We start from the raw sequence: 278019 nt of genomic DNA on the forward strand, positions 1-278019 counted from the left end.
ATTGGTGGAGCACATCCTGAAAAGACCGTGCAACAGCAGAGGGCATGATGGTGATGATGCTGGCATTCTTGTTGCTTGTGTCCCAGTGTCCCAGTGAGGACTGCCCGCCCTCTCTGTTTGGGGCACAGCTGTCACTCCGGCACCCCCCTTCACCAGCGTCCTAGAGGGTCCCTTCACTGCTCTTCTGTGTTTGAGCTCTGTGTTTTGCAGCCCACATTTCCTAATTTTCTGTAGGAAAATTCTTCTGTAGTTAGAGAGCATCTTTCCTCCAGTGGCTTTCACTCCCAAGAACAGTGCATGGGTGCTAAGTTTTTCGTGATGTCCCATGTCTGAAGATGTCTTTATTTTACTCTCACGCTTACTGAGAGTGTGGTGGTTATTGCTTCTTACTGACCAGCATCTTTCCCTCTTCCTCCTTTCTGTTAACAAACTCTGTCCTGGGGGCGCCTGGGTGGCTCAGCCGGTTAAGCATTTGCCTTCGGCTCAGGTCATGACCTTGGGGTCCTGGGATCAACCCCATGTCAGGCTCTCTACTCAGTGGGGAGCCTTCTCCCTCTCCCACTCCCCCTGCTTGTGTTCCCTCTCTCGCTGTGTCTCTCTCTGTCAAGTAAAAAAAAAAAAAAAAAAAAAAATTCTGTCCTATGGCCACATGGTGGCCTTTTGACCAGCCTGGGCCGATCACACGGCCAGGGGCCAAGTTGGGCCACTTAATGTCCTATTCCTGGGACGGTTCATCTGAATGGGGCAGAAAAGGAGTTCTGGTCCTCTCAGCTGACATTCCTTAGGGGAAGACATTCTAGCTGGTAGCCACATTCCCAGCTCAGGGAGTCACCCTGGGCACTACAGAGAGAGGCAGAGCATCCTGGGGGTGAGAAGGAAGGTCGTCAGCACAACCCTGGGTCCTGCATCTCTTCCTTCAACTGGAGCATCGCAGAAAGGTCCCACATACCAGGTCCTGCCAACCCACCAAAGCTTCTGAGAACATCCCTTGGGGTCCATGTATCTAAGCTGGCTTCCTGTCCCCTACTTTCGAAAGAAATCCACACGATTACAGACACATTCCCAGCTGGTCACTGCTGAACATTTTGCCACCTTTCTTTTGGATGCTGGAGGATGTTGCTGCTGTTGTTACAAAACTTAAAATGTTTTCATCATTTTTATACTTACGAATTCTACTCATTGCCAAACTAGTTTTTGTTTGTTTTTGCAAGTACAAATATAACGTGGCCCACTAACACTTTGCTGCTTTTTCTGTATTTAGGATTTTCCTCTTGGAATAGCCTGCCAGCAGTGAAGTCGTCGAATCAAAGGGAATAACTATTTTAAAAAGCTGAAGCCACAGACTGACCAGCCGACTCCCAGAAGAGCTGCGCCCACCAGCCAGCCCATTGCCGCACAGCCCCGACCAACGGCATTCCTCCGCCACCTGCTGACTCCAAACAGGACAACTGGCCTCTCCCGGCTGGCTCTGATTTGCATTTACTTGATTAAAGAGGCTGGATCTTTCTCAGTAAAGCCTATTAGTCAGATTGGTTGTCGTTTGGAAACACTTTCCACAGTTTGTGGTTTGTGATTAGACATTTTTCCCTTTGAAGTATGCCTTGTCGTCTGTTTGTTCACCTCGATATGGCGCACCGCCTGTGCTCAGAAAACCGTGCGCAAGGAATGAACCGACAAACGAACTGGGGGTGATGACCCCCCCCACACCCCTCGCAGGGGGACTGAAGCGGGAACCATGGGCGGGGGGCGGGGTTCGTCCCCTGGAGAGACCCCAGCCCGCGCGCCCCGCACTGCAGCCCGCGGCCACCAGGAGGCAGGCCCGCGCCGACCAGCCGCGCCACAAGGGTCGGGGGCCGCGGCACAGTCAGCGCGCCCCGCAGCCGGCGACCCCGGCCCCCACTCGCTCCCAGTCCGCGCACGCACCCGCTGCGCAGGCGGGGAAACTGAGGCAGGGCTCCGTCTGCGGTCCGGCGCCCACCCGCCGGAGCCTGCCTGGGTCGACCGCACCTGGTCCCGAGCCCGGACCCCGCGGCCCGGGCGGGAAGTGGCCGCCCCAGCCCCGAGTCCGGCCCTGACGTCAGCCCCGTGCCCCAAATAACTTCCTCCGGAGCCTCTTCCGCCGCCCGCATGTCCCGGAACCCGGCCGGTCGCGCCCAGGGCAGGGGCGCCCGGGGACGCTCCTTCCGGGCCCGGCCTTCTCAGAAGTCGCTTCCGCCCCGCCCGCCCCGGCCCGCGGGTGCCGGGAAGCCCCCAGCCCGCCACGCGCGGGAGGAGGGGGCAGCCCCGGGGAGGCGACGCGGTTCGGGGCCACCCGTGAGGGGCGCTGGGGTCAGCTAAGGATAACCCCCCCCAACCCGACCGCGCCCCTGCTCTTCTTTGTTCCATAAGCACTGGTGACCTGGACTTTTCCGTGTCCCCTTCCTCATCAGTGTAAGCCACAGACCTGAACTGTGTTGATCACTGATGCCCTGATACAAAGTAGGTGCTCAATAAATCAATGAATGAACCAATGAATCAATGTATGAAACAGGGAGAGTCTGGTGGGCAGACTGCTGTCAGCTTATGTGGGGCCTGTGGCCAGTTTGGGGGGGTGTCTGGTCAGTTATGGTGGAATCCCAGGTCACAAGCACCCAAATGGGGCAGGCACACCCCCGCCCCAAGACCCTAAGTTATTTTGGGGTGAGGGGTCTGCTCCCTGAGGGTTCAGGGACAGGTCATGGAGAAGTTGGGGTTCTGGGGCACCTCCTCCCGGCTGAGAGGAGCTGGGCGGGCTGGGCCAACAGGTTGGGTGGCATAGCCAAGCTGACACTCACCTCCAGCATAAAACCCCACTTCATGGAGCCCTGCACCTTGAGCTGGTGCTCACAGACCTCTGGCTACCACTGCCCCCCAGTGCGGTGCCCCAGCTGGGCTGAGACCAGGAGGTGACGGCCAGCCATGGCCCTGCTCCTGCTGCTGCTGTGGTTTGGTGAGTACTGGAGGTTGCAGAAAGTGGGTCCCCCTCCTGCCCAGAGGGGCGCCCTCTAACTGCCTGGAGCTCGAGCAAAATCCCCCACTCCCAGGCCAGACCTGGGGTTGCAGCACCAGCCCTCCTTTCCTGCCCCAGTGGGGGACCTGCTGAGCAGGTGGGAAGGCTCCAAGGTTCACTCCTGGGGCAGTGACCTGCAGAAGGCAGCCCAGTGACAGGCTGGGGGCACAGGTCCAAGAGGACCCTGAGGCAGAAACATGGGAGGGGCTCTCCTCCCCCCACCCCCAGCTTGTCTCTGTTGCTCATGGGCCAAGCTCTGGGTTTGGGATTTCTGCTTCCTCCCATCTCAGTCTCTTCCCGTCCCCCAGATAAAGACATGGGGCTGCATGTGTGCAGGATCTGAACTTGGGGTCATTGGGCTCTAAAGCCTTGGATCACCTACTGCTGGGCCAGGGGAGGGGTGGCTGAGCTGCCACCTGAGCCTGGGAGCCCCCAGGAGGCCGGTAGGGGCTCACTGGGGGAATGGGGAGCTAGGGGTGCAGGCTCCTGCTCGTACCAGACAGGGAGGATGTGTGGGGAGGATCAAGGCCTGCATCCCTTTCCCCTCTCCCAGTCCTGGGTCAGGGTCAGCAGGTGCCAGCCAGGGGGACCCCACCTGCCAGGCCCCTTCCCACAAGGCAGGCTGCTCCCTGCCAGGGAAACACTCCCGCATTCCTGGGCTAGCCTGGCCGGCCCGGTGCCACCTCACTTCCCTGTCCTCAAGTCACCTCCCAGGGACGGGCCAGGTCACCCCAAGCTTTGACTGTGCTGGGGCTCCAGGCTTCCTACCAGAGGTCAGAGGACACCAGGCTGGCACTTCAGTGGGGAGGCCCCAGTATCCCCAGGCTCTACGGGGCCCCCCCAACCCTCGCTGCCTGGCTTCTCCCTCCTGGCTTCCTGGCACGGGGATAATGACATTTTTGGAGGGAGCCCATCTCCAGTAGGGGTGTAATGCCGTGATTACTTCTAATGGGGTGAGTAATCACGGTCATTGCCAAAGTGGAAACAGCAGCCTGCATCTGGCTTTACAAACAGTTGTGAGCAGGAGTTGTGGGCTCCTTCAACGCCATCCTCACTCCCCACCTCCTAAAACCTTGGGTCTCTCCCATCCCCGCCAGCTGAGCCCTGACCAGCTACAGGAGCATGGGGACCCTGGGCCCACACGGGGGGCCACATGCTCCCTGTGGCTCACCCAGCCCCCAACAGGGCACCCACCTGCAGAGCCCAGGGCTCCACAGTACCCCTTCTGGTCAGCCCTGCCCCCACAGCTGTTCTCCTTCTGTACATTCCCTGGGCTCAGGCCCCCTGGAAGGGGGCTCTGCCTGGACTGAGCCCCTGGGCCCCTAGGTGAGATGAGACTAGGATACTCCCTCCAGAGCGAGGTGGGCAGAGCTCTGTGTGGCTCAGCAGGAGGACGGAGAGCTCAGGACCGGGAGCCAGGCTTCCTAGACAGACAGCACAAGCAAGAAGGGCTGCCTGGAGGCAGGGACATTTCACTTGAGCCTTGATCTGGATTAGGACCTGTAGGATTCACACTAGTAAAGACCAGGGGGAAAGGGCCTCTAAGCAGAGGGGTGTTGTTAGCAAGCACTCAGAGGTCAGAAGACTCAGCCTATATGAGAAACAGTTGCATGAAGCTGGGTTGAGGAAGTCTGCAAAGACTCAAGGAGGGGGGATCCACCGGGCCCCAGGCGTGTGTACTCGATCCTGGGTGTGGACCACGATTCCAGCTGCATGTAAGGGAAGGGGGGGCTGGCTGTGGGGGGGACCAGAAGGCCCTGGAAAATCCGCACAGGGAGGGAATGAGCCTGAAGGAACGTCAGTGCCCACGAGGACTGGGATGAACTGAAGCATCGACTACGAGCAGAATCATCAGAGCTTAGGAAAAGCAGCTGGTCGGGTGTCTTCAATCCAGTTAAATTATTTTATACTAGGTGAGGGAGGCTGGAGGAAACAGCCCAGGGGACATTTGCACTTTAAAAGGGTACCTGTTGGGGCGCCTGAGTGGCTCAGTCGGTTGAGCGGCTGCCTTCGGCTTGGGTCATGATCCCTGGGTCCTGGGATCGAGCCCCGCATTGGGCTCCCTGCTCGGCGGAGAGCCTGCTTCTCCCTCTCCCTCTGTCTGCTGCTCTTCCTACTTGTGCTCTCTCTCTATCTCTGTTAAATAAATAAATAAAAATCTTTAAAAATAAATAAATAAATAAAAGGGTACCTGTTAACACAAATCAGGGACTAGAATGTCCAGGGCAGACTTCCTGTCCCCATCACTGGCCTGGGCAGACAGCACGCTCGCCCCCACACTTCTGCCTGGCGCCCCTACTTTGAAGAGGGCCAGTCCTGCCTGTGCCTGCTCAGCACCCCGCATCCAGCCCCTCCCCGTCCCTGCTTCTTGCCAACCCCACCCTCAGCACTGGGGAGCGTACCCCTCGGATTGGTGCTCTAGCAGGAAGCATGGGGTCCTTGTAAAAACCCCCAGTGTCATGGAGATGCGTGGCTCAGCCCCCGCAGCCCCTCCCCTCTGTGGAACTGCTGACCTCCTCTGGTCAGAGTGAACTTGCCACATCCTCTGGTCACCAAAGGGGTTGGGGCTGAGGTGGGGAGAAGCTGTCCTGAGCCCACCCCCCCGGCTTTGATCAGATTCTCCCCCAGTGAACCAGATACGCTAGGGACACTTGGGAGACCAGCAAGTGTTTCTGGAGTGTTGCTGACACTGGGCTGGGGTCTGCAGGCTGGGGTGGAGGTTCCCGTGTGCCTCCCTGTGTCCAGAGATATGGGGGGTGACGGGTCCTGGGGAGACGGGCTCTACTCCGACCCCTCTGCCTGTCCCCTCCCCTGGGGGGGTGGCCCAGCATGGGGGTCTTGGGCTCTAACTACAGAACATACTGAGATGTGTGATGGGTGTTGGGGAGTCTGGAATCTTGGGGGGGCTGACCCATGATGTCACTGGCTGGCTTCTCTCTGCTCCCCAGGGACCGCAGAGACCTGAGGGACACTCCGGGAAGAACCCTAGGGAGGTTGACTCTTGCTGGAGCCGACTGTGTGTGAGACGCTCTAGGCCTCTTGCTTGACCCCAGCTCCAGCCTGTTCCAGGGGGGAAGGCAGACCTCCCACCCCGGCACCAGAGCATCCAGACAGGGACGGGTATAGGGTGTGGAGGGAGACCCCGAGGACAGAAGCAGCAGAGTCAAGCCATGATGGGGGTCCCCTCACTGGCGTCTCCTGATTGGCTCCCGTGTGGCAGGGAGTTTGTCCGCCCTTGCAGATAAGCTCTGGGCCTCCAGAGACATAGAAGCCGCCTGGCCTTTCCTGCCAGGCCACTCTGTAGACTGTCCTTCGGTGTCCTCAGAAGGCTGGGAGTGGAACAGAGGAAGGGCTGCTCTGACCAGCAGTGGGCAGGGGAGAAGCTGACCTTGGCTTTGGCAAAGCCGGACGATCACCCCTTTTTTCTCACCTCCAGGGACTCCCGGAGCCGCGGCATCAAGTGGTAAGCATCTGAGGCCCTTGGACTGGGGGACAAGGGCAGGGGCCAGTCTGAGAGCAGCAAGACTGGCCAGAGGCGCGCGCGTGCGTACACACACACACACACACACACACACAGCCAGAGCGAGACCCAGAATCCAGGGGTGGGGCACGGGGAATCCCAAAGTAAGAACAGCTGTGGTTCCGCAGAATTAGAGCCGAGACAGGAGAGAAGGAGGAGGGCCTGCTACGCAGTACAGCGGGCACAGGAGCCCAGCGAGGCAGGACGCACAGAGGAGGCGGGCAGGGAAAAGTGACAGCAGAGAGGCTAAAGACAATCTGAGGACCATCCTGCTGTAACAGTAACAGACCCCGCAGCATCACCTATGTTGTGGGGGACCCTCCCGGTGCCCGCTGTCCCTCCGGAAGCCTCTGTTTGCCTGGCCCTGGGACAAGACCTTACCGAGAATTATCTGAACCCTCTCCGTGTCTCATGACCTGAGAGGTAGGTCTGAGGTCACCGTTTCAGAAGTGAAGGGTGGGGGGACTCTCCCCCTGTGTCTGTGTCTGGCCGCCCTCGCCCCTGACCTGCCCAAGTTCTCCGTGCAGGTCAAGGGTAGAGAGGGCCCAGAATTGGGCAGAAAATGGAAGCTGGAGTGTGGGGTTGGGAACCAGAAGGCACCCCCAGTGAGCGCCGCCCCGGCCTTGTCCCCTAGTGTGCGGGCGCCCGAGGATGCTGAACAGGATGGTGGGCGGCCAGGACGCCTTGGAGGGCGAGTGGCCCTGGCAGGTCAGCATCCAGCGCAACGGAAGCCACTTCTGCGGGGGCAGCCTCATCACAGAGCGATGGGTCCTCACCGCCGCGCACTGCTTCTCCAAGTGAGTCAGCCGGCCCCCAGGCTCCCTCCACCCCCAGCAAGGGCTCCAGCACCTTGGACAGCGCTGGGCCGGCCGGGTGCCCAACCTGGCTGCTGTCTGGGGCTCTCAGCCCCGCAACCCAGGCCCCGCCCCTTAGCCCCGAAGCCCGCAGCCTGGCAGGGAAGGGTCCCCCCTCCCCGTTGTTGGTCTCGCCAGTGAGGCGCTCTGCCAGGCGGGGGGCCGCGTCCCTGCCCCCCTCCCATACCTCGAATCCAGGACACTCCCTTTCCAACTGGGACTTGGGTTCCAGATAAGCCCTCGGGCTGAGGTCCCCCATGCCACCATACTAGGAGCCGCCTGGCCCCAGACCCCCATCTGGGCTCTTGCCTCACCACAGCGTTGCGATTCTTTAACAAACTCACATCTTAAATTCAGAAATGTAGGCTCAGAGGGAGTAGGTCGCTTGCCCAAGGCTCACGGGCTGGCCCCCAGCTGCAGACTGGGTGGCATCTCTTTCAACCCTTCCAGGTAGGGACTGTTACAGAGGAGGAAACTGAGTCACAGAGAACTTGCTAGGTGACTTGCCCAAGGTCATCTGGTAGCCAAGGGTGGGTCTGGGCATTCAAGTCAGGAATTAAAGCTGCTTCAGCTTCTAACTGTACTGTGCATCCCCCTGGGGAGGACTGTTTTGAAGACCGCATGCAGGCACCGTGGCGGGTGGGGAGGGGGCTGGTAGCAGAGGGACCACCCCAGCCCCTCCCTGTTTCGAAGCTCCGTCCGACCCCTCCCAGTCCCTCTTTTGTCTCACACCAGCCCTCTGCTCTTTCCCACCAGCACCTCCCAGACATCCCTGTACCAGGTCCTGCTTGGGGCGCGGCAGCTGGTGAGGCCAGGCCCACATGCTGTGTACGCCCGGGTGAAGCGGGTGGAGAGCAACCCCCTGTACCAGGGCATGGCCTCCAGTGCCGACGTGGCCCTGGTGGAGCTGGAGGCACCGGTGACCTTCACCAACTATATCCTCCCTGTGTGTGTGCCTGACCCCTCGGTCGTCTTTGAGACGGGCACGAACTGCTGGGTCACTGGCTGGGGCAGCCCCAGTGAGGAAGGTAATGGGGCAGAGCCGGGGGAGAGTGGGGGACAGGTCTAGAGAAGGGCAGTCTGTGGTGGGGGGGCCACTCTGAACCAACACTCTTCTTCTGCTGATACTGGTCCACGTGTCTCTCCTCCATAGGGGGGAGTGGGTACGGGAAAGCGGAGCTCAGGAGCCATAGGCATGTGGGGAGAAGGGGAGTAGCAAGAGCCCAGGTCTCAACCCAAGCAAGAAATGAGGAGGGGCAGAGGGCCATGGGGTCCTCGGTAAGACCATGCACTGAGCTGCGGGCTGTTTCACCCTCCCCAGACCGCCTGCCCAACCCGCGGATCCTACAGAAGCTCGCAGTGCCCATCATCGACACATCCAAGTGCAACCTGCTCTACAGCAAAGACACCGAGTCTGGCTTCCAGGCGAAAGCCATCAAGGACGACATGCTGTGTGCTGGCTTTGCCGAGGGCAAGAAGGACGCCTGCAAGGTAGGGGCTGGGGTGGGCCATGCCGGAGGCCGAGCCCTGCTCCCTAGGGCCAGGTCGAGGTGCGAGCCAGCCTGGCTGGGCCCAGGCGGCCCCAGTAGGTGGGGCCATGGTCCACACCAGAGCCTGGCATTCCATGAGCTGGGAAATGCAGACTCCCGGACCCCACCCAGCATGGTCGGCCAGTTTAGGGGTCTGCGGTGGGCCAGGAACCTTCAAAAGCCCCTCGGACGTGAATCAGAGCAGGTAATCTGGGGGTGCTAGGGAAATGGGCACCCCAGGGCAGAAAAGGAAGGACCAGCCAGTGGGTGGTGGGATGGGGGTCCCAGGCAGGGATGTTCCTGGAGGAGCGGAGGAGAGGGACAAGGGGAGGCAGTGTGTGCGTGTACCCGGGTGCCACAGAGGCTGGCTCTTGGGCCCGTGGGCTCTGACTGCACCTCTGCTTCTCCCACAGGGCGACTCGGGGGGACCCCTGGTGTGCCTGGTGGGTCAGTCATGGCTGCAGGCCGGGGTGATCAGCTGGGGCGAGGGCTGCGCCCGCCGGAACCGCCCAGGTGTCTACATCCGGGTCACCTCCCACCATACCTGGATCCATCGGATCATCCCGGAACTACAATTCCAACAGGCCAGGCTGGGTGGCCAGAAGCGGGGGCCCCGGCAGTCCCTCGTTCAGAACTCTGTGCCCTGCCTGGCAGCCCATACGGGCCTCTGGGTCCTTGTGGCCCTGCTCACCCTCCTCTGAGCCCTGGGACCCATGCTGTACGTTTGTAAATAGTGCTCCCATTGTTTCTGGTCAAACGCCCATTTTTTATTTGTTTGTCCTCCAATAAAAACCTGACCTCAGTGCTGGCTGCCCCGTGGTGCCTCAGGGGGAGGCGGGTGGCGGCACACCAGATGGGGGGCTGATGCAGCTCTGGGCTGGGGGCTGAGGCTCCCCAGTGGGAAGGGAGCTGCGGCAGGTGCACTGGACACCCATCCCCGGATCCCCTCATAGGGGCTTCCCTGCTCCCAGCCCTGCCTCAGCGTCTGCCAACATCGTCCTCACTGTATCCCTGAAGGGCACCCCTGGGGGCAGCAACAGATACGAGCAGAAAAAGCAGGGGCCCAGTGGAGGGTCCTAGAGGAGGAAGGCTTTGATCTCCCATGGCCCCCACTGCCTGTGTCTGAATCACCCCAAGACTCCTCTAAATAACATCAGCAGGGTGACTCACCCACGGCTGTGCTTTCCTACTGCAATGGGGTGGGGGAGGCAAGGGCTGTTCCTGGTGCCCTGGGACCCCCAGGGACTCCTTGTTCCCTGGGTCCCTCTTGGGCCCTGGCTCCTTTTCCTGCACCCCCTCCCTCAGCTTCAATTTCTCAGTCGTGAGTCCCAAACAGCAGGGAATTGGTGGGACTGGAATTGGGGCCCACATCTGCTGGGAGACATTAGACAAGTTGCTACCCTCTCTGAGCCGAGAAGAGCGCCCCCACCTGCCTATCAGAGGTGACTTGGGTGGTGGTGAACTCAGTGAAGGTCAAGGCAGGGAGAGGTAGAGACCTAGATCCTGCCCCTGGGCTCCCATGCCTGCCCACCTCCCTCCTAGGCTCCAGACCCCCCTTGCAACAGCCTGGGGACAGCTCTGCTGGGCCACCAGCCCCAACACTCTGGGAGGCCAGGCCTCCCTAAACCTCAAAGATGCAGGGACCAGTATGAGCCCCAAATCCACACATTGCATGGGCAGGCCACTCAGGTCCATGGAGGTCAACAGGGCAGGCCCCCCTGCCCAGGCCAGGACCTACTTCCTTCTTCCTTCCACAGGGTTTAGGGTTCAGGCCATACTAGCCGGAGTCTTCAGTGGTTTGTGCAAGGATCCCTGAGAACTCAGAAATGAGCTAGAAAGCATCACAGCCCCCCAGCTCTGCAGCCCACCCCTGCTTCCCAGCCACCCTCTTGTGGCCTGTTGCCACCAGGAATCCAGCACAAAAGGTCTCCAGAGCTCAGATCCCCAGCTTGCTCCAGCCCTGCTCAGGCCTGCCCGGCACGGCTGCCCCGAGAGACAGCCTCAGGCTCACCGCCTGGCCCAGATACAACCACAGCAGGCCCCTCTTGGAGCCAGATGGTCAGCTCCCTCGTTTGGGCCGATTCCTGAAAGTTATCTGGGCTTGCCTGTGAGCTCAGCAACCATCCACTGGACCAGACTCCTAGGAAGGCAGGGCCAGGTCTCCGGCTGCCTTGCGTCCCACACATGCACACATGTGTGCACACGCATGCACATACACCCATATACAACACACACACCCATGCACACACTCACGGGCGCACAAAAAGGCACAGCTTGCCCAGGCCTGGTGCCGGGAAGAAAGCAGACCTGGATATTTCTGGAATGGATCAATAACCACTTAGCAAGCACCTGCTGTGAACCGGCCCCGGGGACAGAGTGGGAACACGAATTCCCTTCTGTGCTCCACTTTGTCTGGGCATGTCCTTGCCACCAGGGAGGGGAGGCAACTGGCAGAGGCTCACGGGGTCCCACCCCCCTGCTGGCTGCTCAGTGGCCCTCTAGGGACCAGGTGGCTTGACGAGCTCCTTCTCCAGACCAGATGGGCTCCAAGTCCCTCGGGTGGTGGTGGGGGGGGAAGCAGCTGCTCTGAGGTCCAGATGGAGATGGGGGAGGGGGAGAGGGTCTGGGCTGAGGGCAGCCCTAGGGACGAGTTCTGGGTCATTCTGGCTGGGAACAGGGGATGGCCTGGGTCCTGCAGCCTTGGAGAGAGGCCCGGGTGAACCCACCACCCCACTCTGGGGGTAGAAAAAGCCTCCAGCCCTGGGCTGGGGTGGGGGGGTGCTTCGAGGTTGACTGGTCTCAGGAGGGAAGCCATGCCACCCCACCTGTGCCTCCTCTCGTCGGCTGTTCAGCTTTCTGCTGCTCTGAGCAACCCCCATCACCCCCACCCTCCTGCCTCTGCTACAGGACAGGGGTCTGGTCAGGATCCTTGGGGCATAGTCCCCATCCCCTGGGCTCCCCAAACTCGGGCCCCCCCAGACCGGGGGCAGACATTCGAGAGAGGGGAAGAGAAAACACTCTCGCAGAGGCTGGGGGTTTAAAGGGAGAGGTTTATTTCATGCAGTTGACACCCACAGCAAGTGGACGAGTGTTGGGACAGGGGCTGAGGAGAGAAACTGCCCTGCCGTCACCGTCCCCTCTCCCACCCTGGGCAGGGGGGCAGCTCATACACAACTTTCCATGGTGCTGCCAAGCCTCAGAGCCACCTGCCAGGGGGTGGACGGAGGTGTCAGAGAGCAGGCAGGCACAGACCAGGAGACTGTCCTCCGGCATAGGCTGGGGCCCACAGCGAAAAGCCCACCTTGGGGCAACCACAGCGGCCTGCAGGGGAAACAGGAGGAGGGGGCCGACCTCTCGGGGGCTGCAGCCAAGCACGGAAATCCATACCTGTGTGCGCATTACGATCAGCCTGTGGGAGCCCCAGGAAGGAAAACCACTGGGCCAGCTCTCCAGGCCCCTTCTGGCCTCAAGAACCAGAGGTCAGCCATGGCTGTGAGGTCAAAGGATTGGCCCTGTACCCTGTGCTGAGTCCCAGGCCCTGGAGCATCTGTGCAGGGAGAAGGAGCCTGATGCAGCCACCCCAAGGTCAGGTGCTCAGAAGACAGGGCAGGCGGGACGCACGCAGGAGGAAGGAAAAGGGGTGTGTGTGCAAGTCAAAGCCAGAGACCAAGTCCCTCTCAACCCGGGGGCTGGAGCGGAGCTGTGTCTGCCCCCGGCCAGGCCACTGATCACACAAGCTCTGAGGCACCCGGCCGGCCTGAGGGCACAGGCTCCCAGGGACGGACGAACAGCTGCGGCCCTGGGCCCCCCGAGCCAGCCACTGCCTCCTGCTCTGCGGAGGATGTTACGAGGCCAGAAAGACCTGCTGGGTGGACACAACCAAGCACAGCAGGGAGGAGAAGCCAGGCCAGGGGACCAGGGCTGCTGCCTGCCCCTCTGCAGGGCCCTAGAAGGTTCCGGACACGGGCTCAGCGGGGGGGCCCAGCAGCTGCACACCCCACGCACCCGCCTCCCTCTTCTGTCCTGCCTGCTGGAGCTACCGGGCTGGCTGCCCAGAAAGCTGGGCCCCTGCCCTCCCCACACCTACCCCCAGCAGACAGGCTGGAGCGCAAGGTTCAAGAGGCAGGGCTCCCTCCCTGCCCGGGAGACCCAGAGTAAGGGTCCTCAGTCTCGGGACAGGGGTGGGCGGCTGGCTTCTTTCCAGTCCTTTGCTTGGACAGGAGACACGTTCAGATTTGCTGTTGGCATCAGAGCTGGAAGATGCCAAGTCAGTCTCCGTGGAAAGCCAACTCTTTGAAGCAGGATTTGGAGTCCTTCCCCATGTGCCCCTGGCTGCACACTGAGCACCCCCCCCCAGGCAAGCAGGTCCTGCTCCCCAGACTGGGCCAGCAGGACAAAGCCCCAGGACCCTGGGAGCCCTGGCCAGGCCAGCGGCACGCCTGCAAGCAGGATGGACACTCGGACAAGGCTGGGGTCAAAGACATCCTAGCCAGCCTCAGGGGGGCTCTCCCCCAAGTGTGGGGGGGCGGCCCAGAGCTTTCGAACAACAGCCAGTGGGGGAAGCCGGAGCAGCTGCCGGGATGGGGGATGGGGGAGGCACCCCAGGACTGGAGAAACGTCTCAGGAGCCGGCACTTCTGGGCAGGATGAGCGTGCTTTAAACATGTCACTCGAAGATGATCTTTGTCCCGGGGGAGGGCGCAGGATGCCAGCAGGGGGTAGGCAAGGCGGCCCAGCCGAGGGGGGGAAGACGGGCCCTCGCAGGGCAGGCCACAGACCACAGCCCATGGATGGGGCCACGGACGGGGCCACCCTGAGCCCATGAAGCGCTTCTGCAGCAGACCCTTCTCCATGCATTCTGAGGCACTTACAGTTGTTCTCATTCATAAATACACAATTTTATTTGCTATTTTCAGGGGAAACTTAGGCATTAAACTGTAAGCTGATAAAATACGGATACCTAAAAAAGTATAAAAGTATAAATATCCCCTTAGAATAAATTTTAGTGAATTAAGTCTTAATATCTTTAAATTAAAAAACCACAAGCCTATCTATTATGTCAAGGTCCTAGATCAAACAACGCTACGCGGCCAGCAGCGCCCACAGGTACACCCCAAGGCCAACGAGGGGCTGCCCCCGCCCCGGGCTCACCGGGAGGACGGGTCGCCGGGCCCTAAACGTGCCCTCTAGAAAGGTTGCGATGAATTTGAAGCCAAACATTTAACAATGTACAAGAGACCTTACAGAAAGGAGGAGGTAAATCCCGGGTGCCGGAGAACTTGGTTAATCAGGTTATTGGCAAAGAAGAGGGCACAGGCAAGAAGCCTCCGGAAGCACTGGAAACTAAGCACGCCCAGGCCTCTGCCCTGTTCGGCGGCAGTCAGAGCGCACAGCGGCCCTGGCGAGGAAGCAGAGAGCTGCTCGTCCAAGCCAACCCCCCACCGGGCTCTGACAGCCCCCCGACAGCTAGGAAAGATCTGTCCTCAAAGCATGCGAGCAGCGCTGTTTACAGGGATCCCAGTCGCTCCAACGTCATGTCCCGCGGGCAGAGCCCGTGCAGAGCCCGTGCGGGTCGCCAGAGTCTCAAACACCCCAAACCCCAGAGAGAACTGCATAGTTAGACAAAGAAAAGGAGCGAGCCAGCAAGAGGGAGAGATTTGTGTAAACATCCGGTTTTCAGAGTGACCTGGAGTCTCCGCTCCGGAAGCCAGGTGGACAGGCCTCCCGCCCCGACCTCCATCCCAGGCGAGACAAAGGCACTGACGGGTGGCAGCTCCGCCACAGGCCCATGGCCGGGCCACACCACACAAACTGCTCCGTCCCTGTCAATGACTTCACACATCAGTCCCAAATGCGGCAACGCTTGTAGGCATTTCTAAGGAGTAAAAACGCAGGGTAGTCCGTCCACACTAGGGAAGAAGGGACGCAAAGTTCTCTGGCCTGGAAAATACAAGTGGAGAAGCCTCGACTGTTCCAGGCAGGGTCAGGCCGGGGAGCCTGGCTCGGAAGGAGGCCGGGCCTCGGGGCCGAGGCCCAGGAAGTAGTGAACACGTGGAGGCCGTCTCTCTCAGGAGCCACCCGCCAGGGGTGCAAATCGCCAACCACTCCTCCCGGGGAGGCAGAGCGGACTCCCTGACCCGAGGACCAGGGCCTGGTGCACGTGTGGGTGACCAGCAGACACCCAGAGCCTGGGGCCACAGTGCTGCGGCCACTTCCTACCAGCAAGGCCCAGGCTCCGTCACAGACTGTTTATGTTAGCACCAAGAGCGCTGTCCTTTAAATGACCTTCGGTGATTACAGGGGTTGGCTGGAAGCATCCTGCCTCGGGCCCATGCAGCCCGGGGAATGCCTCACGGAGGCCCCCGTGGGGACACCCACCCGGCCAGCATGCCTCCTCCAAGTGGGGACGCCTGGCCTCAGACAGCTGGTCCCGTCTCTCACCACCCACCTCAGAGGCAAAAAAGGATCCACACCCAAATCTCTACAGAGAAATTGTCAAACGCAGGTTTCTTCTCACGGCCAAGCTTCCTCCACATGGCAGATCGTCGCAACTTGGGACAAGATAAAATGTTTCTTCAGCTGTCAACACTGTGTTCTCACATCCTTGAACCCCGTTCTTGCAAAATCTGAAAACGCCAAACACAGACAATGAGGACCTAGGTGTTGGATGGGGCTGCGGCCTGTGGCCAGCTGGGAGCCATGAGGCCCTGAAGCAAAGCACCTGTTCCCAGGAGCAGGGCCCAAGACCCCAAGTCCGCCTGCAGGTGGCTCAGGGGGCCGAGGAGGCTGGCACGGAGGGTCAGGGGCCAAGAACAGGCTGGGAGACCCTTGCTGCAGGGGCCGGCCCACGAACCTCCTGGCCCTTGGAGTCCCTCCAGATCTCCATCCCAACCCATGGCAGGCATATTCACCCCCACTTCCTACCACAGCAGCCAGCCCGTCCCCTACTAGGCGCCTCCCTGGGCCACCTCGGGGAGGCCTAGGGGTGTGTGTGTGTGTGTGTGTGTGTGTGTGTGTGTTGGGGGGGGGACACTTGGGACTTGGCTCCTTATCAAGTGCCCAGAGGTCCCCCGCAGCATCCCCCCCGATGGCTGCCCCTGCTCTCCTCCTGCAGGTGCCACAGCCCACCTGATAGGCACCAACTCCTGAGTCTCCAGCCCGGCTAGGTCCTAGGCTGCAGACATGCGTGGACCCTCAGGGTCCTCAGGGTGTCAGCGGTCTCCGCCTCAACCTGCTCTTCTTCCTTGCCCCATCACAAACCATGTCCCCTCAGTGTCCCCTCAACCCTGCCCCAGTCACACGACCCCTAAGCCTGGGCCCCCAGGACTGCCCCATCACCTCCACACCCATCAGTTCAGCCCACACGCTGCCTGGCAGGCCTCCCATTTTGCTTCTCAGTGCGCTGGCCCCCCTGCCTCAAGGGTGCCGGCCTCTCCTCACTGCAGCCCTGCAGAGTCCTCTGCCCCTTGGCCACCATGCCTGTCCCTCTCACTCCTCCCTCCTCGGCATCTCAGGGACAGAGAGGGCCCCCAGCCTCCCTCAGCCCTGAGCACGGGTGGACACCTGCAGAGCTGAGCCCCATGCAGCCCAGGGAGCAGGGATGGGACCACCCCGTGTCCGCAGGTGGGGGCTTCAGAGCCGGCAGATCTCTCGCTGTTTCGATCGATACGGGCAGGACAGCTGCTAGGCACCACGTAACCATGAGAAGTGCCTGAGTCCCAGCCTGGCCCAACCCAGCTGAAGCCAGCACTGTACGGCAGCCCGTGTCATCGGCCATGCGAGAGCTGCCTCCTGGGGGCATTTGCCAGATACGGCTCTGGGGACACTCTGAGCCCAGACCCGGGCACAAGGTGGGACTGTGCCCTGGGAGGGGCCAGCCCGCGCACACCAGGTCCAGGCCCACATGGACCCTCTGGCCAGAAAGCAGCTCACTGCCTCCCAGTGAGGCCCCGCCAGCCCGCAGCCACCTGCTCCCAGGCCAGGGGGGGTTGCCCAGAGCAGCGAGGACACAGGACCGGGGACGCCAGTCACTCACATTCACCAAGGGCTTGTTCTGAGCCACTCAAGAAGGCCCAAGTTCTTGAGGGTCACTCCAGCCTCTGCCCTGGTGCCCTATACACCCCTGCCAGCCCCTGGGCCTCTGCCTGCCACGTCTGAGGGCTCCGGAACACCCAGCTGGCATGGTCTCATGCTCTCCTATCCTCTGTGCCCACCTCCTGGGACCCCACTCCGCTCTCTGTAAGGTGCACCTTCCGCTGTGATAGGGGAACAGCGTCCCGGATTGAATGTTCCTCAGCCCAGACAAGAACAGACCCTACATCTAGTAGGATTTGTCAGCTGGGTGGGAAAGCCCAGGAGGCCCCTGTCAGAGGGATGCGGTCTGGGGAGGGGACCCAGGATGGTCACACGCAGGTCCCTGCTATTCCCAAAGTGCTGGTCTCAGCCCCATCGTCTTTGCTTTTTGTAGGGCAAGGTGGACTCTGTGGGAGCCCATGAAGAGTTGTCCCTCACTCCATGGGAGCCCAGCAGAGGAGAGGGAGTGTCTGAGTCCATAGTGGAGAGGATGAAGCCTGTGCAACCGAAACGTGGCCTGGAGCAAGGTGACCACACCAGAGAGGCTGCCCCACCAGAGTGAGCCAACAACTGTCTCCTGACGAGGACAGAAAACCGGGCCTAGACCTGTGACAGTCACAGCCCTTCTGCCCGGGATGGGCTCTTACTGGGCCACCTCCCACAGTGGGGCCGGAGCCGCCCATAGGGACCAGCAGTGTCCCCCAGGCAGCACCCCCTCGGACGGGCCCAGGCAGGGGGCACCACCCCACCGTGCGGACCCAGGGCTGCTGTGTGACCGGCCCCTCCCACCACCTGCTCCTATCACAGGCGGCAAGCTGTGCTCATGCTCCGCCGGGCCAGGTCAGGTGCCTGCTGAGCCCGCAGCGCGGCCGCTCCGAACACAGGTGGGCCACAGACACAAACCACACGTCTGCTTCCAGGGACTGAGTGAGGAACGTAAAACACCTCCGTGATTTCTGACGTCCTGCGTGTACTGAATTAACAGTATAAGCTTAAATTCACGTTTCTCTTGACTTTCTCGACGTGGCTACTAAAAAGTTTGAAGTGACAGATGGACCACGCTCGTCCAGACCAGGGCTCGGCAAACTGTCTCACAGAGCCAGGTGACAAATACTTGAGGACTGGTGGATCAAGAAGCAAAACTGAGAATGTTGTATATGTATGTAATCACCAGAAAGGAACTAAAAACGGAAATGCCACTCTCCATTTGCAATTCCCAGTCCAGACCTCTCATGGCTGGGCGGTCAACCTTCCAGGGCTTGGATGGCTACACGCCTTTTCCAAGCATCTCCCAGGGCAGAAGCTGAGGGGCCCCCAATCTGCATGGCTTGGCCCACGACCAGGGGGCGGGGAGGGCCTGGAGGGAGCAGGGGAGCCCTGTGGATGATGCGTGGCTCACCCACCTGTAACCTGCCCTCTCTGGGCCTCGACTCCCTGTGTGCACGATGAGGGCACAGAGCAGGTGGCCCCTGCTAGTGGTGAGCACAGTCGGGCTCCGGACCCGGGTGACGGGAAGAGGGATGGGAGGAGCAGGTGGGGGCCAACGGAGCGTCCGCGGAGCCCCTCATCACAGGGCAAACAGACAGAAGGTCCTCACAGACTCCTCTCTATCAGCACCCTCTCCTGAGGCTCAGGGGAGGAGATGCCCCGAGCCCACAGCAGAGTGACAGCAGGGGCGGCCGGTGTCCTTGCCCGCAGACATCCACGGCAATGAGGTCGTTCCAAAGCCTGACACACAGGGTTCTCAGGCACCCCAGCCGAGGTCCCGATGCCACCCACAGACATCCTAAAGGACACAGACAGACAGCCCCTCCCCCTCCCCCCCCGCCCCAGACAGGCTGGCTCCGCTGGAGATCTACAGTCAGGTTCTAACACAGAAGGTTCTGTCCACTAGAGGAATCATAAAGTGCAGTGGAGGAAGGGCTGGGGTCAAGGAGACTAAAGTGAGTGGTCAATGAAAGGGTGACGGAACTCACCATGACATTTACACTTAATCTGAGACATTCCCATTGTGACCCATGTCGCTCTGGTTCGGCACGCAGCATGCGGCAAAGGAGAAGAGAGGGCACCATTAGTGCAGGCTGGGATGGGGCGGCAGCCGGGAAGCCCGCCCGCAGAGGCTGAGTCTCCCATGGCGGCGGCAAGCATGGGTGCTCGGGGGCAGGAACCCCCCTGTGCTGGGTGGTGAAGCACAGATGGGCCAGTCTCATGTGGGGGTCCTGGGCCCCGAACCCACGTGCCCAGACATGCCATGGAGGAAAACACAGGGCGTGGGCATCTCCTGTGCCCCATTGTCCCCAGGCCTGGCGCTCCCAAGGTTCCAGACCTCTCCCTCCCTCTTTTTATTTATTTATTTATTTTTTAAAGATTTTATTTATTTATTTGACAGAGAGAGACACAGCGAGAGAGGGAACACAAGCAGTGGGAATGGGAGAGGGAGAAGCAGGCTTCCCACTGAGCAGGGAGTCCGATGCGGGGCTCGATCCCAGGACCCTGGGATCATGACCTGAGCTGAAGGCAGACGCTTAACAACTGAGCCACCCAGGCACCCCTCCCTCCCTCTTTTTAGTGAAGAACTGAACCTTGCTCAAATAGAGGTGTGGTCTTTGCTGCTGGCCCTGGAAAGGTTGTGATCTCCAGGCCACACGGGACGGTCTAAGAATAAGATAGGGGAGGGCTCAGTTGGCCAGGGGGCTGGAAACTGTGATCAGGCAAGTGGGCGATCAGTCATTGATCAGTTATCAATCGATCTTGTGTGTCACCGAGAGCAGTAAAATCCCTGGACAAGGAGGCGGGGGACACCCTGGGGGGCACTGTTCTCTGCGTGCTACCACCTGTCCCAACTCCGCAGAGGAGCCCCGCGCCCATCCCTGCTGGACCTGAGCCCTCCCTCTCTGTCCTTCCGAGCAACAAACCATACCCCAGGGTCCCCTCAGTGAGTCCTGCAAGCGCTTCCAGCATATCTCAGATTGGGGTTTGGGAGGCCCCCCAAACTGGCAGCTGAGGTGGGCCACCCTTGTGTGGACCGCTGCCCTCACTAAGCTGCCCACCCGATTCCCGCCTTGAGACAGGAGACTGGCCATTAGTGCCGGGAGGCTGACCCTTGGCGCCCTGCTACAACCAGGCTGTGCCCGGTGTCCCCAGATTACCGCCCCCAATCCAGCCCCAATGGTTCTCCGTGGCGTTCTGGAGGCTCCAACCACGTTCCACCTCCTGGGGAGCTCCTGTCACTGCCCCCGTTTACGAGCCACAGTGGCTGCCACACTTCAGACCCAGGTATTTTTGGAGAGAAAAACAGGGCACGTTTTCAGAAACAAAGGGATTTGGGGTCATGCCTGGAGCTTCCTCACGGCACAGACGTAGCCTTTCTGCAGCAGAAAAGCTACCTGAGGAAAATGAGCTCAGGCGGCTGCCCTGGTAAAGCACAGCTATGAAAACTTCTCAAGCTCAGAAATCAAAGCTTCTAAAAATGAACAACTTACACAGGAATTCTGCAACTGCTCAGAAAGATGTGCCTCCTTATGAGGCTGGGGGCTCTTGGGGGGGTGGTGGTGGTGTCACTTTCTACCCGACTCAACGGGAAGCACGTCCCCAGGCCGAGCACCGCCCCCACATGTGCAGCTACGGTGCTGTGGGCCAGGGCGGGGACGCCCCGTGTGATGGACCGTCGCCCTGCCGGGAAGACGCAGGACTTCTTCACCCGGCCATGAGCCTCGTGAGGACGGCCACCACGAGAAGGCTAACGTGCACGGGGACTCCGCTGTCTGTTCCTAAGCCCACACCTCCAAGGAAGGCCCTGAAAGGGTCACAGGGCAGTTCTGGGCCGGTGGCTTTGACCAGAGGCCACCTGGTGGGGCTAAGAGTCTGAGGAAGCATCAGAAACCCCCGACTTAACGTCATCAGTTAAAATCCTCCAGGCTCTGGTGTTTCCTGCACTCACTCAGGTACCCCGGGGCTCTGAGCTTGTGGGGGTGCCTGCCAGAGCCCCATCCCCACCTCCCTGGCCCCCCTCAGAGCTGGTTGCACGGCCCTCAGGCCACCACCATCCTCCAAGGCCCAGGAGTCCCACCAGGTGGAGCCAGCGACCCCAGAAAAGATGGCAGCTGCTGCCCCATGCCCCAAGGCCACCCCGAAACCCGGCATGGCCACCCCTGCCCTCCTCGGAAGACAGAAGCACCAACGCCCAGCATGGAGCCAGTACACAGGGACGGCCCGGGCTGAGCCAACACTCCGAGGAGTCTGAAAATCAGAGCATCTGCAGGATCTGCTGCACCTTTTACAAACCAAACACGACCCCCAACACATGGATGGATGTGGCTAAGGCAGGTGCCACCTGGGTGGCCCCCCTCTCCAGCCCTGATGTCTCAAGTCCCCAGGAAAACCATCTAAAATGGTATCAAAAGACAAACTTCCAGAAGCAACTCTGCCTGTCCAAAGAGGTGTAGGCAGAGGGCATGGGCTGCAGAAGCCACAGGGGCTTGCCTCCAGGGGGAGCCCCTGTTCAAAGACCCCTGGCTCCACCACCCGCAGGCCACGGGACCTATGTGTCCTTCCTTCCGGGACTCTGCTGACGCATCAGGCAAGAACTCTGTGACAAGGAATGACAGCACGAGATGGACGAGCCGCCAGGCAGCCTGTGCAGCTGGGAGACGACGAGAGGGGGCCCAACTCCGCCAAGGGCAGCCGCCACCCCATGAGCCCCTCTGCAGGCGGGAGCCGGAGGGTCCGCGGCTGTGCCCAGCTGGCCCAGCGCCCGCCTGCCCGTGGTCACCCACCTTGGCTTTCTCGCTGGGCTCGCTGGTCGTGCCATACGGGGAGTTGTGCAGCTCCTTAGAGACCACGCACAGGAACTCGGCCTGGTCTTCACTCCCATAGTTGTAGGAAGAGCCGATGCTGACCAGCTGGGAGGACAGAAGAGCAGCAGCATGGGGTGAGCACGGCACACCAGCCCACCCGCCGGCAGGGAGACTCTAGCCCATGAGCGCACGCCGGGGACAGCTGGCACTCGGGGCGATGGAGAAGGCCAGGGGCGGGCGTGCCACGAGCAGCAGCGTGGGAAGGACGAGGACAGTGTGGGGGCAGCGGGCAAGGCCAAGCAAGGAGAGTGCGTGGGCAGCGTAGCCTGTGTGGCCAGAGACGGGAGAGCACGGCGGGCCGGCCACTGGAGACGTGTGCCGTGCCCTCTGCGGACCCCGGGGGTGCAGATGGAGCCGTGGGTCTGCATGCAGACCGTGTTCTCACAGGGCACGCAAGCCTCATCTGAACCAACCTCGGAACCTTGTTCTCGCCTCGGCGCTCACCACTGGCTGACCCTGGGCTTGGTGCCAACACCACTCAGGGTTCTTACCCTACTTTCCCCACAGCAGTCCCAGCTCCTGCTTCTGGGAAGTAGAGCATTTCTCATCAAACGGGACTGGTTCTGGAGTTTCGCTGGCAAGAACCGGGAGGACGACATCCTCCAGAGACAAAGACTCAGGGACAGGAGAGGAACCTGGCATGTGTGATGATTTGGGATCCGCGCAGAGGAGCTAAGGACTAAACCCTCAAGCTGAACACAGAGAGGAAGGGAGAGGCCCACGCAGGAGGCAGGAGATTCTCCCTCTCAGCGAGAGAGCTACAGAGGTGCTTTGTTCCCAGCGAGGGTGACCTTGCAACACCCTGCCCGGTGCCTGCAGCCCCCATCTCCCCAGCCTTTCTCTGGGCCGCACAGCGAGGGAGGACGCGAGGGGCATGGGAGGGGACCTCTGTCCCTGCACAGTCTGTGGCACAAATGTAACGAGGTCAGATTCTACCTGGACCCCGGCACGCGGGTAACACTGTGAGAGGACACAGAGAGCAGCCCTGACAGCCTCAGGCCCACCCCCCACCCCCCGCCCGATTGGAGGGAGGACACAAACACTGCAGTTGTCTCAGTGACATTTAAGGGGACTCCAAGCATGCTCTACAGTATGATCCCATTTCAAAAGACCCAAAGAAAAGGTGTGGCCTTAATTAGAAAGGAGGCTGGGGTGAGCCTGTAATTTCCCACCCTCTCTCCCGGCAGGACCACTCGCCGTGGCTGGAACCTACACTGGATGGAAACAGAAAGCTCTGAGGCCCGAGGGGGCCTGGCGAGCAGGGCAGGTGAGACCTGGGGCTGGGGGCCGGGGAGGGTCACAGGTCCGAACCTTAGTTCGAACCTGCCCGAGGGACAGGAACAGTGAGCGGTTTGTGGAAAAGGTACTGGCCAATCGGTGAGCATCCTGGACGTGCTCCTGGGCCCATAGCCAGTGGGCTGCAGCTGCACAGGCCGGGAGCCCGGGCTCCATGAAGAGAAGGAGCACTCCCACATCCTCATGTCAGGCCGGCAAAGTGGAGGGCACAGCTGCGCCAGAGCCGAGGGCAGGAAAGGGCCTGGGGGGCCGCAGAGCAGCCCCACTGGGAAGGGCATCTGTGCCAACCACAACACAAAGGAGCCCAAGCCACCATCTGCTCAGCCAGCATGGGAGGGGACGCAAGGGGACGGGAAGGTGGGGCCAGGCCGGGATGCACGCAGGCTGTCAATCCCACACACACAGAGATGCCAGATGGAAGCACAGGGAACAGTCCCCGCAAAGCACGGGCTCAAGTAAGAAGGATAACTCAGAGAGAAGGGTGGGGAAGCGGGGATGGGGACTTCTGTGGGGAGGGGCCCTAGAACAACTCGACCCGCCCCACCTGAACACCCGTGACCAATCCCGTCAGAACAGGGCACAGGCCGCTGTCTGCGAGGTGCCGGAGGACAGTGACAGGCCACCACAGGCCCCCGACGCCTCACTACTGGTCCCTGGGGCCTCACCTGCTCGAACTTCCAGCCGTCAGACATGGTGGACACCATCTGAGTGAGCTCCTCTTCCTGACACTGCAGCACACGGTACACGTGCTTCACCGGCACCTGGGAGAGCCACAGCCACGGATGAGACACGCCCCGCGGAGGACCCAGGGAGGCTAACGTCCCCCTCAGGCTCAGGTCATGGTGCACAGAGCGACCCCGAACGCAACCAGCAAAGCAAAACAGGCCGAACAGCTGTTTTTCTCCCCCGCATCCGCCGTCCAACAGGTCTCTATTTCTAAACTGCAAAGTTCAGTGAGTTGTGCTCCTGAAATCCCGACGGCACCTTGAGCTAGATGTGAGCACGCGAGGACTGCGGACGTGAGGGAAGGCAGCTGGGAGGGGACGGCGGGGAGGGCCTGAGGAGCCGCCCACGGCACTCAGACCCGGGCCCTCCCTGGGGGAGGTGGCTTCCGAAAAGCTGCTGTGTCACCCAAGGCGCCGAGGCGCCCACCCACCATCCTCCGCTCCAGGCACGGTCTCTGGTGCTCAGAGCACCACGGGGCCTTGCCAGCCAGCAGCCTACCCCCCTGCACCTGCTCCTCTGGTAGGAGGCCACGGCGTTCGGCGCGAGTGTGATGGGTGGCCACAGCCGGGAGGGGGCTGGCTATCACACAGCCCCAGTGCGCTCACTTGTGACAGGGACGACACCGGCGCTCCTGGCCCAGGCCCCGAGGAGGAGTTCTTCTATGCCCACCACGCAGAGGCCTCAGTGCTGCAGGCATGGGTCATACTACGTGTTTAGTGGGGTGGCTGGACAGAGGGGAGTGCGGCAGCCAATGGCCAGAGACGACCCGGGAGCCCGTGGTCAGGTCTCCTGCCCCCTCCCTGGACCCCTCCCTCATTGTCTGGCGCCCGAGGGGCTCCCGCAGGAGACAGGGCTGGGGGCACCATGGCCAATCTGAGTGGCCAGGCCGTCAGCGAGCGTCTCACAAAGGCCGAGAGCTCTAGCTCGGGGCCTGTCAGACAGCCGGTGGGAGGGCCCACGATGGGACGGGGCAGCCAAGGGGCTTCAGGTGGGTATAGACTCCAGATGAGCGAGGCGGCTCTCAGGGCATGTCCACTTCATGGCATCCCCCCCGAGGAGCTGCTCACTGGGAGACGGCTCGCCGTTCTGCCAGCCAGGGCGGAGCTCAGCCCCTCCAGCACCTGCCTCTGCATAAGATGCCGGACATGGCCTGCTTCACACACTGGGCTAACGGGCAGCAGAGTGGCTGGACTGGCCAAGTGCATGTGGGCTCCACATGGGGATCAGCCCCAACAGGCAGGCACACAGAGCCCTGACTGCTCTCCTCTCCCAGGAAAAGCCACGTCTTCGTGAAACCCACATTGGCCTGCAGGACCCCACCCTCGTCTACCCTGAGCTCACTGCCAGCCGCAGGCCCTTTGCACCTGCTGCGCCCTGCTACAATGCACTCCCTGAGATGTCCACACTGGAAGCCTCCCTGTTCTCCGTCCCTGGACTTTCCTCTGCGGCACTGTCTGTCCCCTGCCCCTGGGGTGGAGACCCTTAAGGGTGGGCTGGGCAGGAACGGACAAACACACTCAGTGTGTGGCTACAGCGGTGCCACAGGACATGGCCAGAGAGCAGGCCCGTCAGGCATTAGGACGATTCCCGAGGAAGACAGTCACGACAGGGACAGCACCGATCCTGGGGTCTCGTGCAGAGGCCGCCCCTGGCCAGCGCAAAGGCAGGGAGCGAGCTGCACCACTGTGACAGACCTCAGAAGCTCGGGCCTATTAGTCACTGCTCTTACCTGCGACGTTTTGCTGTCTCGTTCTCTAATTTTGTCCTTTACAAGTTTTATTAGTGAGGTGATATTGTAAAATTCTGCTTCCTCCAGCACTCCTAGAATAGAAAAAAGTAATTTTCACCAGATCCAAGAATAAATGTCCCGCCCCTGTCCCTCTGTGGACCTACAGCCCATGCCTGGCCCTGGCCCCCGGCAGCTCCTCGGCCCCGTGCCAACGGACCCCATGCAGACTCTGCTGGCTCAGTGGGGCGCCCCAGGATCAAGGGCAGACGGCCCATTTCCTGAATACACTCCTGGCACGTGCCACTCCAGGTGGCCTGCTGGGTACACTGTCGCACACGCATCTACCCCGAGCTCCGCCCTGGGCGCCCCTGGATGGAACTTGGAAACCTTCCCTCCGTCGCTCGCGGGCCATCTGCTGCCCTCACGTGAGGCCCTCATGCAGGTCTGTCACTTGGTGCCTCAGTTTCCCCATTCCACTGGAAGCCGGGCCGGTTGAGAGGGTGGCTCCAGGACTCTTGACAGTTTAGGGCTGTCCTTCTTCCCCAAGGCTGCAACTCATGCTGCACCCATTTGGGGACTCTCCGGCCCCACGACCCCTCCTGCACATTCCAGAAGGGCTGTGCTGGCTGCCCTGGCCAGGCCTCAGTCTACACGGTGCCCCACACCGGCAGCCCCAGCAGCTCCGGGCCATGTCCTAACTGGGCCCCCAGGCAGCACAGTCAGACGGGGAGCCTGGCGGTGGGCAGCTGCACTTACAACGTCACTTCTCAGGACGGCGTGTGGCCGTGTAGGTGACGAAATGCAAGCCTGGTGCCATCCTGTCGGCCACCCCCCTCAGACCTGTGGGTGGGGACTGAGAGGCCTTGCGAGTGGGACGCTCCAGGTGCCGGTGGCCGCATGGACCCTTCTTTTTTTTTTTTTTTTTTTTAAAGATTTTATTTATTTATCTGAGAGAGAGAATGGGAGACAAACAGCATGAGAAGGGGAGGGTCAGAGGGAGAAGCACACTCCCGGCTGAGCAGGGAGCCCGACGTGGGACTCGATCCCGGGACTCCAGAATCATGACCTGAGCCGAAGGCAGTTGCTTAACCAACTGAGCCACCCAGGCGCCCCTGCATGGACCCTTCTGAAAGTGCGGCGATCGAGGCCGGCCAGGAGGCAGGGGACGAGGCAGGGCAGCAGGGGCCTGTGTGCAGCAAGCACCTGCCTCTGAGCAAGCCGCCCCGGGAACAGTCTGTGAAGTTTAGCCTAGAACTGCACGGCTCCACCAAGCCCAAGGAAGGCGCCTCAAACAACACGAGTGCACGTGTACACGGAAGTCCCCTTCGGGTCTGGAGGCCCAGGAAGTGGCAAAAGTGAAAGGAGTGAGCCCAGGTCAGTCCCGGCAGTCACTAGAGGACCCGGCAGGAGCCAGAGCCCACGCAGAGCGTAAACACCTGGACCTCTCAGGTCCTGACACGTCAAGCTCCCTACTCGCTGTGCCCAGAGCTGGACCGTTTGAGAACAGACAGAGCTCAGAGGTGAGGGTGCAGAGGTGCCCTGGAAGGAGCGCACCCGGGGCTCACCCGGCGGCTATGTCCAGGACAGTGTGAGCCAAAGTAGCCGTGAGAGCGGAGCCCTAGCCCCAGCAGCATCGCTAACTAGGCTCCTGACATGGCCCAGAGCCCAGCTGACCCGCTCCCCGCTTGACAGCAGTCCTGACGGGTCAACCTGGCCGTGAAGTCTTTGCTTCCCGGAGGAAGACAGGGGACGAGGTGGCCAGCAGCCCTCACCTCCTGGAGACAAATGCCTACTGCCCCATGGGGCACAGGTGAGAGGCAGCTGGGAGCCAGCGAGGGCACGCAGGCATCTGGGATTTCTGCAGGGGAAGGTGTGCCAGGCCTGCTCCTCACAGGGCGGCTCGGGCTCAGAGGAATCTGTCTCAAGTGACCAGTCAGCCTGTCCACTGGGGCCCTGTCCCCAACTCACCTTCCTCTGCGAGGTCTTTGTTAATGACCAGCTTCCCGTGTCTCAGGTAGTTCAGCACGGGCCCAAAGTAGGTGGGGTCTCTGTCGATTAAATAGGCACCAGTTTCATCCTACAAAGAAGAGAACACCGTGAGTCCTGGCGGGGAAGGCAAGGATCCCCACAAGTGACTCCAGGCCAGGCCGCGTGGAAAGGGTTGCAGAGGCACGTGGGTCGTGTGTGTCCCTTAACCCGCAACCAGACAGCACTGCAGCACTTCGGGGAGGTGGCTCTGCGGCCTCTGGCAGTCGGCAGCCTCGCACCTTGTCTGTCACCACCTCAGGTCTAGGCCAAGTTCACCTCCCTTTATTTACTCGGCAGCGAGGTGACTGAGGCTGAGGAATGGTTCAGCCTCCGTGCATCTCAACGTTGCCCAACACAAGGAACCTAACACAGACTCTCCTCCCGGGCACCTGTGGCAGGGCCTTCTTATCCTGGGGCGGGGTCAGAGGCACACACAACAGCGACCGTGTGGAGAGGCCTGACCAAAGGAGCCACACCCCAGGGGCAGTAGTTCCAGAGTCTGAGCAGTCTACAAAACAGACCTTCAGAAGGCTCTTCTCCCACACCGGGTGGCCCCGGTTCCTCCCGGAAGTGCCTGGGGCCTGTCTGAGGGTTAGAGCCCTCTGCCCAGCAAACTTCCACAACCGGCCCAGGGGGTGCGGACATGCCGACCTGGGCACGAGGGTGGGGGCAGTCCCCGAAAGACGCCTCCACGGAGTAGAGCCCAGGGAGTGCTGCCCAGAGTAACGGGCATGGAGGGTACTGTCTGCGAGGAAGGGCCACAGCAGTCTAGTGGGGAGTGACGGCACCCTGGGATCCACTCTAGGCCATGGACCTGACTGCGTCGAGGGCACTGCATATCTGCTGTGGGTCTGCTGGGCAGGGCCCGGCCCGGGCTGCCATCCTGCTCCTCCCGCAAGCCCACCTCCCCTCCCCGTGGCCCCAGGGAGGCCTCCCTGACACAACAGGTCAATGGAACAGTCAGCTTGGCAGGCTCTGGGGGGGCCATCCACAGGAGCAGGACCACAGAGGACAGTGTGTCAGCATCTCTGTAGGGCGAACATGGTGGTGGGAAGACCTGGAGCTCTTGGATGTGCACTGCCTACGGACACCAGATGCAGAGACAGAGCGAGGCAGGAAGCATTCCAACCGTAAAGCAATAGGGCCACATTAGGGCCCTATTTCTCACCCAAGTGTGGCAGAACCTGGAGGTTCCAGGGGCTTCCTGACGTCCACCACTGCAGACCTGCTCTTCTTACGTCAAGTCAGTTAGGGCTCTGAATGTGTGCATGCTGGGACCTGGAGCCTTGCTGCTCAGTGGGCAGGACCCGGGCACTCAGCCCAACCTCCTGCCAGGACAGGCCACTGCCTGCTCTCCCCTGTGGGCTTCTGTCCACCAAGGCGCCGTCCCAGCTTCACCCAGACCTCCCGAGTTCATCCTCGTGCTCCACCCCACCCACCTAAGGAAGCACCAGACACTGTCCCGTGGACCCCTGCCTCCTGTCCCCCCAGGCCCCGCCTGTTCTCCGAGCAAGACCAAGGACCCCGTGGACCAGCTTCTGGAAGAAGGATGCTCGACCAGTCTCCCTACTGGTAAAAAGTGGCCATGAAGTCAGGGGCTCGTCTCCACCCCCACCCTCAGGTGTGAAAAGAGCCCCATGCGTGACATGTGCACATCAGCAAGCTCAGGAACAACTCACTGGCTCCCCACTAACCTCGACAGCCAGCTGGCAGAAGGACAAGATCCAATGGGGACAGGGCGCCCCAGGGAACCTCCCTATCACACTGGGCCCACACTAGCTCGAGAAGACCATCATCACACCGCACTCCCCCCGTGGGGGGCAAGCCTAAGCTCCAGAGCTTCCGAGGCAGTGTGCGCTCAGCCCCGCGGCTGTCTTGACGTGGGCGCCAACACGCCGAGCCCTCATCCCGAGGCTGCCTGGGGGCCCCCCGCCTGGACCCAGAACAGCAGGTTCACTGAATGGCCTTGTGTGGCAGGCTGTGCCCCGAGTAATCCGACACCGGGGATGCGCTGCCCCCTGCCAGTGACCAGCCAGCCGGCCCGGTCCTGACACTGAGGAGCAGCACTTAGGGAAACTCAAAAGCGGTTTCTTCCATGGAGTCCCGCCAAGGTTCTCTGGACCGGTTTCTTCTTGGGGATTTGTTTTGATCGGATGGACTCTGAGGTTGGGCAGGACTCTCAGTACTCTGACCTGGGCTCGTCAGGTGGAGGGTTCAGCCTCCACAGGAAGTGCCGGGGGCCCTACACCAAGACCCCAAAACTCCACCAGGCTTTATCCTGGGCTGCTGCCCAGAGGATCACAGACCGACTCTCTGTGTTCAGACGCGCACAAGCAGGACCTCTTTAAAAAGCACGCGCCTCAGCACCTGAGCGGGAGCAGCAGGCTCTAGAGCTGAGGGGCGTCGCCGGGGGCAGGCCGGGGACAGGCTCCCCCAGCACTGCGGCCGGCACGCCGACACCGGTGCCTCACGTACTGTGCGGGGCACGCAGCCCTGGGCCCTCTAGCCTACAGCAGAAATAAGGAAGAACACACAACCCAGAAACGGAGAAAGAAAGAAACAAACAAAAAACCCCAATTCAGAATATGAATCTTAGGCTCACTTCTGCAAAAGCCCAGAGAAAAGCACCTTGGTGCCATCTACCCTGGCGACTGGGGGGGCAGTGGGGGTGCGGCCGCCGGCACGCCACGTGGGCATCGCCGCGACAGCACGCACAGACAGGACCCTGGGCCGCTCACGCCTACAACGGGCAGCAAGGAACGCGGCAGGACATGAACGCTGGCTGGTGGCGAGACTCGTGGGCCCCTCGTCTCCTCTTTCTGTCCTGTCCTCGATTTATACAAGCGTGTGCTACATTTATAGAGTGGCAAGCTCTGTGTGTTTTTGTGTAAAAGAGCCAGAATGGAGACTCCTTTCTTCACAAATCACTTCCCTCTACTGACCTTCCCTACTTCTCACTGAATTAGCATCTGACCTATTTGTGAAGCGCTGGCTTTAAAAATATACATGTATCTTAGGGTGCCTGGGTGGCTCAGTCCATAATCCCAGGGTCCTGGGATCGAGCCCCGCATTGGGCTCCCTGCTCTGGGGGGAGCCTACTGCTCCCTCTCCCTCTGCTCCCCTGCTTGTACTCTGTCAAATAAATACATAAAATCTTTTAAAAAAAATAAAAAAAATATACATGTACCTTAAGGGCTTTAAACAGGGGAAGCGGCCTTGGCTTAGGAATACGTAACGAGGGCCAACTCCCCGCAGGCTGTCAGTCCACACACACTTGGAGCAGGGCGGCCTGATGATGCCCAGGTCGGCTGGATCCCACTCCTTGTAGGACCCACCTCCCGAGACTGAGCTGCTGGTCTCCACGGGAAGTCTGAACCCTGCATCCCTGAGCTTGGGCTGCTGGACCACTGGCCCCAGGCAGGGAGGCAGCCAGGCCACAGAGATCATGCTCTGGCCACGAGCCCCGTGTGCAGTCACTTCTCTGAGAGGAGCCAGTGGGCAAAGGTAGGGCCAAGCCCACATCACATGCTCTCCCAGGAGACACTTAACTGCAGCCCTGACAAGGAGGGAGGCAGAGAGGACAATCCTGACCTGAAACCACTCCCCCACTCCCCGCCCTGCCCCACCCTCTCCTTTCTGAGCCCACCCAGCGCCCCTAGCCCACACCACTGGTTAGGAAACAAGTGTTCTGCAAGAGGCAGAAACACACCTGCGCCACTCAGTAAACAGCCCCCAAGACTGAGGTTCTCCCTGCCCACACTGCACCCAGAAGTAAAACCCGGCCATCAGGTTCAAGGGGCAGGATCGAATGCACTGCCCAGCAACGCACTGTAGATAAAAGAGGGCGCTGCTCGTCCCTCAGGGCCAGCTGGTCCTGGAAATGGCGATGAGGAGTGAGACTCTCACCAAGATTCTAAATGGAAAAGAACTCTGTTGGCGTGACAGCTCTCTATGGAGCGTCTGCACTTGGCCCCGTTCCATCACCTTCACAGCCTCCACAAACACGCCAGGAAACGGGACTCCGCCACCACTTTGTTGTGGGAGAAAAAGCACAGCCACTGGAGACTGGAAATGAAGACGGCTGAGTGTCCTGAGCTAAATGGGAGATAAATTCTGTCAAATCTCCCCGTTAAAATCTAAATGTAAACGCACAGAATTCTCTGTGCACAAACATCTGCAATCAACCTAATTAGAAATACTTAGCTTTTACTCTGAAATTATCCATTTTAAGAGACCAGTCCAAATTTGCACACAAAACCTTCAACCTCCACCCCGTTCTCTGTTGTTTTCTACAGTTTGTCAAACCCTCCGTCCAGAAGAGGCCTGAGATGTCACCAATTACAAATGATGAGGCAGTAGACCCGGAGACCAAAGAGACTTGTCTGAGGCACCAGGATTTGCCGGGCTGGGCCCCTGGGCATCCAGGAGTGCCAGCGGGCTCTGATTTACCGTTCCCTGCATGAGCCCCCTGAGATGCCCCGTGTGTGCTGAGATCTGACACACTCCCACGCCCACCCAGGAAGTAAGGGAAAAGCAGGGCTCTGGGCCGACGCAGGGTGCATGTGTCCGGGTTCTGGGTCATTCTCACCCTCAGTGCCGGCCCTGGCAACAAACCCCCTCAGACCTCAAAGAGCACCCAGCTCCCAGGGCCCCGACCCCCACAATGTCCCAATTTAGGATGACATACACGACTCACATGAGGCTCGCCCAGAAGCAAACACAAGTGCCCGCAAGAAAGGGCCCATCCGCAAGGCTCCTCTTGCAGCAGGTGTGCGTCAGATTCAGCCACAGTGGGTCCACCCCCAGGTCCCCAGGAATCCATGGGGGTGATTCACAGTGACCCACTCAGTCCAGCAGGTCTGCGGGCACTGAGAGCAGACGCCAGGTCACTCTGGGGCCAGGGTGCTGAGTGGACTGGCCAGCCTGAGGGCCGGTCATCCAGGTCAGAGCTGCTGTGATTTATGTCACAAAGCAAGGGATCGTCCATCTGCAGGGATTTCGCAGGTGCTCCCCTCCCTAGAGACATTCCAGCCTCAGAACACCTGCACGTACATCCTCAACAGACGTCACATTACTGATTCTGGTGGCGTGAGTGCGTGTGTTTAACATAAAATTGCCGGCACAGGAAAGTCAACTAGTGATGGAAACAGGCGGGAACCATGATCACCTGGGGCAGAAGCACCACACCGGAAAGCCCCTCCACAGCCCCAGAGGCGAGGCCTCCTCAAGCCCAGAGCCCCCAGGCCCTGGGGCGCCCTACCGACAGTTCACGCCTAGCCCCCTGCTCCGGTGATGCCCTCGAGCCCTCCCCACCAGCTGCCCCCACAGCCACCGCCCTGCGGGCTCCAAGGGGGCCTCTGCTCTCCTCCTACACTTGGCCCTGCTGGCAGATCTGGTGCAGAGTTCAGCCTTCCTTCCTGCTGGGGCCGAAGGGCAGGCCCGTGGTTCCTCTGCTATGTCACCGAACCTCCTCCCTCTTCTTGACCACTGCACAGTGACTAGGCTCGGTTGGTGCCCCTGCTGCTTGCCTCGGCCTCCCTGCTGGAGCTGGCCCAGCCCATCAACTCCAGAACTGTGGCCACTCAAGCCTGACTTGCAAAACCAGGCCAAGATCCTAGAAGCCCAACTGCTGAGGCAACTAGAACCCACCAGAATGTGGACGATGGGAAGAGACACTTGTGCACACCCATATGTGGATGCCTCAAGCCCCTTCCAAACACGTGGGCGGATGGGACTGGAACCCTAGAGCCACAGTCTTCAGGCTCAAAGACCTCAAGTTTCTTGCAAGAAAACTCGGTGGCTGCCCAGGAAGCTGTGTCCCTCCCCTGTGGCACAGGCTCCAGGCTCCAGAGTTGGGAAGCCGCCCTCGGGCCTTTCCTCAAGTCAGCCAGGAGCTCTAGGTGGAGCGCCAAGAGGCGGCCAGGGATGGACGGGGGACAGGAGGGCCAGGCTCGCACACACTCCCCTTCGAGGCTGGCCGAGCAGCAGGAGCTCCCCTCTGGGACCAAGGTTTGCGGTGATTCAGAGAGTATGTGTAAGAAACAAACAGCAGCAAGAACAAATTCTGATGGGGAGAAAAAAGCATTCTTTCTAAAAACAAAGTAGAGACCACCGCGAGTCATCTCCATCTGCTGTGAGGACCCAGCACGGGGCACGGGGTGGAGGTGGTGTGACCTGCACCATCTTCCTAAACTCTCACAGCAACTCCCGGACTAACGCTCAGAGAGGTGCACCAACTTACCCCAAAGTCGCACAGCGAGTTAAGTTCTGGTCAAAGTCAAAGTCAGGCCCGAGTCTCCAGTCTCACTCTGCCACCAGGGAAGACACTCCGTCTCCCCAATACCCACAGCACACCAGCGCCAGCCCGGATGTTTCTGGCGCTCTGCAGTCCGGGGAGAGCACCCTGGCCATGCACAAACCTCCCTCGGTGCAGAGCCAGCTCCTTTAAGGGACTTTAAGGACAGTTGGCCCAGTGACTGCTGACCTGGAGCGTCTCTGGAAGGGAGCTGTGAGCACCCACTCACAGGTGAAAGCAGCTACAGACACCCTGTCAACAAGTGGGCACCCCAGTGTTCCCATAAAACTCAATTTGCAACATCAGCCAGGTGGGCCACAGTGTTCTGACTATGGCTCCAAACCAAGCCTAGTCACGGTGCAGGGGGCAGAAAGAGGAAGTGCTTTGCAGCGACAACCATTTCCTCCCGGGCTGCCCTCAGATGGCTGATGGTGGGGACAGCTGCAGGCCCAGGGCCTATGTCTGAGGCCCTGAAGCAAGCTCTCACTCAAGCAAGTCCTTTCTCAGGACCTTCTGGCCTAGAATCACGGGCTGCTTCAGGTCCAGGGCTGTCCAGTTAGGGGCCCCGTGGAGACGTAACGTGGGCTCTGCCAGCAAACACCTGCTGTACGGGGGAAGGGCGGGAGACCCTCCCTCCACCCGGGTCCTAGACCAACCACAGCACGTGGCCAGGGCTACGAACACGCTCCGAGCCACATCCTCGACCAAAGTGTGAAATGAAATGCACCCAAGGCTCGGGTTGCCCACTCCAGGCCTCAGATAGGACGACACGGCTCTCATGGGCGCCCAGGATGCTCTTCAGAATTCGGGAAGTTAGCCTTTCGCCTCTGATTTAGTTACACGGAGCATAATCTGCTCTTTCCACTCTAAGGAATCCCCACTTTTCTTGCCAAGCAACTTAGAAGTTTGTACTCCCACCCACATCCCTCATCGCTTGGCTGTTGTCTGTAAAATCTCTTCCACTATCTTTCCAATCCCGACACTCTTGCCAACACCAAGTACACCCAGAGTGAGCACAGGCAAAGAACTGCAAGTGACATGTCACCAGAGGCCCTGTGATGGCCCCACCTCTCAAAGACCCATCTAACGCCACAGAATCTGCACCCCAAAGGCAGGACAATGGCCCCATCAAAGGACAAAAGCTCAGATTTTCTCCAGGCCTGGCTCAGACAGCAGAGACTGAACCCACCTCAAATCCTACTTAACCTGAGTGGTTTCCAACCACCAAGGAGCAGTATTTCCTGTTTCCCTTTCAACTCCTAAAGCATCTCCACACTGAAACGGGGGCTGATTCAGCTCTAAACAAATGCTAACCTGTTTTCAGCAATGCCTAATGGGCCAGGTACCATGGAATACAGACTTAACCCAAATGAATCACACATCAAGTATTCACAAAGCACTTCCGGGAAGGAGTGTCACACCTGGCCCGCCCCTTACGAGAACCTGGGAGAAAGATGACCCAGACAGCAGGGGAGCAGATGCTGAAACAAACACCCCAAACACAGCCCGGCTGGAGGAAGCCCCAGGAGGAAGTGAGAATTCATACTTGGGCGGTCTATAAAGAGAACCGCACGGCAGCAATGGGCCCAGAGTCCGCACTGAAACCAACGGGTAAGGGTTTGGAGTCCAGAGCTGGTCCCAGGCTCAGTCCTGAGAGAGGGAGACCAGTTGCAGCCCTGCTCCCCACCCTCCTTAACAAACTGTTGCCTTCTTCAGAAAACGTTCCATCACTCCACCTCTCCCACAGGCTTCTGCGGTGTTTAAACACAAGCTCCAGGCACTCTTCCAGTGAACTTCAACCCACCAGGTTCCCAAAAGGTCCTGGTCTCCCCCTTCCTTGGAACAACTTCCCCTCGAATCCCCCCACCCAAGTCCGATGCAAGCACTAGCTTGCTGGAGCCCAGGAGCTCAATAAACACTAGTCAGGTGCCCAGCAGGAACCTTCCACCAGGTCTGTGCTGCTGACGTCCAGGCCTAGGGACATCTGCCAGGTATGCTTTCATTCATTTTAACTATGAAGTGAGGGCTTCGAGGTTTTTACAAGTGAATCAACATCCTGTTTCTCTTCCATCATGTAATAATCACTGGCCGTCCCGCTCCTCCAAACACCCCTTCCCCTCTGCCCTCAGCCTCTGCTTCCTCACTCAGGGTCTAATTATCTAGGAGTGAAGCTCTGGGACATTCTTTCATCAGAAAGTTGGGGGGGGGGGGATGACACTGAGAATCTGACACTGAGTATCTTACACATTGTGTCTCATTTGAAGTAAAGCACACTCCTACCGTGATTGATGTGAATCAGCATTACTCTTTGTTAAATTCCCATTACCCGCGACAAAAACTCACCCTTATTTACTATCGACTACCCTATGAGACAGAAACTGTATCTGCTGCATTACCTTCATGTTCTAGATTTCACTCTTACAATTTGGAGATCAAATGTGGGTAAGCACCGGATGGTGACAAGAAGCAACCGCAGCAGATGCGTTCTGGTGGGTTAATTACCTCCCCCAAAGGACTGTTATTACAGTAGAGCATAGTTTTTTTTAAGTCGTTTTGAGACAGTAAAATAAAGGGATGAAATGACTTAACTGTGGAAGCTATAGTTAATTGGCTCTGAATCAATTGTTTTAGTGATGAATAGAGACTTTGCCTCAAAAACAAACACCACACACACACACACACACCAAAACCCCAGTGGACAAGTGCAATTTAAAATCTGATGCAATATACAAAACAGGAACTCTCGAGTAGAAATCCCAGTGAATGACCACTATGGCCCAGTGTTTTAATACAAACAAACACACAGTAAAACATACACCCTCGCCATAAAAGGAAAATCACAGCAAACAAAAGCCTATTTCTGTCCTGGAGAGGCCTGCCATTTTCTGGGAGGTCAATTCTCTCTGAGGCGAGAGCTTGGTCAAAGGAGCAGTGGAAGCAGCTGGGGGTGGTGGCGGGGGAGACTGGAGCGCTGACATCTCAAACCCTGATTTCTGCCAACGACAAGTGGTCTTGTGGTAACTCAGGAGCTCTCCTCTCCTGATCGTAAGGTCATCCCACCCTGAGAATGGGCTCCGACCGCCTTCCCGAACTTGAAGAGGGAGCTGAATCTTTCTGGGAAGACTTATGCCTGGCAAGCGTTGAGCTGGCGAGGCACAAAGCCAAGTGCAATTATGTACGCTCAACTGAGAAGACCCAGGAAAGTTAGGTTGCGAACCGCCACGGATAAATATAGGTAACTACTCTTACAATAGAGCGTTTTCAGAGTTTCAATCCGTACAGACCCCGAGCAGCTCTTCCTCAGCCACACAAGTCTCATAAAGGTCATAACCGAAACAGTTTCCATTATCTGCACAACAGTACCAGCACTTAATGAAAGACAAGCTGCAAACCAACCGAGGGACTCCTACCCTTTCGGGAGGGCAGTGGGGACGCAGCCTGACGAAATATTCCTACCTGGTCCCTCCTTGCCACCCCTTCGCACGCGCAACCTTCCCTTTGAAAAATTACTCTACGGCCGGCCCCTTCTGCGAGTGCCGATGCGAGCGTGTTGTGGCTGTAAACGACGGAGCGCCAACTCTCTAAATGCAAGTCACTGGGAAAGGCAGGTCACCCGTGTCAACCCCCCCACGCCAACGTGAAGTCAAACGTCTGGAATGCGAGCAGATGAGGAGGAGGCCAGGGTTCTCCGATTCCCCAGGGCCACTAAGTACACGGGGCCACAGAGGAGACGCTCACAGAGCGGGGCCATGAGAACCTAGACGGGAAAGAAAGTGGATCCACAGCAAGGTCCGGGGTGTGGGAAAGCTCCGCCGGGGAGCGGAGAGGGCGAGAGGGAGCCGAGGTGGGCCGGCCGGGGGTTCTCGAGAGCGGTGGGCGCCCGGGCACCAGGCCCGGCCTCCCCGGCCCGGCACGGACAGTCTGGCGGCCCTCACCTTGTCCGAGTCCAGGTCGGGGTCGGCCTGGCACAGACGGTACAGGAAGGATTTCGGGTCCCGGCACAGCGTCTGCCGGGTGGTGAGGAAGTAGGTGCCGCCGACGTTGAGCCGAACCCACTTGGACACGCCGCCGGGGCGCTGGGCCAGGGCACCGAGCCCCGCGCTGCAGCGGCGGCACAGGCCGGCCCCCAGCCCCGCCCCGAGGCCGCCCGGAGCCGGCGGCAGCGGCTCGCAGTGATTCTCCGCCATGATCCCAGCAAGCCCCGCCACAGCTCCTCTCCACCGGAAGCGTCCGGCCTTTAATACCGTCCTCCTAGCTCTGTCCCGCCCACGGGTCCGCCCTTGTAAAGCGCCCGCCCTGGTGTCACGCGGCAGGCGGAAGTTCCGGTCCGGAAAAGCGACCGGCCGAGCCCCCTTCCGGCCGGAGCCGGGCGTCGGGCTCGAGGGGCTCGCCGGCCTCCGCCCCCCGCGCGTGCGGCGCATGGACGCTGGGTTCCGGGCCCGGAATGCAGGTGGCCACCGAGCCCGACCCGCGCCCCCGGTCAAAGAAGAGTTAGGCCAGCGAGCGTCTACACTCTACATGCTTTTTATTACAAGACTACCGAGCATACGTGGAAAATTCATCATCCAGTAACTACATCTAAAGCACAAATATTTGAAAAAAAGAGAAGAAACAGATTCATTAAATTATATGATTAAATCATTGACCAAATAGAAAATTTATATAATAAAGCCAGAAAAAAAGTTGTAAAATATAGTTTACAATAATTATTCACATTCAAGGCTGTACATCAATACATACAACAACGTGGCCCCGAACATGAATTCAATCCAAATAATTCATATATTAGATTTTAAATAACACAGACTGAACTAGAGGCCAACAATAGCCAGCAAATAACCTTATATAAGAATAAAAATACAAAAGTGTATATCCTAATATCATTGCATTATTTGTTTTCATAAGTTTTAAATTTTTGCTTTGCCTGTACATCACAGTTACAGCTACAGACCAGGTAGAGAATTTTACACATGTTCTAACTGACTGCCACCAACCTGAAAGACAGCTAACATACTATTGATTCATCCGATTTTGTGTTAAGGAACAGCTACAGCAGTTCTAAATAATGCAAAAATTTATTTTTGTCAATGTCCAATCAAACTTCTGATAAGGATAGAGAGGCTTTTCACCAGCAAAACGACCCCTATTCAAAAATCATTCTGCCAGATTGGTTGGGACTAGGGTGGATCACACGCTAAAAAAAGGTCTGCCTTTTGTAAAAAGTTCTCTGTACGCGAAGTTTGGTGTCTCTTCACACTGAAGAAGTGGGTTCTGGGGAAAATTCAGGTATAAATGTAGGCTAGTTCAGTTGCCCATCACAGCTGTCCGAGCTACAGATAAAACTGCTCTTGGCTGGAACAGCTCCTTCCCCAAACCAGTTCTCCACAGGCAGCCTGATTTGCAACTCCGCAACCTTGGGCCAGCAGCCTGCCCCCCTCAGAAGCTCTGGAAGTGACTCCTGCCCTGATTTAGGGCACTTGCCATATAGGCTGCCTAAGTGGGAAGGGCCACACCCACCTGAGTCACCGTCAGCTCACGTGAGCTTTGGATGAAAAGAAACAATGTGGAAAAATGCACATGGCGACATCTCTAAGAATAGTACCTGCATCATATTCTGGCAAGCGGCTGCAGCCTCTGCGGTCTGGGGAGTGAGCACCCTGTCTGTGGACCGGACAGGGGACAGGGGACCTGGGGTGTCAGAGGAGGGCAGGAAGTCCAATTCTCCACAATCCAGCCAAAAATCTCTGGCAGACTCAAGTGACACTGAGCACAGCACCTAAAAAATCTCACACACCTCTCCTCTCAGAATCAATGGACCCCAAACTAAAGTGGAGAAATTAGGAATGAAACCAAATTGGGTGTTCTGGGTTTGAAGACAGCCAGACAACCTGCAACACTGTGAGGGAGGACAGGGGAGGAGTCCCGAAAGCCACGTGGGCCAGGACAATCACCCTCTACAGTGAAAAGGCCTGGCCACTGTGCTCTACTAACTGCTAAGACCTTCCTACTGAGTGCCACCATTTGAAGAGCATAGGGGCAAATAACCTTATGTGAAACCCAACTGCCTACATGGTCTCTTTCTCAAGTAGAGATTTTGCTCTTTTACTGATTCCAAATGGCCCAATGTATTTTCGGAGTCTACACACACTTAATTACAAATCATCCACTATGCATGTGGCAAGGTCAGTTCAACACTTTTTATCTCTGCTGCCTGTGCAGATGCAAATTCAGTACCATTGTGGACACAAAGTACAAGCTTCTGAAAATATCACCAAGCATGTGAAAGCCACAGCAGCAGGGATGGGAAGGTAACTAACATGCAAGCATAACCAGATTCTGTCAATGAAAATAAGGAAATGCACTTTTGGAAAAATCTGTCACAAACGGACTGCAATAAATGATATCATTTTAGCATTGTGGGGAAAAAAAAAAAGAGCAGTCTTACTAAAACATTCTTTGGAACACACACCTTAGCAGAAACTGATTTGTCCAGAATCTGTAGGACAACTGAGGAGGTTGTGTGCTGGAACTCTGAGCATTTAAGCCTCAGATCAAGACAGGAAGAGAGACTAATACCACCTTTAAAACAAACTCTTTGTGACCCCAAAACACTACTTCTAGGAACCAAGGGTGGGGGGCGATCAGAGTCAAAATCAAAGATTTACGAGGGTATTCATCACAGCATTATTTAAATAGTGAAAAACCAGAAACCATCTAAATGTTTTATAACAGGAAAATGGTCAGATAAGTTACGATAAAACTGATAACCATATTAAGCTCTACAATCACTAAAAACAATGTTTTTAATCATTGTTCATGATGTGGAAAAATGCCTAAGATAAATTATCAAGTGAAACAAGCTAGATGCAGAACAGTGTGTGTTTCATGTTCCCACTTTAGTTTAAAAAGCAAACAAATGTGTGCATGGGGGGTGGGGGGGTTATACACCAAAATGTTCACAGTGGTCTCTTCTGGGTGGTAAGCCTACAGCTGATGTTCTCAGAAAGCAAATGTTTTAAGAAAGTACAGAACCACGTGGAGGCCCTGGGCTGGCACCTGGCCCTGGGTAAGTCTGTGCCACGGGGCGACTCCTGCAATGCCTACAGGCCTCGGCCACAAATACCACAGGGCGGCAGTAGGGGCCTGGAGAAGGTGCGGGGCCCACCAGCTCCGGCACAGCCGCGAGAGGCATCTCCCGCAAAGCAGGTCTGTAACACACTCCTGAGAGCCAACGTTCAGAACAGCAGGTGCAGTGCCTTTGTGTACCCCATGGGGCCACCTGCTACACGACCCATCGCCCACTGTCCTGGTCAGGTCCACAGAAAGAGGGAAGGAAACAGCCCCACCCAAGCCTGGCTTCCTGGAGTTCCCAGAGAGGGGCAAGGCGCAGTGGGCCACCTGAGCCTGTGGAGGCCACAGCCCCACCCCCTCCCCTCCATGCCCGGCGAGGCCACATGGTATGGGACCAGCTCTGCGTGCCAGCTATGTGGTTGGCACTGAACCCTCTCCTGGCCCTCACTAAGACACATGGCTCCTGAATCTAGTCAACAGGGCACTTTCTTTCTCAGTGTGGATAAATCACCTGTACTTCCATGTATGTCTGGTACATACTCGATTGACAGCCATGCCCACATCTTAGAAGGCAAGGCACCTGCACCGGGGACAGGCACTCTAAGGACAAGCTGCATACAACGAAAGCCGACATGGACAAGCACAGGGTAGGAAAAGAACATGTATGTGCCTTAAAAAAAAAGAGGAGGGGGGAAGAAGGCTCTGAGAGGAGAAAGGTGGCGAAGGGAGAAGGGCTCAGCTGTCACTGGCTCAGGCAAGGGCAGTCACTTCAACTCTGTCAGCTGCGAGCTGAACCCTGAACCCCTCATTCTCTGGTTCTGTAGGTTACGATGGAGCTGGCGGGTGAAGCCCAGGAGGTAGTGGCGCTGTCCAGAGAGGAATGCAGCAGACGCTGCGTCTCTCCTGGAGCAGCCCAGCCGAGCGCTCTTGTGAGAGCCAAACGCCAGCCCTGCTCGTTTCCCCATAATCGGACCCAAGGAAGAACACTGTGCAAGAGCAGCCCCCAACTCTCCGAACGGCACGCCCACAGACGCGGGTGTTCTAAGAAAGGTAAATGATCAACATGGGGAGTAAGCTGGAAATGACATTCCTGAAGGCCCAGAGAGACTTAATTTTTGAAAAGCAGGTGAACACAGGCAAGCCTCTTCAAAAGCGAGGAGGAGGAAGAGGGAAGCGTGACCTATGACCCTGGCCCCGGCAGCATCCCACTCCCCTGGGTGCCCCAAGGGCAGGCACGCCCCCCACAGCTTGGCACCCGCCCCGGCATGGGCACGCGCGCACACGCACCCTCGCTCACTCAAGCACGTGCAGCTCTCACAGAGCAGTGCACAAGACCCGAAAGGAAGCCGCCGGCACTCCCCGCCCCACCTCCGCTCCCGTCCGGCCCCCTGCACGGCCCAGCAGGGGCAGCTCCACAGCCACACTCCCCTCACCGGGCTGACACAAGGGCCACTCATATCACTAAACCCGTTTGAGAAAGACATCTTTTCTCCGATTTGGACCACTCGTCAACACGGGGTGACGGATGCTTTGTTCAAGACAGGAGATGGGGGCAGAGTGGTCAGGGGGGACCTCTCCTGTGTGAGCCTTCTGCTGGTGCCTTCGTGAAAGTCTCCAGGAAACGGCAGTTGTTCATCCCCTGGGGACAGAGATGAGTCTGTGAGCAGCCTGCAGGCAGCGGTGCCTCTACCCCGCCCACCTGGGGCTGCGGACTGCCCTCAAGGGACACGGGCAGGGAGAGGAGCTCTGAGCCCCACCAAGCCCACAGGCTTTCTCTGTCCAGGGAGCAGCAGCAAAGAAATCAAAGGACCAGTAAATCGTGGACCCCCTGCGGTAGGTATGCAGCACTGTGCTGCCTCTGAAAAGAGAAAGGCAGGCAGGCTGAAAGCACAGGGGGTGAGCAGGCTGGGCGCTCAAGACTCCAGTGTGGTGTTCCTACCCCTCATGCAAGGTGAGCACCATTTCTTCCTGGCAAGGTCCACATCTTGATGGGGATAAATGACCTGGCAGCATGAGAAGGCTTTCACACTTTCACTGTGGAGATGTGAACGTGCTGGAAGTCAGGCTACAAGAACGTTCCCTCACCACGAAAGGGGTGCGTGTCACAGCTGGGAGACCGCTGGTGCCCAGAGACCCTCAGCCCTAGCAAACCGCGCCGGGGGGCCTGCATGTTCCACCCTCGGACCAAACTCTCAGGAGGGGCTCATCAGGCAGCACTCCCCCACGTGGGGGACGCCAGGCCCAGTCTGCCCTGCTGCCCTGGCCTCGTGCCCAGAGCAAGGCACAGCCTTCCCTGTCTCCTGGCGCAACTGGGTGCCCACCTCTGACAGTGCTCTTTTCAGACCCGTGCTTCTTTCGAGCTCCACAGGGCCAACCCCGCTCAGAGGGACGTTCAATGCGAACGGCCTGCTGGCACCCTCCAACCTCAGCGGCGGCTCCATAGCACACCCCGACAGCCCGCTCCACATTTCCGCACCTGGAGCCTGCCCAACGAACACAAGCCATGGAGTGCTCACAGCCAGAGCGATGCAAGAAGGCAAGCAGGGGCCCCGGCAGGGCAAAGGGGCATCAAGTAAGGGACACAAGAAAAGAAGCACACGGACCAAAGCCAAGAACCCTCCCACCCGCCAGAGATCGAAGCCACCCTGGCAGAGGCGTGCATGGCTCCCTGCCGACGGGTTCTGTGATAACCTAGGGGCAGGAAGAGCCCAGACACACACCCCATCCCCTCGGCCACAGGAGGACTGGCCGGTGCATGACCAGGGCGCGTGGTGCAGAGCTGGTGACTCGAGTCTGTTCCACTCGCCCGGGCGGGAATCAGGTGGACGTGCACGGCGCTGGGTCCCCAAGACAAGGAGAGCTTGGGGAGCCTCCACAGAGCACAGAGAGCAAGCAAAGCGACCCTGAATTCCTTTTCGTTATTGGTTTTGTTCTTTGTGTGGTTGGGTATTTTTTTCTTCTTTTCTTTTAAATAAAAAAGCTGCAAGGTTCTGCCGTCTGCGTCCCCCTTGAGATGGCTGGCAGGTGGTCTGGAAGCGTCCCGGAGGGCGGTGAGCCGCGCTGGGGCAAGTGTCCTGGCAGCGACTGCGGCAGCCGCAGACCTGTCACTGCACAGCGGCATCCGGGTGGCTCTGGTATCTGTGTCTCCACACTTCCTGGATCTTTTTGCACCATTTGTGAGCGTTCCCACTCGGGTCCATCAGGTAATACGTCCTGTTCGGCTGTGGAGACAGAAACCGTTTAACGATGCCAAGGGGGTGCCACCGAGAGCAGCACCCTACTGCAGCCACCGAGGCTACCTTTGGAGGCACACGAGCATGCGGGTTTTCGCTGTGCATATGTGCAGACATCACACGTGCGGGCAAGGATCTACAGTTCCCTTAGGTCACCCCCACCCTGACAAACAAGCACAGGGGCCTGGGGGCCCAGCTCGCAGCTGAGCTGGGAGCGTGGGGCCCCTGGGACACGAGAAAAGGGGGAGACAACTGCCCTGCAGAGGAGAACCTGTACAGACAGACTCACCGTGTGCACGAAGAAGGTTTTAAAGTTCTTGGCCTCTGGTCGGAGTTCTTGTGACCATGGAATTTCGCCTTTCAGGACTTTGTTAACAGGATCCACATAATACAAGTGTGGCCCTTCTGTGAGCAGTAACTGTCGTCGTCGTGCAAACAAGCCCTGATGCAAAACGAAAAGACCCTGCTCGTCAGGGCTCAGAAGTGGGAGCGGGCAGCACCTACTGCGGCCTCAGAGGCTTGGCCATCACAGCAGCCTGGGGCTTGGGACCAGCGCCAGCCCTCTGTCCACTCGCCTGGAACCTGGCCTCTCAGGTCACAGAGGGGCAGGCAGAATGAAGCGCCCAGCCTGCCTGGCCTTTGTGAGCTGGATTCCAACGGCCCCACTTGGGCGTGTCTCCCTCCTGCTGCCATATGAGGGAGTGGCAGCACCGGCAGGCAAAACCGAGCCTGCTCCACCGAGCCTGCCAGGGACAGTCAGGGCGCCCCTCGTGCCCTCTGCTCCATGGGGTGGGGGTGGGGCTCCCCACTGCTGGCACCGACCAGGGCGGCGTGTGCAGCATGGCCAGGAACGGAGGCCTGGGGCCTGAACTCAGAAGGGCCCATGTTGGCAGAGTGTTTGTGGAGTCTGATATTTTTGACACAATTAATCCATGAAACAAATAACAACTTTCAAAAACAACTCTAATGAAGTAAGAGACAACTTGATAGGATATCAAAACCCCAAGCCAGAAACAAGAGGCTGTATTTCTATTTTACCACAGCCTTCCTGTGTGGTTTCAAACAGCTTCCCCCAAGTGGCTCAAGTCTTCCTTAGCCGTCAAATCTAGAAATGATCTTTCAGAGAAAGGGAACCAAGACCAAGGACACATGCGCAGCAAGGATCAGCCGGAGCCTGCGGCGGAAGACCAGACCCTGACGTGGCTGAGGGGAGACAGGCCCTCGGGGAGATGCAGCGAGAGTCTGACTTACCTTTCGCTTATCTACGGGACCCATCTTTAGTATTAAGTTATTTTCTACAAACTGGTGCCTATAAAAAGAAGAAAACAAGAATGAGACGCTCACGTGAGTCAGGGATAAAAATTCTCCCCAAGCTCCTCCACTCAAAATGAACTTGCTGAGGGCATCTGCGTGCCTTGCCCAGGCCTCTCCCGTCACGGCCCCAACTCGCTCCAGGAAGTCAGGAGGCCCCACGTGTCACAGAGGGCGCAGGTGCCCACTGCTCGACCGCTTTCGGTCGGGGTGCGCAGACCAGCACCGTTGCCTGCTGCTACCTCTGGCTCGGCAGCACAAAGGTGGTGGCGAGGGGACGCCGATCCTCCTTCATGTGAACAAAGCTGGGGTGAACACAGAGCCCCTGAAAGGGAGGAGGCTTCTGAGAGTCAGCCCCAGGACACAGACTGCTGGCCACGTGCCACCTCCCCAAGCTGGGCCCCCCAGTCCAAGAAACCAATCCTCAGAAACCACCGAGCAGCTGCAAATCACAGATCCCGGAAAGACCTGTGCCGGACTCGGTTTGAGAATATCTTCTCTGGTGTTTCTACCACAGTAACACAGCACTCCTACTCAAATATGGCAGGAGTTTGGAAGAGAAAGCTAGGAACACAACTTTGACTTAATGTGCATTCTAGCAAGTATACTTCACTTTGACTCCAAGGAGGATAAAAGAGGTTGTTTTAATGTCTACGGGTTCTTGCTTTTGGTTAAAGTGAATAGTTACCGGTTTATGTTCTGACTTTACTGAAATTCCTGATCTGAGGATCTACTGTAGAACACAATAATATTTTTTATTTGGAAAGGCCTAAGACAACTGTCATCTCCAACAGTGACAGTTTTATTACCACTTTAGTATCTGAGCGCACCCACACGGGACCCAGTGCGTGCAAGACGACTGGCCGAGCTAGCAGAACCGTGTTTTCCCACCCAGCTCACCTGGCCCCGAGGTCTGCCCATGCTAACCCAACCAGACCCAGGCCGGCTCCAGAGCTCACAGAGGCCCCATTCCCAAGAACCCAGCCTACATGTGAGTGGACATAGCCGCAGGTGGATTCTGAAAACTAAAAAGAATTTTAATGAAAACAGTGCTGTATGAGGAAAAGTACAACACCTCCCTCTCAGAGGTACTTAAAAACCAAACTAACAAACAAAACCAAGACTTGAAACAAAGAGGAAAAAAATTCAGGAGATTTTTGAAAAGCAGATAGAATGATCTGCAGCACAGAAACAGATCAGACGGAAAGTCCCTTCTAACCAACAGACCCTAATGTAGAAGAACTGGATGTGTAGTAAAGAACCATAAACTAACCATAAGGGGAAGACTTGAATTAAAGTGTACTAGGTGTGGGGGGGTCCGGGGCGGGGGAGGCAGCCAGACCCCCGGGGGCGCTGGGCTGATGGTGCCACAGCACCAGGGAAGCCTGACAGACAGGTACAGAAAGAAGTGGCCTCACGGTATCTTTGCAGCCTCATGTGGTCTGACAGGAGACACCGAACGAAATATTAGATCGAACAAGAGATTCTGGTTTTCCCTGAGCTTGAGAAACTGGGGAAGATTTTTCTCGAGGATAGCTGACACTGAGTCCAGTTCGCCGGCAGCCCCAAAGCAGTCCAACGCCCCCGCCAGGGCAGAGCTAGGAGAGGGGGGAGGAGTTCCTGTCTAAGCAGCAGTCAGGACCACGGGAGGACAAAAGCACCTCCAACTATAGAACCACCACGGTGAACCAGGAGGCAGGCTGGAGAGGTCTTCAGTAAATATGGCCCACAGGGTCAACATCACTCTGCAGAGCACATGCAAAGCAACAGGAAAGGCTTAAAGCTTAAAAAAAAAAGAACAAAGGATACAAACTAGCAATTCCCCAAAGAGGGCATGGCCCCAAAATTTTCAATGGCTCTAAGTAAACAAAACTGAGCTAGCTGCCCTTCCTGGGTGCCCTACTGGGGTTGCCCCGGTGTGTGTGTGTGAGCACCTGCTCAGCACCGGCGCCTGTGGTCCTGAACTTGAAACTCGCTTAAAAGCAATTTGGAAATGATGTATTGAGACGTAATCCCACTCCCAGCCATTTACCCTCAGAAGGTAAAGAAAAATGAAGATTAGAAGCACAGATGTCCACAACAGTAGTATTACAGTGAAACCGAAACCACAGCAATGGCTCATCAACAGAACATTCTGGCACCGCAGGGAAGCAGGCAAGCCCCTTCCTCGTCCCTGCCGTGAGGACCCCACTGACAGAGCCCAGCCTGACTACGTGGACCAGCACGCTCTCAGGCCCTGTCACACATGCACAAGCGCAGCCTCCGCCTCTCGCACTCCTCCCGGGCGGTGACAGCCAATGCGGGCTCCTGACTGGATCCAGTGGCTGGGGTGATACGACCCCGAGGCGGGACACAGAGAGGCTCAGAAGCTCCATTATTAGCACAAATGCCACAATCCGATCGGGCAGTGCATTTGCCAATTAGCTTACAACAGGCTGCTAGTGAACTACCTTGAAAAGTTTAAGTACTTATTAAAGGAGTCATTTTCAATTTTTTACTTCAAAAAGTCAATTTCCACTCCCCTGAAAATGCACCCCCCGCCCTGCGCACGAGGCGCGTTTTCCTCGCTGGCAGGTGGTGGATGCCGTCCGCAGACTTGGAGCTGAAGCCAGACCCGAGTCAGAGACTCTCAGAGTGTGGTCAGCAGGCAGGTCACCGCAGCCATGCTGACCACACAGTGACGCTCACCACTGGCTCTGTGCCGATGTCCACGCAGGCTTGCCCATGGTCGTTTTGCTAGGGGGGATGCTGTCAAGGTACTCCTTCCTCCTGATCCCAAAGCCAGGGTTCTCTCCTCCTCACCCTATCCCTCCAGCAACCCCCAGGCCCCAAGAAGGTCATCTTGGAAGATGCAAGCCTGAGGCCACAAGCAAGTCTGAGCCACTTCAGGGCACAGTCACTCCCAGGGAAGCCGAGCAAGCCGGCCAGAACCCCAAGGTGGCTCTTCTGACCACCTCAGGAAGCCTCTCCACACTGGGCTTTGACCCAGGGGATGGAAGAACAAGCGACTGTGGCCAGTTTGCTCTTAAACGCCAGCTCTGGGGACCCCTTTACACCCTCAAACTTGATGGAAGATCCCAAAGAGATTTCCTTTATTGGGGTTACACATTGATATTTAGGTAGGAGAAATTAAAACAGAGACATTTTTAAATACTTAATTCATTAAAAACCACAAATAAAACTATCACATACTAATATAAATAACATTTTTATTCAAGAGTAACTTTTTTCCAAAACAAAGATAAGTCATGGGAAGCATGACCCCACTGTACATTTTGCAAATCTCCTTAATATCTGGCTTCAGAGAAGACAGCTGGGTACCCCCATCTGCCCCAGCCTTCACTGGGCTGTGCCCCGCTGTGCAGGCTAGAGCACACGAAGGACTCAGCCTCACTGAGTCAAGTAGCCGGAACAGGAAGGAGTGCCTTTAAAAGCCTCTTCAGATGACGATGGGCATTCTTCTTTGATAATGCACCCAATCAACAAGCGGAGTTCCTTCAAGGTCCGCTGCCACCTGGAGTTGGAGTCCCACGACGGCTCTCTCACACTCTGAGACACTAGAACTCGTCGGTGTACCTGGCACTTTGAACAGCTCTGCCCCCAGCACCCAACCTGGAAAACGGTGGTTTGCCGAGTCATGGAAATCACCCCAACACCGACAAATTACCTCCCACGATATCCGCCAATCAACTCATTACCGTCACGACCTCTCTCCTCAAGTCTTTAAGTCCTGGGAAGATGTCAAACTCAAGTGAGGGATAAAGGTTCCCCAAATCCTAATTTCGATTTTATCACTGGTAACAAATACTAGCAGTTGTTTGTCTTAAAGGACGGGCTCATTCCACTCCTTTTCTGGAAAAAACGGCCCAACGGCCAAGTCTGAATAACCCCAGTTTGCCAGTAAAACAGTGTAGTGAAAACGGTCTTGCATGCAAAGAGCAGCTGACCGCACTCCCAACACCACTGCTTTGCTTGAGAGAACTCACCCTTGGCTTGGCAGCAGAGATGCTTCCTGCAGACTTCCCGGGAACTGCATTCAGACTACTAATAAAACCAGTAATTTTTGACGACTACTCCCAAGTGAGCCTGGTTTCTTTCCTTCCCGTGCGTGCGTGGAAAGCCCAGGTGCTCGAGCACCACCTGGTGCCACAGCCTGGACTCCTGACCTGCCCCCGAGGCTGTGCCAGCCACTGCTTCCGCAGCACCGATGCACAGGTCAACAACGCATCTGTTCCAGAACAGGCAGTGAGATTCCAAAGCAGGACTCGAGGCAGACCCTGCCCTGCGCCTGAGGAGGCGCATGCAGCTGACACTGTGCTCTTCGTGCGACTCTGACGGAGAAACTGACTGCAACTGCAGAAGAGGCAACCTTCCCAAACGGTAGGATCACTCCGGTGGGTGCCGGACAAGTTGGTCTGGTGTGTGCCGTTAAGCATTCTGGGAAACTCTCTGGCTGATGAACTTGCCCTCGTGGATGTTTTGGAAGATAAACTCAAGGGAGAAATGATGAGTCTGCAACATGGGAGCTTGTGTCTTCAGACAGCTAAAACTGCGGCGGGTGAAGACTACTCTATGACCGCCGACTCTAGCGTTGGGGTGGTAACTGCAGGGGCCCCCCAGCAGGAGGGAGAGAGCTGGCTCAGTCTGGTGCAGAGGAATGTCAGTGTCTTCCAATTCACCATCCCTCGGATAGTCCAGTATGGTGCTGTGACTGTGGTTTTCAACCCAGCGGGAGGTCTCACATATGTGACTTGGAAACTAAGGGGACTACACAAGCACTGTGTGATTGCAAGTGGGTATAATCTGGATTCTGTTAGATTTCGCTATCTTACGGCTGAAACACTTGGCACTCATCCCAGCAGCTGCCATGGATGGACTTTGGGAGAACATGGCGACTCAAGAGCGGATGTGTGGAGTGGAGTGAATGCAGCAGGCATTTGTGCCCAGGAACTGAATCCAGAAATGGGAACAGATGGTGGTGGTGGAAACTGGAAGGGAGTGCATACGAGGGTGGTTCAAAGTGTCTATGAAGTCATCACACTCAAAGGACATACCAACTGGACTAGTGGATTAAATATGGCTGAACTCACTGAATCCACATTGAAAATCTAGCCAGGATTCGTCCGGTGACAACGATGGTGCAGGGAATGCATGGCACTGAGAACAAAGTATTCCTGAGCTTTCCATGTATCCTGAATGCTCGGGGATTAACCAGGGCGATCAGCCAGAAGCTGAAGGATGATGAGGCTGCTCAGCTCAAGAAAAGTGTAGAAACCTTGCGGGACACCCACAAAGACCTAAAGGCCTGTGACTTCCGGCTTCTAGAGCTTTCAACACCACAGTGTGATTAACCATGAATGATCCTCTAGTTTTCATCCATGTGCATGGACCGCAGTTAGCTTTTCTCTTCCTAAATATGTGAATTTGGGCTCAGAGACTTGAAGACCACGCTTGGTTCAATGCTTGCAATATGAGCAGTATCTGGAGATTTAGCCACTCGTAAGGAAAAATATAACTTGGCCAGAGGGATGCCAACTCACTCCTGGTGTCCGCAGCCGCCTCTTTAGCCCAGCGAGCTGCTGCACCAGGGCCCGTGACAGTGCCGGGACTCCTCACCCCGACTGTCACCTGGCAGGCACTCCGCCATGTCAACGGCCCAACACTCCTTGGCCTCCCAGCTGTCGAGTGCGCTTTCCCAGCCTGGACAACGTAACTTCTAAGATGCCACAGCGGCTTCTGAAGTTTGGCTCTGAAAGAGCTCCTCACATGTACACTTACAACAAGCTATTCGTTTATCGTTCCAACTCTGAATGACAGGCCTCTGGCGCTGCAGTTCCACCGGCACCAGAACAGTATGCAAAACCGTTCTGTTCAGAGACACGGACAGAAGGCACTGACGTCCCGCGTATAAGGGGAAGAGAGCCCTGGCCTGTTGTAGCTCCGTATCTACAGTTCTGCCCAGTGTCTCCGGAACACGCATCAGAGAGCGCTCTGACAGCCCTCGAATGTAGGTGGGGCTGCTGGGGGCTGAGAAAGCACATCTCTCTCTGAGTCAATATGAAAAATGTTGTAAATGTCCTTTTGTTTTAGAATATATCATTAAGATCTACAATGATAATTTCAGATGAAATTTATGTTTTTCAGAAATCTTTAAATTTTATTGCAAAACAAGTCAGCAAAGTGCCCTGAGATCCTGTTGTGTGTCCATGTAAGCCTAAGGAAAACTTCAGGATTTCAAAGCAAGGATTTACCAGATGACACCGAGTTACAGTGATTATAGCAGATGTAACTGAAGACAGCTAAGAGCCCAGCAGGAATACTGAGAATTCACTAAATCTCTAAAGCTGCACATATTTATACTGTAAACCTACTCCTGTAGATTCAAAAAAGACAAAGCACACAGCCCAGTAGCTGCCAAAGCAACAACATCATGGTCCAGGGTGCAGCCTCTGAAGACGTGCACTGCACACACTCAGAGAATGAGAGGGAGAAAGCAAGGATCCTCTTAATGCTATTACACAATTATTACCATGCCCCTTGGGCTGTACACTGAGAGCCCTGTCGTAAGAACAAAGATCTTGCCCTGCCAAATAAGAGATGCTGCAAGCTTTGAGAATCACCAGCCCAGAGAGCCTGAACCTGGAGGGAAGGGACGAGAAGCCGGAACAAAGGGAGGGAAGGCAAGAGGCCTCAGTCCTGCCCAGAACCCAGGCTGCAGGGCCTCAGGGAAGGCCCTAGGTAAAGGCACACAAGCCTTCTGGGGAGTCCCCCCAAGGCTGCATGACAGCGGGCCCAGGAAGCTCGGCGCACAGACCTGCCCGGAGTGCCCGGCCTGGTGGTGCTCACACCATTCTGACCAAAGCCTCTTCCTCCCTACTCCGTACACACTGATAGTCCTAAGCAACACCACTTTAGGAAGGGTAAACTCCCGAGAAGTGTAGGTTATTCCAGTTGGCTGACGTCTAACTATACTTTTACTAGAGACGATAATTTCTAATGGTTTGCAATCCTGGCTTCATCACCCACTCCTTCTCCTTTGCACCCTGCCTCCTCCTCTTACTCCTCCAGGCTCGCCTAGCCCAGCCCTCCAACCAGCCTGCCTTCTCCCTCCATGCCCACGCCTACCCCAACACACCTCCCCGCTCATCCCTGCGCCGGACTCCCCTCCGCCCAAGTGAAAGGTGAAACCATAAAAATGCATGAAGAGGGCGCCTGGGTGGCTCAGTCGTTAAGCGTCTGCCTTCGGCTCAGGTCATGATCCCAGGGTCCTGGGATCGAGTCCCACATCAGGCTCCCTGCTCGGCAGGAAGCCTGCTTCTCCCTCTCCCACTCCCCCTGCTTGTGTTCCTGCTCTCGCTGTCTCTCTCTCTCTGTCAAATAAATAAATAAAATCTTTAAAAAAAAAAAAAAAAAAAAAAATGCATGAAGAAAAGTGTTAGGGTAGACACACTCTTCTCAACATGACCAAGATGGAAAACAGAAAACAAAAACACAGACGCGTTTGACTTTGTAAGAATTTAGAACTTCTATACAAAAATACACACAAAAAACTGAAAAGACAAACTGAAGAAAAATGTTTGTGAAACATACAACAAAAATATTCTTTGCATCCATGGCTCTCAGAGTCAATTTCGAAAAGATGGAAAATGTACAAGAAGAAAAATAGTCAAAGAAGACCAAGTACCTCGAAAGATAAATAGAAACGGCCAATGATGTTTGCCTCAACCAGGATACAGATGCAAATTCCCATGACCCATTTTTAGAGCATCAAAGTGCTTCAGGAGAGGCAAGAGTGCTGGGAGACAGGGGTTCCCCGGCACCGTGGACACAGAGCACCGCGTCCTCACATGTGCTCACACCCACTCTACCTGCCAACCCAGGGCCCCCCCTTACGAGAAACACCCAGGCAAGTGGGAAAACCTACATGCAAAAGATGATCTGCAATAGTGGAAACTCTAGAATGCCCCACACGCCCCACCTAGGGGCGGTGGTCATTTGGTCGGTGGTAAATCCACGTCAGAACACTGATGCTGACAAGGCCTGGCTCACTGAGCCCTGAGGGTCTCAAACCCACTCATCCCCAGGCCAACACCTCCAAACCCCTAATTCAAGCTGGACCCTTTGAGGGTCCTTGTTTCCCGAGCATTAATGGCAGCAAGGGAGGTGTGAGGTGATGCGGGGCCTTGGCAGGCAGTGGAGATGGAGGGCGGGCGCCCGTGCTCTCGGTCTCCCGCTGCTCGACTCCCACACGCTCGGCTCCGCTCTTCTAAATGGAGCACAGCTTACATCTATGGATTCTTACCAAGGGTTTCCACTGGCCTGCTTCTCCAGTAACAACCTCTTCTCATCTTCGGAGAACTCTAAGTCCAGTTCAAAAGAATTAGTGTCCAGGTCATGGATATACTGCTCGATGTTGCTGCCCGCCATCTGCGGCAGGCCTGCATCCGAGGCGGACAGGGAGTGGGAGGAGGAGGATGAGGACACCTGCATGCAGCCGAACTGGCTCAGGAGGTTGTCGTACTGCACAGAGAAGAGGGAAGAGTGAGAGCCACGCACGATTTCTCTTGGGCCCCCAGCCCAGACCCAGCAAGCTCACGCCCTGGAGGTCTTGAGGCCCCCGTGGCCGCTCTGACTCCTCCTGCACCAGATGGCGGGCCCCTGAACCAAGGCAGGGCTGGGTGCTGCCAGGTCTGGTCCCCCTCCTGATGGGCTGACCCCCAGTCTTCATCCCCAGGAAGAGGAGACCCAGGGCCTGGGGACTGCTGACCCCTGCAAGCCCTGGGCTACCCCAACCAGAGGAAAGAAGAGGGGGGATGGATGGCCTCCTGGGTGCAGAGGCACCCTCTTGTAAGCTCAGGAGCCCTCCTCCTTGACCCTGTGGCTTGACGTTTCTAAAAGTCTGTGGTTGTCACTTGTCCCAATTTGACTGTGTTCAATTTTAAAAAAAATATATCCCTTTTAACTATAGCAAATATTAATTAAATTTGATAAAAAGCTGCCTGCTCTTCTGGAGAAAGCTATAAACCGGTGGTAACACGAAAATGGACTTACTCACAGAAGTGCCTGTGCATTCAGATACCCCTGGGGCCGGTGAGAGGGCCAGAGAGCCCCCAACAAAGACCTAAGGAAGAGTGCTCGCCCTTGACGGCCTGCTCCCCACAGCTGCAGGCCCCACGCCTGAACCCCACTGCAGCCAAATATAAGGGAAAAGAAGCCACCAGCAAGGGCTGAGACCAGAGCCCGCATGTCCTTCCAAGTCCCCTGTGTGTCCAGAAAGGCCCCGGCTGCCACCCTTGAAGGTGGGCCCTGGACACAGCACACCCCCCCCACCCCTGCAGACCGTGCTTCCACCTTCCTGACTCACTGCCGGGAGTGGCCTTCTCCCAGGTGCTCACACTGCACAGACAGCAGGCTCAGACCCACCTCACTGGCTCCTGGGTGGAACTGACCCTGGCTGGACACTCCTACGGCCTCTCATCTAAGTAAGGTCTTCTTCTAGCACATTCTCTGCTTCTGCTCTGTGAGGACTCCCTGGACCAAGGCCGCCTCTGCTCAACATCCCAAAGTTTACAGAGGCTTCCACTGCCAGGTGTCTCAGGAGCTGCAAGGCCAATGAGACGGATGTCTCCATCATCTCCATTTCTAAAACAGGGAAACTGAGGCATGGAACTGCCCCAAGACCACAGCCTGCTAGCTAGCACCGAATTAGGACCGGTCCTCTACGTCTTTCCTACCGCGCCCCACAGAAAGCTCCAGATGTATCTCAGCTCTCTGCTCTTTGATCCTCGGTAGCATCTAGGACGACCCGCAGCACAAAACGCAAGCCCAGAAAGAGTGTGTGACAAGGGGTGACGCTGGCTGGCATGGGGGTACCTGCTGGCGCGCACTAAGGAAACTCCCCATGATGCTCCAGCACGGAGGCTTTTCCCAAGGGTGCCACACCTGGCACACCCCCTCCAGGGTCTAACCACCAGCACCACCACCAGCCACGGCAGCAGATTAAGAACACACAAGAGAACCAAGTGCCCGCTCTCTTCATTCCCTGAGCAAACACAGTTCCCAGTTCTTTGCCCCCAGAGGGAGCCCCCTTCCTACTGAAAAGGACCCCAGACTCTCTTGGGGCCTTGTGGATGAGAACATGCCCCTGGAAGACTGTCAACACCCACAGAATAGGAGTGCCCCCTCCCGTATTGGACACCTTCCCAGGTCAAGGCTCACTTCACTGTCCAAATGCAAAGTCTGGTACAGCGAGCGCTGCCTGAATACCTCCCCAAGGCTTTCAAACCACACAGCTTTGAAAGCTGAGGTTGCGCCATCTAACAGAAAGTAAGCCATTAACCAATGGAGCTGGTTTTAAGATGGCCACACCTGAGTACTGAGAAGCCAGGGTTCGCAGCGAGGTGAATGCGACCAACCAGCAGACAGAAGGCCTGCCCAAGACACTCCGCTGTGCGTGTAACACACGTGCACAGGCACACACAGCTCCACGAAGCCGAGCCCCGAGTCAACAACGGCATGAGTGGCCCCTGCAGAGCCGGCAGTCAGAGCAAGCTGCTTCACTGGCCACGGCTCCAGAAGGACGTCAGGCCCGGGGGACGGAGGCCTGTGGTGGGGTCCCCCGCAGTCCGCACACGTGGAGGCTGCCGACAGCTGAGACCACCGTGGTGGGGGAAGCAGGCCAGGAGTGAGCCCAGATGGCTACCCACATCCGAATCCCTTCAAGTCTGGGCACAAAGGATATTTTAGGACAATGAAAGGGTAATGTGTTGTTTACAACAGTAAGTAGGAGACAGAAGAAACTCGGTCTCTGAGAGGATACAAGCAGTAATTTTAACTAAGCTGTGGATGACTTTTAGACAAAATCTAAATTCCCCAGTCAACTAATGTGGCACTCTATACACGGGAATTGGCTAGAATAAGCCATGATGACAGAAGTTACACCAAGAGAACGGACTGTGGATGGTAACAGAAACATGGGAAATCATATTTAAACATGGGGGGTCGTGGCGGAGGGTGAGGAGGGAGCACAGGACTGCCAAGAAGCTGGTCACTGGTGGTGTGAGGGGGGTGCACGGCCACTCACTGTACCCCTCTGCCCACTTCCGTGTCTTCACATCCTCCATAAGGAACGTTCAAACAACAAATATACTCAAGACCCCACCTCTACTAGGCACGAAAAGCTAACAGTGACCAGTGTCCCCCAAAAGTTCAAAGCAGCAGCACCCTGGGCTTCTGGAAGATGAGAAGCATTCCAGAATGTCTTTAGATGCACAATTACAAAGCACCAGCCAAAAGGAGAAGACAGAAGCCCAGGGTGACAGCATGGAGGGTACTGCTCCCACGGGTTCCAGTCTCCCTGACCCAACAGCACGCTGCCTCTGGGGGAAAACTAACTACAGTAAGAAAAGGAGACTGCCCTCACCTCCCCCAGCCTGGCAATCTGCGCTTGGGGCAGACGGGCAGGTGGACGCTTCACTGGCCCCCGTACTGGGGAGACTCGGCCAGGGGCTGCACAGGGCTCAGCCACCAACACGTCTATACTGGCCTCCCCTCCAGCCATGCATTCCACAAGCTGGGCTCCCAGGGCCCATGGCAAGGACTCCCTGTGCACCGAGGAATGGTGGCACACAGCACTGCGGGGCTGTTCCTGACACACACGTGCGTGTGCACGCACACGCTCCCCCCCCCGACACATGCACAAACACCACTCACGCATGCACACCCCCCCCCACACACATACACCACATACACGCGCGCACATGCGTGCCCATGCTGGCTGGCTTACGTTTCCGTAGCAGTCCTCGTCATCCTCCGACATGGCTGGCAGGTAGGCGGTGAGTTTCGGAGGCGTCTGATGCTGCAAGTTCTCCCACGTGATGGACTCGAAGAACGGATGAGCTCGCAGGGGGCCGTACCCTCCCATTTCCTCACAGCCTAATCGCTTTGTGGCATCTAAAACCTGAAACAGAAGTCAACACAAGTCAGTGCTTGGATCGAAAAGTATTTGACAAAAACATTCTTTTTGAGTACTCCTTTTCAATTCTTCTCATCTCAGACAAAGGAGGGCACTAGGGCCTGTCCCGCCCCATCCCACAGCATGCCGTGGATAGCAGAGTCACCCCCGGGGCTTCGTTTACCTCTCTCAAGCTCCTAGCCTTCCCTTGCACAGGTGAAAATAACTCAAAATTTAACGAATAGCATCAAGTGTTCTCTTAAAATACACAATTAAAAATCCTACAACAAGAAAAAAATAAACATACTGTCTTTCATAACAAAGAGACCAAGAATCTGTCTAGATGGCGAGCTACCACGGACAGAACTCAAAATGCTGTGTTCTCCCAACCGTGCTTCATCTCAAAGGGCCCCAGAGTCGTCTCCTCCCAGATTCAGCTTTACGGCCCTAGACCCACCGAGCATCAACACGCTACCTGCTGACGGGACAGGCCCTGGAGAGGCAGGCCGACACAGGACTGACCCTGTCCCCAAGACGAAGGGAAAGTGAAGGGGAGGTCCAGCACCCGTGCACACCAGGGCAGGGACACTGCAGCTGCTAAACACAAACTTAAATACCTTTGCTGCGTGAATCGCTTACTTCTACTATAGTACCTGGGTGATCTTTAAAACCTTCCTGCAGCAGACTCTAAAGCTGACACCCACAGATGTCACTGTGCAGGATTTAGAGCCATCTGCCACTGTAATACACCCAGTAGCTCCAGCAACAAGTAACTTAAAATGCCATGTATGTTGATGAACAAATGCAAAATGATACAATGATTTCCTATCTTACTAAAGTCAAGAATCGGGCATTTGGAAATTGAAAAGGACTTACAGTAATCAGATGACACAAATCTACCTACACTCATTATCAACCCTAAGATACCCTTCTGTTAAACACAGGGGCCTCCAGGAAAGCTGCTCTGACCACAAGTTCAGAGGGACTCAGAGTGTGGCTGTCGGATCATCTTACAGAAGACAATTCAGAATATTTACCAAAAGTTTTTCCACAAGGTCTCTTGCCTTAGGGAAGAATTTTTCAGGAAAGTCATATTCCAACTTAATGATCTTCTGAAATATAAGATATTCATTTCTGTAAAACAAGAAACACCATTACTTGGGCAGAGTGCACAAACCTCCCCAGCACAGAGCTTTACCTTTCCCGGGCCAGCAGTCTCCCTCTCTCCTGCAGAGACACTGCTGCAGAAGTCCCCGAACCCTGGCCCAGCCCTGGCCCAGCCCCGGGGCTGCCCCCTCCCACCTCTCTTGCAGCTGCTACGATGGGCTTGGGGGTGGTGGGTGGTCTTACCCTGCTCGAAAAGGCGGCAGTCCTGCCACAAGCTGGTATATTATACATCCGAGAGCCCAAAGGTCTGAACTTTAAGGGAGGGGAAAAACAGAGAAGAACGACGTTTGTAAAATGTCCGTGACAAGCACAGTTCACTTCTGCCCTACTGGTTCTACCGCCCCATCTCTGATCTACTTCTCTTCTTTAAAACCAGGTCAGTGTGAGGGTGGGAACCTGCTCAGGGTCCTTCTTGAGGGGGCCTCCCTGGGGACCTGGACTTGGAGAGTCCCACACACAGCAGGCACTACTGGGCCAGGCCATGCGGCCATTCCCACAGACCCGCCACTGCCGGGGGGCCCCAAATGTCTCACAGGGCCCACGTGGACCTGAAGAGACAGCAGAGGTCATTCCTGACTACAGAAACACTGACAGTGACAGAGAAGCACCTTCTTCCAGTGCCAGGCAGCAGGTGGTGGCGCTGGTAAGGGGGCTCCCGGCAGTCACTGCAGGTCAGTACAGCGACGGATCAACTTAGATTCTCTCGCAACTCACTCAGCGTTTACCCTCAGGACACAGATCCAAGCCAAGGGGCCAAATGAGACAATCCACAGGATGTGCACAAAGCAAGCTTTAATTCTGTCCCTTCTTGAACTTGTGAAAAGCCCTATCCCTCCTTCATAAATATTTTAATTCCACATTTTAAAAGAAACAGTTCTAAACTTCCCTAAGCTGTTTCCAGAACCAGCTAGCAGGGACCCTGGAGGGGATGCTCTCCTTGTCTGTGATGTCCTCCTTGCCTGTGATGTCACCGCCCCCTTCCCATCCCGCCCTGCTCACTCTCGCCCCTCAGTGCCCTCTTGGAGCTCATGGCTGACATCAACTTTGCATATTTTCTTTCCTCTGGAAGTTTTTCTCTTTTTTTTTTTAATTTTTTTATTGTTATGTTAATCCCCATACATTACATCATTAGTTTTAGATATAGTGTTCCCTGATTCATTGTTTGTGCATAACACCCAGTGCTCCATGCAGAACGTGCCCTCCTCAATACCCATCACCAGGCTAACCCATCCTCCCACCCCCCTCCCTTTTTTTTCCTTTTTTAAAGATTTTCTTTATTTATTTGACAGAAAGAGAGAGAGAACACAAGTCTCTCCCTTGACCGACAGAGCCACCCAGGCGCCCCTGGAAGTTTTTCATTCTACTCCCAGCTCAGCACTACAAAAGCATCCAGATGCAACTTATCCCACACCGCCAGCTGCCTCCCCCGAGCCCTAAATGTACAAGGGCTCATGGGCTGCTGCATACAACCAGCTTCTGGAAGAGGCCACGGCCTGGCATTCAGGAGATGAGACTGCAGGGTGCAGGTGGAAGGGTCAGGCCAGCCGCAGTGCCGGGGGCAGGAAGGGCACGTGACATGGGTTAAAAGATACAAAAGATCAGAAATCTGAGGCACAACATACAAGTGGAGTGAAGGGCATTTAAAAAATGAATCTACAAGGGCGCCTGGGTGGCTCAGTTGTTAAGCGTCTGCCTTCGGCTCAGGTCATGATCCCAGGGTCCTGGGATTGAGCCCCGCATCGGGCTCCCTGCTCCGCGGGGAGCCTGCTTCTCCCTCTCCCGTTCCCCCTGCTTGTGTTCCCTCTCTCGCTGTATCTCTCTCTCTGTCAAATAAATAAGTAAAATCTTAAAAAAAAAAAAGAGAGAATCTACATTCTACCCAATAACTAGTTTTACACTTGGTTTTCTCTACTATCCAGTCTAGTTAAAATGGGGAGCCACACAAGACAGACACCAACAGAAAAGCCTCGGCCCTTGGCAGTGGCAGCAGCCAGAGACTGAGCGGGCGGCTGTGGGCAGGCTGCCGCCTCCAGGAAGCGGGACTGTCCGCATAGCCGGGCCTGGGCTCTTCTCACTCCTGTGCATTATCTGAATGTTTATCACCAGCAGGTCCCCTACCACTTAAGATGGTTTTTTAATACAATAAAAACTAAAGAGGAAAGTTGGTGTAACGTTTCTGAAAAGCAGTATGTACGAAGGATTTTTAAAATGCTAAGTTAGACCAAGTCATTCCACTTCCTGCAATCCAAGCGGAGGACCGTGAGGCAGACCCCACAGACTCAGGACACGCAGGGGCGCCCTTCCCCTCCCCGGGGCCTGGCATGTGTGGCACGTGGCAGTCACGCAAGATCGTGCCACGTAAATGAAAAGCACCTCAGTGCCAACAATAAAGGACGAGCTCAATGACCTACAGTAAATCCATGTGCCAGAAGCACACAGTGTCAGAGATGTCTACAGATGACTTCAGGGACACGGGAGATGCTGGCTCCGTAATCCCAAGAAACAGGGCTCAAGGTGAACAGAAGTCACGTGAACATACAGAAGACACACAGAAATAACTAACTGCAAAGACACTGGTGTCTGTAAGTGGGCTGCAGACTCTGAGTGTTCCTTGCTCTTGTACCCTCCATATTTTCTAAGAATTCTTTATAATACACAGGTATCACTTTTAGAATCAGAAAACAAATCTTAACTATTTTTGAATAAATATCATGACTTAAACATTTAAAAGCATAAAAAGATACACAATGCCGTCTCCCTCATAGAGCTACCCCCTCACGCCCCCAGCAGGCCACTGCCCCCACTGCAAGCGCACCCACCCAGGAGAGTTTAAATGACGGACAAGCGAATGTGGGTAGACATGCTCCTTCCAGTTTTCACACAGAAGGCAGCGGCCACTCTCTCTTCCCATCTCACCCAGCAGAGCCTGGAGGCCTTCCGCCATCAGTGCTAAAGGGCGACTTCATCCTAAAAGCCCCAAATTGACGAAAAGCTAGCCCTTAGGCAGCCATGACATATGCTTCGAGAATCTGGCCCGCAGCACCCACCACCCAGCCTCGGCACCGTGGACACCAGGAGCCTATTCAGTCTTGCTGGGGAGCTGTATCTGCATCTCACCAGGCTGAGCAGCGTCCCTGGCCTCCACCCGCTAGTCGCCAATAGCACTCCCCACTCCTGCCAAGTGGCGACACCTAAAGTGTCCAGACAGGGCCAAATGTGCCCTGGGGGGCAGAACTGCCCAAGCTAAGAAGCCCTGCCCTACAACAATGTCTGGCCCACAGTAAGAGTTCAGAATCTGTGGACTGAGTAAGATTAAAAAAACAAAAACAAAGAACCCAGAGACTGCTAAGAGGCCCACCCACCTTCATGTGCGCCCTGCAGCTCCAACCCCTAGAGAGTTTTTAAAAAGCTGTCACACTCAGAAACACAGAGCTGCCCCCAGAACCACTCACTCCTCTGCCACTTCTGGCAGGGCTGTCTCTCAGGAAAGTGGCTCCTTGCACCCGGCCAGTACAGGACACTGACGGCGCGGCCCTTAGTCAACCCGGGGGAGGCCCCCCCACCCCCAGCATCAAGGAGCCAGAGAAAAGCTCCAGCCACAGAACTTGTCATCTGGAACGGCTCTCAACACTGAGACCACAGACTCTTCTGCTACCTCTCCGTCCTCTGCCTGCCTCAGGCCCGCCCAAGACCACTCTCCTGACTTCTCCCTGCTCCTGGCCATCGGCACCCCCATCCCCTTGTCCCCTGCTGCCCTGCTGCTGACTCTTCACTCTCCAGACCTCTGTTCCTGCGAGCAGAACCTCACCTATGCACCTCTCATTTTCAAAACTCAGGCCCCCACTCAGGGCCTCGATCCTGTGGCTCCAGGCCTGTGCCGGTTCTAAGCACTGGGGAGGGATGGCTCGCACTGGCTGGGCCCTGGCTGGGAAACCAGCTCCACCCCCTCCCACACGGGATGCCTTCCGGGCCTCTCCCCACACTCTGCAGAGCCTGTTTTGCTAGAGTTGACCTGCTGCCGCTGCCACCACCAGGGGGCACCAGCCGGAGGCAGCGCTAAGGATCCCAGGGCTCAGGGACACGGCAAGGAATACTGACCTCCTGGCCACACTTTTCCCCCACTGAATAGTTGCTCCTAAAGGAACAAGATCAAATCTCAAAGCATCAAGCAACAACAGCCCCAGGAAGTATAACAAAGAACAATAAAGGAGCACACAGGTTATCCAAGAAAGATACTGATAAAGGCCATAAAAGGCACTCCCTTAACTATTAACTGTACATGAAAAAACAAACGTAAGAGCTACTGTAGTGAAAAGAAAATATCCTGGATCAGATGAAAGTGAGTTACCTTTTACAGGCCGACTTCTCTGTGAGCAGCTCTGGAGACACATACTGGGCTGTTCCTACAAACGAGTTGGCCCTGGCTGATGAGAAAAGAAAAAAGGGAGAAAGTCACACTGAGACACAAGCATTTACCAATGCTGCACCATGGATGCTGATGCTCACCCATCAGGGACGTCATGGTTCACAAGGCGTAACTGAGCTCTCGGTCACAGCACTAGTCCCCTGGAATCGGACTGACTTGTCCAGGGCCCTCCCCTCAAACCCCCTTCTTGGGGCTCTCTCCTCCAAGGGCTGGCTCAAAGGTCACCCGCTCCGTGACACCAGCCCTGACTGCCAGGGCAGTCCCTCCAGGCCAGCCCGCTGCAGTCCTCTGGGCACCTCTCACGGACACACTAGAGAGGCGTTCGCCCAGCCTCCTGTTAGCTGGGAGCATCCTGAAGACAGGGGGCTTGTCTGTTTGGTTCACTCCTGGACCTGTGGTGCCTAAAACAGCCGCAGACACAGCAGGCACAGATGGGAAACGCAGCGATGTGGGAACGGACCCGACCCCATGCAGGCTACGCCCCCCCTAACAAACAGCTCACAGTGGTTAGGGGCAATAAAGGGAGTGAGACCCAGGAGTTCTGGCCAGGGAACCTTCCAAACACCCTGCCACCTCTGGTACTGGGCTGTGCAACACCAGGTTCGCCAAGCTCAACCCACAGACTCCTAGGGTCAGTGACAGCAGGACCCTCTGGACCCGCCCATCACAAAACAGATGACACAACAACACCCAAGTCACCCCAGTGGCCGTCAAGGTCCTCAGGCACTCATGAGCAGCTAAGCAGCCCCGACAGGGCGGCACTTTGGGCAGGAGCCGGCCTGCTCTACCACATGGCTCCTGAGGCATCTGCATGGGGCGTCCTCTGCTATGCAGGACAGCACAGTCACTCCGCCTTTCCCTGTGACCGACAGACACAGGACTGGGATTCCCATGTGACAACTGCCCACTGTCTGAGAGTAAAACCCTTCTCTTAGGAGCATGTGAAATGCTGCGTCACCCCTGACACTTCCCGGGAGACACCCCCGCCATCACTTGCCGTGACCTGCCACGCATGGCCTTCCACACCCGGCCCCACATAAAGAGCACCCTGTACCCACACCGGACAGCTGTTGGCAAGGCTCTGGTCCTGCTCGGACAGGCCCCTGGAGGAGACCACCTTTCCCAGCAGCAGGTTCCAGCACGGCCCTGTCTCCTGTCCCAGCAACCCGTGGCAGACAGGAGACCTAACCACGGTTCAACAGCATATTGCTCTGGGCATACAAGCCCCGTGACTTAGCCTGACCCTTTCGCAGATCAAAGGGTCCTTTTTCTCATTATCTTTAATAATCCCTGCTAAAAGTATTTGTCCCTAAGGACATATTTTCCTGAACCGATCTAAGAAGTAAAACATCACAGCAACACACCTACCAGCGAATGGTCTCCAGACCTCCAGGCCACTTCTGAAACCCGGGACACAGAAAGCAGCAACCAGCCCCATGCAGGGTCCTGCCAGGTGGGCTTACTGACAAGTGTCTGAACTTTTCTATGCAGGGTTCTCAGCTGGGGACAGACAGGCCCCCAGGGGACATCTGCCAACACCGGGAGACATTTCCAGCTGGCACAACGGGGGCGGAAGGGAGCTCTGGTCACCTAGTGCGCAGACGCCAGGGCTGCAGCTAAGCATCCCACAGGCTGCAAACAGCAGGAGCTCTCCAGCCCCACACGTCCCCAGGCCCTCGGTGGCCTCCATGCAGCCTCCCTAGGACGGCGCTCTCCGACCCTCTGAAGACACGGCCCTAAATAGAACAGGAGGAGCCAGCTCCGTTCTGGGACGTTCTGGAGGAAGGGGAGCTGGGGAAGGGAGAACAGCTGAACGTGCCTTCGTCTTTCCTGCGCGGCTGTGTGTGTGTTAAGTCGGGGGAAGCAACCTTCTCCTTCTGCACTTGACTGCAGGCTCTGTACTGGGCACCTCAGACTGGTCCTGACAGAGAAATGACTTGAGGTTACAGCTTCCTGGGACAAAACACAGCAGACCTATGTTTGGTCTGTCTACAAAATTCTTGACAGCATATGGCTATAAATAACACAACACCTGAATTAAAATGCAAACGGAAACCAGGGCGCCCAGCCACACCAATGCAGCACGTGGCGTCTGGGCTGAGAGAGGCCATCGTGTCCCCGCTCACCATCCCTGGGGAGGCCTTAAATTGGCGGGGGCTCACCGCGGGGGAGACCTCCTGACTGCTGTCCAAAGGCCTCTGAGGCAAATGCCCAGGAAGAAAACACGGACGAAGCCAGTGTGCTCGCTCTTCCCCATGTGTCCCCAAACGTGTTCTCTGTCCTCCTTGATGCTCCGGGGGGGGATCCTGGGCACTACAGCCCTGGAGTCAGCAGGAGCCCCCGGGGGGGGCAGGAGAGAGCCATGGGTGTTACTCCTCCAGCCTCACCCCATGCCGCACCGCTCTCCCCCCATGATGCCCCCGACCTGCCCTGGGCCCGAGAGGCTCACAGTACCACTGTGGGGATCCAGCCCTGTTGCTTCTTCGGCCCAGCTCTCTGTAACTGCTCCCTTCATTAAGTTATTTTCCTGTAAAGACTTTGTGGCTGCATTTGCATCCTGCCAGGACCCTGAGTGATACTGCCAAGAACACTGAGGTGATTCATAAGAGGAAAAAAGAAACCCAGAGCCAAAACGAAATGAAACCATTCAATGATGCAATGAATCAAAGAAATGCAAATTAAAACATGATGGCCTATCAAATCAGCAAAGATAAAAAAGGAAATACACACTGTTGGCAAAGATTTGAGAAGACACACACAGTGCTATTGGTGGGGATTCGGAAAGGAGTCATTTTCAGGGGAGCAATTTTCCAAAAAGCAGCAAAATTCATAGAGAACAAACTTGCCCTCTGAGCCAGCAACTCCACTCCTGGCACCTGGTCCTCAAGGACAGATCCAGCAGAGACAGCAGGACGACACGGACCCCGGGAGCCCCACTTGGTAATTCACTGCCTCTACTGTGTGTCCATTCTGCATAGTAAACATGAGTTGCTTCTGCGATTTGTTTTTTTATTTTATTTTTTAAGATTTTATTTATTTACCTGAGAGAGAGCAAGAGAGCACAGAAGGAGAGGGATAAGCAGACTCCCCGCTGATCAAGGAGCCCCACATGGGGCTCGATCCCAGAATCCTGGGATCACGACCCAAGCCGAGGGCGAATGCCCAACCGACTGAGCCACCCAGGTGCCCCTGAGATTTGTTTTTTTAATGCTACTATTAAAAAGTTCTAAAAACGTATTTTTGTATGGAAAGATGTATTTACGCATAATTAAATAAATAATTCAGGCCATCAAACAATATATAGAGGTGTTGTGCCTTTAAAGAGCTACATGATGAAGGGGCGCCTGGGTGGCTCAGTCATTAAGCGTCTGCCTTCGGCTCAGGTCATGATCCCAGGGTCCTGGGATAGAGCCCCGCATTGGGCTCCCTGCTCGGCGGGAAGCCTGCTTCTCCCTCTCCCCCTCCCCCTGCTTGTATTCCCTCTCTCGCTCTGTCTCTCTCTGTCAAATAAATAAAATCTTTAAAAAAAAAAAGCTACATGATGCACCAAATAAAGTCTAAAAGGTATACACCATTCCCACCCCGGCCCATGGCTGGGCTTTAAACAGTGAATCATGATGTCATTAGGGCTGTGTGGTTGTTGTAGGCTTTCTGGGCCTGGGTCGGCTTGTCTCCCATGACACCTGCTGCTTCCTCTCACCCAGGAGCCCATGCCCACCTTCTTAGAGGCGGGACTCTGAGTCCCCAGGGAGGTATGAAATCACCCCCGAGGACAGGAGCTCTCGTTAGTCATGAGATGAATGACTCCTCTAGCACATGGAAAAGAACAGGGCTGCCCTCAGAATGATGTTCTAAAGGCATAACAAAATATGCAGGAGGACAAAGGATGAAAATACCAAAATATTAAAGCAGTGACAGTGTGATGTAATAGTATGTGATTTTCTTTATCGGTGTAATAACAAGATCTGGCAAGTCTAACAATACGGTAACCCTAAAGCAGCAATGGGGCACATGACAGACCAAGAATCTGTGATAACTGTGGGGGCGCCTGGGGGACTCAGTCAGTTGAGTGTCCTCCGACTCTTGGTTTCAGCTCAGGGTCATGATCTCAGGGTCGTGAGATGGAGCCCACGGCAGGCTCTGTGCTCAGCAGGGAGTCTAGGGGAGATTCTCCCTCTGCCGCTCCTGGTGGTAGCGCGGGTGCACACTTGCACTCCATCTCTCCCAAATAAATAAATCTTAAAAAAAAAAAAAAGAAGCTGGGGGCGGGGGCATCTGGGTGGCTCAGTTGGTTGACTGTCCGACTCAATTTTGGCTCAGGTCATGATCTCAGGGTCGTGGGATCGAGCTCAGTGGGGAGTCTGCTGGAGATTCTCTCTCCCCCTCTTCCTCTGTTCCTCCCCCAACTTGTGTATGCTCTAAAATAAATAAATAAATCTAAAAAAAAAAAAGGAATCTGTGACAACTGTAACGGAACAGAGAAACACCTGTGACTGTTCCTGATGACAGCAGACATTTGTTGCCTACCTTCATAATTAAAGGAAATGTTCAATTTCACTGAAAGTTTAGGGAAAATAAGCAACTTTCTCCTCAGCTTCACAGACAGCCAACTTCTATGCATGACACCAGGGTAAGAGCCCCAGAGAGCATTAGAAATGCACAGATAACCTAGTTCCCTCCCCCCAGAGGCTCAGAGATGAACCGAAGGCCAAACTGCTCCACCAGTTAGAAAACCAGGTCCAGAACCCACCACTGGCCAAAACGCTGCCATTTCCACGCCACTGACCCACTGGAAGTAGGCCACAGGGTCAGGGTAAAGAAGAGGGTCTTGGGCTGGGTTGTTGCCTCCACCCTGAAAGTGATTCAAAGAAACTAACCAGCATCCTGGGCCGTGGAACGCTCTGGCCACCACCTCGGACTCAGAAGTGCCAGTGAGGAAGGAAGGACCTCAAGAAGTGTCTCTGAGGTCAGAGGACACCTATACTCTCTTCAAAGCTGGAAGTGCAGCAGACTGCTCGTATCGTACCCATAAGCCCCCAAGTGAAGCACAGCAAACACACTCCACAAAATGGGCTGACCTCTTGGACAAAAGATGAGCACACTGAATACAGCGACACATCAAGAGGAGTCTGCACCATGACCAAGTGGTGTTTATCCCAGGAATACAAGGGTGGTTCAACATATAAAAATCAATAAATATACTATGTATCATTATCATAAAGGGAAAAACCACATGATCATCTCAACAGATTCAGAAAAGGGATCTAATAAAAATTCAACACTCCTTCATGACAAAAATACGTCACAAAGTAAGAAGAGAAAGGAACCTCCTCAACCTGATCAGGGCGTCTAGGAAAACCCCACAGCGAGCATCCCACTCGATGGTGAGAGACTGAAGCTTCTCCCCTAAGATCAGGAACATGACAAGGGGCACCTGCTCTGGCCCCGCTGACTCCACAAGGTCCTGGAGGTCCTACCAGGGCAGGTGGGCAAGAAGAGATAAAAGGCGTCCAGAGTGGAAAGGAAAAAGTAAAACCATCTTGAATCACAGATGACTTGATCTTACATGCAGAAAGTTTTGAGGAATTCATTAAAAAACTATCACAGCGGAGCGCCTGGGTGGCTCAGTCTGTTAAGCGTCTGCTTTCAGCTCAGGTCATGATCCCAGGGTCCTGGGATCGAGCCCCGCATCGGGCTCCCTGCTCAGCGGGGAGCCTGCTTCCCCCTCTCCTGCCTGCTACTCTGCCTGCTTGTGTTCTCTCTCTCTCTCTCTGTCAAATAAATAAATAAATAAAATCTTTAAAAACACCAAACCAAAAACAAAAAAACAAAAAAAAAAACCAAACAAAAAACTATCACAACTAAGAAGCAAATTCTGCCAGGCCGCAGGACACAAAAATCAAATGTATTTCTATATAGTTGCAGTGAATAATCTGAAAATGAAATTTGGAAAACAATTCCACTTACAATAGCCTCAAAAATAAAACAGGGATTTACTAAAAACAGTACAAAGCTTATACATTGAAAACTAAGAAAGATTTCTGAAAGAAATGACAAGTCCCATGTGCATGATCAGCTGATGGACACTGGAGTTTTCTCCACGTTCTGGCTAGCATACAGAAAGCTGCTCTCACCATTCCTGTACACCTTTTTTCTGTGAACATGTTTTCCACTCTTGGGTATGCCCTGGCAAGTACCACTGCTGAGTTACAAGGTAACTATGGCTAACCTTTGGAGGGGCTGCCAGCCTGCTTTCCAGAGCGACTGCACCATTTCACATTCCCGCCTGCAGAACACGAGGGCTTCAGTCCCTTGACACACTTGCTAAGGCTTGTCATCACGGTCTGTCATTTTGATCACAGGCGTCCTAGAAGCGGTAGCTCAGTGTGCTTTTGATCTGCCATTTCCCCAATGACCTTGAGCATTTTTTCATGTGTTTACAGGCCATTTGTCTGTCTTCTTTGGAGAAACATCTATTCAGACCCTGTGCCCACTTTTAAATTTTTATTTCATTTTATTTCTTGAGTTACGAGTTCTTTATACATTCTGGGTATAAGTCCCTTAAGATATATGATTTGGAGATATTTTTTCCCATTTCACTTTCTGAACGGTAACACAGCACAAAACTTTCCCAACTGAATGCAGTCTATTTTTCTTCTGTTGCTCATGCTTTAGGTGGCGTATCTAAGAAACCACTCACTGCCTAACCCAAGGTCATGGAGATTTACACCTACACTTCCTTTCAAGAGGTTCAGTTTCTGCATTCTACATTCCCATCTCTGGTCTAGCCAAGTTAACTTCGGGGTTAGCTTTTGCGTATGGTGCGAGGAAGGGGTAAATCATGTTTTTGATGAACTGGTCAATACTGAAGGAGGACAGTGAACCAGTTGAAGGTTTTCACAAGTGGCAAATGAAGGGGAAAGGAAATTAAGCATTTATTCTGTTCTTCCTCCTTAGTCAATACCACTATAGTTAACCAAATAATTGCTATGGGGAAGTTTTTCTTCAAAGAAGAACTCCAGCCCATGAACGAAGGAATTAGGCTATGATCATTCTGCATTCTCTAGAGAATTAGTGGATCTAGGCCATTATGGTTATAAAGGGCTGTTGACATCACAGAGAGAGATGACGGAGTGTTATGAGTGTCCTAATGGAGAACACACCCCAGCCTTTGGTGTGAGAGGACTGAATGTGCATGGGATCAAGGGGCCAGATCTAACTTCCCATTTCCAGCGCACAGAGGGGACAGGAACATTGTTACATGACTCCAAAGAGGTGCAATCAGGAAACTCCAGGAAACTCTCTAAGACAAATGACCTGGTTTCTTCAACAGACTGCAAGGGAAAAAATAAAGAATGAAAAAGAAATTTAAGAAACAAATCAGCTAAGCCCAATGTGGAGCTTTATTTGAATCCTGATTCAAGTAGATAACCACCAAAAAAATTATGATGTAGAATTATGACAACTGGAAATTTAACACAGTATTTTGGGATATAAAGGAATTACTGTTAGTTTCTTATGTATGAAGATGGTTTGCTATTGTAGTCATTTTTTTTTTGAAGATTTTATTTATTCATTTGAGACACAGAGAGAGAATGGTTGGGGGCGGGGGGGAGAGGCAGTGGGAGAGGGAGAAGCAAGGTCCCCGCTGAGCCAGGAGCCCGATATGGGGCTCGATCCCAGGACCCTGGGATCATGACCCAAGCTGAAGGCAGACGCTTAATCATCTGAGACACCCAGGTGCCCTGTGTAGTCATATTTTTTAAAAGAAACTTTATATTTTAGTGATAAATACTAAAATATTTACTGAGAAAACAAATTGATGATGGTGGAAATCAGGTCACAAGCAAGTACTCTCTGTTAAACAAACAAACAAAAAAAAACCAACTGCATTTATCATAGCTATGACTAAACAAACACCAAGATTGAGAAGACCAGAGTAAACCATTTCTCGATGTAAAGAGCTGTATCTGGTGGTGTAAGTACAGGAACTGGACTTTCTCCTCTAACGTGTGAGCTCTGCTTCTGGGCTGGGTGGAGCTGTCCTGCCCTTGCTACACGGGGCGGGGTGGGGGGAGGCAGGGGCGCTGGGGCAGGGTCCAGAGTCCACAGCACAGCCAGAGGGGGTCAATACTGGTCCGAGGGTCGGGATGATGGCCATCTACACAGAAGGTACAGCTGGAGGGAGTGACAGAAGTGACCGGCTCTCCAGCCTCCTCCCCCCAACCCCTCTCCCGTTACCTGCCCCCAACACCTACCAGCCCTGCCCGTTTGGTGAGTGGAACCTCCGCATCTGGGTGCACACCAGAAAGGCCAACACAGCTCAAGACACAGGTTTCTAGACACAAACCCTAAGTCTGAACCTCTGTGGCCTCCTGAGCTCCCCAAACCTCTTACAAAGAGGCAAAGGCCAGTGACACAGCCACAGACAAGGGGCTTACTCTGCATGATGAAGCTGCCCCCACTCGGATAGGTCTGTGGGACCCTTGTTAGGTTAGGTTAGAAGTCACAAGTCCTCTGAGCCAGGAAGTCCTCATCAATCCCACACACCCTCAACAGCTACCTGCTGTTTCTTATTCCTGCCCCTCACAACCATGGGGCCACTCTGACCCAACAGGAAGCAGTGAGAGAGACCCAGGAACGACCCACTGGGACAGAGGTCTGGGAAGATAGACAACCTGCCTCTTGCTAGGAGGGTGAAACAAGCTCATGTGCATAGTACAGTTAAGGAGCCCGGGTCATGTTCCCACCAATGCTTGCTCTCTGCAAGCTTAAGAGGTCTTCGGGAAACCACCTCTGTACGACGTACAAAGTTAAAAGCTAATTCAAGAATAAATTCTAAGAGTCTGAACTACTTCAAACAGAAAGTGAGAGCAAGTCACTAAAGTGAATCACTCACATAATTATACATGTTTTTCCCTCTTTCCCTAAGAAGGAAAAAAACAGCCAACTCATCCATATATACGAGCAGCTCTCCCTGGTTCACGGTCTAAGGACTTTTAGACTTCTACTTCTAGAAAGAAAGAAATGCAGGTTTATTTCACTAATGCATTTAAATTCTTCTATTTTCTAAATGGCTACAAGGCAACAGGACTAGCTTGTGCCAAGTATCAGATTCTAAAGGGAATGTGCACAGAGGAAAAACGGACAGAGCAGATCGCGAGGGGGATGGCTCCTGAGGCTGACTGGGGGGCCCCACAGGAAGTCACACATGAGATGACAAAAATGGGGCCATGGCAGTTCCTGTTCAGTTCACCTGGGTCATGGACAATGCTTATGGATATGGGTTACACCGTATCCACAAAAACGATGTTACTGTGTGATAGGAATGAATCAAGTAGATCAAGATTTCAGGGCCTCTCACAAGTGCCCAAAGGACTTCCCCAAGGTGGGAAGGCGGGAAAGGGAGCTGCAAAAGGCAGGAGAGTGGCACCAGGACTGAAATTTGTTGAGAAATAAAAGTGTCTTCCTTGATTGCAAGTTTTGTTTTGGCTCCAAAGAGTGGTGCCCTAGGATTCTCAGAGAAGTTCCCAAATCCAAGACACAGTCTTGGTGATTCAATGAGTGTCTGCACAAACGGGAAGGCACTAACTAACAGAATCTTCACAATAATCCTGAGGGTGAAAACACGGGGCTGCAAGAGCACCTGGGAAGCAAAGATAAAGCACCCTTTGGAAGAGAATTCACAGAGGCCCAGCCAGATGCAGCCGGGAGGAGGGGACCCCAGGTATCAGCCCGGTAGCCGCCCTGCGTGCACCCGCTCACTAAGGGGGCCTCAGTTCAACCTGAGGCAGACAAGGCCTGCCCGGCCGAGCTAGAAGGCTCTCCCACTGCTTCATGGGGCTCACAGCTCCCCTCTCTACAGGAGGGCAGCTGTAGCGAGGTGGTTGCTTCCATCTGAACCCAGTCCTCTCTCACGAGTCCCCACGAGCCCTGGCAGAGGTGAGCACAATGCCCAGCCTCGCGGGCCAGGCTCAGGGTGGCTCTGTTCGGGACACGTGTCCTGACTCAAGGTTCATTTTCAAGGTCCCCAGTGGCTAGCCAGGACACCCCAAGGGACTCTTCTGGCCCACTTTACTGTCAGCAACTCCTCCTCAGGTGATGGAGCAGTCATGATGCACAAACCAACACCAGGAATTACCCTAGGGGAACAGTGATTAGGAGGGTTTGTAATTATAAATGTGCACTTGAGCAGCAGATTAAACGTCAGCCCCCACTTGTTCTGTTTCACAGAACTTCACTACGATCGGCGTGCCTGATCAATTACACACAGGGGACGGGGAGACAGGCAGACGGCGGGGACTGGGACATAGGGACAGTGCTCTCACAGTTACAACCCACGGTGCCAACACGGGAGGGCTGGGAGCTGACTCCACAGACCCCATGCTCCCGCACAGAAGACCAGGAACAAACGTGGCACCCTGGCATCTTCTAGGACTGGGGAGGCTGAGCCGTAGCGGACACTCCCAGGCGCTCACAGGGACCTAGGACACCAACATGCAGAGAGGGGCTGGCAGACCAACCACAAACTGCCCAGAAGAACCTTCCCTCCAGACCAGGTGCAAATTGCGCAGGCCTTCAGACAGAGCCACCACGGAAGCCAGGGCCTGCCCCTGTGAAAGCTTAAATGTCTACTTTACAACAGCAAAGGTATGACTAACATGTCACTGACAACGAATATAATGCCATTGAACACATTTCTAAGAAGCTGTTTTTGATCTTAAGCAATGAACTGGGACGTGCCTAGAAACAGGGCACTCACACACCTTGTTTACTCTCCGGGGACAGTACTTTTGCTGTTCCGAAATCTGTGATCTGGATGTGCATGTCTTCATTTAACAAAATGTTTTCTGGTTTCAGGTCCCTGTGAAAGCAGATTTTGTATATTTGAGATGAAATATTTAAATAGCAATGTTATTACACACTCTTAAGTTTTGCTGAAAACAAATGAACTGATTAAATACTTATAATCTTAAATAAGTAAATAAATACATACATACATACATACTTACAATCTTTATGGACTAACAACCAAGAATGCAAGTCTAGAAAGTTCACACTGAACAAATATCCAACTGCATCTAATGAGTAGATTCAAACTACATTACTTCATAAACGCATCTGCATTTTCAATACACTTTTTATTGAAGTGTAATCCATCATTTTTAACCCATAAAAGGAAGATCTTTGAAACTTATTGTGGTCAGGTAATCATTTCACAATATATATAAATCAACCATCATGTTGTACACCTTTGACATATACAGTGATCAATGTTCATTGTTTCTCAATAAAACCAGAAAAAAAGGTTAAAATGTTAAATTTTGTTATGTGTATTTCACCACAATAAAAAACCATCCGTAACAGCAACAGTAACAAAAGAGCTCATATGAACACTTTCGATTTGACAATATCGGAGAGTTACGGAAACGGAGATCAGAAAGAAGCGCACCCGCGAGCTACAAGGCGGGGACTAAAAGCACAAGTTGGGACAGCCCAGAGCGCCACCGGCCACCAACTTCACCTGGTACTGGGAGGCCCGTGAGTCTCAACATCAGGTGACATCAACTTCTCCTTAGTTCTCACAAGGAGGCCTCCCACCCCTCCAGAAAAGCCCACAGAGCTGACCCCGAGGCCCGGGGAGCAAAGCCCACAGGCAGCTGGTGTGATACCTGTGAATGATGCCCTTGCCATGCAAGTACTCCAGAGCTGACACCATCTCGGCCGTGTAAAACCGGGTGCACGTCTCATCAAATGAGCCAATTTTGCGAATGTATTTAAGGAGTTCTCCATTTTTGGCATAACTAAGACCAAAGTCTAGATATCGCATTGTTAAGGAAGAGCACAAAAGTCATTTTTTTAAGCTAACCTTACAGCCCAATAGGAATACTTTTAATTCATGAAAACCAAAGGTACCCGTGGCCTGAGATAGTGGTCCCTCTTCAGGTCAGACCCTGTCGTGATCAAACCCACAGCCGCCGGGGCTGATAGGACTCCCTGGCCCCAGCCCCAGCCCCGGGCCCCAGGATGGGCTTCTCCCCAAGAACACAATGACACACACCCCTTGGCCTGACTGCTCCTTCTGGACCCCACCATCCCCAAAGGCACCCAAGGGCTCAAGGAAGGGAAGCCACTAGAGAGAGTGGCCAGAGCCCATGGCATACATGCCTCTTAGCAGGCTTCAGCAAGGGGAAGGGGACCCTCCATCCTAATTCAGCCTCCAAACCCGCACCACAGTGGACAGACAGCATTTATTGAGCACCAACTACATTCCATGGTGTGCTAAGAGTCAATTCATATAAAGGTTTTTCAAATGCATGCTCCTGTCCAAGTAAAAAGTAACAAGTCTTATAAGACAAATACCATTTTATTATCTTCTTGAGTCTATCTATTTATTGGCCACCCGCTGGGGAGAGACACAAGGAACACAGGCATCTTTCCCTCGGACACCACTGTGCTGTGCTGTGCTTCTATTCTCCCTTCCCAAAAGGATTACAGACTGGAACAATAACGGATCCCATATGACAGCTTCCTCTTGGAAGCACCAAACATCTGCACCTATAAATGGAAACCTACAGGTACTTCACGGCTCCCTAGCAGCCAAGGGACACAGTGACAGGAGTCCTCACTGTCCTAGGTAGTGGCTCTGAGGGCAGGAAGGGGTGGCCGGCGCTCAAGGTCTTCCATCTGGCTTCTGTTCGCCAGGGCACTGCGGTCTCCCACCGAGGACAGAGTCTGATGCTGCAGGCCAGTGAGGACAAGCCCAGGATGGAAGGGACCAGCGACCAAAGCTGTCCAAACCTGTTTCTGATTCAGTCCCACCTGTGGCCACCCAAGCCCTTCCAACTGGGACAACAGGAACCTGAAGCAAAAAAATACACCTTACTCACAGGGAAGGAAAAGGGTCCCAGCCAGACCCCTTCACAGCTCGCCCTGCTCTGTCTTCTCTGCAGGGAAGGCTGGTGTCCGTGGCCGCCTCCCCAGCAGCCTGCAGATTCTGGCCTGTCTGACCCCAAAGCAGCAGCTTGGCACTGGCTGGGCCAGCAGCCCCACCTGGACTAGCTATGAACCTCAGCACTGAGGAGAGCTTAGGAGCCTGCAGTAGACTTAAGGAGGCTCGGCCTCGGCACAGGCACAGCACCTCCCTGAGCTTCACGGGGTTTGCCCCTTATCTGACCACTCCTTGAGTTCCTGTTTCCTGGGTGAGGGACACTTCTAGTTCTCTGCTCAGCTGTGAAGCTAGGGTGATCAAAGGTTCTGAACATGACAACTGTTGAGGGTCCCAGCTCCAAGCCCGTGTTGTCTCCAACCACACACCTTCCTCATCCCCAGAAGTACTCTCTCACACCTCCTGGGTCCACTTCACATCCTAGAACGTTTCTCCCTCTCTTGGCACAGGCAGTGGCCCAGGGCAGCAAGGAGGAAGCCGTTCTCTCCCATGACGTGGGTGAATTCCTGGAAGGATGAGCGAAGACCAAGCCTGTGATAGAGCCCAGTAAGCTCAATGCCTGTGCTTGGCAGAAGAACCTGGCCCAGAGAGGTTAAGCAACTGACTCAAGGTCACAAAGCCAAGGAGGATCAGAACTGGAGCGCAGCCTCCTAAGGCTTAGAGCACTATTCCTGTCCCCAAGCTGCAAGAGGGGACACACAATGATAAGCAGCCAGTCAAGGTGGCCCCAAAGGTGAGACACTGAGCAGCCATGAAGAAGACTCTTCAATGTCCTCAGGGCCATAAGCAGTGACGGCAGAATGGCGGGGACAGGGGTGATGCAGGAGCCAGGCAGGAGCATACATTCTCTAACCCCTAAACAAACCAACAAGGAGCCCCCTTTCTGCCCTACACGCCTCTAGCTAAGAGATCACTTTACTGCTGCCCCCTGAAGGCGGGACCACTGGGCAGAACCCACTGTGTGTGCTGCCCGGACCCCCTCACCACCGTCTCCTGAAATCCCCTCCCCACCCCAGAACAACTTGTACAGGGGCCATTCCACAGGGCAGACCCAGGCCCTAGGTACTCGGCCAGCAGTCCGCAGCACCTGACCTGGCCTCCAAGCACCCCGCTACTGGAAACCAGCTGGACCCCCCGGCCCCTGAGGTTTGTCCTCCGCTCACCGGCAACACCCTGCCTCCTGCGTGCCAGTCTCTGTGTGGGGGTGACTCGGGCTCAGGCCTCAGAACTCTTCCCTGCTGAGTGCCCTCCAGCGGCCAGCCAGCCAGCCCTCAGTTTGCATGCCTCCCTGACTCCTCACCGAGCTCTGCCAGCAAGCACGCAGCAGCAGCCGGCGCCCACAGATGCCCCAGACGCCAACGCCACACACACCTCCAGCCTGGTCTCTCCCGACTCAGTCACAGCACCCCTGTGCACCCCGACCCCAAGGCCCCACACCCAGGAGCCACCTTGACTGCACTGCCCTTGCCTGGCTCACTTGCAAGAGCCTTCAGTGCAGCACCAGCCATTATCACAGCAAACGGCTGCTCTGCTCCAGCCCCTCGGGGCTCCCTGCACACTCAGAAGAAAATCTGTAATTCCTGCCAGGCTCCAGGGGAGGAGAAGCTGGCCCCTGCCCAGCCTTTTCACTCCACCAGCACAGAAGCACTCCAGCCCTAGCTCCACCCAGGTCTCTGGCCGAAGTCCACGTCCCTGCAGACCACCAAGCTACAAGAGCAGCACCTCCCTTCACCCTCTTACCTGCCCTCACTGCCCTTGCTCCCTCAAGTCTACTCCACGGACACTAATGGTCTGGGTGTGTCTAACTCCACGGAATGCAGACCCCCTGAGGGCTGAGCCTTGGTCACCTTTTCACCAGCATATCCCCATGACCTGGCACTCAACAAGAACTTCTCAGTAAGCAAAAGAATACATTTGGCTGACAGTTGAAGAGGCCAGAAAATGGTGCTGAAGGGGGAACGCGATGGAGCAAAGTTCTAAACCAGAAGAATCTGTGTAGAGAGAGGTAGGGAAAGCCTGGGGGAGAGGGGGTGGAGGGGGAAGCCAAGCCCTTACGGGGACCAGCATTGCGGGGGTGCAAGCTGAGGACACGTGAGGGCTGAAGGGAAAGAACTAAGGCCAAGACTGAGGTTTAGGCCTGAACAAGCCCCGAGGCAACTCCATTTGACAGCTGACCTCTCTCAGGGGAGCAGAAACCAGAAGAGCATCTGCTGGGACTGGGGACAGAGTTGCTGGGGCACAGAGGGGCTGGGGAGGTCCTGGTTGGCAAAAACTACAGGAAAGGGCTGTGGAGTGAGGAGAAACTGGACAGCCAGGCCACATGATGGGAAAGCCCTGGGACAAGCTAGACAACACAGTGTGGCCTACCCTGGCCACCATGGTGCCCTGCCTGCCCTGCTCCCTAAGCAAAGGTAAAAGAAGGGAAAAAACATTGCTCCAGGGGTTAGTGGAGAAATCAGGGAGCAGAAGAAGCAATCAGTGGGGTGTGACAGCCTTGCTGGAGAGCCAGAGGCACTGGGTGATCAGAGCTATCCACAGGCAGAGAGCAGACTGGGGTGGGGGCCACGGGGAGGGCGGAGGGGAGGAAGAAGGGGGGGAGGCTGGAGGGCCTGGGGAGGACAGTGTTCTGGGTACTGTGGGAAAGAGTTTGGGCTCCTGTGGGTGGATCCCTGGACTTCTCACTTGGGGGCTAACCCTGGTAAAGATGTCCCTTCCAACCAAATCCCATACCCCTGGGCCAAAGAGGGCAGAGAGGGGCCCTGGATGCCCAAGATCCTTCTTCCTCCCTCACTTCCCTGCTTTGAGCAGAGGACTTGACACTTGATGGATATTCCAAGGATACCAGTTAGAGGAACAAGGGAATGCCTTTGAATAAATGTCCAGCAACCCTGGAGTTAAAATAATAATAATCCTTTAAATACAATGCTTATGAACAAAAAACCTCAAAAAAGGTTTGTGATGATTTCTTTTGAAGTAACATTCTACTTCAGTGAACGTCAGCAATCCCAGGGGCTCCCAAAGCAAAGTGATGTGAATTCATTCGTATTTAGAATATGCCATCCTTGGGGCGCCTAGGTGGCTCAGTCGTTGGGCGTCTGCCTTCAGCTCAGGTCATGATCCCAGGGTCCTGGGATCGAGCCCCGCATCAGGCTCCCTACTCCGCGGGAGGCCTGCTTCTCCCTCTCCCACTCCCCCTGCTTGTGTTCCCTCTCTTGCCAAATAAATAAATAAAATCTTTAAAAAAAAAAAAAAAAAGAATATGCCACCCTTGTCCTTTCCAGGGAAGGAACGACTTGTGAAAATACACAATGGGGTCATGATTCAACAGTACGGGGTCACCAGTGTGATTTCAGAAGGCTCTGACTGTTCAAAGGATACACAGCTTTTCATCATCCTGAAATGTGAAGTAAAGTTTAACAAAGAACGGGTGATCCAGGCGTGACATCACGTCTCTCTCTCTGGTTACATATGGGACCTTGTTCTCTTTGATAATGTGACGTTTCTCTAGAATTTTAACTTAAAGTAAGAGAAAAGCAAGTTACTACGATTGATAATGGTAAAAAAAAAAAAACTCATAAAGGTAACTGATACAAATTAAAGTTTTTCACAAAACCTACCCACCAGCTCTGTGGTCTCTAAGACCACCAGCGTCCCACCCCTGAAATCAGCATAGAACCTCCAAGTGCTAGGCAGCATGGCAGCCACCAACACATGACCTACCCTGCATCCCAGACACACAGCCCCCTAGACTAAGTACTTACTAGCATATTCCCTTGAGGTTGCCAGTTCTCGGGCCAGGACAACCTGGTTTGGGAAGAAAAGGGGAAAAGAGAAGAGAAAAAACACTCAGTATAACCTGGGCATCGACTCTCACCTTGCAGCTGCCCACACAGGCTAACGTGCCCCCACCATGAAATTACATTTAAATATTTGAAATTACATTCAAATATATTGGTCCTGTGCTAACAAATTTGGCTGGATGTTAATGATGAAGTTAATGTGTTCTACTAAACAGGAAATGCATAGATCAATCAACTGCCTTCAGAAGGTTCTCCATCAGCTGCTAAGTTCCCATGGTGCAGTGAAGTATAGATTCAGGAACATCTTGGACTAATGTAACCCTCACAAACAGTACAAAGAAACAGCAAATAATAGCTCAGATGGGTCCTGGGAATTCCTTCAAAAAATAACTTTTAGAATATGTTCTCAGTATATGTTCATTGTAAAGCCACCCTGAATTTGGGCTTTTTCAAATAACTGTGACCATACATTTCAGTTGATGCTGCACTCAGGTACACTAAGCACTGTCCCTGCCGTCAAGGGCACAAGAAGGCCCATGGGGCTCACAGAGAGCACCTCCCACCAGCCGCACCTCCTGCCCAGGGTGCAGTCCCACTCTTGGTGGACTTTCTCGGTAGCACACCTAAGGCTTGTACTCACATTCCACTGTGGGGACAGAGAGCCAACAGGGCACAGCACAACATGGAAAAGAGATTTCTACATGAGCAACCCCTGGGCACAACTGAGCACCAAGTTCCACATGCTGGATGAGGCCAGTTGGCTGGGGAGCTGGGGCAGCCCCCACCTACCACGGCCAGCTGAGGCGGATGATGCCCCTCCTAAGACAAGTGCAGGAAGGATGGCCTGAGGACCAGAGTGCAGATGGAAACCTGCCCAAATCCTGGGGTATCCCTGGGCCTCCAGGGAGGACCTTCGGAGGCCACAGGTCATGTTCATCCCATTACAGAATTCTCCAGGAGACTCACCAGAAGTGATCCTGGGAAAGCACCATATGAAACATACTGCAGTGATTAAGAAGAATGGGGCTGGATTATATGTGCTCAAGTGGAAAGATCTCAGAGATCTTTCTGGAGGAATACACCTATGTGGACTGTTCTCAAGCACTGGGAGGTGATGGGGAGGGGCTGGGGAAAGACACCCCTCCCTAGGTTATGTGTTTATGAAATATTACATTTCTTCACAGGAGCACGTACTAGCTACCTAGTAGGAAAGGGCAAGAAAAAAACTATTAGAAAGTACTAATAATTGGGTGCCTGGGTGGCTCAGTCGTTAAGCGTCTGCCTTCGGCTCAGGTCATGATCCCAGGGTCCTGGGATCGAGCCCTCCATCAGGCTCCCTGCTCCGCGGGAAGCTTGCTTCTCCCTCTCCCACTCCCCCTGCTTGTGTTCCCTCTCTCGCTGTGTCTCTCTCTGTCAAAAAATAAAATCTTAAAAAAAAAAAAAGAGAAAGTACTAATAATTAATGGGATCCTTTCTGAAGGAGGTACTTAGGAAATCTTTCCGTTGTATGAATTCAACATTTCACATGCAGGTTTCTTTATGGGCACAGGGCAGGGAGTATCCCTCTTCCAGGGAACAAGGCATGACGCATCCCTCCACGTCACAGGGGCCGACAGCAGAGCCAATCTGGACGTCAAGATCATCCCCAGGAGGCCAGGCAGCAGCAGGCCGGGCCTCCCCACTCTCCAGGGCCAGGCTCGGCCAAGTGCAGATCCTGCCCAGCCTGGGAATGGCCGTTAGTCCTCCACCCTCCCCTGGAAATCTAATTTTAAGTGGTCTCTATTTCAGGAGTGATGAAAAAGACCTGAGGGTAGCACATATAACCTGAGACCCAGAGCTGCAGGATGCCACACAGCGCCAGGAAGGAGCCTCCAACTCATGGTGCTTTTCCCTGGCACCTGGGCTCAAAAGGCACAGGGGTGACAAGAACTATAGCCGGGGCTTTTCAACATCAGGAGGGCATCATCCAGAATGGGTGGTGCCTACTTTCACCCGCTGTGTAGACCCACGGACAAGGGGGAGTTTCACAAATAAGCCCTCATTTACTAGTCAGGATAAATGTCCATGAGGTAAAACAGAGAGGGAGAGAACACTGCTTCTCTTACCGGACTATTTTAAGTAAATGTGCAGAACACCCAGGTTCTTTTCAAAATAGTTTTTTCTTTCTTTCTTTCTTTCTTTTTTTGTTTTTTAAGATTTTATTTATTTATTTAGACAGAGACATAGTGAGAGAGGGAACACAAGCAGGGGGAGTGGGAGAGGGAGAAGGAGAAGCAGACTTCCCGCTGAGCAGGGAGCCCGATGGGGGGCTCGATCCCAGGACCCTGGGATCATGACCTGAGCCAAAGGCAGATGCTTAACGACTGAGCCACCCAGGCGCCCCTAGTTTCTTCTTTCTGAGAGGATCTGTGAGGACCAGAACTACTGGGTACTATCCTCATAGTTGAAGATTTTTATCACAAGAGCACAAGTCTTTCATAATTTAAACAGAAACTACCAATAAAAAATCTAAATTAAAAATGTAAGGGGAGGCTCCTGGGTAGCTCAGCTGGTGAAGCATCTGCCTTTGGCTCAGGTCATGACCTGGGGGGTCCTAGGATGGGGCCCTGCATCGGGCTCCCTGCTCAGCGGGAGTCTGCTTCTCCCTCTGCCTCTGCCTCTCCCCATTTGTGCACACACACTCATGCTCCCTCTCTCTCAAATAAATAAATAAACAAATAAAATCTTTAAAAAAAAAAAAAAAAAAAAAAAATATATATATATATATATATATATGGGGAGCAAAAAGTTAACACTGATTAAAATTAAGTTGAGAGGGGCGCCTGGGTGGCTCAGTCGTTAAGCGTCTGCCTTCGGCTCAGGTCATGATCCCAGAGTCCTGGGATCGAGTCCCACATCGGGCTCCCTGCTCGGTGGGAAGCCTGCTTCTCCCTCTCCCACTCCCCCTGCTTGTGTTCCTGCTCTTGCTCTCTCTCTCTGTCAAATAAATAAATAAAATCTTAAAAAAAAAAAAAACAAAAAACTAAGTTGAGAATATGGGTGAGCTATAAAACTTCATGTTCTTCTTTTTATTTTGCAACATTTCATGAATGTAAAAAGAGAAAAGGGAAACACGTTTCACATAAGGTTTCTTCCCAGAGGCCGGGCAAGAAGGCCCTGGCCATTCGCAGGGCGCGCTGGTGCTTGGGTCTCCCCCCAGCCTGTGCAAGCCCCCGGCCTCATCACAGCCACGTGGGGCTCCCACCTCAGCAAAGGGGCTGCTCTGAACCTTCATTTCTTTGCTGGAAAAGGAAAAATGCCACAAGACAGGCACAACTCATTCAGGTAGCAAACAGAGGTACTGACTAAACTGAGGCCACGAGAACCCGGAGGCCAGCAGGTTTGGGGCTGCACCTCTAGCAGGGGTCAAGGCTGTGCTGTTTTATATATTGTTTTAAATAACAGAGAAACAGTAAAGGTCGTTAAATGTTTCCCAAAAGCTCTGAAGAGATATTGATACTGACACTTCCAAACGAAGGGACAGAAAAGCTTCCTAAGACCTTGCTAATGGGACACAAGGACACAAGATGGAATCTGTTGACTGGTTAGAATAAAAATTAACTGCATCAAAAACCAAACCAAACCAAACAGAAAGATCAACAGATAGATGCCTTTTAAAGCTTTCATCTACAAAGTCACGGCTTAGGTATTTTAACCATGTGATTTACTTGGTGGTAGGCGGCCCCAAATCACCCTCAAAACCGGAGTAGAACCCTGGAGGGGCCTGAGACCCTCGCCTGGGGAAGAACACCGCCCTGGTAACGGGGTCCCCTAGCTACAAGCGCTGAGAAAAGTCAGCCTTCCCAAGGAAAATACACTCGTTCAAGAAAGAGCAGCGGCAGGTACTCACTGTGGAAAAAGAGCCTTCACCAAGAATTTTCCCAAACTTGAAGTCTTCAGGCCGTTTCTTCCGAGGCTGTGGCGGCGGCTGTGTGGTGTGCTGCAGTGAGTTGGTGCTTGGCCGGGCCTCGGCCGCGGTGCTGTCCATGGTGGGGCCCTGTCTGCTACCACCGCTGGGAATGCCAGGGGCTATGCCGGACTCAGTCTGGGTCCTCACCATTGATGGGGATGGGCAAGCACATAACACCACGCTGGACTGAATTGGAACAGTGTCATACTGGTGGACACAGGAAAAAGAGGTAAGACTCAGAGTGGCTCACTTTTCCTAAATGTATGAACTAAAGTGTTAACACCAAGTACAGGGCAAGCCATCTGACATTCTGCCACGGGTTCAGGCCACTGTTCTCCTCTCCTAAGTCCCTTCCCTGCTCAAATCCCAGCCCCCACCCCTCGTCCCATGTGCCCAGCAACCCCACCATCCAGCTCCTATCTGCCCTCACTCTCCTCCGTCAGCACTGAGTGAATCTCCAACCACCCCTGCCACAGCCAGTTGGCCTTCCCATCACTGCCCAACCTCAATGCCACCTGCAGCCAACACCAGCCCAGAGAGGAAGCCAGTCCAAACTCTTTGACCACGGTGTCCGCATCCAGAACTCCTTGCCTAATCACCTACCCACACCTTATACAAAGCTGGACACACAGAAGGTACTCAGGGCTTGAACACACAGACTGACTTAAGACTGGATCCCACAACTAAATAGAATTTTAACCTAACAGTCCTAGAGCATGAAGTAGAACTTCATGGAAAGAAGACTCCAGGAACTGTCAGCTACACATAAGAGTTACAGCTGAGGGTGCCTGGGTGGCTCCGTCGGTTGAGCGCCCGACTCTTTGAGCTCAGCTCAGGTCATGATCTCGGGGTCATGAGTTCAAGCCTGGTGTTGAGCTCCCCACCGGGTACAGAGCCTATTTCAAAAAGAAAAAGTTACAGTTGATAAAAATAAACAAGTTTCTCAAAAAAGACAGCAGTGGACTAACTGGTTAACAACTGGGAAACTACCTGATCTAGAGCCCAGCTGCTCACTTCAACCAAAGTTACCTCCAAGCCAGATAGAGTGTTAGGTTTTTAAATTACTTAAACAAATTCAAAATTTAACAAATTTTAAAAATTATTCAAGGGGCGCCTGGGTGGCTCAGTTGTTAAGCGACTGCCTTCGGCTCGGGTCATGATCCTGGAGTCCTGGGATTGAGTCCCACATCGGGCTCCCTGCTTAGTGGGGAGTCTGCTTCTCCCTCTGACCCTCACCCCTTTCATTCTCTCTCTCTCTGTCATTCTCTCTCTCTCAAAAATAAAATTAAAAAAAAAATTATTCAATGGAATCCCTACTAACATCCCAGCTGGCTTCTTTGCAGAAATTGACGAGCTGATCCTAAAATTCACATGGGACACAGAAAAGCCAAATAATCTCAGAAAAGAACAAAGCTGAACAACTACGTTATCACACGACCTGATTTCAAAGCTTACTACAAAGCTACAGTAACCAAGACAGGGTGGTCTCGGCACAGGACAGATGCAGAGAAGAACGGAATACAGCTTAGAAGTACAGGCCTAGAGGGTGCCTGGGTGGCTCAGTCGTTAAGCGTCTGCCTTCAGCTCAGGTCATGATCCCAGGGTCCTGGGATCGAGTCCCACATCGGGCTCCCTGCTCGGCAGGAAGCCTGCTTCTCCCTCTCCCGCTCCCCCTGCTTGTGTTCCTGCTCTCGCTATCTCTCTGTCAAATAAATAAATAAAATCTTTAAAAAAAAAAAAAGAAGTACAGGCCTAGATGTCTACAGTCTACTCATACTTGAGAAGGGCACCATGACCCTTCAATGAGTAGGGACATTCTTTTCAACAAATGTATAGCCACACACAAAAAGAATGAAATCGAATGCCTTTCCTGTATCATATACAAAACCTAGTTCAAATGTACCAAAGATCTACATGTAAGAACTAAAACCATAAAACTCTTAGAAGAAAATCTATGAGTAAATCCTCCTGACCTTGGCAATGGCTTCTTAGATATGAGACCAAAAGCACAAACAACAAAAGAAAAAAAAAAAAAAACACAGATCAAAGGGACTATACCAAAATTAAAAACTTCTGCGCTTCAAAAGCACCATCAAGAAAGTGAAAAGACAACTCATGGAATGGAAGAAAGTATGTGTAAATCATGTATCTGCTAAGGGACTTGTATGCAGAAGACATAAAGAGCTCTTACAACTCAATTAAAACACACACACACACACACACACACACACACACACACACACTTAAAAACCAGGCAAGGGATCTGAATAAACATTTATCCAGAAAGACACATAAATGGCCAATAAGCACACGATGAGATGCTCAACATCATTAGTCATTAAGGAAATGCACATCAAAGCCACAAGGAGGTTCCTCTTCACACCCACAAGGGTGGCTAGAATCAAAAAGACAGTAACAAGTGTTGGTGAGGATGTGGAGAAGTCGGGACCCTCACCCACTGCTCTGGGAATGTAAAATAGTGCAGCCGTTTTGGCAGACAGTCTGGCAGTTTCTCAAAAGGAAACAGGCGCCATATAAGCGAGCAATTCCACTCCTAGGTGTATACCCAGGAGAAATCGAAATCTATGTCCACATGAAACCTGTACAAGAATGTTCACAGCAGCATGAGACCTAACAACCCAATGGTGAAAACAACCCAGATGTCCACCAATGGATAAATGGATAAACAAAACATAGTCTAGCCAAAAAACTGAGTATTATTCAGCCATTAAAAGGAAGTACTGATACACACTACAACATAAATGAACATGGAAAACATTATGCTCAGTCAAAAGGGCCAGACACAAAAAGCCACATATTGTGGGATTCCATTTCCATGAAATATCCAGAAGAGACAGATCCACAGACAGAAAGCAGATGAATGGTCATCAGGGGCTGGCGGGTGAGGGGTCTGCTAATGGGTCTTGGGTTTCTTTTTAGGGTGTTGAAAACGCTCTGGAACTAGATTGTGATGATGGCTGTATAACCTCATGACTACACTAAAACCCACTGAATTATTTAAACAGGTGAACTGTACAGTATACAAATTATGTCTCAATAAGCTGCTAACAATAATTATATCACATATGACTGCATTCATTTATATACAAGAACTCATTCAAATTTATACACCATCAAGATTTTAGGTGAAGAAATGGACAAAGGGTAGGCACCAAAAAAACTCAAAGAACCAAGAGACGAAAATGCACAAGGTATCCAAAGACAATGGCACTGGACATTTGTAATTACGGGAGAGGCTAGAAGACAGACAGACAGTAATGACGATTAAATATGTTCACAACACACAGGAACACCAAATGCTGGCAAGGCCAGGATAAAAGAGGGCACCTCTCTAACTGTGGCTGGCACCAATAAACCCATGTTTTCTGGAAAGCAATTTGGTAATTTGTGAAGAAAGCAAATGACAGAACAGTTGCCAATGAGACACAAAGAAATACTACAGAGACGGGAGAAGAAATAGTAAAAATTTAGGTGGGCATTAAGAAAGGATTAGACATGGGTGCCTGGGTGGCTCAGTTGGTTGAGCAACTGCCTTCAGCTCAGGTCATGATCCTGGAGTCCTGGGATCGAGTCCCGCATCAGGCTACCTGCTCAGCAGGGAGTCTGCTTCTCCCTCTGACCCTCCCCCCTCTCATGTGCTCTCTCTCTCCTCTCATCCTTTCTCAAATAAATAAATAAAATCTTTAAAAAAAAAAAAAAAAAAAAAAGAAAGGATTAGACAAGGGCGCCTGGGTGGCTCAGTCGTTAAGCATCTGCCTTCGGCTCGGGTCATGATCCCAGGGTCCTGGGATCGAGCCCCACATCATGCTCCCTGCTCGGCGGGGAGTCTGCTTCTCCCTCTCCCACTCCCTCTGCCCTGCCCGAGCTCTCTACCTCTCTCTCTCATTCTCCCTCTCAAATAAATAAATAAAATCTTGGGGGAAAAAAAAGGATTAGACAGTCTCAAAGTTAAATCAGAAATATATACAAGTTCACCCACAACCACAAAGAAAATTGCCTTTCCCAGCTCTGACTCTGAAGTGTTCTAGCAGTGACATCATGAGCCAACCCACCACCAGATTGTTGGAGAACACCACAAAATGAACCCAGAGCATCCAGACTGCTTCTAATAGTACTCCCCATTAAAAGAACTCAGGAAAAAAAAAAAAAAACCACACAAAAAACAACACAGGACAGCAGTTAACACCATGTTGAAAAAGGAGGAGGCCCTCACAAGTGTCTGTGGTAGGAGGAAAGGGTGGGGAAGCTGGCCTGGAGCGGCTGTCACTAGCCAAGCTGTGACCCTGTAAACCCTAAAAAGCCATCAGTAAGTACAGCTAATCAGAATAAGCCAAAACAGAAAGATCCTGAGTCTGTAAGGATATACACAGGTGATAAGAAGTCTATCAATACTATAAAAAGGCAGGTTGATTACAATGAACATTTCACTTTATAAATCTGAGTAACTAAGGGAGTGGTCTTACAGAGTCTGTCTCTTGTACTGTTTGTTCATAAAGGACAGACAAACATTTCCTCTCCATTTAAACAGGGCAAGGAGACACACAGGGAACTATGAAGAAACCAGAGGCCTGTAGAAAGTGTGCCACGAACAGGAAGGACAGGTGGGCAGGTAGCCAGTACTGTGCCCTGGGTGACAGCTCAGCCATCACAAGAGGAGAGCCGAAGGAGAAGCTCATCTTGAGATGCACTAAGCACATGAAGTCCAAAACCAATCTAGAGAGACACGATGAGGGCAGAGGCAGAGAAGGCAGCAGCAGGGGGCAAGAGGCAGGAGCCCGCGCAGCCCCCACAGTGCTGCTTGAGCCCCTCTCCCTGCAGCAGGCCGGCCCCAGGAAGGCTGGCTCAGGCAGGGTCGGCCCCGAAGACACACCAGGCCCCAGCTCCCAGCCAAGGGATCACCATCAATGCTGGGGCCGCACCACAGCTGGGAGGAGGCAGGCCTCTGTCACGTATAGGTCTGTGGAGAGCATGAGAACCGCAGGCAAGGTGCAGGCCCACCTTGGAGATTTTGTGGGTTCAGTTTCACCACTGCAATAGAGTGAATGTCACAAGAAAGTGAGTCAAATAAACTTCTCGGTTTCCCAGTACTTAAAAAATTATGCCTACCCTCTATTGTAGTCCAGTAAGCGCCCAGTAGCATTATGTCGAAAAAAACAATGTCTATGCCTTAAATAAAAAAATACTTTATTGCTAAAAAATGCTAACCATCAGGAAGTCTAGCTAGCTCAGTCAGTGGACCATGAGTTCAAGACCCACATTGGGTGCATAGAGCTTACTTTAAAAAACAAACAAACAAACAACTATCATCTGAGCTTTCAGAAGTTGTAATCACTGATCACAGATCACCATAACAAATATGGTAATAATGAAAAGTTTGAAATGTAAGAATTACCAAAATGTGACACAGAGACACAAAGTGAGCAAATGCTATTGGAAGAAAGGAACTGACTGACTTGCTCAGGGTTGTCACAAACTTTCAAGTTGTTAAAAACACAGCATCTGTGAAGGGTAATAAAGTGAAGCTCAATAAAACGAGCTATGCCTGTGACCAGTATGAAGAAATTACCCAAACACCCAGTATCAGGGAAACATTTGGAGAATGACTAATTGACTTTGTAAAAATTACCTAAGAGAATCTGAGTTTTTAAATGTAGTAGTACACAGTACAAATGTGACCAGCGGGCCAGGTCCTCTAGCTGGACTGCGAGTTGAAGTGCACCATTTATTTATGGAAAATGGCTGTTTTCTTGAATGCTCTATGGCTCGGCAGTAAGCCAAGTGTGCCTCACATATTTCATAAATACTCCATCTCACAGGAGGTACCAAGGGTTGGACCAAGCTGAGGAGCAGTCAGTACCTTAATGGTTTGTCCCTTTATAAGCAAAGCATGTACCATTAACAGAAGCATCATCAAATTCAGTAACTTCCCCCCAGAGATGAGCAGGAACTTCTCTGCCCTCCGAGGCAGTTAAGTGGGGAAGAGTCACAGTCGCCAGGCTAAGGCCCATCAAGAACTATGACAGGCCTGGACTGTCCTCACAAGCCAGGCCAGCTACACTGGCAAGCGACGGCTGTGCACACAGAGCCCTGGGCGTTCACGGGACTCCTGGACACAACCAAGGGCACGTGCTCCCTGGGCCTCCAGGGTCATCCCGGGTGCAGACCCTCAGGTGCAGGACCGAGGAGCAGCTGGACTGTGTGACTTAAAGGATACACACAAGGGAGGGGAAGTGGGAAGGAGCCAGCACTTCCAATAGCACAGTCCCGGGCAGGACAGCAGTGCTGCGAACTAATCTGGCCACAGGGCCCCATGGGGGATGGGAGAGAAGAGTACGGCCTGTCTCTGTCATGCCCGCCCCCCCCACCTGTCCCAGCTACTCTGTAAATCAGATCAATGTGGCCTCACCTAAATTCACCTGTGTGCCCAGTCTGCTGTCAAGCAAGGCTCAAGGAGACAGCAGAAGAGACGCACGAGACCATGACACACACTGCTTTAATTCAAAACCAACAAGAGAAATACTGACCAAAATCTCAAACATGAAGTTAATAAAGAACGAAATGTGACGGGCTGATTCATGGACCTGGAGAAATGTTAATTGTGCATGGACAAGATTCTGGACTCAATGACAGTTCCAGTAAACGCACTGCCACATCTTCACGTGGATGGTTGGGCACAGGTGGGGGACAGCCCAAGGCTTCTTCACAGGGGGCAGAACCTCAGTCCTGGGAGGTGCGGCAGGTGACATCCAAGAGCAGTGAAGAGTTTCCCAAAGGGTCAGCCACTAGGCCCGAGGAGGCTGGGCACTGCAGGCAGCAGCTGTCCACGGCCACAGAAAGCCAGGGGGCCCTGGAGACCTGGGCAGGACAACCCCCACCCAGCAAACTGGCTATTCTGGGGACAAAGGACCCTGATAGCAAACATCCTGGGAGGGATGATAAGAATGATTACACTGGCTTCAGGAGCACTTAGCAAGAAAAGCTGTCTTCAGCACAGACTTCCTGACCGCAAACTGACCAACGGCAACACCAGTCCCCCCACAAACAATGACCAGGTAAGTCTGATGGGACTCTAGTTTACAAGCATGTGTTCCTGAGAGCTTTCTTTCATCAAAGTGGTGTCTATGGTCGTTAAAAGGTCTCCAGAAGAGATTCTCAAAGGAGAGCACTGCCCACCCCCCCAGCAGGCCCCACCCAGGCAGAGCGGCCGTGGAACACCCCTCTGCCGGTTCCCAGGCTCTGTGGCAGGCTGCTGGCCACGCTGTGCGGTGCACTGGGAACTAATGGGCTGGGTTTTGTTTCTTTTTTTTTTTTAAAGGTTTTTTTTAAGATTTTATTTATTTTTTTTGACAGAGAGCACAAGTAGGCAGAGAGGCAGGCAGAGGGAGAGGGAGAAGCAGGCTCCCCGCTGAGCAGGGATTCCCTACTCAGGACTTGATCCCAGGACCCTGGGATCATGACCTGAGCAGAAGGCGGATGCTTAACCGACTGAGCCAGCCAGGCGCCCTAATGGGCTGTCTTGATGAATGCGGACCTGACCCAACAGACCCTGTGACCCAGAGCAGCACGTGGCCTGGCACTGCTGAGGAAGTAGAGCGTCACACTGGAGAAAACCTGCTCCCTTCCTCTCTGCCATCCGTCCACATGTGAGGACGGTAAGCGCCACAGAAAATGCCCAGGCCACCTGAGCAGGTGTGAGAGGAGAAGTGCCATTTCAAAGTCAGGAGGTGTATGCATTCTGCTGGGAGTGGCAGAGGGAGAGAGATAGGACTCGGACCGCGACCAGCCACTCTCCCGCACACCTGCAGTGCCAGGGGGCTGCCCCGTGTCCACACACGGGATGTAGGGGACTCCAAGCCTGAGGCTGCAGCAGTCCAGGGCCAAGAGCACCAGGAGGCCCACATGTGCTCCCGGAGCTCCTTCCCAAAATGAGTGCCTGTTCCCTGGCCAGAAGCAGTGAGCATGAGAACAGCCTCCGTCTCTTGGCTGCCCCAACATGGGGCTCATTCTGGGAGTCACCAAGGCCACACTAAAGCACAGCCTGCTACGGGGGAGCCGACCACCGTGAGCTCCTAGTCTTAGGAAGTTTGCAGCCACTGACACATCTTCCATCCCAGTGGTTCTCATCTAGGCTGATTCTGCTCCCCAGGGGACCCTTAGCGATGTCTGGAGACATTTTGGGGTGCTAACTGGGGGAGGGAAAAGGGGTACTGCATCTGGTAGGTAGATGCAGAGATGCTGTAAACACCCCACAATGAACAGGACGGCCCCACAACAAAGAATGATCAGGTCTGAGTGGCAACAGTTCCTGGGGGAGAAGTCCTGCTCTATTCTGGCAAACTCCATGCTCCCCCCCCCAGGAAGAACCCCACCAAGTGTTCAGTGACCCCCCCTGAAAGCATGCAGCCCTCAGGGAGGCCCCGTGGAGCAGGAGGGAGAAGGAAGGACAAGGACCGGAAGCTGGGATCCACGGAGAGCGGCAGGTAGACCCAGTCTGAAAAAGGCATGTTAACAAACCCTAATGCCGTGTTTGGGAAACAACAACAAACTCCCATGACCTAAACAGTATACAGGACAGTGCTGATGAGGCTTGGCGGTAAGACTCCCAACCAGGGGTGTGGCTTCACACCGAGCAATACCAGACTGGGGCAGAAGAAAGCACAGCACCAACGTGCTCCCAGCTCTCCCGAGCCCAGTGGCGGTGCAAGGAAGCGGGGCCAGTAGCTGCTGCGGGAACTGGAGGAGAGGCACAGAAGGGGGTGGGTACACCCCCAACGGGTGGGTGGGGGTAACAGCCCACTCCCTCAGCAGCCAGACCCACATTCAACTCTCAAGAGGGTAAGAACGGCAATCCAGCAAAGACGCCCGCATCTGAAGTGTCTCCCCACAGCCCCCTGCTCTTGGGAAAGCAGCCCGCTGCTCCAACAGCAGCTGCGAGGCCTGGGCTGGGGACGAGCCCTGGCTTCTTATTCAGTTTCTCCAGGGCTCTGGGCTCAGCTGGCCAACACACAGGTTTTGGCTGGAACTCTGCTTGACAATGCTGTTTCCAAATGCCAGCCTTTGACATTTCACCTGCTGTAAGATTATACTCAATAATTTCTCTAATTTAAGATTTTTTTAAACTAATGAAATAAACTCTCAACTTGGAGCTGGAAAAGTAGAAACAGCTAGAAGCCCACTCTGAGTGCCGTAAAGAACACCATTTATTCCATGGTAAAGCAGGCATATGCAAATAAGAACTCATCCAGCCAGAAGTGGCACATGAGAGAGAAGCCACTGAGCACGCCAGACCTGCAGCCTCTCAGCCTGTCCCAGAATGACAGCTCCCGGAGGGAGGCACCTCTCTGGGAAGGAGCTCTCCCTAGACAGCAGGTAAAGGGGCCTGGGATTGAGCCCCACGTGGGGCTCCCTGCTCAGCGGGGAGTCTGCTTCTCCCTCTGCCCCTCCCCCTGGTCATGCTCACTCTCTCTAAAAAATGAATAAAAAATTAAAAAAAAAAACTTACAACAATCCCACACATTATTCTTACCACTGTACCCCGCAGGTGGTCTAGGACTGAGATCCTGGGCAGAGAAACACTGTGTTCTGTATACTTCACGGAGACTGTCATGAGATAAAAGCTAAGCCCTGCTTTTCCCCACCTGTAAACACGAATGCACCTGATACTCTTACCTTTCCTGGCAAGTTCACCCTGCCCCAAAGCACAATTCCAATGAAAGGTTAGAAGGCATTAATAAGCCTCTCCTTTAAGAGACCCACAGCACCTTAGTATAAAAACTATTTAGTCGTCTTCCTGTATTGTTGGTAGCTGGCTGAAACCGTCAGCCTGAGCCGAGCCGTGCCGTGCCTGCTTTGGTTTGGCAGGTACCGAAGTAGAAGGCTTGGCCATAGTAAGAAGAGACAAACAGGGCGCTTGCTCCAGAGATGGAGACACTGGAGGGTGGTGAGTGGCCCTGAGACCAGGCTCAGCAGGGGCGGGGAGAGGACACCAAGTGCCTCCACACAAACCAGCAGGCGGCACATACAGTCACAACCACCACCCCCTCTACCTCTCATTCCCAGGGCCCCACTGCCTCCGCCCCAACCCTCCACCCCCTGGCTCAGCAGATTCTATTGTTTGCCACAATTTAGAGCACATCCAGCAACCCCTGTCCTGGGAGGGTAAGGGGAGCTCCAAGACCTTGAACCCACCCAGTGCAGACAACTCAGGCTGTCAGGGAGACTCCCATAAGTACACCTTACTCTCCAAAGCCACGGATTCTCTGTTACTTCATAGGAACATATGTGCTCATTTTGCTCATCAGTTTCCTTTTTTTTTTTTTTTAAGACTTTATTTATCTGACAGAGCGAGCGTGTGTAAGCGGCGGGGGGGGGGGGGTGGGCAGAGGGAGAGGGACAAGCAGACTCCACACTGAGCATGGAGCCCGACTCGAGGCTCAATCTCACAACCCTGAGATCATGACCTGAGCTGAAACCAAGAATCAGATGCTCAACTGAATGTGCCACCCAGGCGCCCTGCTCATCAGAGTTTCTTAAAGAAGGTCAATTAACTACTTTATTAATTCAATAAACATTACCACTGTGCTTGCAACCGTCCAGGGACATGGCCATAAGGCAGATGTAGTCCCTGCCCCTAGGAAGCGACATCCCGACAGGGTAATGGGCCTGATGTCATTTACAAAACTGGCTGGCCAAAGCTGAGAGGGTGGCCACGACAGAGATGGGCCAGTGCTGGGGGCACGAAGTAGCCCAAGCAGACCTGTGGCTGCCATGGGGCTAAAGCGTGAGTTGGCAGGAGGCTTGGTGGAGGGAGTCTCTCAGGTGCTGGGAGTGGCCTCAGGTGGAGAGCCAGGAGGGTGCTGGCAGCTTAGATGGGGCTGCACAGCAAGGAGGAGAATATTCATGTACAGAAAGTAAAATGTAATGACAGCTAATCATGTATCACATTTTTTTAAAGACTTATTTATTTTAGAGAGAGAGAGACAAAGAGAGAGCGTGTGCTTGGGCGAGGGAAACGGCGGGTGGGGGGGGAGAAGAAAGAGAGAGAGAGAGAGAATGAGTATCTGAGCTCAGAGTCTGATGCAGGCCAATCCCATGACCCTGAGATCATGACCCTGAGATCATGACCTGAGCTGGAACCAAGATCCGGCTGCCTCACCGACCACACCCCCCACACCCCGGGTGCCCCGCATGCATCACACATTTTAAAGTTTCACTTTCCTCTAATGTTTCAGATTCAAAATACAGCAGCTGTCACGAGTCAGAAAGAAAAGCAAGTCATTCTGAAATCAACATCCAAGTTAAGTGTAGAAAGAACTCTGGATTTTTGAGATGGCGATAACAGATGCTGTAAGACAGACAGACAGACACAGACACACCTGCTTTGCCATTATGTGCTTTACGTCAAACGCCAGAGCCCCCCCGCAGCTTCAGCGATTTGAAGCAAATGCAGCCCCATCAAGACCACAATGCTTTACGCACTTCAACAAATGTTCACTGAGTACCTACTATGTGCCATGCACCGCTCTACGTATTGGAGATGCAACAAAGAACACAGCCAAGCCTACACCGTTAAGAAGGCTACATTCTGGGGGCTCCTGGGTGGCTCAGTCGGTTGCGTGGCTGCCTTCAGCTCAGGTCATGATCCTAGGGTCCTGGGATCGAGTCCCACATTGGGCTTCTTGCTCAGCAGGAAGCCTGCTTCTCCCTCTGCCTGCCACTCCCGCTACTTGTGCTCTCTCGGTCCCCCCACTCTCTGTCAAATGAATAAATAAAATCTAAAAAAAAAAAAAAGGCGGCTACATTCTGGTATGGCACACAGACACCCCAAAAAACAAACAACAGGTAGTGTTGCAGTGTTGGATGGTGATAACTACCATGAGAAAAGAACAGCCAGGAAGGAAGACAGGACTATTTGAGGTGAGTAGCTGTGGGATATGCAAATTTAAACACAGAAGCCCTTACTGGGAAAGTGACATCGGAGCAAAAACTCAAGGAGATGGGGAAAGCCCCAAGAAATCTGGGGAGAACCTTCTCAGCAGAGGACTGGCCAGTGCAAAGGCCCTGAGGCAAGAGCACCTCTAGACTCAGCAGCCCAGTTTGACCCACAGTACAGGCCACCTCCAGACAGAACCCCTGGGTGCCAGGAAGGGACCTCAGCGCCCCTGAAAAATCCCTTCTGGGGTCACTTCTGGTAAGCTCTGGGTACCTCGAAGTGCAGGGGTGGGAGCATGAGAAATGGGGCTGCCCAGAAGGGCCCAAGCATCTCCTGAACCAGACTGTGATGCTACCCTAGCCCCAGCTGTACTATCCTGCGTCAGCCCTGGGCTCTGAGATGCTGGCCACCAGACCTCTGCTACTCTGGTGTCCCCTCTGCTCCAGCAATTATGGGCACAATCACATAGGAACCTGTCATGGGCAGCCTTCCTCCTTCATGGAAATCTGCAATTTCCTTCCTGTCTCAGCCACCGCATGCCAGCCAAGCACCTCAGTGCAAGACCCACCTCTCAGGGCCCCTCCCTGACAGAGATGTTTGTAGGGTCAGCTGGATGCTCGTGCTTTCTCTTCCCAAAGCTGTAACTCACGGGCATGAGTATGTTCTAGTGATGAAGTTTACTTCTGTAGCTAAGAAAGATAGCCACAGTATGACTCTTTGAAGCATTTAAGCATCAACTGTGAAACAAAAAGCCTAAGAGAAAAGCCCTCTTCCAGTGTGAAAAGTCCAAATGTTTATTTGTATAATAGCTGTTATTCTTAACAGCTAATTTTTTTTTTAAACGTCTCGAGGTGGTACTTAAGCAGCATAAACAGCATGGAACCGGTCTGCCACAATCTGGGGGAAACGTGCTGACTGGTGGCCTCACAGGGCGGGTTCTGGTCCCGAGATGCCCCTTCCAGCTTGCCAGCACTCCGCCCTGTGGAGGCAGCACAGCTCGGGGATCGCGGGTGACCCAGGACCTGCGCTGAGTCATTCCCTCCCGGCACAACCCAGTCAGCTTACCACCCACCTGATGACCCAAAATTGTGGTAAGTAAATAATTTTGGTTACTCAATAGCTTCTGAAATTTAAATTTCTAGAGAAATTTAAAGTAACAAAACCCTAGTTATGCCTGTCCCGCATCCCCATCCTCCCTAATAAAATGAAGCTGATCACAAGAAAAGTTCTCAAGAACACAGCCCTCTGCCTGGTCCCATGGGCACCATGTCACCATGAGAGTTATGATCGCTCGCCTTTCCTACCCACACGTGCATACCCCAAGTCCAAGCCCCTCACACCCAAGGAATGGCTGGGCGCTGCGAGCTGCTTCGCCAGCCTCACAGCAGGGGCCGGCCTACATCAGTGCTGCCCCTCTCCTGCCAGGAGCCCCCCCACGGGCATGCCCAGCCCCTACCGTTCGGCCCCCACTTCCCAGTACCAGCACCCCACCATCTCCCCCTCCCTCAGAAGAAGATCCCCTTCTGTGTTTCTCCCCTACCTCCTGTGCGGCTGGTGAGGACAAGCTTCAGTAACTGCCTCACCACTGAGAATGGGAAAGATGTGTCTGTGGCGAAGCTTGCTCGAGAACGAGGAAGGACAGCTGTTCTCAATTGAACTGGCTACAAGAATCAGTGCCACTGACTTCTGGCACCTTGAAGCCTCTGGAAAAGGTGTCACCATGTCCCCCCCAGCTCCTCTCAACATGCATCTCATTCTGTACAGATGAGTGTGTGGTAGACAGTAAGCAGGAGTGCTACCTGCCGTGCTCCCTCACCTTTTCAGAGTGGGGATGACAAGCAGCCCTTCACAAGAGCGACTCTGACAGGAAGACAAGCACGAGTCTTAAACAACTGATTCCTAAACAACTGATTCCGAGAGGTGCCTGGATGACTCAGGTGGCTGGCCGGCCAGCAGGCTCTTGATCCCAAACCCCCAACGTGGGACTCCATGCTGAGTGTGAAGTCGGCTTGAGGATTCTCACTCCCTCTGCCCCTCCCCCTGCGCGCATGCACAAGCACCGCTCTTAAATAAATCTTAAAACAAACAAATAAACAAAACCCTGACTTCCAAGTGAACTTGTAAGAATACAATCCATTTGTAAACTGGGCATTTTCCGTACACTTTAACTTGTTTCATACAAATTGTATGTAAAAACTTAAAGAATTTCAACTTCTTTGACAGTTTGAGTGTTGAATTCAACAGTCCCCTCTTAGAAGTACAAACTTTCAAGGGAGAATTAATTTGAAATCAAGTTACATTTTCATATCCACCAAAAACGTATTAAGTAAGCCTCAACTAGGGGCGCTGGGGTGGCTCAGTCGTTAAGTGTCTGCCTTCAGCTCAGGTCATGATCCCGGGGTCCTGGGATCGAGCCCCACATCGGGCTCCCTGCTCGGCGGGAAACCTGCTTCTCCCTCTCCCACTCCCCCTGCTTGTGTTCCCTCTCTCGCTGCGCCTCTCTCTGTCAAATAAATAAATAAAATCTTTAAAAAAAAAAAAAAGTAAGGCTCAACTGAACTATATAGTACACTGCTCACCCACTAAGAGTTAAGGAAAATATCAGCATCAAAATATCCAGTATCTACCATTCACAACTGCTAAAAGTAACAAATGTTTTTGACACACAAATTAAAACACAAATAAACTTGGGACAAAGGAGAACAAATGACCCACAGATTTCCTTCGCACGTCCCACCCAGTCTCAGGCACCAGACAAGACAGCTTCACTAACCCTTAGGAGACTGCCAGGTAGATGGAAGCTTATTTTAATTTTTTTAAAGATTTTCTTTTTAAGTAATCTTTACACCCAACATGGAACCCAAACCTACAACCCCCCGAGGCCGAGAGTTGCATGCTCCACTGACTCAACCAGCCAGGCGCCCCTGGAAGCTTATTTTGAAAATACAGAGCCCCATGTTTTTAAAGCACATCTCACAGTCAGTAATCAGTGGTGGCAAGACGGCCCTCACTGGGCAGGTGGGAAAGCGCAGGCAGGGGTGAGCAAGCTCAGCCAGGCCAGAGGAGGCTGCTGCCAGTGTCTGGGGAGAAGCCACAGTAACTCCCAGGGCTGCCACGTCTACACAGGGGACAGAGGATGGGGCTCAAGCTGTAAAGGTGCTCTTGAGCCTGAAGTGGTTTGAAGTGGTTTGAAGGTGGTGTTAGGATGGGAAACTCATGGTTTTTCCTCTTTTGTTTAAAAAATGTACTTTAAAACACTTCACAATGAAAAGTGATTTATCCACACATCCCACTGAACACCTACTAAGAGCCCAATCCTACCTGAGCCTCTGGGACAAGAAGGAGAAAAGGCAACAGCACCTGGGTGGACACCAGGAGGCAGAGGAGCGGGATTTGCAGGAAGAGGACTAACTGGCAATTCTCAGATCCCTCCAGATGTTTCTTTATCTGTGTCTTATCTTTATCTCTTCAGGAAGGATAAAATGCAAATTAAGCAAGGATTTCAAACAAAGACGGAGCTTGGGGAGTCTGACGCCGGACTCAGGGCTGGTGTGATGAGAAAGTCTTTCACCTTGAGGGGAAGGCCACATCTCCGCACAAGCCAAGGATTCAAAGCTGTGGCCCTACACCCTCCATATGCGAGCAATGCAAGTAGGTTCTTGAAACATGTCTTGGCTCCTAACAATTTTACATTTTTTTTTTTTTTTAAGATTTTATTTATTTGACAGAGAGCACAAGTAGGCAGAGCGGCAGGCAGAAGGAGGGAGTTGCAGGCTCTCTGCTGAGCAGGGAGCCCGACATGGGGCTCGATCCCGATCCCAGGACCCCGAGATCATGACCTGAGCTGAAGGCAGCCGCTTAACCGACTGAGCCCTCCAGGCGCCCCGGGTTTTTACATTTCTACAAACACACTGAGGAAGAACCTAATTCCATGACACCACAAGAATAAATATCCAAACTCTTAATCATTAGTTACTAAGCTGTCTAAACCTTCTTCGTATGAACTACTAGTCTGGGCCTCAGATAGACAAGTTACAAGAAAGAAGCATTAGCATGAAACTGTTGGAACTTGCACTCCACAGGTTCGGATCTCAGCTCTGCTCCTCACTGGCTGTCTGACCTTGAACAAGTTACATCAGTCACCTCTCAGTGGCTCAGACTCTCCACCTCATAGCCAAGGATAAGGAGAACCAGAGCTCCCAGGCTTGCTGTAAGGATTTATTTGAGAGAGAGAGCACAAGCAGGAGGGGCAGAAGGAGAGGAAGAGAATCTTATAAGGGCAGAGCCTGACACGGGGCTCGATCCCACCACCCCAAGATCATGACCTGAGCAGAAACCAAGAGCTGAACTACACTCAACCGAGTTACCCAGGCACCCCTTGCTGTGAGGATTTAATGAGTTAATCTATGCAAAGCACACCAGCCAGACTACTCAGAGGGAGCACACTAGAAGCACTTTTACGATTAAATAACACAGAAGACACACAAAGGTTTCCCATCCAAGGGTCATCAGATCATAAATTAAGCCTTTTGAGGCAAAAAATGAAGCCCATCCCCTTCACAAATGTGGTTTATGTGTCTAAGTAAAATGGAATCCACTATATACGGTCTTGGGAGGCCCAATTCTAACTCTGAGGCAGATAAAATGATACAGGAAGGCTGAGCCCCCTAACCACCAGGAGAGAAACCACGATCAAAATCAGGCCCTTCTATGGTCAAGATGCTGCCACGCAGCTTAAGGTTCCAGCCAGCAACCTCTCCTTGGGAAAGGATCCCAAACTCAAAAAGCTAAGTGGTCTTTAAACACTGTCTGGGCAGAGCATGCTCTGGGGCTCTGAAACACCCTGAGAGAGGTATAGGCGAGACACCACACCGTGGGAACACCTCCCGCGAGGCCCCTGTATAAAAACAGGTGGGAAGCTGCCCCCAATTCGGCCAGCTCACCCCCAAAGGAACACTGCTCTCACATCAACTGGGCTCAGTGGCAAAGAATATTTCAGTAAGAACCTCCTCCCACCCCAAGAGATCCCACAAAGCAAGGCCCAGCAACCACTGCTGCCTCCCCAACAGCCCCAACTTCCACCACGAGGAACAACTGTGGTGCAGTAGCAAAATCCAGGACCCAAGTTCTAGATTTGTGACTTAGCTGAAACCAGGGGTAACCATGGGGAAGCCACACTCTCTGAACCATAATTTACTCTTCTATCAAATGAGCTTGATAACATCGACCCAGCCCTTGAGGGCTGCTGAGTGCCTTCAAGAGACAAGAGCAGGAAGCAGCCTGTGAGGTGTGTCGGCAGACCAGGCGTGGCTAGGACCTAAGGTGGCGGGAGGGATTCTCGGCCTGGTGCCTGTCTGCCTGAGCTCCTAACACACACTGGGCCACATGCTCTGCGGGCCACACAAGACTAGTGGCCACCAGTCCTCCAGTGCAGCACCACACAAAGCCAAAGGCAGCTTCTCCTAACCAGTGTGGAACCACATTCACCAGCAGAAGCTCCAGGTGGTCAGCAGGCTGGATTTAAAGAAGACCAGAGTAAGACTGTTTCCATTGTTCGACGGAACAGGGTGGAGAAAGGGCAAGAAGGAAGGGAGAAGCATTCAGTGGGTAATCCCTGAGGATGCCACTGCACCTGTCTTCCACGCTGTCCTCCAGCCCCTTGGAGCCCGCCCCCCAGCAAGAAGCAGGAGAGGCAGGTGGCAGAACACAAGGTCGGGGCTACCAGCCACCTTGGTCTAGTCCTCGGGCCTGACAGATGGCAGCCCTCAGCAAACACTGCCTCCTCACTGTTAACTCTGTACGGACGTCACCACACACACACTAGGCGACGCTGAAGTACAGTCTGCGTGGACACAGAAGCTCTGCTTACTTCCCGAATTTTGGAAGTGCCTAAAGGTAACCTTCACACACCATTAAGTTGATTAACATGAACATCAGGATGCCAGTTACCCCTGGACCGCAGGGGATAAGATTACAATCAGGAGGGTCACTCAGAAGGCTCCTAAGAACTTAGCCAAACCCTATGTTTAATGCAGGGTGGTGGGTACACATGTGAATCTGTTTATGTGTTCATTCTTTTAATTCCCCATATAATTATATATACCCCTTATAGGTACATCTTTACCACTGCTTAAGGTAAAATTAATGAAATGCTATTTTTTCTCTACTTCTAATAAATAATTAACATTTATTAAGTGCTTACTGTTTCCTACAGACTCCTCTCAGCATTTTACACATATTATCATGGTTAGTCCTCAAAATAACTCTCAACATCCCCCCCCCTTTTTTTTTAAGATTTTATTTGACAGACACAGTGAGAGAGGGAATATAAGCGGGGGAGTGGGAGAGGGAGAAGCAGGCTCTCCGCTGAGCAGGGAGCCCAATGTGGGGCTTGATCCCAGGATCCTGTGATCATGACCTCAGCCGAAGGCAGACGCTTAATAACTAAGCCACCCAGGGACCCCTCACATCCCTTTTTTTGGGGACACTGACACACAAGGCAGATCCCTGGCCATAGTCCCACACCCAGCAGTGAAGCCACATTCAAACTCCACCCCAGTTAGCAGAGGGTGTCTCAGATGCTGATATTCCATATCAGCCAGGTAATGAAGAAGTGGGGCCCTAACCTGGCAGGCCCTTCGTGGGGTGCATTTAGTAATCACTACTATAAAACACCTTAGGCTCACACCCTCTGCCCTGGCAAATTCATATGCACAGAATCTAGCCCAAAGAATAAGAAATTCAGACTAAAATTTGCATTACAAAAACATTCAAGGGCGCCTGGCTGGCTCCGTCGGTGGAGCATACAACTCTAGATCTCAGGGTTGTGAGTTCGAGCCCCACAGTGGATGCAGAGATTACTTAAAAAACAAAAACAAAAACAAAAACAAACAAAAAGCATTCATTAAGAAATTACTAACAACTGGAAAACTGGAAACAGCCTTCGTAAACGTCCACCAACAGAAGCTCGCGGTTTACCCAGAGAGGACTGAAGCAGAGGGTTACAGAAAAGCTCAAGCAAAAATGTTAAGTGAAAACAGGAGACAAAACCATGTCAGGTCCAACAGGGGTCCCAATTTAGTTTAAAAAAAAAAAGAAGAAGAAGAAGACAGAAAGGAAACAATGAGAATTGCTGGGCCACTGGGTGAAAAACAGATCTTCTAGTGGGCTCCCTGTAACTATTAACCTTGTTAGCTGCCAAGGACAAAGTCCGACCTGGGCAGGGCCAACAGGGCTGGCACAGGAGCTCCCAGCGGGTAGGGGCTTCGAGAGGCCTTCTGAGTGGCCCACCCACCACAGGGGCCACTAAGTCCTCCAAGGACACTGGTGATATCACATGGGACCAACAGACCTTTTGAACTTCCAGGTTCACCAGTTCACTCATTCAACAAGGACTCACAATGTGTGATGAGATACTTGCTAACAAGATGAATAAGCTAGTATCTTTCTGACACAGATCCTCTGAGTGGGGCAGAAATCATTACCTACCAGTGGGGGCCCAGTGTGGAAATCCTACTTCTGCTTTTCAAGCCTGTCATCCCGGAGCTATATCAGAAAAACAGCAACATTTCAAAGACAATTAATCCATATACTTCAGATTTCATTTCACAGCCAAATAACCTTGGACAAAATCTAGAATGAATATGCATTAAAAGCTTTACTAAGTAAAATCTATTATTAGTCAGAAAACAATAACAACACTCTCTTGCCTTCTGTTTTGCTTTAAAATTAATAATTTAACATATTAAAGTTGACAACTAAGAAAGACTGGGTTTCTAATCTAAAACCACATTAATTATACACCACTTAAATCTGGACCTCTCACTGGGAATTAAACTCATTCAGCAAACGTTTTCCCCACAATCTAGTCTGGAAATCTGAGTGATACCTAACTTGGATCAAAAGGTTACCTCGTGAAGCGCTAAGGCCAGCAGATGCTGAACTGTTTCCTGTCCTACCCAGGGGAGCCAAACCCTGGGGGCCTCCTCTTTCCCACTCTCCAATTTCCGACCCCAGCTCCTTAGGGGAAACCTCCCACGGCCTCCAAAAGTCAAAACTTAAAATAAAATCTAAAGCACATGGGCACTTCCAATGAAATGAGGACCTTTCTCTGGGGTTCCAGCCCTACCATTCCCTCCCCTCTCCTCTGGTGCTCTCTGCTGGGCTGGAGCCCCTCAGTGCTTCCCACACACATGACTGCTACAGCTGCCCCCATTACCTTCCCCTCCCTGATAATGACTCACTAACTGTGCCCTCTCTTCCTCCTGTGTCCTTCAACCTCATTGTGGACAGGGCTGCACTCCGTCCTTGCTGTCCCACGGCTCACGTACCTGCAAGTGAACAACATCTCCCCTGGCAAGGTGCAAGATTCTTGAGAGCAGTAAAGGGACCTATGGGAACTTCCCACAGTTCCTTAAAATGTCCTCGTTTTGTTTATCTTCCATCAGTTTATCCACACACAAACATATAATCACAGCGATATGGATAACTGTTATAGTAACCCTAACAGATTACCTATCCTGTAAGGAAAATGCCAGATTAATGTGGTCAGACTTTTTTGATTTTTAATCTTCTGAAAGCTCTCACGCCTTGAAATAGGAAAAAACAAAAACAAAAACCAGCCCCCAGAATGTCACTGGCCACATGAATAAATGTCATCTGGCAGGAACACCCCTCCAGCAGCAAACACTTGCATGGTTTGCAACAGCAGAAGAGAGACAGATGGCAGAACCCACCTTTCCTGACACCTGAAAAGGCACCATAAGCAGCTGCCCTCCCTTCCTGGGCTCCGTATCTGCAAATTTGAATAGTTTCTTACTGGGAACAATAATAGCCAACTGAGACTCAGAAAGACTGTCCCAGTGTTAATGGCTAACTCCCACAGCGGAACTTCACAACACCATCAGCGTGCAGAGAAAGATCTATTTTGTCTAGCATGACATTCATCCACACCTCCTCTCAACAACCAATTTAGAGACAGAAAAGGAGGATGAAAGCAGGAAGGGTGGGCAGGCAGGCCCATCTGTATTTGGCCTTCTCTTGGCCTTCAGGCAGGTCAGAGCTCTGAGGCCCATCTGCCCCTCTGCCAGGAGCCACCACCATCATTTTATCCGGACTGCTCTCCCCTTACACCCGTACCCTGTTTTCTTCCTATCAATTCCTACCTTCGTAACAGTCTCGTAGGTGCTGTGGTTATATAGAAAGGAGGTTGGAGAGGCAAATGTGTAGATGGGAGGGAAAATAAACCAAATTCAGGATTTTCCTGAGATGCTTATCTTCTGAGTTCCAGGCTAGAAAAAACTCCGAATTCTGCTCAGGGTTCAATCTAAAAGCCCCAAGTAACAGCCAAGTTACAGGTTCATCTGTGACTCAAGACAAAGGTCTTCAGACAATGAACAACTGTAGCTTCACCAGAAAGGAAAAAAGCTAAAAGAGAACGAATCAAACCCAACCACCTACTTTCATAAAGGCCAGGTGACATAACTCCAGCCTCCTGCCTGCAAAGAAAGCAGGAAGGGACTGGGCGCAGAGGACCTGAGCAGACCGTGGCAAATGCCCATTGGATCACTAGCTGCAAATACTGCAGAGGGACACGGACCTGGTCCTGATTAGAAACCAGTTCTATCAGGGAGTTCGGGTTCACTCTGCACCTGGGGACATCTCGGTCCCCGTGGTGTCCCAGGAGTGCCCAGGCTGGCAGAAAGCAGCCAGGACAGGCAGGCACCTGGACCTCATGCCAGCCCTGACCCAGTCCCTAAGTTAGAAGTCCTCCAGGTCCCAAGTATCTTCATCTGGAACTCGGGAGGATCCAACTGGGTGAGCATGAAGGTCCCTTCCAAAATGGAAATACGGGGGTTGTCCTACGACAAAACAACCAGTATCAGAGAGCAGAGCAGGGCCACAGGCCTAATTCCAATCAATAAGAACTAATCCTGTTTCACCTCACCAGTCATAAGTCCAGTACCCCTGATAGGATGCCCCTAGGGGCACCCTACCTCTGTGGGATGCTTCCTGAGCCCATAACCCCAGTGTCATCACCAAAGACATCCAACAAACCCAAACTGAGGGACAGTCTACAAATACCTGACCAGTACTCGTCATGAAAAGCAAGGAAAGACAGAGTGTGTCCACCACCAAAGGAGCCCAAGGAGATGTGAGGATAACTGAGTGTGGCTGCCAGATGGGGCCCTGGGGGGAAACTGAGAGAGCCCCAACCAGGGCTGCATTCAGTTCAGAGCCTGGCACCCACGCTCATTCCTTAGTTTTGACAGATGTGGCGTGGCTGCACAGATGTTAACATCAGGGGAAGTGGGGTGACGGGTCTCTCTCAAATAAATAAATAAATAAATCTTAAAAAAAAAAGATTTTACTTATTTATCCGTCCGAGAGAGAGAGCACGCATAAGCAGGGGGAACATCAGGCAGAAGGAGAACCAGGTTCCCCGCCGAGCAAGGAGCCCGATGTGGGGCTCGATCCCAGAACCCTGGGACCATGACCTGAGCCAAAGGCAGATGCGTAACTGACTGAGCCGCCCAGGCGTCCCACCCCAAGTTTATTTTAAAAATAAGTTTGTTTGGAGGCTTTGATAGCTTCAAGAAAACTTAGACGATCTGAAAACATCCTGTCATTTAAAAACTTGACTCAGAGTCAGTGCCTCAACACTAATTTGAAAAATGTAGGTAGAGCTACTGAAGGAAAGTAATACACTTGAAAGATAGAAAAAAAACTAACAGAAAAAGTTTAGAATACATTTCCTAATACCACCACCGTCTTCTGTTTTTGGAAACAGACGTTACCCAGCACTAGAAATGGTGCTCCCTCCTCAAACTTCCTCCATACCTGGCTGCGCCCAGGCTGCCCGGCCCTTTGGGCTGCCCTGCCAGGAAAGCCCCTCCCTGCTCAGTGCACCTGGGCCCAGGTTCTTCTGCGCTCCTCTCTGGAGCAGCCCCACAAAGGCTGGCAGGGCAATGCCCTCCCCTTGGGGCACTGTCTCCCTTCAGCCCCTGGGGTAGGGCTGTGGTTGGTGGGGCTCACAGAGGTGGGCAGCGCATGCAGGCTGTCCTCCACCCACTAAGCTGCCATCTTTTTCACGCACGGATTCCTTTAGGCCCTGAGTGTGCAGCCCTGGTTCTTGTCCATGTCTCTTCTCCATCACCAACCCATCCTCACCCCCTTCCACCCCAGAGACACAAAACACAGTGCCAGCAGCTTGTGTGCAGGAGTTTCCCAAGATTAAAAAAAAAAAAAAAAAGTCATTTAGATTATGAGTTTTATTTTCTTTTTTTAGGAAAGAGAATAAAATGCATTCACAAATAAAATCTATATTTAGATACACATTTTTGAAGCTGTATATCTGATAATAACCAGCTACGTATACACAATCAATAGAAGACTATAATTTTGACCAATGTAAAAACCCCATGAAAGAAAAATGCCAAACTGCAGGAAGAAAAAACGAGTTAACAATGGAAAAAAAGGGCAGTAAACGCTGAGCTTCAGAGATCACGCACTGAGGGAACAGATTATTCTCTCAGTCTCCTGTCCAGCCTAAGTCACAGGCCACTCCGGGAGGAAAGAATGCAGAACAGCTCAGTGCTCACCCTCAAGGAAGGAAGCCAGTTAATAATGAGAAGAGCCCGGAAATGAGCAGTTATCAAGCTCCTTAGCTTTCTAAGTAAGTTGGCTTGCAATCTTACCTGCCTCCCAGGGTCTGGCTGCTGTGACTCTCCAGATGAGACCTTCCTAAGAACACAGCTGAGCAGAGTCAGAGTCCCAGCAATTTTCCCAGATGGGCTGGTCCCCTCATTTCCCAAAGGAGGGCTCCATGCACCACTGCACACGGGAACGTCACTACTGCCCTCCTCCTAGGTTGGTGGCTCTCTCACTCACTGAGCATGGTGAGTGAGAGGTGCACAGGTCCACAGAGGGAACCTCTAAGACAAGGTGGGCTGCTTGGACACCCTCAGGACCATCAGCCACACAACCCCCCAAGGAGGCTGGCACTATACCCACCTGGAGCCACAGCTGTGGCGCTGATACAGCTGCACCCAACAACAGAGCACACGCCCCTTTTAGGACAGGACACTTAGAAATTCAAGCAAAGTCGAGGCCTGGGGAGAGCCCTCACCGACCCTGCCCAAAGCAGCAGAGAGAGCTCTGCCATTTCCCCTAAGGTCCCTACATCATACGAGAATAGCAACTTGGCTTCTGGTCAGAGGACTATTAGGGTGATCCTCATCCTCAGTTAGGGATCTTTTAAGAAAACTGTCCTCCTGATGGGAAAGCAGCTGCCTCTCATGCAGAGTCCACATCACCAACGCTGGCTCTTCTACAGGTTTGGTACTCAGGTCTGGCGACGGGAGGACAGTGGTCCGCCGCCGGCCTCACCCACCACTGCGGCAGTGCCAACAAGAAAAGCCTCAGCTCAAACACTACATGCTCCACACTAACAGTTTGCTCATCCAGATTTAATCCAACAATTGGTCGCCGAAACCTGCCAGGAAGAGCTGTAGTACAAAAAGAAACCGATACCTTTGAAATAAAGCCTTTCAAGGGTCATGAAGGTGATACAATATACATGTAGAAAAAACAAATATCCCCTTCTTCAATTGTATTTCCTTAGACGATGAAAGAGTGGGACATGAATCCGTGTTTTTACCATCCGATTCCTTCCTAGTTTGGAATGCTTTCATATTGGGCATTAAATAGGCGATAGTTTTATGATGAAACCCTTTCCCCCTCAACTATATACAGCTCTAAATACAAGGAAATCAGAATGTACATATAAGATTCAGACATGTTTTTGTTAACAAATAGCAAAAATGTTAAGATAGGTATGTGACAAATACACCACAGGAAACCCAGATATGAGAACCATGAGGAGAAAGCATGAAAAAGAGTCAGAGAAGCCATCTAGAGATTCAAGGTTCGGAAAAGATAAGGACATAACAAAGCGCAGAACCTGTTTCAGAGCTGACTATATAACAAAACCTGTTGCAGACCAAAGGGGGCAAGGGTGGGGGGGGCACACAAAGAAGCTGATTGGTCAGAAAAGGCTTCACAGCCACCAGGGGGTAGTTTCCACTGAGGGGAATTTCTTCAGGCAAAGAGGAAGAGCCTAAAGAGGAGAACCTGGCAGCCCAGAACATCGTGGACACTATCCTGTATATGCTGGGAAGAGGGCACACGGCAGGGGCATCTGAGAAGGGACCCTCACTGAGGAGGAGCAAAGTGACAGGCCATGAGAGGCTGGGGGAAGTCCCAGGGGCACCCTTCCAGCAAATGCTCACTTCTCGATGCCCAGGAAAGGGGGACCCGGGAAGAAAGCATGAGGTGTTTTAAGCCCCACCGGCGGGGGGGGGGGGGGGGGAGTGCATGACGAGAGCACAGTGTGGCCGCCCCTCCAGGTGGCATCCCTTCCTTCACTGCACGGCAGCATCCGCAGCCAGGCCACAACGGAGTCCACACACCTGCTTCACACTGGGTTCAAGAGCAAGGTCTCCCCCCAGGGGGGTGGGAGGCCCTCTGCTCCCCATCTCTCAGAAACAGGGAGGGACAGCAGAAAAGTTAACTGCGAGCCCCGTTCCTCAGAGGTCACCACTGCAGGTCAGAGCACACAACAAGAATTTCTGTAAGACTTCAAGCTTCCCTGCAAATCTTAGCAGCCTTCTCTGACAGCATCCGATATACAGCTGTCGCTTTGAGATACAACTCCCGCTGCAGTACAATTAATTCCAAAAGAGAAAAACAGGTTGAAGAATGAGACTTTAACAATGAAATCACTGTAACAACTAAGCTCTCATCCGGATGAATTCTGACTGAAATACTGCCGAGATGCACTCACGCAGTTGTCTGCACGCAGCCTCTCGTCAGCCTTCTCCAACGTGGACAGACCTGCCACCAGCTCCACAAACATGCAGAGGACACAGACCGCCAGGACGAACCTCCCTGGCATCCAGACATACCTTCACACAACACCTTTAAATACTTGGCTTCCCTGAAGGCTGCAAGCTGATTCAAAGCACAGTGGCTGGTGCACCGGGCACCTGATCCTGTCTATGGGGCCACCAGGAACTATGTGTCCACCTTCATCAGGCCGCCAGACAACACTCCAAATGAAAACCATGCTTGTTTGGTCTTCCGTGGGCTGTGCAATAAGGCAGGCGCTGCTAGTGTAGGGCATGTCCCATCTTTTCCATACGCAGACCTTGCAGTGCAGTCAGCTCTCCTTCTGCTGGCCTATATGCAATCCAGCTATTTAAGCACAAACTTCCATCAGTTGCCCTGATGAGGGATATGAAAGCCACAAACATAGATCCTTTATAGCAAACTACCTCTCTTAAGACATTCAAAATGACTTGGAATTTCTTGGAGTAAAAAATCTCATTTAAAATTGGGAAAATTTTCTACACTAAGGGGATGGAAACAGACTTTGTGCAGCTACATAAGTGCAACCAAACACTGAAAGCAGACCAAGAACCATCGTGAACCCAAAAAGGCCTTTCTCCTCTAAGACACTATCATCAGAACGTATTCCCCATTACTCTTTTTTTTTTTAAAGATTTTATTTATTTATTTGACAGAGAGAGAGCGAGAGCAGGAACACAAGCAGGGGGAATGGGAGAGGGAGAAGCAGGCTTCCCGCTGAGCAGGGAGCCCGATGTGGGGCTCGATCCCAGGACCCTGGGATCATGACCCGAGCCGAAGGCAGACGCTTAGCGACTGAGCCACCCAGGCGCCCATATTCCCCATTACTCTTGAAAAAATGCACTCTGCCTGTTGATTCAGCTAGAGACTGGATACACCACTGGTTCTAGATATTCAAACAATATATTTTTTTAAAGATTTTATTTATTTACTTGACAGAGAGAGAGAGATACAGCGAGAGAGGGAACACAAGCAGGGGGAGTGGGAGAGGGAGAAGCAGACTCCCCGCCGAGCAGGGAACCTGATGTAGGGCTTGATCGCAGGACCCTGGGATCATGACCTGAGCCAAAGGCAGACGCTTAACGAATGAGCCACCCAGGCGCCCCCAAACAATTTTTTAAAGGGTCTGGTAACAAATGCGAGCCAGTTAAAGAAGGCGGCACTGCTGAACAGGCCTGAACGATACATGTCCAAAACTTGGGTTTCCACAACAACACTTCCTCCCCCGGTGATTTGCTCTTTGAACCTGCCTTCAAAACAACTGCACTCCTCCCCCCTATGGCCGGCTGTCATCCAAAGGGCAGGCACAGAGCTTGCACACATCGGCCCTGGCCCTCGCACCTGCTGAGGGAGTCATTTCAGCATCAAGTGTTCCTCAGCAGCGCGTGGGGTTCCAGCAAAGTCCATTTCCCTAGAAGATGCTCCTTAGGAAGAGACAAAGTATAGTGCCGGGGAAGGTTCTCCACACTCCATCAACTCAGAGGGGACTGGGCTTCTCACCCCATTTCTGCAGCAATTCCCCATTCATCACACCCTTGCCTACATGCACCCAAAACCCACATCAGGTGGGTCAGGGGACAAGAGCATAGAGTGAAAAGGACGACACGCCCAGGAGCCACCTTTTCTTCATCCTCCAAGCTGTGCTAAGGCAGCCCAGAGGCTGAGACCTGCTCTGAAGAGCTCTCTGTAGGCCCCACAGCTACACAGGCTGCTGCTGCGATCCTTCCCACAAAATGCTGTCAGAGAACCGCACAAACCTCCACTTCCACCTGTTAGTACAGGGACCTCACCCTGCCAGCTCCCAACTGCTGTAGGGGTATCACAGGGACAGAAATACAACACACCGCACAAGACTCCTGAGGAGGAGAGGCCCAAAAAGGAGTGTGGAAATTAGAACCCACTTCCTTCCACGTTCCCCACTTTCCCAGCCGCCGTCCCGCCCAGATGCAGCCACCCTTGCAAAAGCTAGAGTCGCTCTGCCTGATCTCCCATTTTACCTTTAACGAAATCTCTGCACAGTTCTTGTTTCCCAAAGGGAGGATTCCAAGCCTCACGCATTCAGAATATCAGCGCTCAAATACAGATGAAGCAGAGCCTCTTTCCAAACAGCTGCTTTCTGACAGCGTGAGGCTGAAACAGGCTCCAGGGGTCACAGAGTTCAGCCATCTGCCCAAAGAAATAAATAAGCGTGCTGTCCTTCCATGTGAAGATGTCTCTCCTGCCTCCAGCACGGCAGAGTCCGGACATTCAGGCACAACCCCCAGGGAAGATGTTCTGGGCAGTGGCACCACGGACTTCCTCAAGCCAAGTACCGCGCTGAGCCGCCCAGCAGACCCTCCCTCAGGGTGAGGGGGCACGTGAGGGGGCAGAGTGGCGCCCAGGCCCCTGCCACCACTCAGACATGGATTCACACTGTTTACCAAGCAGATACTTAACTTACCCGCATCCCAGTTTCCACATCTGTAAAATGGGAAGGACACCTACCTCACACAGCACTAGTAACAGAAATCAAGCAACATGGGGTGAGCTATCTGGAAAAGTGCCTGCTTCTAAAGTAAGTGCTCAAGAAATGGTTCCTCCAGCCTCTGGCCCACCTAGAAATCAAAGGAGACTAAGCCATTTTCAGACTTCATTTGTACTGCTCCCCCCGTTGGCTGCACACGCTTAGAGGAACGGGAAAATTTAATAACGGGGATGGGGGCTTCTCCACACAATGCCACCTTAAAAATCTAGATGCAGGGACGTCTGGGTGGCTCAGTCGATTGAGCATCTGCCTTCGGCTAGGGTCATGATCCCAGAGTCCTGAGATGGAATCCCACATCAGGCTCTCTGCTCAGCGGGGAGTCTGCTTCTCCCTCTCCCTCTGCCTGCCCCTCCCCCTGCTTGCACACGCTCTCTCTCTGGGACAAATAAATAAATAAGTAAATAATTAAAAAAAAATCTAGGTGTAAACCCACTTGAACGATGCAAATCTGTCCGTCTTCAGGTGAAAAGCCAATATTAGGGGCAACGCCGCCATTCCTGAGAAGAAATATGGCCAATTCTCACACGGGGAGGGAGGGGATCTAGCTGAAGACACAAAATCCTTGTTCCTCTCACTTCCAGACAGAGATCTCTCCTTTATAGCGCGATTCATTTGCTCTCACTGGATTCCAGCATTTTTGCACTAAGAAGATGACTTACGCAAAGAAAACTCCAGATGGGGTGCCTGGGTGGCTCAGTCGTTAAGCGTCTGCCTTCTGCTCGGGTAGTGATCCCAGGGTCCTGGGATCGAGCCCAGGCTCCCTGCTCGGCGGGAAGCCTGCTTCTCCCTCTCCCACTCCCACTCCCCCTGCTTGTGTTCCCTCTCTTGCTGTGTCTCTCTGTCAAATAAATAAATAAATAAAATCTTTAAAAAAAAAAAGAAAACTCCAGATGTCCAATGCCCATCGTGTGGAACAACCAAGACCACGAGGAAATATGCTCTTTGCCTCTTGTCGTGACCTCCACCAAAGTACACACCTTGCACTGCAACAGCACCGCTGTATGAAAGTTCATTTTACACACTTCCATGATTGTCATCACCCCCGGCCTCCACTGAGGCTCGCCAAGAAGCCCAATTCGTGTTTTTGCCTGTTGGCCCAGACACCCCAGGGTACAGCCACATGTCGCAACAGTCAAAGACAGCCCCTTCGCCTTTCACCATTTTCTCAACTGAACAGGTCCTCCTCTTAAGACTCTGGATTGTCACCCATCTCTACAGTGTTCTTAGCCTGAAGTCCATGGATGAGCTGCAGAAGGTTCAAGAACCTGCTAAAGTAATTACAAAATGCGGGGTAATTCAGTGTTTTTCTCAGGAGAGGATTTATACCTTCCACCAGATTCTCAAAAGGGTTCAAGACTCCCCAAAAGGCTTAAGAACCGCTACTACAAAGCTGTATGCTGAAAAACAAGGAGTCAGGTAAGTTTCCTGGATCTTCATTCACTTAAGTGATTTTGATTTGCCTTTTGAACCAAATTTTGCAAGCTGTGTTGACATTCTTCCATCACCCACTTTCATAGTCGCGCCCAAGGTATAAATCCTGAAACCACCTTCGCGACTTCAAAACTCAAACACAGGGAAAAACATCAAAACACCAAGGATACTTTTAGCAACAGAAAAAAACATAGTAACACTAACGATACTTTTAAGCAAAACATTTCACCCAACAAGTGCTTTCCTTTTTCTTTTCCCCTGCAATCCCTCCTCGCTGTCACGATCACTCTCCCCTCAGTAGCAGGTTCAAGCTCGACCTCCCTGGGGCTTCCCACACTTGAAACCAGTGCTGGAGAAGAGCCCCAAGGCAGGAAAAGCACCCAATGCCGCTCCGCCGGGCCGGGAAAGGAGTCTACCAAATTCCACCCTAACCGTGAATTTGGGGGGAGCCTGGAGCATCAGGTGCTCTGAGCAAGAACTCGTCCCTCCCGCTTCGCTGCGGCAGAGGCACTGGGACCCCGTTCCAGGTGAAGGCCCAGGGCGGTTCCTTCGCAGACAGAATGAAAGGTAACCCCGGAGGCTCAGCTCCAGGCCGCGGCGCGCCGAAAACAAACTTTCCGAGCACTTCCACCGCGACAAGCCAGTGACACCTCGCCGGCCTCCCCCGCCCTCCGCGCGTCTGTCAGCGCCCCCGCCGGGCAGGCGCCCGGCGCGCCGGGGCCCAGGATCCCCGCGGCGGCCGAGAGGCGCCCTCACGAAGCCCGCGGTCCTCGGCCCGGCCCCCCGGCCGCAGGTGAGGCGCCGCCCGGCCCTGGGGACGCGGGGCCGCCCCGCCTCGCCGGGCCCTAGCGGCCGCCGCGCTTGCCTGGGTGACGGGCCAGCGCGCCCGGTCGGCCGGCGCGCACTCACCAGCTGGCTGGTGGTCCTGGCCATGGGCCCCGCGTCGGCGCGGGCGCCTCCCCCCCAGCGCTGCGCGGCTCGGCGCCTCCTCAACGTCCTCCTCCCCGCGGCGGAGCCCCAGCAATGGCCGCCCTCATCCTGCGCCCGCCCCGCCGCCCGCCGCCCCCGGCTCCGCCCCGCCCCCGCGCGACGCCGGGCGGGACTTCCGCCGCGCCGCCGCTGCCGCCGCCCGCGCCCATTGGCCGCACCCGCCGTCTCTCCGCCGCGGCTCGGCCGGCCTAGCCGGCGCCCCCGAGCCGCATTTCCGGGTTGGGGCCCAGCGGGCGGGAGCGGCCCGGCCCCGCCTCAGAGGGGGGGCGGCCCGCGCGAGCCAATCTCGGGGCCGCAGGGCGGGGCCGGGCAGGAGACGCGGGGAGGGGGGGGAGCTGTCATCCCTGGCGCCCACGGGGGAAACTGAGGCTCGCAGGGGCGCGGAGCTGGCCAAGGTCACGCCCGAGGCAGCGGCGGGGCTGGGCTCCCACGCGTGGCTGGGATCGGGAGCCGGGCTCTGCGCAAACGACAGACGCAACTTCGCTGCTTATGAAACTGACCAGTGTTCACGGACGGAAATTTGGGCTATAAAATCCAATTGAGAAGGCAGAAAACAATCCCATGGCATCACTGCTGATAGTCGCAGGGACACCTGCAGAACTTTCTTCTTTGCCTGTGGTTTTGTGGATTTTTTTGTAGTCGTTACTGTTGATGAGATGTTGAATTTTCTTGTAGTTGTTAATGATGATGGTGTTATTGTTGGTTTTTGTGCTTGTGGTAAAATAGACATAAAATTTACTACCTTAACCATTTTATCATCTGCCATGTGCACAGCTGAGTGGCATTAAATGCATTCACACTTGTGTTATGACCATGCTGTTTTAAACAAAATCACAATCATCTTTGTTACCTCAAGGTTGCATACTTTTAAATAACCTTTTTTTTCTATTTCCAAAAGAAATACATATTTATTTTGAAAAATAACAATTTAGACCATACAGAGAATAATTAGATAAACGAATCCATAAGCCCACTAACTAGTTAATTCTTGAATAGCAGTGATAGCTGCTAACATTTACCTAACTCGTACCCCTTTTTCTTTTCTTTTCTTTTTTTTGTTTAGCACTTATTCTTACCAAAGAATTTTCATGCCTACGGGTACCTGGGTGGCTCAGTCAGTTAAGCGTCTGCCTTCAGCTCAGGTCATGATCCCAGGGTCCCAGCTCCCTGCTCAGAGGGGAGGATGCTTCTCTCTCTCCCTCTGCTGCTCCCCCTGCTTGTGCTGTCTCTCAAATAAATAAAATCTTTTTTAAAAAATAAAGAATTTTTTTGGGGCGCCTGGGTGGCTCAGTTGGTTGGGCGACTGCCTTCAGCTCAGGTCATGATCCTGGAGTCCCGGGATCGAGTCCCGCATCGGACTCCCTGCTCAGCAGGGAGTCTGCTTCTCCCTCTGATCCTCCCCCCTCTCATGCTCTCTCTCTGTCTCATTCTCTCTCTCAAATAAATAAATAAATAAATAAAAAATAAAAAATAAATAAAAAATAAAGAATTTTCATGCCTGATGTCTAAGCAAGCATCCCTGCTAGTGTGGCCCCTGTTTTTGAAAGGGTGAGGAAGCTGAGGCACAGTGCAGTTCTATAACTTGCCCTGGGTCTCACAGTGCCAGAACCAGAATCTTGATACCCATATGCCAGAGGCTATGCTTTGACCATTAGGCTCTACAGCCTCTGTTTGTCCAAGCTTCCAGTGTTCTGTACATGGAACAACACCTTAAACAACAGTCAAAATGGTAAATATAACTCCTATTCCCCAAAAGGGCTTATGCGGTTTGGATACTTTTTTCACTTAGCAATGCATCATCCAGTATCCCGTACAGTTCTGCTGACATCTGACCGCCATCTTCCCCGGTGGTGAGGGCTGCGGAGGACTCCACTGGAGGCAGCCTATAGCTTACAGATCCACGTAGCACACCTTTATTTATTTCCTTAGGATAAATTCTCAGCAGATGGAACTGCTGGGCCAAAGTACAGGGATTCCTCTCGGGACTTTTGATACAGGCTGAAAATTGCCAATTGGTTACCCCACTCCGGACACTAACCCTCAGTGAACACAAAGACAAGGTCAAGGTAGATACCAGCTCTTACCACCATGCCAAGCCACATTCAACACTCGGTAACACTGAGAACGTTATCCTACGTCATAACCCTTAGTACAGATTAAAAGCACATCTGATTTTGCCCACAACAGCCCTACAAGCAGGAGGTTAACTGTGACCATCTCCCTCTTTCACATGAGAGCTGAGGCTTTGGTGCCCTGCCTACTCTTAGTCATATATTAGGTCACAGAGCACAGAACTCAAAACCACCCCTGACCAACAGCAGGGCTCTGCTCTTGGCACTGCACCCAACTGCCTCCCAACAAACCCTTCTTTTGTGTTTATTGTAGCCCTCACAAAGTAATGACAACTTGTCCTCAGAGAACCCTAACCATTTTTTAAAGATTTATCTTACTTCTCATCACAACCCTAGGAGATACTTAGTATTTATTACCATCTTACGTGTAAAATTTGCCAGACCATACACTAAATGCAATTGCGTATAAATACATAGATCTAGAGTCTAAAAAAAAATATGTACACACAAACATGAGGAGTGACCTTTCTCAGAAAGTTACTAATGGATGTGCTCCACCAAATGGAGGAAACCAAGAAAGAAGAAGACATGAGATCCAGGAAACAGGAAGGAACAAAACACACAGGAAGGTGAGGAAGGCAAGTCCCAGGATTTGTCCACTCACCGAGTATGGATTCAGTCTCCCCTCCGTGCCAGGCACCGTGCTAGACGTTGACAATTCCCTGGTGAGCAAAACACAAAAATCTCTGCCCTCATGAAACTCCAATGCCACAGGCGGGAGGCAGGGTGGGGGAGGCAAATGAATAAGCAAATCTTCCCGGATGTTAGAAGGCAGTTAGTGCTACAGGGAAGAAAGAAAATCAGTGGGGCCTCAGGAGTGCCTGGGGGAAAGGTGCAATTTTAAATGGATAATGAGGAGAAATCCCAGGATAAGAACAGGGAGCACACAGACCCTAGGAAAGCAGGCTTTCTTCTTCCAGAAAGAAGCTGAAAATGATAGATCCTCTCATGGCTTTCGCCACATAAAAAAACTGAATTAAGAAGCGACAGAGAGACAAGAAAACTCCAGAGGAAGAGCCCTATCAGGAAGGAAGCAAAATCACCGTTTACCAGGTACCTCACTCCTCTCAGTTGTGAGGGATATTTACAGTCATAATACAGGTGCACGGATTCAACCAGTAATCATCATCCTTTACCTCAGAAGGACCCAGAGAGGAGAGGGGGCGTGAGACAGCTGAATCCTCACCCCTTCTAACAGACAGGCACTAGATAATGGCTGTAAGTGATGAGTCCAGACATAAAGTGGGAGAATATTCGTTAGAAAGATAGACATACACAGCAGGAAGAACATTTAAACCAGTAGTAAGTGGGATGTGAGGAGGGGGGAGAGGTGAGGCACCGGCTGCTGTTCTGCATTACAAGCCTTTTTATTTCTATTTTATTCTTTATTTTTATTTATTTATACGAGAGAGAGAGAGAGAGAGGGAGTGCACACAAGCAGAGGGAGAGGGAGAAGCAGGCTTCCCGCTGAGCCAGGAGCCCGATGCGGGGCTCGATCCCAGGACCCTGGGATCATGACCTGAGCCGAAGGCAGACGCTTAACGACTGAGCCACCCAGGAGCCCCTACAAGTCTTTTTACAACTATCTGGCTTCTTAAACATTGATGCAAATAAAAATTAATAAAGTGGGTGTATCTTCTTCCCGGAGATTCTAAGAAGCTCTCACTCACGTAGGTAAAACTGCGCAAGAATGTTCGTGACGGCGTAACTTTAACCTGAAGCAAATGACAAAAGAGAAAAAGAAAAAAAAGAACCAAAATATTTATCAACAAGAGAATGGTAAAATAAATTATGGTACGTTCATTCTGGAGAATTCGATGCAGCTACTGGAAAGAAGAGGGTAAAGGTCTAACGGAGAGTGAAGGTAAAGAGACAAGTCACAGAATATGAACCAAACTGAGGTCTTCAGCTTTTTTTTTTTTCTTTTTTCAGAGTCGCTTACACCGAAGCAAGACTGCGTAGTTCTTTGGGAATTCAAAGACCAACAACAGGGAGGGGGAAAAACCGAGAGGGACAAGTCCACGGGGAATGCTACAGCCCCCTGGAGCAGCAGGTGGGGCAGGCATCCTCTGTGGCCTCAGGGGAAGGTGTGAGGGGAGAGGGGCAGGCTGGAGGCCTGCGGAAAGCCGCTGAGCAGGCAGCGGGGGCAGGGCAGGGAGCAGCCTCGGAAAGAGGAACAAGAACAGTACTCAGTTCTCATGGGGCCTCGATGGCAGCCATTGTGCAAGCCAAAAGCCAGGCCAGGCCACCCCTCTCACCTAGCGAGAGGCAGGGCACCCCTGCCATGGGTCAGGTCTGGCTGCAGATCCCGGGACAGCGGGCAGGAGGGGACATGGACTCACCTGTCCCCGCACAGTTCACGGGCACTCTGGCTGGAGGAAGAAGAGGGACAGCCCCTGGCTCTTATCTCTCCTTTCCCTGCCCAGTGCCTCTGTCGCTGGCCAAGAATGCGATGCTTGGCTTGACGTTGTGAGGTCATGTTCCACCCGAGGAGGGACAGGAGGATGATAACCACGCTAGGAGAGGCTGAAAGGCTGCCGTATATACACAGCCTGTGGGGGGCGGTCAGCGCTGTGCTCCACATGGCCCGTGGCATTTCACCCGTGCCTCACTTACTGCTCTTAAGTGCGGTGGCCCAAGGGAGGGAACCCAGCTTCACAGGCGATGGGCCTTGCCCAGCATCACACAGCTAATGTGTTAGCCACCCAGGCCCGTGTAACAAATTATCCCCCAACTCAGAGACCTCAAGCAACAAACATTTACGATCTCATGGTTTCTGTGGGTCAGGAAGCCAGGAGCAGCTTGGCCGCAATGGTTCCCGCTCAGGGTCTCTCAGGAATTCGCAGTCGAGAGGGTAGGGAAAGCTGAGCCATCTAAAGGCTTGACTTGCGGTGGGGAGGGGCACCCTGGGGGCTCCAGGGGGCTAAGCATCCAACTTTTTTTTTTTACATTTTTTTAAAAGATTTTAGTTATTTATTTGAGAGAGAGAATGAGAGAGCGAGAGAGCATGAGAGGTGGTGAGGGTCAGAGGGAGAAGCAGACTTCCCGCTGAGGAGGGAGCCCGACACGGGACTCCATCCCAGGACCCTGGGATCATGACCTGAGCTGAAGGCAGATGCTTAACCTACTGAGCCACCCAGGCGCCCCAATAAGTAAATCTTAAAAAAAAAAAAAAAGAGAGAGAGAGAGAAAGTTGCTAAAGCCAATAATTTCCAAGCCACCTGGAAAAATATCTTCTCATATAAATTGTGCTACATGGAAAAAAATATTTTAACTAGACTGGGAGACAGGAAACAGAAAGTTGCATCAAATCTCAGGTGAGGGGCGCCTGGGTGGCTCAGTCGGTTAAGCATCTGCCTTCGGCTCAGGTCATGATCCCGGGGTCCTGGGATTGAGTCCCACATCGGGCTCCCTGCTCTGCGGGGAGCCTGCTTCTCCCTCTGCTTCTGCCTTTCTCTTTCTCTCATGAATAAAAAAAAAAAAGAAAAGAAAAAACTCAGGCGAGTAACCTTCCCTCCCTAAGTCTCAACTTCCCCAGCTGTAAAATGGGCTGATTCCAAAAACTGGTCAAAATCCCAAAGACTGAAAACATCCAGTGTTGATAAGCATGTAGTGAAAGGAGCACCTTCGTACCCTGATGATAGGGATGTAGTATCTCCTTTAGACCCAGGCAGTAGGGAGCCGTGGCCCAGGCCCCTCTCTCTGGATGAGGAGGCAGGCAGAATAACAGCCCCACCAGAAATGACCATGTCCTGTTCACCCAACCTGTGAATATGTTACATCACACAGAAAGGGAGGATGATGGTTGTCAATAAGCTGACCTTAAAAGAGGCAGATTATCCAGGATCATCCAGCTCGGCCCAATGTAATCACAAGAGTCCTTAAAAGATAGAAGAGAAAGAGTCAGAGCCCGAATGAGGCAACATGAACAGCACGACTGGCCAGCACTGGCTTCGGCAAATGCAAGAGACCACGAGACCACCAGTGTGGGCAGCATCTGGAAGCTGGGAACGGAAGGACCACCCCCCCCAAGCTCTAAGGAGAACAAAGCTCTGCCACCACTTTGATTTCAGCCCCGAGACCTATTTCTCACTCCCACCTCCAGAGCTATAAAATAAATGTGTGTTCTTTTGAACCCCTAATTTGTGGTAATTTGTTACAGGAACACGAGAAAACGAATACACGCAAACCCGGAACCCAAAGGGCGTAAAGGAGCGCCTACACCGGGTCCCCTCCCGCCTCCTAGACACGCTTGGGCATCTGGGGCCCCAGAGCTCCCTGCCCATCACTCCATGGTCCCTCCTCCCCGGGGCTAGGGTTTGGCGGGGGGAGAAACCCAACTGGTCCACGCTGGGATCTGGTTAACGTTATGAAACATCCATCTTCGAGAAGAACACTGGGGACCTTGTTCAAGTACAGAGACATTTCCACGTGTCCCCACCCAGGCAGCTTTCCGTTTCAGGCTGCTTAACTAAAAAATAGTTACTAGCAGAGCAGTATCAAAAGTACAATTCCAGTTTATGAAACAAACCAAGACATAAACGTAGGACAAGGTATGTTGGATCACGTTGGAAGGAGCACACCAAGCTCTTAATGGTGCGGGAGTGGGAGGCAGGCAAGACTCAGGGCCATCGCTCCGGGCACCGGGCTGCCTGGGGACGACAGGGGGCGAAGGGGGTAGGCCGCAGGGGCTAAGCGGAACCGCCCTTCGCCCACCCTCCCGGTGCCACACCCTGCTGTACCCAGCCGCTCCCGCACCCCCGACTCTGGACACGCTCCGAGCTGGGGCGAGGCTGGGAAAGGCAGTGGAAGGGGGCCGGTGGGGAGCCCACACCCTACTCCCCAACGCCAACGAGGGCGGGGCGGGGAGGCTTGGGGCGCAGGGGATTCACAGGGCGGCGATAGGGAGGGAGGGGAGCGGTGGGGCGGGAAGGCGCGCAGAGAGGCAGGCGGGCGGACCGGGGCGCAGTGGGGTCTGCAGCGCGCGGGGGGCACGAGGCCCCCGGTTCCCCTGCACCCGCCGGAGACGAGGCCGGATCGGTCCCTTAATCCGGGACAGGGTGAGAGACGGACGCGCCCCCCAGCTGCTCGGCCGCGGCGCACGACAATCCTGATTGGCCCCGGCACGGACCCGCCCACCCTGACGCCACAGAGCCCGTCCCCCAAGGAGGAGCCCCTCCAGCAGCAAGCCGTAGCCCCGTGCGCCGCAGCTCTTACTGTACCTCTGGGTCCGCGTGGACCCGGCGCCTGGGCCGCAAGCCGGGCCCGCGGCGGACAGGCTCAGCCGGAGTCACCGTGCACCGCGGTTGATACCGTCTCCCCACCCCCACCCCCAAGCCGGCTTCTCCGGTCTGGACCACCCAGATCCTCCGGGGCCCGTCAACCCGACCAGGAGACCGAGACTCCGTAAGGGACGCCTCAGCGCCTGGATTCGAACCCGCGTGCACTCGGCGCAGTCGGGGGCCCTCAAGTGGACCCCTCCGCAGCTCCCAGGCACTGCCGCCAGGGGGCCCTCGTCCCACGCCGCAGAGTCACGACGCTCCGGCCCCGGCACCGGGTCCTAGCACCACCGGGTCCCCTGGTCCTCCCACTCACGTACAACACAGAGCAAGCTACGAAGGTGCGAGCTGCACGCCAGGTCACCTCCCCGAGGATCCCACCCCAGCTTCCCCACCTCAGTGAAAATGTCACCCCCACCCACCAGTGACTCAGGCACACCCCTCGCAGCCTACCCTACACCAACACTAGAGCATGCCTGTCCCCCCCCCGCTTCACCTGTCTCCAGCCCCACTGCCACCCTACAGCCAGCCCCTCAGAGTCTCCTTGCTGGGGGGTCTAACAAAACGGCAGCACATCTTGTTTAAAACCCTGCAGCCTCAGAATCAGAAGTGGAGTGGTCGGTGCCAGGCTGGAGGGGATGGGGGAACAGGGACAGTACCTAGAGGGAACAGAACTTCTCCTGGGGTGGTGAAGTTCTGCGGATGACGGTGGTGATGGCTGCACCCCTTTCCAGCGAGAGTGCCGCGGGATCTTCGTGGGGTAGTTTCCCCTTGCCTAGAGTGCTTTTCCCAACCTGCACAGGTGCCTCACCCCTGCTGACCCCTAGTTCAACTAGCACTTCCCAGATTCTCCACCCAGAGAGGCAGCGTGGTGACAGGTTTAAGGGAGGGCCCCGGGTAGGGCGGCCAGGACAAATCCTAGCTCTGGTGCTCCCCAGCTCTGGAATCAGGTGCCCGCTTCCCCATCTGAGAATGGGGATGACAAACAGGAAACTCCTTTAGATTTTTGGCAGAAAAGAATGGGTTCACGCTGGTAACGCACTTAGGCCTAGCACCAAACAAGGCAAGTGCCCACCGCTCAGCTTTGAATGTGTTTTGGAGACATTCCTCTGCTCCCTCCAACCAGGGTGGAGCACGTGGCTGTCTTCCAGGAGCTGCTCTGTCACCTGCTGGGCCTAGAAGTCCCTGCACCCCACGGGCATGTGGCCTGAGACCCAGTCCCCTGGTACCCCTGCAGGTGGCCTTTCCTGAGTCTTGCCTTACGGTGCCGGTTCTCCCCAGGCTGCTCACCCTCAAACACAGCCAGGATCCGTGGCCATTTTTGTCACTTTGGGCCTGGAGACGCTTCCTGTAGTGTGCTCTGTGGCAAAGGCAAGGGGAAGGGTGGCCAAGCCACACACCACGGCATCCTGGGACACTCGCCTTCAACCTCCTATTCCAAGGACTACAGCCATGAGAAAGGGGGGAGGTGCTGCCCAGGACACGATGAGGGAGAAAGTCAACCCCAGATCTGGGGCTACACCAACCCCTGCCATCCGACTCCCATGTCACGACTGTCCTCAGGACCTGCACAGCTCCTCAGAGCCCACCTGCCCCACAGCTATCCTTCCCAGAGAACCCAACAGCCCACGCTCCCTACGTGGGGACCCCGCTGCCAGGACCGAGGGGACATGGAAGGCTGCGGGATGACACTAACGGGAAAATAGTTGCAGGGCTCAGGACACTGGTGACCCCCAAGCTGCCCACCAGCACCAGGCAGGGTCACCTCCAGCTGTGCAAACACCAGGGTGCAAGGGCGATCATCGTGCCCACCTGGGAGTAAGGTCAGGAGAAGGGGTTGTTCAGAAAAAACACCCCAGGAAGCTGAGCCTTGATTATCCCAAGAGCTCAAAGAAGTAGGGCTGCGGGCTGGGCGAGCAGCAGTGGCCAGGGTCAGCTCAGGGGCCCTGGCCACTGCTTCCTGCATTCACAGCCAGGCGAGCTGGGGTCCTGAGGCCGGCGCGGATGCCCCCTGAAGGCTGGGAAGGAGCACCCGGCACTATGGCCCTGGCCCCCCACTCTGCCTACCCAACTCAAGGGTGCAGAGAGTGAGCCCCTGGGACATCCTCATGCAGTAGCCCTCCGAACCCTCCGCACTGCCCACCCGAGGCCCCTCCTACACCCAGCTCCTCCAGCCCCAGCTAACTTGCCTGCACAGCCAGTTCTCTCCTTGCTTAAAATCGCAAGACGTACCCTTTCCCCTCGGTCCCCTGACACGTGAACTTCTGAAGCTAACTGCACTCTGTCCCCAAGCCCCTTCCGGTCCACTTCCCAACCTACAGCCCAGGACTTCCCCACCCACCCTCCAATCATTTCCAACCAGCACCTCTGCCTGCGGGTCTGCAGGCCTCAGACACATCTGTGCCACAGACAGGGGCCTCCAGAGAGCTGGGATGAGCCAGAATCCAGCCACTCCCACTCCCAACCCCCCTCCCCCCCCCCCACCCAGACAGCCACCAAGGTGACGGCGCCCTGCTTTGAAGCAACACTCGGAGACCAGACAAGTCCCTGCTGGGCGCATGTTTATCCAGCTGCCTCCTGAGCGGAGGCCTCCACCTGGGGCAGGGCGCCCACTCGCTCCCTGGAGACCAGCTCCTCCACGGCTCAGCCCTGACCGCGTCCAGCTAAGGCTGGGCATCCTTTCCGGCTGTGGTCCTTGGTCACTGCCTGGCCTCCTCCGCCTGCCACACCAACTCGCCCGAGATGTAGGTGGCCCGCACGTGGAGAGAGTCATCGAGCACCACGAAGTCTGGGTCAGAGGCGGGTGGTGAGGTGGCGGCAGGGGTGGGTGGGCCCACCACCACCCCAACCCCCAGCCAGCTTCCAGGAGCTTCATCACCCCTAAGAGAAGCTCTGTTCCCCTCCCCACCCCTGCCCAGGAGCTGGTGGGGAAACTGAAGCCTGCAACATGATTTGGGCAGGGCACCCCAACCCATCGCAGGCTGGCCAAAGTCCTGGAGCCAGTATTCCTGGCAGTAGGGTACAAAGGACAAAGGCCCCGGCAGCTCCTCAGCCGGCCTTGTTTCATACACCAGAAAGCCGGGCCTGATCGGAAAACGGGCCCGGGCTGAGGCTGGTGGTGGGCAAGGCCACCTGGGCATAGGGAAGATTCCACCTGCCCTGGCACTGTCCCAAGTCCCCCGGAGCTCCCAAGTCTTCAGTGGCCTGGGTGCCCACATCAGGCCCTGACCTGCATCGGCCCCGAAGTCCAGGGTGCCCTTGCGCTTCTCCAGTCCCAGCAGCTGAGCGGGGTGCAGGGACGCAGCCTCCAGGGCCAACTCCACACTGCAGCCTGCTCAGGGGACATAACTGGGTAACCATCCCCCATCCCAGCTCGGCCAGCAGCCCCTCCCCCACCCCACAGCCCCAAGCTCCAAGGCCTAGGAACTAGAGAGGGGAGACATCCCAGGCCTCTGCAGCAGGGAGACAAGGCTCCACCTCCCCCCTACCCCCAGTCTGAGGACATTACTGGGGACCCTTTTCCTGCTCTCTCACCCATCCCAGACCGGCAGGCCTCCCGTCCTCACGGACACTCTGGACCCAAAGGCCTGCAGGCCCCTCCTCCTTCAGGGTCCCAGGTAGAGCAACCCCACAAAGAAGCAGTAGCCTGAGCCATTGATAAAGCCACCTGGTCTTGCCTTTCTATCCCTGCTACCCCTCGAGAGATCACACAACTAAACCCCATTCTTTCTGTTCCCCACATCACCCCCCCAGCTGCCAGGCCAAAGCCATTTCCCGCCTCCTGGCTTGTCTCCCTGCTGCTCTAAACAGCACGCTGAGCCCCGATACCTCCAGGTGACACCCCAGCCCCAGGGCACTACGAAGAATCCCATAGGGCCTGGCCAACCACAGCCTCTGCCAGACACACCTTCCCACCTCACCAACAACAGGCCCAGCCCCTTAAGAAGCCTGGAGCATAGCTCTGACCCCCACCTCATCTCCCTAGCTCTGGACCCGTGAAGTCCTGCGAGCCCACAGGGTCCAAGACCAAGGCCCTTGCTGCGGGTAAGGTGTGGTCCATTCCCCTCGCGGGTGCCATGGCTTCACTTCCATCACCCCGGGTCCCAGTCTGCCAGGAGCTCCCTGCGGGGGGACCTCAGCCACATTCCTGGTGCTTGTCCCCTGGGAACTCCGCCAGATGAAGGATGTGGGTACGAGACTCTCGGTGCTTCCCTCCCACCTCTCCCAGACATAGCCTCTACCCTCTGTGCACATGCACACACACATGTGCGCACACACCCCCCACGCCAGCCGCACTGACCTGTGGCCTGCAGAAAGTGCCGGACACACACGTCCATCGGGGCTATGCTGCCACTCAGCGTCTTGGTGCCTTCAGAGCAGAGAGGGCAGGCTCTGGGGGACCAGAGGCCACCAGGCACGTGGTGGGGGGTGGGCAGTGGGCTGGGGGGGGGACAGCAGGCTGGTGGGGAACACCCAGATTCCTGCATCCCACAAGAGGCCAAGGGGCTGTTCTTGTGGGGGCAGTTGGCGGGGACGAGAGGATCGCTCACCTGCCACATAGGCTGTCAGCCCATCTACCTCCACCTCCTGCTGCCCCAGTGTGTGACGGCCGTTGCCCAAGCCTAAGGCAGGAACGGCGTCGGTGACCAACACCAGCCCTGTGGGAGGAAGGGACCTTAGACCTACCCCGCGGTGGCGTCCCCGCTGCCCCTGGCCTGCCCCGCCACTCACCGTGGGGATGGGCCCGGTGGGCAATGCGCAGGGCAGCAGGGTTGGTGTGCGTGCCATCAGCGATCATCCCGTAGAAGATGTGGCGGCCTGGTGGCAGCCGGTCACTGGTCAGGAGCCCCACGATCCCTGGGTCACGGTGGTGGAACTGGGCAGGGTTAGGAGGGGGCAGCTGAGCGATGGCAGGAGCCCTTGCACCCGCCCGCGGGACTTGGGGGGGTTACTCACAGGCAGCATGGCATTGAAGAGGTGGGTGATGAAGGTGGCCCCACACTGCACAGCTTCCTCCGCGGCCTGCAGGTCGGCCACCGAGTGTCCTGCATGGGGGACCTGGAATCAAACTACGCACCCAGCCCAGTACCCCCATGAGGGCCCAACCCTGGGGGCAGCCCCCCTCACCTAGGGACACACAGATGCCACGGGCCGCCAGTGCCCGTATCACCTCTCGGCTCCGGCCCAGCTCGGGGGCCAGCGTCACAATGCGGACGTTGTCCAGGGGCCCGTAGGTGGCCAGCACATCGTGGAAGGCGTTGGCCTCAAAGGAGCGCAGGTGGGCTTCGGGGTGTGCACCTCGCTTCTCCCGGCTGATAAATGGGCCCTCCAGGTGCACCCCTGGGAGGAGGGGAGTGGATGGCTCCAGCACGCCTCCTGCCCTGCAGCCCCCACCCTGGCCCCTGTCACCTGCCCGACCTCCCTCCCCAGTTGGAGGGGGAGGGGCTGCCAACAGGTCCCCAAGGAGCCTCCCAGGGTGGGGGCAGGGAGAGGGGTCAGCCACTCACCGAGGACCCCTGCCCCATGGGGACCACCACTCTTCACAGGGATCTGAGGAAGGACCTGGGGGGAACCAGCTGTTAAAGCCCTGCCCCCTACGGCCCAGTGCCCAGAGGTCACAGCCCAGCCAACGTCAGAGATCAGCCGCCGATAGCCTTCCCTCAGGTACTAGAAGGGAGTCAAAGGCCCCCAAACGTGGTCAGGGAAAGCACAGCACTGGGAACCATGAGGATGTGGAGGAGCCGTGGGGGATGCACGGCCAGCTGCCTGCAAGGACCAGCACAGGAGGAAAGAGCTCCTGCGCAGAGGGCAGGCACATGGACAGAAGGCAACCCCGCTGCCCTGGCCCGTCCAAGTGGCCCCAGTCCAGGCAGCAGCTGGGACACAGTGGGTGGCATGCTCAGAGGGTCTGGACCCGGAGAGGCTGACCAGCCCGGCCTCTTGGGCTGCAGTACCAGAAGCAAGGCCAGAGGCAGGAGGAGGGCGTGCACTCCAGGCAGAGTGAGTGCAGAAGCAGGGGCTCAGTGGCCAGAGAGCTCGGTGCAGACGGGGCTGGGGGCTCGGGCATCAACGGCATGGCCACGCCGTGCCCGAGCTCAACACCATCGGGAAGGTCACTTGTGCGTAACAGGCGCTCACGTGACCCACCTCGGAAGCAGACAGGCAGGCAGGCGTCCCAGCCCATACCTCCCTCAGGAAGGAACGTGGAGAAGGGAGTGGACGGGGAGCCCCGCAGGACAGCAGAGTCCATGGGCTGAGCTGCTGGACGAACACGCCAGCCTGCAGAGCTCCCCCGCCCCAGACAGCATAAAGGGATTCGGAGGCGGCTGAAACCTCATGTGACGCGCAAGACGGGAGAAGAGCAGAACCGTCCGGGGAGGCTGAGGAGCGACGCTGGGCAGACGCGGGCAGGCGCACGTGGGGGACACGGCCAGCACACAGACGCCGCGCTGCAGGCCTTGGCCATGCCTGGTGGCTTGAGAAGTAGGGGGACCACAACCGACATGTCACTGAAGAGCAGCAGCGTCCCCACATGGGCCCGGCAAGCACCTGGAGAAGTAAACCAGGAGGTCTCCAGGAGAGAGGTGGGTCGAGGCGCACACACCCAGCAATTAAGTGGAAGTTTATGCTCTTGACACGCTCAGCATGAAGCCAGTGAGGCCTGTTCTCGCTGAGCATGGACCTCGACTACGGGTGCCCCCAGGAAGCCTCCACAGGCTTGGGGCTCCCAGCAGCCTGCTGGTGCCTATCTCAAACAGAGCCGATAACCAAAGCTCAGCAGCAGCTCGGGGAAGCCTCCAAGGACACACGGGACAGACGGGGCAGGGCCGGTGGGCACAGGAGGACACGTAAGGAGAGGTCTTGCACCCATGAGACGAGAATGGAGCATCAGCAGGAAACATTCTGAGAAAGAAAGCAAGCTCTTCCAAGTTAAAGCTACGTGAGCGGTGAAGCAAAAAACCCAAGAGAAGAACCGCAGGGTAACAACGGAGGAAACAGCAAAAAAGCAGAATCAGAGGAAGAATTAGAGAATCCATCCAGGAGGCCCAGCAGCGGAATGATGGCTCCCAGAAGGAGACTACAGAGAAACACGGTAGAAAATCACGAAGAAGTTATTCAAGACAAACACCAAAAACCAGACTTGAGACAGCTAGGCCGTGCTGCGGACCAGCACTACAGATGACCTCCCCCCAGGCCCCACCCATGTCCCCCTCAGGTTTCAGAACCCAGGGCCAAAAGGAAGGTTCCACAAGCCTCCAGAGGGAAGAAATCAGTCACGCACAAAGTATCAGAGGTCGGGTGGCTTCTGACTTCTCAGCAGCAACCCTGGCAGTTAAAAGACAACACAGCGATGCCTTTAAAATTCTAGAGCAAAGTCACTTCTAACATACAACTGGAACCCAAGGGGCGCCTGGGTGGCTCAGATGGTTAAGCGTCTGCCTTCAGCTCAGGTCATGATCCCAGGATCCTGGGATCAAGCCCCGAATCGGGCTCCCTGCTCAGCAGCGAGTCTGCTTCTCCCCCTCCCTCTGCTTCTCCCCCTGCTCATGTGCTCTCTGTGTCTCGAATGAATAAAAAAAAATCTTTAAAAAAAAAAAAAAGAACTGAAACTCAATAAAGAGAGCAAAAACAGGGGTATCTGGGTGGCTCAGTCGGTTAAGCGTCTGACTCTTGATTTCGGCCCAGGTCATGGTCTTGAGATCGTGAGATGGAGCCCCATGTCGGGCTCCACGCTCAGCGGGGAGTCTGCTTGGGGTTCTTTCCCTCTCCCTCTCCCTCACTTGCTCTCTAAAATAAATAAATCTTGGGGCTCCGGGGTGGCTCAGTCGTTAAGCGTCTGCCTTCGGCTCAGGTCATGATCCCAGGGTCCTGGGATCGAGTCCCACATCGGGCTCCCTGCTCGGCGGGAAGCCTGATTCTCCCTCTCCCACTCCCCCTGCTTGTGTTCCCTCTCTCGCTGTGTCTCTGTCAAAGAAATAAATTAAGTTAAATAAATAAATCTAAAAAGAAAGAGAGCATGTGTAAACACATTCTCATTCCTTCAAGATCTTAAAACTGCACCTCCCGTGACCCCTTTCTCTAGCAGAAGCCAGTGAATGTGCTCCAAAGTGAAAGCGTAAACCAGCAAAGAGGAAGACCCAGGATGGAGGACAGAGGCCCAGCAGAAAGACGCCAGGGGACGCCCCCAGGTGAGGGGAAGGGAGCTGCCAGGACAGCTCGGCCCAAGGAGGCCAGCAGCCAGTGCTGGGAAATGGGTGCCAGAGGATACCACAGGAAGGTTACGCTGATGGAGCGCCTGGCGCATCCAGATGTCCCAAAAGAAGAGTGAGCCACTGGCAGGAAGCCCGGAGTTGAGTCACGAGATAAGGGAATGGAGCAAAGAGCAGGAATTCCAAGAAAAACACAGCAGCCAAGTAAGAAAATGGGACCACGCGGAGTCCCCTTCACTCAGTCCTGCCGACTAACCTCCCCAAGACTGCAGGCGGCTATGTGGGGAGGACAGGTGCATCCTCTGCTCCTTGGCTGGGAAGCAGACACACACATACACTGCCGTAAACTGAGAAATGAAAAAGGAGTACCGGCACATACTCAGAGATAGGAGAGCAAACTCCAAGAATCAGCTGAGCTGCAAGGGACTGTCTCTAGATGGGAGCCTGTGGGGGCAAAGGGCTGCGGGCTTTCCTAACAAGCCACGGAGAGATATAAGTTCACTAAAGATTAAAAAAAAAAAAGAAAAAAAAGAAGATAAGATAACAGTTGAGTTTTTCTAAAACAGATTTTTCCCCCTGAAACGGGTGGGCATGCATGTCAGAGGCTGGGCGGCTCTGGGACACATCCTTTAGACCCCTTGCCTTCAGCCCGCCCATCTGTACAGAGGACAGTATGAGGTCTGTTGCCCACATTCCACCAGGAGACCCTGTTGTGACGAGTGTCAGGTTCCGTCCTAAAGCTTTCTCCAAAGTCTTCCGAGGGAGCTCAGCACCAGACACAAGGTTCTTGTGAGATGAGGGGGGTGGGAAATACCTCAACCCAAGGGGTGGGTGGGACCGTGGGTGAATCCTTAGACTCCTGTCTTTGCAGGGAAGCCAGTGTGTGGCACATTCTAGGGGGTTCTGCACAGGGTCTCCCCTGGGAATGACACACAGGGAGAGGGGACCCACTCAATGCTATGCCCGTTGCTGGCTGTTCTCCCCACCTGGGCTCACATACACCACTCCCACTCCTGTAACCTCCAAGTCTCAGCTTCAGAACTCGAAGTCCGAACAACATACTCAGGGTTTACTTCACACTTCAAAACAAAACAGAGTTTGGGCGCCTGGGTGGCTCAGTCGGTTAAGCGGCTGCCTTCGGCTCAGGTCATGATCCCAGGGTCCTGGGATCGAGTCCCGCATCGGGCTCCCTGCTCTGCGGGGAGCCTGCTTCTCCCTCTCCATCTGCCTGCTTCTCTGCCTACTTGTGCTCTCTCTCTATCTCTCTGTCAAATAAATAAATAAATAAAATCTTTAAAAAAAAAAAAACAGAGTTTTACAAGGAAAAGCTAGAGAACACTGGGGCACCTCAGTGGCTCAGTCGTTAAGCGTCTGCCTTCGGCTCAGGTCATGATCCCAGAGTCCCAGGATTGAGCCCCACATTGGGCTCCCTGCTCCGCGGGGGGCCTGCTTCTCCCCCTCTCACTCCCCCTGCTTGTGTTCCCTCTCTCGCTGTGTCTGTCAAATAAATAAAATCTTTAAAAAAACAAAAACAAAAACAGAGTTTTACAAGGAAAAGCTAGAGAACACTGGGGCGCCTCGGTGGCTCAGTCGTTAAGCGTCTGCCTTCGGCTCAGGTCATGATCCCAGGGTCCCGGGATCGAGCCCCGCATCGGGCTCCCTGCTCAGCGGGAGGCCTGCTTCTCCCTCTCCCACTCCCCCCGCCCTTGTGTTCCTGCTCTATCTCTCTGTCAAATAAATAAAATCTTAAAAAAAAAGAAGGCTAGAGAACGCTAAATGGGGAGAACAGCATAAATGACAGCATGGAGATAGAGAAAATGAGGCATGTTCCAGGCAGGAAAGCAGAGGGAAAAGTCAAAGGATAGAGAGCGTGTGGGACCAGAGATAAAGGTCTGCCTGCCACCTGAGGAGGTACTAGATCTTGGCAAAGCAGATGATGGACTTGAAGCCAAGAACAATGCAATCAGATCTTCCTCCTGGAAGACTAACAAAGCGTAAGGCTAGAGAAGACCTCAGAAAAGGACCAGGTGGTCTCAGTGGACCAGAACACGATGACAAAGGATCTCGGTAACTTCTGACAAAGAAGCAATCCAGTTCCGCCCAGTGTGAGGCAGTCCTGGAAGAAGGTGGGTGGATGGGCGTGGGAAGATATCCCAGTGAACAATCCTGTAGTTTCCTAGAGGATGCCGGAATCAAATTTTCACATTCACCGCCCTCCACGACTACTTTCTGCTGCCCAAGGCCTTCAACCTGCAAGTGTTCATGGTGGATGACACGTTCCAGCAAGACAACACAAGCTAGAAGTCCCCGTGTCCGGAAACCCCCATTCTAAAGAAAAAGACCTCACCATCTGTGTGGCGATGGTCAGATGGGCTGTTGGAGGCACGGCCGGTGTATGGCCACACAGCAGAGCCAAAGAGGAGTCAACAGACAAAACAAGGCAAAGGCCTTCCAGGCAGAGAGCTTGGAGGCAGGAGAGAGAACAGCCTAGAATGGCTGGAATGTGCCTAGGGAGAGGACCAAGGCTCAAGCAGGTAGGGAAGGAATGCTCGGAAGGCTGGTGTTTACCCTGAGGATAAAAGGGGAGGGGTGGGGTTGAGTGAGGCGCTGAGCCCTGTACCTCAGGAAGGCCCCTATGGCAGGACTCAGAGCAGGGACAGCAGTTGGGAGACTAGGGAACAGTCATTAAACCTCACTGGTGGGGCCCAGGAAGGGGGAGAACAAAGAACACAGAGACAATAAAGTGGGCATGTTCCTAGGTTCCAAGCAGGGGAAAGCATGGACGAATGACCAGAGGAAAAACACAGAACCAGGTGGTAGTTTCCAGCAGCAAAGTGAGCTTAGTTTTGGGTGCCTGGGTGGCTCAGTCGTTAAGCGTCTGCCTTCAGCTCAGGTCATGATCCCGGGGTCCTGGGATCGAGCCCCACATCGGGCTCCCTGCTCGGCGGGAAGCCTGCTTCTCCCTCCCCTGCTCCCCCTGCTTGTGTTCCTGCTCTAGCTGTCTCGCTGTGTCTCTCTCTGTCAAATAAATAAATAAAATCTTTAAAAAAAAAAAAAAGTGAGCTTAGTTTTTAACATCTGACTCTGTGACGGGAGGCCTGGGGGAATTTCCCAAAAGGAGGTCCACAGTTGGCAGTTTATCAAGTGGTTAATACAGACCTCACACAGAGCTGAGTACCCTAACCCCAAGACATGGACAGCGTTGTCATGCTCAGTTTAGACTTGAGAAAACAGAGACCCAGAAACAACTAAAGGCTGTCTTGAGTCCCCCAGCTGACAGATGAAGTTAAGGGGCCCGGACCAAACCCAAAGCCCACACCCGACCTCCCCCAACACCCAGCTTGGACTCTGTGTCCACACACCCAGGAGGGACTCCTCGACGGGTGATGTGATCCATCATTGCAGTAAAGAGCCTGTGCTGGAGAAAACCACCACCCTGGAACAAAGATGAGGGATTACAGCCTAACTGCCACCCTCCTAAAGTCAACTTGGGGAACGGAACAGCCACGCTTTTCAAAACTCGTTAGGCATCAAACAGTCCAGAGACACGAGGAATACAGCCTGCTCTCCAAACAACAGTTCAGGAAGAAAGAACATCGTGCCCGCAGAGAGAAGAAAACCCAACAATAAAATGAGGTAAAGAATAAAACCAGAGAACCCCCATGGAAAATAAACACTATTCCAGGGGAATGGGCAGATAAACAGGAGGAAGAAGGGGAGGTGTGGGGGTAGATGAGAGCAGCACGGGAGGACGCACTGGGGAGGACGGACTGGGGCGGCTGGGCGGACAGTGGAGCTTCTTTCTGGAAAGCACACTCACGGGAGTCACAGAGCACAGACAGGTTAGGGGGGATGAGCCTGAGGAGCAGCTAAGGATGTGGCAATCACAAAGTCCCAGCAACCGGTTTCTGGAGCCTGGAGGCGGCCAGAGAGCAGCGCAGAAAGGACATGTAGCGGGGAAGACGCTGAGGCGACAGTAGTGAAGGCCTATGGAACAGGTGCAGAGGCAGGGAGACTCTGCCGGTGGGGGGAACACCCGAATGAGAAAGCCTAGGGGCAGGGCCCCGGCCCCATACAGGAGGAGGCCAGCAGGTAAAGCCAGATACTAGGGCTAAGAAGTGTCTGTGGGAGCACAGATTTGAAAAATAAAATGCTGCTGCTTCTAGAGCTCCCTCTCCTTGAGACTGGGAGCCTGACCTCACCTTGTGATAAACCTCCGGTGGTGAGGTGACCAAGGTGGGGCAGAAGGAGGTGACTCCATGCGACAAGATCCTCCGGGCCACCAGGGCGACCCCCGAACCCACGTCCTCCGTGGCCTGAGAGAAGTCAACGCCAAATCCACCTACAGCCAGAGAGGAAGGTCGCACGGTGCCCAGAGCACCTTCTCTGGGTCCCCACCCCGAGCCGTAGGCCGCACCGTTGATCTGCACGTCGATGAAGCCGGGCGCCAGGATGCAGCCCCCGCAGTCCCGCTGCTCATCCGCCACTCGTCGCTCCTCAAAGAACAGCTTCTCTGGGTCCACAATGCGGCCTTCACGCACCCACAAATCCTCCCTGCGGCCAGAGCCGGGCGGGGCGGGGGCTAAGACCGCCTATCCCGCACGCACGCTGCGTCCCACCCGAGCAGCTTCCGGCCCCGCACCCCACCCGGCCCCGGGTCCCACCCGAGCAGCGCCTGGCCCCGCACCCCGCACCGCACCTCTGAGCAGCTCCCGGCCCCGCACCCCACCCGGCCCCGGACCCCATCTGAGCAACGCCCGGCCCCCGCACCCGAGCAGCGCCCGACGCCGCACCCCGCGCCGCACCTCTGAGCAGCGCCCGGCCCCGCACCCCACACCTGAGCAGCGCCCGGCCTCGCAGGATGCGGCAATTGGTGAACTGGAGCACCGGGGCCCGCACCTCGTCCTGCCCGCCGCGCATCGTGAGCCACCCGAGCGGGCACTGCCCGGAGCCCCACAGCCGAACCCCGCTCCCCGCGCACCCGGCCGACTGCGGGCCGCGGAGCTCCGAAGGGCCCACGTGACCCTCAGCTGACTAAGGCGTGTCACGTGATCGGCACGTCCACGTGACCCGCCCGCCCACGTGACCGGCGCGCCCCTCGGTCGCCCTGACGCCGCGGCCCCTACTTGTGCCCGCCCGCCCCCTCCCTGGCCCCACACAAGCGGTCCACACAGGCGTCCAGTCACAACCGAGAACTTTATTGGACACGGCTCGGCTCGGGGCCTGGCAGGCCTAGCGCACTGGCCCCGCGGCCCCGGGCTGGCGGGGTTGGAGGAGGGTGGTTCCATCCAACGAGTCTCAGAGCAAACGGTAACCCCACAACGCAACACTACCTAAGATTATACTATATAGTTGGGAGACGGAGGGCTGCTCCACAGACGTATGAACAGATCAAATCTTTATAAATAATAAACATCCAGTGAAGAGAAAATGACAACTCTAATTCATCCTTATACACAGAGCACTCTAGGGCAGATGAGTGGGGGTGGCAGAGGCCTGCATCCTCACTGGTCGGGGGCCTGGATGGGTAATGAGTGGGCCCAGATGTCCACGGCACGGGGCGGACGGGGGCAAGGCCGGGGTAACAGACGATGGGCACTAGGACACTGCGCATTTACAAGACCAACTACTGGGGGGGCAGCTGCCCCGTGCATGTGTGTCAGGCTGTTCATTTTGGAATGAGGGGATGGTCTTTACATCATATTCTGTGGCTGGTGCGCTCGGAGAGGGGCTACTTTGTGGAGAGGATGAGGGCAACAATGAGACCGTAGAGGCCGAGCACCTCGGCGAAGATGAGGATCAGGATCATGCCCACGAATAGCCGGGGCTGCTGGGCAGTGCCACGCACACCAGCGTCCCCCACAATGCCAATGGCAAAGCCAGCCGCCAGCCCACTCAGGCCCACACTCAGGCCAGCACCCAACTGGAGGAAACTCCTGGGGGAGAGAGGACACAGGAGAAATGTTAGCCACATTCTGGGGAAGCCACCCGCCCAACACCCCCTCCCCGGCCCTCCCTGCCCTGTGCAGGGGCCTGACCCCAGGCAGGGCAGGACAGACAGGAGGGACCCAGCACTCACCTGTAGAGGCTGATGCCATCATTCAGGGAATTAGCGATGAGGACTGCCACCACCAGCCCATAGATGGCGATGATACCAGCCATGACCACTGGGATGATGGACTTCATGATCAGTTCTGGCCGCATGACGGACATGGCTGCGATGCCGGTGCCACTCTTGGCTGTACCATAGGCAGCACCCAGGGCTGTGGGGGGGGGGGGGGAGGAAGCCAGGTGAGCTCACAGCAGCTGGGGCCAGGACCCAGGGAGTAGGTCTAGCATAGTTGAGGGACCCCTAAGTTATTACAAAGGGGACATGAAGCTGGCACCCAGCCAGGTGGCCCTCAGGGGCAACAGCCCCAGCCAGGCATGCAACGAGCCCAGGTAGCCCTTTCTCCACCAGAGGCCCTTGTGGCTACCCGGCCTATCTGGGCTCCTGCTCTGCTGAGAAAGGTTGGCCCCACCCCCCAGGGAGCCTCCGTGTAGCTGCCTGCAGCCTACAAGTGGAGCTGTGATAGGTCCAATAGCCCAGTCACATGGAGAAACAGGCAAGTGGGCCACTCAAGCCTTGCTGAAGATTCCGGACACCTTTTTTTTTTTAACCACCTGGAGTCCTGGGCGTTTAGGTCAGAAATGGCCTGGCAAAACAGCAGGTGACTACATCTCAGCAGCCCCAATGTCAGGCCAGGATCAGCCTGTCTGCCTTGGGGCTCCGCCCAGGGACAACATGCTGGAAGAGCCTCACCGCACACAGGGCCCGACAAGTCCTATCTTGGGCCAGAGCTTTCCCAACTCCCGACTGCGCCCAGCCCTCCAGGAGGGCTAGCATCTGTTGTCAACAGGCTGAGTGTATCCTCGAGTGTGGAAAGAATACTCTCTAAATAACCATAAAAAGGGCAAGCCAGGAGAGGACAGGGCACAGGGAGCCATCACCCAGGCAGACCTCCCAGACGCACCCCTGCATGCACAGAGGCCTTGAGCTCACAGAAGCCTAGATTCCCTAAGGCCTCTTATAACCGGGGTGGGGGGAAAACTCTAGCGTGGCCTGTCTCCTCTGATGCTATTCCTCCTCCCTCTTGCTAGATAGGGGGTGCAGCCTTCCTGAAAGTTCCCTTCTCCTGGCCTCAAAGTCTAGAGTAACTTTTGTACAGAACAGAGCCACAGGGGGCCCAGGGGGTTCTTCCGACTCCTGCCCTCCAGGATCCAACTGCACTGCATGAGCAGAGATTAACACGGCTCAGAGGTGGAAAAGACGAGGACGACCATTTTTCAGCACGTTTTATTCACCCGTTTGGGCCACAAAAAAATGACTACTCTATGCTCATCACCAAGCAGTGAGGAGGTCCAAGGAGCTCTAGCTTCCCAGGGCCCCAAGCCTGGTGAGGACATATATGGCACCTCCAAGCACAGCAACATGTTCTAGAAGAGTGGGGAGGCCGGTAGGGGAGTCTGGGGAAGGGGTCCATAGAGAAAATGACGTTGGGTAGAGGTGTGAATGAGCAAAAAGGATTGCAGACAGCATGAATGGAGACACGCACGAATGTGGCACCAGATTGGGAGCTACTTGAAAGAGGAAAGGGGAAAGAGGTAGGGGTGGGAGCAGAGGGACCCGTACTACCTCCGCCACTCGGTCCCAAAGGCACCCAGCACCACCACGACTAGGCACTCAGAACCATCAACCCACGGCTCGGGGCTAGTCTTCACGAAGCTTTTCCAGAACTCTCCTGGTCGAAGTGCATTTTGGGGGCTCCTACTGCAGGCCCAGCAGCACATCATGCGGTGTCACATGCACGCAAGGGGCCAGCGCCATGGCCCGTTACTCAAGCGGGAGAGCACAGGTGATGTGTGGAACTGAGTGAAAAATGGATTACTGGGAAGTCAGCATCCCAGATGGTAGGACATGGCCGGACGTGGAAAGTGAGCTGGGCTCTTCTCCAGGAGGTGGCAGGAAGATCGTGTGGCTGGGGTGGGGAGGCAACAAGAACAACAAAGGGATGAAAAAGGGCCGACCACGAGGGAAAAGCAGCCTGGCCTGCGCAGCAGCAGGTGTCCACAAAGGCCCTGGATGCTAGCTCTGGAGACCAAGCACGACAAGGTCCCAGATCGAGCAGAGGACAGAAAAGAGTGCAATCAGGGGGCAGTTCCAGGAACAAAGCACCAAAGGCAGGGTGCCTGCCAGCAGGGTGCCTGCCAGCAGGGAGGAAGTCAAAGAGATTACGGAAAAGGGGCAGCGGACAGCCTGTGGAAGACGTGATGAAGAAAGAATCGGCAGGACTTTTGTCACCAGAAAAAAGGGGAAGCGGGAAGGGAGACTGGGCCCTGAGGAGCAGGCAGCACCAATCCTCAGGGGCCTGGGGCAACCAAAAAAAAGCCCTAGACCACTGATACTGGTTCTCAGTAACTTCCAGAGACCTGCTTTTGGGTCAAGCTCCATCTGAAAGTATCAGGTTAAGTTCTAGGAGAGGAAGAGATGTACTGGTGACTGGAGGCAGGCCAGTAGCTGGGTACAGAAAAAGAGCTAGGGGGGAAACTCAGGGTTTCAGGAACAAACAATAACAGCCAGAACTCAAGGAATTCTGGGGCAGGAACATCCTGTTGTTCACTGATGTTCCCCTGTGCCTGGCACATAGTAGGAGCTCAATCAAGATTTGCTGAATGAACAAATGACAGCCCCAAATAACCCACAGGTGGCCAGCCAAAGTAGAACTTCTGAAGGCATTCTGGAGGCAAAGAGCAGAAAAGGCTGGGGGGAAGCGGGTCACAGCAGCCTGTTCAGAAGTGCTGGAAAGTAGGCAGCCCCTGAAGATGTGGAAAGAGGAGGCGTTGGCTAGGAGGGAAGGGGAAGTCCAGACCACTTCTCCCACCACAAATGACCCCTTATTTGCACGTGATGGGAAGGGCAGAGCAAGGCTCACTCAGCAACTCATGACTGGCAGACAGGCCCAGGCAGAGGCGTCAAGAGAGCAGTCCCCAGGCCCCTACCCCACAAGTGTTTACAGTCAGCAGAGACTGTTTGGAGCTCAAACCCTCTCCGTACTTGCGTAGTGAGCCTCCCCAGTCCACCAGGTAGGGTGGGGCAGGGCGGAGTCATCAAAACCAAAAACCGGACCTACCCAAGAAGGCCCAGAGGAGACCAGGTCAGACCAGTCTGCAGGGTTGCAGCGGGACTAGGACTAACCTTCCTGGGTCCCACATTCCTGGGCCTGGCCCACGTGCCTATCTCCCAGATAGGCCAATTTTCACTTAATTCAACACCCCATGACCATCAAGATCCAACTGCAAAAGGAGGGTGCTATCGAGAACCTGGAAGGCCCCTTCTCTTTACTGAGAGGAGCACTCCCAATTTTGGGCCTCAGGAAAGGGAAGTCATTCGCTCTTTCATTCATTGATTCAGGCCTGAACTAAAAGACTCCCTTCTAAGGACAAAGACCCAATTCCCCCCTCAATGCTGACACTTCATGCCACCCTCTCACTCACCCAGAGGTAGACTCTTGGCAAGTGTGCACACAGTGTTGTTGCTGGCCTGCCTCCCAGACACCCATCCTTGGCCCTTAGCCTGTCCAGACCACCACCCCCATTCCACACAATCCCATGCCTGGGTTCCTGCCAGCTCTTAGGACCAACCCCTCAGCCCAGTTTTCCCAAGCTATCCACACATCCCACAGGACTACTGATAAACAGTGACAGGCCCTAACTGGAAGCACCTGCCTCTGGGTACAGACCTTGACCCCCGCCGGGTGGCCGGGCCGCCACAAAGGCCATAAGGGCCAGAGCTGTGTACCTCGGAGGGGAGAGCCAGGACCTCATCCATCCCCTGCCCCCACCTCCGCTGAACAGGGCCGGCCCCGCGTCGGGGGAGCTTTCCGAGGTGTGATGTCACACCTGCCCGCAGGATTGGGGGGGTGCGGAGCAGGCGCAGGACCGCGCGCCCCCACCCCAGCCTCCCTCCCGCCTCTCCTAGGGCTAAGATGGCAGCGGCGCCGCCGCCCCACCCCCGCACCTACACCGACAGGGGCAGGGCTGCCGGCTATCGATCCCCGGGAGACCCCTGGGACCCGCACCCCGGCCCAGCCCGCAGGCCCTGCGCTCCGCAGCCCTCGGGGCCCCGACCCCCGCCCGCTGTCACGTGAGTCCCGGGACCCCCCCAACAGCTCGGAATTACGTCAGCGTGACGTCACACACCGAACCCTGGGGACATGCAGGCATGAGCCCCGCGCGCCCCGGCGCCCCCAGCCTCCCGGGTCCCTCCTGCCGCGGCGCTCACCGCTGAAGACCATGGCGGCCGAGGCGCCCATGACCGCGAAAAAGGAGGCGTACTCGGGGCCGTTCTTGGCCTCGGACATGTCTGCGGGTGGGGAGAGGGCGAGCTCAGCGGGCCGAGGCGGGGGCGAGGACGGGCCGGGCACGGCGAGCGAACGGGAGCAGAGCAGTCAGGCAGCTGCGAAGGCGACCCGGCCCGTCTGCCGCTGCGCTCTAAATACCAGCACCGCAGAACAAAATGGCGGCCGCGGCCTCGTCACATGACCCGGGCCCCGCCCCTGCGGGCCATACCACTTCGCGTCGGCGGGGGCCGCCACGGCTTGGGGACGCCCTAGCGGTCTTCTGACCGCTTCCACACTGTGCCGCCGCCCGACCGGCCCCGACACAAGCGTCCAGCCCCATATCGGCCTCTGCAGATGCGGGGCCGGGCGCCTCTCACACCCCGTGGCGTTGAGCCCGTCCGGCTCCGGAGCGGGGGCGGGGCGGTGGCCCTCTATATTAGCATACGAGGCGGGGCCTGGGTGCCCCGCCTTCTCTGCGGCTGCGCGGCGCTGGCAGGTGTTGGGTTCCGAGTGCGACTTTCTTTTACGTTCGCCGTGTGGGGTCGATCGTGGGCTTCTCACGGCCTTCCCCAGGGACCCGGGACCGAAGTCTCCCTGGGACGTCTTCATATTTTCTGGAGCGCTCCGAGGGTTCGAGCAGACGGAGCCGAAATGCCAAGTCCAGGTCGCCGGCCTGTTCTGCTCCAGTCCCCAGGAAAGCCCCCACCCACCTGTGAGGTCCTGGCCTCTACTCGCTGCCCTCCTGTGCCCCCGGGGTCGCCCCACCCCGACCCTGTCCTCAGTCTCCTCCAGACACAGACCCCTCCATCTCCCGACCCGGTCTCGGTGCCTTCTCTCCTGGCTTCTGAGGAAAAGGAGCCCCCTCCCCCGCATCTGTCCCCTCGGACCCACACTTCAGTTGGGGGGGCTGTCTCTGCCCCTCAGGGTGTAGGCGTGACTGGTTTTGAAGCCCTGTCGGTGTTGCGACCTGTGGATGCTTCCCCAGGTTTCTGCACGTTCTGGGATCCGTGTCCTCTAGTCTGTGTTCACGCAAAGCTTGCACCTGCAAGGCCGCATTTATTTCTGGAGCGGCAGCCAGTGGTTCCCTCCCACCCCAGCACGCAGCTTGGTCAGGGGCTGAAACTGTCCTGCTAATCCCCTGGGGGGTTACCAGCAACCCGACTGGCTGCCTTATCTCTACCCACCAGCTTTGGTTCCCTTTTGTCCCCGGCCTTTGAGAACTGGGTGGCTGTCACCTGGTCCTTGGTCTCCCTTTAACTCTTAAACCTCTCCCTAAATGTGCTGGGTGGCAGCCTTTTCCACGTGGGCAGTGGGGTGGCCACTCCTGGCCTAGACCTCCTGCTGGACTCAGCCCAAGCTTTCAAAGAAACCTCCTTTCTGTCTTCTTCCCCTTGGCCAGGCTGGGTCTTCCATCTTCTGAACTGGCAGCCCACGGGCGCCTGGTCTGTCCTGTTTCAAAAGGGAGGAGGCTACCATACCACTAGAGGCCTCCCCCACCTTCCTCTGCCGCCCTCTTCCTTGTCCCAGACTCTGACTTCTGAGAAGAGAAATCTTCACTCTGCATCTCCACCTCACCTGCCCTCCCTCCCAGCCCCCTGCCTTTGCCAAGGTCACCTGTGACTGCCATTTCTTTAAGCTGAGGGATGTTTTCCAGGTGGAGTGGGCTTCTTTGCCACTTCACCACACCCTCCCCTCTCTCTCCAGCTCACCTCCTACAGCTCTGACACCCTCATTCCTTCTTCCTGGGGGCACAAGGAGGAGCAAGGACAGGCCCAGGCCCTGCAGCCTCAGCCTCACTGCCCATCCCTGTTCCCAGGGTTCCCCCTGCCCCGCCCCACCCGGGGCAATCACGTCCTCCATCTCACACCATCCTGTCCCTCGCCTGATGGCCCTCTGAGCAAGCAAATGCCCAAGTGCGGGCCACAGGCCTGGCCCCTCACCACTGCAGGCATGGAGGACCCAGGGTCAGGGGAGTGCAGGCCAGGGAGCCAGTGCTGGCTGGGGGACTGTGTGCAGAGGGAGAATTCAGACCAAGGGAAGGGGGGTACCCCACCGTCAGGAAGCGGCGCAGTCAAAAACACAGAGGTGGGCAGAGCACACAAGCCCACTGTGACTGAAATCCTAAGACTCGGGAGACATTTCCCTCCTTGGGCTCAGGGACCAGGTCAGCTTCGCTCGCTGTCCTCTCGTTTTCTGCGCCATGTGAGAGGTCACACTGGGTCTCCGATGGGGCTGCTGACACCTCAAACCAGCATGTCTCAAACTGAGCTCACCCCACCCCCACCTTCCATTCTGTTCCACTCTGTTATTTCCATTTTGGGCAAAAGACACAACCATCCACCCAACTGCTCGCAGCAGAAGCCTTGAGTCACACCACTGCTCACTCCTCGTTACTCACCGAGCCCTGAGATCGTGCGGCTTCCTGGCTCCTAGCTCTGCCCCCACCCTGCCGCTGCGCTGCCCTCTGGCTGGGGTCTCCTCACAGCCTCTAACCGGGTTGGCCTGCTCAGTCTTAACCCCCCCCACCCCATGCATTCTTCACCAGAAAGCCACAGGATCTTTCTAACTGGCACACCTGACCAGCCACTCCGTTCCTGGAATCCTTCAACATCTTCCTGTCACAGGCTGGACCCTTTGGTGGTCCCCTCCCATTTATCCCCAGCACCAGCCCGCCCCCAATCTTGTCCCATCATGCTGCTCCCTCCTCACTTGTGTCCTTGAGCCTGTGGCTTTCTCTGCACCAACTACTCTCTCCTTCCCTTCCTGTACAGGGACGGCTACTCAGTCCTTAGAGCACCACCTCCTCCAGGAAGCCCTCCTGATCTCTCCTCCTCCCTTCTCAGACCCCTCCTTCATCCCTCACACTCCATTATTACCTTTTTTCACTCGATACCTCCTCCTCTGAGGGTCCCTGTGCCTCTTTGTCTGCATCCCTGATCCTTGGTAGGATGCCTGGCACATATAGCTAACGTTTACTGACCACCAAGTGTGGGCCACACCTGTCCTAAGCATTCTTAGTGTATTATATAATCCTCATAAAGACCCTTTGAGGAAGATATCACCATGACTCTCATTTTGTGGACAAGGAAATGGGCCTCGGAGGGTCAAACGTCTTGCCCTGGTCAGCCCGCTAGGGAGAAGTTGGATTCAAACTCTGACTCCCAGCGGGACTGAGCCCATATGGCTTATGACACCATCTTGTCTCCTACACGAGGGCTCGGGGAGCATCCAGTGACCAGTGACGGGGCCAGGAGGGACCCGGGGCGCCTTCCCCTTGGCCCCCCAGCACCAGGCAGGGCTGGGGGAGGCGGTGTGGCGTGTGACGAGGGACACACGCCTCTGCCTTCCCCCTCACAGCTAGGTCCCCAGCTGAAAATCACAGCATTGCGAGACCCTGGCCCATCATTGCACAGGTGGGGATTTCTAGGAACAAAGGGAGGGCTTTGGGAAACTCAAGCCAGAGACCCTGATAGGGAGAGATACAGAGGGATGAGGGGAGGGAGTGCCCTGAGTCCCCAAGAATTCTAATGAGGATAAAAGGACCAAAAGGTGGTGGCAGAGGGAAGTCCAGTAGCACTTGGCAGAGCCCCGAGGGAAGGCAGGGGGACAGCTGGGGAGATAAAGACCAGGAATAACTTTCCAAATGATTGGAAAGATGAACTTATCCCAAGGAAGCCATTTCAACAAAGAAAGGAGTAGTCTGGCAGCTGATGGCGGCAGCCTTATCAAGAGCATCAGGACACTGTGGGGTGCCTCCTCCCTGTGGACAGTCCCATTCTTCTGAGTCACAGCGAAGACACGCCACAGGGGCATAACGCTAAGAGATGGCACCTGAGCTCTTGCTTGGCTGGATAAGGGCTCCACGTGGCCCAGGCAAGGTTGGGATGAGATCGAACAAGACCGTATTAGTGCCATGAGGGGAATGGGCAAAGGCGATTTTTCTGGTATGATTTTTAAAAATTAGGGTTTAGGGGCGCCTGGGTGGCTCAGTCGTTAAGTGTCTGCCTTTGGCTCAGGTCATGGTCCCAGGGTCCTAGGATCGAGCCCCGCATTGGGCTCCCTGCTCAGCAAGAAGCCTGCTTCTCCCTCTCCCACTCCCCCTGCTTGTGCTCTCTCTTTGTGTCTCTGTCAAATAAATAAATAAAATCTTTAAAAATAAAAATAAAAATTAGGGTTTATATTGGGGTGCCTGGATGACTCAGTCGGAAGAGCACACGACTCCTGATCTCTGGGTCATGAGTTCAAGCCCCATGTTGGGTGTAGAGCTTAACTTAAAAAAAAAATTAAGAATAAAATGATAGGATTTTTAAAAAGATTTTATTTATTTGAGAGATAGAGAGAGAGCGAGAGTGCACAAGCAGGGAGAGGGGCAGAGGGAGAAGCAGGCTCCCCGCTGAGCAGAGATCCTGACATGGGGCTCCATCCCAGAACCCTGGGATCATGACTTGAGCCGAAGGCAGACGCTTAACCAACTGAGCCTCCCAGGTGCCCCAAAATGATAGGATTTTTTAAAATAAAAAAGTCCCCCAAATAAAAACGTCCTCTAGGTAAATACAGCATAGTACAATCAGGACCTGACACCCACCCCCATCACTGGTAGAGGGAGCCCCGGGGCCAGCCCTGACCCCCAGGGGTGGTGTGCGGTCCACTCTCTGGGCTGCTGGGAATGAAGGGGGCCAGGCACCCTGGCTGGCATGGGGAGCAGCTTCTCAGGGTGCCCATAAGGGGTATCGTGTGCCCTGGACCCTCCATTCGGTCTGGCCTCATTCAGGGTTTACCTCCACCAGCCAGAGTTTACAACTGCCTTCAACCCTCAGCCACCCATCTAACATTTATTGAGCATCTACTGTGTGCAGACACCAAGCTAGGCTCTGGGATACAAAATCGAGGAAGAGGGCTCTTACCCTGCAGGAGCTTGCAGTCCCGGGGGGCTGGATGTGCAGACGATGATGTCCCAGAACTGTGGTTGCTGGACGCAGAGATGATACAAAAGAGGGGTGGGATCAGGTAGCTTGGACGGCCTTTGAGGGGTGGTCTCTGAACAAGGTCCTCACAGATGAAGGGGGTCCGGAGCAGGAGAGAGCCTGGACCCGGTTTGTCCCTAACTCACGGCCCGTCCCAAGCATGGAACCCGGCTGCTGAGATGGAAGCAGGTGCTCACGTGTCAGTGTGGATGGTCCCTGAGCGGGGGTTAAGGGACCAGCAGGAGGCAGAGGAAGGGTACACAGGTGCGTTCCCTGAACATGGCTGCAGAGGCTAACAGCAGTGACCCCTGGGGCCGCGGGGGAAGATCCCCCACGAGGACACTCAGGCACTGCGTTGACGCTCTAGTAGGTGCACCCTTCATCTGGTCAGAACCTGTCAGACTGGAAGCCCTGGGAAGCAAGTGCTAGATGGGCACAGGCTTCCTCTGGGGGAGATGTCGTGGAACTAGAGGGAGTGGGGGTGCACCGAGCCGCTCACTGCAGAAGGGTTAACAAAGTACTTCCATGCTGGCTAGACGTGGGGACGCGAGCTGGGCCACCGCCACCGTGGATCAGGCCCACAGAGGGGCCGCGTGACGGCAGGTGCTGGTGGGCGCGGGGGTGGGGGGTGGGGGACCGCCCTGGGGCGGGCTGAGCTCCACGCAGACATGGGTCACTGTCACCGAAGCTGAGCCGGCTGAGGGAGGCAGGCGTCCGGAGTGTCAGAGGCTACTGCTCTGCGCCCAGGGCCACCCCTCCCCCAGGAGCAGGCCCATGCCACTGTCTCGAGGTCAATCACAAAGTGACGCTAAGCTAAGCGTGCTTACAGGAAGAAGTTGTTGCTGCAGGGAGTTTGGGGGGCACTTCCCCCACCGTGGCCCCCAGAAATGCTCACCCATCTCCCCTCCAGAACTGCCCCTCATGGGACAGCAGCATAGGGGCTTTTGGTCAGGGGCCGCCAGGCTCAAGGCGGCGGCGGGGGTGGGGGGGTAGGCCAGCTCCTGGGGCCTCAGGGAAAGCATCCAGGGGCCGGAGCACCCCAGCTACTGAGGGCTGGGGAACTCCGCCCCCGACCACAGGCCTGTGTAAAGGCCCTGAGGCAGCAGAGGAACTGAAAAGCAGAGGGCTGGGCCAGAGAGCCGGCCCTGCGGGCCAACACAGACTTGGGCCAGGCCACCGTCAGGGCGGGGCAGCAGGAAGGGGCTGAGGGGAACCAGAGTGTTGTGGGGGGCAGCCAGAGAGAAATGGGGAGCGGCAGAGACGGGGTGCTGCCTGCAGTGTGAGGAAGATAAGGAAAGAGAGAAGCAGTTTCCCAGCACAGGCAGAGGCCTCAGCAGCCCCAGGAGGGGCAGAGGGGTGGAGGGGTGCCGGCTGCGGGCCGGGCTCCAGCAGCTGGCGGGGGGAGCCCCTCCAGGTTGGGCATCTGCCCGGTTGCAGAGAAAACGGGTCTTGCGGTTTTCTTTATAGGATATCAGTACACCCAATTAAAATGCTAGTTATCCAAAAAGACCAAAATTCATGTGGATTGATACAAACTCCCAGATAAAATACTCTCATGTTGCATGAGGACTTGTTGATACTGGGCTTCCCGTGGGACAGGGATCTGTGCGATTCTAGACTGAGACTTTGGACCAAGGTTCCTGGTGGCTGCCCCCCTCGTTCCTCATGCTGGCCCCGTGGGTCAGCAGGACGGCGCCGTGAACAGGAGTAAACAAAATCAGGACAGACTTGGCCTGCGCGGGCCGCACACAGTGAGTGCAGCAGAGCGTGGTGGCGAGCGATCCTCCCTCAGGCCGGGGCCTCCTGGTCCCCCGTGCACCTCCACAGCGTCATTCCCAGACAACCCGCACCCACCACCTCCCATTCCACCGAAATGTTCTCATAGCCAATACTTCAGTGAGGTTCCATTCGTTGGCATTCATTTTATTTTATTTATTTATTTATTTTTTTTTTTTTTTAAAGATTTTATTTATTTTTTTGACAGAGAGAGACATAGCGAGAGCAGGAACACAAGCAGGGGGAGTGGGAGAGGGAGAAGCAGGCTTCCCGCAGAGCAGGGAGCCCGATGTGGGGCTCGATCCCAGGACCCTGGGATCATGACCTGAGCTGAAGGCAGACGCTTAACGACTGAGCCACCCAGGCACCCTATTTATTTTTTATTTATTTATTTCAGAGAGAGAGAATGAGAGACAGCATGAGAGGGAGGAGAGTCAGAGGGAGAAGCAGACTCCCTGCCGAGCAGGGAGCCCGATGCGGGACTCGATTGCGGGACTCGATCCCGGGACTCCAGGATCATGATCTGAGCCGAAAGCAGTCGCTTAACCAACTGAGCCACCCAGGCGCCTGGCATTCATTTTATTTAAGACTCAAAGGAACACTGACCAACCAGGTCACTAAATCATTTATTTTCACGTTTCCCAGCTTAGATTTGTCTGCCAAGCCACACCCCAGTCTATTTTCACTTGGTCTCACGATTCTTCATTCATTCAGATGCTCCAAAGTGTCGGTCGAGTAAAAATCCATTTCTCAGCCAATAACCGCCCTACATGAGAATGGAAAGGTAAAGTGATTCACACAACCCTTTCTCCTCCTTAATCATTAGCTCGCTAGCTTTTGGCAAACCGTGGCCTATGCCAGGTAGCACACCTCAGTAGGAAACGGAGCAGGGGCCCACTCCCGGATCTCCATGTCATTGCCGGCGCCCCTGGAGCAGACCCGACCTGCAGGCGCCCTTGCTCAGGGGCGCCTCTCGACAAAGCGCCTCTAACGGCTGGAACCAGCTGGCCAGCTAGGGAATACACCTGCAGATTCGGCAATCTGAAGCAGAAGGTCTCTAACAGTTGGTGTGTCTGCACTACAGCGTGTCCACTGATTTTGCTTCCTTGGCCCCAAGCACAGAGTTAACAAATTCCATATGGTCGGGTCAAGACAGCATGTCTGCAAACACGTGAGGCATTTCGTCTGTAGCCATGAGTCATGTGACGTTGTACCTCACTTCCTGACCACAACCCGACACTGACAGAATGAAGACCCTAATTTTTAATTTAAAGTTTAGTCAACATACAGTGCCATATTGGTTTCTTCCAAAAGGGGGTTGCTTTCCTTGCAGACTTGCAGTTTTGTTCTCTCAGATCTCCAACTGATTGCTTGGGTGTTCAGAATGATTTGATAACTAGCTGTGCTCCGGGGGCAAGACAAACTTAGGGTCCCCCTACTCCTCTGCCATCTTAACACCTCCGGGTCATAATTTTGTTTTATACCAGATTATTTTTAAAGATCCACACACTTCTCTGCCTAACTTCGACATGGTAGGGTGAAGTGCTGGTGAGGCGTCCTCTCTACTCCTGCTTCAGTTGGTAACTTCCACGCACAAATGAGACATTCAGGGACAGAGGACCAGCACAGTCCAGACATGCATCCACTACTGACACCTCACTGTGCTAATTAGTGGCAATTTGGGTTTTTTGTTTGTTTTTTTTTTTTGACCAGGGTTAGTCTTGTGAATTTTGAGCATATTCTGGATTTAATAAAAATGTAAATATCTGTACAAATTAAATCTATTCCTGGAACAGAGAAAGGACTGTGGGAAAGCCGAAGGCATCTGGTTAAATCTGTAGTTAACAGCACTATATATCAACATTCATTTCTGCTGGGATACATGTCCCGTGTCCACATAGCAGAAGCTGGGTAGTGTCTACGGAAACTCTGCATCATCTTTGCATCTCTCTTGTAAATCTAAAATTATTTCCAAATTAAAAGTTACAAACACTGAATCTATTAAATATAAAATACTTAAGGAGACTATAAAGTCCTTATGGCTTCAGGAAACAAGAAAAATTTGAAAGCCTGAAATCTTCAGAATTTTCTAAAACATGGTGCCATGAAAAACTCAAAAAGTTAAGCACGCAGCTTATAAAAGCAGGAAAAGTTGAAATACGAGTTTTAATTCAGTAATTAAAACTCTGAAAAAATCATAATACCAATGACTTACTCTTGTATTATAAATTGTTTTTGAAAAACTGATGTTCTGAAGCCCTAAAGACATAAAGTCCACTTTAACAAATTATTTAATGAACTAGTTTAAATTATATTCTATTTTTAAAATAAACTTTTTTTTTTTTTTTAAGTAAACTCTACGCCCAACATGGGGCTTGAACTCACGACTACAAGACCAAGAGTCCCAGGCTCTTCCGACTGAGCCAGCCAGGTGCCCCTCAAAATAAACTTTTAAACGTTTCTAGAAAAATGAATGATAATTTGTCATGCAATTCCATAAAACGTTAGCTATTTTTAACATCATAAGCAAATTTTAGGTAATAAGAAACAATATAGAGTATTAACAAAACACGTTCTATTTGGGAGCACCTGATACGTAACAAGGACAATAAATAGGAATTAAAAACGAAGGGAATAATCACACATACGTTTTGTTCAGCAGGACAGCTGGGAAGCAGACGGCCGGCCGAGGGAACAGAGGGCTGAGCGTGCGCACACAGAGACCTCACGCTAGAGACAGACGTGGTGACTAAGCAGCACCTGCCCTCCTAGGCTGGACCTCTGGGAAGGCCAGACAGGGCCCTGGGAGCAGCCACAGAGACTCCTCCGGACTCACTCACCAAAGAATCCCCCAGCCTCCCTCAAGAGGGAGCCGCGTAAACAGCGCTGGAATACCGTTTTCCAAGGCAGGCAACACTCCACTGATGGACTGACCGGCATCATGAGGGTGCAGCTTCCGGCGCCCACCCCATTTGGTGGCGCACCCGCCCCGTTCGGTGTCGCGCCCAGGGGAGCCCCTGGAGGCCCCTCTGGTTGGAGACCAGACTTGGACCCTCGGAGTTCATGTAACGAGACTGTGTTTAATGAACACCAAAGTGGGCGCTACAACAGAGGGCTGTGGGGGCTCAGAGGAGGGGGGGCAAGGGTGGCAGTGGGGGGGAGGTGAGCAGTGACACTGCCTCCCAGCACCTCTCCTCTCACTAGGGACTCACACTGTCCCCCTCGGAGCCTCTCAACAGTCCCATGGGGACAGCAGAGCACGATGACTGGCCCCATTTTACAGTTGGAGAAACAGAGATCCGTGGCTTGCCCAATGCCACACGGGGCTTCTGGTCCTTCCTCCTGCACCATGGTGGCCTGGCTCAGAGGAGACTGGAGTAGGTGGGCAGGGGACGGCCAATGCCTCACAGGAGTAGCAAGCGAGTTGGAGACAGCAGAGGCATGGCACACGGGGACACCGAGGTGCTGGCTGCAGCCACGTGGGGACCAGGCTGGGGGCAGGACCCCTGGCACCTGTGGCCCAGGCTGCCACAGCCCTGCGTGGCTGCTTGGGTGTCTGTCGGCTTCCCCTCCTCCCCCGGGTGCCCAGGCCCTCAGGACCAGCTGAGGGAGGTCACGAGGTAGGAGGCCACTCCCCGACAAGTCTTCATGTGGCACCTACAGTCTGCAGGGCTTGTGTGGGGCCAGACCGGGCAGGGAAAGGGGCAGAGGTGGCACAAGAAAACCATGTTACGTGGCCAACTACAGGGCTGTATGAGGGATGCAGAGGGGTATGTGAAGGAGCGCATGGCAGGGATCTGGGCGGGGGGCAAACCTAGCAACCTGGGGCGTGTGGGGACGGACGAAGATGAGCATGCCACACTGAGCAGTCTGGACAGGAGCCTGGGGCCACTGCAGAGACTGTCGGGGAGCGGAGGTGGCCCAGGACAGAGAGGAGGAGGGCTGAAGAAGTCCCCGCGGGTCCGGGCTTCTCCTGGATATGGAGCTGGCTGGTTTGGGGTCAGCCGCAGAGGGCCCCTCCCTGGGCCATCCTGGGCCAACCTGGCAGACTCTTAGGGCATGGACCTACAGTGGGGCCCAGCAGAAGCCTCAGGCTCTGAAACACAAGAAGCCGTGATGTCCCCTCCAGCCCTCCATCATACTGGTGCTCAGCCCTCTCTCAGGAGGGGCCCAGAGCTCAGCACACATCCCGCCCTCCCCTCTTTCTCCCTGTGGTTACTGTCCGAGAGGCAGCCACAGGAGGCCAGCACGGGGAGGAGGGCATGGGGTTAGAAGCCCCCCGCAGGTGCTCCTGCTGTGGGAGGGGGAGCGGGAGGGGGACATGGCCAAGGAGCAGTCCCCAGGATGCCTGTCTCTTCTGGGGAGCCGCCAGCGCCAGCCTCTGGCCAGGTGGCCGCCTACCCGCAGGACCCATGGTGGCCACGGGACTCTGCTCGGGAGCAGCGTTGAGGCACCAGCAGGGGGCGCCATGGCCCCACACTTAGTGGAAGGTTCCTTCTGCCTTTCCTGTCCCCACCCCTGCACCAAGGGACTGAGACTCAGGCCTGCAAGACGTGGCCCCTCTAGGCCCTGGCACCAGATGCCTCCACAGAGGACAACTGGGGCCTGAGCCCAAGCTTGAGGCAGCAGCAGGTGTGAGCAGGTGTGAGCAGGGACAGGCCCAGCCAACTGAGGTCCCGGCATCCCCTGGCCCGCCCAGATCCAGAGCCCCTGCTGCACCTCGACGCTGCCCACAGCACGGGGGGTCCTCACTTACTGCCTCCCCCTGAAGGGGGGCCTGGCCCCTGCCCCAACCCCCACCCCACGGTGACGGCTCAGTCACCGTCTGTGCAGGCCTGTCACTGAGTGTCAGGGTCTTGGAAGCCCCAGGCCTCCACAGCCGCGATGAGGAAGTTCTCAGAGCAGAGGGGCTGGTTGTTGAAAGTGTCGCAGTGGCCAGTGCGGCCCCGATTCAGGTCCCCATCGATGTAGAGCGCCTGGCCGCCCCCTCCACCTGTGGGATGCTCTGGTCAGTGGCTGCCCCTCTGTCCAGCACCGCCCCTGGAACACTCTCCCCTGCTCCTGAGCCTCTCCACTTGGCTGGGGCAAGCCTCCTAGCTGTCCCTGCCCTGGCCCTGCCAGAGACTTCTCCAAGACCACAGGGCGGGCCAGGGTCCCCCACGGCACACCCTGCTGTCCCCACTCCCACCCCTGCTCCAGCCCACAATCCCGGTTCTCGTCCTCTGCCCGTCCCTCAGGGGAGGCACCTGCTACGCAGGAGCTTTGTGCCCCACGACCCCGCACCCGTCTCCCAGGCTAAGTGACCAAGGGCAGGCGGGAGTCCAGCCTGGGGTGCAGGGAGGTACCCACCTATGATGAGACAGTCGTTGCCCCCAGCCATGAACATGGACTCCGTCTTGGAGGGCAGGTTGAAGTGACGTGCAGCCAAGAAGGGTGAGAGGCGGTCAGCAGGGTCGGAGGACACAGGGCGGCAGGGCGGGGACAGGGCGGCAGGGACCTCCAAGGACATGGGCTTGGTCAGCTCTGGGTGTTTGATGACCACCCACTCGTAGCGCTGGACCTCAGGCTGCAGCTGAGGGCAAAGGGCAGTATGAGTCCCAGCACATGGTCCCCCACGGGCCCTCCTGCCCGTGCCCTGCGCCCAGGCTGGGGAGATGCTGCACACGGCCAAGGCCCGCCTGCGCTCATGCAGTGTGGTCTGACCATCACCAATGAGAAGCCAACACGGGGGCACCCTGTGGGGTGGGCAGCTGGCAGACTCACTCACCCGAAACACGAAGCACTCTCCGGTCCCAAAGAAGCCCACTTTGCCTCCAAACTTGTTTCTCTCACTCCAGTCTGTTGACAGGTAAGCCCCACACACCTGGGCAGAAAGGCCCGGGGTTTAAGGCTGCACCCCGCCTGCCTGCAGGAGCATCCCTCACTCGCTGCTGGGGGGCACTGTTGGCACAGCCACACCCCCGCCCCAACCCGAGGGCGAGAGCCAGAGGTGGCCGGCGGGGTGGGGAGGTCAGAGTCTGGAGGACATGGGGTGGGCAGTGACGGTGGGTGGGCGGCCGCCTCGGCCGGCATCGGCTTGAGGATACTTTTGTTTCCCTCCTTGGCCCTCAAGCATGGGGAATAGCCCACGTCTGCACTCAAACTTCGGCCGTCAACCCCAGGGATGCCCCTCACACAGAAGCTTCCCAGAGAGGACCTGCTCTAGAATGTTCCCCAACCCCGTCAGCTAGCCAAGTGCTAGATTTCACCAACAGATTCAGTCCTCTGAGTGGCTGCGGGTTTTGCCCCCAGTGTCTGATAGTGAGTCACCTGCTAGAACGCAGACACAGGATCGGGAACGGGGTGAGTAACCTAAAACTCCCATGGGTGCAGGTTTGGGAGCCAAGGAACAAGGAGCCTCTACCAGGAGCACATGCCCCCAGAATGGAGGCCTGTGAGTTCTGACTTTCCTAGATGCTTCAGGGCACGTCCAGGTGACTGCAGCGGACAGGCCCTGACAACCACCTGTCGGGGGGGTGGGGGGTGAAGACAGCAGGTGCAGGGGAGGCAGCGTCTTGCTCACTAGGTTATTTCTGCAGTGCTCCCTGAAGCCAGGCCCTGGGGGATCAGGCTGCTTTAGCAGGAGCCGAGAGGCCCAGAGGAGACAGGAGGCCCTGGGTCCTTGGTGGTCACTCGGGGAGGCTGGACTCACCCCTCTTCCACTCTGCACCCCTGAGTGCAGGAAGCCTGGGTGGAGGTTTCAGGGCAGCACCCACCCTCCCTGAAGCTCATCAGAGGCAAGTACCCCTTCTCACCTCCTTTTGCGTGGTCTTGATGAGCAGGAGGGTGGGCTCATGTCCTTCACACTGGAAATAGAACCTGGGAGCAAAGACCACACGTCCAGCCTGGCATCCTGCTCAGTGCGACCTTTGGCCACAGCATCCGGTGCCCACTGTACCTGAGAAGCCCGGGCTGTCTGGGGTAGACGGGCCTGGGAACTGTGTTTCCCTGTGTCCTGGGGAGCAGGCACGATGGCCAAGGACCTGGCAGCACCTTGGCCTGGATACTTCTCAGCCAAGACGGAGCCCAGGCCAGGCAGCCCGGGGGCCGAGCAGTCAGCTACGCCAGACTGTGTGTCCTGGTATGATGTGGGGGGGAAGGCACACGGCAGACCAACCGCAGCAGCCACGTGCCAGGTGCTTCAGGGAGGCAAGACCAGAGGAACAGGTCCCTGTTCTAGGAAAGCTCGGAACGTGCCCAGGAGCCTGAGCCTGAGAGACAGGCAACACTGAGAAGTACCTGAGGAGGTCTGACGTTGCATTGTGGTGGCACCAAGTGCCCAGGGCTTGCCCGGCGTCCCCGGTGGCCCTGCCGGGCTGTCCCACACTCCTGCCGGGCCTCCCACAGAGCATGGGGGGGGCGGAGGGGGGAGCAGGCGAATCAATCTCTAGCTATGCCACCTCTGTGGGGTCACCTGTGACCCAAGCCAGAAACTTCTGAGGCCACCTGGGGCTGCACCTGGCGGAGCTGCCTTGAGAGGTGGTATGCCCTGAGGGGGACCTTGCCAGAGTTCCCTGGACCCACCTGTGGACCAGCCAAGTGGGGGTCGGGGAGTAGTGACCCAAGGCCTACAGCCACAGGTCATCCTGTGCTAGGATTCTTTACACTCCTGGGTGGGGATTCTGCTTCCCATGTTGTCCCAACACCCACACAGAAGCCTGGAGCCATGCCGTGTATTCAGGGCACTGAGCCCTCAAGTGTGGGTGGCCTGGGAGTAAGAGAAGTCCAGGAAGAGGGGCTCCCAATTCCGGGGCCCCCTGGGAATACGCAGGGGCCTATCTCCAGCCACCACCACAACATTCTGGAGTGGTCCCACAGCTCGCTCTGTCCCCCTGCACCGGCGGGCCTCGGGAGGGCAGGCCCAGTGTGTCCTGGTCTCCCGGGGGTTACCTGGTCAGGCTGTACCCGTGCTGCAGGGACGAGAAGAGCAGAAGGGGCTGGCAGAGGGCGAAGCGCTCGGGGACCCAAGACCAGATGTCTCTCATCTCCTTCACGCTGACAATCTCTGAGTGGAAGTTCTCTGCGTGCACGGCCAAGTGTACAAACTGCCTGGGGAGAGCAGGGAGGGCTCAGAGCATAGCCGGGACCCCAGCCCTGACCGTGCCCCCCACCCCGGAGGGATGCAGAGCCTCTCATGGAAGCTAAGCCTGCAGGGGGCTTCTCACCCATTGAGGGAGAAACGGGATGACGCTGACCCCTGGAGCCCCACTCCCAGAGGTTACAGAGGGGAGAGCACCTGGCCTGGGCCAGGACAAAAGCACCTTTTCCCTAATAAATGGGGACAGAGAGAGAGCCAGCCAAGCACTGACAGACAGCCCATCCAAGGCAGCTGAGCAGACAGGGCCTGAACATCAGCCAGGCTTTAAGGCAGCATTGCCAAAGCCAGCCCTGAGAGCCGGAGCAAGCAGCCAGGCCCTGGGACAGCCCGGCCAGAGATGGAGAGAGGCCAGGCATGGACACGTGGTTAACAGACCTACCTTTTAGAGAGTGAAACACTGAAAAACAGGAGGAAGCAACGGACACAGAGAAGAGAAAGAAAAATAAAACAGACAAGGACAGGTTAGTGGCAAGTACTGATGGCCAGGACGCACCTGCCTGTGGCCCAGGAGAAAGGCCTCCATACCGATGGCCTGGTCAGGCCGAGACGGTGTGGGGACGCCACGCGCCCTTCCCAGCCCGGCTCCTAGGTGCTGTGCTCAGGGCGGTGGGCATACCCAGCAGCCACGAGGACAGCAAGCAAGGGATCCCAGAGCAGGAGGGGCAGAGCCGGGGCAGCTCTGAAATGATGCTCGGCGGTCAGCCCGGCCCCCTGCAGACCTCTGACTCCACGGTCAGCGTCCGGCTTCCCTTGCAGCCATGGGCCTTGTCACTGAGAGCAGGACCCTGCACCTTCTGCACCCATAGCTGCCTGAGCAGTTGTGGCCGTGGCCACGAGGCCCCGTCTCCCTCCCGTGCATTTCTAACCGTGCAGGGCGGCCTAGTGGCCAACCAAGAGGCTGGCAGGATGGGCTCCAGCCCCACCCCCCAGGACGTGCCCCAGCCCTTGCCCATGTGGGCCCCTCAGAGCTGCCAGGGGGCCACGCCTGAGGCCCCAAGGGGCCCGCTTACCTCTTCTGCTTGACGGTGATGCCCTTCTGCTTCAGAGCTTTCTCGTTGGCCATCTGTAGGAGCTGGATCTCCTTCCGGGAGAAGAGGCGGATGGCGAACGCCTTCTCCAGCAGCTTCTCCGGAGACACGGTCTTGGCGATGTCCCTGACGAAGGCGCGGATGTCCTGCTTCACACTGTCCGACTCCAGCGGCTGCCCGGCTCTTACCTTGTGGAAGAACTTGAGGATGGCCAGCGCCACGCGGTACAACACCTTGTACCCCTCCACCAGGAAGACGTCGAAGACGCGGGCGAAGTAGCTGAGGGGCAGCTCCCCGAACAGCCAGCGCTGCCAGTCCGCGTAGACCTGCAGGACGTCCTCGGACACGGCCACCATCAGCTTGTGGGCCGCCTGGCAGTACTTGTTCACCAGGTCCCCGAAGGTCATGCAGGAAGACTCGAAGGCCAGGAAGCTCTGGTCCACGAGCTTCCTGCTGGGGTCGTTGCAGGCCAGGACGCGGCAGGCGCTCTCGAAGCACTGGGCCTCGTCTGCACTGTAGTGGAGTAGCAGGGCCACCACGGCCGGCAGCGCGGGGCAGAAGGACACGTCCGGGAACTGGTTGGCGATGCACAGCAGGATCTTGCGCACGGCACCCTCGCCGCGTGGGTTCAGGCAGTAGCTGGGCACCTGCGTGTTGTCCACGAACTCGGGCAAGGGCAGACTGCTGGTGCTGTGCTTGCCCACGATCTTGCCCACGATGTCGCTGTACACGCTGGCATCCGGCGTGACGGTGCGGCAGGGGATGTCCCGGATCAGGCGCTGGTACACCTTGCCCCGCAGGGCGTAGCTGCGGGCCCAGTAGCCCTGGCGAGCCAGCTGCTTCAGCTCCTGCAGCTCGGTGCAGCTCAGCTCCTTGGGGCCCAGGTCCTGCACGGCAGCGTCCATCTTGTCTCTGTCCACAAAGCAGTTGTACCCCGGGGGGTCCATGGTGTAGGGGGCCCAGGAGGAGAGTCCTAGGCTGCCAGGCAGGGCACGGAGCAGCCAAATCCCCAGCTCCGTCTCAGAGGCCTTTCTGCTAACCTGTTTGCCATCCCATACCCTGTTGGATTAAAAGTCAGGCTTAAATGCATATGAAGGTTCATGTTTTTTTATTTTGTTTTTTCAAGATTTATTATTTGAGAGAGAGAGAGCGAGCAAGCGTGCAGGTGCGACCATGAGCTTGGGGGAGGGGCAGAGAAAGAAGCAAACTCCCCACCGAGCAAGGAGCCCAACACGGGGCTCGATCCCTGAACTCTGGGATCATGACCTGAGCTGAAGGCAGACACTTAACCAACTGAGCCACCCGGGTGCCCCGAAGATTCACATTTTAAAGAGCATGTTTTTGTTTCAATCTTTATATAGAGTATTTGAAGGGCTTCCATTTAAGATAAGTGGATATTGGGGCACCCAGGTGGCTCAGCAGGGAGTCAGCTTGTTCCTTTCCCTCTGCCCCTCCCTCAGCTTGTGACCTCTCTCACGAATAAATAAAATCTTAAAAAAAAATCTAAGATAAGTGGATATTTTGAGAATTCACTATGAACTCTGCAGTAGAACTTTCCATGGGGCTTACGCAGTTAGACCTGAGTAGGTCACACAGACTGAGTAAGGAGAGGCTAGGGCTGAGTTCCCCGAAGGGCTAGGCCAGCCGGTCCCGCTGAAAACAGCTCTTCACGGGGTGGGGGCGGCCTGCCAGCACCGCCCCACCGCCCCACACACCACCCTGCGGCTGCTGGACCATAGCACCCCCGCAACTCAAGAGATGCTCAGTTTCCGCCCCGTCAGGCTTCGGGCCCTTATGGCCTGTGTTCCACTGTGTACCTGCTCTGCCCCACCAGCCCTGGGTCAGAATCCAGAGGCCAGCCCTGAACTCTCCAGAAATGCCAGCTAAGTTTTAGGTAGAGAGGAATCGCTGCTGGGGAGCAGACATGAAGGCTCTGAAATCCATCGAAGCTGTCGTAGCTTCGACATTAAGACATTTCTGGGTCTGAATGAGCCAGAGGTACTGGGGGATTTGGTCCCATCCCTCCACTGTGGGCAACCGCAGAGATCCAGGCAGATGTTACAAAATGGGTACATTGCGCAATCTCCAACTCTCTGGCTAACGGGTCACAAGTCTACCGTTCAGGAGACTTAACATCTGTCCTTGCCAAAGGCTACTGTCCTCGGCCATGTCTGCCACGTACCTCAGACCAGACTTTCTGCCCGGGATGGTATAGGTGGACGCGAGGGCTCAGGGTTTTGCTTCGGCAGATTTCGGTAAATGACCAGATCGTTCCAGTTTCTCCTGCACCTAGAACGTTCACCTGAAAATATAAAAAGGAAGTCACGCCTTAAGAACGCTGAGTGGAAATTAAAGAATTACAGTATAAAACCTGTACGTGTGAGGAGGAGGCTGGAGAAAGCCCCTTGATACGGAATTTTCCCTGTGGCAAAATATACAGAAGATTTACCATTTTAGCCATTTTTGAGTGCACGCATTAAGCGCATTCACACGGTTGTGCAGCCCTCACCACCGTCCGTCCCCAGATCGCGTTCCTCTTCCTCAGTTGAAACTCTGCCCCCATTAAACACAGACGTCCCCTCCCCAGCCCCTGGTGCTCATCCTTCTACTGTCTCTATGAACGGGACAACTCATAGAGCCTCACAGAGGTGGAATCATACACATTCGTCATTTTGTGTCTGCCTTACCTCACTGAGCATCATGTCCTCAAGGTTCATCTAGATTTATAGCGTGTATCAGAATTTTTTTTAATTTAAAAAAAAATTTTTTTAAAGATTTTATTTGACAGAGAGAGACACAGCAAGAGAGGGAACACAAGCAGGGGGAGTGGGAGAGGGAGAAGCAGGCTTCCTGCCGAGCGGGGAGCCCGATGTGGGGCTCAATCCCAGGACCCTGAGATCATGACCTGAGCCGAAGGCAGACGCTTAACCAACTGAGCCACCCAGGCGCCCCCAGAATTTTTTCTTTTTTAAGACTATTTTTTATTCTTTAATTATTTTATTTATTTTTTTAGGATTTTTTTTTTTTTTAAGTCACGTCTACACCCAACGTTGGCCTGGAACTCCTGACCCCAAGTCAAGAGTTTCACGCTCTACTGACTGAGCCAGCTGGGCGCCCCTAAGACTGTTTTTTAGAGCAGTTTCAAGTTCACAGAAAAATGGAGAGGAAGGAAATGCAGAGGAAGGCACAGAGATTTCTCACCCCCTGCCCGCCCCACACAGGCATGGACTGCCCCGCCATCGGCACTGCTCCCCAGTGAGGAGCCTGCATGAACTCGTCATCATCACCTGAAATCTGCAGGGTACCAAGGGTATCTTCTAGGAGTTTGCACAAATGTATGATGACATGTATCCTCATGACAGGCCCATACAGGGTATTTTCACTGCCCTAGAATACCGCTGTCCTCCACCTGTCCATCCTGCCCTCCCCCAATCAGAACGTCGTTCCTTTTCATGGCTAAAGACTATTCCACCATGTGGACAGAACACGTTGTGTTTACCCCCTCATCTGCAGGTGGGCTTGGGTCGCTGCTGGATCCTGGCTCCCGTGAGCAACGCAGTTGTGAATGCGGGTGTGCCCGGGTCTGTCGGAGTCCAGCTTCCAGCTCTCCTGGATACGTATCAGTCGACGCTGCTCTTATAGGAGCTTCCCCATAGAGAAGATGAACTAAAATAAAGTTTTGTAACAACACCTATTTCACACGTCCCACCAAGAAGTGCCTCACCCACAGCGGAACCCGGCCTGCGACTGAGCTGGAGCCTTTCCTTCCTCTTCAGAAGAAAAGAAGCCTTCACGGAGCTGGTAAGTTTGCTCTGTACTGGGTGGGAAAGGAGCCCCCCTGCCCAGGCCCTGAAGAGCCACACCCAGGCTGCACTCCACAGGCCCCATGTGCAAATTACCTATAGGTTTGTGGGTTTTGTTTTGGTTTTTTTTTTTCTTTTTTTAGTTTTTATTTCTTTAAGTCCTCTCTACCCCCAACTTGGGACTCGAACTCACAATCCCACAATAAAGAGTCACACGCTTTTCGGACTGAGCCAGCCAGGAGCCCCACCTATAGGGTTTAGATCCTTCATTCTAGGCTCTGGGCCCGCTAACCTCTGAAGGGGACCCCAGGCCCATCCTGTGTGTGAGAAAAGCAGCAGCTCCTTCTCAGGGCAGTAAACATGTTTATAAGCAGAACAAGAGCTGGGCAGGACAGCACCAGTCCTCACTCAACTGGCCTCCCATTCTGGTGGAATATTAAACTGGCAACTCCAAAGACGATTATCGCACCTTGTAAAGTTCCTTCAGAAGGACCTTCAGGGAGGAGCAAACAGTTTCGTTTGCTGCAGCAAGGAGCTCAGGGACATGCCGGATTCAAAGGGAGTCCGAGGCTGGGGCATGCTTAGGAGACCCTGGAGAGCTCCCCGAGCCCCCACAGGCGTCCTCCTCAAGCCCCACTCCAAGAGACAGCATGGCATTTCCGGGGCCAGCGAGGCTTGCAGCGACCGCTTTAGGCATCTATAAAACCAGATCCAGGGTGGTTTTCTCGGTTGTTGTCGTTTTTAAACAGGAATGTATCATCACAAAAAGGGCCAATAATACAAAATTGTAGAACAAAAATGTGAAGTCCTGTTTCAGTCGCCCACCCCAATCCTACCTCCTCTTCCTCCTAAAGGTAAACACGACTCACATTTTAGGGCATATCCCTCAAAGCCTTTTCCTTAAACTGACACACACACACTCATTCACAACCACGTTAGATGGTGTAAGGTGGCTCTTGGGAAGAAGTCGGGGGCAGGAAACACACCAAACATGTAAGAACATATAAACTACTCTCAGTTGAACACTCATGCCCTGGAGGTAAGTTTTGGAGCTGACGTGCCTGTCCCCTCAGATCCTCCTCCTGCAGCTCATGGCTACCATAGGACACTGTCGGGATGCAGGAAACAGGCCTCAGCTGCTGCCCATGCCCCCCCCCCCCCCCACCGGCGGCTGCCCAAGGGGCCAGGAAGGGGGAAGCAGGCCATGCTTCCACATCCACAGTCAGGGGTCAGGAGTGGAGAAGGGAGGCAGGAGCTAATGCAGGAGGTGATCCAGTGTTAAGTCCGGCAGGCCGGGCTTCCAAGTCCAGCTCTGTTTGCCTGAACCTCACACGAGCCATGCCTCTTCCCCAAAGGGCAGGTACCCGCATATGATACGGAGCTGATAAATACAACCCACCTCACTGGTGTGGGTCCTCACGCAACACCGGCAGGGTGAGCTCACGCCCCGGGCTCACTGGCTGGGGTGTGCGTGACACCCTGCAGACAAGCACACCCCACTATCTCTCTCACTTCCCCTCATCCGTGCTCCCTGCCAAGGCTCCACTGCACTTTCCCCAGCCTGTTGTGCTCTGGCCAATCCAGACACCCCACCAGCCAGGCCCTGCCGCCAGGTGCCCTGGAAAACCACCTTCCTTGGGCCTCCAATGCGGATGGAGGGAATGACTTTTGATCACAAACGCTGCAATCCCCTAAAGGTCACTGCCCACCAGTCTCAGGGTCGCTGCAGAGCAACGGGGCGGGGGCCGGGCTGGTTTTCAGGGGACCCCTCTCCACCAGCCCTGTGGGAGGAGGCTCCACCAGCCGCCTGCGACTGCATTTGGAATGCAGCGAAGTACTTGGTGTGCTCTGTCCTCCGCTCTGGGCCTAGCCTGCAATTCTGGGAAAATGGAAAAAATTCCATTCAATATCCTGTCCAGTGGGTGCCAACTACTAGGGTAATGAGGGCAGACCTCTCTCAATTTGAGTTCAAGTGACGAGAAGCAGCAGCCAAGAGAGCTGAGGAAAGGTCACTGTGGACAATGAGAAGAACAAGTGCAAAGGCCCTGAGGCAGGAACAGGCTGGTGAGCTCCAGGAAGAGAAGGACATTCAGAATGGCCAGAGCACAGCAAGCAAGGCAAAGAGCAGCAGAGACATCCAGGGGCTGGATTGCGCACGGGGAGGAGTCTGGATTTTCTTCTTGGTACAGTTGGAAGCAGGGAAGGGATGTGATCCCACAAACATACTTAAAAGCCAATTGTTATGAGGATTAACGAGGACTGTTTATAGAAAACACTCAGCCTAGCCTGGCCCACACGGCAGCTCAGATGTCCCTAGGGCCTCTTGTTACTGCTCCACAGGATCCCCTGGCCTGGTACGGGATCCCCTGGCCTGGTACAGGATCCCTTGGCCTGGTACAGGCTCAGGGACATCTGGGGAGGGACAGGGACCCAGTTGGACATCAATTGATCGGTCCTGCAGAGGGGCCCAAGTATGGCCCCTTCTGGTGGGGGAGGTTCTCCCACGGGCCCACCCAAGTCCCCAGCTCACTCTTCAGGGACAGTCCCTGCAAAGGGCCTCTTTGACAGACCTGCTTCCCCTACCCCTGTAAGCCCCTTCCAGTGACCCTCACAAACGCCATGTCTGTTTTGAGGGTTCAGGCTACCTACAGACAGGAAGCAAGTTATTCTTGATCAAAAATAAAATAGAACTCCAGGGGCCCCTGGGTGGTGTAGTCAGTTGGACTCTTGGTTTCAGCTCAGGTCACGATCTCAGGGTCTTGAGATCAAGCCCTGCTTCGGGCTCTAAGCTCAGTGAGGAGTCTGCTGGAGTTTCTCTCCCCCTCTGCCCCTCCCACATGCACTCTCTCTAAATAAACCCTAAAACGAAAAACAGAACTTTAAGTGGAAATGAGTGACTCCTATTTCCCCCAAATGTTATGCTGCTATGCTGGCGACAGCTCGGTCCGGGTCCCCTTCCCGTCATGATGACCTTTGTGCCCTCTGGCCACGTACACTGTCCCGGGTACGCCAAAGGCAAGTTTACACCAGGCTGTGGTGAGCTCTGATGCATGGGGGGGGGCCCTCCCCACAGGCCCTGGCCAGGGCAGCTGCTTCTGGGGAGGGAGTTCCTATGAGAAGACACTTCCGCTGGGTGCACCCCATGGGAGTTCAAATCAACCCCAACTCTGTCCTTCAGGGCAACAGCAAGAGAAGGTACTGGCCGGGGTGCAGGAGCCCCGGAACCCCAAACCTGCTGGCTCTGCTCCGTCAGGTGCACGGTGCCCCTGCTGACAGGAGCAGGGTGAGAGGAAAGAGCAGATGCGGCGGGACGGACAAGACCTCCTTGTGGGGCAGGAGATGCCCAGGAACAAGGAGCCGGCAGCACCTGGTCAAGCCGGACCCCTCCCACCCCAATCCGCAGGGACCGCGGAGCACAGAGCCCACAGCAGCTGGCCGCCAATTGACTTTGCCTTGCATTCCTACCTCCCCTAATCCTGAGGACAAGTCAAGGGCGTGGGGACTGGCTCCACTTTATAGATGAGGAAACCAAGTACAGAAAGGACCCACGAGCCCCTCCGCACAGGGAGAAGCACCCGAGTCTGTCAGCCTCCAGTGCTCACGTGACCCCTGTTTCGCAACCCCCCCCCCCCACTTCGGCAGCACAGACCACCTGGACAGTCAGCCCCACCCACGCGCTCTCCTCAGCGTGCGCAGGGCTGGCTTCCCCTGGCCCCACTGCTGTCCCCAAACACTGCCCGGGGTCTGAGGAGTCAGAAGACCTCTGCATTTCTCACCTCTTAAGTGGGGAACATGATTTCCCCAAACTCTTGGCTGTGAACCTCACTTTTTTTTTAAAGATTGTATATTTATTTGAGAGAGAGAGAGTGCAAGCAAGCGCAACAAGCGGGGGGAGGGGCAGAGGGAGAAGCAGACTCCCTGCCGAGCAGGGAGCCCGATGCAGGACTCGATCCCAGGACCCTGGGATCATGACCTGAGCCGAAGGCAGATGCTTAACCGACTGAGCCAGCCAGGCACCCCTAAACCTCACTTTCCTGTGACAAGCACCAGCGCACACATGAAGCCTGGGTGATGCCATCTTAACCACCAACACTGGGCTCTGCGCTTCCCTTCCAGGCCAGGCCTCCCCTTGCCCCTAACTTTTATTCACTTGACAGGCTTCTGTTGAGATACCTCCTCTGTGCCATGAGCAGCTAGCAAGGCAAGGCGCCGACTCCACCGGAGCACAGCAGAAGGGGCAATGGTGGGGACCCTGAATGCAGAAAGATGGGCAGTCGGCCGCAGGGGCAGGGCACAGAGAGGAGGGCCCGGCAAGGAGGGGAGGCTGAGGCGGGCGATGTTGAGTGGCCAGAGCTGGGACAGGCAGGGCCGATGGCTGTGTGTGCCAGCTGACTGGACATCAGCCCCACACAAGTGGCAGCAGTAGGAGAGCCTAAGCAGAAGGTGGCAGGTGAGAAAACCCCCCTGGTGGCCCAGGAAGGAGGGCTGAGTCCAGAGAGGAGGCTCGAGGAGGGTGGGATAAGGCCAGCCGGGGAGGATGGAGAAGACAGGGAGGACCCAACAGACTGCCCAGGGGTGGATTCCACCAGATGGGGTGACCCAGGGGTGGGGGCAGACCCCCAAGCAGGGGACAGAGAATCTGGCCCAAGGCAGGGGCAGGGTCGGCAGATCGGAGGGAGTGATGGCGGGGGTGGGGTGGGGGGGGGTGGGGGGAGTGTGCGGTGCCTGTCACGGCACAGACGGGTCTCAGGCAAATGCCCGAGCAGCTCAGGCAGGAGGCAAGGCCCCGTCCGGACGCCAACGCTGGCTCCTGGACTCTTCGGCCACCTAGTCAGCCTCACGGAGGGCGCACACCCAGCCCTGGACGCCACCAAAGGGAGAGCAGCCGCGTGCAGAGGGATTCTGCTGCCCCCCCACCCCGCCCCCCCACCCCACCCCCCGTTGCATTCCTCCCCCCACCCCCAACACTGACCGCACGTGGTCCAGAGCCGGGCCTGCTGGGCCTTAGTCACTGAGCACAGGACAGGGAGGCTGTACTGCCGGCGTCAGCAGCCGTGGCTCGGCATTTCCCCTGTGTCCTGAGCAACCCTACATCTGTTCAGGGAGCAGGACCAGCAAACAATGGAGAGGAGAGCGGCGGCGGCCCCAGCCCTGTGCGCATGTGCACGCATGGGTGTGCGTGGGTGTGTGCATGCATGTGCGCGTGTGGCATGACCGCGGGACAGGGAAGGAGGGCAGGGGCGTGCCTGGCTCTGGGTCTGCAGACTTCCATGGGACACAGGACCGCTCCCCCTCTCAGGCGGTGGAATTCACAGCTTTGTCAATCTCTAGGCCATCGGTCTCACAGCAGAGCCTACAGAAAGGCCAGGGGACAGCAGAATGAGGAGCCCCTCGACACCCACTTGGCACCAAAGATGGGCATGTAGAGATGACACAGCCCCGCTCCAGCCCTCCCTTGGGTGTGTGCACGAGAAAGACATGTTTGCTGCCTGACTCGGAGATGCTTGGAGCGCTGAGGCCACCGGGCAGTGGGCCAGGCAGGGAAGACAACCCGTGTGGGAAGGGAGAGCTCAGCTCACGGGGCATTTGGGTACGAGACAGGGCCGGCAGGGGGTGGGAGTAGGGCAGCCTGAAAGGGCACCAGCAAGTCAGGAATGGTAGACATGGCAGGTGCAGCTTCAGGGGAGGAAGGTGTAAGGAGGTGCAGGGTCGGGAGAGGTCCCTGAGACCATCTGGCTTACAGGACCAGAAGGGGCAGGGATAGGCCAGGCCATGAGAGCAGGCCTGGGGCAGGGCACATTCCAAGGCAGGTGATGACCACCTTCTCCCACTACTCCGGAACCTTCTTCTCAAGTCTGAGTCAAATCGGACTTCCTCAGGAGGCCCAGTGTTCCCACCTGTCTGTGGGGAGGCCAGGAAAATGCCCCATTCCACTCCTGGGAATCTGCTGGAGGCCATGGGGAAAAGCTGCAGGTCATTGTATGGAACCTGGGGGGTGGGTGCAGATATTCATCTCCCCACCTGAACCCTCGGCTGTAGGACGACTCCCCGATTCTGCAGATGGCTGGTGGTGATGGTGTCACTGACTGGGGTGACCACAGTCAATGATCCCCCACATTGCCTTACTGCGCTGTCCTGCTTTCACCCACCTCCCCCACTCCTACCTCTCTTCTGGCTCTGGAATGTGTGATACACAGCACCCACTTCCTCATCCTCTCTCCAAAAATGCCCTTTGTCCTTCTGGCCAGATAGCAGGGGCTCCCCTGGACCCCATCCCCCTCTATCTGAGCTCTCCCTGGACCCTGCCCCACTCTATCTGGGCTCTCCCTGGACCCGTCTCCCACTATCTGGGCTCTCCCTGGAACGCATCCCCCTTTATCTGGGCTCTCCATAGACCCCATCCCCCTCTATCTGAGCTCTCCCTGGACCCTGCCCCCCTCTATCTCAGCTCCTCCCAGACCCCATCCTCCTTTATGCATTCTCCCTAGACCCCGCCCCCCTCTATTTGAACTCTCCCTGGACCCTGCCCCCCTCTATATGAGCTCTTCCCAGACCCTCTGTCTTCCCTTCTCCCCTCTGTCTAAGCTCTCCCAGGACCCCATACCCCTCTGTCTGGGCTCTCCCTGGACCCTGTCCCCCTCTACCTCGGCTCTCCCCAGACCCCATCCCCCTCTAAGCTCTCCCTAGACCCCGCCCCCCTCTATCTGAGCTCTCCCCAGACCCCGCCCCCCTCAGTCTAAGCTCTTCCAAGACCCCATCCCCCCCATTCGGGCTCTCCCCGGACCCTGTCCCCCTCTACCTCAGCTCTCCCTGGACCCGTCCCCCTCTGTCTAAGCTCTCCCTAGACCCGCCCCCCTCTATCTGAGCTCTCCCCAGACTCTGCCCCCCTCTAAGCTCTCCCAGGAACCCATCCCCCTCTGTCCGGGCTCTCCCTGGACCCTGTCCCCCTCTACCTCGGCTCTCCCAGGACTCCGTCTCCCCCGTCTGGGCTCTCCCTGGACTCTGCCCACCCAGGGTCCTTGTTTCCTGCCCGCTCTCATCCCTGCTCAAAGGCTGCAGAGCATTAGAGGGTAGAGGAGGCCGCCTTGGCTTGATGCTCCCCAACTTTAGAAGCTTTATATCTCTATCCCTTCATCCACATCCTAGTCAGGTCTGAAACTGCCAGAGATGGTGTGTCACAAACAACACACTCTCTCATGAGCCCATCCAGGAGCTCTTCACAGTCCTCGCCCCTCCTCCCACACGTCGTGACTCCATCTCCCCTTACCCAGCAGCCCCTCTTGGCTTTACTTCCTCGCCCACTCAGCCTAGACCTGCGTGCCAAGCCCTCCTGTCTTCTTATCTCAGCCACCAGGCACACCCACAGGGGAAGCCAGCCCGACAGCGCACTTCTCCGCCTGCACACCAGCTGTAGAGGGGAAAACTCGTGCTGCCCTAGTCAGGGCCCTCAGAGCCCCCGGCCAGCATCCTCTCGCATTCTGCACACCAGCTGACAGCTCCACACCCACCTGTGGCCCTCCCACTCTGCCCCTCCTCTCCACCTGCCCCTCAGTCTGCATCTCCCCCGGGGCCTGGATCTCAGCTTCCCGGCACCCCGCTTTCCTGCATCCTTAGTGTTCCTGCTCTGCCTTAAGACCCCATGCATTGCTCCGGCTCTGTCGCTCCTTCTTCTTTCCTTGCCAGTCAAGCTTCTGGAGAAAGTGGGGTGTGCCCACCTTGCAGGGATACCCTTGGGCCCTTATGTCCCTGAAGCATGCATGACCCCGCTGCTCTCAGCTCTCCTCTGCGGAGGCCTCCTCCTTCCTGCCCTCCGGACTCCTCAGCCGCCATGCCACTCCTGCTCCCATCCCCCCACGAGTCTCTTAAATGTGGCTTTCACAGGGATCCACGTTCTTCTCAGCCTGAGATCCTCTTGTGAACTCAGGCCCTGTACCTCCAGCTGCTTTCCTCAGCATCTCCCCAGCACGGCACATTCCACACGACCAACCAACACAGCTCTGTGCTGCACCTGAAACCCTTCCCTGGCCCCGCCCTCCCTTCAGGGTCTGGCCCCTGGTGCGGGTGCGCTGGATGACCCCTGTGGAGGAGGAGGCGAGGCAGGAGACACTAGTCTCCTTCACCTGCCTTTCCTGACCTCCCAGGCAGGGCTGGGGGCACCCTCACTGCACTCGACCCCTCCTTGTGCAAAAACGGTTTTAACTGTGGGCACGCTGCTGCGATGACCTGCTTATGAGTCCAGCTCTTCTACCACATGATGATTTTTGAGTCTAGGGGCCTCCCGCCATACCCAGTGCACCCGGGAAGGAGGAAACAAGAGAAAGAAACATGGAGACGCAGAAAAATCCCAAATCACTTTAGCCCAAGAGGCAAATTTAATTCTTAATAATAACAACAGGAGCGTTTGCCAACTGGTTCTACGCATGTGACCTTCCCAGCAGGCATTTTTGCGTAACGGGAGGGCAGGCTGTGCTCTGCCTCATCCCTGAAGCAGAACACAGGGATTTTTCAAATATTAATGGCAACTGGCAACTCCACAGTGACTACCAGGCAGCCGGTTCTGGGGAACTGGATACTGGCCCTTTGCTGGTGGCACACGATGGAGGGCGCGTGCCAGGGACAAGGGGTGTAACCATTAACGAGGCATTAATCACAGCACAGCTGGCTGGCCCGTCTGCCTGTCTCCAGGCAGAGGTTAAAATGCAGGTCTTACCAACAGCACCTGAGCCTAGGGCACAGGACCTGAAACAGATCCCTGTTGGCCACTCCAAACAGTTCCCTATGTCCCTCTGTCGCCTCAAACACCTTTGCCCCAGCCTGGCCTGGTCTGCCCACAGGCAGGGGCTAAGGTTGGAATGGGGCTCTAATGCAGGATCTGTATCTTTCGAGCAAGAAAGGGTCCTCCCAATTGCAGGTCTGGAAAACACCCCCAGGGCACGTGACCCATCAGCCTGCTGCACAGAATGAGAAGCAGAAGAGAACCCGCCTGTCAGCAGTATTGGAATTCTGACCTGTCTGAATTCCAAGCAAGGTGCCTGTCACAGGTGTGCCTCAGAAGGCTGGGCACAGAGCTGGTTCTTAGCAAGTATTTTTAGACCTGACAACAAAGCTGGGGCGAGAGGGAGTCTTGCTGGTATAATCATTTTAATAGGCATTCGAAATACTTCCTGGGCGCCTGTGTACCAAGTCCCGGATACAGAGACGCAAGCTCTCAATGAGCTGCTGCCTACGGGGCACGAATGGACAGACCGTGCCGGCCCTGGCACAGGTGCACGAGAGAGGAAAGCACAGGGCGTCGGGGGCCTCAGCTGGGTCCTAAGGGACGAGGAGGCCCTGGCCCAGGAAGCAGAAGGGACCACATGGGCCCAGGACAGGGCCGCAGAGGGCACAGCCTCTCAGGGTGATGAGCCCTTCAGTCTCTAAGAGGGCAGGCCAGTGATCATCATCCACGGCGCAGATGACAGAACAGTCCTACAGTCCAGCCACACAGGCTCCCGGAAGCCAAAGGGCATGAGACCGAGGCCTGGCCTGTGCTGGGCGGTGGGGAGGGACAGCCCCAAAGGGCAGGGAAGGATGTTTGAGGCAGGAGGAATTAATGCATACACCTGGATCTTTCTAAGGCCAGCAGCTTTACCAAGATTTGAAGGCTAGCACTATCTGCTGGAAAAGAAATGACTGAAGATCGAGACCCCCTGCAAAATGATACAAGGAAATGCTGAAGGGACAGAATGCAGAGGGAAGCTTTCAGTGGAAGCAGGTAAGGAGCTACATTTAGAATACTACACAGTAAGGCTTTTATTGGTAACAGAATCGCCCATCAGTAAGCAACACCCCTCACTGTGTGCGGTACCCAATTAAAATTGTGTAACAATTAGGCAGACACAGTTTCAGATTATCGGAAACAGGCCAAGCCATGTCTTAATCACCTGTAAAAGGAGAGAGGAGCTTGGGTAGGCTGAAGGGAGAAACCAGGACTGCTCACATGTGACCCCTGCCAACAGGTCCTTGTGCAATACCCAAGGGAGACTGATAAGGTCACACAGCCAGGTGGGGGGGACATAACCGCCACAGGACAGAATGAGATCTTGTCTTGGGTGCCCTAAGTGAGGAGCATGTTCCTTCAGAGGCAAAGATAACTTCTAACAGCCCACTGTGCACTTATCTGAAGGCCAGACCAGCCCTGTGGGGCCCTGTGCCACCTGAGGGCAGAGAGAGGCTCCTTTTGCAACATGGGCCTTTCCCCACCCTCTCCCCCTCAGCCCCCAGGTGTGGGAGGAAGACGGGAGGGCACCACACACTTGCTCCTCAGCATCGAGAGCCTTTCCAAAGTCCTGCTTGCTGCTAATGCTGATGTACCACACAGAGATTGGGGTCCTAGAAGTACAGCAAGGGGACCTCAAGAATTCCACAACTTTGAATCGGTCTCTGGGTCTGGAAAACACTTTTTTCAGAGATCTAACTATAAGAATGCTCTGAGGGGACCAACCCTTGGTCTAGAGGGAAACTGGATCCTTTGAGATGAGTGACAATCTGGGTTTCCCAAAAGGCACATAAAGCCATGAGACAGGAAGGCCCCTGGCATCAATAATCTGATTTTGCACCTTTAGGATCTTACATTTCGCTGTTTACTATAACCAACAAACTCGGGCCCTGTGAGAACGAAGAAGCCCATGATCCTGCCCCCAGGCCCCAAAGGCAAGGGCTTATGAATCAGACTTCCTTTACCTCACCCATCCTCTGTTGTATGGACATAAAACATCAGTGCCTCCAGGCTTCTCTTGCTTACTCCATACGCTCCCCTGGGGAGGCCCACCCCAGTCCCTGTGGCTTCAGCACGACCGGAAGGAGTCCCACACATGTTCTCGAGCCCAGGACGTTCTCCTTGGCTCGAGACTAATGTACATCCACCCACCATTGGGAAGCCTTACTGACCTCCAGCTTAGCATCTCCACACTGAAAGTCGTCACCTGCCCCCAAGCCAGCTTCCTTCCGGCACCCCGTGTGCGTGGCATGGCGCTGCCAACTGCTGTCACCCGCTCTTGGAGCGTTCCCTATGCCTCCGTTCTCCCTGGCCCTTCCCCTCCCTGCAGCCACCTGTCCCCCAGCACCCTTCTTCTGTGCTGGGCCTACGTCTGGCCAGGGAGGCTTCTGTGGCCCCTTAATGGCTTCCAACTCAGCGCAGGCCTTCACCACACAACACGGCTACTGCTGCCCCCTCACCCACGGAGAAGGCAATCTGGTCAGTCACTCACAAACCCGAGGTCCCTTGGGGGCTTCCCACTGCTCTCAGGGTAAAGTTCAAACCTGAACCTGGAATTCAAACCCTCTTCCCAATCTGCCACCAGCCTCGCCTTCCCTGACCACCGGAGTTTCCCAAGGCCCTTCCTGCAACAGCAGGGTGCAAGGTAGCCGTGCCCTTCTCCCTGCAAACATAACACGCACCGTCCCTTTGCCTGGAAGTCTCTTTCCCTCACACGATCTCGCCACATCTATTCCTTCAAAATTTAGCTCAAGTCCTTCTTAGGAATCCCTACTGAAAGCCAGCCGGAGGCTACTGCCCTCTCTCCCCAGCAAACTCTGTCCATGTCTGCAGGCACGCAGCGGCCCACCTCCTCCCTGCACTGTAACCTCCAGCGCAGAGGCTCCCACAGCTTTGCGGCCACAGAACAGCACGGGGCCTCCTTGTGTGAAGGGAAGCAGGATTTCGATAAGTTTGTGTTGAAAGCATAATGAAAACCACTGAATAAAGAATTCAAGTGGATTCTTAATAAAATGCCTGAGTTTTTTTTTTTCCCCCTTTGATATTATCTCCCTTTGGAAAGTGACACTCGTAACAGCCACTGAAATTGCTGCTTTGAGTTGAAAAGGGCTTCTTTCTTCCATGGACAGAGTTGTCATAACAGGAAAGGTATGCTTCAACAGGTAAAACATTGAACAGGGTAAACGTTAAGTGCTTTTTTATAACCTGCTTCATTGTTCTTATGTACTTTAAACCAGAAACCATCTAAAAGCAAACACTTAAATATGTTTTCTGAGTTGGCTCAGATCGTAACTGGAATTAGGAGCAACACGGTGTACCCAAGGTCACTTGGCCTGCTGGACAGTCCTGGCAGGTGTGCTGAGGCCCACCTGCAGGTGAACTTGGAGACTCAGGGGGTGAATTTTATTAGTTATGAAAAGTCTGTCCAGATGACGTCTACGTTCGCCGAAGGTCACCCTTAACCCAGATGAAAACTACCGCACTAGCTTTAGCACCTTGGTTCATTTCAACAGCCATTCAGAGAGAACCACCTGCCCACTCCATGCCAGACAATAGGGGAGCAAAGATGAATGTGACGTGGCTCTCGCCCTGCTCGCAGGGAGAGACAAGCTTCTAAACAGAGCACTTGCTACCCAATAAGCGCTTCACGTAAAGGCTTTATCTGAGGGCTGAGAAGATTACTTGAGGACCAATCTTCAGAACAAAAGAAGTGCATGTGGGGCTTGCACCACTGGCTAGGGCTAACTGCGAAACCTTTCTGAGATTTCTTGATCTTTTCTTATCTGGGTTTGCTTCTCAGAGCCTGTATCCCTTCAAATGAATAGAACCTGCAAGCTTGTCTCCAAGACTATTAAGCAAACAGTTACAGGTGTCTGCTATGAGCCCTCACCCTCAAGCGGAGGGAACAGCTACATCTGTGGAGTAATAGGGTTTTTGTTTGTTTGTTTTGGGGGGGTTGTTTTCTTGTTTCTTTGCAATTGCCCTGCTGACACCTGAACAAACATACATCAAAATAATGAAAACCACATTCAAGTGCCCCTATTGGCCCCAGAAAAGCAGACGGACTCCTGACTAGGAATAAAAAACTGGTGAAACATCGAAACACCAGCATCACAACCACAGCCACACTGGTCACCAGGCCTGTGCCTCCCGCGCACACCGCTATCTTAACAGTCTACTTGTGCCTCCCCATAGCCCAGGTGGCTCTTAGACAACCTTTGGCCTTTAATGTCAGTGGCAATCCAGGAGCCCCAAAGCGTCTGTTCCTGTACGGAGTGAGGTCATCAATGAAAACCTGTAGCCAGGCCACCAGCACCCCTGCCCAAAGAAAACCGTGACCGGGTGCAGCCTATCCCTGACCTCCAGCTGTGCTTACTCAAGGCTCGGAAAGCACAGTGCCCGGGGCCCTGCGGAAATGCTTCCTTCTGCCGGCAAGGCCTGGAGGACAGCTGCCGCCTGGCACAGCAGCCACGCCAAGGGCTCCGAGGCTGGGCAGATACCTAGGCGGCAGGTGGGTGGGCGTGTCATCCTGGGGCAAGCAGAGAGCCGAGAGGAAAGCAGTTGCAGGTCTTCAAGGACAGACGTTATCAGAGAATCTGTTGCAATTTCGAGTCCAGAAGAGGATTTCCTACCCCGCAGAGCCGGAAAGTGCCCCGAGAAAAGAGTGACACAGGAACAGCTCTTTCCGACGCTTCGCCCTGGGCCCGCCGCAGACCTCGGAGGGTCGGGGGCGCCGGCCCTGCCCCCGGGGTGGGCGTCCGGCGGCGCGGAGGTGGGCCCCGGCCCCGGGCGCCCCCCGCCCGGCTCTCGGTCCGCGGGGCGCGGCCCAGGGAGGGTGGGCAGGGCCGGGCGGACGGCCGCGGGCCCCGGGCGCACCGGCTCCGGACCCCCGACCCGCGCCACGGCCGGCCCCCACGCCCCGCCTCGGATGGAGGCCCCGCAGCCCTGCCCCACGTCCCCTCCCTCAGCACGCCCCCGCTGCAGTGACAGCCGGCGACCCGGCCCCGCGCCGGGCCGTCATGTCCCCCCTCCCCCCGCCGCGCCGACCGCGCACCCACCTCCGCCCGCCGCGCCGCGCCGCGCCGCTTTTCCTCAGCTGGCGGTGCGACTGAGCGCGGGCCTTTCTGCGCACGCGCGCATGCGGCCCCGCCCCCGCCAAGCGCGCGCCGCCGGCTGCCCACCCCAGGCGCCCGCGGGTCTCGGCTGCGGCGGGCTCTGGGCATGCGCGTTGGCGTCCCGCCGCAGCGCGGCGGGAGTTTGCGTCTGCCGGCGTCGGGTCCCTGCGCTGGGGGGCGCGGGCTTGCGCGCCGGCCCCTGGGGGCGCGAGCCGAGCGGGCGGGGGATGCTGTGTCCAGCCAAAGGCAAGGCTGGGGGCGCCCGGAGCCGAGAGGGCTGCCAGCCAGAGTCGCCGCCCCTACGGGTCACGGGTAGACCTGGGAACGCGCGTCTGCGTGGACACGACGTCCGGTCCCGAGCGGGCGGAGAAGGGGCGCAGGGGGTCCTCCGGGCGGGACCTGAGCGGTGGAGCCCTGAGGCCGAGGCCGAGAGAGACAGCCGGACGGAGACAAGACAGGGACACAGCAGGCCAAGAAAGAGGCCGAACACAGGCAGAGACGCAGCGGGGACAGGGACACGGACGCCCAAGCGGCAGAGACAGGGCAGGCGGAGGTGACAGGCGGGACAGACGGGGACCAGAGGCTGCCGTCCTCGCTGGGGGAGGAGACACAGCGCCCTCTGCGGGTCCTGGCAGGGGGCGGGGGAGCCAGTGCCGCCGAGCCCCCGGGGGTCCACAGGCGTCCGTGGTGGCCACGGTGCCTCGTGGGGAGTTAGAGCACTCTCTGGAGATCAGAGTCCGTGATGAAGCGATCGCAGCCCCTGGGGTGTTTTCAGACCTTAGATGGGTCCTGGCATCACAAGGGGGTTCATATCTGTTGGGAGAGGGTCACAGTGCCTTTTAGGAAGGTGAGAATGCTCTGAGGGATCACGACATCACAGGTGGGGGAGGCACAGCGGCCCTTAGGGTGTTCGCAGAGCCCGGAAGTGTTGTTCGGCCCCACAGGGGGCTCCCAGCCTTGTGGGACTATCACAGTGTCCCTTCGAGGGGGAAGAGAATGCGAAGGTGGGTTGACAGCTGCCCAAGGGAGCCTGGACGCAGCTCAGCGGCTATCACATCCCTCTGTGTTGGGGCGGGGTGTCGCTGCGTCCGTCACACCCCTCCCAGGCATGGGCGCGTGGCATCGAGGGAGTCGCTGGGCAGGGTCGGGGGAGGGCCCAGATGGCGACGCGCGCGACGCCAGCAAAGACTCCTCTGCAGGCGGATGCACTGGATGAACGTGCGCCTCAATGTGGAAGCAGCGCCCCGCCCGCGCTTAGGGCTCAGGCCGTTCCGCAGCGCCCCCGCCGCTCACGCCGCTGCAGCCTCCGCAGGCGCCGCGTCCACGCATCGCGCCAGGGCAGCACGAGGCTCCCGCGGGAGGCGCTGAGCCCGGGCCCCCGACCCCCGACCGCGGTCCCTGGCCCGCCCCCAAGCAGCAGGTAGCGGCGGCCCGGCAGTAGGCGCGGGCAGCCGCAGGCCGCGTCCCGCGCCGGCACCCACAGCGCGCTGCTCCCTCGCCTCGCGCGCTCCTCGCCGCTCCGGAACACTGCAAGCACGGCCACCGGGAAGCGCGTCCACGAGCCGCGCGCCTCGCCGCGCGCGCCCACCGCCACCTGCACCGCTGGGGGGAGGGCGAGAGGGGGCGGGGTCAAGCGGGGCGGAGCTGTCAGGGGGCGGGCGGAGCGGAGGAACGCTGCGCGCCCGCGGTGTGGGGAGGGGGGCACAGAGGGGACAGTCAACGCTGGGGTGGGGGTGGGCATCGAGAGGCCACCGGGCGCTGACAGGGCGGGGCCAGCGACAGTGGGAGGCCCAGGGAGGGAAAGGGCAAGGTGAGAAGGTGAGGGCAGGAGGCCTACCGTAGTCCTTCCTGCAGAATTTCTTCAAGCTGATGCGGTAACTGCCCCGGGCTGGTTTGCAGTGCGCGTCGCAGTCTGGAGGGCGTGTGGAGGCTGGCACAGAACAATCCCCACCTCCCTACCCCACCCTTTCCACCTCCCCTCCTTGAACCCATAGCTTTCCCCCCACAGTCATGCCGGTCTGGGATCCTGTTCTGTGTCCACTCACCCTGGGGCTCCACAGGGCTGCTCTCCTCAGTGGGTCCAGGGACAGGAATCTCTGCGGACAGGACGAGAGAACGGCCTGCACTGGAGGGGGAGCATTTGCAGGGCTCAGGGGATGAGCAGGTAGCAGCAGGGAGCTGGTGTGGCCTCGGCTGAGGTGGCTGAAGGAGGGCAGGGTCACTCACTAACACAGGGGGCCACCGGAGAGCGGCTCTGCTGGAAGCCAGGGGCGCAGCGATTGCAGGTGAGGCCGGTGACGCCATCCTTGCAGGGACACTGGCCTGTGGTCTGGTTGCAGGTCTTGCCAGCGGCACCAACAGGGTGACAGTCACATGCTGAGGACAGAGTCGGGATGGTTAGAAGCCCACGTGGGGATGCGGGGAGCCAGAAGGTGAGGATGTGCAGGGAGCTGGTGGCAGGCTCACCCCTGCAAGCGCGGCGGTCGCTCAGGGCACGCCCTGGGTCGCGATAGAAGCCCTCCTTGCAGTAGTGGCAGTGGCGGCCAGCGGTATTGTGCCGGCAGTTGAGACAGACGCCACCACTACGACGGCCAGACAGTCGGTACAGCTCCATGTTGAAGCGGCAGCGGCGGGCATGGCCATTGCAGGAGCAAGCTGCAGGAAGGGATGGGTCAGGGGCAGGCTGGCCTGGTCCAAGATCCCCAGGCCACCCTCCAAGGCCTCACCAAGGCAGGCGTGGGCTTCCCGGGCCGTGGCCCGCTGCCATGGCCTGTCGCAGTAGAAGGGCTTGCAGCGGCCGCAGTCGGGGCCCTCGGTGCCATGCTGACAGTCGCAGATGAGGTGGCCCTGGGTGTCCAGCAGGCACCTTGAGGCATGCCCATTGCACTTGCAGCGCCCGCCCACCTGGAGCTCAGTAGCTGAGTAAGAGTAAGGGACCATGGCCATGGAGTCCCTGGTGTCCCCCAGCATGGCAGGCCTTGTGAGCACTACTCGAATGTCTGTGGCAGTTACCCAGTCTTGGAGCACTGGGCTGCTGTCCAGATCCAGGCCTGGTGGGCTTCCGTCCTGCACGCTGAAGGCCAGAAGGCCACCACCATCAGGCTGGACCTGGGGCTCAGGGAAGCACAGAGCTTCAGGCCCTGGGCCAGGTGGGCCATCCGCAGGGGCAGGCAGGCGGCCATAGTCCAGGCCACAGCGGGAGGAGAAGAAGCCCAGTGGGGCCCAGCTGCCGCCGTGATCCTGTGACTTGAGCAGGGCCACCGAGGCTGGGGGCGCCGAGCAGAAGCGCAAGCTCACGAACACCAGCTCAAAAGCCTTGCCCAGGGGCACTGTGAGGGTCACGTTGTGGGGCGCCTGTGTCAGTGAGTCCGAACGCCAGCACACAGGGCTGGTGGTGCTCCCTGCGGAGGTCAGGAGGGCGGCGGGGTGTGCCCGCTTCGGGTCCGAGGCATCACAGGCCCGCGTGGCCGGCCGGCCGCACGTGCTGGACGCCAGAACCTCGCGGCCCAAGGCGGCGTTCACCAGGCCGGGCACGCAGCCGCGGGGCGCGCCCCCGTCGTCATGGCAGGGGTCGGCGGGCGCTGGCGGCCCCAGGCTCAGCGCGGTCGAAAGCGTGCCCGCGGTCAGCAGCAGCCCCCAGGGCCAGCCGGGCATGGCCGGAGCCGCGGTGGATCAGCCAGCCCGCCGGGCCCCACGCCGCTGCCCTCGGGGAGAGAGAGCCCGGATCCGGGGCTCTGCCCGCTGGCCCGCAATGCCGAGCAATCCCGGGAGGCCCCAACCGGGGCCAAGAGGTGGGAGCAGCCGCGGGCACGCCCCGGGCCAAGCGCAATAGCGGGGATGCTGGCGCGTCGTCCCGCTGGGCCTGGAGCGATGACAGGAGTCGCCCCCGCTCCCGGCGCCTCCGCCCGCGGAGGCCCCACCCGTCGTCCGCCGCTGCACTCACCCACCGAGGGCCGGGTCGAGCAGGTCTCCCGGCCTCCCGGGAAGGGCCGAGGGCGGGCGGGGCCTGGGGCGCCCCGGCCGCCGCCTCCTCCCGGCTGTAGCGAAGGCGGGCGAGCTGTGCCAGGAGGGGGTGGGGGGCGCAGTAGGCGCAAGCCTGGGCCCAGCCGGGGGCGGGGCTGCTCGGGCCGGGAAGGAGGGAGGGGAGGGGAGGGGAGGGGGCCTCGTCGGCAGAGCCGGAATCAGAAGCAGATTCAGACACTGGCTGGGCCAGCGGGGGAGGGGGCTGGGAGGCCCGGGAGCCGGGGGAGGGGCCGGGGAGCCAGGAATGCGCTGGCGGGAGGGGTCTGGAAGGGGCGGCTCAGCCACGCAGCCCGTGGGGGACCACCCAGCAGGGTCCCCGGCCTGCATCCAGGCCCTGACTGCTCCTGGGGCTGTGCCACGTGCTGGGCGGGGGTCTGGCCGCTTCCTCCCTCAGGCCCATCTGGCAGGCTAAGCCCTGCATCTGAAGGCTGGTGCCCTGATGCTCCCCTGGGTCTCTACAGGGAACACTCAGGGCTGTAGCAGCCAAGCAGGGCTGGTGGTTATAGGATGTCCCCAAGCAGTGGTCTGCTCTAGTAGAAAAAAACCCCACAATTGGGACCAGGTCTGATTTTGAATCCAAGCTGCTCCAATTTCTGGCTCTGTGGTTCAGGCTCCCTAACCTGAGATTTATTTTTTTCATTGGACTGTTACTCAACTTTGCTGAGCCATTGGTGGGGGGGCGGGGAGGGGACAGTTGATAAGCCGCAAAGGTATTGGACGCAGCCAGGGGCTCCACCGACTTGAGTCCCTCTTGCTTTATGTTCAGGAAGGATGTGTCCTCCGGGTCTGACTGGAGCTCACCTAAGTAATGAAATTGGCATATCCGACCCAGATCAGGCCAAACCCTTGTCCCAAAGCATCTCTGGGTCTCTATCTAGTTGCATCACCAAGATGGGGCCAGTCCCCAGAGCTGGCAGGGAGAAAGCAGAAGCTGGGGTGGGGGAGAGCCTACTAATTAACAGGGCCCCATGGGGTTCAGGGTCTTGGTCAGCAGTCGAGGACCCCTGTGGAGGGTAGGGAGTGGAGTTTGGTCCATGGGGAGGGCCTGGTCACAGACAGCTCAGTGTCAGACCCCCTGAGCCTGGTCCACATACCAGCAGGTTTGGGTAGAGAAACTGAGGCAGGAACTCAGCTGGGCAGTCTGGGCACCAGCTGGGGATGAGGCAGCTGCAGCTGAGAGTGACCCAGCCAAGAGAGAACAGAACTGCTCTGGATAGACGCCACTTCCCCACAACCATTAAGCCCTTGATGGAGGGGCAGGGCAGCATCCCAGGAAGGGTCAGCTTCGTGCAGAGGGGGCAGGGAACACGGGAACATGTCTGACCTGGGAGAAGTTGTGAGGTCTGAAGTTTCAGATGAGAGGCTGACTAGGCCAGGCCTGGCAGCTGATGGAGGATGCCACGTGGGTGTGTCTGGGTAGGCAGAGCTGCCTCTTGTAGCTGGGCCAGAGATACTGCAAGGACCCACAAGAAGAAGGTAGAGAGAAGCAGAATCTTCTTGCTGTTTAGGAGAGGAGGGACAGGAGGACACTGGAGCCTCCCAGGGGAAACCAAAGGAGAAGAGGATGGAGCAGCCAGGAAGACAGGGTGATGGGGCACCTGAAGTGACTAGCACCTTCTGGTCAGGCCCTCACAAATGTAAGGGTGGGGGGGGTGGGGTGCAGGGGCTGATGAGATCATGGGAGACTTGGGGAGAATTGAGTCAGAGGGGCTGCTGGCCTCGCTCCCCTCGCCTTTGGCAGCAGCAGGGAGTCTGTGGGTCTCCTCTGCCCCACAGAGCAGGTGCCATGGCACCTAATCTCAACTTTGAGATGAAAAGAACATGCCCCTTACAACAGATAGCCGTGCATGAATGAGGGAGCTGACAGGGAGCCCAGTATGCTCCAGCACGAGTAAAGTTCAAAAACGGCATCTTCCCAACCACCCTCTTCAAGGTCCTTCTGATCATCAGCCTCAGCCTGGGATGAGCGGAGCCCTGGCAAGAGAGTACCGGCTGCAACAGATCCTTCTGGGACCGTTAGAAGCTAAGAGGTGACTAGCTGGCCACGGTGGGGAGAGATGCCCAGGCCCAATACAAGGGTTCCACAGAACCTGAGACGAGCCTCCAGGGAGCCCCTGGTTGTCTGGACTTCAAGACTCAGGAGGGAAGACAGGAAATTGGAAATCAGGGAGCAGCCTCCCCTCCAACCCTGTGTCAGACTTGCAGGCTTTGTCTGCAGCCCAGCCTCCTCGGGAGTTGGGGCTAAGGTCTGCAGAACATCTGGTGGTTTGTGGTGTGGGTGGAAGGAGGCCCCCAGGGCTCAGCCTGCTGCATGCACGAGTGTTCATCCGTTTTAGCAAGCAGGGAGCTCTGGGCCCAGAGGGCGGTGGTACTACCAGCTCCCCAGGGAAGAGGCTGCAGGCAGCCGGGCCTCTTCCCCCAGAACGGCCCCCTGCACACATTCTCTTCTGGCCCCTAGGATGGCCTGCTGAGAGTGAGGGAGGGCCTTCTCCCCAGTCCCCAGTCCAGGCTCATTGCACCTGTCCCCAGCCTCTGGGGCCTCTCACACCTCTCCGCTGGTCCTGCCCCATCCTGGCACCTTAGAAGAGACTCTGCCTCCCTGCCCCCACATGCACCTCATCAGCCCACTGCAGTCCTCCCACTCCCACTCCCAGTCACAGTGACAGCTGCTGGCTTTGGGGGAACCTATCTGGGGAGGAGGGGACCCAGGGGGCCAGACATTCCCAGGCCTCCGGCGGCTGGGGTCTTTCCCTTAAAAGGCAGACTGATCCAACACTCCTGGCCCAGCCCTGTTCCCTCCAGACGTTTGCAAGCCACCACTTGTACACATTTCACACAAACATTTATTGAGAGTCTATTATGCTGAGAGGGGCTTCCAACCCAGCAGGGAAGACAGACGGCTGGGGGAGGGGAGCACGGCAGGCTTAACCCCGAGGAGGGTGGCCCCTGCCGAGTCCGCGGCCATCCTGCACCCTGCGCTCCCGGCAGGGCCCCCGTGTCACGCAGGCCCTCTCTGTGGTCGCGACCGGCTCTGCGCGCCAAGCAGAACGCTGAAAAGCAACGTTGGGAGGAGTGGGGAGAGGAGAGTCCGAAGAGCAGAGGGAAATGGCTCGTAGCCCCCACCCCCTTGGCCTCCTAAGGGCTTAAGAAGGAACGGTCTGAGGAGGGGGCTTCCGCGTCCCGCGCGCTCTGCTGTGCGCGCCCCGCGGGGGGCGAGGTCCGGAGGGAGGAGGCGTCCGGCTCCCGGTGATTTCGCTGGGGAGGGGGCCGCGCGCGCGCGGGCTCAGGACGTCCCCGGTTCCCGCGGCCCCGCGCGCCCAGCCCGCCGCTGCCGCCGACCGCGCCAGCACAGGAAGGCGGCGGCCAGGAGCCCGAGGCCCGCGCCCAGCGTGGTCAGCGCCACGCCCTGCTCCAGGTCCAGGTGGGGTCCGCGCAGCGAGAAGGTGATCGCCGTGGCGGCGGCGCCGGCCAGCAGGGTCACGGCGCCGAACGGCAGGACGCAGCGCGGCCAGGAGCCCCCCACGCCGCCGGTGGCCAAAAGCAGCGCGCGCAGGGCCCCGGGGGGCTCGGGGGGTGCGGGGGGCGCGGGGGGTGCGGGGGGCTCGGCAGGCGCCGCGGGCGGGGGCTCGGGCGCGCTCATGCCGCCGACGGGGGGCCGCGCTCTGGGTGGGTGTGGGCGCCCGCGCAGCCCCCACTCTCGTCCTCCTCGACCGCCACGTCAGAGCGGATTGGCCCGGGATGCGATGACGCCACCGGGACGCTGGGGAGAGGAGTTCGCCGCCGCCTCCCGACTTTGGCGCTGAATCAGGGTGGGCGGGCATGAATCTAGAGGGGGGCGCTCACCCAGACCTCTGCCCTCCTTCTCCCTCAGGCTCCGGGCCGCCCCTTCCTGCCCAGGTGCGGGCAGCCCTCCAAAAGACACCACCGGGACTGGTCCTGATAGGTGGGTCATTGAGTCCACAACCTTCAGGCACCCATCTGGGCCTTGCTAGGAACCAAGGTGGACAGCACCCCTGCCCTCACGGGGCAGAGGTCCAGTAGGGAAGGTACGCCACAAACCAAGTGAGCTGGCGGATTAAATAATTATGGTGGAGACCACTAGCTATGGAAACTGATTTTGGCCAGTGACAGGGTGGTGGTGGGACTCACCCTGGAAATGAAGGGTTCCTCAAGATCAGAGCAACTGGGCATGAGCTCTGGAAGCAGCAAGGGAGTGGCCAGGAGGGGGTAGGCGTCCCCCAGGCTTCCCATCTCTTGGCTCCCCCTTCCCTGTTCCTGCCCCGGAGCTCTTTCACTCCCTACAGGCCCCTCAGTGCAATGAGGACTGTTTTTAGGTTTCCTACTTTGGTCTGTCATCTGGTTCCCAGCAGCCTGCAAGACCGGAGATTCCATGTTCAGGGTTTCTGGCCTGTGGGACTGTGGGGGCTTTTACAAGTAGGATTTCCTGCTGGGGGCCCTGGGGCCACCCCAAGGCTGCCTCAACATCACTCAGCTCATTCCCCATTCCTGTGACACCTCACCTGGCTCTCAGAAAACCTGGCCTTCTCCAGCAGCTACCTGGTCTGGGGCCTGGGTCCCCTTGGGGCAGAGGCTGGTGCTAATTCCCTGTTGCTCATCGCTAGCTACGCAAAGGGCCAATGACCCAGCTCTGAGGATTGTGCTTGATTGGCACAGGTGCCTAGGCAAGGTTTACTTAAAGAACACTACAGCCTCCCAGCCCTCCCCAGGGCCTACTACTGTGTAATTTGTCCTCGCCCTAGCCACAGCGGTAATAGCTATTACTGTTGGCACGCGGGCCCCTCGGGAGCCTTGCAGGTGTCATCTGAAACTGGCCGAACATGCAGAGGGCAGGCAGAGACTGAAGCAAGAGGTGGGCCCCTCCAGGTGGGTAGGCGGCAGGGTTCCTAAGCAAACGGAACTTACATCCCTGCACCTGCCCGCCAGAGCCTAAAAGGTGGTGTCGGGAGAGGCCCATGCGGGTGTTCTCAGAGCCACATCACTACCTCAGGGCTGTGTCCTGGGAGCAGCCTCTGGGAGTGAAAAGGCCAGTGGAACCCACATTCCAAGGACAGGGGAGGACGTGAGAAACCTCCCATGGCCCAGATCCAGCTCCCATGGCAGCGGGTGGTCGCGTCTCTTCAATAACCTCTCCCAACAATTACCACCAGTATGACAGTGGGGACGACACTGAGAATTGAGGCTCAGGGCCCTTAAGAATCTTGCTGAAAGTCCCACAGCAGAAATCAAGTCACAGTGGAAACCCAAACCTGTGACTGGTGTAAACCCAGAGACCATGACCTTGAGCTCTACGTTTTCTTGCCTTCCTTCAGCGGGGGAGGCTGGAGCCTTGGAGGAGGTGACAGTGGCGTAGGTGAGGGGCGAGTTCCCTGGTGGTAAGTCAGTGTTGGGGGGCCCACACTGGCCACAGCAACAGCCCAGGAGAAGTGGTGAGCACGGGTGCTAGAAGGACCGCTGTGACCACACAGTGCCCGCCCACTCTGATATGGGCTGGTGGCTTTTGTGTCTTCCAGTGAGCCTGGTCCAGGCAATTCTGGGAGGGGTTTCAGGTGTGCTAGGGCCCAAGCCTGAGGGGAGTCCCCAGTGCTGCTCCCCTTCAGTGTCCTTCCCCTCCCTTCAGTACAGAAGGTCTATGTGTGTTCTCAATAAATATGATAAATATGCTTGCTATGTTCTTGGTAAGCAAAAACACAAAGAAAAAACCAAACACACCAAGTTCCCTCTTACACATATACTTTCTAAAGTAGTTTTAACGTCACACAAGCGGCTTGTAAGTCTGAAGCAAGAAAAAACAGAGGCAGCTAAGAAAAAAGCCCAGCAGGCCTCTGGTCTCCAAGCCTGCAGAAGGCCAAGCCAAGCAGAGGCCTGACCACTAGCTTTGGGGCCCTGGGCTCCTCAAGAAGATCCAGGGGGCTGTCCCCAACCCACCCGGGAACCCTGGTTTCCCGGGGGGGTATAGCCATCTCTGGGCCCCCAGGCCCACATCAAAAATCCTCTCAATCCCAGTTCACCTAATAGGGTGCTGCTCTCCCAGTTGTCTGGGTCAGAACGAGCTCACCCTCCTGCCGGGGTCCGGCTGCCTGGGAAGGGGGCAAGGTACGGGGCTTCTGGCCATGGGAAGGGCTCAGTCGGCAGGTTCATCTCGAAGGATGGTGAGGAAGCGCTCCCCTCCCTCACAGAGCAGGCTATGCACAGCTCGGCAAAGCACCAGCCAGGACGGCCCCTGTGGGTCCCGTGTGCTCACCAGTGGTAGGAGTTCAGCCATCAGGACCTAGGGGGTAATGCAGGGCCAGGATCTCAGCGGGGGCCCTGTCCCCGGCAGCTAGCTGAGGGCTTGCAGAAGGCCCCCACAGCAGGGCAGTTCCAGGGAGGGCTTCAGGCACCATGTGCCAGCCCCTTCTTCCTTCCAAAGATCTGCCCCTGGGCCAGTGCTGTTGGCTGTGCACAGCCCGGAGGCTCCGTCTGCTGGATGGGCCCAAAGCCCACCACTCCCCCAGCACCCAGTCACCTAGTCCCCACCCCTTACTCGGGCTGTACCTTTTCCAGGTGGATCTGCTGCTCTAGCATGGCCACCCGCAGCCTGAGGGCCGCCAGAGTCTGCAGCTCCTTGGTGCTGGAGTAGAGAAGAAGCTGGGGGCTCCAGCTAGGGTCTGTTCTTCCTTCACAGGGCACTGAGGCTCTGGGGCATCTCCCTTCAGGCCATGGCCCCAGCTGCTGTCCCGCCACCGCTGTGAGGACAGGGGGATGTGGCCTCATGCGGTGACAGCCAGGGACCTCCTTCCCACTTGCCTCCTGGATGAAGCCCTACTATCCACCAACAACCGTCTCTCGCAATACGAGGCAAGTCATCTGCCAGTACGTCTCTGACTCTCACGTGGCACTATCTTGGGAATGAGATAAATAAGCTGACTATTTACAGGGACAGGGCTGTGTCTGGAGAGGCAGTGGGGTGACCCCGCTCCTGGGCAGCTGCTAATGCTGCCCTTTGGCTAGAGGACCTTGACCGCCGAGCAGACCGCAGCACAAGGTGGGGGGGGGGGGGGCCAGTGCTCACCTGCACGCAGCCCCTGCACTCTGCGGAGGCACTGCCCCGTGATGGCCTGCAGCCCCTCCAGGGTAAGCAGGCAGTGGTACTCCTGCATCCAGTCAGCAGGGTCTACGCAAAAGGCAGGGAGGGCAGGCCAGGTCCATGCCAGGCCCAAGCCCTCCCTGCCCCGAGACACACACCAGGGCCCACTCACCTGCCGAGAGCTCTTCCTCCATTCGCCGTCTCAGCAGGGAGCAGGCCTTCTGCAGGAGCCCCACCTCCGCCTCCGCCTCCGCAGCACTGAGCCCAGAGCCGGGCCAGCCTGACTAGATACGGGTCAGGGAAACTCCTCTGCAGCCAGGTTCCCTCCTTCCTCTCCCACCAAGGACAGGACCCCAGAGTGGCTTTGGCCCTTCCTGGAGTTGCTCCTTAAACTCACCAGGCTTAGAGCCAGAACCACCCCCCGCCCCCAGGGGTCCCACAAGCCCAGCAAGAATACCGTCATCTTCATTTTCTGGAGGAACTGGGTTTTGGCCGTGGTAGCAGCATCCCTGGAGTCACTGGTCTGTGTAGAGCTGAACTGGGCCCACAGGCTGGAATGCAGGCACCCGGGAACCAGAGGGGGATGCCGTTAGTCCATCCAGCTGGGCCTCAGGAGGCAGGGAAAGGCCAGGGGTAGGGGCCCCATGAGGGATGTCTGGCTCTGCTGAATGCCAGGAGGCGCCTCCAGAGGCCGTGGGGAAGGGAGAGGACGCTGTCCGTGAAAAGGGGACAGAGCGGACCCACTCTGGGAAGTACGAGGAGAGAATTCGAGGCAGGAGAGGAGAGGAGCTGGCAGCCCTGGGTCACTGGGACTAGCTAGGACTCCGGTAAAGAATTCTGGAGCAGACACAGCACTAACCACGAAAGGCACCGCCTTGTTTAACCCCTACTGCACCTCTACGGAGCTGACACTCACCCTCACCTCCACAGAGAAGACAGATGGGGACGCAAAGTCTCCCAACCTCAAAGCCCGCTGAGTCTAAGTCCTAGCTAGGCAGACTCTCTTAACGTGGAAAGTGTCCCCACCCAGCCAACAAAGCAGAGGGACCTGCTGGAAAAGTCTTACCGATGCGGCCCTGTGCTGGTGGCAAGCCTAGGCCTTCCTGCTCTCCCCTCCACCCCCACCCAGCTGAGACCCAGCCTTACCGGGAGTTCTGGGAAGCCGCTTTCCTGTAGGCCATAGGTAGCTTCAGCAGGATGCTGTCAGGGAAGTCAGTGCTCAGAGTAGCCTCACTCTGGGGCTTCTCCCCCCAAACAAGCAACAGGGCTTCCAGCTTGGTTGTGGGAGCCAGCACAGTCCAGGTCTGCCCTGGCCGAGAGAAGAGAGGACACCAGGAGCAGAGCCCAGGCCCTCCACAGCCCATTTGGAGCCCCCGGGCTGAGTGGATAAGAGGATGGGGCACTGGACAACCAGGGAGAAGGGGACAGACCCCAGCAATGGTCCATTCTGCCAGCTTTGGGACATGGATCTCATGGGATGGCACCCTGGGGGCTTCCCTGGCCCACATCCAGCTCAATGCCCTGCCCTCCCTGTCATCCCAGCTTCCTGCTGCTGGCCAGGATCTGATCAGGCAGAAACAACAGTTCCTCCAGGAAGGGTCTGGGAAACCTACCCCTTCTCCTTCAGTGTGAAAGCTTCTGGGGCCTGAGGAGCAGCCGATGGGGGTATCTGTTGGTCCCTGAGGCCTGGTCCAGGCTTGGTGGCTCGGGCTCCTCTCCCCATGTGGGTGCGATCCCCCACTGATGGAAGCCTGCACTCAGGGAGGCCCCTGGCAGGCACCGTGGTCTGGTGGGTGCCCCTGGGTGGTTTTGTCTCTGAGGCTCGACTGCCAGCCTGGCTGAAGGCCCGGGACGGGGCAGAGGCTGTGGTGGCAGAAGTGGCAGCAGACCCAGACTTGAGGCTGAGGGCCTTGTTTCTTTCTCCAGCCTTAGACGTGCCTTTTCTCACCCGTACAGCCTTCTCCAGTGCCTGGGTCAGAAGCTCCAGCTCCTTGAGTTCTTGAGGGCTGGGTGTGCATGCTGCAAAACCCAAAAACTCTTGCAGTGGTCACTCACCACTGCTTGTCAGAAAACAGAGCAGGGGCGGCACCAAGAGAAGGTGGGTGGTGGAGGTTTACCGGGAGGCGGGGCCTCTTCATTAGTTTCTGGCCCTGGGGCTGGCTCCGCAGCCGGCGTCTCGACTGGTTCCCTGCCAAGACACAGTACAGGCGTGGCACGGCCGAGAGGCAGGGCCCAGAACCTACCGACCCCAAGGAGCCGCCTGGCCTCGCGGCAGCTCCCCACCCTCAGAGCCTGCAGACAAAGGGGAGCACAGCTGGCAACAAGCAAGTGGGCGCTGGGCCCGGGCTCGCAGCCGGGGGGCTCTGAGCGGGGTTCCGAGGGCGGCCTCGGGGTCCGCGTACCAGGTCCGCAGCAGCCGGCGGGAGACACGCAGGCTCCGCTCCAGCTGCCGCTGTCGCTCGGCGCAGGCGTCCCGGGCATCCCGCAGCTCGGCCACCAGCCTGGGGGGGGCGCACCGCCGGCTCAGCACCCCGGCCGGCCGAGCGCCGCGCCCCCTCCCGCCCCGCTTCCTCCCAGCGCGCGGGTCTCACCGGCGCGAGCAGCCCGCGGGCAGCATGAAGACAGGCGCGGATCCTCCGGATTTGCCGCCTCCGGGAAGTCGGGTCCTTTCCGGGCTAGGAGACCGCCCCCTTCCGGCCGGGCTACCCAATCCCGAGCCCAGGGCTCAGGGCCCGCCCCCCGGCCCCGCCCCCGGCGCTCGGGCTCCCGCGTCCACGCCCCCGCGGCACCCGCCGCCACTCCCGCTTGGACCTGGGCCCGGGGGTCGCAGAGGGTCCTCCGGTGGTGCACGGACATCTGGTTTGGACGACTGGGTAGATGGAGGCACCTGTGATTGCTTACGGTTCAGTTTGTCTTTGTCCTATTGAAGGCGCCCTAAAGCAGGGCCGAGGTACCCTGCGGACCCCAGGCCACCTAGCGCGGGGCAAGGTACTTGGCGGGGCCCAGTACGTATTTAAATATAGAGGTGAGGAGGACACGTGTGTTGGGGGCAGAGCAAGGGAGGAGGGAGCGTTCGCTTGTGGACATCCTGGTGAGGTGACGACATTCGGGGGTGGCATCAGGTAGGCATCTGAGCAGAGGCACATCAAAGTCCAGAAGACCTGGGGTGGTGGCCTGAGAACAATGGGCTGGGGCCAGATGGTCCAAGGTGGGGCAGGAGTATAGACGGGGACTGGTGAAGGATGGGTGATGGAAGGGGAGCCTAGAGAGGTGGAGGGACAGTAGAGCCAGGTGTCACAGAAGCAACATGAGGCTGTTCCAGGAGTGTCTCCACAGGTTGGAGGATGGGGCCTTCAGTGACTCAGACAGCTGGGGGACAGGTGCTAGCTGGGAGGAGTGATGAAGGCAGCAGGGCCCCATGTAATTGGAGTTAATAAGTAGGACTGTGAACCCTGCAGGGGCTGAGAAATCTCAGGGGGAGCTGCACGGATGACAAGTTGGGGGTGGGGGAGGTTGCTTCAAGGTAGAGAGGTATCCATTTCATAGCTGCTGGGGGAGGAGCTGGGGGCCCCATGCCGCTTGGGGCTATTCCAGGGTGGGAACTTAGGGTGGGCCTGTCCATGGGCAGTGGCCCGTTCTCATCTGGAGGGAGGGAGAGGCTCCGATCAGCACAGGCAGGTGGCATTAGGTCCCCACTGGAGTGGTCTCCTACAGGTGCAGGCAGGGAGAAGGCAGAGAGCCGGGTCCATCCAGAGTTGAGCTTTTGACAGTGGGCCACAGACAAGGAGGTGGGCAGTTCAGATATGCACATCACTCAGCTGCCACTACCCTCATCACATTTAATCCCCACAACACCCCTGTGAGGTAGGTACTATGGCCGCATCTTACAGATGAGGATACTGAGGCTCACACATGCCCAGGGGCACAGTTGACAGGAAAGATCTGCAATCTCAACCGTGCCCCACCGGGGTGGTCAGAATTCTCTTACAGTAGCAGGAAGACAGCTCCCACAGCCACACCCACACACACCCACACCCACGCTTGCACACACACAAGCACCCAGAAAAGCTACTGTAGAGTATCTCTTCCTTCCACAGAGCTCAGGTTCAAGAGCATTTGGGGGATGACTCCTGGCCCAGTGGTTCTTTCTGACGTTCCGAGAAGCAGCAGAAGCTATCCGTGCAGGGCACGTGTCTCAGTGGTCCACCCGACCGGGGGGTGGTTGGGGTCAGTCTAGAACAGATCCTGCCGGTGTTTTGGCTGCTGTACTCAGGAGGTGGCAGGTGTGAGGGAGCCTCAGGAACCCACAGCAGATCCACCCTCACCCAACAGGTGGGGACAGGTCCTCTGAGTCTCACTCTTCTGCACTGTGGTCACCTCAGATGTTACAAATGACAATTTTTTTCCATCTAACCTCTCTGGGAAGAGTGTCAGGATAGCACTGAGGGATCTGAATCAGATGTTCCTTTTTTCTTTAGTTGAGCCTAAATAAAGTTAAGAATCTCTTTTTTAAATTTAATGCCTTCTATCTTTAATTTTTCTTTTATTTCCATCTTAGAAGAACAAAGGATGGAAATAGAGAGGAAAAGAAATGGCCTAGAAATTCAGTGCAAAGAGAGGTGTTCATACGGACACTACCTGCTGGGGACAAAGACCAATCACTCTGCAGGAAGGGACAGATTTCTGAAGGAGTGGAGAGTGTGGTGGGCAGGGAGCTGAGGGCCAAGAAAGCAATTAGGGCCCCCCACCTGGCGGTCCCATGCAGTCCACAGCAGTGTGCAGGGGCATGGCTCCCTCAGCAGGGGACCTGCCATCCAGTGAGGATGGGAGCGGGGGGTGGGGGTGGAGATATGAGGACGGAGGTGCGCTCAGACCTTTCAGCTCCCCCCAGAACCCAAAACCAGAGAGATGCCGGGAGGGGAGCTGGGCCAGGCCACCTGGTCCCACGTGTTCTCAACTGTGAAAGCTGTCGGCTCCTGGGATGGAGTTCAGTGGGGCTGGGGAGATCAGGACGTGGGCTCAAGCTCCCCAGAGAGAGCAGGACAGACACAAGAGGGGACAGAGAAACGGGCTTCACAGGGTGTGGCATGATTGCTTTGAGGCTAAGCTTCCCAAAGGGAAGAATCTGAGTTTTTGTTCTGATTCAGACATTCTGACGGCTCACATGGGACTACCCTGGAGAAAGAAACTTAGCGTCCCATGTTCTCTCCGTTCCCTGTGCGAGAGCCACTGGGGTCCACATGGCGTCCATCTCCAGCGCCCCCACGGCTCCCTAGTGCAGCGGCAGCCCTCCCTTAGCAAATGTTCCCTGCGGGAAGCACGAGCACACTCACAGCCTCAGCAAGCCCGGCTCAGGTCCCTCTCCTCCTCCTCCTCTTCCTCCTTGCTGTGGGTGGATAGGTTTTTCCTCTTCACCTGGGGAACGCTGCTCTCCAGAGAGCTTGGAGAGCGACACTGTAAACATGACTTCTTGGCATGGTGGTGGCAAGGCTGTGTGTTTGAGTCGCTGCCTGGGGACAGCGCTGAGGTAGATTGGGGAGGGCCCCCTGAGATGCCGTCCACTGAGTTTGTGGGACTCGCGCTGCTGATGGAGGAGTACCCTGAGGTCACACTGTCCCTGCCTGGCTCCCTTGTGCTGCAGAGCCGAGGCTCAGGCCCTGGCGTTGGAGGCGTCTGGGGGCCTGGTACCCAGGTGCGCGGGTCCTGGTGTCCCCTGTCCTCCGGGCAGGCCTCCTCATCACTCGATTCCTGGCAGCAGTGCTGTTCGGGGCTCAGATAGACCACGGTGACATCGAGGATGCCGCTGGGGGCCGTCACTGTGGGAGACATGGGGAGAGAGATGCGGCCACGGCCTGAGCAATGGGGTGCCCCCCTGCCCAGTCAGGACCCCCAGTGGCCCAGGGTCCAGCTCTTGGCCAGGACAGGCGTGGCTCTCACTGGACTGTCCCCTGTACTGCTCTCCTTTGGGTAAGAAATTGAGGGTGGCACTCAATGTGATTTGGAGGAGCGACTACAAACTAGTTACCAATAATTCACTTAATCCCCAAGTGGACACAAAGCAAGCAATTGGAAAGTTGATAGAAACTGCTTCAACTGGGCTTCCTTTGTGTTTAGCTGCTCGAGAGCACAGGGGCAGAGCCTCCCACAGGCAGCTCTGGAGGGGTGCACAAGGAACAGAGCCCAAAAGGGCAGTGGGTGGCACATCTCACACAATGTTCGAGAAAGAACTCCTTGTGAATTCCAGACAAGGTCTCTTCTGCTTCCCTGCCCTGGTGAGGCCCTCCCACAGTCCTGGCTGGGGCTGGACACAGGTCTTTTCTCCCCGCTGTGGGCTGGGAGAATGCCCACCCTGGCCCCCGACTGCACTATGGTGTTCTAGGGGCTCTGCTGTCTCACACCTGCCTGGGTGTGGACCCCCCCTGCCCCCAAGGGGGCATCTGGGTGGCCTCCAGGCCGTGACACTCACCGTCACCGTCCTTCTCACCCTCGCTTTCCTGGTCACCCTCGTAGCCAGAGCAGTAGTCCAGGCTCCAGTCCAGAAAGCTGCCCAGCAGCATCTCCTCCTGGCTGGACAGCTCCGCGGTGGGCGTGGTGACGAAGCTGCCCCTGTCCTCCTGGAGGCTGTTCTCCCGCTTCCTACAGGGTGGGAGAGCCAGGAGCCCGGTCATGGCTGGTCCTCCTACCCAGCCTGGTCCTCTGCACTTGCCCGCCCTGGCCTGCTGTGCTGGGTGCGGGGACGACACAGCTACCCAGCTGCCTGCCCTCAGGAAGCTCGCAGCAAAGCTCCTAGAGGCAGCGCCGGCGGCACAGTGAGGGGCTGCGCATCTGGACTTGGCGGGTGGGTAAGGTGGGGAGGGCAAGTCATTCCAGGTGGTCGAGCCAGGACACTGAGATGGGGGACACGCGTGGGATAGACTCGGGAGACGAGGGGGAGACGGGGCCGCCTGGGAAGTGTGGAGGGACAGGGCCGGAGTGACAGCAACACCGTGGAACAGGGTGGCCTGCAGGTGCCTGCGCTGGGCTCAGCCTGTGCTTGAGACCACCTTTGCTCAAAGGGGCCAGGTTAAAGCAAGAGAGACAGCTGCACTGGAGAGAGAGAACAGGGTGGCCGACAGTGGAGATCGGGCCCAGGAACCAAGGCCTGGATTCAACCCCAGCTTCCGTTTTCGTGGGACCTGCCGCTTCTCCCTGCTACATCTTAGAAGCCCCCTGTGTAAAAGGGGGTAACGGAGCCCCTCAGACAGCCGCGGCAGTCCCCAGGGAACCAGGCCCAGCATGCACTGTTTCAGACACGGGGCTCACTCACCGCTTGGTCCTCCTTCCTGAAGGAGAGGTGAGGAAGGCATGGATGTCCCCTGTGCTGAGGAAAGACGTGGGCTCCGGGCTGCCCTGCTTCACTCCCAGAGCTGTGCACAGCTGGCCGTAGCTCAGTACCTGAGAGGAGACCGGGGTCAGAGGGAGGGACGAGGCCCAGAGGGGCCAGCGTCTGGGGTGGGCAGTGGGGGCGCGGGCACCTCTTCCTGGCTGATCTCTTCGTAGCGCTTGTCCTCGAATCGCTGCTTCACAGCGGTCAGAGACACTTGCCTGTAGTCCTTGGGAGCGTCATCATGAAAGCTGCAAACAGAGGGACAATGGGGTCACATGCAGGGCTCCAGGGCAGGTGACATCGGCACCCCAGCCCAAGGGACTCTGTTTTAGCCTCCACTCGCTGAAGTGAGAGGGGACAATATGCATTTAAAAACAGCCTAGCTGGGGTTCCTGGGTGCTCGGTTGGGCGGCTGCCTTCGGGTCAGGTGATCGGGGGTCCTGGGGGATCCGCCCCACATCAGGTTCCTTGCTCAGCGGGAAGCCTACCTCTCCCTCTTCCACACTCCCCCTGCTTGTGCTCGCTTGCTCTCTCTCAAATAAATAAAAATTAAATCTTTAAAAAAATAAACAAAAACATAAAAACAGCCTAGCAATGGGAGGTGAGACGGGGTGCCCCGTGGCTCCACCGTGAATGCACACAGATGCACAGATGTTCACAGCAGCCCCCACGTCCACCAGCGCATGAATGACTAGGAAAGGTCCATCCACACAGTGGACTGGGACTCCAGTGGAATCGTTATGTAGCTGACAGGCTGGTCACAAGAGGCCACATGAGGCAGGACTCTGTTTCTATGAAGTGTCCAGAAGCAACAAATCCACACAGATGGAAAGCCGGGGGCTGGAGGGCCCCGAAGCAGGGGCCTGACAGACGAGGGGTGCAGGGTTTGAGGGTGGTGCCACGTTCTAGAACTGTCATGATGGTCGCACAACTCCGAATATGAATTGTACACTTAAAAAACTAGTTTGGGGGCGCCTGGGTGGCTCAGTCGTTAAGCGTCTGCCTTCGGCTCAGGTCATGATCTCAGGGTCCTGGGATCGAGCCCCACATCGGCCTCCTTGCTCAGCGGGAAGCCTGCTTCTCCCTCTCCCACTCCCCCTGCTTGTGTTCCCTCTCTCACTGTGTCTCTCTCTGTCAAATAAATAAATAAAATCTTTAAAAAAAAAAAAAACTAGTTTGGGGGGCGCCTGGGTGGCTCAATCATTAAGCATCTGCCTTCGGCTCAGGTCATGACCCCAGGGTCCTGGGATCGAGCCCTACGTTGGGCTCCCTGCTCAGCGGGGAGCCTGCTTCTCCCTCTCCAACTCCCCCTGCCTGTGTTCCCTCTCTCGTGTCTCTCTCTGTCAAATAAATAAACAAAATCTTAAAAAAAAAAAAAGAAATTAGTTTGGTTGGTAAATAAACATTTGCAATTTCTCTGATGTGAAAATAAACAACTCTGGGGGACAGCCTAGCAACAATCTTTGGTAGCCGGTGTCAGGCAAGGGCTGTTTGCACCCCTTGTGTGAGCGACTGGACACACACGCTGACCCATCAGCTTCACCCGTGCTCCCCGTCCATAGGCTGGGAGTAGGCACGACAGAAAACAGGGTTGGCCAAAGCACACGCCAGCCCAGGACACGCTGACTGGCTCCCCATGGCAGGAGCGGGGCGGGGAGCGGGCCAGAGAAGGGGCTGGTCCCAGGGGCTTGAGGCCCCGCCGGAGAGCTCCGATCTCATCCTGGACGGCGTACAGAGCAGTGACGCCCTCAGAGGCGGTCACCGCGGTAACTCGGGGCGGCTGGGGGAATGAGCACGTGCAGGCAGCACAGCCCTCCAGAGCCAGCGGGACGCGGGAACGGAGCGGCAGAAACGGCTGGCCCCAGGTCCCTGCTAGGATGACTGAGGCACACACTCCAGGCACCCAGTGCGATCCATGACAAGGAGGGACGGCCCGGACAAGCCAGCAGCAGGGGAGGAGGCCCTGGGGCTCAAGTCAGAGGCTGGGGTTCAGATGTGTTCTGAGTCCTGGAAGTGCCCGAGGACAGGCAGAAGGCCGGAATCCCCCAGGCCCGCATGCGGGGGAAGAGAGCGCAGAGCGTGGCCTGGCAGAGGCAGCAGCGGCTGGGGTTTGGCACGGGCACGTGTTGGGAGCAGGCTCCGGAGTGAGCAGACGAGGAGCAGGGCTGCGGCAGGAAGCAATCGCAGCCGGCCAACTTCGGAGCGAGGGGACAAGTGGTCCCACGCCACACTGGCGCCACTGCTCAGGCAGCCGGCTTCGATGTTTCGATTACCATTGCCGCCTGCAGGATGAGCTCTGGGCTGGGAGGAGCTGCTGTCCGCGCATCAAATGTCAAAACTGTGCCAAACAGGCAACGTGGCCTGGCGTTTTTCCAGGTCGACCCTGAGAACGCAGTGCCCTATGGGGCAGGTCTGTGTGCGGGCTGACAGCGAGCCCCCCGTGGGACACGAGGACAAAGCCTCTGTGGCAGCTGGGGGGGCTCACTTCCTTCTATAGACTCACCACTTCTGATGAAGGCTCAGGACACAGGGTATGAGGTCTTCACAGGAGAACCCAGTCAGGTCCCACAACCGCGTGGTCCAGGGCTGTGCTGGGGAGGAAAGCAGGGGTGTTGGGGCCGTGCTGACGCCCCCCCCCCCACGCCCCATGGTTCTGCTGGTGCAGTTTCCTGGAGCTCGGGGTGACAAACGCCCCATGCTCACTGTCAAGGTGCGGGAGATACTTACGCTACAACCATCTCTTAACCTCACCCCCACAGAACGGCTTTAATCTGTCGTGGCATCTCCTGGAGCAGAGACGCACATGCTCCGTTTTCTCCCTCACTCCCCCTTGCATCTGAGAGCCGTCTCCTGTGTCCTGACTTGGGGAATCCCCAGTCCCCGGCTCGCCCTGCTGAGCAGCCGGCGGCAGAAGGGCGGGCTCCTTACTCTGCCCGTGCGTCAGCCTTGCGAGCAGTAGGGCGGCCGCGGCCAGACGGGCTGGAGCGTAGGCCGCCAGGCTGGTGTGCAGCAGGGAGAGCTCACACAGGAAGCTGCACAGGTGCTGGGTTCTCGGCGCCACTGGGACCAGCGTCAGCAGGACGTCCTTGTAATCAACCACAGTGGGGACCTACACGGGGCAGGGAGGTGACGTGGGGTCCTGGCACGCAGAGGGCTCACCCACCCACTCAGCAGGGAGGTTGGCCCTGCCCACGTTCACACCGGCACCACGGTGTTGCAGTGACCAGCTGCAGCTCCAGCCTCGTGCCCTCTGGGTCCAGGAGGACTTTCCAGAGCAGGAAAGCTCGACACCATGCAGGAGCCCGATTCCACCTGTCCCCTCCCATGGCTTCAGCTCTGATGTGAAAGGAAACAGCAAATGGCCACTTACCCGAATCTTCCCTTCCAGGGCAGAGATGATCTCTCCCATCATCCGCACCAGGTCCTCATACTTGTACGTGTTGTCTGTGAGCCACACAGCCTCGCGGATTGTCAGGATCTCTTTGCTGATGAACCTAGAATGTCAAGCAGGGGTCTGAGCAAGGAGTCTGCTCTCCCTGGAGGCAGCGATCACTTCAGCCCCAATGACGGGGGTGGGGCAGGGTCAAAGAGCGGACTGAGCTGCCTGCAGCCCCTGAGGGGAACAGATGAGCTCGTGTGACCCTATCTGAAGGGTCTGCAAAGGAAGCGGGACTGGTGCCGGCCGTGGGAGTGGCCAGCTCCAGGCACGCAGAGGTGTCTGCAAAAGGCACCCATAATCGAGGTGACTGGTCGATCCTCTTAACGACCTGAGGATTAAACCAGCTTCTACAGAGCGCATGTAAACAAGAGCTTAAACCTGGGAGGTGGGTGAGCCAGCAGAAGGAGGGCTGGAGGTTGTTTGAAGGTAGGTGCTCAGCACGGGTCTGGCCATCTGTTCTCGACTCTCCAGTGGCCCCAACTAGCAGGGAACACACTGGTTCAGTGGCCTGCCGGCAAGGGAGCAGGGCCAAGCCATGGCTGCTCTGTCCTGGGGACTCTGTGGCTGCCCCGTTTGCTATGGGCTTGACCGAGAGAGAAGATGGGAGATGCGGGGAGCGCAGGTGCGGAGGGCATGAGGCGGGAGTGGGCCCATTGGGGCCGGGTGTTGGAGCTCCCGGGCAGAGGGCCACGGCAGGTGCTGCTCTGAGCAGAGGTGGGGCATCTCTGCTTCTAGAATCTTTATAAAGCATCTCACTGCTAGCCAGTTGGTGGTCCAGTAATTTGGTTTCTGATTACAAGGGTGTAATTACGCTGCTCGGGCATGAGGAGGTGGGGCCTGTTTTGCCACCTCTACTGAGAAGGTCTGAATGCAGGGTCCCATGAGCACGCCTGAGGGGCTGGGCGGCAGGTGGTAGCCTTGCCTGCAGCCCAAGCCCACGCTGGTCCCCTACAGACCACACATCCCAGTTCCCAGCACGACCACATGACTGAGCTTGCTGCACTGGACATGGTGGCCTCAGGGGTCACCGGGGGTGGCAGAGATAAGACAGGAGCTGGGGCTTTCCGTGACCTCATGACAGAAAGACCACCCCAACGACATAAGCCTGGACCCCCTGCCTCAGGGCTATACACAAAGGAAGCCCGCGCATCTGAGTGCACCCCGCTGTGCATGGCGAGCCTGTCCCTCACGCCCCAAGGCTCACGGACGAGGATGGCAAGTCTGCAGGGGGAAGGGCAGACCACACGGGCGTGTCTGCCTTAGAAAGACAAGAACACTCAAGATGTTTCCAAGGCAAAACTGGGGCAGACAAGTATTGATAATAAACAGTAGATTTAGGTAAAACGTAAGCTGGTTCTGCACGGAAAGTCAGAGCTGCCAGGGGTGCAGGCAGCTGTACGAGGAGGGACCCCCTGTTCGCAGTGGGACTGGGGTGTTCTGGGAGCTGGCTGCGGGCATGAGACCCTCTAACTGCAGGTCTCTGATGACACAGGCTAGAGAGCTTGACCGCTGAGAAGGGGTCTTTCCGTGATCTCGGGAGGAGGACCCGGGGGGGCAGGTCACCACGTCACCCTCAGGGGCCAGGGGAGGAGGGGCCCAGCCTGAACCTGCCTGAGCAAGGCCATGTTCTGGGGTCCCTGCAGGCCGGGATGAGCGACCACCCACGCACCAAGGGTCAGTCCCCCATCTGAGGGGAACTACTCTGCTTGCGCTCTCCCTGAAGTTCAGACCCACATCTGATGAAGTGGGACACTGAAGGCTCCTTTCACCGACAAGCCAGCCGGGGAGGCCGGGCAGGCCCAGCATGCTGAGGGTCATCTTGCAGACCCTGCCCGGGGGGGGGCCCCTTACCGGGTGCAGATGACCATGCAGGCAATGCCCAGCAGCTGGAGCCTGTACCGGGGCACCAGCCTCCTCCGCAGGTACCGGTCCACGCACTCCACGGTCAGGTGAAGGCACAGGCTCGTGAAGTCCTTCATAGTGGCAACTTCTACCAGCCAGTCAATCAAGATGTACCTGCAGGAAGAGCACGACCCCTGAAAATGAGGGTGAGCGTCATTCCCACCTGGCCCATCTGTCCTCAGGGAGTGAGCTGGTCATCTGCAGCATCATCGATTTACCCAGGAACTTGTCCCAGCCGGAGGTGCTAGGTCCAAGGGGGCTGGGAAGGCCCCAAGGTTGCTGGGTTCCTAGGAGGAAGCTAGCTCACACACCTGTGTCCCCTGCCTTCTCCCACACAGCCAGCCAGGTACTGGATGAGCCCAGATACAGGTAAGGGGCAAGGTGGGGCCACCCTGGAGGGCTGAGGATAGATCACAGGGCCCAGGACAGGAGAACAGTCACACGAAGCTGGCAAGACCTGTGGACCTCCCGCAAACCCATATCCTCCTCGCAGAGCAGCTCCATCCATGGGGTCATTTATCTCGACCCTCTGCAACGGGGCAGAGAGCCGGAATGGAGCTAAAGGAGGGTGCCCTGAGCCCAGCATCGGACTTCTCAGCACCCAGCAGCCCTGGTGGGGCTGACAGACGTGCGGTCCCTCCTCGAGGGGGCTCAACCTGGGACCAGGGACACAGACCTCACGCGGGAATGCTGGGTGCCACAGCAAGGGTGCCCGAGTACGGTCAACAGCTCTCTGAACAAAGGAGAGGAGAGACCAGAAGAGGGAGAAGAAACATAAAGCTGCTGGGGTCTGGGCAGGTGTTCCAGGTGCTGGGCGGAAGCATCTGTCACAGGTGGAGGGAAGGAGGGAGACGGGAATAGGGGTGAGACAGACAGCCTGTGTTTCCTCCCAGAGCTGGACGACCGCGTGAGCGCCGCCAGGTGTTGGAGGTTTAAACCAGCCAACACTGGGAACAGAAGAGGATGCTCCCCCACCCAGACTTAGCGACCCTAACGATGGGACTTCTAAAAACCAACCAACCAGGGCGCCTGGGGTGGTTCAGTCGGTTATGCGTCTGACTCTTGATTTCGGCTCAGGTCATGATCCCAGGGTTCTGGGATCGAGTCCTGTGGGTTCCCTTCTCCACGGGGAACCTGCTTCTTCCTCTGCCTCTGCCCCTCACTTTGCTCGCATGCGCACACATGCTCTAATAAATAAAATCTTTAAAACAAGACAAAAAACAAACCAACGGAATTGTATACTTTAAAATGGTTAAATCCCAAGCCAACACAATGTCACACGTCAAATATACTTCAGTTTAAAAAAAAAAAAGGCGTCTGTTTTGCTTGGTATAGAGTAAAGGAAAAGAAGCTCAACTCAAAGGCTGAGATGATGTTAATATTTCAACAAAATTCTGTTTCTGAAAAGGAGGAAGTGTCCCCCCAAACAGAACAGTGAAAGTCCCCCAAAAAGGGCCACCTGAGAGGGGCACAGGTGCTCTCAGGATACACCTTCTCAGAGGAGGAGGAACGGGGGGAGAAAGGGCTGCAGCTGCCGGCACTGGCCCAGGGTTCCAGAGCACAACGGCTTGCTGACATGGAATATGGGAGCAGAGGACAGTGCGTCCCTGCACCGGGTGCGAGATCAAGCCTCTCCAGGGAAGCCATGATCCCGCTAAACACAGACGTCTACTGAGCATGTTCCTGCCCCTTCGGAACCCAAAGCATGTTTTTAATTAATTAATTTTTTAGAGAGAAAGTGGGGATGGGCCGAGGGAGAGGGAGAGAGAGAATCTTAAGCAACCTCCACGCCCAGCCCAGAGCCCGACACGGGGCTCGAGCTCAGCGCCCTGAGATCATGACCTGAGCCGAAATCAAGAGTCGGACACTCAGCTGACTGAGCCACCCAGGTGCCCTTCCAAAGCATATTTGAAATCTCATGGAAGCTTAAAGAATCATTTACGTTTTCTACATTAATTTCTAACGTATCCTATGACCAAGTGAAAACCCTCGGGGCAGGGCACATGGGGCGGGAGGCCACCCCAGAGGGCTCTGCTCCCTGCTCTGGGCAGGCGTGATGGTCGCGGACCCTCGTTCGCCACACCGAAGCTCGCCGGAGGAGGTATCAAGAAGAGGTGGTGTTTTGGCTGCTGAAACTGGCAATACAAATCCCATCATTTTAGAAAGACGCTTAAATGGTGTAACACATTCTGAGGATTAAAAAGGAAAACGAGCATGGACACTCATGGGGGATATCTTCTCTTCAAAGCCCTGGAGAACGGGGGCATCCCCGGTTTTGGAAAACATGCGCACGAAGGGGGTTCCAGCGGGGCTGCTCGCCCCGGCGCCCTGTGGCAGCGGCTCTGGTGGAACGGCCCGACAGCCCCCGTCCCGAGCCCGGAGCCTGGCTGCCGCTCTGCCTCCGCCCACCATCCCGCGCAGACGCTCACTGTCGCAGTCCTCACCTCATCGTGTCGCTGAGGCCCTTCTGCACAGAGAAGACCTGCTGCTTGCTGACGGCGCGGGAGGTCTGAAAGAGGGGGCGCACCACCCCAGCCGAGGCCTTTGCGCCTAGTCCCAGCTGGCTTCCATGCGCACAGGCTTTGGCTAAAGACAGCTGCGGGACAGACACGCACGTGAGCACGAAGCCGCGGGCTGCCGGGGGAGAAGACGTGTGGGCACACAGCGGGCGCATACACCTTCTCCGCCTTCTGGAAACGGCATGGCTTGGGTTCTAAACACTAGGTCACGCGATAACGAACTTCAAGAGGGACAAAACGTGCATAATGGAGTCAGTGAAGCCAAGTGGCCAAAACTGGCTGGACGTCCAGATGACCTGGCTTTAAAACCTGGGTCTGTGTGAACACCACAGCCAAACTGGCGGAAGTACTGTGTGCCTCAGTTTCCCTTTTCATGAGGGCCCAACAGCCCCTGCCTAGGTAGCTGGGTGTGTGGGTTGACGGTGCTGTGTCCGCCACTTGGCACGGGCCCCTGGCACCTCTAGGCCCTCCGATGGTAACTAGCAACCATTTCTAGATATTTCCTTCTAGATGTTTCTATGCATTCCTGATCATAGCGCACATACATTTTACCTTCTCTCAGCTCACCTAACAATAACGTGGCTCCTTAGGATATGAAACGCCTGTAAGCGTGTTTCACCTGTTCTTCCCTCCAGAGTTAGACTTGTTTTATTACTTTATGGAACATCTCGGTACAGCCATTTCGGGACTGGTACCTGTCTGCATACGTGGTCAACCTGCAGGGGCGGCTGTGCCTAAGTATTTTCTGAAAGGGCTGCACAGATTTTCATACCAGCTAAGTGAATGCGTTTTATCACATCTTTGCCAGCAAAAACTGCTCTCGTGAAAAATGTATACTCTCAGAAGTTATTAGCGATCCACTCAACACGTACAGAAAAAAGACATACGTACATACGATCTTGTTTAGCTGTGAGCCCCGTTAACTAGCGCTGAGAGGGGACGCTGCCCTGGGCTTTGACCAGTTTTTTCTATTTCCCTTTTTGCGGGAGCGCACGAGGACCCTGTGAACCTTTATTGGAATGTTGCTATCCTTACGATCAGTTAGAGCTTCTGAGAGGACCGCGCTGTTCGCTGTTCTTGCTGCCGCAAATCTGCTGACTGCCTGGGACATAAACGTCGCCATGTTCTGGGACACATCAGGCTGGGCCGCCTACCGCTCTGTGATTTCTTCCCTCACTTTTAGGGCAGAGGACTCTCAAACACCCCCCTGGCGGGGCAACAAGAGTATTTCTACCTGCTCGGCAAAGGGGGACTGTCTTTGATTTGTCCTAAACGACGGTTCTTTACAGCTGCAACGGGACAGCATCTGGAGAGCACCACCGGCAAATCCCTCACGTCCTGGTTCTAACCCTGGCGACCCGGTGAGCGGGTGAAATGATGGGAACAGGGCAGCGTTGCACACCCCCATCTGCTCCGAGCTACCAGGCAACCTCAGGGAGCGACGTGAGCACTGACAACAGACCTAGCGCGGCCACACCTGAGAACGCAGAGGCTGGAGGGCTGGGGGGCAGGGGCTTGGAGGCGCCGGGGTGAAGTGCAGAGGTGAAGGGCGCACCCCGCAGCTACACTCCTGTCAGCCCTGGCGTCGGCCCTGGGCCAGTCCTACCGCCCATGAGAGGGAGCCGGGCAATCTCACTGCCACGGCCCCATGAGAGGAGCGGGAAGGAGAAAGGCCAGCTCCTGCCTCACCTGTGCTTCCCAGCAGCCTTTGGCCGCGAAGTCCCTGAGTTTCCGGAAGCTGTGGAGGCATCGCCCGGGATCTGACATCTGTCAATGAGAGAGTGTCACCATGCTGTTTATACAGTCGTGTCTCCGAAGAAACTCAGAACCAACCCTTCGATTCCTAAATGTTCCTCCCGACACCCCTAGAGGGTCCACAGCTTGGTCTCCTTCCCAGCCCCTTATCTCCCAAATGGCGGTGGTTGCTGGGGCAGCTACGGGAGCTGCTGCTGGCCGGCGGCTCCTGGTGCTCTGGGAGCTGCCCAAGGGTCCCTGGTGCAGACAGAACCTTGCCCGAGGGCCCATTTGGAGACCGCACCTTTGGCCGACACAAATCCTCCTCTCCCCAGACCCCGGGCCACTCACGTCCGTCCTCCTGTCACGTTCCCAGAGGAGGTACGAGCTGGCCAGACAACCCTGATGAGCAGACTCTTCAAACAGGTCCCGGGCCTGCTGCTTCCGCTCTTCATCCTGCAACAAATCCCGGCACAGAGGCCTCCTTGACCGCGCTCCCCACAGCAGAGCGCCAGCCTCCACCCGCAGCCTCCTCCGCCGCGCTCCCCGCAGAGCGCCAGCCTCTATGGGCCACCATGGTCTCTCCGCAGACCTCTCAGTAAGCATATTCAGGGATCTCTCTTTTAATAAAATGAGTTAGTAAACTAGGAGTGAAACCACTTCTCCTAAGATACGTGCTTTGACAACCGCTGGGAGAGCAAGCTTCTGAGCTCTGCCCTCACAGGCCCCCTTCCTCCCGGAGGAGGAGGTTTGTGTTTGGCTCGGCCCATGGCCCCTAGCTGGGCTCTGGGCTGCTCGCTGGAGGGTCAGCCCTCCACACTGGCCCTCCCAGATGGTGACGTGGAGGTTTTCTCAAGGCTCCTCCCTGGCCTCACTCACGTGAGCTGTGTCCCTCCCTGCGGCTGCACCTGTCACCAGAAGCCTCCACCTTCCCTGAGTCTGCTGCAGGGCGGGCTCCTTAATCATGAGCTTGGCAAAGCTTTTTTCAGCATAGGGAGGTCTGTGGGAAGAGCGGGAGAGGCTGCCCGGAGCCAGGTCATGAAACCAGCCCGTGGCCCGGCGAGCACTCGGACGCTCTGCGGGCTCCACACTGCTTCTCACAGGTGGGCCTTGCCTGGGCCTTATACCCCGCACAGCCCCTCCTGCTGCTTCCCACTTACTTTCTGGTCCCTGGTGTTTGCAGCTGCCAGGAAGGCAAGCAGCACAGAAACATGGAGCCCACGTCTGCTGGCTCAGGGGGGCCAGGGCCACACCAGCTAGCACAGGGTCTGGGCGGGACAGACGACTCACCTCAAAGAGACTGAGCACTCTCCCCAAGCAGTGCAGTATGGACGCTCTGTGAGTCTGAGAAGAGTAGGAGGACGAATCGTGATCATGAGTGGAAAGAGAACTTCCAGGGGGGCACATCCTTCCCTGTCCACCTGTTCTCATGGCCCCTGCCTGGCCCACACCCCACCCCAAGGGCCGCCCCCCGATTCCAGGCTTCGAGGAGCCTGGGTCCTGTGTTCCCAGCTGTCAACGCATTTGCAGCCCAGGCCCCCATGGGACTCCCTGGGAGCCCCAGCTGTGAGGCTTCCTCTCCTGCTGGCTCATCTCCAGATGCCCCCACACCCACACTCTTGATTTTCTGCACCTCCACTGTCATCAGGCACCTGGCCTTACATGGTCCAGGGACTCTACTCACCCTATGGGGCTCAGACCGTCCGGCACGCCGGCCCCACGTGGGTCCCTCACCAGGACCCGCTCCCTGCAGCTGGCACTCGGCCCTGAGGCTCTCATGAACCACGGCTTTGCAGCAGCTTCCAGACACCGACCACGGAGGGCGGATGAAGAGCCAGATGAAGGGCGTGGCGCCGACATTCAGTCGCTCAGCGAGACTGAAGAAGTGAGAAGCCTTCAGGCCGTTCACTTCCGCACGCGCTTCATCAGACACAGACACTGCGGACACGGACAGAACGTTATGCAGGATGTCTCCGAAGGACAGGTGCACAGAGTTCTCTGTGGGCTTTCTTCAAAGGCTACAATCTTACGCCTGCCGCAGCACAACATTGCTGGTGTTTAAGGAGAGCAGAGCCCTCCAAGACGGGGGCTCCTCCCTTTCTTCCCTACCTTGTGAATCACATGTCCCTGCCGGTAGCCTAGGTTCTGAAGGTCCAGGAAGGTGTCCCTGTGGGGGTAGCACACACACCCTCCCTCCTGCTGGGAGCTCCAGCCTGAACCCTTGCTAGTGGGTACTGTTTCCTTTTGGGTTAATGTTCCAAACCTGGACCGGTGGTAATGGCTACAACACTCTGTGAAGATACTGCGAACTGCTGGCTTGTGCACTTTGGATGGGTGAGTTGGATGGTACGTGAATCCTGTCTGGGAACCGCTGTCTGATGGGGGAGCACACGAGGGGCAGGACCGCTCACCGTCTCTGTGGGTCTCAATAACCCCAACCAGCTATGAGCAGGGGCTTTCCCAGCAAGATGCCAGATCTTTCCGAAGCAGAAACATAGCAGCTATCCCCAGTCTTTATGCATTTTGGGGGCTGGGACTGGACACCCTGCAGGCTGGTTCTGTGTGCTAAGCAAAGGGGCAGGCACTGGAGAGGAGGAGGCCACATGGGTTCTTTCAAGGAGCACCTGTTCCTTGGGGGGTGAAGGAGTTCAGGCACAGGCCAGCTTTGACCTGCTTGTTCCTGCCTCCCACTGGAGCCATGGCTACTGTGTTATTAACACCCCAAAGAATTAGGCACCCTTTGATTGCTGCCCCAGAGTTCCAGGGAGGAACTGTGGCAAAGGATGGAGAGCGGCCAGCACCTACATGGGCTGTGGCATTCATTGGACGGAGGAGGGTGCTGCTGGTGGAGGAGCCCTGTTTGTCTGAGTAGGCCCCCCATTCTGAGTCTCTGCTGACGGAATTAAAGCATTTGTCAAAACATGCTTTGTAAAAATAATCAAAGTGTATGGACTCAAAGATCACCAGTGGGTCCTGTAGCAGGCCCCCTGTGGGCACACACTGCTGAGGGGAGAGGCCCACGGCTGGACCTGGCAAGAATAAGGGCTGAACGGCTCCCATGGAGAAGGGCTCATGCCTGTTCTACAAGGTCAGCACTGAGCGGGGCGAGGCCAGTCCCCGCCCCGTGAGGACTTACGGCCTTCATTGTAGAGGTAGGCTATACCCAGCTTCACGGCAGCTTCAAAATTTCCCTTTTCAGCAGCCCTAGACCATTAAAAACACACAGTGTCACCTGTGTTGTCCCATGAAGGTTCTGTCCCACCACAGCACCCGAAGCTAGAACACTTGTTTCTTAACTGAGGATTTTTCAGACAATGCAGTCAAATACCACTCATCCAATGACATGTGACAACACGGACGAACCTTAAACACGTGCCAAGCAAAAGAACTCAGCCACAAAAGGCCACATGCTGTAAGATTCCCCTTACATGAAATGTCCACAGCAGGCAAATCCACGTACAAGTGGGCAGATCTGGGGCTGCCAGGGGCTGGGGGACTGCAGGGAAAATAGGGAGTGGGCACTGACATCAACCCCTATTCACTCTGGCTTTGCCCGCGGGGTAATGGGGATGTTCTCAAGTGAGCAGTGATGGTTGCACAACTGTGTGAATCTACGAAAAACCACTGAGTTGCACACCTTAAACAGAGGCATCATATGGTATGTGGCTTAGGTCTCAGGCGGCCTGTCTGGAGCCACCGGCACACGTGGATGGTAGGTCTAGTCACCAGCACGCCGGAGCCCCCAGGCCGAGGGGCTCACACGTGCTCTGACCCTCCCTCTGGGTCCCAACCCCAGCAAGAGGACAGCAACAACCAGGGAGTGAAACGCAACAGGAGTGAAATCACACACTTTTGACCAAAAAAATAAAAAGAGGGCTGAGTAAAATTTCCACAGGCAGGTGACCTGTGTTTGAGTCACGCAGACTGGTCCCAGCCCGTGAGATCCTTTGAAGCATGACAGTGACTGATGAGTCCGGCTGGGCTGGTGGCATGGATGGCCAATGACTGTGTTTCATGTGACTCCGCGGGCGACGCTGACAGCCCTCAGTCACTCCCTGGGGTGCTGGGGACACAGGCTGGCATACCAGGGAGGCCCAGAGATGGGAGAAAACGGAGCTGTTGTCAGGTGCAGATACCTTTCAAAGAGCTTCAGGTTCCTTGGAGAAGGCCACAGCTCCTGGAAGCTGGCACACGCCCACACGCTGGCGTGGTTGTCCACCAGGTACTTCAGGTGCGAGTGCACCTGCAGAACAATGGAAGAGGGCGTGCATTATCAAGGGACCTCCTAGAAGCCCCACTCCTGGAGCCCTTGAACATGGGACACAGACGGATGGAGGGCCTCCTGTCTCCCAACCCATGCCAGGGGGAAAGGCCCCCTGTGTATCAAAGTAATAGTTGCTTTGAGGGAGGGAAGAAACAAGTTTCTCAGAGGCTCTAAAGGTGGGGACAGTGGTGCCGGAAGGCAAAATAAGCATCCACCTTGAGAAAGAGGGGGTGACGCCCCTGTAAGGGTGTATGCCCTATAACGATCAGGGAAACGGACTCTAACAGGAGCAAGTAGAACAGAATTTTGTCTTCTGCTCCTCTACCTAGGGCCTTGCTAGTGGGAAAACGGCTGTAGTCTGGAGGTCAACAGAGGCTCTAGAAAAAGACCAATAAACTCAATACCATCCTGGTCAGAGGCAGGAAGTGCCCCAGCTGGGAGCCCTGAGCACAGGTGAGCATTTCAAGGGCTAAAGTTTCCATTGCCAATTAAAACTCAGCATGGATATTATGACCACAATGGAGGCGGCTCTGGGAGTCAGAGAAACAAGTTCCTGTTGGAGTTTTCCCACCAATTTGCTGTATGCCCTTGAGTAAGTTAGTCTGAACAAGGGTGCAGTTGAGTATCTGCAAACTAACTCTTAGGGTCCCTTTCAGGGCTCGACATTACATGCAATTTGTCCTCGAAAATGTGTTTTTGTTCTCCTTAATATACTCTTTTATTTCTTAAGGGGTGAGAATTTCACTGCCACAGTAGGGTACTTTCTCTGTCAAACATCACAACAAACAGACTCAAAACATACTGCGCTATGTTTCAGCTTTGATCGCAACAACCTCAAACATCTAGTAACAACATCATCCTTGTAGCCTCTGCCCTCTTTCGTAGCCAAAATTTTGTTCTCACGTTTAAGAACACGAAACCCTGATGGGACCACCAACAAATTAGGTCAAGCTACAGGGCTGATGCTACTTTCATCTGGCGACTTACAGCTCGGACAGCCAGGATGTCCCCGACAGAAAGCCATTTCAGGATATGAAAGAGCACATCTTCAGGGAGGCTCAAGATGGTTAGGTTTCGGGGTCTCCTCCTTATTCTTCGCTTTGTAGGGTAACAGAAACACTTGGCACACCGACAGTGGATCACTGAAGAACAGCAGAATGGTCTTGGTGATGTGTAGGAAAGGAGCTGGGCTGATGTGCAAAGTTTTATCTGAAGACGACGGAACAGTCACTGTGCCTTCCCCACAGAAGGAACCGGCTGCATTTCTAGTCCCACACTAAGATTAAATAAAGGGAGTAGTGGTCCGGGAATTCCGGCAGACACCATCATTCATTCAAAGATCCAGTAAATACTTACGGCGAATAGCAAGTGATCATGGAACTTGGCTACTGGGGCAAGAGCGGCCAACGCGGATGATGGTTCTGCCCTCGGACCCCTGCCCATCTCCGCTCCTACTCGCACCAGGACGACACAGCAGGAGCCCCTCGCGCCGCTCACTTGGCTTCCTCACCGCTCGTCCCCGCCGCCCGTCCGCAGGACCCCCTCCGCAGGCCTTCCTACCCTGCCCGGCTCTGCCGCGGGGTCGCCTACCACCAACTAACGGGCCGCGCGGGGCGACCGAGGCCCACAGGGTACCTGGATGTGACCGCCACACCGTGCTCGTCCCCTCGCTCTAGGCCAGACGCGGTACTCGCCGCCCGCGACAGGTGCCGGGCCCCGCGCGGGGCGTTCACGCCAAGCCCACCCGCACCCGCGGCGCCGCTGGGCATTTAAACCGCGCGCCGGGCGGGCGCCGCCGGGACGCCCCGCACGCGGGGCCGAAGAGCCCGGGCCGCCCAGCTCGGTGTCCGCCCGCCGCCCGCCGCCCGCGCCCCGCACTCACCACCGCCGCTCCCCATCGCCGCCACCGACTCCGCCGCCCGCGCCCCCGACCGCCGTCAGCCCCGCGCGCCCCGCGCAGGCGCAAACCCGCCTCGCCGCCCGCCCGAGTTTTCAAATGCGCCCGGCCCTCCCATTGGCCGGCTGGGGGGGGCGCGCGCCACCGGGCCACAGGGCCCCGGCCCCGGTCCCGCCCTCCCGCCCGCGCCGGGCGCTCGCGATTGGCCACGCCAGGACGCGAATTCGAACGCCGGCCGCTGATTGGTGGAGTCCGCGCGGCCGCCCCGCCTCCCCGGCCGGGACGGGCGGGGTCCCCCGGGGAGCGCGGCGCCGGCCCGGCTGGTGGGGGCGTCTGTGCGTGCGCTTTGGCCCGGCTCTTACGGCGGCGCGGGTCCCGGCGAGCGGCGTCGGCGGAGGCCTGTGTGCACCCCCCGCGCCCCTGGCCCTCACCCCGAGGCCGCGCGCCCAGCCTCCCGCCCGCGCGTCAGGCGAGGACACCGCTGCTTGGGCGGCCGAGCCACGGGGGGCGTGGACCGGAACGCAGCCCCTTCAGGGACTCGGCCGGCGCCTTCTTCCCGCGAATCGTGGCTCAGGAGTCCCGCGGGCAGGACGTCGCCCCTGTGTGTCCCCGCTGTGTCCTCACTGCCCCGCCGGGAGCCGGCTTCACTGGCTGCCCCCAGTCACCCCGAGCACGGTGTCCGTCAGGTACTGGGCCGTGTCCTCCGGCCCGTCTTTCACGGGAGAAGCGCTGGACGGAGGAGGACACGGTGGTTTTCCCGGAGACGCTCTCCTCACCCCTGCGCGCCCGCAGTCCGCCCTCCCTTTCCCTCCGGCCTGGTCCTCAGGGTCGGCGGTCCCTGCTGGGCAGCCGGGCGCACACGCGAGAGCCACACTGCTATTCTGCAGCAGGAAACAGAAGTACACGGACGGCCACACACGGAGCGTGAGAGGCCCCTTGTTACAGAGGCCAGGTCCTGGGCTTGGGGTTGAAGGAGGGGCCGAGGTGGGGCGCACAGGAAGCAAAGTGGACGGAGCCCAGCGGGCTTGGGGCTGCTCCCCAGGTGGCCCGTGTTCCACCCAGAAGCACGAGGAGGAACCCAGGGTGGACTCTGCAGGTTTCTCCTCCTTCCTCACACGTTTGGTTACTGTTTTCTGCTTTGTTACTGTGTTGTCCTCCTCCCCCGCACTGTGACTTTGTTGCTGGTCTCCCCCAGGGCAGAGGTGTGCCCTTCCAGCCTGGACTCCAGTAGCACCTTTGTCACCACACCCACTCCCCTGGGGAGCCCAAAATAGCATGTTGCTCTCTTAAGTCCCTCAGCTGTCCTCTCCCCGGTTCTTTGTGTCCTCATTGTTTTTCCTTTATTCACAGGTAAAGTATTCTTATTTTTCAGAAAACCAGTGTTTTTTTCTTGGCCATGCTGTGGGCCCTTGCCTGCATCTGTCGCCCTGGCAGGAAGAGCCCTGGAGGCCCCATGGGGTGACAAGCCACTCCCAGAGGGTGAGAAGAGCCCATTTCCCACTGGACACCCCCACGCAGGAGAGTGAGAATTCATTGGAAAAGTCTAGATTGTCGGGGGTCGCGGAAGTTCCCAGCTGGAAGAAGATGGCAGTTGAAGACATGGGATGGGGGGTGAATGAGAAAGATTCAAGGACAGTAGGGCACAGAGGCGGGAGTGAGGGAGAAAGAGTGTGGGAAGGACTCTGAAATGCCACAGGGCAGGCACAGGGAGAGAGGATGGAGAGACCCGCCGTGTGGCAGCCAGGGGTGGAGCAGTGCTGTAATTTTGGGTGAGGGGTGACGGCAGGTAGGATGTTTGGTCAGGGTCAGGAGACACCAACTTTCCTGGAGCTTGGCTGGGAAAGGAGGGAGAGAACTACCTGCAAAGGAGGAGCCGAGGGGGCTTTTTAGAAGGGACCGGCGTGAGCACGCTGGAGCAAGGCTCTGTGACAGGGCACGCGCCAGAGGAGCGTGCTTGTGACAAAGGTGCACAGCCACATCCATCTGCACACAGAGGCTGGCCCGTGCTGTGGCCTGGAGCACACAGCCCTGCCCTCCGTAGTTCTCACGCCTGAGCTGCATCAGAAGTACTTGTTAATGTGGGGTCCTTACAACACAGATTGCTGGGTCTCACCCCAAATATTTCCAGTTCAGGAGGTCTGGGGTGGGGCCCAAGTATCTGAATTTCTAGCATGTTCCTGGATGAAATTTCTAGCATGTTTCTAGCTGCTGCTTAGGAACCCCACTTTGAGAACCTCTACGTGAATTGAATCTTGGCTCCACTCCCTGTTGACTATGAAAGTTGATGAATGTCTCTTAAGTTTCAGGTTACTCATTTGAGTAATACTTCATGGGTTGATGTACTGTCACATGTAGGCTTACTCCTAAGATTTGTAAGGACCTGGGTGGGGGGTTGGGCAGAGAACAAATGGAGCCTCACAAATCCAAATACTGAAACACTAAAACACTGAAAAATTGAGACTCAGGTTAGCAAACTCATCAATTTCTTTTCTCTTGTCTTCAGAAGGACAGTATCATGAGAACCATGGTCACCCCCAGGCCACTGTACCTTGAGAGGACATGGCAGGTGTTTCTCTGAGGCTGCTTCCACAGCCAGGTCTCAATGAGGCCATGGAGCCACCCAGGTGGGACTCAAGGGGATCCTTTTCCACTGAAATGGAACTAGGTTCTCCACCAGGCCTCTAAGGTGAGAGGGCCTAATCTGGCAGAGAGCCACCCAGTCTCTGAACTGAGCTCACTGGGCCTACAGATTGCCTTTGTACTCCTTGCAGCCTATGGCAGGTTCTGCACTCTTTATTACAGCAAGGAAACGTCTGAGGGAAGTGGTGACGGAGGCTGGGAGGGAGGAGGAGAGCCAGCTGGAGAGGGAGGCTGGGAGGGAAGAGGAGAGGGAAACTGGGAGGAAAGTTGGGAGGGAGGTGGAGAGGCAGGCTGGGAGGAAAGTAGAGAGGGAGGCTGGGAGGGAGGTGGAGAGGGAGGCCGGGAGAAAAGTAGAGAGGGAGGCTGGGAGAAAAGTAGAGAGGGAGGCTGGGAGGGAGGTAGAGAGGGAGGCTGGGAGGGAGGTGGAGAGGGAGGCTGGGAGGGAAGTAGAGAGGGAGGCTGGGAGGGAAGTAGAGAGGGAGGCTGGGAGGGAGGTGGAGAGGGAGGCTGGGAAGGAAGTAGAGAGGGAGGCTGGGAGGGAGGTGGAGAGGGAGGCTGGGAGGGAGGTGGAGAGGTTGATGAATGGTCTGCTGGCTCTGCTTGCCCTTGTTGTTCCTCTTTGGTTGGGTGCACAGAGCAGGTGAAGCTTAGGAAAATGTCCTCCAGGGAGACTTGGTTGACAGAGTAGTCGTCCAGCATGAACATCATCTTGGCTTGCTCCAGAATGTCAAATACCTGTTGGGAAGGAGGAGGCCACTGTGGACAATGGGCACAAGGGAGGGGAGAGGAGGCAGCAGAGAGTGGAAAGAGGGAGGGTCTTGGGTGTGATGAAGCCCCCAAAAGACCCATCTCTTTTTCAGCTGCCCCCAGAGCACCTCCCAAGAAGTTAGTCCTAGGGAAGTTACTGTCTGTGATCTCAGGGAAAGGCTCTGGCCGGGAATGGTGCCAGCAGGCAGAAACCCCAGCTGGATCTGTGGCTTGCTGTGGGACCCTGGGCATGTGGTGTCCCCTCTCTGGACCTGCTTCCCTCTCTATGAAATGAGGGGGCAGGAGGAGCTGATCTCAGAGACCCCTTCCCGTGCACACATCCTTATGTTTTATGAAATCCATGTGAATGTTGTCATGGGGATGGCAGAGAGGAGATGCTTTCAATGCATCTTTCACACAGAAAAGAAAACAGGTCACCCCAGAAAGCCGGTGACATCACAGGTTTGCTCCCTCTGATGGGCAGGTACACTCACCTTGGCCCAGCTGAGGTCATCCCCGGGCAGGTGGTAGTGGACCATCCCTTGGTGCTCATCTTCCAGGACGCTGCCTGCATGAAGAAGACACCGTGTGCCCGTGAGGGCCAGGCTGGAGGGCCTGGGACCATGCAGTCACAGCCCTCCTCCCAGGGCTCAGGGACGGGGGACTCGGCAGGGGTGAGGCACAGATGCCCTCTGCGCAGTGGCCCTCACCTGGGAAGGTCAGGTTCACAAACGCCTTGAACTCCTCCAGCGCCTCCTGCTGCCCGTCACACCGGACCTTGGCCCGCAGGGAGTAGCCGCTGCCAAACTTGCTCTTGAGGTGCTGTGGGCTGCCCAGGCACTTGAACTGACCCTGCACCATGATGGCCAGCCGGGTGCACAAGGCCTCGCATTCCTCCATGCTGGGGAGAGGGGCAGAGGCCTGACACGGGGCCGGGGGATACCGACGCCTGCCTTCCGTGTCAAAGGCTGAGGCAGAGGGGCCGGTGTCGACGGCCAGATCACACTGTTCCTGATTCCCATGTTCAGAGGGTGGCCCACATGGCTAGCTGGCGACTTTCCTCACAGACTCTGAACCAGCTGCTGACAGGTCTTCTGTCCACCCGGCCCCACCCGGCCAGCCCTCGTCCCGGCTCTTCCACTGACCCCCCGAGACCCCGGCTCTACCTGTGGGAGGTGATGACGATGGCCTTGCCCGACTCTCAGGCCCATGCCACAGTGTCCCAGAGCGGGCGCCGGGCCACGGGGTCCATGCCAGTGGGTGGCTCGTCCAGGAAGATGACTGAAGGCTCTCCAAGCAGGGCGATGCCTGTGCTCAGCTTCCGCTTCTTGCCACCGCTGGGAGCAGGGGGGGAAAGGTTGGGTTAAAGGCAATCAATAATCAGCAGTAGCCCAGCCCCCCTACACACACACACACACACATACACACACACACACATACACACACACACACACACACACACACACACACACACACACACCCCCCCCCCCCCAGGCTTTCTGTTCTCTGTTGAGGAAGTGTCCCACAGCTCCTCAGCGGGGCTCTAGTAACATGCCCACCACCCTCCTATGAGGTTGCATTGTGACTTGACTCCACTCAGTGTATAGATCATGGCCCCAGACACAGGGATCAGTCCAGGGTGGGAACGTGGTCCCTGAGTCTTCTTTGAGGGTCTCTATGGTGTTGGGGGTGTAAGGACAGAGGGCCATTTTAGCTAGCTTTTCTTGAATGAACACATAGCATTTACAGTGCGTGCGGGGCTGTTCTAAACTTTGCAAGTGTTGGGCGCCTGGGTGGCTCAGTCGGTTAAGCGGCTGCCTTCGGCTCAGGTCATGATCCCAGGATCCTGGGATCGAGTCCCGCATCGGGCTCCCCGCTCTGCGGGAGCCTGCTTCTCCCTCTCCCTCTGCCTACTTGTGTTCTCTATCTCTCTGTCAAATAAATAAATAAAATCTTTTAAATAAATAAATAAATAAATAAACTTTGCAAGTGTTAACTCATTTAATCTTGAAAAGATGCGAGGAAGTACAAAAACCTGCCTGAAACCAAAGCCAACAGGGAGGGAAGAGCCAAGGTCAGCAATCGCCTGCTGCCTGGGCATCTCTGACTTCCTGGTCCTAGGAGTGGGATACTGCCAGGGAGTCCTGGGACTGGCCCTGCTGTGTAAGCTAACGAGACTGGCCCTTCCTATCAGTGGCGCAGAGGACAGAGGAAGACCCCCAGCCTCTCAGCCAGACATCAGCAGTTCAGATGCCCCAGACGCAGCGAGATAAGGTAACATGCACTTGAAATGCGAGCCTACCAAAAATCCAGGGCCCTTTCCGACGCGCAGGACAATAACACCTGTGACGCTACCTGCTTGTCTTTAGCCCCCTACCTGCCCGGGGTCGAGCGGAAGCAGTGCCTCTGGGCAGCACAGGCCACGGACTCGTTCGTCCACAGGAGGGGGCCGCCTCCTGCAAATCCACACAGTGACATGTGGACTGCACAGTGACCCCAAACCCAGAGCTGACGTCCGCGGCCTGCACTGAGGAATGCCAGGGCACCTCTCATCGGTGAAGGTGGAAAGTGTCACCTGTAAGTCTTCACCAGCTTGTCCGTGTACGCATACATGAGTAAGCTGTCAAGAATCTGCTCCACACAGGCGCCAATGTGGCTCTCGGGGATGCCCCGGATCCGGGCGTACACCACCAGCGTCTCCCAGCCCGTCATGTGGTTGAACAGGGCGTCAAACTGGGGGCAGTAGCCCACCCACTGCCGCACCTGGGGTTGGAACGCAGCCCAAGAGGGAGGCACGTCAGAAGGAAAGCCGCCAGCCGCGTCCAGGCCTGGACCCCTGCCCTGGCATGGCCCCCGCCCAGGCTCCTGCTCTGCCTTGTGTGTTCGCCATGTGGACGGACATGTGCCACGTGGGGGGAGGGGGGGAGTGGGACGACAGTGGCGTTAGGGAGCCCGGATGCAGCGCTCGCTGCCGCTGTCTGTGCGCGGGCACACGTGGGGCCCTTCTGCCTGCCTGGCGTGAAACCTCAGTGCCCAGCACCTACCTGCCCAACCGAGCCAACCCAACTGAGCCACCCGGGCACCCCTCAACATTATATCTTAAAGATTTTTCTCAGTCAAAAAATACAGGTCTACTCCGATTCAGTTTAACTGCTACTTAGTCGTTCGGGAAGGGCTTCTAGATTTTATTTAGCTGCTTATAAAGAACCCAGGCACACGTGAGTTATTTTCAAGTTTTTGCCTTTATAAACTTGCAGTGAACTGCCCTGGTTTGTGCCCCTGGTCAGGGGCTTCCCTGGAGTAGATGATGAAAGTGGTAGGATGCCATTCTTGAGAAATAACCAATGCTCTTCTTCCCATCCGTCTCCCCACTGAAGTGAAGGGCTGCTCTGGGTGCCCCTGGCAGGGGTGGGGCACCCTGCTCTGATGGCGCAGACAGGAAAACCGCCTGGATGGAGTGAACGAGGGGAGAACGCACCCGGAACATCACACAGCGGAGGGTGGGGCTTCCCCTGAAGACACCTGCCACCAGGAGCAACGTGCCTGCGGGAAAAACAGACTTGAACCAAGATGTGTCAAGCATCTCACTACAAGATACGAAGGTTTCTGGTAGGTCACCTTCATCGGGTGATTTTAACCTGATTTTATTCCTATTTCTAGTTCGCTGAAAATTGTTTTAGAGTCATGAGCAGGATGGAGAGTTGCTTTTGTTTTTTTTTTTTTTTTGCTTTTTTTTTATTTTTAAAGATTTTGTTTGCGAAAAGGGGAGAGGAGGAGCAGAGGGAGAGGGAGAAGCGGGTTCCCCCCTGAGCAGAGAGCCCGACGTGGGGCTCTATCCCAGGACCCTGAGATCACAACCTGAGCCAAAGGCAGATGCTTAATCAACCGAGCCATCCAGGCGTCCCAAGAAGGCACAGATCTTTGACCTTTATTTCAGTTCACCTCTGGTTTGGGTCTATACAGGTTTTCTATCTCTTGAAACAGTTTTGGGGTAGAAGGCTTGAAAACGTAACGTGATTTAAAGAAAATGAAGGAATGTGATGTTCTTGCACACACGAGCCCACAGTACACCGGGGCTTGGCTGGGGCGGCCACAGAGCCCTGTTCAGCACTCGGTGGTGCCGTGGGCCAAGGACAACCCCTCAGTGGAGCCACATAATTCTGGGGCGGTGAGCGGGGCTCATGGAAACACATGTCACAGCCGTGGCTTAGAACACCAGCGCATCCTGGTAAGAATATATCTTAGATATATTAAGAATGCTTGAAAGGACTTGTCCATCTAAAGGGCGGTGAGCAGCAGGCTCACATGGCGGGGAGAGCAAGGAGTTTGCTGACGAGATGAATCCATGCAAGATTTCCAGGAGAAAGTGGAGGGATGGAGGGGCAGGCTTAACTAGACTTAAAACCCACATTTCTAACGGCGAGGTCACACTGTGCCAGGAGGTGATGTGCAGAAGGGTTGTGTGGAGACTGAAATCCGATTTCCTGGCAGATGTCATTTGATTTTAATTAACACAAAGAGATGTAACATTTCTAGTCACCTGAGTTTATGGAACACGTTTGTTCTTCCTTCTGCATGAGCTTCAGGAAGGTCTGTGGGCTGGAGGGCTGGTGACAGTAAGACCAGGCTTGGAGGGGCGCCTGGGTGGCTCCGTTAGGCGTCTGTCTTCAGCTCAGGTCATGGTCCCAGGGTCCTGGGATCGAGCCCCGCATCGGGCTCCCTGCTCAGCGGGAAGCCTGCTTCTCCCTCTCCCACTCCCCCTGCTTGTGTTCCCTCTCTCACTGTGACTCTCTCTGTCAAATAAATAAAATCTTAAAAAAAAAAAAAAAAAGACCAGGCTTGGGATTTGCCGAGGACCAGCTGCTGCCCCTTCTCCTCTCCCTTCCTTTCTTCATTTGTTTCTTTGTTTCTCACCCCCCCTCTTTTTTAAAAGATTATTTATTTGAGAGCGAAAAAGAGAGAATGTGTGCACGAGTTGGGGGAGGGAGGGAATCCCAAGCTGACTTGGTGCTGAGTGCAGAGCCTGATGTGGGGCTTGATCCCTCAACGTTGAGATCATGACTGGAGCCAAAACCAAGAGTTGGATGCTTAACTGAGCCACTTAGGTGCCCCTGTTCCTTGCCTTTTATAGCAGCTTTATTGAGACACACAATTCACATACCATGGAATTCACCCGTTCACCACATTCACCCATTGAATGTGTACAATTCCGTGGTTTTTAGCATATTCAGAGGGGTGCATTTATCATCACAATCAGGTTTAGAACATTTCATCTCCCCAAAGAAACCCCATATCCATTAGCACTCACTCCCCATTGCTTCTAATACCCTCAGCCCTTGACACCACTAATCTACTTACTGTCTATATATTTGCTCGGTCTGACATTTGACATAAGGCAAATCATATAATATGTGGCCTTTTAAAAAAATTTGTTTTTAAAGATGTATTTTAGAGAGAGAGAGCAGGAGAGCAAGAGCAAGTGGGGCAGAGGGAGAGAATCCCAAGCAGACTCCCTGCTGAGCAGGGGGCCCGATGTGGGGCTCAATCCCAGGACCCTGAGATCATGACCTGAGCCGAAGGCAGACGCTTCATCAACTGAGCCACCCAGGCATACCTTAAATAAATTTTTAAAAAAATTTAAAAGGGGTGCCTGGGTGACTCAGTTGAGCATCTGACTCTTGGTTTCGGCTCAGGTCGTCATCTCAGGGTTGTGGGATCGAGTCCCACATCAGGCTCCACGCTCAGTGGGGAGTCTGCTTCTCCCTCTCCCTCTGCCCCTCCCCCTGTTTGCGCTCTCTCTTTTTCTCTCTCTCTCAAATAAATAAATAAAATCTTTTTAAGAAACTTATTTAAGTAATGTCTACACCCAACATGGGGCTTGAACTCCCGACCCCAAGATCAGGAGCACATGCCCTTCCCACTGAGCCAGCCAGGCGCCCCTGATACATGGCCTTCCGTAAGTGGCTTCTGTCACTGAGCATCAAGCGTTGCAGCAGGCGTCCGTGCTTCCTTCATGTGGCTGAATGGTACTCCATTGTATGGACAGACCACGTTTTGCGTATCCACTCATCCGCTGACCGACACCAGAGTTGTGAATCCCATTGCTGTGAACGTCCCTGTACAAGCTGCTGTGTGGACGTAGGTTTTCACTTCTCTTGGGCACACACTGGTGAGTGGACTCGCCGGGCCGTGTGCTAACTGGATGTTTCAGCTGATGAGTATCTCCCCGACAGTCTTTCCACTGGGGTCTTCGGTCCTGTTTCTGCTGAATGAACTCACTGATGTATCGGGATTTCCGAGCACCAGCTTCTTTAGGGCTGCGTGTCCCGTGTGCTCTGGGCTCCCCCTGCGTGTGCCTGCTTGTCCCTGGTCATGTGATTGTTCTTATTTTCCTCCTGTCCCCTGTACTGGCTCATCGTCCCCCCCCTGCAGCCATCACCGTCATCTACCGTCACTGTGTACGTATTTTGAACTTCAGAAGACATTATTATTCTTATAGCTTCGTTTAATCAAAACTCATACATTTCTCTTTTTTTTTTTTTAAATCACTTTTCAATCTTTTCTGTGTCTTTGAACTCCTTCAGGGATCATTTTCCCTCTGCCTAAAGATGGCTCTGTGATTTTTTATTTTTTTGGCACACGTGTGCTGGTGATCAGTTCTGTCAGTGTTTATGTGAAAATGTCTTCTTTTTTTTTTAAGATTTTATTTATTTGACAGAGTGAGAGAGAGAGAGAGGGAGCATGAGAGGGGGGAGGGTCAGAGGGAGAAGCAGACTCCCCACTGAGCAGGGAGCCTGATGTGGGACTCGATCCTGGCACTCCAGGATCATGACCTGAGCCGAAGGCAGACGCTTAACCGACTGAGCCACCCAGATGCCCCGAAAATATCTTCTTTTCATACCTTCATTTTACAGCGTGACTTTATTGAGTGTATTATCGTAGGCTGGTTGTTAGCACCTCCGTCATTTCTGGGCTGTCGTCCTGTTGGCTTCTGGGCACTGTCATTTCTGTTAAGACATCACCTGCCAGTCTGATTGTTGCTTTTCTGAAAGTGGGTCCCTGCAAGATTTTCTTCCTGTGTTTATTTTCCAGCAGTTTTATTATAATGTTCCTAGGGATTTATTTCTAGTAATTTCTCCTGCTTAGGGCTGATAGGGATTTATTTATTTGTAATTCGATGTCTTTCATAAATTTTGGACAAGTCATAGACATTAATTTTTCAAATTCCACTTTGCATCCTATTTGCATCCTTTCCTTTTGGGACCTCAATTGTGTGTCTGTGAAACCTTTTCACTGGATCCTTTGTATCAGCTTGTCATATATTGCCACATAACGAGTTACTCCAAAACTTAGCCGTGGTTTGTTCATTATTTCATGGCTCCTGAGGCTCAGCTCATGGATCTGGGGACAGCTTGGCTGGGCGGTCCTGGGCAGGCTCCATCATGAGGTGGCCCTTGGCCTCCCCGCCAAGCCCGCATCCCTGGGAGCCTGGAGAATCTGCTTCCGAGCTCGCTCACGTAGCTGTGGGCAGGTCTCAGGACTCCCGCGCTGCTCCGCACCATGTGGGCCCCTCCACGGGCTGTGTGAGCACCATCAGGATGTGCAGTTAGCTTCCCCCACCGTGAGGGATATGCGGGAAAGGGTGTACCTCACGCAGAAGCTGTAGTGTCTTCTGTAACCCAGCCTCAGACGTGACATACCATCTCTTGCAAATTTTGCTGCCACCCGGACCAACCCTGGTCCAGCATGGGAGGGGCTGCTCAGGGGGTGCGAGCGCCAGGACAGGGACCCCTCAGGGCGGTCTCGAAGGTCTGCCCAACGTTCTTACCTTCTCTTGGATAACTTCTGCCCTTTTGACTCTCCAGGCTTCGTTCTTACTTTTTTTGAAGGGGGGCTTTTTCTTTTATGCACATATATCTGGTTTATTGTGTACCAAGCATTGCATTTGCAAAATTCTTTGTAGTCAAGGACGGTATCGTTTTCCCCCAGAGGTTGACATTGGCTCCCACCAGGTGCCTGGGAGCATTGGTGGCTTAGGGTCTTGTCAGCCCCGTTTCAGGACTGACATGAGTCCTGGTCCTTTTGTGTCCTTGGATGAGCTTGTCTACATGTGGCTCATCCCTGCACCCAGGGCGCAGCCCTTCGGGGTCCGCACTCTAAAAAAGGAGGCAGTCACCTCAGCACCTGTCACTTCAGCATCAGGAGCAACCCTGGGCTCCCGGCCACCCTGGCTGGATGTGGTTGCCTCCCTGGTCCTCTCCCTGTCCTACCTCCTGCCTCATAAGTCTTCACTATCTTCTCAGGAGGCTCTCTGGAGATGTTTTTAAAATTTGGTCCTGTTGTTATAGTTCTTGCCAGGAAGGGGGTCAGAGTCATGCAATTTGCCATTACCAGAAGCCTCCCCCGTAATTTGTACGATAGTAAAAGAGTTAAAATGAGTCATAAGTGTCTCGCGGCCGTGAGAGGCTTATGTTGGCTACGGCTGTTCACCCCAGCTGTGGGCACCAAACACGAAGGGGCTAAAGATTCCGGAACAGGCTTGCGTGGGTTTTTCTGCTTTCTCTCTGAATGCGATCTCCGTCATGGACACTGAAGCTGGTTTGATAAACTTTTGGCGACTAGATGGCTTGTGCTGTGAAGAGTATACCCTCCATTATGCCCTGTGGTTTGGTCTCTCCCTGAGCCTTTCACTTGCTCCACCAGGTGCCAACACCACACCGCCGCCCTGTCGCTCTCACCTGCACCGCGTCAGAGCTCCGTGCTGTCGAGGGCCACTGGGCCGGCACAAGCGTTGGCGTCTACCGGGCGTTCATCGAATTGGTGCCAGTAGCTGAGGTGGAGACCCCATGAAAAGGGTCGGGTTTGAGGAGCTCGTGAGAAGCTCGGGTGTCAACAGGGAGACGTCTGAGCAAGGCTGTCTAGGAGGCACGTGCGCGTGCATACACACAGGACACACACGCACGCGCAACACACACACACACACACACACACACACACACACACACACGGGACTGGGGCCGGGCTGCAGACGAGGCTGCGCAGGTGCCCTCAGCGAGCAGAAGACGGGGACAGAGTAACCACTGAGCTCAGGCGGGGGCGGCCCCTGTAGAGCGAGAGAGACAGAAGGCTGGTGTTGCAGCCCTGATGAGCGCCACGGCCTAGCGGGCAGGCGAAGAACACCCTCCGCGGGCGTCTGGGACAGAAGGGTCAGGGTGGGAAGAGCCAGAGGAGAGGGGAAGGCCGCAGCTCACAGGAGGTGGGTCTGTGTTATGAGATGCCCTGCCGAGGGCAAGGAAGGCAAGCCGGGTGTCCCCAGGAACCTCAGCCTGAGCACAGTGGGAACGGCCAGGAGACTGGACCTAGGACCTGGGAGGGTGTGGGAGGGACGTCCAGGGCTGTGAGCACTGGACATGGAAGATCGTGGGTGGGGAGTTCAGAGAAGAGGTCTAAGGTAGGGCCATGGGGCTGGGAGTCATGTATAAACCTGATAGGCGGGGTTTCCAAAGACCAAGCGCACCCCAGGCCTGCGTCACACCGGCAAATGCATTTCCGCATCCCCTCCTCCCAACAGCTACCCTTTCCCAAGTGCTGCCCCCTCATCCCAGGTCACACCCTACCTCCCTCAGGTGAGAGCGGATGCTGAGGCCCCTGACAAAGGCATCCCCAGAGGTGATGGGCTTTTCCCCAGTCAGCATTTTGAAGATGGACGTTTTCCCGGCTCCGTTGATGCCAAGAAGGCCGAAGCACTCCCCTGCTTGAACAGTGAAGGAGATCTTGTTCACAGCCAGCAGGGGCACCTTCTCCGCATAGACCTGAGATGCCCAAGACAAGGCACGCTGTGAGGAGGCCGAGGGCCGGCAGCCCAGAGCCGCCCCGCATCTGTCACACTGTCCTGGGTTAGGTGCCGGCTGCCGTCAGGCCCAGGGGCTAGGAGGGGCCAGGCTTCCTTTCCCTCCCAGCAGGGTTAGGGGGGTTTGCTCTCCTCTTTCTGTCCCTGCAAACGGAGAGCCTCGTTCTCCAGGATTAGCCTCTTCCCTTCAGTTCTCCAAGCAAACAAACCCCCTTGATGTTGCCTGAGTTGTCTGTTGATTGGTTTGTTTAAACCACCAGTGACTCTAGGGAAATAAAAAATAAGAACTTACAAACTGGGGGAAGATGTTACAGAGGTCCTGGATGTTTGAAGGGTCTCTCCATAAAATTCTGGCTGGAGCTCTGCAGCCGGCTAACCAGGCTTGGTTTGAGCTGTCGGAGCCTCCCCCCACCCCCGACCAGGAACTCCCTGGAAAATTGCCTTCTAGATCCTAGAGGTCAGCCAGTCGTGTCCAACCCCGAGGCTTCCTGCCTCTTGGGGTTCGTGGCTCTGGCCCTCCTGCCTTACACGGGACCCCCGGAGAGGCGCCAGAGGGTTCAGGCCCTAACTCCTGCCCTCAGGCACTTTGAGGGCAAACAGCCTTGGGTGTGATTCATTCACAGAGGAAAGCTCCCTGCCTGTGCGTCTCCAGGGCAGCTCAACCCAGTCGAGTGGGGCCCGGAGAGCCAGCAGGCAGCGCCGGGAGCCCCCTGGTGGCTGCTTCCTTACGAAAGGGACACTGGAGGGTGGTCTTTGCTTTTTCAGGCACGTCTGACTTTACCTTTGACACTTCTCTAAGAACCAGTGGGTTCTCCTCACGCAGCTTTTCCAAGTTAGTCTCCACCACCTTTGCCTCCTGCACCACATCTTGGTCTACGAGCACGGACGCTACGCCGTGCATCGACACCTGCTTTCCGGAGGCAAGGGTGGGAGGTGGGAGTCCCTGCTGGTGCGAGGGCAGGGGGAGGAGGCCGAGGGCGCGCGGGGCTCACGCACACACCACCACCCCTTTCTCAGGGCCAACCAGGGTCCCGCGGACCTGGAAATGTCACTTGGTATTGGCTTTTGAGGAAAATTAAAAGACCTGAAGCCTGGGGCTATCAAGTCAAAACAAACGAATCTTCCCAAGAGCTGACAGAACAGACCCTTCTCCTTCGGGGCTCCTCCTGGCTGACTGGGTCGGGGGGGGGGGGGGAAGAGGTGTTCCAGAAAGGTGAGTGGTCTTAGGAAATCCAGGGTCTTGTTCCTACTCAGCTGACCAGGGTCACAGGAGCCAGGCCAGTCCTCTACGTCCCTGTCCCTCCAGATCTCCGCCCCACCCGGCATGGGCTGTCACCCCTCTGCCCTGGGAGTGGATGAGAGGGTCTCCAGGCTCCCTCAGATGCTGACAGTCAAGGCCACTCCCGACCACGGACTATGGAGCCAGCCCATTGACCCGGGCTTCCAGAGTTACATGCTGACCCCACTCACCACTTGTCGCTTCCTGTTGAAGTCAGAAAACCTGGCTTTCAGCTCCCACAAGACGTTGGTTTCAACAAGGAATAGCAGGATGAGGTACACAAACCCCGAGATGACCAGGGCTGTCAGATACTTCCCCGTCCTGAGAGACTCCCAGGAGTAGACGCTCTCCTGGACGGTGTATCCCTCTGCTAACAGGGAAGAAACATGTTACCAAACTCTGGCTGCTTCCCAGTCTTTCCTCCTGTAGCAAATGCGGTTGAAAGCACATGTGAGCGTCATCAGTGCTGTTCCCACGTCCCAGCGGGTGGTAAACACGAACAGTATTTTCTCTTGCTACGACTCACGTTGTACAACTAATGTGTTGAGGTCAAGGACCTCACCCTGTCCTATGACAGTGGTTTGAAAGATATTTACATGTTTGGTTCTTTGATCATTTGTCAGTCACCTGCAGCTTCAGCTGACCAGTCCTGTCAAAACAGCTGGGAGCCTCTAGCCCCCTCTCTGTAATCTCATCTGCTTTCACATTTTCCCTTTAAATATGTGTATTTGAAAATTATACCATAAATACACACTCATCAGGAAAAAGGGACATGTGAGAGGGACCCCTCCACTCCCCCAAGCTATTGTTAGTGTTTGTGTGTAACCTTTCTACCCTTTCTAGACACGAGCTTTTACGATATAAACGGAATGACACTATGCATTATTTTTTCCAATTCGCCAGTTTCATTTAATCTATAACAGACTGTCCCGGGACATACAGATCGGAATAATAAAGGTCTCTGGCAAAGGTAAATTCATGGACGATTATAAAAGCTAGTATTATTAAAAGGTGGGTTTGTAACTCCACTTGTGGTTTTCTCCATGACTGAAGAAACTAATGCAGAAAAGCAATTATTGGTCTATGTTTTGGATACACAATATGCGATCATTGAAGGGGAGTGGGGACCCAACTGGGAGCAGTTTCTATGTTACCGAAGTCAGGCTGATATAAATTCCAATTAGAATGTGGTAACTTCAGGGTGTTAATGTAATCCCTATGGTAACCACAAAGAAAGTAGCTCCAGAATGTCCACAAAAGGAAACGAGAAAGGACTTAGGCGGTTTCGTGTGAGGTCCCTAGAGGAGCAGAATTCACAGACACGGCGTGGGAGGTGGTGGTGCTGGGGGATGGGGAGTTGGGGTTTCACGGGGACCGTTTTGGTTTTGCAAGATGAAAATGGTTCTGGAGATGGTGGTTCAACAGTGTGATTGTGCTTAATGCGACTGATTAGTATACTCAAAAATGGTTAAAATGGTAAACTTCATATACATTTTACCACAACTTAAAAAAATGAATAATCTAGGGGCGCCTGGGTGGCTCAGGCGGTTGAGCGTCCGACTTTGGGTTTTGGCTCAGGTCGTGATCTCGGGGTCGTGGGATGGAGCCCCGTGTTGGGCTCCATGCTCGGCGGGGCGTCTGCTTGAGGTTCTCTCCCTCTGACCCTCGCCCTGCTTGCTCTATCTCTTTCTCTCAAAAAAAATTTTTTTTAAAGGTGTTGGAGAAAATGTGGACAAATTGGAACCCTCATACATCGCAGGCAAAATGTAAAATGGTGCAGCCGCTATGGAAAACAGTCTGGTGGTTCCTCGAAAAGCTAAACGTAAATTCATTCCTAGGTATGTAGTTGAGAGAACTGAAAACACGTTCACACAAGAACTTGTACATGAATCTCACAGCGGCATTATTCATAACTACCAACAGGTGGGAACATCCTGCACGACCATTACCCGATGAACAAATTGTGGTCCATCCAGACAATGGAATATGATTCAGCCATGAAAAGGGAATGAGACTCTGACACCCGCTCCAACGTGGATGATCCTTGAAAACACGATGCTGAACGAGAGAAGGCGGACACGAAGGACCAGAACAGGCAAGTCCACAGATGGAGAGAGCAGGCTTAGTGGTTGCCAGGGGCTGGGGGAGGGGCAACGGGGGAAAGACTGTGAATGGACCATGCTTCTTTTTGGGGTGATGGAAATGTTCTGGAATTGGATCGTGGTGATGCTTGTACAACCTTGTGAACATACCCAAACCCACTGAGTTGTATCCTGTCAAAGGGAAAATTTCCACGTGCAGTACTCACAAATTTGATTACACTCCCAGTGGTCCAGGTTCCTGGTTTTGCACAACTTCTGGATTCCGTAGCTGTAGTATAAGTTGAAGAGGGCCATTCCCAGGCAGTGGCCTGGCAGCAGTAGGAATGTGCAGTCCAAGGAGTCCGACACCATTGTGTAGCCCATCTCTGCGAAGGGGATAGAAAGTACTGACTCACTTGCAGGCAGAAAAGGGCACAGCCCGTGGCACGCGTCACTCTCCCGGGCCCCACCCCAAAGACCTCGGCAGTCATTCAACCTCCATGCCATACACACTTTCCTTTGGGCCATGCTTCCCGAGCTTGCCATTTCACTTCTATTCCAATGGCTTGTGCAGATGAATCCCAAAGAGCTGTGTTTGGGAAAAACCAGCAAGAGCATGGCTGCCACATGGGATTCGTCTGTGGAAGGGGCAAGCTGAGAGGCGGGAGGGGGATGAGGTTTACCAGGGAGCTGGGCCAGACAGCAGGGTCTGGTGGGCCAGCTGTGGGGGTGTCTGAGCGTCCTCGTATGGGAGCTAAGGAGGACACAGTCCCCGCCTAGATCGTTTGTGGGGACAAAGCCATCATTTGTAGATGCTCTCTGCCGCCATAGACCTGGAAAGGCCACGAAAATCAGCCAAAGTACTGTGAGACACAAAAGCAAGGTCAGTAAATTGGCTGGTTATGAACTAAATATACAGAAACTGGGGCCTCTTAGAGGTTAAGAGAAGCCAATTTTTAGATTCATGTTATATTACAAAGTGAAGAAACACCAAACAGGGTTGTTTGGCAAGAAATTGAAGCATGTATATTTAAAATATTTTAAAAACGTCTATTTAGAACAAATAAACACAAATGCTCTGCAAAAGAAATATTCTACTGATCAGCTGCTCATAAGAGGATGAATTTGTAGTGCGCTGCATGGGGCATGGGCCAGAAATGGGACCGTGTCCCTCAGCCCTCCCCCGCTGCCCCGGCTGTTGTCTGCTGTCCCTCCATGCCCCAGCGCGTCCTCACTGGCAGGAAGGAGAAACTGAGGGATGGGGACGGGAGCTCTAATTGTAGACTTTGTGACAACTCACACAACCAGCTCCACGCCCATGGGTGACTCAGGGGAGGGAGCCTGTGGACACATGACTTACAGATCCTGTGGGGAGAGGCTGAACCAGTTACACGAAAGGAACTCTACTCTCAGGACCTGGATTTAGAGCACTACAGCTTTTGGGTACCAACCTGTGAAATTCTCACCAGTGGGGCCACTCCTCATGGAGTTGAACTTGGGATATGAGGTCTCCCAACCAACATGTCCTGGGGCAGGATGCAGAAACAGCCGCAGAATCACGGCCCAGCCGAGGGGCATGAGGCACAGTTTGGGGCCGCACGCATGAGGTGTGAGCCAGGCCGGAAGGCAGGAGGGCATGGCCCTGGTGACCAGGCCTTGAGCTGTGCCTGAGACCATAACTCAGCAGGACGGCTGGGAAGGTGGCAGATAGGACTGGGACGGAAGCACAGCCAGCCACGCCCTCCTAATTTGCTCTATTTAGAACTCTAGATTTGGAAATCTCATCTGGAGGCTGAGGTGGAGGGGGCAGGGGGTAAGCGCCAGGACACCAGCCTTGCCACTTCTGCGTGGGTCCAGAGAAAGGCTTAACCATAAACAGACAATGTTCCTGAGCCTGGCCTAGGAACCAACAGTCAGCCGGATGGTGTCTCTGGGCCCTAAGTGGGAAGTGCTTGGAATCTGAGAGGGGCCACCCCCTTCCCCCCAGCTCACCGTAACCAGAATCAAAGAAGGTGTCCATGAGCGACACATCTAATTGAAGAGGCCGATATTCATGGCTCCCGATTATCTTCCTTCCTTCTTTCTCTCTGGATCCTACCCCAAAGCTGCTCAAAGGCCGGGGTGAGGTCACAAACCTTCTGAGTCTCGCCCTCCACCGGAAGGTGGCTGTTCTCTGCCGCACCCGGGGTTGGACCTGCTCCCCTCTGGGTCCCATGCCTTCTTTGTTGCTTTGCCCCTTCACTTTGCTGGCCCACGTGTCTCCATTGACTTCCCGAGAAAGAGACACGGAGGGTCACGTTTCCCTTGGCGTGGCTGAACTTGCCTTCATTCCGTGCTTCCGCTCGCCGGACAGTTGAACGGCCCCAGAATTTGTCCCCCAGGAAGCGTCTGGCTTTAAGGTCTAGACCCTTCTCCCCTCAGCTTCAGAAGTCTCACGGATCCCTTCAGCCTTGAGCTTGGTTTGTTTGCGTCGCCGGGAGATCTTGTTGGTGATTTCCTCAAACTTTCTGTTTGTGGAGCCCTTCTCGGGGGCTGGGGCTCCAGCGCCTGGACCCTCTCCCAGCACCTGCCCGCCCCCACCTTCCCTGGTCCTCCTGTCTTTCTGCTCTACTTTCCGAGAGGTTGACAGGCTTCGTCTCCCACCCCTTCTGCTAAGTGTTTTGTGCTGGCAGTCTGCTCTTTCTTGCTCTCAGAGTTGGGGTTTTTTTCCTTGTAAAATTCTACTGTTTAATAGATGCCGTCTTTTCCGAAATGGTTGTTTTGTGTCCTGCATTTCCCCATGTTTCCTTTTTGGTGGTCTGCTTTCCTCTCTGTCTCTTCTGTGGTTGCTGTCTGTCCTTAAGTGTTCGCTGACCCTGCCTGACTATCCACAGAAGCAGAAGAGGCGCCGGGAGGCAATTGCTGGCTCTGTGCACGGGGGAGGGCGACATCTCGGGCAGGGGACCAGGCAGAATGTGTAGGTCTTGTGTGGGAGCAAGTTCAATTCATCCAGAGGAGGGTGTTCTCTGCTTCCCGCAGGGGACGTGAGGGCAGAGACAGACACCACTGTTATCAGCCCCACCTTCACTCCCCAGCTTCTGGCTCCCAAGCCTCTCCAGGATTCTGTGGTGCTCATTTAGGTCCTTGCTCAGCCATTTCCCCCTCCAAATGCACCTTGGATGCTTCTTCATCATGAATTCATACACCTTTATTTCCTTTTTTATTATTTTAGTGGCATCTCAGAGAAAGGAGAGCTCAGATTTAGCTTTATATTTTTGACTCTGTGCTGCCATGACAACAGCATCTGAATGAGGCCCTCGGGGCGAGTGTATAGAGGCCAAAGTGTCCTAACGGTGTCCTTCCTCAGGAGGTGGGGATGGGGTGCACACAGGAACCAGCATGCTTTCCCCCAGACCAGAGCTTTGTGCCTTGTCCCAGCCTCCTTCCCCCAGACTTTTAAGTGGGAGGGGGCCTCCTGCAAAGCGGGAGAAGGGTCTCGGTCCTTGTTGTTGCTGTATAGGAGGGGAGAGAAGAAAGGGCATGAAGTAATCTAAGAAGAAATGGATCCCAGAAAGGTCGAGGGATCCAGAGAGAAGGCCCAGAGATCCATGCTCCCTGGCTTGGTCATTCTCTCTGAGAGAGCTCTGTCCCCATCAGGGCCCTTCAGTGTCCTTGGACTTGTGGGTGCTTGTCTGTCTGGGGTGGGGTTGGGTGGCAGAGGAGAGAGGAAAGGGAGGAATCTCAGGTTCTTTCTGGAGACAAGGGCAGCATTGCTCAGAGTGATTCCCTCGCCCGTCCACATTGGGATCACCTGGGGTGTGTCTTGGCATGCTGACCCATGAATCTCGGATGCACAGTGCAGTTGAGGACTGCGGGGTTAGGGTTCCCTTAGGACATGCCTTTGCTAACCCCTTTCCTCTGTCTGCAGCATGCTTTTTGTTCTGTTCCAATCATAAAATCAAAATGCTGTTGCTTTTCTGATCTGCTCAGATGAAAACAATTCCATCTCCAAAATTCCATAGTTGGTAAGCATGAGAACTAGGAAGAATGCAGACCGTTAGACCAGTAAAACATGCTCAATCAAGATGGCTAAGAATACACGCATGGCCAGTCCTCTAGGAGACAGAATAGCTCCTAAGACGAAGACAGGGAGCTATTGACATATTCTTAGGTAGAGACAACAACAAAAACCCAAATGCCAATTTAAAGGAGGTGGTCGGCATCCAAGTAAATAGACAAGAGAATCACAGAGGTAGAAATGAGTGTGTGTATCCAACCCGATGCAGAGAGATGCAGCCCAGACATGATGATGTCAATGTGAACATGCACAGTATGAATGACGGCTCGCTGCCCAGGTGCTCCGACCCTAACTGCACACTCACCAAACAGCCCTCTCCCAACCTTGGCTTATTGATTGACTTACTACTTTTTTTAAAAACGGAGGAATAATTTATTTCAATGAAATGCACGATCGTAAGTGGACCATTTGATGAATTTTGACAAACGTTTATACGCATGTAACCAACACCTCGCTCAAGATGCAGAGTATCTCCAGGAGGTTCCCTGGGGTCTCTGTGTAGTCAGCCCCTCTCCCCCAAACTCAGAGGCCACCGCTCTCCTGACTGTCACCAGGATTCGTCCTATCGGCAGGGTCAGATGTCCATCCACGCGGCTGCGTGTGTGTGTGTGTGTGTGTGCTAAGCGCTTTGTTCCCTGTCTGTTGCTGAGCATAACCCACTGGATGATCATAACCACCACGTCTCTCCGCTCTCCTGGAGATGTATGTTTGGGACACGGTTTGGGACTCTTCAGGAGACAGCTGCTGAGAATAGCCTAACTTTCAGGGGTACGTCTTCCGTGGCTGTGAGCGGAAGAATGAAAGATATGTGTAGATAGGACGGTCCTCACCTTTTTCGCTTGTGACTAAGATGAGAATGAGGGGGCCGATGCTCAAGAAGGTCAGTATGATGATGAGCTTGACAAAAGCGCTGCCTTCGTAGTGAAAGCAGAAGCTGGTCAGGTAGATGAAGGGGATGGTAGCCCAGCTGTAGAGCATGAGCGCCAAGATAAAGGCTGGGACGTTGTCCTCGTGCGTAAAAGCTTCTTCCTTGTGGTACAGAAACACCACCTTGGGAAAAAGGGGGGAGAATTTGGAAGAGTCACTAAGAGTTGATGCTAAGGATTAGAGAAAGGATGCGATGATCCCAACTTTAAGAATAAGTTTGCTGCACAGGTGCTCCCCTGCACTTCCTCATCTCTGACCGCGCAGACGGCGGGCTCTGCCCCTGCAAGTCAGCACCGTAAGGTCAGGGGCTCGGCGACGGTTACAGAACACAGGCCGAGCAAAGGGGGACATGACCCGCCCCACACAGAGTGTCATGATCCAATAGTTGCCCCCTCGGGGCCCTGCTGAGCTATTTCCGGTCTGTGAGCACACATCCCCAGCTCACAGCCTCTTACTAGCCTGTGGCAGCAGTCATGGGCACGCCACAGATTGCAGACCCCAGGGCAGGCCCCTCTGCTCCCAACGGTGCTGGACCTTTTACCCAGAGTCGATGACGGAGTCACGTCCTGGGTAAGCGGCCGGCCCAGGCTTCTGGTCCTTCGCGGGGTCCCCACAGCAAGCCCCCCATGCACCGCGCAGCCCTCACCAGCAGCAGCAGACTGGGGACGAGTGAGGTGACGAGGTCCCACAGCAGTGCAGAGAGCCAGAAAGTAGCCACGTAAACGCCGCTGGCAAACTGGACGTGCTTGGCCTTTGTGGATCGCTCCTTGACTGTCAAGATGGAAAAGGAGCTGGACAGGAAAGCCATTCCGAAAAGCAAGTTGATAATGAGAAAGTGTGCTTTCAGGCCCCTGTGACAGGACATGGAGAGAGAGAGAGAGAGAGAGAGGGAGGGAGGAGGCGGTTTAAGCAGAGCTGCTCACAGAAGCCGTCCTCCACAGGGACAATCTGTCATTACAACAAGAAGCAAACAAGAAGCAACAGGTGGTCGAGGGGCCACGCTGCGGATGTGGACGGGGAGGCTTTACTGGGGGGAGTGCAGTCGCACATACTGATGCAAGATATCCTCCGAGGCCTCCAGGGCCGACCGGGGTTGAGGGTGGTTGACCACTGTGATGGAGGCTCTGGCCCCAGAGAGCAGCTTCAAGAGAAAGTTGTCCACGAGCACAAGTGCCACAGCAGGGGAGTGGTATGCCTGGTTGTTGAAGAGCGCCGTCACTGTGGTGTGGTTCCCCGAGTCTTCAAAGGAAGCCGCCACCACGTATTTGTAATCAAAGCCCTCGGGCTCCTCCTCTGCCTTTTGTAGGAGGAGGTCCTCCACCGAGCCTGCGGGAGAGCAGTGTCCCAGAGCTGCGCGCCTCGTCCCCGGGCCCCAGCCCCATCTGAAAGGGGGCTCCTCCAGACGTGGCTGCACCCTCACTTCCAGTGACCCCTGTCCCTGCAGGGCCGCCTCCTGCCTGGGCCCCACAGCTCCGAGGCTGCTCTAAAACCTCCCTTTTGTTGACCGAAGCAGTGGGGAAAAAAGGAGAAAAGTCTAGTCATCTTTCCAGCTGTCTATGCCCTGCCCTCCCCAGGGCCTTGGCACCTTTGCCAGGCCCCTCCCGTGTGCCTGGAAGGCCATGCGTGGCCGCACTGCACCTTACCAAACCACCACTGGTGGCCCTCACTGCCCATGTGGTCTGTAGCACTCAGTCACCGTCCAAACCCAGCTCGCAAAACCAGGTTCTTGCTGCGCCTGAGGACCCACTGTTCCCAGTGCTTACAAACACTTTCCTTGTGCTCTGCATTGTTCTCCAGTTCTCTTCCCCTTCTGCCGGTCAGCTCAGGCTCATAGCTCAGGCTCTGACCCTGCACCTACTCGGCCCCCCTCCGAGGCCGAGCTACGCCCTGTGATTCCGCAGCGCTGCCATCGTCCCTGCAACTGTCTTCACTTCCCCTCCGACCTCTGGGCGAGGAGCTCACTACGGGCTGGGAGCGACACCGTTCTTCACTGTGCTCTCAGCACACAGCGCCACATAAACACGGGACCCACCTAGAACTCCCTGGAACTCCCTGGAACTTGGCAGTCTTTAGCGCTAGAAGGGACTGCCCATCCCAGCAACAATGGTGACCACCCTGCTGGCGGGACACTCAGCAGGCCCTCGCTTGCAGAGGAGGTGAGGTTTCTCCTTCTCCCCGTTTGCCACACCATGTTCTGCATTTGATCTCTTTACTTTATTTAAAAAAGTGAATACAATTTTATTTCTCATCCAAATAACTCATGCAGTATAACTTTTAAATCTGGGTAATTATGCAAGACTTGCAATGACAAATGGCCATGCCCTGGCCTGCCCTCTGCCATCCCCAGTGCCTGCTCCCCGGGGGCACCCACTCTCACACTGGTCAGCTGGCATTTCTCCAGACTGCTAAATTGCACATTTACCTATTGATGTCCTGTTATGGAAGCAAGGACTTTCTTCTCTTACCCGCAACCCCTACGGGCTCCCTTCCTCAGCCCTCCCCTGGAGCACATCGTAAGGTTGGTTAAATCAGTTCACAGCTGAACCAAGTGGTGTGTTATGATGTGTTTCCTTTTTTGTACAACCTCCCTGCCAGAGTTAATGTCCTTCCTTCTCTTTCTTTCTTTTAGAGATTTATTTCTTTTTAGAGACCGAGAAAGAGCGCGAGTGTGTGTGCATGTGAGCAGGGGGAGGGGCAGAGGGAGAGGGAGAATCTCCAGCAGACTCTACACCCAGCACAGAGCCTAACATGGGGCTCAATCTCATGACCCTGAGATCATGACCTGAGCCAAAATCAAGAGTCAGATGCTCGACCTGAGCTACCCAGGTGCCCCATGTCTTGCTTTCTCACATTTGCTTCATGTTCTCTGTGTCTATCACCAAACCCCCTCGATAGATGTGTAAATCTCCTCTCAGGGCATGCCCAACACATCAGATAATTTATCAATTTCATTTTTGGACATGCTGCAGTCCCCAGAAAGACACAGCCTGGTTTCATTTCTGGGCATCCTCCCTTTCCTGTCATCTGGGGGGGTTAAAGACGTCTTTCTGAGACTTCTGGCTGTTCGTCTGACTTTAGGGAGCACTGCATGGCCCCAAAGGATGGGGCGTCCCTGCAGGGAGCAGCATGCCTGCAGCACGCCCTGTCCCCGGAGCCTCAGACTTACTCAGAGTCTCCAGAGGGATTTGCTCCTCAGCCACAAGCATGTTTTTTTTTTTTAATTTTTTTATTGTTATGTTAATCCCCATACATTACATCATTAGTTTTAGATATAGTGTTCCATGATTCATTGTTTGTGCATAACACCCAGTGCTCCATGCAGAACGTGCCCTCCTCAATACTCATCACCAGGCTAACCCATCCTCCCACCCCCCTCCCCTCCAGAACCCTCAGTTTGTTTTTCAGAGTCCATCGTCTCTCATGGTTCTTCTCCCCCTCCGATTTCCCCCCCTTCATTCTTCCCCTCCTGCTACATTCTTCTTCTTTTTTTCTTTCTTAACATATATTGCATTATTTGTTTCAGAGGTACAGATCTGAGATTCAACAGTCTTGCACAATTCACAGCGCTTACCAGAGCACATACCCTCCCCAGTGTCCATCACCCAGTCACCCCATCCCTCCCACCCCACCCCCCACTCCAGCAACCCTCAGTTTGTTTCCTGAGATTAAGAATTCCTCATATCAATGAGGTCATATGATACATGTCTTTCTCTGTTTGACTTATTTCGCTCAGCATAATACCCTCCAGTTCTATCCACGTCGTTGCAAATGGCAAGATCTCATTCCTTTTGATGGCTGCATAATATTCCATTGTATATATATACCACATCTTCTTTATCCATTCATCTGTTGATGGACATCTTGGTTCTTTCCACAGTTTGGCCACTGTGGACATTGCTGCTATAAACATCGGGGTGCATGTACCCTTTCGGGTCCCTACTTTTGTATCTTTGGGGTAAATACCCAGTAGTGCAATTGCTGGATCATATGGTAGCTCTATTTTCAACTTTTTGAGGAACCTCCATACTGTTTTCCAGAGTGGCTGCACCAGCTTGCATTCCCACCAACAGTGTAGGAGGGTTCCCCTTTCTCCGCATCCCCGCCAACATCTGTCATTTCCTGACTTGTTAATTTTAGCCATTCTGACTGGTGTGAGGTGGTATCTCATTGAGGTTTTGATTTGGATTTCCCTGATGCCGAGCGATATTGAACACTTTTTCAGCCACAAGCATGTTTGTAAAATGTTCCGAAAGCCGAGGACCCAGCCTGGAATTGGGAGAAATATAGAATGGGACAATGGTTTGACCGTGTTTTTAGGGTCAGTTCCAGTGGGACCTCGTCCATATGCGTTTCCAAGTTGAGGAAGGCAAGGCTGAAGATGGTGATCGCCAGAGGTGCCAGGACCTGTATTGTTAGCATCAGCATCCAGTTGCGCCAAGAGTATGTGACCCTTTTCAGGAACATGGCATAGAACTGTTGGCAGACAAGGCTGAGCTGCAATAGAAACGGGGCACCCCATTAGCATGGCCACGGAGAGGAGCCACCAGAGGGCTGCGGGGCCCCCAGCCCACGCCCAGCTGCGCTCTCACACTGGGCCTAACATTTTGATGATGCTCAGAATTTGCTGCAAGTAAACATTCTTTTACCTAGTGATTTGATTGACATTTAATGGCAGAAAAAGAAGCCATAGATTGGAAAGATCTGGAAGAGTAGTCTAAACAGATACCAAATGTAAGTATGATGCCATTTTCTTTTTTTTAACCTACCAGATTTTCAGAAATTTTAAGTTGGTGAGGATGTGGGGAAAATGCCACTGCTGGAGTTTTAATTTGGTACAATTTTCTTAGAAAACAAATTAGCTGGAGGGAATACAATCTAATTTAATATTCATATGGATTTGAACTTAGAAACTCCACTTCTGGTGGCGCATCCTGCAGGTACGTGCACACATGTCCCCCATGGCCTGGACAGTAACCGTGAAGGGTGTGGTCACGTGCGCTGAGGACCAGGACATGTAGGTGGGCCCGGGGTGGGAGACGCTGGGGGGTCAGCACCCGGGGCTCCCACACCGCTTCTTGCCAGTGCTGCAGGAGCCAAGGTAGGGAGAGGGGCCAAGACTCGCCCACCTAGAGCCTTTGTGGGAAGAGGCTTGGTGGTCAGGTCTGAGTCAGGCGTTCCTACATTCCTGGCCCCAGATACCGACAAATCCCTGAAAGTCTCTAGCAAGCAACCCCGAAATTTCCCACATTGGACGTGACAAAGGCCACGAAGCATTCCTCAAAAGGCACTGCTCTCAACTTGTCTGAGGTGGTACCCTGAGAAATACTTCCCGGGAAGTCTCCAGAAGCAAAGCTTGGCCAAGCGGAGCCCACATGAACCTCTTGCCAGAGTCTGGAGAAGAGCCTCCTGTACAGGGCAGGCGGCTGGCCTCGATGACCCGGAGACCCTTTCCACCTCAGAGGCCCCATGGATGACAGCTTCTCCTTTCCTATGTGATTCGAGATTATGAAACACTGGACTCAATCTCTTCCCTAACCCATGAAATCCAGTCTCACTGTTTGACAGTCACACCCTGTAGATGGCCAACTCGAGACCATTTTGTAAGATGTACATCAGTAATTTTTTTTTTAACAATAAAAAAACATGATAGGTTATCCATATATTTCATAAGCATGTTTAAAAAAATCTTAAACTTCAGGTGATCCAATATGTGATCTGTTTCACAGTGAAAGATGAAAAAGGAGGATTAAACATGCTTTTGTGGCCAGTAGACTTTTATTCTTTCTTCTTGGTGAGAGGAAGGGCCAAGACCTTTCCTTTGACCTTTCCTGTGACCTTTTCTGATACTTTCCTCTGTTGGGTTAATCCTGGTCAGGAAACACTAGGATGTTGCCTTTGAACTAGAGCTGAGAGCCTGGTATTGCTGAAACCTAGTGGGGCCTGTCTTTTATGCTGAAAATCTGCACATTTTTTTTTCTCAAGCCCCTGTGAAAGGTTGACCTGCACTTTTTGGCAGAAGAATAGGGTGATTCTAAGAATTGAACCCAAATCTGCCCTCTTGCATGCATTTGAAATACTTGTTCACCCCAGTGTTCAGCTGGATTGGCAGGCCCGACTGTATTGAGAAGATCCTAGAGTGAATGCGTTTAATCCTGCTGTTAGGGACTCTTTGTTGGGACTGCATGGAGGGGATCTTGAGGGCTTGGATATCTGTGTTGGTGTCTGACAACTTGTTAACCCTAAACCAGGCCAAAACAAAGAGAAATGCAAATTCACAAAAATCACAACTCACTTCAGTTTGTTTGGATTTAAAGAGTCTTAAACAGGCCCTGAGTAAATACTGAATTAACTGAATATTCAATTAACCGGCCAATGGCTTTTCCAAAGAACGGAGGCAATGTTAGCATGAATAGATTCCATTATTTTCCTTGAAAGATGCCATATGCAAATTAAGACAAAAAATGAAATATCACTTAATACCTATCTTATGAGCAAAATCATTAATTATAACAGCATTGCTGACCCTCTAGGCCGGGGCTGAGTAAACTACAGCCCAGGCCAAATCTAGCCCAAGGCCTTGTTTTCTGTTTGGTTCTGAGCTCAGAATGGATTTTACATTTTTAAATGGTTATGTTAGATGGTTATCTAATCAGCTACATACTCTCCTTGATTATGCCCCTGAGTCTACATAGCCTAGAATGCACGCTTTCTGACCTTCCAAGACAAAGTGGGCCGAACCCCCTGCTCGAGGCAAAAAGACGCTTTCATTGCGGGCAACAAACTGTTAAGAAGTCAAGAAGCATATTTTTATTCATAGTCTTTGGGTCAGTTATTCCACTCCTGGGAATTTTGTCACAACAAAATAGTCTAGTAAATCGTGGCTCATTTTCCCTCTAGTACAGTTTGGTACAAGACCGTGTGTTTGTTGGCGTCTATGGCTGTGGCACAGATTACTCCCAGATTTAGCAGCTCGAAACAACTGTAAGGGTTTATTCTCTCCCACAGTTCTGTGGGTCAGGAATCCAGGACCGGCTTAGCTGGGTGGTGCTCTCTCGGGGTGTGTGTGGAGGCTGCCGACGGGCGACAGGCCGGGGCTGCGGTGGTCTGAAGGCGCGACCGGGGCAGGAGGATCCCCTTCCAAGATGGTGCCTTCCCATGGCTGGTTTACCATCTGGCTCTCCGAGTGTGGTTCTGACAAGAATGTTGGTTTTAATTAACATTAATGATCAGGGTAAACGTCAGAACTTCACTCATTCATCCCTGGGGGGAGCAACGATGTTGTTGAGTTGAATGCTACTTTTTTTTTTTTAATACTGAAAGAAAATAATTTCTTCAAGTTTTTGTGCTTTTCTTAATGAAATGCCTCCAGATATGAGACACTTTTAAGCTTACTTTGCATTATGGACATTGAAAAAAAACCCCACATTTTCTCCATGACTTTCTAAGTCTAGACAATCAACAAAATGATAAGTTAAACCCTAATTTATAGTGTGTACCAAGTTCTATGGTGTAGTCTCACCATGGTTGATTTCAAACTATGGACACAACACACCCATCACACAGACATAAGTTGATGTAAGTAACCTCAAGAGCACTGATAATTGTAGGATGTGGCCAGATCAGGAGGAGATGAAGTCTTGTGTGTTACCATTTGTGACACTGTGATTTATAATAAGAAATATATATTTGGTCTTCATTCCGGTCCTGGCACCAAGCTCCTCAAACACTTCTAACTTCCTAAGTGGTGACCGTGGTTAAGGTGTGTTTTCTTGTGCCAATGATGTGACTTCGGAAAGCACCTGAGGATGGGGGCTGGTTGCCAGGAGAACCATCCATTTCATGGCAAAGTTGGAACTTTCAGGCCCACATCCCAGCCTCCTGGGAGGCGACAGGGGCTAGAGATTGAGTTTAAGCACCTGCGGCCAATGATTGAATCAATCAACCGTGTGTATGCAGTGAAGCCTCCATAAAAACCCAAATGGGCAGGATTCAGAGGGTTTCCAGGTTGGTGAGCACATGGAGGTATGGGGACTGTGGCACCCTCAGAGTGCATGGACGCTTTGGACCCTTTCCCTGTGTACATGTTCATCTGGATCCGATATCATATCCTTTATAATAAACTGGTAACTGTGAGAGTTTCTCTGAGCTCCATGAGCTGTTCTAGCAAATGAATCGAAGAGGGAGTTGTGGGAACATCCAGTTTACAACCGGTGGCTCAAGAGCACAGTGACCACCTGGACTTGGGACTGGGGTCTAGAGTCAGGGGGTGGGGGTTAGTCTTGCGGGCCTGAGCCCTTAACCTGTGGGATCTGATGCTATTCTTCCAGATAGTGTCAGGATGGAGTTAACTGCTTGGTGATGTGGGAAAAAATCCACACTCTGGAATGGATATCACAATTGTACCCCTGTTTTTGCCATGATTTATTTATAAGCTTATGCAGTTTAATTTTTAATAATTGCTGTGTTTAACTGGCTCACACAATTCTTGATAATTTAATAATTGGCTCTCGTGAGCCAGTATGAGCCAGCTCCAGCATACCTCTGGAAGGAGCCCCAATTCCTCCCTAGAGCTGCCTGAGTATCCGCACAAGATGGTAGCTGGCTCCTCCCAGACTGAGCGATCTGAGAGAGAGGGAGAGAGAGAGAGAGCGTGTGCGAGCACAGGGCTACCGTATCTTTTGTGACCTAGCCTTATGAGTCACACAGTTAATTCTGTAGAATCTTGCTGCTTATACGGGTCAGCCGTATTTACGGTGAGAGGAGCGAGGCCAGAGTGAGCGCCCTGGGTCTTGCTCCCACAGACGGTGCGCCCCGGAGGCCCCCCCTGCCTTTGCTGAGGTCTCCTTCTGCTCTCGACGGTTTCTCCTTGACTTTTCCAGGCTTTCTACTTGTCCTTTCTTTAGCTTTTCTACACATTGAGGGATATTAGTGACAGTTACCAGGATTTGTGGTGCCCCTCGTCAGGACTTCATCTGGTACCTAAGGTGGGTGTGTAGGGAGAGTTGGGCATCGTGGGGCACTTCGCCACAGTATTTTCTTTGGCCCTGTGAAATTTCATGGCATAAGGTTGTATTTTTTTCATTTTTCTTGCTCATTTGGTTTCTGCTAGTAGAATTTTATTTTCTATTTAAAAAAATAAGAGTGTTTTTTATTAAGACTGAATTTCGGGGGAGCGGAGTTTTCTACAGCAGGAGGTTGGCGAGCACCACACCACAATTTCTTCAGACATCAGATGATAGGCTTCTGCAGAGTACAGAGTTCCACATGCGGTAGACGGGGTCTAACTGGCCCCCCAAATCTTTACCTCCTGGTGTTCACACTCTGTCCTAATCTCCCAGTTTTACTGAGATATAATTGGCATATACCACTGTGTAAGCTTCAGGTATATGTATATACTGGGGAATGATCACCAGAGTAAGTTCAGTTACTATCCACCACCTCATATAGTTACAATAGCTTTTCCTTGTGGTGAGAGCCTTTCAGATTTACCCTCTTAAAAACTGTCAAATATACCATACAGTATTGTTGACTGCAGTCACCATGCTGTACGTGACGTCCCCAGAACTTACTTGGCGTATATGGAAGTTTGTGCCTTTTGACCCCCTGCACCTAATTCCCCCGCCCCACCCCCACCCTATGCCTCCAGCAACCACACAGCTGTTCTCTGCTTCTAGGAGTTTGTCTGTTTGCTTTTTAGATTCCACATGTAAGTGAGATCATACAGTATTTGTTTTTCTCTGTCTGATTTATTTCATTGACCATAATGCCCTCAGGGTCTATCTGTGTTGTTGCAAATAGTAGGAGTTTCCTTCTTTTTAATGGCTGAATAGTATTCTATTGTGGGGGGTGGTGTGTGTACACTATGTAGAACCATTTTAGTCGATACAGTCCTACTTGTTTTTGCTTTTGTTGCTTGTGCTAATCTCCTCCCCTTGATTGTGATCTGGACCTAGTGCCTCACTTCTTTTTTTTTTTTAAGATTTTATTTATTTATTTTAGAGAGAGAGAGGGAGAGTGGGGTGAAGAGCAGAGGGAGAGGGACGAGCAGACTCCATGCTGAGCGTGGAGCCCAACGCGGGGCTCAGTCTCATGACCCCGAGATCATGACCTGAGCTGAGACCTAGAGTCGGACGCTTCACCGACTGAGCTACCCAGGCACCCCCGATAATTTTTTTTTTAAAAGACACCGAAGATTTATACACCACAATTAACAAACTGGACCTTTTGGTGTAAGCAAAAGACTGCACCCAGCAACTGAAGAATGCACATTCTTTTATAAAATCGGGATGTAAGCTGAGCCACAGACATAAGTATTCTGAAGGAAGGAGGCTATACAGGGGATACTAGGACCAGAGCGGAATTAGGTCGGAAATCAAGTGCATTAACAAAACAAACAAGGTAAAATAAAACAAGAAAACAGTTTTTAAAAGAATCTCCATGAATTTGGAAATTAAGAAACACAGTTCTAAGTAAGCCACAGGTCAGAGCAGAAAGCACATGGAAAAATAAGCATTTTTCTAACTGAATGGTAATGAAAATACTATATACCAAAAAAACTGAGATGCAGGCAAGCGAAGCTCAGAGAGAAATTTATATCGCTGTACATTCCCCTCACCAGGAGAGGACATCCCTCCTCTCTACTTCCAGCCGGCATTATGCTCAAGACCCTACTAGTGAGATAAGCAAGTGGAAGGCATAGAGACTGGAAAATAAGAAGTAGAACTGTCTTTACACGACGTGATGTTTATACACAAAGGAAATCAATCCCAAACTGTTTGAACTAATAAGTGAGTCAAATAATATCTCTAGATATAAATAATACGAAAATGATTTCTAGACCTGCAACAAGTGATTGGAAATGAAATTTAGGAATCCATTTCCCTACCTTCAAAAACTATGAAGTACTTAGGAGTCATTTTCACAAAAGATATGCAGAACTTCTGGAAACTGCAAAACACGGCTGATAAAAATTAGAAATGACCTCCCAAAAAAACGAAGCTGTGTGTAATACCTATGGGTTGGGAGGATGAATATTTGAAAGATGTCCATTCTCCCCAAATTAATCTGTAGACTCAACTTAGTACCAGTCATATTCCCAGCAGGTTAAAAAAACAGACTATAAGTTTAGACAGTTTTAGGTTTATAGAAAAACTGAGCAGAAAGCCCAGAGTTCCCTTGTATTTATTCTATCCCTGCTCACCCTGTTTTCCCTATTGTGAACAGCTTGCATTCGCGTGGGGTTACCTGTTGTAATCCATGAACCGGTGTTCCAGCAAGGTCTTTTTTTCAAAACAGAGACTGACGAGCTTATATTTATTTATTTTTATTTTATTTATTTATTTTTTTAAAAGATTTTTTATTTATTTATTTGAGAGAGAGAGAATGAGAGACAGAGAGCATGAGAGGGAGGAGGGTCAGAGGGAGAAGCAGACTCCCTGCCGAGCAGGGAGCCCGATGCGGGACTCGATCCTGGGACTCCAGGATCATGACCTGAGCCGAAGGCAGTCGCTTAACCAACTGAGCCACCCAGGCGCCCCCTGACAAGCTTATATTTAAATTTACATGTTAACACAAACGATCTATGAAGGCCAAAACAATCTTCAAAAAATAGTAGATGGAGGAACCATCTACTCCCTGACTTCAAGACGTCCCACAAACCTCCAGCAATCACGGTGGCGTGGGACTGGCGTGGGACAGACAGCTAGTTCCATGGAGCAGAGCAGGGGATGTAGAAATTGACATACACAGTTGGTTGATTTTTGGTGAAGGCATCCAAACAATTCAGTGTAGAAGGAAGTCTCTTCCCCAAATAGTCCCATCATGACTGGATACCCACGTGCAACAAAATGAACCTCAGCCTCTTATCACACTGTACACAAAAGTTAATACCAGGTAGGTCACAGATCTAATGCAGAAGCTAAAATGGTCAAGTTCCCGAAGAAAACGTAGGGGAAGGACTTTGTGACCTAAGGGTGGGCTCTCAGAATAGGAAGAGGGAAGCAGCAGGCTCGGCAGAACATGTACCTGACAAAGGACTTGTATCCAGAATAGATAAGAACTCAGTAATAAAACCGAGCTGTAGGCCCGATATTTGTGCACCTTTTGGTATGTCTTTTATACTTCGATAAAAATGTAATTGTTAAAGAGAACTCAGTGGCAGCATTGAACCGAGGACCCAGCTGAAGAGAGAAGAGACCTGGATGATAGATCAGAGGATATTATCCAGCATGCGGCTCCAGGAGGCAGAGGGCTGGAAAAGGTGAAAAAGAAGAGAAGACTCACACAGCACAGAGAACGAGAAGATCTAACACCTGTCCTAGGGTGAGAGAGCACTGAGCAGCAGAGACTGTGGGAGTGCACGGTGGCCAAACTCATGCAGGGCATTCCGTCGGGGGCCGGAAGTCCATCAGACGTCAAGCAGCATAATTAAAAAGAAAACCGAACCGAAACACACCATGGTTAAGGTGCGTAACATCCGAAGCAAAGAGTGGCCAGATTTCTTTCAAAGGAACAAGCGGTAAACCTACAGCTCACTTTCAGCAAAACAAGAGTGGGGACTGGGAAGTCGTATCTTCAGCACATTGATGGAAAACAACTTTCAATCTGGTGACAATATCCTTCAAAAATTAGAGACCTAAAATCATTTCCAGACCAAAACAAAACAAAACCCCCAAAACAAAAAAAAACAAATGTGTTTGGCTCCTGCATAAAAACACTAACGGGTGCTGTGAAGAACATCCTGTGGGCAGGAGGACAGTTATCGGAGAAGAAGAGTGAGCACAGAGACAGGTGTATATGCACAGGAGTTTAAGCGACCACTGGAGTTCTCAAACAACAATAAGACGGTTTTGTGGAGTTGAAAAAAGAGAGAATTAAAATATACATTACATACAAGTTGGTGATGGTGTGATGTGTGCGTGTCCCAAGGTCTCAGCATTTTTCCAGGAGCAGAGTAAAGATATTACTTCACTCGGCACCTTGATAAATTACATAGGTGTGTCTCAATATCCAAGCCGACCACTAATGTAATACAGTAGGAACGTAGAATTTCCCACTAGGGTGGGGAGGAAAATATAGAATGAGGAAATATAACCCAAAAAAGGGAGAGAAAAAGCCAAATAGACTAGTAGAAAATATGAACTAAAATATGCATTTTAATGTATCATTAATAACACTTGCAAACAGCCTGCATGTTGCAGGTAACAGACAGATATTGCCAGACTGGATCGTCACTCTCTGGCCTTGTTTGGCCTTCGGGGTGGCTCATCTAGAGCGCCCCATCACGGCCTCCCTGCTTCTGGACACTCACATAGCCCACCCCGGAGCTGGAGGTGATAAGCCCTCCCCATTGTTTAAACCAGCTGAGTCCCGGGTCATGTTACTCACAGTCACCAGCATCCCAGGTGATACAATGCCTGTTTGGTTTGTTGTGTCTCCTGGAAAGTGATACTGTATTCACCCCTTTCTCTGTTGAGCAGTATCCCTATTACTGGAAGTCCTGGTCAGAGGCTGGCAGGCGGTCCTGTGAGGGTGTGGGCGCCCTGAGGAGGAGCCAAGCACTGGATAGGGCTCAGATGCATGACCCTCAGCACCCCTCCAACTGTAAGGACCCTTGGGGTCTGCAGTTTCACCCCTGCTTACCGAATGAAGACCTCCTCCATGGTGGTGACTGCGGCCCCAAAGCTGGCGATCCCCAGCTCCATCTGCCTCAGTTCCAGCTCGGTAAATAGAGATGCAAACCTGCAAGGGAAGAGTGGTTTTATTCCTCACAGGGGGAAGGTGACCCCATCGCCGTCACCCTGGCTTTCCACAGGGCAAACAGCAGGGAGTCGAGACCGTCTTTGTTTAGATCTCAGCCTCGTCACTCCCAAGCTTCAGGACTCTGAACGTGGACAGCGAGGGTCACAGCATTTACTCCAGAACGTTTTGGTGACGATAAATCTCACACACACCTTGTAAATAATTCATCTCTTTCATACTATTTTTGGAGTGCTTACTAAGTGCCAGGGGCCATTCCAAGCCCTTTTCCACACATGAACTCAGTCAATTGTCTCCACAGCTCTTTGAAGACCATGCTGAGAGGTTAAGTAACTTCTGTAGCAAGACCCGGAGGCAAACTCAGCTGCTCTCTCTAAAGACAGTGAGTGCTCTTTTTTGTTCCCCCTACTGTTACGCTAAATGAGGAAAGGAGCTAATTTTTAACCGCCTGCTAATCTCGAACCCTTCCTTATGCATGCGTTCCATTTTTTTTGAGCTGAATGAATCGTGGCTTTTTGTTTGATACTGAGAAATCCGCAATCTCCTACCATGCAGGCTTCTGCTCTTTCATAGCCTGGTGTCCAGCCCAACAACGTGCCTTTAAGAAACCTGTTGGCACTCAGGACACACCAGAGAGACTGCACCATGTACGGCTTGGTGGGTAAGAACGTGGGTGGCACACTGTCGGGGGCTGGGTTTGAGTCCAGACTCTGCCATTTAGGGGTCGTGTGACTCTGGGCTAGTTCTTTCATCTCTCCCAGTCTCTCCTCATCGGTGTGACGGACACTACCTCGTGCACCGAGGGGGCTAAATGTAAGGACAGGTGGCAGAGCCCCAGCCTGTGTTGTGTGTTCACTAGTCAGGTCTTCACAGTGCTCAGTATCTTGCTCTTCAGTCTCCCGTTACGGAAATCATGCTCCTCGATGGCTGGTCTCTTGCAACAAGGTTTACCTATAGTGAAATGCCTTGTTCTCGCCCCAGCCAAGAGGTGGACCTTTCCACCACCCTGCAAAGTGCTCTCCGCCCCCTTCAGATGATCCCTCTCCTGCCCGCAGACAACCAGTGTCTGGACTCCTACCACCAGAGAGGTGCCTTGTACCTGTTCTTTATCTTCATGCAAGGGGAATCATCCGGTCTCCTTGTATCTAGTTTCATCTGGGCAACACGTTTCTGAGGTTCAGCCATACTGGTGCACGAATTAAGTTTCTTCTCGTTCCTTGTGGAGGTGTTTTCAACAAAAGGAATATACCACTTTTTGATTATTGGTTCCCCTGTTGATTGACATTTGGATGGAAGTGATAGGGGTTGGGTCAGAGGAAGCCTGCAGGCTCTGGGTGGCTTCTCCGGGAGCCCTGAGCCACTGTGAAGCTGCCATGCCCTGGAGGACTTGGTAGATGCTCTGATCAGTGGTTCCGGCTGGGCCCAGCCTTCCAGGAATCCCGCTGAGGCTCCCAGACCTGGGAGCCCAGCCGTCCTGGAACCCCCAGGTAAGTCCACTCGATGGCTCTTATTTTGCTAAAGACTTTGTGTTTATGTCCATGTTCCAGATGTTGGTGTCCGAGGCGTGCTGCCCTTACTGTGAGTGGGGTGCTGCTCCCTTCTTTATTTTCTGAAAGATTGGGGTGATTTATTTCCTCCACGATTAATAGGGCCTGGAATTTTCGGTAACATTTGTCACTGCAAATTCGATTTCATCAGTAGATGCGTGGTTATTCAGATTCTTCTTTCACTTTGTGTCAGTTTGAGTAGGTTGTGCTTTTTAAGGAATCAGCCCATTTTATCTACAGTGTCCAATTTATTTGTGGTATTTTCTCATGACTTTGTCATAACTCTGTGCTCGGAGTGCTCAATGGTCACTCATTCCTGATGCTGGTTCTCGTATTTCTTCTTCTTTTCTTTAATGGCTTTGGCAGGGGCTTATCACTTTTATTAATATTTGTGATAAACAACGTCTGGCTATTTTAGTCTTCTCGATTTTTTTTGTTTCTTATTCCATCATTTGCTGTCTTCAAATTTATTATTTATTTTCTTCTCTGTACTCTGTACTTCACTTTCTCTCTGCTTTTTCTCCCTCCCTCAGCTAGAAACGCTGGTCATTGGATTTAAGGCTTTCTTCTTTCCTAACCTGAGTGTTTCAAAGCTGTATGTTTCCCTCTGGGCACTCCTCTAGCAGCATCTAAACATTTCGGATCCGTTGTGTTTTCATCACCATCCAATTCAAAACCGTTTCTAATTCCTCTTTGACCCATAAGCTGTTCAGAAGTGTAGTGTTGAATTTCCAAATATTTGTGGATTTTCTAGGTATCTTTTTGTAATCAAGCGCTAATTTAACTCTTCTGCTGTGTGTTGAGGAGCCTGGCTCATGGCTGAGAGCCTACATGTGAGACAGGGATGCCAGGAAGGTGGCAGTGTGGGAAGGACCTGGAATCTGCCTCCTCACTGACACAGCATTCTCACTGGCAAAATCTGTCTGAGGTGCCTGGCACTGGAAGTTGTAGTCAGAGTCATTAGGCAAGAAAAAGAAGCAAAAGGCATCCAAATTGGAGAGGAAGAACTAAAATTATCTGTTCGCAGACGACATGATCTTATATGTAGAAAACTCTAAAGATGCTGCAAAGAAGCTGTGAGAACTAATAAGCGAATTCAGCAAAGTAGCAGGATATAAAGTCAACACACAGAAATCAGTTGCATTTCTAAGTACAATGAACAAATCTGAAAAGGAAATTACAAAAACAACCCCATTTACCATTGCATCAAACAATAAAATACTTAGGGATTAACTTAACCAAGGAAGTGAAAGACTTGTAGAATGAAAACTTTCAAACACTGCTGAAGGAAAGTAAAGACGACAGAAATCCATGGAAACACACCCCATGTTCATGGACTAGAAGACGTAATATTGTTCAAATGTCAATGCTAGCCAGAGCATTCCACAGAGTGAGTACAGGCCCTACCAGAAGAGCAATGACTTTTTTTTTTTTTCAGAAATGGAAAAACCCATCCTAAAATTCATATGGAATCTCAAGGGACCCTTAATAACCAAAACAATCTTGCAAAAGAACAAAACTAGAGAATCACACAAAAGCTTCACAACATGGGATCTGGCAATGATTTCTTGGACGTGACACCCAGGGTACACTAACAAAAGAAAAAATAAACAAGTTGGACTTCATTAAATTTAAAAATTTTGTGCATCAGGAACCACTATCATTGGAGTAAAAAGACAACCCACTGAATGGGAGAAAATTTTTGCAAATCCTGTATCTGATAAAGGATTAATATCCATAGTATACAGAGAAATCCTACAACTCCAAAACAAGAGAAAACAGTTTGATTCAAAAATGGGTACAGGACTTGAGGGGCGCCTGTCTGGCTCAGTCAGAGGAGCATGCAACTCTTGATCTCAGGGTCCTGAATTTGAGCCCCCCGTTGGGGGTAGAGATGACTTAATAAATAAAAGTATTTTTAAAAATGGGCAATAGACATTGCTCCAAAGAAGACATACAAATGGCCAATAGGCACATGAAAAGATGCTCAACATCACTCATCATTAGGGAAATGCAAAATGAAATGACAATGAGGTACCACCTCACACCCATTAGGTTGGTTACTAAGAAAAAAAAAAGCAGAAAACAACAGCTATTGTGAGCTGTGGAGAAATTGGAATTCTTGTGTGCTATGGGAGGGAATGTAAAATGGTACAGCTTCTGTGGAAAACAGCATGGCAGTTCTTCAAAAAATTTAAAAATAAAATTGCCATATGATCTAGCACTTCTACTTCTGAGTAAATATGCCTCAAAGAATCCAAAGCAGAGTCTGGAAGGGATACTTGTACACCATGTTCATAGTGACATTATTCACCGTAGCTAAAGTGTGGCAGCACCCCAAGTGTCCACTGACAGATGAAAGGATAAACACAATGTGGGGTGTGTGTGTGTGTGTGTGTGTGTGTAAGATGGAATATTATGCAGCCTTAAAAAGGAAGGAAATTCTGCAGCATGCCACAGCACTGAACCTTGAGGACATTATGCTAAGTGGTCTAAGCCAATCACGAAAGAACAGGGGTGGGTGCTAGGAGCTGGGAGAGGGTGGTGGGGGATTAGTGTGCTCCCAGAAGTAAGGGACCCAGTAGAGAGAGAAACTGATGATGTGGATGAGCGGGGCGAGTCAAGCAGGTGGGTTTTTGAGAAGTCAGGATGGAAAAAGAGGCCGCATCGTTGGCTGTCAAGATGGAAGGAAGAAAGAAACTTGTGATGGGAGTGAAGTGGACTTCTTGTTTGGTGGCTCTCATCTTCCTAGTGAAGTATGAGCTCAGATTCGTGCTTGAGAACAACACAAGGGAGAGGAGGTGGTGGGGAGTTCCAGGAACTACTCTGAAGTCTGAAATAATTAAAATCAGGTCAAATGTTCATCTCAGCTCCACCACCCAATAAAGGGCTTCTGACTTTGACCTGAAGGCTACTGGGAGCCATCGAGGGTTTTAAAGGAGGGAGGTGACATGATCACAGCCCCATGTTTTCAAGTGTGCTCTGGCTGGAGTATGCTGTCTTTCCAGGAGATGCCAAAGGCCTGGGGGTCCAGATCCTAGCAGAACAGAGAGCCCTTGCTGAGGAGAGGGGCAGAGAGCCGCCTCTGAACTCTGTCCATGCAAACAGCTACTCCCATCTTCTGGGGTCCACACCTGTGCATGCTCTTTTTAGGAAGAATAAATGTTAATTCTTCTCCAGTGCTGGACTGCAAAACCGCACTTGGTATGTGTTGATAAACCAGATGAGAAATCTTCTCTGTGCTGCACTGAGGTTTCTTCACTAAAGTCATGTAGTATGCGGCACCTGAAACAACATTTTGAAGACCATGAAACACTCTTACTCTTGTTCTGTCGCTCAGAATGGGCAGCTCCATGGGGAAGTGAAGCTGGGGGGGCCCTGTGGGGAAGGATGGAAACCCCAAGGAATTCGCCTCTGAGGGTCCGTGTTCTCGAGGGCTCTCACGGGCTTTCATTAAAGGGGCAAGAGGCAGACAATAAGAGAAATGGGGACAATCTATGTATTTTCAGCGACATGTGCTGAGGAGAAAGATAAACATGGGAGGGGATATGGAGGGTCGGTGAGTGTGATTCTAAACAGGGTCAGGAGGCCTGAGAAGCGTGGCCAGGCGCTGGCCGGGGAGGGAGCGGGCGTGACATGCTGCATCAGCTAGCGGCCCGAGTGGCAGGAGCAGAGCAGGGGAGTGGAAGAGCATCGGGCAATGCCATTGGGTGACAGGACCAGGCCAAGCAAGTCCCTGTGGGCCATTCTTGGACTCTCGCTCTTACTCTCGGTGGGAGGGGAGGTCACTACGGGGCCCAGCAGAACGGTGACACAGTCATTCGGACAAGTGGGCAGAGGCTGGGGCCAGGGCGCCAGCCAGGTGTGGAGGAGGGAAGGCCCCCAGGGTTTGCAGACTGATGGGATCTGGGCTCTGAGAGACAGAGGGGTCAGGGAGCCTCCAAGGTTTGGGCCAAGCTCCTAGAAGAAAGGAGCTATCTGTGCTGGGGGCAGTGGGTGTGGTGGCAGAGAGCAGGGGGCCCCCGGTCTGCCTAGGGTTTAGACAAGTCCCACAGAGCCGGTCAGCATCCATGCGGGTGCGGAGTAGGCTCCGGGTGCACACACGTGGAGTTCAGGAAGGGGTCCGGGCTGGAGAGACACACATTTTCCAGCACAGGAGGCTGGACGAGGTCACCGAGTGCATGCGCAGAGGACGGAGTGAGGCCGTGGAGGCACGCCCACGCCATAAGCAGTGGAGACACAGGAGGGCGTGGGGTCCGGGAGAACAAGGGGAGCCGCCGTGGAAATAGCCCACACCTGTACTCTGCACTCTGCACACACTGCTCACTCCTTGAGGAACACAGTGAGTGTCCATTTTCTAGATTGGAAGCAGAAGGCTAAAGGTCAAAGCCCCTGGCCACATGGATGGAGGCTATAAACCAGCAGAGTAGAGCTCAGACCTCACTCTCCCGACTCCAGGTCTCAAACTGTGCTCCTCTGCTCCCTGCTCCTATCACGGCCCCTCTCCTAGCCCCAGGGACCCTCCAGGCCAGGGACAGGGCCCCGTGGGGAAGGGAGGCAGTCCTGCCCCCGCCGCTCACCATACTTCTGCTTGAGGAACAGCAAGGACCCGCAGCACTGCAGCTCCCCCTTGGCCATGATGGCCACGCGGTCCCCCAGCAGGTCAGCCTCGTCCATGAAGTGCGTGGTCAGCAGCACGGTACGGTCACTCTTGTGCTGCTGCAGAGGTCCCAGATGGCCCTCCTAGAGATGGCGTCCATGCCCGAGGTGGGCTCGTCCAGCATCAGCACCTGCAGGCAGAGCAGTGGCCGCTGGGGGTGGTGGCAGGGCCGCGTGGCGGGCCCGGGCTGGCTGTGCGGGAGGCCCCGTGAGGCTCCAGTTGGTGAAGACGTGGCCGTCCCGCCCTGGCCAGGCTGCTCTGCAGGCGTCCGGGGACCGCAGCCAGCCCGTGCTGCGTGGGGCCTGGAGCCCGACGCCTCCGTGCGGCCGTCCCGAGCGGCCATCTGCGTGCACGGGGCCCTGCCCCGGGGCCTCCTGCCCGCCTACCTTGGAGCCCGCTATGAGGGCGATGCCGATGGAGAGCTTGCGCTTCATGCCCCCGCTCAGGAACCGGCTCAGGGAATCCTGCTTGTCCTCCAGACTGAGGACATGCAGCATCCGCTGGACTTCTTCAGGGCACTTCTGACGGGACAAGCCCTTCAGCTGCAACAGCGGGGGACGGAGAGGTCCGGCAGGGGCTCCCGCTGGGAGGCTGGCCCGTCCAGTCCTCGAGGAGCCTGGCCTCGGTGTCATCCCCTTCTCTCCGTGAGCCGCACCTGGTGCCCTGACGTCCCTCCCCGCCTCCCCGGTAGAGGCCCACCTGTCCAGCCAGCATTTTGCTAGTATATACGTAAACTTGACACAAGAAACTTACTACCCTCATGGAAAGGGATGGACAAAAGGCTTTTGCATTTTGAACCATGTAAACATATCTTATTAACACTAAGTACGGCGTATTAAAGGATCACACATCATGACCGAGTGGGAGTTATCCCAGGGAAGTTCAACTGATGAAAAGTCTGTGTAAGTGTTGCATAATGAAGAGTCTGGCTAGCCTCTGTCCCCAGTTACTGGGAGGGGCCTCTAAATCCTTGGAGTGATGGGGTGTCCTGGTTATTCATCTGGTACCCTGGGGCCACACCTGAGTTTATGCTAATGCGTTGACTCAGGACCTGGAGGGGGCAGGCAGACATGCAGAAGCTGCAGCTTGAATTCAGTCCCGAGGCCTAGGATTCGACCATTGGGGTCTATGTGATGAAACCCCAAGAAAAACTGGATACTTGCAGGTTAAATAAGCTACCGTGTACACAGCCACATCCCAGCAGGGTGAGGCGTCTGGAGGACACGGAAGCCTCCAGTTTGGGACTCTCCCAGACCTCACCCTGCATGTCTCTTCTTTTCACTGGTCCCGATTTGTATCCTTTGCAGTCAAACTGTAACCCATGCCCCGGGCCCCTTCCTGAATGTTTAGGGAATAGCATCCAGAGGAGGTTTCAAGGCCTTCTGAGGTTGGGTCAGGGAGCTGCAGGCTTCCTGAGCCTCCCCAAGAATGGATGCAGAGGAAACACAGTGTGCCACCCACAGACGCACCTGAGCATAGAAATAAAGATGTTCTGCTACTGTGAGGTTTTCAAACAAGATGTCGTGCTGGGGGCACCAGCCCAGGCTCCTCCGGATCTCAGCCATATCGCGTGAAATTTCATATCCATTGACATAGGCCCATCCACCTGAAGGAGGAATAAGACCTAGGAGCAAGTGCAAGACATATGCTAAGGTCATCTTCAGCCCAAGCACACTGCAGCTGGAGGCTTACGGATGCCCTGTGTTTGTTCGCATGCAGACTGCCTCATTCCTTGCCACGATCAGTAACATCCAGTGAATGAAGAGGTGTCGGGGGAGCAGAGACGAGAGACGTCCTTCCTGCCTCTGAGGAGTGCCCGTCCGACTAGGTGAACAGAACACACACAGGCGCGTGGAAACAAATCGCACTGCGATAAGCAGTAAGCGATACTACGGAAATGGGTTTCAGGAGAGCGGTATTTGGGGCATCTAACTGTTCTGAACTGAGACCCATGACTGATTCACCTCTGATTCCCAGTCAGCCCCCGGGAATGACTCCACCCAGTGCCGGGTGCCTGTGGGAATGTGTGGGGCTTCGCAGCCCGCCCATCAGCGTCCTTTATTCTCATCTTTATTCTCATCTTCCTCGTTTAAGTCTATTTGCAACAAGGTTACAAGAAGAAAGTATAGCAAAGCACACAAAGGATGCAGGTCCCAGCGTGTAAATATGACCACTGGTAACACTGTTTGGTGTACCTTTGTGTTTTGTTTTTTTTTTTTAAGATTTTATTTATTTATCAGAAAGAGAGAGAGTACAAGCAGTGGGAGCGGCAGGCAGAAGGAGAAGCAGGCTCTCTGTTGAGCAGGGAGCCCGATGCGGGGCTCGATCCCAGGACGCTGGGATCATGACCTGAGCTGAAGGCAGACGCTTAACCAACTGAGCCACCCAGGCGCCGTTCACGTGTTAAAGTTTTTAGCAAAAACGGGAAAATATAAATTCTGGTTTTTTAACTGGCTTTTTCACTAAATGGTCTATTGAGGCCATTTCTCCACATCCACAAAATTTATATAATTTGGGAAGGCTAGTAAAATTTCATTGTTATGAATATATGCTCTTTATTCAACGCACACTAGTGGCTAAGTAGATGGTTTTCAGGTTTTTGAAGTACGAACATGTGATATGACTTTGCCTTCTTTCCCACACATCTCCTTACTCTAAATCAATGTAAGTAGATTCGGGGCGCCTGGGGGGCTCAATGGGTTCAGCTCTTGGTTTCGGCTCCTGTCGTGATCTCAGGGTCGTGGGATCGAGCCCCACGGCAGGCTCCATGCTCAGCGGGAAGTCTGTCTGATAGTCTCCCTCTCTCTGCGGCACTCCGTGTGGGAAGAGACACACAGAGCCGTGTGCAAGCTCCTCGATAGTGTGTGAGATCTCCTTCCACAGACTGGAAGAGCCAAAGATTCCCTCTTCCTGGCACAGGGTCACGTGAACAACCAGACACTCTACAGATGGTAAAAACGCAAACAGCAAGTGCTTCATATTAAACGTCAGTGAGCTCTAAGGAGGGGAGATGGAAGTACATTCCGGGTGTGTTGAAGGCTCTGTTCCTCGAGGGGGCTGGCCCTGCGTGGGTACCTGTGAGCATGCAGCACGTGGTAGTTTTGCCGGCTCCATTGTGTCCCAGGAGGACGGTGATCTGCCCCTGGTATAGATTCATGGTCAGATCTTTGACTGCTCTGTGTTTATTCTTTCCCATGTGATACACCTGTGGAAGATTCAACGTGTGACCGACTCCCTAATGGGCATGTGGTGTTCCCAAAGCATCTACAACCCACATCAAGTTCCCCATGAAAGTCAGTCCATCGGTGGGTATCCAAGTGGAAATGCAGCAGGGAGCCCTTCTTTCAGGGTTTAGCTGCCTGGGGCTGCCCAGGAGTCTGACAGGGGTGCAGCCCCAGGGGGTTCTGCCTGGCACCGGGGCCACAGAGGCCAGGGCTCAAGGACGCAGGGCTCAGAGCTTGGCAGGAAGTCTTCCTGCTTCTAGAGCCACACCTTGCCCTGCATGACGTGGCCAAACCACTGAGAAATCGTGCCAGAACCACGTGTGTGCAGACAGCCTGTTTTGCGAACAGAAAGGAGATCCCTGCCTGTGGAAGTCTCAAGCGTGCCTGGCTGCTACCGTGACCAGAGCGCGTGAGGGAGCTGGAGATATCCCCGCATCATGAGTCCCCTGGGCTAGGATGTGACACCCCGCCCCCCCCCGCCCCCTGGGCTCCCACAGGCAGAGGAAGGCGGCACAGAGTGTGGCAAGGACACCGCCTCTCCTTGGGCTCATCGCATCTGAAGAACAGAAGGTGCCGAAGGAGGAGAAAATGATGCTCTGTGGGCCGGGCCAGGCCCAGGGCTGACATCCAGGCATCCTGTCCTGGGAGTGCCTAGTCCCGCAGGGCTCTGCATGCAGGAAAGGCTTGGTGAACGCTGGTGACAGACAAACATGCCCCATCTGGAAGCCAGCCCTGAAAGCGGAGCACCTAGTGATCGGGTGTGTGAACTGTGGAGGATCAACGTCAGCCACCAAGTGGCTGAGTTCCAGGGTGTCCCCAGGCAGCCGTGTTGGCATGGTGGGGGTGTGGGGATTGTTTCAAGGGACATCATCCAGACCCTCCATCCAACCCCACTTCACTGCATGACAGGAAACAGGAAACATTTTATGTTAGGTTCCTATTTTGAGGATACCATTACAGGAGGAAATTAAGCCTCTATCAGGGAATGTACCTTGTAACCACGGTCAGAATAAAACAGAAGCCTCTACACGCTATTTCATAAATTCTTGGAAGGAGGTTCGTGAGCTGATACCTTGTAGAGATGTTGGATTTCAATCCCTTTCACCAAATTGGTAGGCTCTTCCTGAAAGAACTTGCTTCTTGGAGCTTTGTCAGGATCCCCTACATCCAGCACTCACCGTGTGAGGGGCGTAGACTGCCCGCACCAGTGGGACGGCTAGACAGAAAGTCAACTGACATTAACGTGTTCGGGTGAATCGACTGTCATCTTCAGGGAGATAAATAGTTTGGTAAATTAAATTCTCCACACCCCGCCAACCCCCCCACCCCGTTTCCTGGTATCAAACATTTAATGGTGCCCAGAGAAGTCAAGCAACTTGCTCATGGACTCACTACCAGTAAGCTACATTTTAGCCTACAACTCATGGTCCTGAGGACGGAGCGAGCGATGGGACGTGCCGCACCCAGGCTCCCGGTGAGCTCGGGAAGCCGTCATGTCGGCAGACAGCCTCCCTGGCTGAGCCTGGAGAAATGCTGGGGTGGACACTCTGGGAAGGGCCAGCCAGAAGCCACGTGGAGCCCCAAGTGCATGCCTGTGCACCTCAGACGGGGTCACCCCCTTCGAAGACCGTGGCACAGGGCCGCTGGTGGGGCTGCGGGAGAATTGCATCTGCAGGTGACTCCACTTTGTAAGGAGACAGCAACTCTGAGAACTTGCTGGGATGGCCAAGGAAGGCCGTACCCTGCCAGCACCCTAGAGGTCTCAGAGAGCATCAGGGCCGCGTCGACAGCCCAGAGGGGAAAGAGTGTCCTGTGTGGACTCGCAGGGACTGACGCTGGAGTGGACACACCGGGACACCGCAGACACGCTCGTGGGGACTCTGCACGGGGCACCAGCCAGGGGCAAGAGTCAGAGACACTGAGACTTGTTCGTCGTGCTCCCTTGGTGACCACAAGCTGATAGGTTTGGGGTGAATCCAGGTTAGAGAACCCAGCTTAGGTTTCCTGGGGTTTGAGATTTCCATCAGGACGCCACCGAGACAGGTGAGGGTACTGGGGGCGGGGGGTTGTAAGAGGTCTGACGTGGTCTATAGAACACTAGCGCTGGCACTCACCATGACAAAGAAGTACCAAGGCTTGGGTACACCGCACTGCCCCGGGAGCACGGCCTCCACGCACCAGGCCACCACGCTGTACAGGACGGAGTCCAGCAGAAGCAGCAGCAGCACCTGGGAGAAGTTAAACTCCCCCCTCACGCTGCCGATATTCTTCCACCACATGCCTGTGCCTGAGCCAAAGGAAGGACAAGGTCACCACACGGAAGGCACAACTCCCCCCTCAAACCACTGGTGACCAGGCCCCTGGCAAGACTGGACTGTTGGTGTCCGGGGTGTCAGGGGAAGAACGCAATGCACAGGGAAGGGGAAAGCGAGAGTCGTGAGTTTCTGCCATGAGATAAGCCATTTTCAGGATTGCCGAAAGTGCTAGTGATTTCATTGGCACCATGAAGGAGGAGTCTGGTCACCAAGACCCTTCTCCACGCTTCCGCACCTGATGCCCCTCTTCTCGCTGAGCTAATTCTCCCTCCAAGTGAGCTCAGCACTTCCTTAGCCTGCAAGCTCGCGTTCACACTCCCCCTGTGTGGGTTCTGGGCTGTCCCACAAGCCAGTGAGCGTCCCAGTATTGTTCATTCACCATCCGCCCTAGGGCGTCATGTGCACCTCCTCCCAGAATATGGGAAGGTGCAGAGGAGGGGCTTGGGACCAGTTCCAGGACGCCAAGGGAGGTAAGTAGTCTGTGTGATGCCAAGTGTCAAATCTCAGTGCCAGTGTGATGAAGCTTCTCATCTCACATCCGAGATACTGAGCATCTGCTGCCACCCGGCAGGCTCGCGGTGGCAGGAACCAGCAACACCGCAGGTGAGGTTCGAGTGCGGGCGAGCACCCAGATGGGCTAGATCGCTGCTCCTCAAACTCGAATGTGCTTGAGGAGCGCCTGGGGATTTCGTTCCGATTACGTGTGTTCGGGGGGGCCGAGGGAGCCTGCGTTTCCAACACCCTCTGGCTGGGGGGGGAGAAGCTGATGCTGCTGTGGGGGGTCAGGGGCCAGGAGACCCGCGGGGATCCCATTCCCGTGACAGGTGTCTACGTGCCAGCCTAGAGCGTCGCCATTCGCTGCCGCTAACAATCAGATCTCGCATGACTCAGGACGAGTCCCGAGGCTGTGGTGGACGCGGGGCACACTTGGTTCCTGAGAGTCAGGTCCATCCTCACTCAGTGCGGATCTGCAGGGTGCAGATGGCAAAGGGGCAAGGCTCCTTTCCGCCCTCGACAGACACGTGATTGCCGGTTAACTTAGGTATTTACTGCGAATGTGCATGCTGAAGAATGTATAAAATGGAGCTTTAACAGGCAATCCAAGGGAAATATCCGTGTGATCAGCCCCCAGGGGTCAGTCGCCCCAGAAGCCCCCAGAGTGCACGCCCCCTCCCCACCCCACCCCTGGCTGGATGTTTGCAGGCAACATCTGGCTGGCTTGTGCCTCTTATCCATTCTGACAGCCTCTCTGTAACTGGTCTGTCTACACCGTTCACATTTCGTGCGACTTATTCCTGCTTGGGATTAAAATCTACCAGCTCATGACTATTTGTTCCAAACTTTTCTTTCTTTTTCTTCCTCTTTTCTCCCTTTTCTTGCATTCATGGAGAATGTTTTCATGATTCCATTTTATTTCCACTGTTGATTTATTATTTATACCTCTAAAAATTTTTTTTCAGTGTTGTACGGTTTACATTATTTGTCTTTTACATTATTATGTAAATAATGTCATCAAACGATTATGTCATCAAACGATGTTGTGTGAGGACCGTCCACGCATCTTCCCAATCCTTCCCCACCCCTGCTATGGTCCTACATCTCACTTCTGCAGGAGCTCTAAACGCTATAAGGCTCCTCCCACTTTTGCTTTAGACACTCAGTCCTATTTCAGAAAAAAAAAAAAACCCAAAAAACAAACAAACAAAAAGACCCCACGAAAAACAAAGTATTTTCCATTTCTGGTGCTCTTCATTGCCTCATGTAGACCCAAGCTTCGGTTTGGTATTCTTTTTGCCTAAAGATCTCAACATTTCTTATAATGTTTCCTCCCCATCAAGTCTGTCAGCTTGTGTTTCTTTTTTTTTTTTTTTTTTTAAGATTTTATTTATTTATTTGAGAGAGAGAATGAGATAGAGAGAGAGCATGAGAGGGGGGAGGGTCAGAGGGAGAAGCAGACTGAGCAGGGAGCCCGATGCGGGACTCGATCCTGGGACTCCAGGATCGTGACCTGAGCCGAAGGCAGTCGCTTAACCAACTGAGCCACCCAGGCGCCCCAGCTTGTGTTTCTTTGAGAGAGTCTATCTCTCGCTGAGTTTCCTCCAGCCTGTCGGGGTTTTCCCTGAGCCCGTAACCCGTAACCCGTAACCCGTGTCCCTTCATTGTCTCCCGGCTTGTTGGCTCTCATCGGCTCCTGTCTGCAAAGTGCCTATTCAAGTCTTCCCTCCCCCACGCTTTACCACAAATTCTAACGTTTAACTGATGTGTGTGACTTCTTCAAATATTCTGGACACAAGCCTTTCGTGGGCTCAGTGTGTCTCCCTCAGCAGCTTCCCTTCATTCTGTCTGTGGCCGTCTTAATGTCAAATGTATCTGTCTTTGTGGCCGGTTATTTTTGCGTCTTGCTTAATAAGAAATCTTTCCCACTTTGAGGACAGCCGTGCACTCTTCTGTATCATCTCCGAAAGCTTTAGAGAGTTTCGGTGTGCGCTGTGAATTGGAGTCTGATTCACCTTCCCCAGCAGGTTCTTCAGGTGCGCCAGCACCATTCACTGGCCCCATGGCTCTGCAGCATCACGTCGGGCCTTTGTGCCTGCTGTGGCCTTTCTTTTCTGTTCTATCGATCTTTTTGTCAATCTTAACGACTACTGTTTTATGGTAGATCGTCATATCCTGGAAAACAAGTCTTTCCATCTTGTTCTTCCTCAAGGGGTTTTTGCCGTTCTTGGTCCTCTGTACATGCCTTTAAATTTGAGAACCAGCTCATCAGTTTCCATCAAAAACAAAAACCTGCTGAGTTTGGATGGGGTAGGGGTTAGCTGTCACTTCCTCCCACAGCTTATCTAATTATGTTGGGGAGCACAGTGCTGCGGGAGGAGTCTAGCGGGCTGGCCCTGCCCCCCATCCGTTTCCTCGAGATTGTTCTGAGTCAGCTGTGCCCGTCCTGCTCCCCGACTTCTCAGCCTCCCTGCAGTGGAGGTGGGCATAGCACCGAAGTTCTCTCTCCTTTCCGCTGCTTTCGGACTCAGCCAATCTTTTGCTTATTCCTTTCTCTATTACGTTTGAAAGTTACACACTGCTTCTAGCCTTCCGGAGGGCTCAGTACTGAATTACCGGGTCTGCTTCACGTAGCAAAGTCTAAAGTTAATTACCTTTCCTCTCCTTCCGGAAAGTATTTACGCCCTTTGGGTTCTGACGTTACCCCACCCCCCAAAAAAACCCTCTTATGTATTTTAATTCCACCTGTTAAAAAAAAAAAACCTAAAGGTATCTCTCTTAGTATGAACCACTGTCTTCAGGCTCTTGTTGAAAAGCAGTTTGTCTTTCTGTGCCTCAGGCTTCTTGCAAGATTTTCCTCTTGCCATCTGCTGTGCTCACTCTTATGCTGATGTGTCCAGTGTAGATTTCTTCTTCTTACTCTTGTCTGGGATTTGCTGGGTTTCCTGAAATCCGGTTTGGGGACAGATCTGGGCTCCGTCTCTTCAGAAGATTTCTTCTGCCCTCTTCTCTCTTTTCCTGCGGGACCTCTGCTTAAATGGGGGTAAAGCCCTCCTCACTCTTCTCTGAATGCTTTCTCAACTTTCTTGCACATTTTAACATCTTTTTGATCCTCTTTGCTGCCTCCCCCATGGTTTCTTCTTCTAACCTACTTCCAGGCCATAACTCTCCCTTGGCGGTTTCAACGCCACCGTTAACCCAGACAATACATTCAAACAATGTCTTTATAGAAAAACATATACTGAGCATTATTGTCTTATAATCTGAGCTTTGGTAATTCCAAAAACGTGAGGACTTTGTGAATCTGTTTCTGTTGGCTCTCATCCATGGCGGTTTATTTCCTTATGTTTTTTTTAATTGCTTTTTACCATGTTGTGTTTTGCTCTTGAGAACCCGTCTGGGAGGATTCGCCATGACGGGGATGAAAGTGCTTCTGCCAGGCACCTGAGTGGGGGCTCTGTCGTCCCAGGACCACCCGAAATCACGTTCCCGCTCCAGGGTCCCTGGACGGCCCTCACAGGGTGACCCTGGGCTGTAGCTCCGCCAGAGAACCAGCCTCTGACAGGTTCTTGGGGGCAATTTTCCCCTTGGGTTTTCTTCCACGATGTGGTCGGCACCACGGCACCTTCCCCAAGGCCCTCTCATTTATGAGGGGTTGGGATATGGACGCAGGGATAGACTCCCTGCTGCCCTTCAAGAAAGCCGGCTCTCAGTTGCTGGCCAGGGCCATAGTCAAGGGCTTCCAGCCGTCAGTCAGCCTGGTCACGCCCTTTCTTGGGGGTCCACACCTAGTGATGGCAGGAGGCAGAGGCATGAAGGCCGGGGCCGTCAGCCCCCCGCTCAGGTGGGCCGCTTTAACCCATAACTCCCAAGTCAGGACTGCACTGTAGCCCTAGTCTTGTTTCATTCTCTCCCCAAGAGAATCTCAGCGGGGGAACGAAGCGAAGCTCCTCAGCTTTCAACAGATAGGCTCCATAAAGTTCCCCTATTCATTCCCTAACATATGAGGAATCAGAGATACCTTTTTAATTCTACTTTTCCCCCATGCTTATGTGTAAAGTGTGGTCTCATCAATGCTTTGTTAAGGAAAACCCCTCACCTGCAATAAATTCTGGTCAGCTTCACACCCTTTATTATATCTTAAGCACCCTTAACCCATTGAGACCATCCCAATTTAACAAAAGTTAATTGGTAGATAGATGCCTCTGACCTGCCTCTGACCAGATCATTGGAAATTATCCCAGTTGCAGTAAGAGGACGCACAAACTAGATCCAACTTAGAACCCCTGTTCCTGCCTTCTGCCGCTAAACCAAGCCGTAGCATCTAGAACCAGAGCTGCGAGGACGCCGCAGAGACGCTTGCTACAGTGTCCACAGCCGGCCATCTTAGTCCTAGTGCTGCTGAGATGGGGGACGGTTTCACCCAGGAAGCCTACGGAGCCCAGCAGGCCCTCGGTTTGGGTGTGTTAGCCGCCATCTTCGGTGATCATCGGCATTCAGAGCAATTCTTCCACCTCAGGAACGTAAGACAGACGAGCACGTGGGGGAGGACTTGTGAGGAAAGCAGACCAGCACCGCTGGACAGGCCCCGAGGCCGACCCCAAGTCCGTGCGCATGGAACACGGCGAATGTGAATCGCTCTCCGTTATCTGTAAAGGTCTAAGTGCGTTCATTGAATCCAACTGTGAATCTGTGTCTTTTCTATCTAAGCAACTACATCGGCGTATAATTTCCTAAGTCATTAATATGCTTTAGTTTTGCTCCCAAACCACACCGTGAGCTGTGTGGTGTGGACCCCGTCCTACAACCCACCGCAGTTGCCAGGGTATTGCAAACGCTCCCAAGGCTGAAGGAAGCCGCCAGCGAGGGCCGCCCAGAAACACAGGTCAGCCTGGGCCGTCCCCCACGGTGGCCGAGCTTCAAGGCCGCTTCCCTGGGGAGAGGGAGGGCTCACCTTTTATCTCAAATGCGGAGATTAATCGGACTCCCAGTGCCATGGCGACGTTCGAGAGCAGACAGAAGGCCACCTTTTGGAAGTGGGTCCTCTGGGGGTAGCTGAACGTGAGGTACAGGTATGGGAGGTAGGTGAAGAAGAAGAGGATGCCTCCGGCAGCAGTTGCTACGTGCGCTGTGGGAAGACACGACGGGGCCATCAGCCACGCACGAGGTGACACAAGCCCCTTCCCGCCACGGAAGCGGGGCTGGGGCTGTCTGCAGGTGCCTCGGCATCTCAGAAGGGAGGCAGCCTTTTACGGAATTTTGCACTTGGACTATGGAAAGACTGAGGGCATCTGTAAGGGCACAGACAGTGCCTCCTGCGGTCCGAACCCTCTCCTTCACAGACGTGGCACGTGCCACAGCCCCGAGGCCAGCACGTCACCCACAGCCGCTTATTGAGCCTTCATGCCCTTCCTGTTTCCAGAGGAGGAACCTGAGGCTCAGCCACAGTGAAGATGTTTGCCCCGTGTCATGGAGCGAGTAAATTACGGTCAGGGACTCGGGTTTTCCAGGCTGTGAGCCTGGTGGCTCCGGATTGGGAGATTAGCTCAGGTGGAATGCCGATGTTCGACTTCCAGGAAGTCGAGAGAGTAGGGGCTGGGGCCGTGAGGACTGCATCCATGATAGAAATAGCCCCGTTGAGGCGTCCGGCGGCCTCGCCCCGAACCTGGCTTGAACCTGGTATGACTTCTCTTGAGTGTCAGGTTCTTCCTCTGTAACAGGCGTTGAGAACTGCTAACATTTACTAAGCTCTTGCTATATACCAAGTACTGTTCTCAGCACTTTACCTGTAATACCCCATTTAATCCTCATAACGAAGTTATAAGTCCTGTGATGTTCCTGTTTCCCAGAAGGGGAAATGGATGCCCAGTCAGTCTGTGGACTTGTTCAAGGTCAGGGTGCGCACGGAGCAGCCCAGGGAGACCAGATCAGGAGTTGCCAGCCTCAGTGAGGAAGGGAGAAAGGCTGCTGTCCATTGCAGGGTTGGGAAGAGGTTTCAAAGTGCTGTCCCAGAAAGGTGTGGGACAAACTGACACGGGAACGTGGGTGGATGGCAAGGCGGTGGCCAGGGGACCTCACTGAGAATCGGAGACTGGTCCACCCAGGGGAGAGTTTTTCTCCAGCCAAGTTCTGCTCCTCAGGTGTAGGTGCAGGGTAGGCAGGGAGCTTGGTGGGACCAGGGCTGAGGATTTGCAATGCAAGTAAGTTAAAGGAGTCAAAGCAGTGAAGGGCCATGGGCTCTGAGCAGGTGGAGGAAGCCGGCGAGGCTCACGATGGGGTGATGGGTAGTGAAAGAGCCTTAGGGCCAATGGATCAGGTGTCTAGATGGGGGTCAAAGAATTACTGGGGGAGGTGGATGCAAGAGGGAAGGAGCTAAACAGAGAGGTGTGGGGGTCAAGAGTGAGGTGTTTGGGGCTGAGATTCTGGCCACCACAGTTGTTGGCAAGGCTGGTTTAGAGGATGAAGCGCTCCAGTGAACGCAGGAGGGAACAGGAAGCAGCAGAGGCTTCAGTAAGAAGTAGAGTGTGGTTTAGTCAGATGACACCCTCCTCTTCAAAGGGGCTGATGCTCTGAGCAGGGAGGGGAGAGGTGTGATCTGGAGGCAACAGCCAGGAGTGAGGATGCCACCTTCCCACCGCAGCTGCGTGCTGGGATGGGCGTCTTGGGTGGCAGCTCTCACACCCTTCAGGGATCACCAGTGAGGCATTTCCTGGGGCACCGTTATAAATCACAGATTTTTTTTTTTTTTAAGATTTTATTTATCTATTTGACACAGAGAGAGAGAAATAGAGGGAACATAAGCAGGGGGAGTGGGAGAGGGAGAAGCAGGCTTCCCATGGAGCAGGGAACCCGATGTGGGGCTCAATCCCAGGACCCTGGGATTATGACCTGAGCTGAAGGCAGACGCTTAACAACTGAGCCACCCAGGCGCCCCAAGATTGAAAAGGCTGAAAGCACAGGCAACAAAAGAAAAGAGAGATTGTACTTTAACCAAATTAAAAACCTCTGTGCATCAGGGGCACCTGGGTGGCTCAGTCGCTAAGCATCTGCCTTCGACTCAGGTCATGATCCCGGGGTTCTGGGATCGAGCCCTGCATCTGGCTCCCTGCTCAGCGGGGAGCCTGCTTCTCATTCTCCCACTCCCCCTGCTTGTGTTCCCTCTCTCGCTGTGTCTCTCTCTGTCAAATAAATAAATGGAATCTTTAAAAAAAAAAAACTTCTTTGCATCAAAAGACACCATCAAGAAAGTAAAAAGACAACCCACAGAAGGGGCGAGAATGTTTGCAAATCATATCTGATGAGGGATTAATATCCAAATACATAAATAACTCCTACAACTCAGCATCAACAAAACAAATGATGCAAGTGAAAAATGGGCAAAAGACTTGAACAGACATTTCTCAAAAAAAAAAAAAAAATTGGAACCCTCATGTACTACACTCTGGAAATGTAAAATGTTGTAGCTTCTCATAGAAAACAGTTTGCTAGTTCCTCAAAAAGTTAAATAGAATCACCATATTACCCAGCATTTATACTCCTAGATATATGCCCGAAGGAATTGAAAGCAGACTCAGACAGACACTTGTACACGAATGGTCACAGCCGCATGATTCACAGTAGCCAAAAGGTGGAAACAACCCAGTGTCCATCAGCAGATGAATGGATCACCAAATGTGGTCTATCCATATGATGGAATATTATTCAGCCGTCTAAGGAATGAAGTGAGGTAGGAGTCCCAAGTGGCTATCCAGCTGTCCCAGCACCATTCCTTAAACTATTCTTTCCTCATTAAATGGTCTTGGCACCCTTGTCAAAAATCAATTGGCTATTAGATGTATGGACTTATTTCTAGACTCTCAGTTCTATTCCATTAGTCTGTATATCCATCCTCATGACAGTACCACACTATTTTGATCCCTGTTGCTTTGTCTTTGTAGTAAGTTTGAAACCAGGAAGTGTGAGTCCTCCAACTTTGTTCTTCTTTTTCAAAATTGTTTTGGCTTTTTGCGGCCCCTTGCAAATCTATATGGATTTTAGTGTTAGCTTGTCCATTTCTGAGAAAAAGGCATCTGGGATTTTAATAGACTTTCAATTGAATCTCTACATCAATCTGGGGGAATATGACCATCTTAACAATACTAAGTCTTCCAATCCATGAACATGGGATGTCTTTCCATTGCATTAAGTTGTCTTTGATTTCTTTCAACAAGTCTGTTATCTCTTTGGGAGGATTTATTCTTGGGTATTTTATTTTGGGGGGTATTTTAAGTGGAATTGTTTTATTTCTTTTTTGGAATGTTCACTGCTAGTGTATAGAAACACAACTGACTTTTGCGTGTTGATCTCTAGCCTGAAAACTTGCTGAATTCATTTAATTGCTCTAAAAGTTCCCATTGTGGATTCTTTAGGATTTTCTCTATGTAAGATCGTGTCATGTTTGAATAGAGAGAGTTTTGCTTCTTCCTCTCCAGTTGCATGCGTTTTAGTTCTTTTTCATTCTTAATTGCTCTGCCTAGAACTTCCAGTACAATGTTGAGTAACAGGGGGGTAAGTGGTCATCCTTATCTTTTTCCTGATCTTAGGGGGAACGCTTTCAATTGTTCACCATTGAATATGAAATTAGCTGTGGGGTTTTTGTAAATGCTCACTATTGGTTGAGAGAATTCCTTTATATTCTAGTTTGTTAAATGTTTTTATCATGAAAAGTACTGGATTTTGTCACATGCTTTTTCAATATCAATTGAGACAAATAAAAGCGAATAAAATTGTGTTTATTTTTTCCTTCATTCAATTCAAGTGGTGTATTATATTTACTGTTTTTCAGATGTTGAATTATTCTTGTATTCTTGGTATAAATACCACTTGGCATGGTGTAGAATCCTTTAAATATGCTGTTGGACATAGTTTGCTAGTATTTTGTTCAAGATTTTTACACCTCTGTTCATAAGGAATACTGATCTGTAGTTTTATTGGTCTCATGTCTTTTCCAGCTTGGGTATCAGGGTAATGCTGGCCGATATAATGAGTTTGAAATATCTGTGTTTTTATTTTTTAGTTGTAAGTTTTCTTTTATTTATTCTGTAATAAATAAAGAGATACAAGTCTCTCATGATATACATTACTTGCAGATGTTTTCTCCAAGTCTGTGGGTCGTCTTTTCACTTTCTTGATGGTATCCTTTGAAGCACAAAAGTTTTTAATATTGATTTAGTCCAATTCATCAATCCTCTTTTTTATGACTTATGCTTTTGGTGTCATGTCTAAGAAAACACCATCTAACCCAAGATCACAAAGATTTATGCCTGGATTTTCTTTTAAAGGTTTTGTTGTTTTAGCGCTTACCTTTGGGTTTATAATCCACTTTGAGTTAATTTTTATGTATGATGTGATGTAGAGGTCCAGCTTCATTCTTGTGTACATAGATATCCAGCTATTCCAGCATTCTTTGTTGAAAAAACTATTCCTTACCTGTTGAATTCTCTTGGCCCCTTCATGAAAAATCAAGTGATCATAAACCCTGATGTTATGTGGTATATTTTTGCTTTCACTTGGGACTCTTGCCTACTATCTGCTTTCCACTCTGGTCTTGCTTTATTGTGCTTCTGATCTCGTTGGTTTTGGTTTTTCTTTCCAGCCCTCTGCTTATTTCTTATGCTTGACCGCAAATTCAATTTTTGGGGACTTCAACCTTCAGCCCAACATTAGCCTTAGCTTTCAAGCATCCTTTGATAGTCACGCTCCCAGGTCCCCCCATAATTCTCTTACTTGACAGCCCCCCCCCGCCATGCTTGCCCTTGAGCTATTGAGGATAGTGGAGAACTCGGTATAGAGTTCGAATCAGGAGACGGTGTCCAGGCCCAGTCAACCTCCCAAAGAACCCACTCCTACCCTGGTAGAGTCGGTATTTGCCAGGGCCCACATATTAGAACATTAGAACATGATACTTAATGTAAAATATTCACAAATGTATAGAGTAAACTGCCTGGCTTCATTTATGCACATTTGATTTTTCCCCAAGTTCTCGTAAGCCCTGTTTGTCACCAACTACTAGACCTGCCCTCCATGAATGTTTTTACCTCTGCCTCTCTATTTGAATCAGCAGTCCATTCTCCCGCGCTCTGACTTTGACCCTATTTCCTGTTATTTTTGTCCCTAGTAGTTCATTGACTCTACCAATAATTTTAGAGGGAACACCCCTCCTGACAGGACCAAAGTCCCAGGAATTCCGGTCTTACTATGGTGTCTCAGAAGCCATCCTATTATTGTGCCCAAGTTCACAATCAAGACCTGGAGAACTATCTGCACTGATGCCTTATCCCTCATTTCCTTCCAAGTTGGGACTTAACCATTTGCATCTGTTTGAAGTGACATTTAGCAGCCAAACGAAGCAGAAAAACAGACATACATGAGATGGTTCCCTAAGCCTTGGACGGGGAATGGAATCAGTCTATTGCTAAAGTAACCACAGAGATGAAAATTTGGCTTTGAAGGAATAATAATTCATGCTGTAGGTAACTTGAGTAGCAGTGCTGCCAGAAACAGAAGCAATAACACCTCCCTGACAGAAAATTGTATCAGGACTCACCTCTTTGGAAGAATGTGCTGATCATGAATGCAAAGAAAATTGTGGCAATGGCAAAACACAGTAGAAAAACGAATATCAAGCTAGGGTCGCTGTTCCTGAACACTGTCACACCGTTCACCTGTGTTGTAGTCATAGACACACGTCGTTTTTATGTGGACAGAATGAGGAGGAGGCATGAAATACCCGTTAACAGTGCAGAAATTTAAAAAAAACTTTACAAGATGATCCTAATTAAACAACAGAGACAGATTTTTTTAAGGCAGACTTTGATCCAGTGTCCACGACCATTTACAAATGATGCTCAGTCCGTGTACCTTTTTTAAAGAAAGTATAAGTCCAAATTCAGTTTTTGACCCAGTGTGAATCTTTTTTTGCTTTAATGAGAGAGTTTATGCCATTTGTCATCGTCACTATTACAGATGACTATGGTATTCCTTTGGGAAGCTGACATCTCCTCTTTTTAATGCTTTCTGGCCATTTTCTTTGTTTTACGTGTTTTGCTGTGTGGTCTGGATTTTCTTGCCTTCCCATATCCAAAGTGCCCCAACTTCGGTAATTTAGAAGGCAAATTTTCATACATCCACATGGTGGATTATAATTTAGTCATTAAATGAAAGCAAATTGGAACACCAAATTTCAACAGCAGCGTAGAAGGAAAATTTAACAAGGTAGCATGGGCCTGAGAGAATGTCCTCATCTCTTACAAAAACTGTTTTCAACTATCTGTAGAGTGTAAAATTTACAATGTTTTAAAGTTTATGAAATACATCTCTTGGAATTCCACTTCCCTAACGAAGTTAATCACGCCTGTGTCCAGTCCTCACAGAGCCGGGAACGGCGGGAGGGCAATCTCCCGGATGGTGCACGATCCGCGCCCAATCCCCGCAGAGTTTCAGTAAGCACCACCTCGCATCCACCTGAGGGTTCCCAGATGCTCATCACCAGCTGTGCTCTCCCCAGCTGCCGAATCTCAGCACCGCCACCCACCCCTCTGCATAGCCAAGCACATCCTGAGGGCCCGAGACACGTACCTGCGTGCAGAAGAGGACAGTCATGAAAGAGACGACCATGAGGGCGGAGATGAAGAACATGGTGAACCAGGCAGCCCAGTGTTGCCAGTTGTTCACTCCCATTATGCACATATACTCCTAGGGAAAACAGAAGAGCCGGCTGTCTCACCACGTTGGGTGGAGACGCCCACGGCAGCCTCACAGACTGCCTCCCGCAGAGCACATTGTGCGTGCAAGAACACAGAGCAAACCGGACACGGTGGATGAGACCAAGCAAGGTTGAGGGAGCCGCCGGCAGGCTATTTTCTAGACCCAGTCATAAGAATCAATCAAAGGGGAAGAAATTAGCAAAAGGTGGGGAGAGAAGTCATGGTAGAGGGCGGGCAGGGCCCCAGAGCGCAGAAGGCAGAGAAACTCGCAGGATCAGCCTTGTGTTCGGCTGGGGCTCCCTGGAGAGTGCTCCCGGCTGCAGCAGCAAGACAGCGAGCTACTCCTGGGGGTCATTCCCCTCCTGTGCGTTTCTCAGGGAGTCACTCCACAAGCATCTCCTAAACAGCCACCATGGGCGAGCCCCAAAGCAAGGACTCATGTCATCACAACAGATGGGGTTGCCTGAGTGGCAAGCAGGTCAAATGATGGAAGAACATCCACCTTCCAACTCACCTTGGACGTCCCTCTGACAGCTAGGCAACCTTTCCCCTGCCTTAGCCTCACTCCCACTCTGGTCATTTTTCATTAGTGCTCCCGGACATCCCGGGTCCCAGGAGAGGCATGCATCCCATGCCGGTGCGGCTACCTTCAGCTTTTTCTCTTTCTCCAGGACAACAGAATTGATGATGATGAGCTGGATGCAGATGAAGCTGGGCATGAGCAGAAGAGGGAACTCATTCTGAAGGATCAGCAAGAACGTGTCCTGGATGTGGGCTCCATGCGGGAACCTCTTCACGAGCACAGTGAGGTTCTTGAACAGTTGGGTCATCACATTGTGGGCGTGGTGCTGCATGATGGCCTTGTCCAGAGCATGCTGTAGGGTCAGGAAGCCTTCCTTGCTGTATCCTGCATGAGAACACAGTGAACACCAGGCATGAGAGACCCAGGAAGACTGACGCAGCAGAACACCTGATGAATCAGATGCTTGTGGCTAGCGATTCATGAAGACACACCAACAGGAATAGGACAGGCTCTCTGGAGTCCACCTGTTGCCATGTGGAATAAGGAGAAGAGTCACCACGGGCCCCCGTGGCTGTGATGGCATCTTTTATCAGAGAACAGGGCAAAGGTGATCTGAACGCACAAAACAAGGGATGTCGCATACAACACTCTTGCGTGGTGGGGCCACATCCCCTCCACTAGGCACTCAGGCTCCAGGGAAAGGGTGCCTGCTCTGCACTTCTAATCATCCAGGACATATAAGATGGTTAAATTCAAAGCACTTGGGAGACCACAGCCCCCCTCCCTGACTGTGACTGTCTCTGAACTGTCACCGCTGTGACCCAAGGGTTATGGGCATCGGATTTTGCTGCCAAGCCTCAAAAACCATCTTGATCGTAAGCAGCCCTTGTTTTGATACAGCGTAGTTGGTGGGCTGAGGTCAGCTTTTGGGAAAAATAGGTTGAAGGGCAAAGACGCCAGGCCTGGGGGTCTTTTAAGAGATAATGGCCCCACCTTCAAGCACGGGTTCCTGGCCCTCCTTGTGGGCAGAGCCAGGGTGGGGCATGCAGCAGTGAAGTGGAGGTGACCAAGGTCTCCCGATGGCCCAGCCCTACGCAGGCCCCCAGATCCGGGAGGATGAACATGGGAGGAACATGTTGTTGACACTAAAATCCCGGCAACTGTTACATGGTGTTGACTGCAGGTAGGAGAGTTTCCTCTGCAGAGCGGCTGGTACCCTTTCTAAAATCACACAAATCTGGGGCACCTGGGTGGCTCAGTCGTTAAGCGTCTGCCTTCGGCTCAGGTCATGATCCCAGAGTCCTGGGATCGAGTCCCGCATCGGGCTCCCTGCTCTGCGGAAGCCTACTTCTCCTTCTCCCACTCCCCCTGCTTGTGTTCCTGCTCTCGCTATGTCTCTCTCTGTCAAAAAAATAAATAAAATCTTTAAAAAAAAAATAAAATAAAATAAAATCACACAAATCTATGAGCCCTCGGTTTACATTGCCCCTCGCTGGCCTTGCAGACCCAAGGCTCCACGTCAGCTGTGCACTCATCCCACAGTGAGGTGCAGCTTGGCAGCTCAGTTTCCTACGAGCAGCTCGTTCCCTACAGGGAGGCCTCCCTGAACCCCCGACAAAGAAGGATCCCAAAACTCTACAGGGATGTGGGGAGCGTGCGTCCTTCAGGAGAGGATGAACGGGTGCCCCTGCTGTCCCGCGGCTGCTCCCCAGCCTGCGGGAAGCTAAAGCAAATGTTAGTACACACAGGAGCATGAGAAGGAACGTACCCTCCTGGTTCCTGTAAAATGCTTCCATCCTTCCTTCAAGCAGTTCAGTATCAGTACAAATCAAACACTTAACTGCTGCTTTAACTTCCTCTAGAATGAAAGCATTTTACCCAGTGACACATTTCTTAACGTAACTCCCTCAACCTCTTCTGCAACGTTCGGGACCAGCTGGGTGCACACAGGGCCACACGGGCTTCCTCACCAGGGAGTCCCCCGTCAAAATGTCCAAAGGCCCAGGGCACTTGGCTCGGGTTCGGAGGATAAAGGAGGGATGTGTCCCAGCCTTCCAGCTTATCGTGGTATGTTGTCACCTTCGAGATTAAGGAGTTCCTCTGAATGCAGCTCAAGCACAGGTGGTATTTGATCTGTGGAGGATAAAGGGAGGACAACCTCGGTCATAAGATCCTGATGCTCAGAGAGGACCCAGGACAGAGCAGACCTGCGCCCGAGGCCAGCTGGGACAGAGGGATGGCTGTCCCCTCTGGGGAGCACACGGTGGTCTGCCGCCACCATCCCAGGAGAGCCCCCTCAAGGAAGGCAGTGTTTGGGCAAGTCACTTGACCTTCTTGTCTCGGTTTCCTCATCAGTAAAGTGGGGAGGATGTTAGCAGCGCCCACCCCAGACGTACTGCAGGATCCTGTCGGATGATCCCTGGGTGTGCCTGGCATTCCTATGTGCTCGCCAAGTATTGCTGGTTGTTTATAAACAAGTCTACCTCCGGCTTCCAACACCCCAAGCAAGTTCTGACAACCTTTACGTGACAGTATGGCACCACACCAAAGCCTTCCCACCCCCAGACAGGAACCACTGCCAGAAAGCCCTACCACGTTTGAGTCCATGCTAGTCATGGCGGCAACTAGGACCAGTCCTTCTGGAAAATGCTTCTCTTCCCGGCTCTCTCCTGGGCACAGACTCATTTAATGCTCCAAGTTAGGAACTACTATTAATCCCATTACACTGGTCAGGAAACTGAGGCCCAGAAAGGCTAGTGCCCCTCCCACGGCTAGACGGCCAGTGGCTGCGGAGCGGGCACCCAGTCCGTAATCAAGCAGCTTGCTTGTGTGGCCCTCCTCCCTCGGCAGGAGGTTCCCCTGCGCAAGGCTTCCCTTATAAGGAATCGGAGAACTGGAAGGGGCCCCGGGGGCCTGGTTGTAAGAGGTGAAGCCTGGAGCGTTTGCTTACCTCCTCCGGAAGTAAGACAGGACAGTAACACAGGACAACAGAGGGGCAGCTCAGGTGACAAGACTCCCTCACGGACTCGCCCGCAGGCCTGGGCAGCGCCGTCTCGCTGTTCCAGAAGGGCCGTCCTTACCTCCAGCGGCAGGGGCTGCTTGCTGTCATTGAAGTGGTGATCCAAGACAATTCCGGCCCACACGTAGAAGGCTTTGGGGTCCTGGATTATGTAACTTTCAAAGATGGGCACCGAAGAATAGCCTAGAACTGCAGAGAGAAAATCCAGTCAGCAAGGGGCTGGCGGGAAGGCCTCCGCTGCCCGCCCATCGCCATCCTCCCTGAGCAGGTGCAGGGGCGCCCGCTTCTCGGCCGAGGGGCCGCAAGCCTCACTCACTCCCTCGGCCGTTCTGCAAACACTCGAGCGCACAGCGGGTGGCCGCAAGCCACGCGAGGAAGGAAAGCACCGGAACCCACAGTAAGCGCCACACTCCTCTTAGCAGGAGTCAGCACAGGACCGAGGGCAGAACACACACTGCGACGAAACAAGACGTGAGTCAGAAGCAATAAGGCAGAAATAAACGTTCAAGGGGCGCCTGGGTGGCTCAGTCGTTAAGCGTCTGCCTTCAGCTCAGGCATGATCCCAGGGTCCTGGGATCGAGCCCCACATTGGGCTCCCTTCTCAGTGGGAAGCCTGCTTCTCCCTCTCCCACTCCCCCTGCTTGTGTTCCCTCTCTCGCTGTGTCTTTCTGTCAAATAAATAAATAAAATCTTAAAAAAAAAAAAAAAAAGAAACGTTCAAGACCTCGCTCCCAAAAAAAGATAAACTGCCTGAGGTGGGATCTTAAGGGAAGACAGAATAGAAATGTTTTCTTCTCTGCGGAGGCCACTGAGGGGTCCCTGGAAATGGGGTGGAAACTCAGCCCAGATGCAAAGCGAATGTTTCAGGAGCAGGAGGGCCACCTACCGAGAGAGGTCCAAAGCAGGCAGGAGGGCTTCTGACCCGCGACGTCCTGCTGCAGATTTTTTTTTAAAATATTTTATTTTAGAGAGAGAGAGAGCACAAGCAGAGGGAGCAGCAAGCAGAGGGAAAAGCAGACTCCCCAGCGAGCAGGGAGCCCGATGCGGGACTCAATTCCAGGACCCTGGGATCATGACCTGAGCTGAAGTCAGACGCTTAACTACTGAGCCACCCAAGCGCCCCTCCCACTGCAGACTGATCTCGAATTCATCCACGCAGCTCCGTCTGCCTGCATGTCTCCTCCCCGCCCATCCACTTCCTCCTGAATGTCTGCGAATACCACGGGCTCCAGTCTCTCTTCCAGAGAACAGCCAGAGATGGCTCTTCTAAAACAAATCATGTAACTTCTCTTCTTAAAACCCCTCCCACGGCGGGTGGCCTTGGGCAGGAGAAGGAAATCCAGGACTTGGACAAGGCCTTCGAGGCTCCCAAAGACACTCCGACCTCACTGGGACCACTCTCCCCACTTCCTTTCTCCTTGCCCACAGCTGCCAGCTCCCCGACCCTGCGGCGGACCCCTGCTGGCCGCCCCTGAGTCCTGAGGTCACCCTCCCACCCTGCATGGCTTGTCCCTCACCCTCACGGCTTCACTACCATATCACCTCCCCAGAGAAGATTTCTCCATTGTTGTTTGTTTCATAATCTCACATTTGTGAAAGATACAACTGAATTGGAATGGTATTTCAGGGCGCTAGGCAAGCATGAAGCACAAAACAGCGGTCCCCACACACGTGGCCATGGAGGGCCTTTGAAAGAATTGTCTGCACCGAGTAGCGCTCTGAGCTAGGAAAGGACAGCCCTTTCTTTCCACTTTGTACCTTCTGTGTTATTGGAATACTTTTACAAAAACACATAGTATAACTTTGGAAAATCACTCCACATTTTGTGGACTCCATGTCTTGAAAAGCTGTACCTACCTAAGTGCATTACTCCACCCAATAAATAATGTATTGAGCAGCGAGTGTGTGCCAAGCACGGAGTATGCCCAGGACAGACACGGGCCTCTGCCCTCTGTGCCCAGCAGGTGCAGCACAGAGAGCCGTTAGTGGGCCATGTGATGAAACATGAATCAAAATGCTGTGAGCGGAGCCAGCAGGACTCCAAGAGAGACAGAGGCACAGGTGAGAGACCTAAACCCCAGATGCCTGCTCTGCTCAGCACCATTGCAGGGCTAGGAAGGCACAGCCCTCGGGAGGTGTGTGGGGTGTAGGGGAGCCCAGAGAAGGGCCTGCCTGGCTCCCTGTGCAGTGGAAGCCCAGGAGGGGCTGAGGCACCGGCTGGCCAGACCCCACTGACCTTTGAGAGATCTTCCTGGATCCACACAGAGACTGGACTAGAAGGGGTCAAGAGGTGAAGAGAGACCAGTCGGAACGCTAATTCAGAATCTCTCAAGTCTCTGGGTGGTGTGGTTGCAGGATCAGAATGGGCTGCTCTCCCCCAGCGACCACCTCTGCAGACTTTTTAGGATTTGGAGACCCCACATTTGGAATCACGACCATAAGCACCCTCTGGCAAAGGCCTCCAACTCTGGAAAAATGCCCTCCCTCCGTACCCGTACCCCATCTCTGTGTCTCACCTTCAAACTCAATGTCAAAGGATTTCTCCACCATTTCCATGATAGCCTTCAACGTCCTGCTCTTGGAAGGGATGTACACTAGCTGGTATCTAGTCTGCATGGGGAAATAGAAGAAGTCTGGCAGCAAACTGATGTTGATCGCAAGGTAGTTCAAAGGAGGCCTTTTTTTGGGCAGACTGTTCAGGCGAAGATACATGACAATCGTGGAGAACAGCAGTGGCGCCAGGATCTCTAGCATGGTGACCAGGGTCTTCCGCTTCTGCAACGGAAAGGAAAGTGGGTGGTAATCCAAAGCAGAACACACGTGTTGAGTCGCCGGGTGGCAAGGCTTCCTTGTGAAAAGCCCTCTCCCTCCCTGCACAATAGGGAACGAGCTAGACGCCTCCCCATCTGACTTTTCCACGCATTGGCGGTGAGAAACCAGTAACAACGGTGCGGGCTTCAGTGATGACAGTCTGCAGAGTTCCAGTGGGAACTGGCCGTATTTGCAGAGAGGGGCCTCATTCCAAGTAAAGTTGATTTTTTTCTTTAATCCGTTATTAGAACCCAACCTAACTTCAACATCCAGTCCCTCCCTAGGAGACGCCAATGCCTCCCCCCCCCCCCCCCCCCCGCCCCGTGCACCTTACCCACCTTCAAGCTGAAATTCTTCCGCAGAAGAAGTTTCAGATTCCCGCCCATTGTCATGTTTCCCGCTGAGGAGGGGGTTACCAGCCCTGGCTGGGAAGGAAATGGGGCGAATGTCACATGTCGCACAAAACTGCTCCTGGGTCCTCCGGGAGCTTTCAGAGCGCTGTTCCTTCCTTGTGGCTGACTCCGCCTCACCTGCCCACCTCTATACACCCCTGCGCCATGGCGGGGCTGAACCTCCCCTGCGGGTGACCTCGCTGGGTTGAAATGCATGGACACGTGAATGACTCTGCATCTCTGTCTACAGCCTGCACCTGCCCAGTGCACCTACCAGGTCTGCAGCGGCGGCAGGGCTGGTCCTGGGAGCAGGGCCCAGCCTCAGGAGGGTGAGCACGTGCAAAGAAGCCCTCCTCGGCTCCTCCTGGCTCCCACCTCTGCTGGGACAGGCCTGGCTGTGACCCACAGGGGACAGAACTGGCTTCTGCTCGCAGCCGCGCTCGCCTCCCTGGAGCATCATCCCCACGGAAAACCCCCGTCGCAGTGAGGCCTTTCTTGCAATCTTTCTGTTCATTTTTCTTCTTAGCCCTTTCAAACCACTGAACGTGCTATTGATTACTTACTTATTGAATCTGATTTCCTCTAGAATGCATGCCCCATGAAGGCAGGTTTTTTTTGTTTTTTGGGGTTTCTTTTTTTGCCTGTTTTTTGTTTTTGTTTCACCACCAAGACCCTGGACTCAAGAGCAGGGCCTGCAGGTGCTGACCACTCCGTAAACGTGGGCCCCATAAATCAAGGCATTACGGGGCCCGCAGCAAATGTCGGGTTGTGCCTGTGAGGAAGTACACGCTTCCCGGTATCACAGGGTTCGGCTTTTAGCTCCCACCACCACAAGATTTGTACTTCCATGAAGATGTTTTCCCATCAGTGAAAGAATGGATGGATGCATTTTCCTCGGGCGAAAGCCTCTCTGACTGCCCATTAGGAACTAAAGGAACAGTGTTGTGAGCACACTAAACGTCACTGAAGGTACACGTCATTATTTTTTTTAAGATGTATTAACTTGAGAGAGCGCGGGAGAGAGCATGGGGGGCGGGCGGAGGGAGAAGCCGACTACCCGCGGGGCGCGATCTAAGGCCTCTGGGACCGTGACCTGAGCGAAAACCAAGAGTGGGACGCTTAACAGACGGATGGAGCCACCCAGGTGCCCCTGAAGGTACACTTTAAAGTGCCTCATTGTGTGATGTGAATTTCACCTCCATAAAAAAAAGAAGAGTGAATACAAGACACGTTTATATTAGTCAGCCTTTGCTGCAGGCTTCTTACCTGACAAACAACCCCAACCACGGACGTTTATTTCCTGCTCACGGCTCTGCTGCCTCCTGGGATTGGCTGGACTGGTCTTTAGGTCTAGTTATGGGCTGAATTGTGCCCCCCTCCCGAACTGCTGTGTTGAAGTCCTAATCCCCAGGACCTCAGCCCGTGACTGCTTTTACAGGCAGGGCCTTTCCAGAGGCAGCGAAGGCAAAACGAGCCCGTGAGGGTGGCCTGACTGTGCCCTTACGGTTAGAGGAGATGTGGGTGCCCAGAGGCACAGGGGTGCCGGGCACAGAGGAAAGACCAAGTGAGGACGAGCCGGGGGCAGCCACCTGCAAACCCAGGGGAGGAATTGAAATGACAGGAAAAACCAACCTTGCCGGTACCTGGATCTTGGACTTCCAGCCTCCAGAAATAAATGTCTGTTGTTTCCGGCGCCCAGTCCGTGGTATTTTGTTAGCGCAGCTGGCTTGGACGCATACAGGCCTGTTCCGCATGTCTCCTCCCAGCAGGAACGGGCTGTTCTCACGGCAAGAGGCCAAGCTAAACCACACAAACGCATTTCAAGCATCTTCCCACACACACTTGCTAACCATTCCAATAGGAATGCAACAGGGAAGGAAACTCTGTATGCTCTAATGGGGGGCACTGCCGACTCACATGGCAAGGGGCGTGGGCATAACATTTAATGCAGGGGGAGAAACAGTACCCATGTGCCAAAACACCCAACAGTGAGTTCTTCAGAAGCTGGTGTTAGAATCTTCCCGCCTTAACCCACGCCATGCAGATAAGGAGGTATTTTGGCTCCTTACTGGACCACCATAGACTAAAAGAAAAAGCGCCCAGACCATGAGAACACAATGGTTTTCTCCAGCCACACCTGTGGTTCAGTGGAATGGGACAGGAAAACAGAGGAGACGGAGGTTTTCATACTGAGCATCTTTTAGAATTTGTGATAACACAGGTAGGCTGTTTCTCTTAAAAGAAAGTTTATTTCAATGTTTGTGATGTACGACAACCAGCAACTATGCCTTGAAGGCACTGTGTCTAGACATGATGCCATCATCAAAAGATCTGTCTGTAATAGGGGCACCTGGCTGGGTCCATCGGTGGAGCGTGCAACTCTCCGTCTCGGGGTTGTGAGTTCAAGCCCCATGTTGGGTATGGAGATTACTTAATAAAAAATTTTTTTTTAAAAAGATCAATCAGTCATAGAGCTCGTCTTCTTGGAATTCAGTGGCTTCAAATAAGCCTAGTAAGGGAAATAAGATGTACGAAGGAAAACAGGATAGTACCAGGTAGAAAACGTGAATCAGAAGCAGTACACTTAAGAGTGGCCAAACTGACCGATAAAACAGAAGTCCAGGAAGAGACCACAGGTACACGATCACCTGATTTATAACAAAGCCGACAGGCAGGACAGGGAAGCAGGGTCTTCCCGAGGGTGGATGGCTCGGGGCCGGCTGGCTGTCACTATGCGAGACCACGTTTCCTGACTCCTGCCTCCCACCACACACAAAATTCCAACTTCAGATGATAGATCTGAATGTGAAGGGTAAAGGAAATAGAAAAATATGTTTTCCTATTTCTTTTACCCATGACCTTGAAGTAGGCAGAGATTTCCTTTTTTTTTTTTAAGATTTTATTTATTTATTTGACAGGCAGAGAGAGCCAGAGAGCAAGAGGGAGAGGCAGGCTCCCCACTGAGCAGGGAGCCCAATGCGGGGCTCGATCCTGGGATTCCAGGATCATGACCTGAGCCAAAGGCAGACACCCAACCGACCGAGCCACCCAGACGCCCTAGGCAGAGATTTCTTAAACACGACTCCAAACCGCTAAACATAAAGAAAACTTGGGTAAACTGAACTACGTCAAAATTAAGGAAATCTGTTCCGCAAAAGGCCCAGTAAGAGAGCAAATGCAACCCAGAATGAGCAAAGCTATCTACAAGTCACTAAGAAAAAGACAGACTTCCCAAAAGAAAAATAGAAGAGACTCTCAGTTTCCCAAATTGCTGATAACACATGACAAAGTGCTCGACCTAAATGGTTGTCTGGGAAATGCATTGTAAAAGCCTCACCGTCACACTGAGACAGAGATTTCTGCACAGGACGGTCACTGGAGGGCAGTCTCCAAACCTTCTGCAGAGTGGAGGAGGCCAGCAGGCTGAAGGGGTGGAAACCCTAGTCATTCCCACAGGCACAACGGGCACAGACTACAAACCGTCCACCTCAAGCTTAGGCATGAGGACAGCAAGCAGACAGGT

General features: G+C 54.6%; 11 protein-coding genes and 1 pseudogene across 24 annotated transcripts; 3 read left to right on the forward strand and 9 right to left on the reverse strand.

Moving 5' to 3' along the window:
* Positions 1–2844: 2844 nt before the first annotated feature.
* Positions 2845–9632, forward strand: PRSS27 (serine protease 27). Its single transcript, XM_036083209.2, has 6 exons — positions 2845–2968; positions 6465–6491; positions 7183–7345; positions 8159–8430; positions 8724–8893; positions 9345–9632. Exons 1-6 carry the CDS (start codon positions 2938–2940, stop codon positions 9630–9632), a joined length of 951 nt encoding a protein of 316 aa, XP_035939102.1. The 5' UTR covers positions 2845–2937.
* Positions 9633–11961: 2329 nt separating this feature from the next.
* On the reverse strand, positions 11962–38156 carry KCTD5 (potassium channel tetramerization domain containing 5). Its single transcript, XM_036083210.2, has 6 exons — positions 37869–38156; positions 27579–27687; positions 25611–25702; positions 23821–23916; positions 21779–21904; positions 11962–15556 (listed from the first exon to the last, which is right to left on the reverse strand). The coding sequence occupies exons 1-6, from the start codon at positions 38118–38120 to the stop codon at positions 15527–15529; spliced, it is 705 nt and encodes a 234-aa protein (XP_035939103.1). The 5' UTR covers positions 38121–38156; the 3' UTR covers positions 11962–15526.
* Positions 38157–38441: 285 nt separating this feature from the next.
* Positions 38442–121440, reverse strand: PDPK1 (3-phosphoinositide dependent protein kinase 1). Of its 3 annotated transcripts, XM_036083200.2 has the most exons (17): positions 121090–121440; positions 120570–120628; positions 118419–118463; positions 117353–117410; positions 83733–83999; positions 79805–79847; positions 79422–79559; positions 74767–74911; positions 73861–73958; positions 63017–63092; positions 58852–58920; positions 58539–58635; positions 57334–57507; positions 53851–54068; positions 45489–45546; positions 44527–44679; positions 38442–44225 (listed from the first exon to the last, which is right to left on the reverse strand). In XM_036083200.2, exons 1-17 carry the CDS (start codon positions 121171–121173, stop codon positions 44109–44111), a joined length of 1899 nt encoding a protein of 632 aa, XP_035939093.2. In that variant the 5' UTR covers positions 121174–121440; the 3' UTR covers positions 38442–44108. The 3 variants fall into 3 exon arrangements, with proteins under 3 accessions (XP_035939093.2, XP_035939094.1, XP_035939092.1); XM_036083201.2 differs by lacking the exons at positions 117353–117410; positions 118419–118463; positions 120570–120628; positions 121090–121440 and adding exons at positions 103234–103290; positions 114536–114670; XM_036083199.2 differs by lacking the exons at positions 117353–117410; positions 118419–118463; positions 120570–120628; positions 121090–121440 and adding an exon at positions 114536–114678.
* LOC118530038 (L-lactate dehydrogenase B chain-like) lies at positions 49880–50899 on the forward strand (annotated as a pseudogene).
* A 3131-nt stretch (positions 121441–124571) lies between the features above and the next one.
* AMDHD2 (amidohydrolase domain containing 2) lies at positions 124572–135268 on the reverse strand. 4 transcript variants are annotated; one of them, XM_036083202.2, is made up of 12 exons: positions 135075–135264; positions 134655–134791; positions 134440–134579; positions 128175–128576; positions 127535–127589; positions 127155–127367; positions 126984–127072; positions 126759–126903; positions 126578–126685; positions 126328–126396; positions 125257–125358; positions 124572–124815 (listed from the first exon to the last, which is right to left on the reverse strand). In XM_036083202.2, the coding sequence occupies exons 1-12, from the start codon at positions 135155–135157 to the stop codon at positions 124727–124729; spliced, it is 1632 nt and encodes a 543-aa protein (XP_035939095.1). In that variant the 5' UTR covers positions 135158–135264; the 3' UTR covers positions 124572–124726. The 4 variants fall into 4 exon arrangements, 2 of the variants coding, with proteins under 2 accessions (XP_035939095.1, XP_035939098.1); XM_036083205.2 differs by lacking the exon at positions 128175–128576 and having other exon boundaries at positions 135075–135261; XR_004914442.2 differs by lacking the exon at positions 124572–124815 and having other exon boundaries at positions 126328–126419; positions 135075–135266.
* A 146-nt stretch (positions 135269–135414) lies between these two features.
* On the reverse strand, positions 135415–140797 carry ATP6V0C (ATPase H+ transporting V0 subunit c). Its single transcript, XM_036083211.1, has 3 exons — positions 140559–140797; positions 136317–136500; positions 135415–136173 (listed from the first exon to the last, which is right to left on the reverse strand). Exons 1-3 carry the CDS (start codon positions 140635–140637, stop codon positions 135969–135971), a joined length of 468 nt encoding a protein of 155 aa, XP_035939104.1. The 5' UTR covers positions 140638–140797; the 3' UTR covers positions 135415–135968.
* A 7123-nt stretch (positions 140798–147920) lies between these two features.
* TBC1D24 (TBC1 domain family member 24) lies at positions 147921–174230 on the reverse strand. Of its 8 annotated transcripts, XR_004914441.2 has the most exons (11): positions 173582–173830; positions 158704–158823; positions 156504–157580; positions 155873–155890; positions 155286–155444; positions 154151–154214; positions 153124–153219; positions 152706–152928; positions 152179–152349; positions 150005–151452; positions 147921–148122 (listed from the first exon to the last, which is right to left on the reverse strand). XR_004914441.2 is itself a non-coding variant. In XM_036083192.2 (10 exons), the coding sequence occupies exons 3-9, from the start codon at positions 157466–157468 to the stop codon at positions 152195–152197; spliced, it is 1680 nt and encodes a 559-aa protein (XP_035939085.1). In that variant the 5' UTR covers positions 157469–157580; positions 158704–158823; positions 174140–174230; the 3' UTR covers positions 147921–151452; positions 152179–152194. The 8 variants fall into 8 exon arrangements, 7 of the variants coding, with proteins under 7 accessions (XP_035939085.1, XP_035939087.1, XP_035939084.1 ...); XM_036083192.2 differs by lacking the exon at positions 173582–173830 and adding an exon at positions 174140–174230 and having other exon boundaries at positions 147921–151452; XM_036083194.2 differs by lacking the exon at positions 150005–151452 and having other exon boundaries at positions 173582–173831.
* Positions 174231–175457: 1227 nt separating this feature from the next.
* NTN3 (netrin 3) lies at positions 175458–177850 on the reverse strand. Its single transcript, XM_036083190.1, has 6 exons — positions 176923–177850; positions 176663–176851; positions 176423–176572; positions 176242–176292; positions 176034–176108; positions 175458–175798 (listed from the first exon to the last, which is right to left on the reverse strand). Exons 1-6 carry the CDS (start codon positions 177848–177850, stop codon positions 175458–175460), a joined length of 1734 nt encoding a protein of 577 aa, XP_035939083.1.
* A 6103-nt stretch (positions 177851–183953) lies between these two features.
* On the reverse strand, positions 183954–187964 carry TEDC2 (tubulin epsilon and delta complex 2). Of its 2 annotated transcripts, XM_036083206.2 has the most exons (10): positions 187898–187964; positions 187709–187807; positions 187424–187494; positions 186920–187325; positions 186453–186506; positions 185764–185857; positions 185479–185590; positions 185292–185393; positions 184775–184965; positions 183954–184508 (listed from the first exon to the last, which is right to left on the reverse strand). In XM_036083206.2, the coding sequence occupies exons 1-10, from the start codon at positions 187921–187923 to the stop codon at positions 184362–184364; spliced, it is 1302 nt and encodes a 433-aa protein (XP_035939099.2). In that variant the 5' UTR covers positions 187924–187964; the 3' UTR covers positions 183954–184361. The 2 variants fall into 2 exon arrangements, with proteins under 2 accessions (XP_035939099.2, XP_035939100.2); XM_036083207.2 differs by lacking the exon at positions 187709–187807.
* A 1161-nt stretch (positions 187965–189125) lies between these two features.
* Positions 189126–208475, reverse strand: CCNF (cyclin F). Its single transcript, XM_036083187.2, has 17 exons — positions 208413–208475; positions 207518–207672; positions 206403–206509; positions 205403–205470; positions 203951–204204; positions 203557–203610; positions 202618–202722; positions 202222–202299; positions 200458–200609; positions 197963–198127; positions 196043–196166; positions 195601–195781; positions 195176–195263; positions 192821–192920; positions 192613–192740; positions 191773–191942; positions 189126–191122 (listed from the first exon to the last, which is right to left on the reverse strand). The coding sequence occupies exons 1-17, from the start codon at positions 208426–208428 to the stop codon at positions 190644–190646; spliced, it is 2424 nt and encodes an 807-aa protein (XP_035939080.1). The 5' UTR covers positions 208429–208475; the 3' UTR covers positions 189126–190643.
* A 51-nt stretch (positions 208476–208526) lies between these two features.
* LOC118530029 (uncharacterized) lies at positions 208527–213293 on the forward strand. The gene is made up of 4 exons (XM_078074047.1): positions 208527–209523; positions 209778–209906; positions 210931–211113; positions 212299–213293. Exons 1-3 carry the CDS (start codon positions 208527–208529, stop codon positions 210978–210980), a joined length of 1176 nt encoding a protein of 391 aa, XP_077930173.1. The 3' UTR covers positions 210981–211113; positions 212299–213293.
* Positions 211171–274498, reverse strand: LOC118530030 (ATP-binding cassette sub-family A member 17-like). Its single transcript, XM_078074048.1, is given in 34 exon segments — positions 211171–211240; positions 211504–211802; positions 212309–212382; positions 212525–212715; positions 212981–213151; positions 214390–214577; positions 221432–221626; positions 222446–222552; positions 223131–223313; positions 225252–225410; positions 229912–230131; positions 230655–230859; positions 231061–231334; positions 231772–231862; positions 234211–234316; positions 234318–234502; positions 236094–236247; positions 243650–243748; positions 248448–248598; positions 249894–250040; positions 250043–250103; positions 250360–250515; positions 251443–251597; positions 253049–253178; positions 254270–254413; positions 255312–255484; positions 260962–261135; positions 266593–266710; positions 267624–267740; positions 268399–268658; positions 270245–270407; positions 271355–271482; positions 273810–274068; positions 274443–274498. Coding segments are annotated over 34 exon segments (5361 nt in total). The 5' UTR covers positions 274497–274498.
* Between the last annotated feature and the right edge of the window lie 3521 nt (positions 274499–278019).

The sequence above is a fragment of the Halichoerus grypus genome, chromosome 6 (genome assembly GCF_964656455.1).
Source record: "Halichoerus grypus chromosome 6, mHalGry1.hap1.1, whole genome shotgun sequence".
Taxonomy (NCBI): Eukaryota; Metazoa; Chordata; class Mammalia; order Carnivora; family Phocidae; genus Halichoerus; species Halichoerus grypus.

What these genes read in the sequence shown, in the direction of transcription:
- PRSS27 (XM_036083209.2), top strand. Translation starts at nt 2,938, where the DNA reads ATGGCCCTGCTCCTGCTGCTGCTGTGGTTTG. An exon ending in CCTGCTGCTGCTGTGGTTTG is followed by an intron (nt 2,969 to 6,464) that starts GTGAGTACTGGA and finishes TCTCACCTCCAG; the next exon opens with GGACTCCCGGAGCCGCGGCA. An exon ending in CGGAGCCGCGGCATCAAGTG is followed by an intron (nt 6,492 to 7,182) that starts GTAAGCATCTGA and finishes CTTGTCCCCTAG; the next exon opens with TGTGCGGGCGCCCGAGGATG.
- KCTD5 (XM_036083210.2), bottom strand. Translation starts at nt 38,120, where the DNA reads ATGGCGGAGAATCACTGCGAGCCGCTGCCGCCGGCTCCGGGCGGCCTC. An exon ending in CAAAGACCTCGCAGAGGAAG is followed by an intron (nt 25,703 to 27,578) that starts GTGAGTTGGGGA and finishes TTTCTATTCTAG; the next exon opens with GAGTGCTGGAGGAAGCAGAA. An exon ending in ACGGCTGGAAGTTCGAGCAG is followed by an intron (nt 21,905 to 23,820) that starts GTGAGGCCCCAG and finishes CTGTCCTCCCAG; the next exon opens with CTGGTCAGCATCGGCTCTTC.
- PDPK1 (XM_036083200.2), bottom strand. Translation starts at nt 121,173, where the DNA reads ATGTCTCTGTACTTGAACAAGGTCCCCAGTGTTCTTCTCGAAGATGGA. An exon ending in GAGAAGTCGGCCTGTAAAAG is followed by an intron (nt 58,921 to 63,016) that starts GTAACTCACTTT and finishes CCTCCCTTAAAG; the next exon opens with TTCAGACCTTTGGGCTCTCG. An exon ending in AAACCTTCTTCGTGCACACG is followed by an intron (nt 44,226 to 44,526) that starts GTGAGTCTGTCT and finishes CTGTCTCCACAG; the next exon opens with CCGAACAGGACGTATTACCT.
- AMDHD2 (XM_036083202.2), bottom strand. Translation starts at nt 135,157, where the DNA reads ATGCGCGGCGGGCAGGACGAGGTGCGGGCCCCGGTGCTCCAGTTCACC. An exon ending in CGAGGCCGGGCGCTGCTCAG is followed by an intron (nt 134,792 to 135,074) that starts GTGTGGGGTGCG and finishes CTCTGGCCGCAG; the next exon opens with GGAGGATTTGTGGGTGCGTG. An exon ending in CCATGGGGCAGGGGTCCTCG is followed by an intron (nt 127,368 to 127,534) that starts GTGAGTGGCTGA and finishes CCCTCCTCCCAG; the next exon opens with GGGTGCACCTGGAGGGCCCA.
- ATP6V0C (XM_036083211.1), bottom strand. Translation starts at nt 140,637, where the DNA reads ATGTCCGAGGCCAAGAACGGCCCCGAGTACGCCTCCTTTTTCGCGGTC. An exon ending in GGCCGCCATGGTCTTCAGCG is followed by an intron (nt 136,501 to 140,558) that starts GTGAGCGCCGCG and finishes CCCCCCCCACAG; the next exon opens with CCCTGGGTGCTGCCTATGGT. An exon ending in GATGGCATCAGCCTCTACAG is followed by an intron (nt 136,174 to 136,316) that starts GTGAGTGCTGGG and finishes TCTCTCCCCCAG; the next exon opens with GAGTTTCCTCCAGTTGGGTG.
- TBC1D24 (XM_036083192.2), bottom strand. Translation starts at nt 157,468, where the DNA reads ATGGACCCCCCGGGGTACAACTGCTTTGTGGACAGAGACAAGATGGAC. An exon ending in CACGGGTACAGCCTGACCAG is followed by an intron (nt 154,215 to 155,285) that starts GTAACCCCCGGG and finishes CTTTGCTCCCAG; the next exon opens with GTTCTATTTCCAGTGTGAAG. An exon ending in TCAAGACCACGCAAAAGGAG is followed by an intron (nt 153,220 to 154,150) that starts GTGAGAAGGGGT and finishes CTTTCTGCCCAG; the next exon opens with GTGTGTGGGGCTTACCTGTC.
- NTN3 (XM_036083190.1), bottom strand. Translation starts at nt 177,850, where the DNA reads ATGCCCGGCTGGCCCTGGGGGCTGCTGCTGACCGCGGGCACGCTTTCG. An exon ending in GGAAGCCCACGCCTGCCTTG is followed by an intron (nt 176,852 to 176,922) that starts GTGAGGCCTTGG and finishes CCCTTCCTGCAG; the next exon opens with CTTGCTCCTGCAATGGCCAT. An exon ending in CAGCCCTGTGGAGCCCCAGG is followed by an intron (nt 176,109 to 176,241) that starts GTGAGTGGACAC and finishes CACGCCCTCCAG; the next exon opens with ACTGCGACGCGCACTGCAAA.
- TEDC2 (XM_036083206.2), bottom strand. Translation starts at nt 187,923, where the DNA reads ATGCTGCCCGCGGGCTGCTCGCGCCG. An exon ending in GCGGCTTCCCAGAACTCCCG is followed by an intron (nt 185,858 to 186,452) that starts GTAAGGCTGGGT and finishes CCTGCATTCCAG; the next exon opens with CCTGTGGGCCCAGTTCAGCT. An exon ending in TCCAGAAAATGAAGATGACG is followed by an intron (nt 185,591 to 185,763) that starts GTATTCTTGCTG and finishes ACCCGTATCTAG; the next exon opens with TCAGGCTGGCCCGGCTCTGG.
- CCNF (XM_036083187.2), bottom strand. An exon ending in GAGTGCTCAGTCTCTTTGAG is followed by an intron (nt 202,723 to 203,556) that starts GTGAGTCGTCTG and finishes GATTTGTTGCAG; the next exon opens with GATGAAGAGCGGAAGCAGCA. An exon ending in CTGAGCCTTCATCAGAAGTG is followed by an intron (nt 192,921 to 195,175) that starts GTGAGTCTATAG and finishes CTCTGTTTGCAG; the next exon opens with CTTTCATGATGACGCTCCCA.
- LOC118530029 (XM_078074047.1), top strand. Translation starts at nt 208,527, where the DNA reads ATGCGCCCGGCCCTCCCATTGGCCGGCTGGGGGGGGCGCGCGCCACCG. An exon ending in ACCCAGGGTGGACTCTGCAG is followed by an intron (nt 209,524 to 209,777) that starts GTTTCTCCTCCT and finishes CTTTATTCACAG; the next exon opens with GTAAAGTATTCTTATTTTTC. An exon ending in TGACAAGCCACTCCCAGAGG is followed by an intron (nt 209,907 to 210,930) that starts GTGAGAAGAGCC and finishes TCTTGTCTTCAG; the next exon opens with AAGGACAGTATCATGAGAAC.